Genomic DNA, 239,506 nt, shown 5'->3' with positions numbered 1-239,506 from the left:
TTATTATTCCCTCTGTAAGATCAGCTGTGGAAGTTAATTTCTATTGCCTTAACTTGAGAAGTTTATTGTATCGCGTGTAAGTGGGACTGTTAACTGTCACTACTTGAAAGGCCTTTCTATCATAAGAATGTCCATTGAATGCAATTTCAATGATAGTTCAGTCATTTGTTTCGTGTCTATCAGAACTTCCAGGTAGGACTAGGACTTGCATGAATTTTATTCATAGAATAGCGTATGTTTGAAGGCAGATGATAAAGAAGGCGGTGAATGCCAAGGAAGACGATGTTGTAATCTTCACGGGTAGCGGAACGACGGGGGCCATACACAAACTGATCGGGGTGCTAGAATTGCAGCGGCACGCAAAAGATATGGTTGGTTTGTCTTTTATTCATCCGGTGTTGCGCTCCACCCACTTCTGTCTCACAAACTGCTAGTGAATGCAATGCTTGTATCACGCAGGGGTGACATTAGCTGTCATTCTCTGAAAGAGTGGTCAATTGCCCTGAGCAGCAGTGATGCAACTTTTTTTGCAGCTTTTTGCAATTGTCGGACATCTACTTGCTAACCTTGTCTTACTAGACAGTTGAACAGAAAGGTTGTGGAAAGACTTTACATACAGATTGCAATACGAGCCGATGTTGAAATAAGCACGCGGGATGTCGACTTCATTACTACTAACAGCATATTGCCCTTTCTGTGCCTTGACAGTATGTGTACAGTGGCTGGCATGGTAAGGCTGTGTAGTTAGGTATTAGGGATTGTGTGCCAGTGTTCATAAACAGGGTCTCTTCTTGCTACTGTTCAGGTAGCCAGGATTATTGTCAAGTCTGACTACAGCTAAGATAGCCAGGGTTAAAGCCTGCTAAGGTCAATTAGTGGTTATAATAGTCGATAATATAGTGATTCTATTTTCTGTCACAAAATTTAACCAAAACAAAATTTAGACAAAGAGAAAATGAACAATTTAATATTGTTATTAAATTCGTAACTCTTGTGCACTGCTACTTCAGGTGGTGTTTGTCAGCCCGTTTGAGCACCACTCGAATCTGCTGCCATGGAAGGAATGTGGAGCTACAGTCGTGAGGATTGATGAGAGTTCACGTGGAGTTCTTGATGAGGCCTGCTTAGAGAAGAACCTTAAGGTTGAGTAATACATAACTATTGTTTGTTGATAAATCAAGCGATATTGTAGTTCTAATTTTCAAAGCTTCAGTTTACTTATTGTAATATCTGATTCACTGTTAGTATTTTTTTGTTTTCACCAACTTATAAAAATCTTCAGAAAGTGGTCTTTTGAGAAACTGCAGTCAAATGTAATGACATAGCGATTCATATAGAGCGAAGAGATATTAGCTACAAGAGATCAATTTTATTCTGATTATGTAAACCAACAGATCTCAAGTCAATGCCACACAGGCCTCAGTTTCTTATTATAAATATTTACCTTTACACCAAGAATCCCTAAAAGCCTCATCACATGCTCCCTTATGTTTGTAGGAATATGGAGGGAAGGGTTACCGAATGATAGCTTCATTCAGCGCTGCCAGCAACATAACCGGTATAATGTTAGACACTGTGGCTCTGTCCGAGCTCTGCCATAAATATGGAGCTCGTTCCTTTTGGGATTATGCTACAGCTGCGCCGTATCTCAAGATTGACATGAATGCAACAGACATGGGGTAATAACTCCAATGTAGTCGAAGCTATCGGTCATCAAGTTTTCACAAAAAGATAGCAAAGACTAGTTTTTTGAAGTAATTAATGTAACTTTCTGAGACTTGAAAGTCCATTTTATTAGTATTGGCTGCACTTAAACTAGGTCAAGGTTGTTTCTAGACGAGTCTGCTAATCAGGCCAACAAAGATGCAGTTGTCATCTGAAAAGACCTTTATCGGAGAAACGGGAGTATAATGCTAACCAATATAAACACTTCATAAAATTGTCTCACAAAACCTAGGAAGCAAGTCTATTTATAAAATATAATTAAGGTTGGAACTATGTTAGCGGTCACTCTGCAAAGTGATTATTATCCAAGTTCTGTTGTCACAACACTTGCTTTCTATCTCACGCGGAAAACAAATTTGTCTTCAAGAAGTGCCGTATCACACCAACCTGTTCTATAGCCCCACCTTTTTGTGTTTAAATTGGAAATTGTTTTTTTTTGATGTGCTCAACTAACTTACTTTGCTAACAAGGTGACTTACCTCCCTAACAAGGAGACTTACCTTTTTTCTAGATATAAGGATGCAATTTTTGTCTCGCCTCATAAGTTCGTAGGAGGCCCAGGATCACCAGGAATCTTAATTGCGAAGAAGGCCCTTTTCACCAACGCAGTTCCACATCAGGCTGGAGGAGGAACAGTATTATATGTAAGCAAGTAATCTCGGTGTTCATAAAAAAGTTGAACTGTATATGAGATCACTTAAATGAATGCATTTTTATCTTGAACGTTTTGTGAGATCATTATGTGGTAAGAACCAAATGTTTGTGCGAGCAGACAACTCTTGTTCATTGATTAAATTTTGATGCCCTTTAAAAAACGCAAGTTACCGGTATGTGAATATTGATCTCAATTTGCAGGTGACAAAAGGCCAGCACATGTATGTAGAAGACATTGAAAGTCGTGAAGAAGGAGGAACCCCTGCCATTATTGAGTCGATCCGTGCTGGTCTCTGTTTCAGACTTAAACAGGTATGACTGGTTAAATAGCCAAAAGAGTAGTTTACCTCATTTGCATTCATTTGTGATGTAGCTAGTAGTTGCAACAGCTATTCTTAACAGAAGATAGTAAAGTTGGCTTAAGATAGCATGTCTCGTATTTTTCTGTATTTTAGGATATTGGTCCTGAAGCTATTGAAAGAAGAGAAAAGTTTCTTTATGAAGAAGCACGGAAAAATTGGAGTCACATCGCAGAGATGATAATACTAGGGGCCAGTTCAAGCAGGCTGCCGATATTTTCCTTTATCATTAAGTAAGTAGACGGCATTTCAGCTATGAACAGAGAGTGCAACTCCTACTCTGTCATGTCAGCTATGAACAGAGAGTGCAACTCCTATGTCATGTCAGCTATGAACAGAGAGTGCAACTCCTACTCTGTCATGTCAGCTATGAACAGAGAGTGCAACTTCTACTCTGTCATGTCAGCTATAAACAGAGAGTGCAACTCCTACTCTGTCATGTCAGCTATGAACAGAGAGTGCAACTCCTACTCTGTCATGTCAGCTATGAACAGAGAGTGCAACTCCTAATCTGTCATGTCAGCTATGAACAGAGAGTGCAACTCCTACTCTGTCATGTCAGCTATGAACAGAGAGTGCAACTCCTAATCTGTCATGTCAGCTATGAACAGAGAGTGCAACTCCTACTCTGATATGATGCTATTTATTGCGAAGATTTATGGCTAAACCAATTTTGTCATTAATATCATATTTTTGTATGATTTGAGATATAGTAGAAATAAGTGCGTTGTCCTGTGTAGAATTAAATACAGGCACTGTATGTTGACAGATATGACGATCAGGATAACTCCCGATACCTTCATCACAACTTTGTTGCGATTCTCCTCAATGACCTCTTCGGTATTCAGGCTAGAGGAGGCTGTGCATGTGCTGGTCCGTATGCTGAGGTAAGGCTCTACCCTTGCAAAAAACAAATATCAATTTAAACACGCTCGTGTCTTAAAGATTGAGTAAGCAATTTGGACCAGCAGCAACTTGAGTTTGAAATTACAAAATCAAACTGAGGTATGTAATCAAAGATGAGTTTTGACTCTTTAGTTTTTGCTACCACCAGATTTTACACCAATTAGGAAAGTAATATATATCCTTGCAAACAATAACTACTATTAGTCATCTACATCATGGCTCCTAGACAGCTCATGGATGTCTTTATTCTCTGGTGTAGTATCAGTGCGTACAGCGTTTTCAGCAAATCAGTTGAAGCTTTCAAGCTAGCATAAAATTTTCATGCGTCATGCAAGTGTTTTGTCTTTTAACAATATTCACATTTTAGCTAACAGTGTTTCGTGAACTGGGCTTCTACAGGACAAAATACATGTAGCATCTTATGTAGGAAGTTGAAATTACTAACATATTGTAGAAAACTACGCGGTTAAAAAAGCTAACCTTCTACATGGGATCATACCTACCGGTAATAGTTGCATCAGAAACCAGTCATCTTACTGCTAGCCTTTCGCTGTTGCGAATAACAAAACTCTTTTTTCAAACACTAAAAGAAAGTTTCTTGGTAAATTTTAATGGTAGTTTGTTGAGCTGTTGGCAAGTATCTCGGAAGTAATCGGCTAAAATTACAAAATAGAGTTGTTTTACTGCAACTTTAAAAGAGTAGGCAAATCCTTTTGTAACTCAAACATTTACTGAATAATCATAAATAACTCCAACACTTCATGTAATATGAATGAACAATATATTGTCTCTCATTACTATTTGCTGTTGAAAGAAGTTATTATGAAAAATGACAACATTCACACAATTCCTTACTTAAATGTTACAAAAGTAAAACCTGTTTACTGAAAAACAAGATAATTTCATTTGTTGCAGATAAGGCTAGGCCCTTCCTAGTTGAATATGTTTACGTGGTTTAATCTTGTCATTAGAAATCTTGTGAACTTCCTGGCTGTACAATCAGACCTATTCCAATGACGGCTGTGATATTACTATTGTTGAATTTTCTTGCTTCAGGGCTTACTTGGTATACAGGGAGCAGATTTTACAGTCTTTCTTCAAGGAGATGAGGCGAGCACTAATGGAAGCACAGGCGGAAAATTGTAAGAATTTTTTTATGTAATGCGATATATGCATCAACCTTTGAAGCAATCTCATGCATGCCGGCAACAGCCAACTTCAACAAACTGCCATAATTTAGTACTTCTCAGGAAATACTTGATGCTTTCTTCAGATCTAACAAAGATTTCACATTCTCACTACATACAAAAAACGTGTGCAAACTTGTGGCTGTTTGTTGTATGGTAATGATACATATATTGACAGCAAAGACAGCGAACAGGTTAAGACTCTCGTAGAGAGATTCAGTCGTGTAAGCAGACGACTAAAGAAAGGGTACGGTGGTGTCGGTTTGCTTTTCCCCTGATTGGCTCACGTTTACTAGCAGCTTATTAACTGCTTTACTGTTCTGCACACAGTTATGAGTTGCCCCCTCTCTGTTGCTTTACTAATAGCTAGTCAGAGCTGTGTTAGTTCTGAGTGGTTTAGAGTTTAATTCAAAAGCAATATGAATAATAATATGTTGACTGGTTAGCAGGCTGGTAATATCGGGCTCTAATGTTTAAATGAAGTCTGACATGATAACACAAGATAATAAACTACATATACTATATGTAAATATATTTATATATGCTGATAGAGTAAATTATAATAATTTATTATATTTGGTAGGTAATTAAAGATATAAAATTGTTGAAACATTTTTAATTTCCAACAAAAGATTCCTCTAAGATTATGTCAATACACTTCAACGGATTATTTTAATGCACATTGGAAACGGCTTTTCGGAAACCAAAGTGATTGATCAAAGTTCCAGAAGCAGCCTCACACATTATGTATTTTCAGATTTTGTACCGACGATGAGGATGATAACAGTAATGATAGTGGCAATGATGACAACTGTGGTGACAGCTTTTGTGAGAACCAGCAAGGAAAAGCATCAGGAAAAAACCTTGGCCACCTTGAGATAATGAAGTAAGCATCTCAACATCTGAAAGTTAAAACCTAAATATTTGTGGAATTGAGAAATGAGATCCTATCCTTGTTCTTTAGGCCAGGATTTGTGCGACTGAACCTTCCATATTTCATGAATGCCAAGGAGTTCAATTATGTGATACAAGCAATTCGGCTGCTGGCAAAAAATGCCAGGAAACTCCTTCCTCTTGTAAGTACTGTAAATGAATTTATGGAATATCATGTCATAATATCTCACGTTATTATGTGTGGAATCTTAGGTAAAAGATGGTTTGAGACGGATCTTAAGTCAGTCATTCATTCATTAACATGGTAATACCAGTCACATAACTAAATACCCCTGTTGACTTGTCCGTGATGATCAACAAAGCGATAAGTGACACTGATTTTAGAGCATAGAGGATTTGCTAGAGAGTGCTAGTCATAGACTCCTTAAAGAAGTCTTCTTTAAGGAGTCTATGGTGCTAGTACAATATGAAGCACGGATATTTATTCTATTGATAACAAGATTTTTAATCAATGAAATAGTTTGTAAATGTGGACTGAAGTTCCTAATTTATAGCCATGATTGTAACTATAGCTATGTAGCCTATAGCTATGTAGCCATGCGTATGTGAAATCTGCTACAATGAAAGCTCATTAATGAATTTCAAGTTGAATTAGCTCGTTTTGAGTTGGCCTTGTAGTAAATCAATTTGAATTGACCTTTAATTGAATTTAAGTTATTTTGATCTTGTGGCGGTTTTATTTGGAAATTCTGTTAAATTTACTACAAATTTTTGTTGAATTGAGTTTTTGTCAAAATGAATTTTTGTTGAACTGGCTGTATTGAAATTAGATGATAGGTCGTACTCATACGGTGTAATTTCTTTGTCTTTTTATGCTTTACATCGACTCAAAAAGTTGCAACACTTGTAGCCTGTATATAGCAAGTGGAAGTAGTTTGAACAGTCAGGTTAAACAAAGGCTAACTAAGCATTCATCAAAACATTGCACCAAGAATACATCTAATCAACTAGCCTCGCCGGTTAACTGAGGAAATCAATCAACAAAAGGGTAATAGTTTAACGTTTTAGCACGCCACATAGCAAACTAATAGGTTTGCTAGAAGAACCTGCTAGAATCAAGGCATAAATACTGTTGTTACATGTAACCCAATGTACTTCTTTCAGTGTGGTGTAATAATCTCGAGGTTTTCAAAAATACTGTTTAGTTTCATTTAATGAAGTATCTGGTGCTGGGATCAACTATAAATAATACAGAATTTAAAATTTTATATTATGAAAATTTGAAGTCTGTTTATGCGCTTCTAAACCGATTTTAAGAGTATTTTTACTGAAAAATAACATGTGTACTAAACAAGACACTGTCAGCTCTTTTAAATTTAAGGTGAATAGAGACAGTCTACATTCTATAAATAATTTGGAAATCTAATGAGAAAATAAATCTGTTATTAAATCTATTGATAAATTTATTGATAAATGAGTGGTTATGACAGTTAAGTAAGAGAGATTGGTATGACTGTAACTATGTATCTAGAGTCGTCTTTTAGTACCAGTTCAATCCCAAAACTGGAGAATGGAAGCATCGAGACCATCTCAACTCCATTTTGAATCTCAAGGATGTAACATTTACAGAGAAAATTGAAGCCGGTAACCACCCAAAGGCACCCCGTGTAAGGCGTCTAACTGACAAGTACTTCCAAGTAAGTACAACCTATAAATGCTCTCTGCATGGTCTGTCTTACAAATACTATGTATTGTTAGTATGAAGTTCTGGCCACAAGACAACTGAGCAAAACTTTGTCTATTATGTATAGATTAGCTGTGCTAATCGGCGTTGCCTGGTTATTAAAAAAGCATTTGGTCAGAAAGTTGATTTGTATTCAACATATAACAACATTTGCCATTCTAACTTTCAAACTACATATCATGAGAAAAGTGTTTTGTGTAGTTGAAATAAATTAAGAGAGAAAATAAAACAACTGAAGGTTATCAAACTTTGTCAAACAACTTTTAAACTTCATATCATTGGAAAAATGTTTCGTGCAGGTCAAATAAAATTTTAAAAATAAAACCACTATGAGAAGGTTTAGATGTAAATGTGAAATAATTAGCAAGTAATAGCTAAATTAAGTCGGTTTTGCTACAATTGCAATAAAAATGATTCGGTAATGATACAATTAATACTGAGAACCACATAAAAATACTAAATATGTAGAATTATTAATAACAATTCTTGTATAGAAGTGTGTGTATAAAAAAGGTTCGTATTCCACCAAAAGCTATTCATCAAAACTTGGAATACAACGATACTGGTACCCCTCAATACTGGTACCTCTCGATACTGGTACCTCTCAATACTGGTACCTCTCGATACGGGTACCTCTCGATATGGGTACCTCTCGATACTGGCACAAATGTAAAAATGAGATATCGTCTTGTCTTTATTTAACCGAATTCAGAGATAATGTCGAAGCCCTTTCCACGGAGACGATATAATTGCCTGCGAGAGAATTGGCCTTGACTCCAGATATAGTAATTGAATCACACAAATTATTTCTTAACAGGGGTATCGTTATATTTTTATAACAGGGTAAAATAATCAGCGTGCACTATAGCTATAGCCGGAATAACAGACAGATCCACACACATACTTAGAGAAATATATAGATTAGCTAACTACCTGCATTAATTTCTTTTCAAATGACCAATTTGATTGTGATTCAAAAATCAAATAATAGAATCACATAACTACAAGACAAAAGAAAACTGTAACGATTAAAATTGTTAGCTCCTCTGATATGCCTCCTGTTCTTAACAACTTTGGTTACTTTGGCCAAGCTGTGCACTCGACAGGCTCCGATTCAGCTGCCAGGTGGCCAGCCCTGTTCTTTAGAAAATTCCATGTCCACTCACAAAGTTTGCATAGCTTTACACAACCTATATTTACACTTGAACTTTCCATAGTCAAACTATTCTGACACTACATGTAGGTGTAGTGTCACTTGTAGAGGTGTCGAGTACATGGAGGTGTAGTGTCACTTGTCAAGGTGTCTAGTACATGTAGGTCTAGTGCCACTTGTCAAGGTGCCTAGTACATGTAGGTGTAGTGTCACTTGTAGAGGTGTCGAGTACATGGAGGTGTAGTGTCACTTGTCAAGGTGTCTAGTACATGTAGGTGTAGTGTCACTTGTAGAGGTGTCGAGTACATGGAGGTGTAGTGTCACTTGTAAAGGTGTCTAGTACATGTAGGTCTAGTGTCACTTGTAAAGGTGTGTAGTACATGTAGGTCTAGTGTCACTTGTAAAGGTGTGTAGTACATGTAGGTCTAGTGTCACTTGTAAAGGTGTGTAGTACATGTAGGTCTAGTGCCACTTGTATAGGTGTCTAGTACATGTAGGTGTAGTGTCACTTGTAGAGGTGTCTAGTACATGAGGTGTAGTGTCACTTGTCAAGGTGTCTAGTACATGAGGTCTAGTGTCACTTGTAGAGGTGTTTAGTACATGAGGTGTAGTGTCACTTGTAAAGGTGTGTAGTACATGAGGTCTAGTCTCACTTGTGCCATCTAATAAAGGTATCATGCATACATTTTTCATCGCTCATCATTGATATCTTGTAGCACTACACGTTTACTTTTTTAGGGTTGTCTGGACTTTGCTCGAGATGTGTTCAAAAACGCAAGTGCCTGGTGTGCGGTAAGGCTAGTACTGCAGTCTTCTTGGTTGCTAGTTTTATACGGTTCAAAGAGCAACTATTGGCTAAGGAGTTAGTCGATGGCAAATTACTGTAGCTGCTAGCTGTGAAAAAGCTTTTAAAGTTGAAAAACGAAATGTACAATTGAAGAACTAAGTTTGCTGGATGAAATGCTTTTTTCATGTGCCACCACTAATGTCAGACTTTTTACAAATGTTGTAAAATGTCTGACAGTCTAAACTTTTTAGAAATTTTTTTCGTGGTTGGAGGTGAAATTTTTAGTTGCTTATTCCATGAACATAATAATGAGTAACAAATTATTTTATAAATCTAGCACTTGTAGTCACTTGTTATTGGGTAGGATGGTGCAACTTCAAAGTTACCAAAAGCTGGATTTGAAGGCTTCATTGTATACTAAAAGTAAATTATTACATTTTTTCTGAACTTTGCACTGTTGTGAAATGGTGAAGTTGTAAATAGGATTTTCATATTGCAAGTAGTGGTGGCACAACGCAATTAGTTATGATGGCACTCGTCTTTGCTCACGTTTGGAGTAGCATGAAACAAAACCTATGAGCAAAACCTTGTTAAACAAAAAGCAAAGCATAAATTTACTGCAGCAAATAACATGTTGCTGGATTGTTATGCGATGGCATATTAGTTTCTGTATTATATACCAGGGTGTCAACACATCAACAGACGTGAAACTGAAAAATATCATCCCAGAAAATAAGCATGACTTTATTTGGTTTGTGGAGCCCTGGGAGGCAGCCGAAGATCCAAGGGCGGCTAACAGTGATCCAAGTAAGTGTTCGTCGATATTATTGGTTAAAATCAATGATTATCAGTTGGTTGACTCTTTGATCTAAATGTGCAAACACTGCCAAACAGCTTTGCATGTTCCTTGTGAAAGCGAAAGGATTACTCACTTTCCACAGGCCCCAGTTGTTAGCACAAATGACTAGCACTAAGTGGTGCACATGAAATATTTAGTCAGCAGCAGTTCGCTGCAGTAAATTTCTTCTGACCAAAGTTGCTCTTGATATTACCAAACTTTTTAACAAGAATATCACGAGCACTAAACTCCTACTGTTGGTGTCATAAGAAGTTATTCGTTGATAAAATGTAACAATTTTTTGCCAATTACTTTACTTAATAAAAAGTTATTATTAGCCGAAAATGTCCTTAAATTTTGAAACTAGATTATTTATTTATAGAATTTTCTTCACTCTGTAGGATTGTTACACCTGCTCGGCTCATTTAAAGGTTGACTTGCAACAAAATTCACATTACAGTTATTTGGTATCAAAAGATTCACCATGTCTTACTCTGTTGTGTTGTAAGTGCCAAATATGTGAAAATGTGATTACAAGCTCTTAAAAGCTCAAAAATGAAAAGCGGCCGTAGATTAGAATCTCTTTATTTCGATGACGTAGTCATTACATTTGGTTATTGTCTTGTCACGTGATGTTCTCACGTGAATTGAAAGGCCAATAAAAAGCTCAATAGAAGACCTATCGTAGTACTAGTTAATGACAAACACATCGAGTTTTACCGAAGACCCCGTATCAAATATAGATGCTCGCTACTTTACAGTTTTATTTCGGCATTATTCAATCGTCAAGTTGTTCTCTGATCATGTGACCCAATACTTCGCAAATAATTTCTGCAGCACTTTTTCGATTATCACTATCACAGGTGACCAACAGGCTCGTCATGATTATCAGACAATGATATGTACTCTTTCGAGCTAAGGTTAAAAACTTTAACGATTTTTTATGGTAAGTTATAAGTTATCAGTGCTAAAAGTGACAGCATTACAATGACGATAAAACAGACGCGTAAGAACAATAGACATGGTTTTATTGAATGCGTGAAGTATATTTGTGAAAATATTTCGACGAATAAGGTTGCAAGAAAGTGTAAACAGAAACCATCTCTCACAACTACATCACATTTGAGCCGTTTTGGAAAGGGAATTCAAACTACGGCTGTCTCGTGTGGCTGCGATTTTCTGTTCGTTTTTGAGCTTTTAAGAGCTTGTAATCACCTTTCCACATATTTTGCATCTACAAAACAGCGGAGTAAGACATGGTGAATCTTTTGATACCAAATAACTGTAATGTGAATTTTGTTGCAAGTCAAACTTTAAACGAAGTTGTAAGGTCAACGTGACCTGTTTTATTACTGACACAAATACAGCAGAGGACTTGAGCATTATTAGAGATAACAATAGCACCTGTTTACCATGAAAATATGTTTTCTATCTCCAACTATGACCTATGAGCAATATATCGCAAGTGGAATACAGCTATTTTGGTTTACTATGCTGCAACCAGATGTAGGTAAATATCGTAAGAAATATAAGCAAGCGTTAGCGGGCCTGTAGGTCTTCAATTTACTAAGTAAAGCAGTAGGTGACCTAAAGAGCTGTTGTCTTGCAGAGACGGCAACAATGGTAACAAGCAGAAGAATATTCAACCCACGACAAATGAGCATACTCAGCAATAAGTCATCCCGTAGCAGCCTCAGTTCAACCGGACCATCTAGCAAAACAAAACTCAAATCTAACAAGAAAAAGGATGGTAGAAACCGCAAGCCTATCACGGTAAAAGATAGTAGAAACCCAAAGTCTATCGTGGAAGAAGGTAATAGAAACCCCAAGCCTAACGTGGAAGAAGATAATAGAAACCTCGAATCTATCGAGGAGGAAGGCAATCTCGACTGATACCACCAGAAGTATTTATAGTATATGCTCAAATTATTTCAGTGAATCTCTCTGTGTTGAAGACTTGTATGATATATTTCTGTAAATGATATATTATGAGAGTGTGTTAAACATACACACTTGGTAAGTATCTGTTTGTTTTAGTATTTATTGCTGTCAGCACAATCTCCTTCACATATATATACCGGTATATTATTTGTTTATTAGTTCATCAGGATTACGTATATATTTTGGTTTGTTAGATTAATTCTGATAGTTTATTTATGGTTTAAATTTATGCCATCTCGTTTAACAATAAAGATGAAAACATGACACAATTATATGCATAATACAAAAAGCTGTATTAGGTGGGACATCTATCAATGTTGTCACACCGTGTTGGCTTATATTGATAATCTCATCGGAGGTTGAGGTAATAAGAATTAATGAAGTGATTGTCAAAAATTTCTGTCAATAGCAAAGAAAGCTGCTAGTCACAGAAAATGTGTACAGTCATGTATTTGTATAGTCAATGTAGAAGGCAAGTTGCTCATCATACGAAAGGACTTGTCGAGTTTGTATCATAGCTGAAACTCTGGAAATCAAATACAATAGGTAGCCATGCCATTCCCGCTATAAGGACAACCAAGATAGCTACAATGTTGAGGAGTACCCCTGCCTTTACCTACAAATAGCAAGCACTTCCATTAGGTCTTGTTCACTCATGTCCAGGTGAAATGTTAATCGGAGCTTTTACCGCTATCAAAGTTAAGTCGACTTAAATCTTGAAACATCCTGGCAGTCAAATCACCTCAAACGTCAAAAAGAATTACGAATGATAGAAAAATACTGACAGATTGTAATAAAATCAACTATAATTGTGAAAGTTTTTTGTGATACCACATTGTTAAGGTAACTCCAGATCTTTTGGAGTTGTCTAAAATGTGCGAGTACATTTGGCCATGACTCGGATTGGTTGCGGTCGCTACCAATTATGGACGATACATATAGATGATATTTGCATCAGCTTCCTTAAATGTTAACCAGAGTTGCTAAATGCTTCAATCAAAGGTCTAATTTAAGTGTATCATTGCTCACTGGCAGCACAGAACATTTCAGTCGTACATCTGTGTAGGCAGCAGCAGGTTCAAGTGGAACCAAAAATATATTTAGCCTTAAAGGACAATAAACTTCACCCGCGCATCCCTAGCATAATTCACTTGATGGAAATTTGCAAATTCTTCGCAAAAGAGACATTTTTAAAACTGATCAAAGTTAGTCATTTGCAGTCATTCAGCTGAATTTGTCAGTTTTCTTAAGGAATAGGACTATCAGCTTTTGCACTATCAATCTAGTTGCATCAAGTATGGCATTGATTCATTGATCGGTAGAGACCGTAGCTGTTTTTGGAATCATGGCCAAATGTGCATCTTCATTTTAATTAATTACAAAAAACCTTATATTCTACATAACAGACTCTTCCTAACAGAATTATGTGAACATATTGTTATATCAGAATGATGTTAACATGTTGTTATATCAGAATGATATTAACATATTGTTATATCAGAATGATGTTAACATATTGTTATATCAGAATGATGTTAACATATTGTTATATCAGAATGATGTTAACATATTGTTATATCAGATTGATGTTAACATATTGTTATATCAGATTGATGTTAACATATTGTTATATCAGAATGATGTTAACATATTGTTATATCAGAATGATGTTAACATATTGTTATATCAGATTGATGTTAACATATTGTTATATCAAAATATTCCCTAATAGAACCAAAGAACAAAAAGTATAAAAGTGTAAATATTCCGCCATAATGGTAGAAGTATCACATGCAAACTACTACAATGAAAATCAAAAACTTAACAAATGAATGAAATGTAATTTGTACAATTCCTCATCAATTAGGGAAACAAGTCAGACAAGGCAAAGCTCATAAAATATTTTGCCACCGGGTGTTTCACAAACAGGACAAGCCTTTGGCAACTATTTTGCATGTTCTTACATTAGACTGCTGCTGCTCACAGACACAGCAAATACATGTCTTAATGATATAATACTTGGTTAATAACTTACCATATCCCAAATCCTGAGTACACCTGCCGAGTATACAATAGCGTTGGGAGGGGTGGCAACCGGTAAGGCAAAAGCGAAGCTAGAGGCGATGCAGCTGGGAGCCATCAGCAAAACAGGATTTATCTTTCCTTGAACGGCCTGCAAAATGGAGGAGAGTAAAAATCTTAAGACATCAATGAAAAAACCGAGTAAAAACAATATGGCTGATGACAAGCACTTGTTTCAAAGTGTCAACAAGAAAAGTATAATACGACTTTCTGAACAAAAGTTATTTGAATAATACTTCAAACAGAATGCTTAAATGTATATATTCCTTTGAAGCCATCCTTTCTAGTGTTGAATGTATTTTTAATAGGTAAAATAGGAAATCAGCTATTAAAAGGCAGGAATGTAACAGCAAATCTCGGAGTATCTAGTAAGACAAAGTTTACCATGACTGCCAGCTATGATTTCAGCTGCTAGCAGTTAACCATGAATGGTGTGAAGATAAAACCGTGATTTAGCGATGTTCCTAAAACCAACTCTTGACGTATATAAATGAGGATACTAGAATCTACCCTGTACAGGTTGTTACCCTAGTGGCTGTATAGGTAAAATGGTTTACATTTTATTTTGCTAAGAGAATAGTGACTACATACAACAAATATTTCCACTCATACTTACACATACAGTCATGTTCATAAATATTAACACCCCTGGAATTACGAGTAGTTTTAAATGAGAGGATTATAATTAAGCCTGAGTAAGTCTAATAATTATGGTGTATTCAACAATTTATAGTATATATCAAAGTGAAGCTGAGACTCCATTCTTTCCAATGAGACTAATTTCATACACACTGAAAGAACTCTCATTCTCAAGACTGAATTAATTATGGACAATAAACAACACTATTTTACCTCTGATATTTTATTCACAATTCCATATAAAAACCAAACCCAACGGTCTTTTTCAGGGCCACCAACTCGTATCAAAGAGTTTGTTCACTTTTCAGAGCTGTTTGTATGCCCGCAACAATATGGAATCCAAAATTTTAATTTTTGAAAGTATCATGACTTAGCCATTCCTGCCTTTAAACTTTCAAAATCAAGGTCAACCTGTATTGGGAAATTTAATTTTGGGTTTATCAGATAAAGAGCACTTCAAGCTTTAATTTGATATGAGGTTTGTATATTGTCATCAATAATATCCAGAATTTTAGTCTAAAGTTAGCAAACACTCTAAAATGACAGGGGTGTTAATATTTATGAACATGACTGTAGCTCAAATTGGAGATTCCGTTCGTTGTAATGAGGTAACTCCTGACTTGTTCACCGATTGTTATTATTATTATTGTTATAGTGTTTTTCTTCACAGCCGTGTGGTGGTAGGTAGTAGCAGGTGGTAGGTGACTGGTTTTAGTCCATGTTAAGTAAGGATCCAACATCTTCCTCAATTCCACTAAGAGAGGACCTTCCTCAATATGTGAGCTGTTCCTAAGATGGCTGTCTTCTGTAAGGTCTCAAAAGATATGTTTACTCTTACCTCGGCCAGGTATGCTATATACCTCATTGATATTGTTCTGAGTGTACCAAGTACTATTGGTATCACTTCTGTCTTCACCTTTCACAGTCTGTTTATCTCGAACCCAAGCTCTTTGTATTTACCAATCTTCTCATCTTCCTTCTGTACTACCCTTGTGTCTCCAGCTATTGCTATGTCTATGACCAGACATTCTTTGGTTTATTTGTTTATTATATTTCTGTTTATTCTGTTTCTAACATTTATTGTATCAGGTCTGCTCTTCTAGCTTCAATAACCTTGTCTGTCTGCACATTGAAGTCCCATAGCAGCTTTACTTTCTCATTTTCCAATACAGCTTCTGCACGGCGGTCGTACCTTTTTTCTGTGAGGGGCAACTTATGTTTCTTGCATATGCTCCAGTGCACTGCACTTGCCACTTTGTCATGCCGCCCTTTATATTCTGTCTGTGCGGTCTTACTGCATTCGCTGACTATGTGGGACACTGATTCATCTTTCTGCTTACACAATCTGCATTTTGGATCATTTGTTTACTTTTCTGTCTTGGCCTTCCTATAGTTGGTTCTTAATGCTTGATCCTGGTCACAATGATCAGGCTTTCAGTCTCTTGTTTGAGACATCCCCTCTTCACCCATTGCCATGTCTCCTTTGCTGCTTGATTCTCTGTCTTAGATGTTGTTCATTCATTGGCTTATCATGCCAGTTATGCTTTCATTCAGTTTTCTGATGGTTTCTATACTCTTGTCTTCTATCTTCACTGTTGGTATTTATGGTCTTACTCGCTGTTCTTATAAAATCGACTGGGCTGCCTTCTGTGTACTTTTTCAGGCTGTGGCTTTCGTATTTCACAGTTTCCTCTACACTCATTAATCCTCTTCCTCCTTGGTCCTTTTCAACATACACTCTATCTACATCAGATCTTGGATGAAGACCTTTATGCATTGTCATCAGTTTCCGCGTCTTTCTGTCCAGTTGCTATAACTATGCCTTCGTCTACTGAATAATCTCCGCTCCGCATCTGTACAAGAATACAGCCCTTGTATTGATAGTGGTAATGAGATTTCCAGCAGTCAGCTTTGATTTCAGCACTTTCGTGAGCCTGTGAATATATTCTTTCTTGATCTTAGCTTTCATTTCAGATTGTTTTATGTCGTCTGTCTCCATAACTCCTAAATATTTGTAGCTTTCATTATCTTCAAGTTCATGGATTTCAGTTTCATTTGGTAGCATAATACTTCCTCTGTCAGTTAGTTTCCCTCTTATCATGGTGATGGTAGCGCACTTATCTAATCTAAACTCCATACCGAAGTCATCGCTGAAGATTCTCATTGTGTGTATCAGTGTCTCAATCTCGTTCTTGTTCTTCCCATACAGTTTCAGGTCGTCCATATACAGTAGATGGTTAACATTTGTTTTTGAGATGGTACGCTGGTTTAACTTTGCGCAGTACAGTTGTGAGGGGTATCATTGACATCACAATGTCTTCTTTGAAGATACGTTGGCTGATCGATACTTGTCCTAGTTCTTTCCCTCCACTTTCTAGCTGTTTTCCATTGTTTCATACCTGCTGTCATGAACCTTTTGATGTTTTCTGAGATCCCTAACATATCCATTACATTCATTATCCATGAGTGGGAAACCCTATCATACGCTTTTCTGTAGTCAATCCATCCCATCACCAGGTTGGTTTTTCTTGCCTTACTATCTTTCATAACACACTTGTCTATTATCAAATGATCTTCAGTTCCTCGACTTTTCTTTTCACAGCCCTTCTGTTCTGATGGTAGGAGTTCATTTCTATCCAGGTGTTCGTAAATGCTGTCCAGGATCATTGCAGTCAGTACTTTGTACAATATTGGCAGGCAGGTAATCGGTCTATAGTTTGATGATATGTTGCCTTTGCTTGCATCCTTAAGAATTAGCACCGTTCTTCCTGTTGTCATCCATGATGTCGGGTTGCCTCTCTTAATAATCTCATTTATCTGATTCACAATTCTTGTGTGAAGAGCTGTGAAGTTCTTGACCCAGTAGCCCTGTACTCCATCCGGTCCAGCGGCTTTCCATGGTGATAATCTCCCAAGGATTCTTTTTAATCCCACTATATTGATCTCCATATCAGTTTGTTTTTCTAAATCTTTGTAGTTGTTTATAGTTTTGTAAATTATTACTATTATTATTATCATTATTGGCGATTGTTTTTAGTAAACTAAGGTACTTGTTTAAAGAACAAGTCAAGAATAAATCACAAACCATTGTCTGTTACCATCTAAAAGGTTATAACTCACACTAATCTCAGCCAATACCAGAAATAGAAAAGAAAACTCTCTGTATTAATCTCATTTTGTAATAATTACATTTTACCTTTAGTTGTTCTCTTAACTTACATGTAAGTGAATGCTTGTTTGGCCACATCCACAGTCCACAAATTTTCATACCATTTCAAGTATCATTTCTCTCATCAACTGAATCAAAATTTAACAAACTCATTTTAAATTTTACAAGTGTAGAGAGTTGGTATTTTCTTGGTCAAATTGGTCTCCTACATGTTTTGCTTGTTTATTAAAGTTTTCAGAACAAAATACATGATTTTAGCTGAGACTTCTTAGACAGAATATTACTATCAGCCTGGTGAACTTACAATATCAGCTAGAATAGGCTGTATGAGGGAGCTGATGACAACGTTACTTGTGAACTCTGTGATGAGAGCTGTTAAGCAGCAAATGGTCAGTATCATAGCCCAGACAGGGAAGTTGGACACAAACTGCAAGCTGCTTCCAATAGCGGCTGACAAGCCAGATTTCTGCAAGGAACAATTAGAGTTAGTCAAGGTCAAGGTCTCTCATTCATGTATCAGCATCAAGTTCAAACAATAGTACATAGTAACATATCAACAAACAGTATACAATTTTGTATTAGATTTTTTATTGAGGTTTTTCATTCAAGTGTATAAAAACAGAATTAATGCATTGTCATACTTACCAGAAGGTATTTAAAAAGTATATTTAAGTATATTTATATATAAAAAGGTATTTAAGGTCATTTAAAAATAATGACTAGAAAATTGAAAGAACTGCAAAAAAGCAAGTGACGCCCATTCTTGGTTGAGCCTCCAAAATGAATTTTAGTACTAATGCAACGAGTGTGTCAAAACATCTACTATATTGGTTAGCTTAAAAGCGCTAATTAAACAAATAGCCAAAACAACTCTCTGTTTGAAAGAAGTTTTAAAATACATGAGATAATATTTTCCAAAAGTGTAAAAAAAATGTAAATAAATCAATACTAAACTAATAAAATAATATGCAGTTACATTAGTTCAAAAAGAGGGAAACCAGATAAAACTCACGTACATTTACACAGTCAGCAAGAGCAAATCCTCCTGCTACAAGAAAGATGACACCCCAATTTACTTTAAGGGTCATATGCTGCCAAGATAGTAGAGACTCGAATGGGCGACTTGACTTCATCCTCAAGAACAATGGAGGGTACTTTGGCATGAATAGCACAGAAATTGCGACCAACATGGCTGCTGTGGCATCAGTAACATACCTGCAGAATGACAGTAAGTCTTTAACCCTAAAATATTCATTCATTTAACAAACTGTTTGCAACATCAGTACCAGAAGTACGCATTTTTTTTGTTTCAGAACCACTTGACATACTGATGGCACCTTTGTATAAATACACACAAATAGGCTGTATATATGTATACACATATGTATATAAACACATGTATATATACATATTATATATCTATATATATATTTCTCAAAGGATGTCCGTGTGTCGTATGTCTGTCTGCATTCCAGCTATAGCTATTATTAGAATAGCCTAGCTGGGCAACAATGCTGACGCAGCGTCATTGCCTACCGGCATTTGAAGCCTAACAGCTTACTGCAATTTTTCATTGGCACTGTGCCAGGATAATAGCTTGAAAGTTAGTTGTTTGATAAAGTTTTAAAACCTTTACAGTTGTTTTCATAATTCTCTTAATTTATTTCAACTACACAAAACGCTTCTCTCGTGATATGTAGTTTGAAAGTTAGAATGGTAAATGTTGCAATATGTTAAATACAATTTAACAATTTTTTTCAATTTTCTGCCCAGACTTTCTTATTACCCTGACAACGCCGGGTAGCACAACTAGTATATATATAAATCTCAATGTTTGTCCATCTGTACATCCATCTGTCAGTCTATAGCGATAAAGAACGATAAATCTGCTGAGAACTGGATTTGAACTTACAACCTCTAGTTCTGCAGACATCCATTTATCCAATACACTACACTGTCCAACTAGCTATACCATGAAATAAATTGAGAACATACTTGGAACGCATGCCAATCTTTCATGGCTTCACATTAAACACTGCAGCTAGCTTTAAACCTAATGCCATACTAGACGAAAAATGCTTAACCTCATATAGCCAACAAGACTAGTGCAATCAGTATAGATCTGTAGTAGGTACTGCAGCTGGTACCGTATGAAGTACACAGATATAAACACAGTAAACAGAAATATGAACATCTTCACTTAAAAGTTAGAATGGTAAAGGTTGCAGATGTTGATTAAAAGTCAATTTTCTGTACAAAACTCTTTTATTACCAGCACAACGCCAAGCATTCAACTAGTATATATATATCTATATATATATATATATATATATATATATATATATATATATATATATATATATATATATATATATATATATATACCTATATATGTAATTACAACTAGGGTTCTACTATATTATAAATTAATACAGTAAAATAATACTAAAATAAAAGAGCTCGACAAGAAATTGAAGCAAATAGTACTAGTTATTGACAATATATATATTATATATATACATTTGTATGTATATATATACGGTATATACATACAACCATATATATATATATCTGTGTCTGGGGCACTGGGCGCCATAACACCGGCGCATAAAATGTGGCTTGCCCAAATACCAACAACAATCAACTCAGGTGAGTTGCAGAAAAGTGCACTATTGGGAACAGCTAAGATCTTGAGGCGAGTGCTCAAACTCCCAGGTCTCTGGTAGGAGACCCGAGTTAGAGCAGAATTTACCACCCATACGGGGTATCCGGGGTGAAGAAAAAATTTTATATATATATATAAAATTGCTTTATATTAATATTTTATATATATATATATTTTATATATATATATAAAATTGTTTCCTCACCCCGGATACCCCGTATGGGTGGTAAATTCTGCTCTAACTCGGGTCTCCTACCAGAGACCTGGGAGTTTGAGCACTCGCCTCAAGATCTTAGCTGTTCCCAATAGCGCACTTTTCTGCAACTCACCTGAGTTGATTGTTGTTGGTATTTGGGCAAGCCACATTTTATGCGCCGGTGTTATGGCGCCCAGTGCCCCAGACACAGATATATATATATAAAAGGTTGTATGTATATACCGTATATATATACATACAAATGTATATATATAATATATATATTGTCAATAACTAGTACTATTTGCTTCAATTTCTTGTAGAGCTCTTTTATTTTAGTATTATTTTACTGTATTAATTTATAATATAGTAGAACCCTAGTTGTAATTACATATATAGGTATATATATATATATATATATATATATATATATATATATATATATATATATATATACAAAATATATATACAAAGGCTATATGTATATATATATAAAATATATATACAAAGGCTATATGTATATATATACAAAATATATATACAAAGGCTATATGTATATATATACAAAATATATATACAAAGGCTATATGTATACATATACAAAATATATATACAAAGGCTATATGTATATATATACAACATATATATTGCTCATGTACTGTATACATACTGTATATATACTGTACATATATACTGCATATATAAACTGTATATATGCTGCATAATGTATATACTGTACATATATACTGCATATACATGTATACTGTATATATACTGTATATTCAAGCCCGTATTCCCTGGAGCGGCTGGACGGCTGAGCCGCCACAACTTTTTAGTAATTTTTAACGGCTAAGTTCTAAGAATTGCAGTCTAAGCTCATTCACTTGGAATTTCCAACTACATGTACTAATTACGAGCGAGCGTTAGTTGCACTCTAGTGCGACTAGCGATGAGGCTCACTAATCTAGTACGCTTGTATTGGTTTTGCCTGCCACTAATGCAGGGAGTGAGAGATCCTTTTCTGCATTAAAGCAAATCAAAACAGCAATGAGGAGCACTATCAGGCAGGCTAAATAATCTTTTAATATTACATATATATAAAGATTTTGAAATACATGTAGATACAGAATCAGTTGTGAAAGATTTCTGCCATGGACACATTGACAGAACAAAAGCTATTGCAATAAAGAAGTAATAGCTCTTGTTCTTTCAATGTTTTTTACAGAAATCTGTATTGTCATGAGCTTTATATCGTTCGTTGAATAAAGAAAAAGTTTTTTGCCTACCATGAACCATAAGCAATATATTTATGGAGATTTCGATGCTTACAATTGATTGCATTTATGCATACTTTGAAGGTTGTTGATGCCTAAAAGGTCCAGAGCTTCGGGGCGCTGCCCCATATCCCGTTGAAGAGGGGGGCTAACACCGCCCCCTAAACCCCCAAGTGTTCATAACTAGTCACCTAATATTTGCAGCCCTAACTTGCAACCAGGGAATACAAGCCTGTGTATATTGTATATCTGATACAATCGCAACACACTGATAGCGAGGATAATAATCTGGAAGCTAAACGAAATTGTTTACCCTTCAGGGAACAAAAGGCCCCATCCACCAGCCTTCGCGGGATAGCGTCCTAACCACAGTACAATAAGCAGTATAAAATGAGCAAGAGTTACCCCCTCTTGCCAGTTTACTCTGCCAAGAGAAGAATACTCTTTATTTATTACATCTGCGATGCGTTTCTTATCCTCCTTGGTTTGAAGAAAAGATGTTCTGCAAACAAGAAAATTGTATCATTGTGATTAATTTTGCATCAACAAAATATTTTATACTATGAATGCTATAATCAAAGTATACAGGACAAGAATTTATACAACCATTATTGTCCCCTTCTAAATCATATTTTTATTTCATATCGCAATGCAATTCTAAATTTTATAACTACTGTGTTTGATACTAGAGTTTCTTGAATATTTAAGATGTAGCAACTTGCGATATAATTTCAATAATTTGAGCTGTAATTTTAAACAGCCCTAAACTGTTACAACTTTTGGCTTGATAAAGTCCAAAGAAAAAATACCTACTTACCTGCATCCAATGAAAAGGACTTGCAACCAGACCCAACAAATCACAAACAACAGGATTGAGATGGGCATAGCAAAGCCAATCCAACGTGGGAGAGTTAGTTTAAAATCGTATTCCAGCCTGTTGCCAACCCTGCAGCAGACACGGAGCCGTAGCAAACAGGTTGTTCCAAAAAGGATGTATTATTGATAAGATTTTAATCTGTAATGGATATGTATGCTTGTAAAATATGAAAATGTAGTTATGCAACCTAAACAATTTTTGTAAGTTTACACAGTTAAAAAAACAGTGAATCAAATGAACATGTGTAACTTACTCAAAGATGTTATCATAAAAGACAAGGTTTGTGCCAGAGCCGGTAAGAGTGGCCACGCCTCCACAAGTGGCTGAGTAGCACACAGCCAGACAAAGACACTTTGCTGTCATCTCAAATCTGGCGGTAGCGGTTGATTTGTCAGTGGAATCAAGCGATGTTGTATCCTGATTATTACAGTTCACACCCTCTTCGATAGTAGCTAGGTTCACACCCTCTTCGATAGTAGCTATGATAAAGTATTCAGAGGTGTACTTTACATTAACAAGTGCATGTTTAACTAAATAGAAAAAACTAACCAATCTCATCCTAAAAAATCGTTAAAAAGCATCAAGTTTGACATATTGTCTGTCCTAACCCAATCCGCTAAAGTATGAACTAGGCACAAGAGTATGAACTCTCTAACGCCTCACTTGAGTATAATGACTTGAGACATTGTCATGGGTTCAACAACCTGTGTCTACGAATAATTCATTGAATTGTAAACAAAGTACTGCCAGAAAAATATCCATTTTGCAAATAGCGTGCTTTGTTATGCGATAATGAGGAAATAGCAATTTCTATTTTTAAGCATTAGCCAGCTGGTTGAGAAAGCAATGCTCTCAAAAAACTTATTAGTGCTCTATGAGAAGAAAACTCTACAGATATGACACGTATTTGAATAATCGAAGAATTTTAAACTTTGTTTTCTCTAACAGGAAATATTTTTTATCAAATTTTGTCATACGAGAATACATGACTATTTTCAACAGATGTTGTACCTGCTTTACCTCATCCATGTTGTACCTGCCTTACCTCATCCATATTGTACCTGCCTTGCCTCATCCATGTTGTACCTGCCTTACCTCATCTATGTTGTACCTGCCTTACTTTGGCCATGTTGTACCTGCCTTATCTCATCCATGTTGTACCTGCCTTACCTTGTCCATGTTGTACCTGCCTTATCTCATCCATGTTGTACCTGCCTTACCTTGTCCATGTTGTACCTGCCTTACCTCATCCATGTTGTACCTGCCTTACCTTGTCCACGTTGTATCTGCCTTACCTTCTCCATTTTTTAATTGCAGCTCTACATCTTCTGATGGTTGTGCCACATGGAATGATTCGGGGCTTGTATTAGATTTCATGTCAGCCAAGCGCTGACATTCTGTTGAATCAAGCTGCTTGTGTTCAACTCTGAGTTGTTCAATGACACAGTTGAGAATGGAGACCATCATGACAGCTGTTGCAGAGTTGCTTACCCACATCGAGAGAAACCAGGTTGGTAGCATGAAACCTGAAAACAAGATATGAGGTTATAGAAAACAAAGTATATACCATATGTCATGGTGTATAAATGAGTATGCTGTTTTACTGTCTTTTACACAAAAATTATGTCATTTTTTGGATGTAATAAATAACTACTCTCATAGGAAAATTAATGAATTGCTCACAAAAAATTTGAGCTAAGCAACTTGCTAAGTATTGGTTCGAACAAGCATTCGCGTAAATTCAGCAAGCATTAGTAAATTGCAGCTTTGTGATACAAAGAGTTGTCTCCTCTTTGATTGATGCTGACCAAGGTAAAAAAATACAACTTTCATATTTTTGTTTCGTATATGGGTAAACTAATTTGGATGTATTCTTAATTCATTCAACAAAATAATGTAAAACTTTCAGTGAACAAGTTTTAAATTCTCTAATAAAGTTTGGAAGTTTCTGTAATCTAAATACAATTTTCATTACGTCAGCAATTAGAAAAGCCAAAAATCAAAGGCTGATTTTAAACGCTCCAAAATATTATTACATTAAAGTGTCAAAACTCATAAGCTTGAATTGGCTATCAGGAGTACTGTAGGTTGTGTCATTTCTAAATATATTGAAACATGCATGTACACAAGCGGTCTCAGTAAATTCTAGATGTTATCTTTTCAGACAAAACCAAACTAGAGTTTATGTTTTTACACACTGGCTGTAGATCTGAAAGAGACAGTGAAAACTCAAAGAAATAGCATAAGAGAAAAAAATGATGATAATATAAATGAGCAACAACCTGTAAGAGTAAAACATGACACACTTCACTGAGATCCTGCCAAAAGTCATATTTAACGGCAGAGTTCTTAAAGTTCACCTACCATAATAACATTAAGATATTTATTATGTTTAAAATTAACTATAATCCTCCCTGATTTTGTAAAAAATATTACCTGCCCTAAAAAACAACAAAGAAGGTTTTTAGTAACCAGTAAAAGTGTGTCGAGTTTAAGGTTGTGCTCTAAAATGAGTTCGACTGGCCTCGTTCTCTAGTGATTCTCAGTCAACAATAAGGTAATACATGAGAATTCGCAGTAGTATTAAGAATATGGAACTTTAACTCTCTATATCTTTAAAAAACAAATTGATAGAACTTCCCAGAGCTCCACTAGTGAAAATCCATCTGCAAAGCATAGCCTATGCATAAATAAAAAACCTATTAGCTAGAAGCCGGTAAAAGGTGCTATAGTTTGGATGCGATTAACAACCTATAACACGCCATCAGATAAAACAAAATCATTTCTAAGAGACAATGTTCTTTTATATACTAAAATCACGATATGGATATGATGTATATATATTACTGTTAGATTTGACAGAATGACACTAGCAAACAGGAAACCACAACAAAATATTTGTGTGACCACACAGATGTCTCATATGCAAGTTACAAGTAGTATTACAGGTTTTTGTAGGTATCTATAGGTTTTTATTGGCATTAGTGATCATCAACAAGACAATGCTTTTCGCTACAGGCAAAAACACAAATGAGATCTTAAATCTTAATACTGTACATGAAATGTTGTTAAGAGACAATGGACGGGGTCAATGTATGCATATTAAATACTGTTGCATGATTTGTTGAAAAGTATAAGAAATTGAATTCATTTTTATTGGACATGTTTTCAGTGCCAGCATGTCATATTTTGGCAGATCTTTTACCAAATTTTCAACAAATCAGTAACTATCGTGTAGTTTTAGCTAAACTGAAATATAAGTCCAGTTTATTTTAGTGTTATCGTTATGATAATGGCAGCACAAAAAACAAAATTACAAATTTAATGGTTTGCCAAATAATAAAACGCATAATATACCTACTGAGGTATCATAGCAAATTTTTTATATATGTACGTATTTGCAACCAAAAATTTTGAATTGAAATTGTCTTCTCTTAAAAAGGGAGTTTAACTGTGATAATTCAGATGGACAAGTTGTTGAGGACTTTGGAGCCATAACAAGTACAATTAGCTTTTACTGATAATATTTTTATATGCTAATACAGCAGACCAATAAACAACCCAAGCAGATCACAGGGTTACTATTAAATAAGTCAGGGATTTGCCACTTTGTACATGAATTATGAATAGACCAGCTGAATGCCCAGTGTTGCCCGAGTAATAAAAAAGCTTTTGCATAAAAAATTTATTTTTAATCAACATATACAACATTTACCATTCTAATATTTAAATGAAGATATTAATTTATTTCTCTATGTACTATAAGTTTAATTAAGTTTATGATATATATATACAGTATAATGTACACATATTTATAGCATTTTTGGAAGTCTAGGCACACATTTTTCTTCTAGTACACTGGCGATCCCGTGATCGTCAGTGTACTAGAAGAAAAATGCGTGCCTAGACTTACACCTGCCATTAAAGGTTGGCAGGTGTAATAAGTATGTCCATAATTATTCCATAATATGGCAAATTGATGGGGTGGCATATAGAGAGCCTGTCTGAAGAATGGTGTTTCCGAGTTCAAATTCTAGTGCAAAATGGTTTCTGATTGCTAACGCTAGCAAGTGCTGCAAGCGTGCTTATGTTATCGCTATAACTGGGCATGCGACAGACCAACAAACCAACATACACTTTAATTTATATACATGTATATAGATGTATCAACGTAGACTAAATCTGTTTTTGAATTTGATTTTTATGCAAAAGACAACTCTGTTTCATCAATTATTTGTAAATACAGATTATTTAAGGGATGGCTATTCAGTAGGGTAGTACTGCAATGTAATCATAAACAGTGTTCAGGATTGTTTTAAATGAGATACACTCATGAAAAATGTATGAATTGCATTTGCCACAATATCCTATACACTCACTATACATGTTCCTATACACACCAATAACTTCATAGCAGCATAGCAGCATTCCAGAACCTTCATGTGAATTATATTTCTGACCAAAGTTAAACCTGAGATGTGATAACTAAGATAGGTTATATAGATACATTATGTAGATACGTTATTTAGATGTGTCATGTAGATATGTTATGTAGATACATTATGTAGATACATTATGTAGATATGTTATGAAGATATGTTATGTAGATATGTTATGTAGATACATTATGTAGATATGTTATGTAGATACGGTATGTTATGTGTAGATATAGAGGCTGATGATTTAGGGCACACATGCTGAAGAAGTGTGTCAACGTATTCTTCATGCTGCTTTATATGAATTTACTGTCTATCTAATGGTATCCTGACTAGCTGTATTCAGGAAAGTCAATTATTTAAGACTATTTACTGTCTATCTAATGGTATCCTGACTAGCTGTATTCAGGATAGTCAACTATTTAAAACTATTTACTGTCTATCTAATAGTATCCTGACTAGCTGTATTCAGGAAAGTCAACTATTTAAGACTATTTACTGTCTATCTAATGGTATCCTGACTAGCTGTATTCAGGAAAGTCAACTATTTAAGACTATTTACTGTCTATCTAATGGTATCCTGACTAGCTGTATTCAGGATAGTCAACTATTTAAGACTATTTACTGTCCCTCTAATGGTATCCTGACTAGCTGCATTCAGGAAAGTCAACTATTTAAGACTATTTACTGTCTATCTAATGGTATCCTGACTAGCTGCATTCAGGAAAGTCAACTATTTAAGACTATTTACTGTCTCTCTAATAGTATCCTGACTAGCTGTATTCAGGAAAGTCAACTATTTAAGACTATTTACTGTCTATCTAATGGTATCCTGACTAGCTGTATTCAGGAAAGTCAACTATTTAAGACTATTTACTGTCTATCTAATGGTATCCTGACTAGCTGTATTCAGGATAGTCAACTATTTAAGACTATTTACTGTCCCTCTAATGGTACCCTGACTAGCTGCATTCAGGAAAGTCAACTATTTAAGACTATTTACTGTCTCTCTAATAGTATCCTGACTAGCTGTATTCAGGAAAGTCAACTATTTAAGACTATTTACTGTCTATCTAATGGTATCCTGACTAGCTGTATTCAGAAAAGTCAACTATTTAAGACTATTTACTGTCTATCTAATGGTATCCTGACTAGCTGTATTCAGGAAAGTCAACTATTTAAGACTATTTACTGTCTATCTAATGGTATATTGACTAGCTGTATTCAGGATAGTCAACTATTTAAGATTATTTACTGTCCCTCTAATGGTATCCTGACTAGCTGTATTCAGGAAAGTCAACTATTTAAGACTATTTACTGTCTATCTAATGGTATCCTGACTAGCAGTATTCAGGATAGTCAACTATTTAAGACTATTTACTGTCTATCTAATGGTATCCTGACTAGCTGTATTCAGGAAAGTCAACTATTTAAGACTATTTACTGTCCCTCTAATGGTATCCTGACTAGCTGTATTCAGGAAAGTCAACTATTTAAGGCTATGTTCAACAATCCCTTTCCACTCTCACTACTCTCAAAAAATTATCTGTTGGTCTTATGATTTCCAAAAAGTTTTCAAATTGAAAAAAGAGCAGTCGACATCAATGTAATTAGCCAATGAGACGCAACTGATGCAAAAGCACTGTAAGTAAAGACATAGGTAGCCTGTGTACCAATGGTTTTAAGCTATTTGTTAGAAAAAAGTAACGAGGCTCACCTAGCATCAGGAACCGGGGATTAGTACCAAATAGTTTAATGAAGGTAAGAGCGATCCTCCTGTGGAGCCCGGAGTGCTGTATGCTTGTCGCTATCACCATTGTGCCAAAAAACAAGGCTATTTTATCCTGTTGAAACAATCATAGAACTCGTTGAACGAAACATTGAGAACAAAACATATTACACTTTTTGTGATAACATTTCTAGTTTTGACTTTGATAACATGCAAAACGTTTTGGTGAGTGGTCATAAATGGCCAAACAAAACGCTTCAGAGAGCAAATTATTGGTGACATATGAAATGCTTAAAATGCCTCATATAGAATGTGAGGCATTGGCCTCGACAATTGCTAGTTGATTATGTCCAGCCAAAGATAGATAATGTTTATAATCTACTCCAAAGGAGTAGACATGGACAATCTGACTCAATGATCAGCATGTACTACAATTACAGCAGAAACAATATGAATTCGAACATTTACATTTGTACCCCAGTTGCACATCCCCTATGCATAGGGAATGCAAAAGCACCCTTAGTTTTCCCACTTTAAAATATTCTTAAAACAAACAAAGCAGGCAAATGGATGATGTTAAACGATTTATGTTTGTTAACATTCAGACTGACAAATAAAATAATAGTTTACTACATAAAACTTATAGATATATTTATATAATACCAGACATCTGCCAGCAGTGATGTAGTGCAAACCTTTTTTTAATCATAATTGTAAAGTTGAGATAAGTGGATGTAGGCGATCAAGAGGCGCAACGCGACTCCCCAGGCCCTCTAGCCGGTTGGAACAGTTGGAACGGGGCCTGGGGCGCTGTAAGCCCGCCAGTGGGGTCCAAGACAAAGCTCCGGCCGCCAAAGCATTTGGCCCCAGGCCCCCAGGCCCTCCAGTCGGTTGGAACAGTTGGAACGGGGCCTGGGGGCGCTGTAAGCCTGCCAGTGGAGTCCAAGGCAAAGCCCCGGCCGCCAAAGCCTACAGGGCTTTAAAATCATGTATATGATATTAGAAATGAGCACATCTGTAGTAATAAATAAGTTGAGAAAATAATAATAAAAATTGGGAAGATAGTGTTGGCAAGAGCCATGAGAAAGACAAACAACTATGGTGACATTACCGACTATAATGACATTAGTGTACTTGAATCAATGCACTGATGATGCTATGATATCCCTTGAGACTTGGCAAAGTCTAAAATCTTTTAACCCTAACTATAGTCATAATTAAAAAAAAACACAAAAATTGTCTAACCATAACTTAGTTAGGGAGAGTTAGGGTAGCACTACATCACTGTCTGCTAGTAACATAAACTGTAACAGCCCTGGAGAGCGACTCTATGAATAAAATGTTTTATGCCTTAAGACATACTATAATTGGAACAATAACCTTATCTCATAAGTTAGCCTGTGATTATTAACAATAGACATATCAATTCTATCTATCACTGCCTTTAAAACTATGAAATATTCAAAGCTTGAAAGAGATTATCTGACCTGTATTGATCTCAGGCAGTTTCTCCAAAAACTACATATTACTCTTTTCAACATCTATCATTCTCTTAAATATTGATGATACTGTGATGTCATGTTGAATGGCGATGACCTTGAAAAGTTAGCGCTACCAGTTTAGAGATTTATGGCTGACAGCAAAGTATTACAGTTGGGAGGAGAATATTGTGACATTCATCACTGGCTGCTGCATCAAAGCAGCTTTTATTCACCAACAGCTGCCTGATTGTCCAAGCTACTAGCAGATAGTTTTACTGCTGAGAATCTTTGAGGTAGACACTGCCTGCCTCGATAGATTCAGTTTTTCTTAGTTTAGGAATGTCTAAAAACATGGAGGGGAGCCTTTGATCATTGCTGCTGTTGACCTGCACTAATTTTACCTGGTTTACACCAGCTTTACCTGGTCAACAGTAGCTGTACCTGATCTACACTAACTGTACCTGATCTACACTAACTGTACCTGATCTATACTAGCTGTACATGTTCTCCACTAACTGTACTTGATCTACACTAACTGTACCTGATCTATACTAACTGTACCTGATCTATACTAACTGTATCTGGTCTCCATCTGGTCTTCACTAGCTGTACATGTTCTCCACTAACTGTACCTGACCTAAACTAACTGTACCTGACCTAAACTAACTGTACCTGATCTACACTAACTGTACCTGATCTACATTAGCTGTACATGTTCTCCACTAACTGTACCTGATCTACACTAACTGTACTTGATCTATACTAACTGTACCTGATCTATACTAACTGTATCTGGTCTCCATCTGGTCTCCACTAGCTGTACATGTTCTCCACTAACTGTACCTGACCTAAACTAACTGTACCTGACCTAAACTAACTGTACCTGATCTATACTAACTGTACCTGGTTTCCACTAACAGTACCTGATCTATAATAGCTGCACCTTGCCTTGTTCAGCTTAGATCGGTCATGCACTAGCTCAATAACCTGAGGGAGAATGCTTCTAGAGAGAACAGGGCTTAGCCATCCAGGGTAAAAGAAATACATTTAGGAACATTATAGACTATCAGGTAAAAGCGCTAAATCTAACCAGTGAACTTGCCAGCCACTACTATTTATTTATTATACCATATATAATATATTATTGACTCCAACTAACCTTGAAGTAGTTTTTGCAGACGACATCCGCTTCAAGTATACCCATGAGGGGGGCGAGCATTAGGGGTAGAAGGGCTGTGATAGCTAAGTGGATGACTTCAGTGCACCAGTAGACAGCCATTATGAGCAGCATGTAGAGACAGTTGCATGCCTAAATAAGAAGGTTTGCACTTATTACTTGCCCAAAGCTAGGCCAGCATAGTTTTAAATTCATTGTGGAAGATCAAACCTGTTCGCTGATTGTTAGAATATTGTGGGTTCTGAGAAGGGTTTGCTCAAGATCAGCAAACAGAAACCGTGATACCAAGAGTCGTCTGCTCTTTTCTTAATGTTAGAAGTGAAAAACTTGATTTTCCAATTCGTAGGTGACAGGGCTATTGTGCATACATCGCTCGTCAATCTCGGAAGAGCTCCTCTTGCTAAAAGCCTGCTCACTGAGCATTTTATAAAAAGCTATAAACATCTCTAATGGTTTGTCTAGAACATCCATAACTGGGCTGTCAGAAACCAAACACAATCAAGTGTATGATTAACCCAGGGATCAACACCTGGTTCCTCTGTGTAAGGCTGAGCAAATTACAATAAAGTTAATGTGTTAGATATCGCAGTACGGAATACGTTTGGTTAGGACTTGACTATACTTTACAAAGACATTCTAAAGAGTTACAAAACCTCAGCTCTATTCAACTAAACACAAATCAACTGAAAACTTGGAATGAAAACTGGTTTGAGAGTGCCATTGAGGAACTCATCTTTTAATCTAAATTATGTTTTAGCAATTTACTTGCAATAGAAAGGTTTTTTAACACTCTCGAAGTGTTATCCTCTACGTGTCATTTTTGTTAAGACTGCTGCTTACGACTTCACTGCCGTTTGATTATAGATTCACAGAACCGCTGCTATATTGCTTCTTACATGCCATACACATGCCTCCTACACGCCATATACATGCCTTCTACACGCCATATACATGCCTCCTATATGCCATATACATGCCTCCGACACACCATATGCATGCCTTCGACACGCCATATACATGCCTCCTACATGCCATATACATGCCTCCGACACACCATATGCATGCCTTCGACACGCCATATACATGTAAAACTGTTATCTAATAGCCTAATTTACTTATGCAACGTTTCGCCTCTTCACCTACCCTTGGCGTCAAGCCCATCTGTTCATGCAGAGGTACAATTGGAGAGAGGAGAACTGGGGTGAGTAGGATAACCAGGGATCTCCTGTGATTCTTGATGAACTCCATGCTTGTAACTTGTGTGTTAAGAAACGGACACAAATGACCACAAAATGTGAGTGAGGTGACACCAAGTTTATAAGGGTCAAAAGGTCAAAGTTTGAATGCGGTTTGAGTGTGGGAAATGGCGTATTTAGAGAAATAAATGTGATCAAAAGGCTTGCTTACTTGCCAAGGTTTAGTGCACATCCTTCCAGGGGTTCAATTCTGATGAATAATGCCAGGGATTTCCTTAAAATAACAGACAGCATTTACAGTTTGTATCACCTCGTCCATTATTGCTCTCCACCGATAGTGTTTACAGTGACTAAATATTCATCATTCGGCAGTCTCATAACATGATCATTTCATTCATACGCCCATGTCAATAAAAAGTAGTCCGTTATATCTAGTCTAGTAGCACTGTATTGATCATTAATTATACATGTAAAAGCAGCATTTACGATAAGATATTTTGGGTACTTGCTTTATGGATGCTTACAAGACAAATTTGGGTTGAAAAAAATGATAGTTAGCTTTTAGTGAGAAGCGAGTATGTTTATGAAGTCGCAAAAGCATACTATATTTAGCACATCGGTTGTTCTACCATTGATTCTATTGGCCCATCGGTTGTTCTACCATTGATTCTATTGGCCAGCACAAAAGTAAACAAATTGCTAACATAAATATGTATTGCAAGCCAACATGCGCTGAGATGCTTCAGGATTTCCTCAATTACTTGATTTGACAAAAAAATTTTAATCGATAAATCACTGTGTGTAAAAAACACCTTTAGCATTTTATAATAAACATCAGTGGCCGCTGCCTATATAAGGCCAGTATTTGTATGACTGGTTTATAGAATAGAAGGGAAACAAACAAAATTATCCTATCGGTGGGAAAATCATGACATAGAGCTCGATGGCCAACTAAACCACAATCTGAAAAACAAGCCTACTCACCTCTACTGGAAGTACAAGCCTACTCACCTCTACTGGAAGTACAGCCTACTCACCTCTACTGGAAGTACAGCCTTTGGAAAGTCTTTTTCTCCTAGAATACTTGTTATGTGGATATTAGCCAGTGTAGCAGGACACATAAAGTCTGCTATACAGATTATGATAGTGGCATTAAGACCGATTAAGACCCAGCAGGAATGCTTGCAAGATTGTAATGACAATACAAGCTCTCCACATGTTGCAATTTGTTTTTCTAAACCATCTTAGAACAGTTGATCAGGTGGCACTTCTAGTGAGACCACATAAGATCTTTTTGATGTGACACTAGGCTATTAGACACCTTTGAAGTGACACTATGCTATTAGACACATTTGATGTGACACTATGCTATTAGACACCTTTGATGTGACACTATTCTATTAGACACCTTTGATGTGACACTATGCTATTAGACACCTTTGATGTGACACTATGCTACTAGACACCTTTGATGTGACACTATGCTATTAGACACCTTTGATGTGACACTATGCTATTAGACACCTTTGATGTGACACTATTCTATTAGACACCTTTGATGTGACACTATTCTATTAGACACCTTTGATGTGACACTATGCTATTAGACACCTTTGATGTGACACTATGCTATTAGGTGCACTGTATATGATTTTGCCACTTCTGGATGATGCACTACTATAGGATGAGCCAGCAATTTATCATGTCTATTTATACAAATGAATCATGTATTTCTATAGAGTAATAAATAAGCTGTAAATAGTAACAAAAGTTAAGCTCTTCGCAGAGCACAAGTTGCGAGTGTCATTCCTTAAATATGCTGCCGGTTACCTAACCAACAAAATGTATCAATAAAACTGTGACAAATGCAGTAGATAGAAAACCTCTACAAAGCAGAGATAGCTGGGAAAGACAACTGATCGCGAATGATTGCATACAACCAACTGTTCTAGTGTGACAGTCTGATAATGCGACAGTCTGATAGCGTGACAGTCTGATAATGCAACAGTTGGATAGCGAGACGGTCAGATAGCGTGACAGTTGAATAGTGTGACGGTAGAATAGTGTGACAGTCAGATAGTGTGACAGTTAAACACCAGAATCAGCTAATAACAAGTCATTTGGCAAACGTTGAATTGAAGCTGTGGCAGAACTTATCTTTGAGTTTCTTCTGGTCGAGATGGTTCATGGCACTTGCCACCCTCTTCATAGCTCTCCTGAACAAGATCAGAATGTCAATAGATAAAGCAATGGTAGCAACATGGTTTGTCAACAGACCAAAGATACTGATGTATCAATTCAAGCTATACTTGTGTGACTTTGCAGATGATGGAAAGAAACCTACCTGCTCAGGACCTTAGATTCCAATCTTGACCGGGTCGTATTCTTCATCTTCTCTATGTTGGTTAGCTTGGAGTTACGACTCTTCGACTTCCTGCACTTCTCTTTGACTTTAAGGTCAACTCCCGTCTCCGCTTGAATGTCCCTCAGTAAAGATGGATCCTGCCAGTCAGGATTCTCTGCAAGTAATGATGGTCAAGAACTGTTTGATATGCAGGCCAGTCATTGTTTTACGACGGGCTGATAGAAGTGCTGAGTTGAACAGTAAGAACTGGTTTACCATAGTCATTATGACTCTAACTCACCCTACTTACACCTACTTACAGTATATCTCTTTCATAATTATGACTCACTATAATTTTGATGCAATTATAGCCCTACTGTTCTCTAGCTTCATCTCTGTATTTCAACCTGTTCTTAGTAAATCTCCACTATGAATTATACCTCTAGATTCAGTCTTCAACAACAACAACATACAAAACTCTTCATCTCCGTATTATTGGCTATACTCCTTACTAAATCTTCAGCCCCAGATTGGAGCACACAGTGAGTTGAACTGTAACTACCAGCAATAGTGAGTTGAACTGTAACTACCAGCAATAGTGAGTTGAACTGTAACTACCAGCAATAGTGAGTGGAACTGTAACTAACAGCAATAGTGAGTTGAACTGTAACTACCAGCAATAGTGAGTTGAACTGTAACTACCAGCAATAGTGAGTTGAACTGTAACTACCAGCAATAGTGAGTTGAACTGTAACTACCAGCAATAGTGAGTGGAACTGTAACTATCAGCAATAGTGAGTTGAACTGTAACTACCAGCAATAGTGAGTTGAACTGTAACTACCAGCAATAGTGAGTTGAACTGTAACTACCAGCAATAGTGAGTTGAACTGTAACTACCAGCAATAGTGAGTTGAACTGTAACTACTAGCAATAGTGAGTGGAACTGTAACTACCAGTAATAGTGAGTTGAGCTGTAACTACCAGCAATAGTGAGTTGAACTGTAACTATCAGCAATAGTGAGTTGAATTGTAACTACCAGCAATAGTGAGTTGAACTGTAACTACCAGCAATAGTGAGTTGAACTGTAACTACCAGCAATAGTGAGTTGAACTGTAACTACCAGTAATAGTGAGTTGAGCTGTAACTACCAGCAATAGTGAGTTGAACTGTAACTACCAGCAATAGTGAGTTGAACTGTAACTACCAGCAATAGTGAGTTGAACTGTAACTACCAGCAATAGTGAGTTGAACTGTAACTACCAGTAATAGTGAGTTGAGCTGTAACTACCAGCAATAGTGAGTTGAACTGTAACTACCAGCAATAGTGAGTTGAACTGTAACTACCAGCAATAGTGAGTTGAACTGTAACTACTAGCAATAGTGCGTTGAACTGTAATTACCAGTAATAGTGAGTTGAGCTGTAACTACCAGCAATAGTGAGTTGAATTGTAACTACTAGCAATAGTGAGTGGAACTGTAACTACCAGTAATAGTGAGTTGAGCTGTAACTACCAGCAATAGTGAGTTGAACTGTAACTACCAGCAATAGTGAGTGGAACTGTAACTATCAGCAATAGTGAGTTGAACTGTAACTACCAGCAATAGTGAGTTGAACTGTAACTACCAGCAATAGTGAGTTGAACTGTAACTACCAGCAATAGTGAGTTGAACTGTAATTACCAGCAATAGTGAGTTGAGCTGTAACTACCAGCAATAGTGAGTTGAACTGTAACTACCAGCAATAGTGAGTTGAACTGTAACTACCAGCAATAGTGAGTTGAACTGTAACTACCAGCAATAGTGAGTTGAACTGTAACTACCAGCAATAGTGAGTTGAGCTGTAACTACCAGCAATAGTGAGTTGAATTGTAACTACTAGCAATAGTGAGTGGAACTGTAACTACCAGTAATAGTGAGTTGAGCTGTAACTACCAGCAATAGTGAGTTGAACTGTAACTACCAGCAATAGTGAGTTGAACTGTAACTACCAGCAATAGTGAGTTGAACTGTAACTACCAGCAATAGTGAGTTGAACTGTAACTACCAGCAATAGTGAGTTGAACTGTAACTACCAGTAATAGCGAGTTGAGCTGTAACTACCAGCAATAGTGAGTTGAATTGTAACTACTAGCATTAGTGAGTTGAACTGTAACTACCAGCAATAGTGAGTTGAACTGTAACTACCAGCAATAGTGAGTGGAACTGTAACTATCAGCAATAGTGAGTTGAATTGTAACTACCAGCAATAGTGAGTTGAACTGTAACTACCAGCAATAGTGAGTTGAACTGTAACTACCAGCAATAGTGAGTTGAACTGTAACTACCAGTAATAGTGAGTTGAGCTGTAACTACCAGCAATAGTGAGTTGAATTGTAACTACTAGCATTAGTGAGTTGAACTGTAACTACCAGCAATAGTGAGTTGAACTGTAACTACCAGTAATAGTGAGTTGAGCTGTAACTACCAGCAATAGTGAGTTGAATTGTAACTACTAGCATTAGTGAGTTGAACTGTAACTACCAACAATAGTGAGTTGAGCTGTAACTACCAGCAATAGTGAGTTGAACTGTAACTACCAGAATTGCTGCAATTCGTCTCGCCCATACTGCCGAGACATCGACTCATTTCAAACATACTGCCGAGAAATCGACTCATTTCAAACACACTATATAGAAAACTCACCTTCTCTTTGTTTGTTTTTGATCTGAGCAAACTTAGTGACATCTGCACCATTAGCAGGAGATCCATCACCATTGCGGGCTATAATAGGGCCGTGCATGGGACACTTCAACCTGTCCATGCGGGGACACAGTCTTCCAGATGGTAATGGAGCACGACAGGTCCATTTGACTGGCACAAACTTTCCTGAGAATTCTATTTTTCTTGAACTGTAGAGCTCTTGCAGACTCTGTAACAACCAAATGACTGTTGACAACATCGTGAGTTGCAGACACCCACAAGTACATACTTACACAATTACTTTCCTCATCAAGTAAAAGTAACTCCTGTTTAGCCTTTAACACAAGAATGCTACAAATCCCAGGCTTTTATGTAAGCAATTAAAACTGACAACAAAGATGCACTTTTCAAAATTTACACACTCAGACATACAATATGTCAAAGTTGGAAACTCATATTACAATTACATCACATTACAATTCATATTTAAAATACTTTCACACACTTAGACACGCAATACCTTCACACACTCAAGACACGCAATACCTTCACACACTCAGACAAACAATACCTTCACACACTCAGACATACAATACCTTCACATACTCAGACACACAATACCTTCACACACTCAGACACACAATACCTTCACATACTCAGACACACAATACCTTCACACACTCAAGACACGCAATACCTTCACACACTCAGACATACAATACCTTCACATACTCAGACATACAATACCTTCACATACTCAGACACACAATACCTTCACATACTCAGACACGCAATACCTTCACATACTCAGACACACAATACCTTCACATACTCAGACACACATTACCTTTACACACTCAGACATACAATACCTTCTCATACTCAGACATACAATACCTTCACATACTCAGACACACAATACCTTCACATACTCAGACACACATTACCTTCACACACTCAGACATACAATACCTTCTCATACTCAGACATACAATACCTTCACATACTCAGACACACAATACCTTCACATACTCAGACACACATTACCTTCACACACTCAGACATACAATACCTTCTCATACTCAGACATACAATACCTTCACATACTCAGACACACAATACCTTCACATACTCAAGACACACAATACCTTCACATACTCAGACATACAATACCTTCACATACTCAGACATACAATACCTTCTCATACTCAGACATACAATACCTTCACATACTCAGACACACAATACCTTCACATACTCAGACACACAATACCTTCACATACTCAGACACACATTACCTTCACACACTCAGACATACAATACTTTCACACACTCAGACATACAATACCTTCACATACTCAGACACGCAATACCTTCACATACTCAGACATACAATACCTTCTCATACTCAGACATACAATACCTTCACATACTCAGACACACAATACCTTCACATACTCAGACACACAATACCTTCACATACTCAGACACACATTACCTTCACACACTCAGACACACATTACCTTCACACACTCAGACATACAATACTTTCACACACTCAGACATACAATACCTTCACATACTCAGACACACAATACCTTCACATACTCAGACACGCAATACCTTCACATACTCAGACACACATTACCTTCACACACTCAGACATACAATACCTTCACACACTTAGACATACAATACTTTCACATACTCAGACATACAATACTTTCACATACTCAGACATACAATACCTTCACATACTCAGACATACAATACCTTCTCATACTCAGACATACAATACCTTCACATACTCAGACACACAATACCTTCACATACTCAGACATACAATACCTTCACATACTCAGACACACATTACCTTCACACACTCAGACATACAATACTTTCACACACTCAGACATACAATACCTTCACATACTCAGACACACAATACCTTCACATACTCAGACACGCAATACCTTCACATACTCAGACACACATTACCTTCACACACTCAGACATACAATACCTTCACACACTTAGACATACAATACTTTCACATACTCAGACATACAATACTTTCACATACTCAGACATACAATACCTTCACATACTCAGACTCGCAATGCAGGTTTCTTACACTGTGAAAGCTCTGAGTAGAATCAGATTTTGGCACCCAGCCTCGAGAGGCATCATTGGGCAGCACTTCAGGAATTGTAAGTTCACCAGGACTCTCCCAGTACTCTAGGTCAAGGTCATACGCAACAACTGGTGCCTTCCGCTTGGCCTTTGATGTAGACGGCTCATCACTCGTAGTTTTCCCAGTCATCCCCAGACGAGACTTGAAAAAAGAGACCTCATCGATCTCTTCAGGTATTTCAATCAAATCATCGTCTTCATCGTCATCTGCAGAGGTTTAAAAAAATTATAAATTTACTTGTCTTGAAGAATGTTAATGACAGCAAAGTTGATGAATTTTGCTAAAATGATCACAGAGCAGATCACTTTAATAAAAAGAGTAATTGTTTTACACATGGAGCTTTGCAGGTCACTGAAAACTATTAATTATTGTTATTATAGCTGCAACTAACTAGATGTATATTTACTTGCCAGCGTATTTTTACCACATCGTTTTCAGTTGTCCGTGAGTTTTCAAAAACTAGTTTTATGTTAGGCAAGTTTAATATTCATCAGCAGTACAAAATCTCATGGTTAATACAACTAAGGGTGAATTATCATTTCACTTAATTCTCAGGATACGCATGGTTAAAACATTTACGTTTCTTGCGTGCCGCTTTCTACCAATCATGAGCAATATTACATCGTATGCGCAATAGTTTAAAAGTCAGAAAAGTTTAATATGAATTAAATCATTGGTGTATTCCATTAGACTTATTTAAATATTACAAAGGCAGCAGATGGAACATCTCCCAGTTTTAGCGGTATTAAATAAATGTGCAAATACAGCCCAATTGTTTCACTTTTCTCTATCAATGTGCATATCACGTATTGGGCAGTAAGAGACAAAATGAGCAGCAGTCACATTTCAACAGCCGAGCTGTCAATGAGCAGACGATGACAGGCAAAATGTATTATTAGATTTGGCATAAATCCAAACATGAAGAAGTTATTTATGTACCAAGTTGTTAAATCCTTTTGTCAGACTATCTTTTGGAGACGTGACAGGCGTGACAGGCGAATCAATTGTCAAGGCTGATCAGACATTCAACTTGCACCAAGTGGTGAAAACGTAAAGATTTGGGTCAGCAGCCTATACCTCGACAGGTCTTGCTGCATTGGTCAGTAGACTGGGGTTCACACATTAGCGCACATGCTTCATGGCTTAGTAGACTGGGGTTCACACAATAGTAGCACATGCTTCATAGCTTAGTAGACTGGCGTTCACACATTAGTAGCACATGCTTCATAGCTTAGTAGACTGGGGTTCACACATTAGTAACACATGCTTCATAGCTTAGTAGACTGGGGTTCACACATTAGTAGCACATGCTTCATAGCTTAGTAGACTGTGGTTCACACATTAGTAGCACATGCTTCATAGCTTAGTAGACTGGCGTTCACACATTAGTAGCACATGCTTCATAGCTTAGTAGACTAGGGTTCACACATTAGTAGCACATGCTTCATAGCTTAGTAGACTGGCGTTCACACATTAGTAGCACATGCTTCATAGCTTAGTAGACTGGCGTTCACACATTAGTAGCACATGCTTCATAGCTTAGTAGACTGGAGTTCACACATTAGTAGCACATGCTTCATAGCTTAGTAGACTGGGATTCACACATTAGTAGCACATGCTTCATAGCTTAGTAGACTGGCGTTCACACATTAGTAGCACATGCTTCATAGCTTAGTAGACTGGGGTTCACACATTAGTAGCACATGCTTCATAGCTTAGTAGACTGGGGTTCACACATTAATAGCACATGCTTCATAGCTTAGTAGACTGGCGTTCACACATTAGTAGCACATGCTTCATAACTTAGTAGACTGGAGTTCACACATTAGTAGCACATGCTTCATAGCTTAGTAGACTGGGGTTCGCACATTATTAGCACATGCTTCATAGCTTAGTAGACTGGGGTTCACACATTAGTAGCATGCTTCATTGGTTAGTAGTTGATGCTGAAATGGTTAATCCATGATGCTATAATGTAAGAGCCTAGATGCGCTTGTAGACTGTGTTCTATATGATTGTTAGTTCAGTGAGACAGAAGAGAAAGTGGACAGTAAATGGATGACAAGATCACCAGAGACGTAGTCAATAAGGTACTCCGACAATTAAAAAGCCACAATGAAACTGGTACAGGCAAGGCTACAGCTGCTCAAAGTAAACAACATTGTTTGGTTAGAACGAAGGAGGGTGCAAATCTTAAATGGCAGCTTTCTATTGTATATCTCACCCGAATCTTTCAATCGCTGAATGTTGAGAAGGTCAAGGTCTTTGACAGCCCCCTGCATCATCCCCTTGAGATCTAATAGTTTAGCGAGTGTTTCCTGTTCGAGTGCATACTTTTGCATTATTGCCATAGATTTGACAACCATAGGTATGTACTTGATAGTGAGCAGCACCTTCAGTTCATCTGCAGTAACACGCATCTATTAAACTCTAAGTGATAACAGCATCCGTTTAAAAGACTTACAACGACTGGTTACTTCGTTTAAGCTTGCTTTATTTTACCATTATCAATAAAAAAACCTATTTTATTGAAGTATAGACTCAAGAGAAGGCAATGTTTTCATGGTCCTACGCAATGATTTCCTTTTCTAGAATGTTCCAGTATACTTGCAGCTAAACTCTTCATCTATTATCCCTTCTTTGGTTGCAAGTTGCTATATAATTTTCTCTAGTCTTAATCGGGCGCATGTTTCATAACGAGTTTATGAAAGTCATAGACATAACAATGGAGTTTGGGTTATTACAGCCAAGCAGGGGAGTACGGTGAGTTACAAATGCTATAAATTGATGTTATATGTTGTGTGTATGTTAGAGGTAGTAATACAAATCTCAAGCCTCAATAGCAATGTCACACTTCATATGTAGTCGACATGAGAAATGACTCACCAAGGTTAGCGATGATGTCAGTATTTTCTGCACTTTCTCTAACAGTGCTATGGCTAGCAATGCTCACTTGTATGTTAGACTTTCTGTTGAGTAACCCGTGCTGTTTCATGACCTGCTGACTCGTGTCAGCAACTAATCCACTGTTACTCTCTTTAGAAGGAGCCTCTGCGTAAGTACAAATGAGTCAACCATGATGTGAAAAATAAAAACATGTTTTGTATGTCTCGTTTCAGTTCTGAGTCACCAAACTAACACACTACTGCGAGTTGAGTGCAATTCCTGTTTGAGCAGCAAATATTATTTCTAAGCAAGCCTCACTTTTTTTTCACTCATCTATCTATCATAAATGTCAGCGTTCATCGTCGTTCACCTGTCCAGCTATAGCCATTGAAATCTAGGGATGAATAATGCGCATTGCACAGGATTGGAACTCCTCAAGACTGCAACTGTAAGTTTGTATACATGCGCACGTAACCACAAGCTAAACTGTTCTTACCATTCCCATCGCTCTTACCATATATGTACTGTACACTTTTCGTGATTGCACACGCTAAATTTTTAATTTATACAGTGTGCCTTCCGGTCACGATGCCCCTTTTATAAGTGTGCCTTCCGGTCACGATGCCCCTGTTATAAGTGTGCCTTCCGGTCACGATGCCCCTGTTATAAGTGTGCCTTCCGGTCACGATGCCCCTGTTATAAGTGTGCCTTCCGGTCACGATGCCCCTGTTATAAGAGTGCCTTCCGGTCACGATGCCCCTGTTATAAGAGTGCCTTCCGGTCAAGATGCCCCTGTTATAAGAGTGCCTTCCGGTCACGATGCCCCTGTTATAAGAGTGCCTTCCGGTCACGATGCCCCTGTTATAAGAGTGCCTTCTGGTCACGATGCCCCTGTTATAAGAGTGCCTTCCGGTCACGATGCCCTGTTATAAGAGTGTCTTCCGGTCACGATGCCCCTGTTATAAGAGTGCCTTCCGGTCACGATGCCCCTGTTATAAGAGTGCCTTCCGGTCAAGATGCCCCTGTTATAAGAGTGCCTTCCGGTCACGATGCCCCTGTTATAAGAGTGCCTTCCGGTCACGATGCCCCTGTTATAAGAGTGCCTTCTGGTCACGATGCCCCTGTTATAAGAGTGCCTTCCGGTCACGATGCCCTGTTATAAGAGTGTCTTCCGGTCACGATGCCCCTGTTATAAGAGTGCCTTCCGGTCACGATGCCCCTGTTATAAGAGTGCCTTTCGGTCACGATGCCCCTGTTATAAGAGTGCCTTCCGGTCACGATGCCCCTGTTATAAGAGTGCCTTCCGGTCACGATGCCCCTGTTATAAGAGTGCCTTCCGGTCACGATGCCCCTGTTATAAGTGTGCCTTCCGGTCACAATGCCCCTGTTATAAGATGTTTTCGCCTTACTATATGGAACCCAATGTTTATGCTACCCTCCCCAAATGCGGATGAAATTTTTTCCGACTTTTTTTGCCACAGGATATCAACAACCAACTATGAAGTAACTAAAATTTGGCAGTCGGTGTACTGATTACAACTAAATAAAAAATTGCCGATATGCTATTCGCCGAAATACCTCCCACAGTGCCTGAATAAAATACGGATGCTCGCTATCTCACTTCAGCGTTATTCCTTTTAAGTTATAGTAAAAACAAATTCGAGAACAGATAATAGATAAAATTTTAGCCTATGACAAAGTTAAAGTTTAGTAAAATACATACTAAAACTTAGCTTCAAGTGTGTGTTTAGTAATCTACATTCATTTAAGTTAAATTCAGAGTTTATGTTATACGTCTGCCTCGAAGGTAAGTACTCCCCACGGTACGTACTGCACATAGCACATTGTAATGTTACATTTTCTTGCAAATCATAACCATTAAATACACTACAGTTACTGTAGGCAACCATAGTTACTAAGGTTAATATATTGTACTGTTACTAATTTTTAATATGTACAGTATATAAAATTTTGATGATTTTTACCAGTTAGTGTTTGCATTAGATAATTACTAAGGGTTTCTATATCACTCTATACAATACTTTCACTGAAACACTGAAATGAATTAAAATCATATAATTGTATACCAAATAATTGTTTGTTGTAATCGTGGCAATCCAGAATTATTTAGCCATTACTTGCTAATGATTTCACATTTACATTACAAACACCTTTGCAATTGTTTCATTTTTTCTCTTAATTTATTTCAACAAAACACTTTTTTTCAGATATGAAATTTAAAAGTTACAATTGTTTGAAAAAGTTTGAAAACCTTTTTTGCTTAATTTATTTGAACTGCACCAAATGCTCTTCTCAGGATAGGAAGTTTGAAAGTTAGAATGGTAACTGTTGTTCTATGTGAAATAAAAAACAAATTTTCTGTGCAAAGACCTTTTTATTACCTGGGCAACGCCTGGAATTCATCTAGTATGACATTATAGGTAGTTAAGACAGTGTAAGTGTTAAAGCAATAGCACACTATAGCTAAGTGAGCACAACTCCTACTAAAACAGCAGAATATTACAAGTGGAGCAAAATTCTACAAAAGGAAATGGGTTGATGGCCCATAATTAATGCCCCTACATGACTAAGACCTAAGGCTATGCAATAATTTAGAGAGAGGCTATCTTGAAAAAAGGCAGAATGCAAACACAAACCAGAGTCTGCTGTCTTCTGAGAAAATATCTGACTATCAAAAACATCAAATGATGTCTGTGAGGGAAGAAGCAGCTTAAAGCAAGTAGTTAGCTGAGATGTCAGGCTCCTCATGTCTTCCTCATTCTCTACAAGTCAACATAAATCACATGGAACACAGGCTTCCTCTAACATGCATTTTTTATCAGCCCGTTCAACTCACAAAAACTGCAGTATAACTACCCATGTCTGTGCAAGCTAATACCTGCCATTCAGCACAAATATCCATATCTATGAACGATTATGGCTAGTCATTTAGTACAACTACCTATGAACGATTATGGCTAGCCATTTAGTACAACTACCTATGACTATGCAAATTTAAGCTGAAAAGAATATTAGACTGTGTTCAGGTATGTAGGTAACTGCATTTCATGATCATATTTGATCTGTCAGTTCCGATGTTTTAATACAGTTTCTAAAACCTGTAAGCAGGTACCTTGAGGCAATTACATTAAAACAGTTAACTTCTAACAATAACAAGAATAATAGGATACACACATATATAACTAACAAGTTAGCAAGATACAATAAAATCAATGGCCAGCTAAAAACATCACCCTTAAGCAATTTTATTCTGCCAATAAAAATATATCACAACCAAATGTAACAATTTAGGTTTTAACTATTCTTGAAGTGTTAGATATTATTTCCAATTTGTTCAAAAGCTCATAGAATATCCACTCAGAATACAAAACAAGGAACACCGTGTATCATGCATTTTGTGAAAATTTTCACTACACCTTGCAAATAATGTACATGGTACATCTATGATGAGTGTAGAATAGAGGGTGACTTTATATAAAATCACCATGTCCATGGTGCACCTATGATGAGTGTAGAATAGAGGGTGATTCAATTTAGATGCAAGACAGGCTGTTGTAAAAAGCCACTTGTGCTAATGCATAAAAAATGTAATGCATTTAACATTATGTATTACAATTTCTAGATATACACTGGGTGTTTGCTGATACCACTGTACATATGCAGACAAAGATGGCATATCAATCTCATGAGTAAAACTCTCACCCTCGATTTCAGCAAGAACTCTGTCCACAACTTTCTTACTCTGAGCTTCCGCTTTCTGTTTCGCTTCTTCTTCCCGCTGCCGCTGCACAGCACTCATGTGATCTGCCCGGTCAAAGTCGACCTGGTGGCAGCTACGAAGATAATTGAATGCCAACTCCAGTTTCCTATAACCAGATGAGTATGCACCATGCCAGCTTCGAAGCGCCTGATATGCAAGGTTTTTTAGCTCTTCGGCAGCTTTTCTTGGAGGAGGTAGTGGAGAGTTTGAGTCAATCTCTATAAAAAATTGGCATGTACATACTTTTTGATGAAATAATTGGAGCTAACGATTCAGTTGTCAACCACCAGAAAAATTCCTTCATTTAAGTTAAGTTTTGTTTAAACAAAAGACAGACATAACATGTATAAAACTATAGCAATCAACTAGCAGTACTTACCCAAAGTTAGCTCGAGATACGCCTGGAAGTTCTCCAACAGAAGCTCCCTGAACCTATGAGAGCGCCTGAAAAGCTCATCGATAATTTGAAAAGTTGAGAGCCGAATTTCAGCATGATTGCGTCTTAGTTGAGACCAGAGAAGCTCAAAGCACTGTACCACATATTCCTCAGATAGTCTGTGGACCAGAGTATATAGGTTATTATTACTCAAGATAAGCTAAGGACTCAGAGAAGTCAGCTTTCGCAATTTCACACTTTGAATAACTTGACAGACCCAGTCTTCATCTTATGCTTGTTAATTATAGGATATATAATCAATTATTATTAATTATAATAATTAAAAATTGCATCTTTACCTTTTCTCCTAAAAACTTATACCTAAAAATCCTTCGTCTTCTTAATCAGTGCCAATATATTAAGGTTATTAACATCCATGCATACAAGCTCTATAAATGTAACAAGGTAGAAGAACCTTTTTGCTAACTTAATCTATTCCCAGTGATATTGTTTGATAGAAATACAATTTCATAGCCACACCTGCAAATCTTTTTCAGCTCTTTCAACTTTCTTTCATCTAGTTTACTCTCTCCCGAAGTTGTGAGACTGTCACAAAGATCCGTCAAAACCTTACACTTTGACGCATCCATGTCTGTATACATAAAAACAGCAAGTTTGTTAGTTTAAGCAAATTGGTAACCTCTTATAGTTTTAGTATGACTACATATTTGGACTTGAAAATTTAAGTAAGTATTGAAGGTCTCAGCCAAATTGGATTCCCAACAATGTGCAACAAAATACAAAGTTACCAAGTTGTTGGTAAAAGTGTAGATGTTATGAAGTAATGGGATAATATTAATCTGTGTAAGAATTAAGCTTATTCTTTGAAAAAAATATTTATATTTGAACAGATTTATTAAACTTATTTGACTAATTAAATTTGCAAATACACACAAAATGTTTAGTTAAGAAAAATCAGAACTGATCGGGGCATTGGGGCATAACAGAGAGTCGATACTTTACACCAATTATAGTGTAAATTATGATGAACTCACAACAATGTTTTTGAGTGAATAAATTGTCTGATGATATAGAGGTGTTTTGTAATTTCAGGCTTTGTAGCGCAAGTAATAGCAAAGTCTACGGGTTTAGTAAAACGCGTGATGCGTGAAGAATTGCGTGATGCTGCGTGACGGCTAAAATCATGCCAGATCGTCATAAAATTGCTCCTAATGGCTTACCAGATGCATTTCAAGTAATATCTCAGCAACCCAGAGATTTTCTTTCCAAGTTTAAATTATTTTCAAGCTAATACAGGTCGAAATTCTTTTCAAGCATGTGTGAATATGACTCCTGACAACTTTAGCCAGTTTTAATACATTTTGGACCAATTTTGACCTTCAAGCATTTTCCTAGTTTGAGAAAAATTTCAACAAACTAGAAAAATGCATGAGGGTCAAAATTAATCCAAAATGTATTAAAACTAGCTAAAACACTTTAAAATCTATTAGAATCGTCAGGAGTCATATTCACACATGCTTGAAAAAAACTTCGACCTGAATTAGCTTAACAATAATTTAAACTTGGAAAGAAAATTACTGGTTTGTTGAGATACTACTTAAATGCATCTGGTAAGCCATTGGGAGCAATTTTATGACGATCTGGCATGATTCTAGCCGTCACGCAGCGTCACACAATTCTTCACGCATCACGCTTTTTACTAGACCCGCAAAGTCTAACTATACAAGGTACTTAAGATAGTCAATGTATGATTACTGATTTGTTTACTAATTATAGTCCTAACCTTTAACTATAATATTACTGTAATACAGAACTAACTTTAACAAAATAAGAATTTCAAATACTGCCTTAACCCTTTCACTCGTGATCCCAACTATTTCGGGAGAAGTTGTGTTCACTTGGGCCTAAGCCCAACTATTTAGGGACACATGCTGAGTAACTTTATTAATACTCCTTTTATGTATATCGCTTTTTTAATACTTCATTTCAAAAGATAACAGTCCGATGTTAATTTTGATACCAAAAATGTGGTTGGATAAAAACATTTTACCAGGCAAATCACATAATAAATTTCAACTTCTTCAACTCTGGAGGTTGCCATTTTGAATACGCTCACCGAAAGCCGATCTAGATTTCTAAGTCAATCCAACGTGGTTATAAGTTCAGGTAAAGAATTCAGCTGTGAAAACGATTCACAACAACAGAATAATATTGTATTAGCAGCACAAGGTAAGTTTTACATGTACTGCAACAGAATTACTGAATTATTGTTTTTTATTTCCAAAAAAAATTTAGCCGGTAAATCTTCACAATTTTAGTAGATGCAAATGGCAATGTAAGTGCATTTATTTCTAGATATTGTTGTGCAAGTTTGCAACAAGCAATTATATTGTTTTTATATAACAATTTTTATTATCATTATGCTACCACTTGTAGGTGAGGGTGGAAATGTAAGTGATGATTCTTTTACTAGTAGCAATTATGATATGCCCAGAGCGTCCACACCTGTCATTGATTACCAACAACAGATAGTTTATGAACATTTATTCTATACTACTTTGGATAAACATCTTTATACTTCTTTTGACACACATTCTTTTTACTCATTTTCAAGCATTTCTAGATATCAGTTTTGTACTCAAGTTGTTTGCATCTTGTGTGTCTTATTATCATAATTGCAATAATGGTTGTTTGCAGTCATTAGAATGTGAATGCTGTCTATATAGAATGTAATTCTGATATACGTATAGACATAATAAACCAATCGATTGAACGATGGATCAGAAGCTTTATTATGCCATGATATTGCATATAGGCTGATAACTTCAGTTCTAGTAATTAGAACTCCAAGATTTATTTTGCAACTTGCTCCTAATACATTTTCCTGTCATTCTAATATGTTATTGAAATCTTATCAACCAAAACAAAAAGTTGACTGGTAGTAGCAATTAAGCATAGACTTAGATTTCCAAAAAGTATATCGATTTGAATCTCATCAATAACATCTCATATAAGTTAACATGATGTGCATATATTATTATCAAATTGCAGTTTAGAATGTTCCCAACAAGTTGAAAAAAAAACATTTTAAATTATCTTGAACGCAACATTATTTATGTCCAATCTAATCCAACTCACTTTTTTGAATAACAAATGTAAAAAATTAATTAGGCCTGGCAGGCGGTCAACTGGAAAATAATTAGGACTAAAAGGGTTAAAGATGTGGTTGCGTCAAAAAATTCGATTTAATGAAATTAAGACCCATAAAAGGCTAAAACATCAGCTACAATTTGATGCCATTTTTGTCTTTGTAGGCCAACCCTGTCCAGAGATATATGCGTTTGAATGAAGCCCTCTTAAAAAGCTCACGTTCCAGCGGGTGCTTCTTTTGTGACGTCAAAAGCAATATATCTTAAAAGAAACCACGAGCGATAAATATGAAGCCGCTTCCTTAGTCAATCATCAGCCCGAAATTTTTATATAGGCCGTAATAAATGTTATCACTCGTAAAATGCGTTGTCTGTGATCTCAAATTTAGGGATTTTACTATATTATTAAATCGCATGGACATCGATATTTACTAAATTAATTAACATCATTACTTTAATGAATTGCTCGATCGACATGTTTTATTGGCGAACAACATAATTGTAAAAATTGCTGTAAAGTTACTGCGAAGGTGACTCGGAGTTTTCTTGGCATCAGGTAGTTAAAGTTCTACGGAGGAAGATCGGAGAATGGAGGTAAATTTATCTTTTACTTTGAGTCTCCTATAGAGTTTCCTGTTGAGTTTACATTCAGATTATATTTCCCTGTTTGAGGCTAAAATGTAATTTCCTGCGCGTGCGAGATACGTATGTACAGTGAGTTCTTGACGGCTTCTTTTTAATCTTTAACATCTAGCAATACAATGGCTTAGATTGATGAATATACTAAAGGTAACATTTTAGTACTCATTAATACATGTACTAATTAATAAAATTATAACTTTTTGCTATCACTAATCATTGTTTTATGTTTTTTTATCGGTTCACCTAGCTATATTTGCTTCAAATTTTCTGTGGCAGTTTTATCTAGTAAATTAGATTTATGATTTGGCTTTAGATGTTCACTTTTTACTTGTAGAAAGTGAAGAAAATCGATTGATCACTGCAAATCTTCAACTTCCAGAACCAAAGCTTCGAATCATTGGCTTGGCGTACTTGTGCCTTTGTTAAAAATTTATTCGTTTTTAAAATTACACTCGCGATCTATCAAACTCCCAATTTGAAAGCGTTCAGTAGATGCTTTAGAATGACATATCTATGAATGACATATATTTATTGCATTTGTTTTACTGATTACAGGATGTTTATGTCGTCCCACCAGCCGAAGCAGCTTTGTCGGCGTGGAAACTGCAATAAAGGGGAAAGAGAGACTTGAATGTGTGCTGCATAAACCATGTTTTGTTTGAGTTTGTTGCAGTAGATGAATTTGTCTTATTGTATCAGCTAAAACTATGTGAGTGGCCACGACTTGATGAATATTTTTAATAAAAGCTTTATGCCGAGAGGACAATCTTTTTCCTTGTAAAAATTATATAATAAAATTATATTGTTGAAGATAATGCAAAACATGATTTGTAGAATATTGTAGTGAGTTGGATACGGTATATGGATGTCCGCAGAACTGGAGAATGTGAGTTCAAATCCAGTTTGCAGCAGACTTCTCATCCTTAAAACTCTATCCCTATGTATATTCTTTTCAAAGACGCAGCTTGCTTATTTTACTTATGGTAGTAAGAAACTAGTTTTCAGTGTGGGCAATGATATACAGCCTCGCCCCAAGGATAGGCGACGGACATAATGTGGGCGAGGCTTTTGGGAGGCTGTATATCGTTAGTGTGGGTAGCGGCGGAACTGTGCTGATACAAAGACCTTATTCTACATAGTTTGCTTGACAGAATTACCGTAGACCGGTAGAATTGGTAGTCGGTACTCAAATGTTTGCACAGCATTTGGAGAAAGTGAGTAAGACAAATTTTCAATTTTCGTTATTTGAGGCCTTTGAAACATTCATAATAATGTATCTGTAGCGGGGTTTAAAATTTTATTCTAACCAACATGAGCAAATACAAAATAAAATATATGCCAATAGAGCCGCGTAGGACTAGACTTTTATCGCAAATAGCCGATGTGAATACGAGATATATTGACAGATAAATCACGCGTGACATCATTTTGGTCACGTCTGGACATGCTTTTTTGGCATGAGCGTTTTTACCGCGACCAGATTTTTTCGATTTTAATCTTCAATTATCTTGGCAATGAGATCGCCTAACACAACAAACAACATATCAACTGATAGAGAAAAAAAATGTTTTCTCTTAAGATCAACTCAAATTTGACGCAACCACATCTTTAAAAAACAATATAATTTTCAAAGCGTACCACGATACTATGACGCCTTACAGTGCCTCGCGTTGCGTGTTCACAACTCGAGCTGTACAACTCGAGTTGCTGTTTAAAGAACTCAGCTTGGGCTTTTGATAAACTCGAGTTGTGTTACGCAAAACTAACACGGGTTTGTAAAAAAAGCAAAGTGAGTAATAGGGGTGTCTCATTTACAGAACATTTACAGAAATTTAATTATAATAATTTAAATATATATACATATTTAAATTATATATATTGGCGGTATTTGCGCATATTTATTTCTATAAATATAAAGAGAGAAAAACAATGGTAGAATGTAAAAAGCAAACTAAAAAAAACAATCTATGTGGGGACCGAGCCACTTCTTTTTCGAATGATAAAAAGAGTTATCTCTCTAGAACCTGACAAGAAACTGAATGAACACCGAAATTGAACAAAAATAGAAATTATTTCAATGGCGTTTAATGATGCACAAAAAAATTCCATATAGAAAATATAGCTAGAGAAAATGAAATGATGAGTTGTTTAGTACAATGCCTCCACAGTGCTTCGCGTTCCATGTTTTCAAGCCGAGTTGTTGAACTCGAGTTGCTGTTTAAAGAACTAGGACTGATTTTTTGATGAACTCGAGTTGTGTAACTCGAGTTGTACAACTCTAGTTATATTTACAAACTCGAGTTTGTAAATATAACTCGAGTTGTACAACTCGAGTTGCAAACTCGGGACACTATAATTTGCCATTAGCTCTAGTTTTACAGTACATACACACATAGTTTAATTTCTATTAGCTAACGGGTGCCTATTGATGTACCATTGTTAATATAACCAGATCTACGGTTATGCTACCTTAATACTAATATATTGCACCTTACTTTTACAAACTCGCGTTCCGTGTTCACAACTCGAGTAGTGAACACGGAACGCGGGGCACTGTAAGGCGCCATACAATACACTGTATTATCGAGTAACAAAGCAGTGCGTGCAAACAGCCGTACTGAACGAATCATCTTTGAAACAAATATCACTAAATGACTAAACAAAAAAACATAACGACAGCTTTGTTAACCAGTTGAGTGATAAACTGTTTTGCTGTGTTGAGGCTGGGTTCACCTGTAGCGAATATTGATTATATTCGCTGTTGGAAGTGCGCAGTAAATATGTTATTGGTGACATGACATAAAAAATAAAGGTAAATCCTAATTCTATGTGTAAATTTTTAAACGAAAACATTTCAAGACTATGTCAGGTTTTGCAATATGTAAACTTTCAGTTCCTTATGCCACACACATGAGACAAAACAAGATGCAGCAGGCCTATACCTTTTGGAAAATCTTACAACATTCCGTTTATGCAATGATTTCAAAATCATAATTCGCCACCCATTTCTAGTGGTAAAATTATCCAGTTGTGTATTTTATAGATTTGTATTTTATCCCAGGCATCATCATAAATCAAAATTTGTCGCAGCAAACGCAACTGAATTAAAAACTAGCACTTTAAGCCACAAAGCATTGTTTTACACTAGCACATGTGTTTACTTTTTTATTACAATGTAGCTTATCTATTACTTTTTCCTAATCTCATAAAATGAACATAAATTCATAATTCAACCTTGCCGTCCAAAAAAAATGCGCTGACTAAGCAATCTTCCATGAAAATAAAACTCACGGACAAGTATAAACTGGACTCGCTTTGGACGCTAAAGAATGTAGAGACAACTCACAACCTAAATTTATTACTATGATTTCGCAGCATCAATACTTGTAGTTAAGTTGTGCTAACAAAGAAGAGAGAGATTTTGGAGGGATATCTTCATAAAATCTTAATCAGCAACCCCAAATTAAACTGGAATACTAGTGTGATAGTTCCACATAACTGTCATACTGCATAACTGTCCCACATAACTGTCATACTGCACAACTGTCCCAAATAACTGTCATACTGCATGCAAATGACAAGTAGTGTTGCTCATTGCATGTTTGTATCTCCTATAGCTTATTCAATATCACACGCCAACATATCATCATGATTTGCCATAAACATGTTTTTGTGAAGCTAGTTTTGTTTTATGTCAGTCAATAAAGCCAAGTGCGTACAATGCTACCCAAACAATTAAAGCGAATCTTTCTATGCCATCAATTTGTTCAAGACATATTTTCTAGTTTTAATGCGAGTGAATGTCGAGGTGTCAGTTATTTGAGTTTTATTGTTATACTTCATGAAGTCATTTGCAACTTGGAAAAATTTGAGGTTCATCACCAAACATTCAAAGCAAATAATTTCTAAAATCATGGTGTCTATTCAGTTAAGTTCAGCTGCTTTCCTTCTAATGTTGAATAATATGAAAAAATCACTACTCCTTGTGTATATTATCAACATTTATATATAATCATAACAAATTATATATTCAAATTCTTTTATCAAATAGCTACACAAATATACTAAAACGCTTTCAACAAGCATTTGCCAAACTCTGTTTATTAAACCATCAAAACCGCAAAACAAAACATCTTTATCTGACCACTATAATTCATCGTTTAAATTCATTAAATAGCAGTGTCTTCCCATTGTGCTCGTAAAAGAGGTACATCTGAGGTAAAACAGATGAAATAATGTGTAAGAAGCATTCTTGCACTCAGTGATGGTCAGTTATTTATGTTCTCTAATATATCTTATACCCCAATGTTGATTGGCTCTTGAAGGTTTGAACAAGTTGCAACTCCGTAAAACTCGGTGAGACTACTAACCTGTGTCGCATCAGATTGTTTTGTGTAACTTTCTCTTGACAATTAGCTCAAAAATTTCTCAAGCACTTTCTGTCAGATGACTTTATAAAAATTTAATTTGTCAACTTTAAGAAGCCATTGTAAAGATACATATATGAATAATTACATCCTGCAGCCGTTTTCAGACTCCAAACTTTCTAGCAAGCCCAATCACATCATGGTTGATGTTTTTCTGTTGTAGTAAAAGGAGTTCAAGATAGAATTAGAAACTTTTTACTTGAAAAGGCAAATATTTATGCAGTCAGAACCAAAGTGTTGGGATTAGCAAGTCTAACATATATCAACCTGTTGTCTAGTCTAATGTACTTACAGTATGTATGTACAAACTGTATGTACATACTGTACAGTATGTACATACAGTATATACGTACAGTATATACGTACAGACTGTATGTACATACTGAATGTACAGTATGTACATACAGTATATACGTACAGAATGTACGTACAGTATATACATACAGTATGTACATACAGTATATACATACAGTATGTACGTACAGTATATACGTACATACTGTATGTATATACTGAATGTACAGTATGTACGTACAGTATATACGTACAGTATGTACGTATATACCGAATGTACAGTATTTATGTACAGTATATACATACAGTATGTACGTACAGTATATACATGCAGTATGTACATACAGTATATACATACAGTATGTAGGTACAGTATATACATACAAAATGTACGTACTATGCTTGTTCCAGCATACATACGTGCATTAAAGTTACTTACATGCATTAAAGTTATATTGTAAAAGCTGTGAAAATCATATGATTATAAAAATATGTAGGTATGTTTATAACAGAGTTATTAAATAAATTATACTTCGCATGAGGTTATTTGCACCTCAACTAAACCTTTATGTCAAGTTTGCAGAGTAGAGTGCACAAAGATCAAATTCACCAAATGGATGCAAGTGGAGAGCTCGCAGTGGATCAACCACTGCTAGAAGCATGGTGAACCTATCAGTCTTACAGCTAATTGAAATTGATTATTTCTAGAACATTCTCAAGCGGAGGTGTATAATGAACGGTAATTTGTTAATGAGAAGTGTACAATGATGGGAGTCGCACCGGTTATTATGTTACAACACAAAGTTTGCTCTGTCACGTGTAACGAAACATTAATTAACCCGCTACCATGGCAACCCATACGTATCCTTAGTATATCGAACTGTTTGAAGATTAGTTGCACGTATTTCCTGATGGTATACACTGAACTCTAACAATGGCTTTTCTTTCTTGTTTCGCTTTGTTAACTGTATCGCTGGCAGCGCTGAGCAACTGTCAGATGATGCATTCCGTGGACAGAATGATGGAGGCAGTAGCAAAGCAAGAGATTTTAGCCGACCAACTGGAGGAATACTTACTGGAGGAAGAAAAGAGGTTAAAAGCAATTTCATTGTAAGTTCGATTAGCAATCCTATTTCCTAGCCTCTGCTTTGGCAGCTATGGAGTAAGTTTTGTTATAGTCATAAGTCACCTGACCAACATGGTGGACCCCAAGCTAGTCTTGCTGCGTCAGCACCTTCTATATATCTCTCAGCCATCAGATTCTACTCAAAACTGTTTAGAAGTGATTGTGCATTGTTCATATTTATTACCTCTAAAAAGCACCTTCAAATATTATTTTTAAGTTCTAGGATATTTGGCAAGTTCTCAAGAATTAGCTTTCTCGTTTTAAAAGATCTGAAAATTCCTATAGGTGTTCATGATTCAAGTGTTTTTGTTGAATGTTCTAACCTAGAGGCCTAGAGGTATCCTTATGCAGTAGAGAGTTGTACCTGTTCACAGACTCACGAAACTATCTCATTGTCATAGCAAAACACGAAAATGGTAGTACATGTAGTAGGCTACTAATCTGACAATAGACTCACAACTAGCTCTACTATTGGGTAATTACCTGGCTAGTTCCTTCATTGGGTAGCCACTCGACTAGGTCTGCTAGCTCTGCTATTAGGTAGCCTCACAACTAAGTCTGCTAGCTCTGCTGTTAGGTAGCCACACAACTAAGTCTGCTAGCTCTGATATTGTGTAGCTGCTTGACTAGCTCTGTTATTGCGAAACCACATGGCTAACTCTGTTATTGTGTAGCTACACGACTAGCTCTGCTATTGTGTAGTCACACACTAGCTCTGCTATTGTGTAGCAACTTCACCAGCTCTACTGTCAGTTAGCTGCATTAGTGGCTTTGCTATTGGGTAGCCACATGGCAACCTTAGCTATAGGTCACAAGCTCTATCATTGCTGAGCCACCTGACTAGCTTTGCTATTGCCTAGGCACACAATTAGCTCAGCTGCTAGTTACACAGCAGATAGAGCTGTTATAAGCCCCATATAATATCAACATATCATTGTTAATAGGCCAGATACTCCAATCTGTGAAATTGGCAATGAATTATTGTCATGTTTTAGACAGTTAGATTTTCTTGCAGGTGTTCAATCACATCTCTTTCAGGAACTTGTCAATGGAACACTCTTGGTTTACTCAATAATTGACTTAAAATTTTCACCAAACAAATAGGAAACCAGGAATTGATTGCATTTTGCTAATTACAGTTATTTTGTATATGCAATCGCAGTAGATAAGTTGAGTACCAATTCTATATGAGTATTTAGGGGAGAGGGATGTGTCTGACCTTTCCATAGATATGAAGGCAGCATTGACAGGTGTATCTGTTGCGAAACATTATGGAGACAAGAAGTACCGGAAGAGATTAAATTTTTATTAATTTGGATTAAGTAGTCGAAACTTGTGACTACTTGGCACTGAATGCTATACAATGCTGGGAAATTGTAAGACTGGAAAAGCTGTAAATGAATGAATTTGTGGCACGTCGCTTAGTCCAGAAATTGGTTCAAATATAAGACCTCCAAGATACTCATTATGGTTTATCTAATTAAAAATGGACAAAAGTATATGTGAGAGATTAGTGGAAGAGTGGAAGAATTTAAATCATTTCTGAGCACTGCATCATATTCAAGTTTGTTACAGGCCCTGAGCTTGGTCTGATGGGTTCCTGATTGAAATTGGTTGAGTAATGGTCATCAAAAATTAAAACAACATCTGCTCTGGTTTTGTGATCAATAAATAAGACCGCGAGAGAAAAGCAAGATTTTATACAGACAGTCGACTGCACTTAAGAAATTGGATCGATGAAAACAAGGAAAGATAAATCTGTATTTTTTACTAGTTGACAGTTATATATTATAATATCAGTTATATAACAAAAGAGTCATAGAGTAGTAGAGCATTGACAGCTATTTTCATTCACATTATTTAGATCCTTTGATAATAGACAGTAATACAACTATTTATTTATTCACTCTATCGCTGGACAATATAGCACACTCATAGACATCTACACGTAGGTTCTTTTTATGTCTATTGCTGAACAATATAACACATTTATAGACATATACAGGTAGGTTCTTTTTATGTCTATTGCTGAACAATATAGCACAATCATAGACATCTACACGTAGGTTCTTTTTATGTCTATTGCTGAAAAATGTACTACACTCCTAAACATCTGAGTTCTCTTTATAACTATTGCAGGACAATTTACCATGCCCGTTGACATCTGGGTTTGCTTTATACCCTAATATAACAGTTCGTAGAGCTATTACCACATATTTGCAATATCCTAACTTCTATATTAGACTAGCTCAACAGGAAACACATAAATATCTGAGATCATACGCAGTGAGTGTAGCGAACATCAACAAAACTAATGGCTTCCACTAGCTGTGATTATGGACTTAGAGTACTTGATGGGCTTGATTATGGAATTTGAGTAGGTCATGAGGTTTTTTGTTCTAAAGCTCATTAAAACATTAATTTAATGCCTAATTTAACAAGTTAAGGCACATTTTCAAATGTTTTTTTTTAAATGTAGAGAATAGTTATTCTGTTTTAAAAACTAAGAACTTCCTATTTACAATCAAGCTTTTCAGAAAATCATAACTTAGCAGCTGGTGGCAGCCGTAACCTGGAACCCCTAAGCAAAATTATCATGGCTGGGATGCTGGACTAAATTGGATGCAGATGCAGTAGTAAAAAGTGTTAGCAAGCAATATTTCTTAGAGTGAATATAGGCCTACTATTCAATGATTTTTATAAAGTTACCTTACTCTTTTGTAAACTAAATCACTTTACTTATAGCAAAGTTAAATTTGAACTTTCAACAACAAACCAAGTTAAGCACTCCTGTGACCAAATATTATTTGACTATGAAGAGTGCCTGCATGCTTTCTTTGTGATATTAAGATTACTGTGGAAATAGACGTGCTATTTGCATGAATACTTCCAAACTAAAATCTGTCTTCAGTAATAACTGCAGTATTCGTTAAGCATCTAAACATACAAAATGAGATTTCAAACCGAATGTGCTGATTAGCCAAACAGGTTTTAAAACTATATCTACTGACATGCGGACAGTAATGTAGAAGCTAACATGTAGACAGTAGTGTAGAAGCTAACATATAGACAGTAGTGTAGAAGCTGATATGTAGACAGTAGTGTAGAAACTGACATGCAGACAGTAGTGTAGAAGCTAACATGCAGACAGTAGTGTAGAAGCTGACATATAGACAGTAGTTTAGAAGCTAACATGTAGACAGTAGTGTAGAAGCTGACATGTAGACAGTAGTGTAAAAGCTAACATATAGACAGTAGTGTAGAAGCTGATATGTAGACAGTAGTGTAGAAGCTGACATGTAGACAGTAGTGTAGAAGCTGATATGCAGACAGTAGTGTAGAAGCTGACATATAGACAGTAGTTTAGAAGCTAACATGTAGACAGTAGTGTAGAAGCTGACATATAGACAGTAGTGTAGAAGCTAACATGTAGACAGTAGTGTAGAAGCTAACATATAGACAGTAGTGTAGAAGCTGACATGTAGACAGTAGTGTAGAAGCTGACATGTAGACAGTAGTGTAGAAGCTGACATGCAGACAGTAGTGTAGAAGCTGACATATAGACAGTAGTTTAGAAGCTAACATGTAGACAGTAGTGTAGAAGCTGACATGTAGACAGTAGTGTAGAAGCTGACATGCAGACAGTAGTGTAGAAGCTGACATATAGACAGTAGTTTAGAAGCTAACATGTAGACAGTAGTGTAGAAGCTGACATGTAGACAGTAGTGTAAAAGCTAACATATAGACAGTAGTGTAGAAGCTGATATGTAGACAGTAGTGTAGAAGCTGACATGTAGACAGTAGTGTAGAAGCTGACATGCAGACAGTAGTGTAGAAGCTGACATATAGACAGTAGTTTAGAAGCTAACATGTAGACAGTAGTGTAGAAGCTGACATATAGACAGTAGTGTAGAAGCTAACATGTAGACAGTAGTGTAGAAGCTAACATATAGACAGTAGTGTAGAAGCTGACATGTAGACAGTAGTGTAGAAGCTGACATGTAGACAGTAGTGTAGAAGCTGACATGCAGACAGTAGTGTAGAAGCTAACATATAGACAGTAGTGTAGAAGCTAACATGTAGACAGTAGTGTAGAAGCTAACATATAGACAGTAATGTAGAAGCTGACATGTAGACAGTAATGTAGAAGCTGACATATAGACAATAGTGTAGAAGCTAACATATAGACAGTAGTGTAGAAGCTAACATATAGACAGTAGTGTAGAAGCTAGCATAAAATCATTATTGATGAATATCATGACTCTAATGTGGTTTTGAATATAACAATTAGGGAGTATTTATGGCTGGGTCATGCCGCCTTCAGACTCTCAGACAGCGAGTAACATGTCACATTGCCTGTTGATAATTGCTGCTCTATTTTATGACCTTGTTACATGAGAAGAATTTGTCTTACTAATTGGTGCGTTTGATTGTAATTATGATCATTACTATAGTTTGATATGCATGAGAGCAAGATTCTGTCAAACTCTGACAGCAGAAAAGGTCAAGTGTTATGTGTCGGTCATTTGATGACTCTTGCTAGACTTTTCGAAATTGATACTGACCTTCGACATTCTCACTGATTGTAATTGTTGATCTGTGAGAAATAGAATTTTTTTCCTTTCAAATGATTGATATTAGTGAGATCTTTCAAGTTATAAATGAACTTTTCATTTGATTAGTGCATTTATTGATGACAGTTGAACAAGTTGATGATAGTCTGCAGACATTTTATCATTTTGTCCGGCTGACTTAACAGTTTTTGTGAAGGTTTAATAAGGTCTAACTATGGTCTGTTCAGTATTCGTTGTTTGTGCCAATGACTATCAATGAATATCGATGACTATCGAGGACTATCGATGACTATCGATGACTATCGATGACTATCGATGACTAATCAATATCTCAGAACAAACTTTGTGATACCAACAAATTCCTTGTAATGCTTTAAAATAGAATGTGTAACTTTTCTGCCCAAACAATTTATTTAGCCACTTTTCTATGATTTTCTCTGGAAGGTTTTATTTGCAAAAAGTGTAATAATATATATTGAAAAAATAGTAAATCTGAAACAAACGGCATCCGTAATCACATTCCTTAGCAATACCAAAAATGACATTAACTCAAAGCAACGGCATTTCTGTTTACTTTTTTTATCATTTTATAAAGTGTAGAACTCTTAGTTCCTCTGAATGACCAGTTTGAAAGAGTTACTAAACAGCTTTCGATCAGCCACTGTTTACTAGTCTAAGGAAGGCTGTTTCTATGGTTATACTATCTGGTAGCTTATTTAAATCAAATAATCTCATTATTATTCTTATACATATACATATACATACAAAACCTCTGCAGTTTATAAACACCGAGCATTAAAGTATTATCAATATATTATGCTAAAGGAGACAACTTTCAAAGTTGTTACAAACCTACCAACTGTGATTGGTGGGTCTCATAGATGACATGCAAACAAATCAACTTAGTTTTTGATCAACTTTGAGATTGTCTAATTTTTCATATTGTTCTTATGGTCAGTATATATCCACATAAATTTAGTTATTATATTTGCTAATGCCTAAAGAGTTTATTGGATCTAGCTAGTCTAAATGCCACCAAACTATTGCTCACTTGTATATGACAACTTGTCACTCATAGAATAGGTAACTATAGATAGCGGTTAAGCAGGTGGGTCATGAATATATCAAAAACAATATTTCATTCCTAATAATAATTTCTAGTTTCCATTTTTTAATTTTTTCTCACATGTAAGGAAAAGCATCATTTTGTCGATGGTTCCTAATGGCAATGAAAAGTTATGCATACATGCGCTTAAAAACATCAAGTTAAGAATTGTTTTTTCTTTCATTCAACTGCCGTATTATTAATAGTAAAGTAGACAACTCTTTGTATTACACATTAATACTTGTTTATCAACTTATTACTTCACCACATTTTAAAGATCTATTACAAGACTAAGGGCTGCAGGCCATTCTAAACCGACGACAACAACAGAGCTAGAGAAAGAAATGTCACATCCTGTCAGGGTTCTAAGAATTCTTACTGGCATCTACATAGAAGTAGAGACTGTTAAAGATTTGCTTGAATCAACCCACATTTCAGCAGGTAAACTGTAGAACTTTTGCTAAAATCTTAGATAAAAGCTGTTTGTTTCACTTTACACTCGCAATAGAGAAAGACAGTCAGCTCCTTAGTTTTCAGGGTTGTGAGGATTTCAAACAGGAGCAACTATGTAAAAAGATTTGACTGCTAAATAACTTAAAAATGGGTATTAAAAGATAATTTTATGCTATAGAGCTACTCGGACTATAGAGCTACTCAGGCTGAATGATTAATCTTGCTTAATCTAAGTTTTAATTTATTCTAATTTAGCGTAAATGTGGTTCTTGTGATTTATTTGTAAAATTTCTTTAGCTGTTTTACTTTTTTTCTCTTTAACTTCCTTGTTGTTTGATGTCTAGTGAGATCATTATAAGATCATGTTAACGCATAGGCTACCTCTAGTTCAGATAGTAGACTCAATAATGTGAAAAGGTGTTTAGATGGTTAAGTTTTGTAGGACACTTCTCTGAGTTTGGCAGTTGGTGTAATTGTAATTCTCCACAAATACTTCCTTTGCCATATTTGTAATGGTCTTTATTGTAAGCACTGTTTTTCCTTGTGGGCTCTGGCCTGTCACTCTTAAATTTCTCTCATTTATGTTTATGTTTTACTTATTGTCATGCACAACTATAATAGAAATAATTGTCATAAACTCATGATTTTTAAATTTATAAATAAATGACTCATTTATAAATTTATAAATGACTCATAAATCATGATTAGAGGTCTAGTTGATTAAATGGTACCTTAGCCTGTGAGCATACACTTGTTAGTAGTGTAGGCTAGGAAGGCTATAAATTATGTGAACTATCTGAAGACTTGTGAGCTTATCTCAAATAGTTCGAATGTAACATTGCACAAAATCGTAATAAATATTCAGCATACTGCACACAAAACAACGTATAGTACACAGCATGGGATATACAGCGTATGGTATACAGCATATAATATAGCACATATAGCACATATAGCATAGATTATATAGTATAATACATACAGTATACAAACTATCCAACTAACAAGACAGCAGACGAACTCACTGAAACACTTTCATAATGCTGGGCTCTGATAGCAATAAATTAGATCATCATACCTACATATTATATAAGTTCTTATTATCTATTTTTCTTGTTTAGATATGAATGAAACCTTTGACTTTCTACCGACTCACAAGGACTACATAGATGTAGTGCAAGCAGTGGTTAGACTACAAGAGGTATACAGCGATAAAGCTGACTTTACTAAAGCACAAGGAGACAACTCCAAAGATGTATTGACTGGTACGTGGTAAGGAAACACTAGGATATGCACCAATTGAAATCTAAGGACTTTATAGATATAATATGAAGATGAGAGTTAATTCCCAAACCTCTCAGAGACATATATGTGTGTATACAAGTAAGTGTGTATATTGCAGTGTATATGTATGTATGTGGGTGTGTATATGTGTGTGTATATATGTGTGTATATATGTAAATGTGTGTATTTCAGTGTATATGTGTGTGTATATATGTGTATACATATTCAAGTGTGTATATTTCAGTGTACATGTGTGTATATATATGTATACATATTCAAGTGCGTGTATTTCAGTGTATATGTGTGTATATCTATGTATACATATGTGTAAGTGTGTATATATGTGTGTATATACATGTTATATATATATATACATGTATATATATATATATATATATATATATATATATATATAAGTGTGTGTTTAGGAAAATGGAAAAAGCATTCTAAAAAAGTAAGGCTGAGAAGAAACCGTTGCTATAACATAAGCTATGATAACATGATATGCAAACCCGCAGTGTTGTTTGCCATTTCGTATATCGCCTGTACATTTCGTATATCGTCTGTACATTTTGTATATCGTCTGCACATTTCATATATTGTCTGTACATTTTGTATATCGTCTGTACTACTAAACCTGAAACAGTTTGCTATGCTAAAGTATCTTTATGAAAACTGTTCTTGTTTCTTTAAGCAAAATAAATACAGAAGACAAATAAAAGCTTTGCATCAACTACCAGTAACTGTTTTATGACATCCAAAAGTTCTGTTTATTTTCAGTGATATGCCTTTGTATTGGATTAAGAGCCCTTTTGTGAATATTATTTAGTTTCAGATTGATATGAACAGAGAGAACATGAGACTTTCTCTTTAAAGTACTTTTTATTTTTTTATACAAAAGTCTGTGCAGCGTTACATTGACATTCTGGCATGACTACTACAAGTTGACCAAGTAAATGATGAAGGGTAAAACTCTATTTGACAGTTACACAGTTACACTTACAGCTACAGTTCAAAGCTTTCGTTCAGTGTTAAACCGCTAGTGTCAATCGTTGAGTTGATAAATAATTGAACTTTTGTGTAACTCAGTGTTAATTTTCAGCGCATGAAGTGTTTGAGATTGGAAGGCTGTGTGTAGATGAAAAGAACCTCTATAGCGCTCTCACAAACTTTCAAAGGGCCAAAAAGATGTTTGAGGAGATGAATAACACAGAAAAGGCCATGGAGAGTTTAGACTTTCTGGCCTACCTTATGCATGAGGTAAGCGCATGTGTACTGTTTAAGTTAAGTATCTTGTATGAACAGACATGGTAATTTTTCTATTCAACAATATTACAGCTGTGACCTAGTGGTCTAAAACTCTGACCTGCAAACAACAGGTTGGGGTTGACTTCTCAAAAAAGGTCACTTGTGGTGACAAAAATTACATTCAACCTTAAATTGCTGTCTGCATCTAGACATGTCTCAAGTCATCAATGTTGCCTTGCCACTAGACTCGGCCAACTCAAGTCAAGCTCACAGAGACACTGCTCGTGCAACAATGCTCTTAAAAATCATGTACAGCCTCTGTTTGCAATAAGCTAAGCAGATGCACTCAATCTTCGAGAATTACTCACACTTATCTTTGATAACTGTTAACAGTCTTAAGACTGTTAACAGTTATCGAACAAGTTATGTGTGATCGAACATTTATCAACTCAACGATCTTAAGACTGTTAATAACAAGCTACATTGTTGTTAGCACTGTTAAGACTGTTAACAACAATGTAGCATTGCTACAAAAGATACCTGCAAAAATAAATTGCTTATTTTATCAGTTTCGTTAATTGATATCCAGTCAACATATACTTGAAACTAGTAAAAACTTGTTTAACTATGGTTAATTTATAAAAATAAACAAAGTTCGATACTGTGATCACATAACTGAAGGCAATGGCATCAATTATGTGATGATGTAACAGGTTATGTAGAGCTGTACATAGGTAGTAAGTAAACTATGACTACAAACAGAACCACTTGTAGATACTTTCCTAACATTAGACACTTTCTGACACTTCTGTTTAAGTCTCAACTACCTGCCAACAGTGAAGTTTTATTCAGTATTACCTTCTCATATTGCCTGCGACTTTGTGTTATACAGCAAGGTAACTCAGACTATGCCCTCAACTATACATACAGCCTTTTGGAATACTATAAGGATAAAGATGAGTCAACGATTAATAGACTTCAAGAGAATGTTGCAATTTACATTGATTCTCTCGGTGGAGAATCTGAAGCCGCTGCCCGTGTGATACTGAAAAACCCTTACCAAAACTTTCCGGAAGCGTTATATACCAATTACAAAGAACTGTGTAGAGGAGAGCATGTTCAAGTAAGCATGACACCCAAGTACATTTATACATATATGTAATCGTAACTTAATTATTTACACAACTCAATTACAATGCAGTAGGAGTTGCGCACTCTGTTGAGTAGATAACTCTAAACATTAAGCTTGAATTACATTTACCTAAATATTAAACTAATATTGAATGCTTAACATATACCCGTGTAAAATAAATTTGTTTTTTATTTTTATATTATGTTTTACTTAGCATCATATTGAAAATTTTAGAACTTCTTGTTATGAAAGTCACAATTAGAATAAACAATAATAATAGCAATACAATTTGTGTTTGAAATTGCTCTATAGTGTGACAATAGTTTGTATATTTTTGTCTACTTACTGTGTTTAAAGGCGCTTGATGAAGATGTTCAGCCTCTCCAATGTCATTTGCATACAAACAACAATCATCCACTCCTTGTGCTTTCTCCTGCCAAGAGAGAAGACTTGAATCTTAAAACAGGCCTTTCATTTTTTCATGGAGTGTTGACAGACAAGGAAATCAGCTTGCTTCAAAAAATGGCTATTGAGCATGTAAGTGAAGTTTTCTGTTTTCTTATTCACCTTTTATAACTTTCTTCAAATCAAAATCTGTGCTGTTTCTAAAACTGTTAACTATTGTAGTTCCAAATATACAAGAGCTCGTATGACAATGTGTACCACTATTGGTCAGCCATCCTACAACCATTGGTTCAACCCCCAGTTCTCTGTACTCGTTCATATTTTTTCTTCTTCATTATTCCTCTTCTGCCTTTTTCTAATTTTACTTACTCATTTTATTTGTTTTATTTATCATTTCGTATATGACACCCGTTCTTCTCCCTATTAGCTAAAACCTCTCAACCATTCTATCTGATTAGATTTTCAAGTTCAGCAGTTCAAACTAATTTTCATTTAATCGCTGCCTCAGCTTAAGATAATACCACTTCTTTAATCGCTGCCTCTTAATAATACCACTTGTTTAGATTGTGTCACTTTAGCCATGTTTTTAGCAAACCCTCTACTACGCTATTGCTGCAACCTTATCATGTCTCCTGTTGTATCTAAACCGAGCCAGTTCCTAACCAGTACTGATGAACTGGCCTACTGTCTTATCTCTCTCTCTTTACATTGTCTCAATTTGGGATCATACTCAGTATTTTTAGACTTCTGTGTAGCGATTGATTTTGGGCTGAGACTATCAAACTATTATTATCTCTTATGAATATATATTCAAACACTCTAGAATGGTGCAAGACAAATGCTCTTAGAGCCATGCTGTAGGTTACCTGAGCCTATGACTAGGGTTCATCCTTCATGCACGCAGTTGGAACTTAAAAAGGATATAACAGTTGGCTGTCTATAGACTGAGTAGACATATACATCTATATACATGAATCTCAAACTTTGCCTCTATGTGTGTAGTTCGGTATGTCCATCTATACCTATTAAAATCTCTCATTCTCCTGGATTTGAACCCCTGACGATTGTAACCGCAGGTTTGTAATCCAGTTGTCTAACAACGAGTCCACGAAGGCTCTCACAGTTCATAGCTCTTACTACCGGATATACTGTATAGACCCTTTGCTTGATTTCACATGCTAAATGACGTATTAATTGAAACTCTATGAACTCTATTAGCTCTATGAATCACGATGCTTTTTCGTCCTCGTCGTACTAGGACTAATTCGTTTTTCACTAAACCATATCAACAAGCGTTTCTCTTGAAATTAAAATTTGGCAATTTTATCTCAGTTCAGCATCATCCGTTGTGGTAAAAACGGGTTCGCAAACAGATAAGTGATAAAAATTTTGTTAAAAATTTACTAAAATGCATAATAAAACTTCCTTCAAGAATGTTTTCAGTAAGCTGAAGTCATGTAAAGTTAGATTCAGCGTTTATGTTATACATCTGCTTGAAGGTAAGAACTCTGCACCGTGGTACATTGTAATGTTAAATTTTCTTGCAGATCATAACCGCAAGATTTACTAAAGTTATTGTAGGTAACTACAGTTACTAAGGTTAACATATTGTTGAGTTACTATTTTTAATTTTTATAAATATTTTATATTTTTTTGATTTTGATGATATTTATCAGGCAGTTATTGCATTAGATAATTATTATGGGTTTCTATACCACTCTATACGTCGATATGATATTTTCGCCTTATGATGCCAACAATTAAACGAACTAAAATGATATAATCGTATACCAAATAATTTTTCATCGTAATCGTAACATAACGAACTATATTTAGCCATTACTTGCTAACGATTTCACAATTACATTTAAACACCGCTACAGTTCTATTTTTCTTCCTAATATGTTTCAACAAAACAATTATTTCATGATATGAAATTTAAAAGTTACAGTTGTTTGAAAAAGTTTAAAAACCATTGTTTTCTTTGAAACAGTTGTTTTCTTTCTTCTCTTAATTCATTTGAACTGCACGAAAAGACTACTTTTCCTATGATATGAAGTTTAAAGGTTAGAATGGTAAATGTTGTAAATTCTAAACAGAAATAAATCTTTTGTCCAAAGAGTTTTATTACCCGGCAATGCCAAGCATTCAACTAGTATGCATATATATGTACATATACATATGCAAGTGTATGTATATGTACATATACATACACTTGTACATATGCATCTACAAATAGACATACATATACCTATTATTACATAGGTATATATATACACATGTACATATACAGGTATTTGCGTATACAAATACATACACATATATATATATGTACATGTACGTATACATATACAACCGCTTATACGTATATATGTAGTTAGGTCAGATTGGATTTAAACATAATGAAATGTGACAATATCTGTATATCTTAGACATCGATAAACCTGATAGTAAATATTATCTTATACAGTTTGAAGATTCCCAGCTAGTGCCAGATGATGACATAAAGAATGATCCTGATATAGAGCTTATTGATGAACTATCTTATGCTGATAACAGAATCAGGTCAAGTAACACGTAAGTATTCAGCTCGATCATTAAACGCTTCATAAGCTGGATTACCAACACTTGTTTATATGTAGATTATAAACTCTCTTCAGTTAATCCAGTAAATCCTAACGCTAATGATTGACGTGTGTAAAAATCTTTTTATCCTCTCCTACATTACAGTAAAACAAATTAATTTTAATACACTTAGTATGATGATTAACTAGTAATCAGATGATAAATTTTGTTTCTCGTCTGTCAATAGACTTAAATTATTTTGACTTTTTCATTCAATCTATTGGCATGCTAGTAGATTGGCATGCTAGTAGATTGGCATGCTAGTAGATTGGCATGCTAGTAGATTGGCATGCTAGTAGATTGGCATGCTAGTAGATTGGCATGCTAGTAGATTGGCATGCTAGTAGATTGGCATGCTAGTAGATTGGCATGCTAGTAGATTGGCATGCTAGTAGATTGGCATGCTAGTAGATTGGCATGCTAGTAGATTGGCATGCTAGTAGATTGGCATGCTAGTAGATTGGCATGCTAGTAGATTGGCATGCTAGTAGATTGGCATGCTAGTAGATTGGCATGCTAGTAGATTGGCATGCTAGTAGATTGGCATGCTAGTAGATTGGCATGCTAGTAGATTGGCATGCTAGTAGATTGGCATGCTAGTAGATTGGCATGCTAGTAAATTGGCATGCTAGTAGATTGGCATGCTAGTAGATTGGCATGCTAGTAGATTGGCATGCTAGTAAATTGGCATGCTAGTAGATTGGCATGCTAGTAGATTGGCATGCTAGTAGATTGGCATGCTAGTAGATTGGCATGCTAGTAAATTGGCATGCTAGTAGATTGGCATGCTAGTAGATTGGCATGCTAGTAGATTGGCATGCTAGTAGATTGGCATGCTAGTAGATTGGCATGCTAGTAGATTGGCATGCTAGTAAATTGGCATGCTAGTAGATTGGCATGCTAGTAGATTGGCATGCTAGTAGATTGGCATGCTAGTAGATTGGCATGCTAGTAGATTGGCATGCTAGTAGATTGGCATGCTAGTAGATTGGCATGCTAGTAGAGTTGTTGAGGTAGAAGTGATTGCCTCAGCACTTATCATGAGTTATCATAAGTTATGAATCATAACTTTGCGTATATGTATCACTAATTAAAAAGTAGTTAACATTAGCTAAATATTCACATACCTGACACTATTAGACACCTGTTGACACCTGTTGACACATGTTGACTATCCGACAAGCATAATTGATTAGTACAAATTTCTGGTTATCAAAACTAGCAGCAGAGACCTTGCATAAGTTGATAGTGCATAAACTATTATCCCAGACTGTACCAATGTGGTTTCGATTACCTAGATAACAAAGTTGTTTCTGTGATATGATTCTGTTGAGTGTATAGGTGAGCGTCAGATGCGCCATAATACTTTGAATATTTACGGTGTAATGTGATTGAGCAGTGGTTGGGTGGATGACGAAGAGGATAGTATGGTTCTGGCAATCTCAAGGCGCATATCAGCTATACTCAGTTTAACTCTTGACTCGGCAGAATCTTTCCAGGTAGGTGACAGCTTTCAAACCACTTGTCATCAGATTTCTTTTTTTTTAATATCACATATTAAAAATATTTTTAAGCATTTGTACAGTGTTGCAATACTCCAAAAGACTGTGCCATAGCTTTCATATCTCATCTGTTGTGTCAAGCAGACTCATTTTGCCATTTAATAGACAAAAACTCGAAACCTCAGCTTGTACTATGCCTTATGATGTCAACATTTCTTCTATACTGCACATAAAAAGTGCTTATATTTGATGGCAGGTGCTTAGCTATGGAATTGGTGGATTCTATCTCCCTCATTTTGACTGGGGATATGTAAGTATACAAGTAGCCTTAGACATGAAGTATGTATGAAGAGTTATGCTTTTTACTGATGGTATTTAGGATTGTCTTTAACAAGAGACTACTAGCTCTCACACATAGCTACAGTCTACAAGCTTTAGATTAAAACAAAAATATATGTCTTTCCTTGGCTGCCAACATACAGTTTAGGTAGTTGTATCATTTGAACATAGTTAATTGAATTTTAATTGTTCATTAATTATTTGTTTGTCAATCTATTAGTTCATGAATTAATTTATTAGTTCATTCATTTTTTCATTCATGCATTTCGTCATTCATCTAATAATTCAATCATTTTTCTATTTATTTCTTGTTTAATTCCTTCTTTCATTCATTTGTTTATCTATTCATTAATTCAGTCATTTGTTTATCTATTCATTCAATCAGTAATTCAGTCATTTGTTTGCTTGTTTGTTCTTTTTTATCCTTTATTCATGGTTTCATTTGTTGTCATCTACTCATGTGTACATCTATTGTCATCTACTCATGTGTACATCTATTGTCATCTACTCATGTGTACATCTATTGTCATCTACTCATGTGTACATCTATTGTCATCTACTCATGTGTACATCTATTGTCATCTACTCATGTGTACATCTATTGTCATCTACTCATGTTTATATCTGTTGTCATCATTGTATCTACTCAGACTTACCAATGCTGACTATTGGCCTTTACAAATTTAATAAATGAAAGTGTTATTTAGGGTGACCATCCCTTTGAAGGATTTGCAGGAAACAGAATTGCTACTTGGATATTCTATGTAAGTAGAGTTACGCTCTCCATGAAAATTAACTATTAAATAGATGCACCATTCATAGAGTAATCGAAATTTCACAGTTGTCCTGCAGAGAAACTCATATTCTTAGCTAGCGTAATTTTCTGTATTTTCATCGGTGCTGCAGCTGAACGACATAAAGAAAGGCGGAGCAACAGTATTCCCCGACATCGGTGCTACAGTTTGGCCAGAAAAGGTGAGACTTAAGTTCATCTCACTACCTTATGAATATTATCAGCAACAACTGCTGAGAGCAACGGTGACCTGGTAGTCTAGCCGCCCGACCTTCAAACAATGCTTATCTGGATACCGATTCAATGGTTTCATAATAACATATTATAGATATCTGGATATTTATAACATGATGGAAAGTGGTTTATTATTTATATTCTGCAGGGAGGAGCTGCCTTTTGGAGAAATCTTCATAAAAATGGTACAGGTGACGTTTCTACATTACACGCCGCATGTCCTGTCTTGGAAGGCTATAAATGGGGTGAGTAGAATATAGGTCCGGTTACAGCTGGTATTTACTCTTAGCAGATGACGAGCCAGCGTAAGTTCTTTTATTCTAGTACCAATTCTTGAGTACCTTATTGATCTTACCTTGACTTGATGAACTTCGTATTATAAGTTCTCTAATTAAATGTTGTCTTCATTGCCAAAATATGTCGACTTCTGTGGGCCCAGCCCCTCGACTATCTGCAATGCCACTGCGCATGTAGGTCTCATCATACCTTAATATGTAGGATTTGGGCCTTCATTTATTATTCCTGTAATCAATATTGTAATTATTTTTCGTTTAATATGATATTTTTACTAATTAATGAAATAACACTCACGCACAAATTATCTAACATACAAAATTTTTAACGCGTCACGTAAAACCCCAACAAATACTTAACATCTAAAGTGATTTCATATGTTTAACACTCGAAGTCTCTTACAGCCATTTTGTAGGTAAAAATAAAGAGATTGATAACAACTAAAAAATCAGACCAAAACTATTAAACAAAAAGAACAAATAGGAGTAATGGCAGCGGAATGGCAGCGGAATCAGTTACACAACAAAGATTGGACTGGCATGCAAATATAAGGTTGCTTATAACTTAAAACACTTCCAGTACTCTACAGATTTTCTCTACCAAACATTGATACAAGATAGATATTAGTTTTATTTACACCTGTCAATGCCATTTAGCGCAAATTAGACTGAGAGAAAAAAAAAATAGTAAAGTAAATTATGTTTAATGAAAGAAAAGGCTCGTTTTTCATAACATTGTTCTATAATGTAAATTGGTGCAGTGTTGGTGTCTGGTCTAAGGTGTAATGGTTTTTTGAGAAGTAGGAATGTAATGGATGGTCAATGGCTGGTTGAAGATATGATTCGAGTATTTTAAACAGCAAGTATATAAAGACACGTTTAGCTCCTCAGAGTTAAGGGCATTTAGTTGCTGGTCACAACTGTCCATATCAGGTAGCATAACCCTAAAGCTTAATTCGTGAAAGCCCTTCCAATTGATACTACTAGATGACATAGGATTTCAAATGCTAAAACTCTAAATCAATCATTGACTCACCATGTTGTTTATCCTGCAGTTAGCAACAAGTGGTTTCACACAGTTGGCAATGAACTATCTTGGCCCTGCGATACTAACCCTGATCAATGATGTGACCTTGTCAGGCGCACGTCTCCTCCCAGCATTCCCGTCATTCGTAATATATACAGTTGTTTATTCTTTTCTATGAATTATTTTACTCTTTCCCGTATACCTGTTGTTTCTCGTGTCTGATACTTGTGTTCAGTAATTTTTTGAGTTTTTTTAATTAAAACATTCAACTGGGAATGTTGTCTACTATATAATTTACTGCAACAAAGATAAGTTATTACTAATAAAATAATATATGTATTTTGTTGAGAAGCAAAGTCTTCTGTGATAAACCGTCACCTTTTGTTTTGGACTAAAACGAAATGTTGTTTATTGCCTCTCACCATAATTACCTGTTGACAGTATCTCATCTTGCCTTGATTTGTCATCATTAAAGCCAGTTCCTGCTATGCTGACGAGATATTTGAATCACACAGTATGTAGAATTTTGTGTTAAAATAAAACAAACACTTAGGTAAACTCTACTCTATTTCTTAAATCAGCTGAATTAATATACAAATAGTTCTTAACTTTGTAGATATGAATCAAGGATGCTCACTATATAGCCAATATATCCACTCACTGAGTATATCACTCCACTCACAATACTCATACCTACTCACTGAGCTACTACTCATATCCTCTCACTGAGCTACTACTGATCATACCTACTCACTGAGCTACTACTCATACCCACTCACTGAACTACTACTCATACCTACTCACTGAGCTACTACTCATACCAACTTACTGAGCTACTTCTCATATCCACTCACTGAGCTACTACTCATACTCGCTCACCGAGCTAGTACTCATACCCGCTCACTGAGCTACTACTCATACCAACTCACTGAGCTACTACTCATACCAACTAACTGAGCTACTTCTCATATCCACTCACTGAGCTACTACTCATACTCGCTCACCGAGCTAGTACTCATACCCACTCACTGAGCTACTACTCATACCCGCTCACTAAGCTACTACTCATACCCGCTCACTGAGCTAATTCTCGTACCTACTCACTGAGCTGCTACTCATATCCACTCACTGAGCTACTTCTCATATCCACTCACTGAGGTACTACTCATACCCGCTCACTAGGCTACTACTCATACCAACTCACTGAGCTACTTCTCATACCCACTCACTGAGCTACTACTCATACCAACTCACTGAGGTACTACTCATACCTACTCACTGAACTACTACTCATACCCGCTCACTGAGCTACTACTCATATCCACTCACTGAGCTACTACTCATACCCACTGACTGAGTTACTACTCATACCCACTCACTGAGCTACTACTCATACCCACTCACTGAGCTACTTCTCATATCTACTCACTGAGCTACTACTCATACCCACTCACTGAGCTACTACTCATACCCACTCACTGAGCTACTACTCACACCGACTCACTGAGCTACTACTCATATCCACTCACTGAGCTACTACTCATACCCACTCACTGAGCTACTACTCACACCCACTCACTGAGTTACTACTCATACCCACTCACTGAGCTACTACTCATACCCACTCACTGAGCTACTTCTCATATCTACTCACTGAGCTACTACTCATACCCGCTCACTGAGCTACTACTCACACCCACTCACTGAGCTACTACTCATACCCACTCACTGAGCTACTTCTCATATCCACTCACTGAGCTACTACTCATACCCACTCACTGAGCTACTACTCACACCCACTCACTGAGCTACTACTCATACCCACTCACTGAGCTACTACTCATACTTACTCACTGAGCTACTACTCATACCCACTCACTGAGCTACTACTCATATCATAAATTACAAATTACATCATACTCATCATAAATTAAAACCAAGCAAATGAAGCAAACATGAAAAGCTTTCACATATAACGCAATCCAAAGTAAGATTTATCTTATGCTAGAATACAAAATCAACACATAACAAGTTCAGCATTACGTTCAGAACATATTACATTCGCTACATATTACATTCAGTACATATTACATTCAGTAAATATTACATTCAGTACATATTACATTCAGTACATATTACATTCAGTACATATTACATTCGCTACATATTACATTCAGTACATATTACATTCAGTAATATTACATTCAGTAAATATTACATTCAGTACATATTACATTCAGTACATATTACATTCAGTACATATTACATTCAGTACATATTACATTCAGTACATATTACATTCAGTACATATTACATTCAGTACATATTACATTCAGTACATATTACATTCAGTAAATATTACATTCAGTACATATTACATTCAGTACATATTACATTTAGAACAAATTATATTCAGCAGATGTAAATTCAAACTCAAGAAAAGTAATTTTCATTTGCAAAAATTGGAAAACTAAAAATTTCTCAAAACCCATAAGTAAATCGAGGTGAATATATTAAATAGAAGCATTTCAATACCACCAATGTTGTAGCCAATTGCTGAGCTGTTGAAAGTTGAAGCATAACTGTTTACACCTAAATGTATGTATATAACATGCAGATGTCTTACAACCTGAGCTTACTAATAATATACAACTGCCTAATCTGATGTTATAGTGCATAAAGGGATATACATAATTCACTAACGTTAGCCTAATTTTGTGCCTAGGCATCTCATATATATGTAGGGGAGCTAGTAACCAGTTCATCAAATGCTCAGAAAATGTACATTCAAATAATTTGGTGAATAGGTTGGGTTTCCTTCTCCTACGAGTCTTGGAGAGCTATTATTGCTAGCTAATAACTACAAAGTGTTGAGTAGTCTCTTTCTTTCTAGTCTACTATAGAAAGAGCAGACAATTCTTCATATTTGTCATATTTTATTGTTGTACATACATATCTTATTGACTGAACATACGTTAACGCTTCTCTGAGTTGATATTGTAGAAATTACAATGATAAAAAATTTGGTGAACAGACCGCGAACTTTGCTCTTGGCTGTCACTAGTGCACCCAATAAAATGGAACAATGGTGAATGCCAAAAACTTAGGTGCAAAAAAGGAAGTTGATTGATACTGGATTGCCTTTTGATCTTATTAAGGATATGATAGCTTAGAAACTCTGATAAGAATGGCATAAGTATAGATAGTGGCAACTTTCCTTGATAATTTCATTGGATAATTTCCTGGTACAAGTTCACAATACTTTCGTGTAGGATAGCAGTTGTTAGATATGTCTTAAAACAGTGTTAACAATGCTCTAACAATTAATAGTTGTTACCAATACTTGCGCACAGCCAATAGATGTTACCAATACTTGCACACAGCCAATCGCAGTTAAAAAAACTGATACACAGTCAATAGCAGTTAACAATGTTTTGACATTGTAAATTAACAACTAACTTCTCTCGGCCCTCCAACATCAATATTCTCGTACAAATATGGTTGGGGCAAATAATAGCTGAATAAATGTTCATACAAGATATATTTTGATAGTTGGGTTTCCTTCTCTCTATTACCCACATTTTGTTACTCATTCTCCCCACTCTCTATTACCTTCTCTCCCCCTGGCCATATATTCTTTCCCCAGTGGCAATACCAAAGAGATTAATACTAGATACTCTAGCTGTTTGTCAAACAGCCTCTGATGCAACGGCCACATCAATCATTCACACGCTTATTATCTTCTAGCCATCCATGTTTCGCCACACACACATACATATTGCATCTCTGTTTGATAATGATGTGGCCATGCATTGCCATGCATTGCCATGTAACAATCTCACACGTCGAACAGTTTTATTCAGTAGTGTATGCTGATGCGCTACTCCTATCACTCTGTGTTAGCATTTGGGTAACTCTATGGGCTTTCATGGTTTCAATATTCATATGTTATGCGTATCGCTATTTATAGAGTTGACGTTCGTAAGCGAACAATAAACAAAGATTACCATGACAACTTGACATTGCAAAATTTGTTGATTCACGGCTTTTTCCGTGTTACAGTGTAGAGCCTTTTAGAAAGCTTGTAGAGAATTAAACTCAAGCTATAATAATAATGCCAGATATTTTCAACCTCCTGGTTAGACAATTCTGGCATAAAGTCTCATTGTTGCAGACACATCATGTTTTATTAGTAATATTTTCAACAATTTTCAATTCTGAATTTTGACTGCCAGCACTAATACAAAAACAATTACTTCATCTCTGTGGGGGAGGTGGGATGCAGATAGTGGCAAGTTTATTTATATCGCATAGGTTTAGCATAGATACACAGCCTAGCCTGGGAACATCCCCTAAATTTGGCCAAGGTACAAGGCCTAAACCTAGCCTTGGCACACAGCCTAAACCTAGCCTTGGTACACTGCATAGTCTAAGGTTAGCCTTCACACCGGTCCTTGAAGAATCATGTAAATGCATGCAATCTGGAAGAATAATTTTTAATGTGAAGAAGGTTTGTATTTGTTTAAATGAGACCAGATGTATGAAGCAGTTGGCATGCTGCTGCAGCGTGACAGCAGCTGTAGGCACGGATTGGTATTCTCAGCGATGAGCCTGTGCAAGGCAAAAGTGTTTACGCTATGCAGTTGCGCCAGCAACTTTTGCCATTCAACTTATTGAGAAAATCGGCATGGCAGCTGGTGTGCAGCTCCTATTTCATACTAAATGATTGTGATGGACGGTTTGTTTACTTTTCTTTGATCAATAGACTTAAGTGTAGAACAAGTCAAAGCTTGGCGTTTTCTTTCCTTTTAAAAATAAACTATCGGTCAGCCAAGATACTGGATATCTATGTACATGTGTATACTAGATACATATGCGCATAAACAGCATGCTTATGTACATACATAAACATGCCATGTTTATGTATGTATATATGTATGTACATATGTGTCTACGTACATACTTGCACATATATGTATGAATGTATATATGTCTGTATGTATGAATGCACACTTGTATGTACGTATGTATCTATGTTTACTTTGCAGCCTTCTCTATATTTAGTTGAACACATCAATTTTTTTGTTCCCTCTCAGAAGCAGTATATTGTACTGCAATATGTTACAGTATATGTTACTACGTTGTGTTGCTTTATTAAAAAATAGTGTGACAAAAATAGTGCAGCATTTGTGATAAATTAAAATATGTGATGATTGAAAAGTTATCCCTATCAGCTATAGGACTGTATGCTCAGATGAAGCACTTTAACACAGCACTTTAACACAATATTTATGATAGACAATTTCAAACAGCCATCTCGCTCTCCAAATTGGCAAGTGCCTCATCTTCAGTCCCCACTATTTGACGTAACTGCTGCATTTGACTGCTTAAAATGTGTTTAGCTTAGGTTCTGACAGATGGTTTGTGGAGTGCCGGAAGATTCACTTAATCGTTAAACTACATGATGAAAACAACAGCCAATAGATTTTAATTCAGTTCAACCACCCATTTATTATTTACAATTTATAACAGAGGCACCCACCAACTTATAACACACGTAGAGGGTTTATCCATTTAATGTATCGCGTACCGCTATTATTCCACTGTTATTCAACCATATACAACAATCATTCAGGATATGCATGAGTCCAATTTCTATAGCTCAAACGCACCAGCGCTGTAATCGTATTACACACACAATATAATGTTATACTAACATGAAATTCCATTGAATAAAGATTCTAAAGAACGAGTGCTTTGACCCTTTCCGGAATATTCTGGGTGAGTAGTGCTGATCAGCAGCTGCTGCAGTTAACTGGTCAAACTTCTGAATAGACATGTTAGCTCAGACGCCTAGTTACAGAGGCAGTTTTTAGGACAAAGCTCCGGAGAATCCGATTGAAACCTTGACGGTATTTCACTGTCACTTGATAGCCACAGACTTCCTTATTGGCACGTCACCGTTGTCATATAGGTGAAAAGTTCTCTGCAAGCATTTCACATAAAACCACAAGAAATAATTTCGTCATCTCAGCTCCTCCGTATATAGCACAGGTCTCTCACGCAGGAAGTGTCAGCCCACTCCATACGTTTGTTCGGGCAAATGGGTGAAACAGTAAATATATCAGGCAACACGCTATTTATCTTGTAACCTACACAGTCCAATGTACACGAAGAGTTACGCTTAAAGATATACACACACTATCCACCGGTCTTTGATAAGCTTCAGTCAGGCAGTCTCAGTGTGCTGCTTGCTGCAATAAAGGCAGGTCGTAGGTTGTATAATTGTCCTATATTTGAGACTAGAAAAATGTGTTTACAATCTTCAGCTTACAACAGCTGATAAAACAAAATAATTTCAATAGTGGACTATTTAAACATTTACAGTGATATACAGGGGTGATATAAGCCTACTGGCCTCGAAAAGCACAATGATCGAGTAAGTTACTGAAAATAGAACAATTGCCAGACAGTCAAAGCAGCGCAAGCTAAAACTCTTGCAAATTTTAGGTAATAAATCACTAGCTAATTACCAAATAATTACCATAAGCAGTACATTGACATCCAGCTACCACATGAGAATACAGGCTTCATCTTAATCATATAAGTTTCCATGAAAACTCGGTGTAATGCCATATCTAGAACATAGTAAATGTGTGGGAACACAAATTCACAAGTTTTGATATCAAACGCTTTAAATACTCACAGGGAAAAAATTGATGGTTTTGCTCAAAGTTAATCTCAGAAAATAACAGGATTCAATTTAATGAAACTAAACTAAAAACAATAGCTGTATAGATTAAACCTCTTGACAACGACTAAAACCTAGCATGAAGACTCCACCTAGCTTGGCCCAAATATACGGGAGGTACATACGGAGCCTCCGCCCAAACGTTGAAAGGAACTGCTCTGGTCTAGAGCCGTGGTTAGCAAGAGGTGAACAGGTAAAAGACTAATGGGATAGCTGCGAGCGCTAGCTAGCTAACAATGTGCTGGAACGTTCTCGCCTTGTATCCTCCTCATCTAACTCATTTCCCGCCCCAACAATAGTCTGTATCGCCATTTGTGTTTCTATTATGGAATTTTCCGTGCATGAGGTATCCGTTGCATCCGCCTCATCGTCACTTTGGCTACCTTCTAAACTCAACTGTTCCAATGCCAGCTGCTCATATTCACGGTCTAATGTCAAGGACTTTGGAGAACAAATAGCCGAATCATAGTCTGATGAGCTGATAGAGAGCAAGTCCTGATGAGATGGGTACATAGATCCGCTGTCATAGCTGCACAGTGACTCGGCATCCGTACTAAACCCTTCATCTGAACCAGCAACATCAAAGTTCAAATGCTTTTCTACAAAGAAAGATAAATCACGAATTCATAATGGAGAATAACAAATGATCATGACTGTATTCAAACAGCTGGCAATCATCCACTCATGAATTAAGATGAATTAGAAAAAGCCATCATGCATAATAAACAGCCTGTTTTGAAACAGCCAGGACACACTCTACATCGCTATTACACGTTCTGCAATAGTGATAATATATTCTACCTAGTCATTGTGACCCGTAAGATGCGCCATCTCATCTAGAGGCTTGTCGTTAGGCTAAGAGGGATTAAGCTAATCGGACAGAAATGGAAGGAAATGCAACATATCATTCCTTAATCCGCTAGTACAAAGGCCTGGTTATTTACACCTTTATTCAAACTCCTTGAGCAGTTCATGGGAAGTCTAGCAGGCTGAATGATAAACTTTGACCTCTGATACTTGATGCATAGTGAAACCTAGGCAGCTGCTTTAGGCTAGCCTTGCATAGTTAAGCTCTAGTAACCCAGGCTACATTGGAAAACCTTATAGAAATGTTTCTTTAGAAGTAGTTGACTAAATCTCAATTAGAAACCGTGCTGTTAGCATTCATCTTGCATTCAACCGAGGAAAATAAAAAACTATTGTTTCCAGCTTTTAGCAGAAGGGGATGACTCTAAGAGAAGAGTTAACATTTCCATTTGTTAAGTGTGAAAGGAAAATTTCATGTACTTACTACAGAAATAAGTTTTTCAGGTCAAAACGAATGATAGACTTGTCTAACTTGGTGCAATAAAAAGTTTAAATGTTGCCGATTTTGCAATACATCATATACATAATACTTCATATTTGCAATACATATATGCAATATTTCATATACGCAATACTTCATATATGCAATACTTTATACACGCAATACTTCATATACACAATACTTCATATTTGCAATACATATATGCAATATTTCATATACGCAATACTTCATATATGCAATACTTTATACACGCAATACTTCATATACACAATACTTCATATTTGCAATACATATATGCAATATTTCATATACGCAATACTTCATATATGCGATTCTCCGTATACATGTATGCAGATTTAACAAAAAATTCAATATTAGGTTTTTTTAAATATGAAAGAAAACTGTTTATATATTTTTAGTGCCGCTAGAAATAAAATATTTTGCATGTTTTTGTAATGTTTAAATAAGTATGATAAAAACAATATAAAAAATTCAGCTAATATTACACTTTGTTGACTATTAAGCTATTGCAATTTACTATTACTCGTATTGACAGATAACAACATACGAAAGACTTTAGCACCCTTAGCAATACGCATACAAAGAATAACGACATACGATAGACTTTAGCACCCTTAGCAATACGCAACCAAAGAATTAGATATGATTTCCATATATCACCAGTAATTCCAATAATTACATTTGCCAATGTAACAGATGTTGCTAAAACAAAATTATGAGTTATTTTGCTAATTGTTTGTTTTCGTGTGAATTTCTGCACAAGTTACTAAGGCTAAATTACCATCAGACACACCAGGACACAAGTTGCTAAGGCTAAATTACCATCAGACACTCCAGGACACAACTTGCTAAGGCTAAACTATCATCGGACCAGCCATGTCAAAAAGGGGAAACAGAAGAGATTACCAATATTGGTTAGATAGTATTCAATCGATATTCTAATCAATTCGCTGCTTTTTGTGATATTGCAGAGATAAGATATAGATAAGGTTTGTTCCATTACCCTTTGCTCTGTCAATTAATGCATGGACTCCCTACACATATGAGAGTTAGTTCACATGTACAGCTACACACATGAGAGTTAGTTCACATGTACAGCTACATACATGAAAGTTAGTTCACATGTACAGCTACACATATGAGAGAATGTTCACATGTACAGCTACATACATGAGAATTAGTTCACATGTACAGCTACACATATGAGAGAATGTTCACATGTACAGCTACATACATGAGAATTAGTTCACATGTACAGCTACATACATGAAAGTTAGTTCACGTGTACAGCTACAGACATGAGAGTTAGTTCACATGTACAGCTACACACATGAGAGTTAGTTCACATGTACAGCTACATACATGAGAGTTAGTTCACATGTACAGCTACATACATGAGAGTTAGTTCACATGTACAGCTACATACATGAAAGTTAGTTCACATGTACAGCTACACATATGAGAGAATGTTCACATATACAGCTACATACATGAGAATTAGTTCACATGTACAGCTACACATATGAGAGAATGTTCACATGTACAGCTACATAAATGAGAATTAGTTCACATGTACAGCTACATACATGAAAGTTAGTTCACGTGTACAGCTACAGACATGAGAGTTAGTTCACAAGTACAGCTACACACATGAGAGTTAGTTCACATGTACAGCTACATACATGAGAGTTAGTTCACATGTACAGCTACATACATGAGAGTTAGTTCACATGTACAGCTACATACATGAGAGTTAGTTCACATGTACAGCTACATACATGAGAGTTAGTTCACATGTGCAGCTACACACATGAGAGTTAGTTCACATGTACAGCTACACATATGAGAGTTAGTTCACATGTACAGCTACACATATGAGAGATAGTTCACATGTACAGCTACATACATGAGAGTTAGTTCACATGTACAGCTACATACATGAGAGTTAGTTCACATGTACAGCTACATACATGAGAGTTAGTTCACATGTACAGCTACATACATGAAAGTTAGTTCACATGTACAGCTACATACATGAAAGTTAGTTCACATGTACAGCTACACATATGAGAGAATGTTCACATGTACAGCTACATACATGAGAATTAGTTCACATGTACAGATACATACATGAAAGTTAGTTTACGTGTACAGCTACAGACATGAGAGTTAGTTCACATGTACAGCTACACACATGAGAGTTAGTTCACATGTACAGCTACATACATGAAAGTTAGTTCACGTGTACAGCTACATACATGATAGTTAGTTCATATGTATAGTTACACACATGAGAGTTAGTTCACATGTACAGCTACATACATGAGAGTTAGTTCACATGTACAGCTACATACATGAGAGTTAGTTCACATGTACAGCTACATACATGAAAGTTAGTTCACATGTACAGCTACATACATGAAAGTTAGTTCACATGTACAGCTACACATATGAGAGAATGTTCACATGTACAGCTACATACATGAGAATTAGTTCACATGTACAGCTACATACATGAAAGTTAGTTTACGTGTACAGCTACAGACATGAGAGTTAGTTCACATGTACAGCTACACACATGAGAGTTAGTTCACATGTACAGCTACATACATGAAAGTTAGTTCACGTGTACAGCTACATACATGATAGTTAGTTCATATGTATAGTTACACACATGAGAGTTAGTTCACATGTACAGCTACATACATGAGAGTTAGTTCACATGTACAGCTACATACATGAAAGTTAGTTCACATGTACAGCTACATACACGAAAGTTAGTTCACATGTACAGCTACATACATGAGAGTTAGTTCACATGTACAGCTACACATATGAGAATTAATTCAGCTACATACATGAGGAAGAAAGCTGTTTAAAATTGTTTCCATACCACTCTGACTGTTTGTAATTTTCAAAGCAACTATGCTATGTGAGAAACACTGGACAGCTGCGCTGGGTGCACAGCTGTGATATTGTCAGCCTCAACAACTACCTAATATGATTATAATCTGCAGGACACAGCTTGTTCACCAAAGCAGAATTTATACCAGAATTAACAAGTATGATGATTGAAGTAATTAGCTAATGGCTTTCTGCTGCTAATCGCGAGTGAGAGATGAGAAAAGATGAATCTAGCAGAACAGGATGCTATACTTGGAGCTCTTATGACTGATACTAAATTCTCACCAACTTTGACAACTCGTAGTAACTCAAAACATTCCATACATTCTACGAATCTATTCATCTGCAAAGCTAATCAATCACACAACCCTTTAGATAATACTATGGCCAAAACTAACAAAACTTGACATTATAGTAACGGCCCACAGTATGGGAGAAATGTTACAGTATTGTAAGCTATGTATAGTATGAGCTACAAACTACAGTATAAGCTACAAGCTACAGTATGAGCTACAAGCTATAGTATGAGCTACAAGCTATAGTATGAGCTACATATTATAGTACGAGCTACAAGCTATAGTATGAGCTACAAGCAATAGTTAGAGCTGAAAAATATCGTACAACGGATTCTCTCACCTAAATTTATCTCAGATGGAAACTCGTCATCACTCTCGCACCCAACGCCAGGCTCTCTCGGTGGAAGACAAATGCTACGTTGCTCATGTATCTCTTCTGAGATCCGTTCTAAATTATGCATAGCTGATTTATAGTTGACCTTTGCTTGAGTCACAGCCTTTTGAAGGTCGTCCACGTTCTGCTTTTGTTGCTGAAAACCGACGATGAGAGATTAACAGCAGGCCAACATTAGTTGAAGACTAGCAACACAGAAACCACCTGGTATTTTATGTTTAGCCGGTGAGGGAGACAAAATGATGCATCGTAATTGTAACAACCTTTAATCCAGGGTAAATCCAGGTAAATCCAGGGGAATATAACCCTTGCATCTACTTCAATAACAAATGAGCTAGTTTTTAGATTTAGCAAATGATGTGCTCAATTTAGAGGACATTATGCTTACTTTGAGGACAGATGAAACTACATATGCTATTTCAAAACTCGCTAAAATGAAATCATTGGGATAGATCATCGTGTATCACTGACAACAAATAATTGTTAGCTATTAGAGACTAGCATTCCCCAAACAACAAGTCATGAGATATTTTTAGCTTAAGAAATGCAACCATGCAGTCAGTTCAGAGAAGAAACAGACAAACTTGTGCCATACAAACCACATTTATGGAAAGGAAAACGGCTGTAAACCAGCATGCTAAGAGAAGAAACTACCCATGGAGGGAGAGAGAATCAACGGGGCAAACTGACACATAACTAGTCACATACATGTAAATAGCGAGAGACTCATACTAGCTAGTACAGTAAAGCCAAGTTGCGACTGTACACCATAGGAAGATATGTAATATAAAGCCTTGCTGTAGTATGCCCTTACGATGAACTTTAACCTGATAAACACTGGACACTATGACAGGACAGTGCAAGGCAGCGCTCTAACCTATCACCTCTGACGAAAATGCGATAAGGCAGGCGTACAGTGGCCCGACTTGCACGCAAGAACCTCGTACTAGTCTTTGCATAGACAAACAATCTGCAGAGAGGGAGAGAGAGAGATAACAGACAAGAGACTGTACTAGCCAGTGTCAGGATAGCCTATCCCGCTTATGACCACTCAATCACTTTAACAGATACGGATGTGATGCTCAATCAAACCAGCCTTATCAATGAATCCTTCCATCCGTACACAAAACTATTGCCAAATATTTCCAATGCCATATGAGCAGAGTGACTCGCAGTTAAACTTGTTGACATCAATGTATAGATACTTGGCTATGTAGGACAAATAACAACAACAGGAGATCCAATTGAAAACATTTCAAAACATTGTAAATAAGAGGAAGGACTGGTGTCTCAGCATGTGTACCAGAGACAACAGTGATTCCCTCAAGCATTCATACCTGCAACTGTAACTCCAGATTGGCCTTGAGCTCATAGTAGGGCTTAGCTGCCACAATGCTACGCTTGTTTGACTTGCCTAGCCTGTGTACCCTATACTCGAGCTCTTGATAAGCCTGTGACTTTCTGTGATGTTCGAGTTCACTACGCATTTTTTCTTTCTCAGCCTCCATCATCTGCAAGATAGTATTACCTCTACTGATAACTCCTTTATATGCCATCGAATAACTCCATTGTGTGCCAGCAAATAACTCCTTTGTGTGGCAATGAATAACTATCCTACCCTAGGGCACTTATGTATTCGCGGCATCTAACTTTCGCGTTTTCGTGGTGTCATCCTCTCGCGAAAGTTTCATGTGCGAAACTAAACTATCATAACAAACGAGCGAAAAAGCGAAACTAAATAGCTTTGTTCATTGATACTGTAGAATGGAATTTTATAACAACATTTATTTTAACGTTTTTAACGACCACTATAGCATCGTTAAAACATAAACCAACAAAATAATTTGACTGTCAAAATTTATTACGTTATTATTTTGCAATTAATTATGATTAATTTCCCATTAAGAATGATTTATAATGATAGGAATTTGATGTCAATGCACACGAATTAGTAGATTATCGTGTGCTGGGGACATCAATGCAGTGAGCACCGTGTGTTGAAAGAAAATAAGACACATGCACTGACACTCGCAGTACTACACAAGCAGCATGGCTCTGGAAAGGTTTGGATTCACCACTGACACTTCAATAACTTGTAATTTTTTGAGATTTGTTTTGTTTTAAGTGATGTGACTGACGAGACGTTTTAAAATTAAAATAGGCAAAACATGACCGCAGTTAAAACGCTCAGAAAAAGACATATTTTTCTTTTGAGCGTTTTAACAAAGATCAATTTTGCGGATTTTATTTTAAGTTCATTCGGAGGCTTTTACGTTTTCGATGGGACATGGCCAAGCGGGTGTTTGATAAAACTTAATCTTCTGCAAACCTTTATAAAAGTCGTTAACAAAAATATTTTGCCTCTGATGATGATAATAATAATGATGCCTAAGAACTACTAGAAGTTGATGTTTGTCTCTATGGCTTGGAATGAAGTGAAATTCCACAGCGATAAAAACCGCGTCCATGGCCGATGGGCAAATAACTTTTCGAATAAATGATGTTGAGGTCGAGTTATTTGAAGGAATTTATCATTGCGTTGAAACTGACCAAACAAATCCGTTTGAGTTGACCTTGTGTTTGAGATGAAATGTTACATTTTATCTGAGGGCGAGTTATCCGAGTTGGACTGCACTTACCGTAAAAAATTCCCAAAAAGTTGGGGCGGCTCAGCCGGCCAGCTAGCTGCCCCAGTGAAAACGGGCCTGTTGATAGTCCAAGAAACAAATGGCAGCAAGCGATCAAACTGAATTATAGACCTTGCCCACACCATTCTACCTGCGGTTCACAATTACAAACTAGTCGCAAATTGAAATTTTTTTTATCGGTGAACTGAACCTGAGGAATCTAATTATGTTTGTTCCACTGAATTTATTTTCACATCACTATATTTTCGCACTCATCAGAGCTGCGAAATTAAGTTGCTCCGAAATTTTAATCTGCGAGCTACTCACGAAACTAAATACTAGCGAAATATAAGTGTCCTAGGGTAACTTTATCAGGCAGCAATAGGTAACTCTATCAGGCAGCAATGGATAACTTTATTAGGCAGTAATGGAAAATTCTATGAGACAGCATAGTGATTATTCTTGAGAGTAAGGAAATAGTAATGATCAGATTTACTAGCATTAGCAATTACCAACAAGTCTATTATCAATAACTCTTTGTAGAACAATAGCAGGAGTTTGCTGTTTTACAGTGTATGTTATAACTTGATTTAAGGGTTGATTATACTGCAGCTTAGCGATAAGGTGCATCCCAGCAATTAGCTATATTTGGATGAGCGGCGAGTGACATCTTCTATTCCTAATCTATTATGTATTTATTCATAGCTCATTTCCAATCCGGACAAAAGGACAAAATCTTCTTACATTAAATGTGCATCTTTGTATAAAACTTTTAGCGGCTCCCTTTCCTCTCCTTTGTGTTGACAATTAGGTACTAGTTAACTTAAATAAACAGAAACTAACTGATAAAGAGAGGGAACATAGCAAATGGGGGACATAGCAAATGGGGATGATGTAGCACATAGGGAGGATGTAGCAAATAAGGAGGACATAGCAAATAGGGAGGACATAGCAAATGGGGAGAACATAGGTAATAGGGAGAACATAGCTAATGAGAAGGAGCACATAGAAAGAAGAGGAACACGGCAAACGCAAGCATTGTAACTGGCAAATGAGAGAGAGGAATATAACTGGCAAATGAGAGGAATATAACTGGCAAATGAAAGGAATATAACTGGCAAATGAAAGGAATATAACTGGCAAATGAAAGGAATATAACTGGCAAATGAAAGGAATATAACTGGCAAATGAAAGGAATATAACTGGCAAATGAAAGGAACATAACTGGAAAATGAAAGGAATATAACTGGCAAATGAAAGGAATATAACTGGCAAATGAAAGGAATATAACTGGGAAATGAAAGGAATATAACTGGCAAATGGAAGGAATATAACTGGCAAATGGAAGGAATATAACTGGCAAATGAAAGGAATATAACTGGCAAATGAAAGGAATATAACTGGCAAATGAAAGGAATATAACTGGCAAATGAAAGGAATATAACTGGCAAATGAGAGAGAACATAGCAAACTGTACCTTTATGGTTGAATGATTGAGCATCTCCTGCCATGCCTCATCAAACTGCACTCCCTGCTCCGTCAGCCGTTCCTCAGCAAGAGTTATTGTCTCTTTTGCTGCCTTATAAAAACTGCTGGCACGACGGAACTGGACAGCTGCTTTCTGTGTCTGTGCATGAGTCTAGCAAAAGAGATACGAGTAAGTGTCAAATCACTATTTTATTTCTTCAAAAGTAAAAACAACCGGATAGCTCTCAATTCATTACTGACAAGTTAAATCCTTATTTACATGTAGGTACATCACCACTAGCAACCACTAGTAACCCAAAATGTTTGCTTCACCACAGTGCAATGCGTACACCTCATGAAATCTTCAGCTAGCGCAACAAACAGATCTATCTTGTTTCTAAAGCCAAGCGATCGTCATTAGGAGGCGACAGCGCAACAGAAAATGAAAAATGACCAAATTTCTCAGGTCGCGGTAATAAGATGAGAAACAATTTTCTCAATTTCAACAGTGACATTTATATAAAAATGGTTCATTTTGATATAGCTGCTATACGCTACTCCTCCAACTTGTGCAGTCATTTTACCATGGCTCCAAATGACAACGATCTGACCAAATTCTCTTATTATTATGTATTAAAACAGGTTACTGTAAGATAAAAACTTAACCACTTATACAAATAGCCAAATATTGCAAAAAACAAATGGCCTGTTTCTCCCGAAAAACATGACCCGAATTTCGCCAGACACCCTTCACCTTGTCCTATTATAGACAAGCCTGTAAGGATGGGGAACTATAAGCGATCCACCACCAGCCTTCAAGGTAAAGGTGACCATAGAACAAAAACCATTTGAAGTCGTAGATAGGTCACATTATAGACATCAAACTGCACAGCAAAAATATTCATAAAACAAAGACGCTTCATTTTTTAAAGTTGAAACATTAAAAAATGGCTTCAAAGAGAAATGGCAATGATTGCTGCTAATCCCACCTGCTTGGCAGCCTCGACCTGTTGATAATAGGCCCTTGACTTTTCTATGCTTTTCTTATGTTTCTTCAGCAAGACATTGAGTCGTGCAGATGAATCGGAGAGAGTCTGCCTGAACCGAGCCCTTGCCTCCTACCAATGCAAAGTCGTCATACATATATACTTAACAACAAAACAGCTTGGATAGAAATCAACATTTTTTTGAAAAACTGTGTTGTAAAAAGCATACAACTTGTGTGATTGACAAAGTTATAAGATTTGACGAGATTATAAGGTTTCAATGATGATAAACAGCGAAAATATTTTTGTATTTAGCCGTGATAGACGATGTCGGATAATTATTTTTGCACAAAATGAAGCCAAAGCTTGATGTGAAATGGGATGGAGAGTTTGGCAGTGAATGAGCTTGACCATTAGGTTTGGTTTTGGCGAGTGTGACTATGGGCGAGTTTGACAGTGGGTGAGTGTGACTGTGACTATGGGCGAGTTTGACAGTGCGCGAGTTTGACTAGGCGCAGAGGCAGCTGAAAAAATCAGTTTTGATAGTTGAACTAAAATTCATATTTGTAACGTACTCAGACAAATATCTTCAGCAATAAGGACAAGACATTCCCATCATATCAAAAAGTTTGGATACACTAGTTAATTGCAGTTAGTGTAGCGAATAATTACCTCATTAGCAAGAGAGCCCACAAACCTAATGAGAAATATCAAGTTACCAGAGTTGGATTACTACAGTAGTACTATAATGGTCAGCTATCCCAACAAGAGAAAATGGAGTGTAAATAAATAGAGGTGTGTCATTCTGACGATAGAACACCTACATCAAGTTCTTTCTCCAGTGTGTTTATTTCGTTAGTGGCGCCGTTCATCTTCTCCAATTCCCCCTGAAAGATAATATGATTAATGAATAAGCTTCAATTGACCGTTACTGTGGCTTATTCTGGCGTAGCAAATGTGTTCCGTTAGTTCGTCACAAATATTGGCCGAAAAGACTTTAGCCGACATGAGAAACAAATTTGCCTTTATTTTAACATCAAAACAGATGTGAGCAAATTTATTGCAGAGAGGCGATGAATGTGTGCAGCAGCTGAGACTATTGTAGTGCACAGACATCATATGCACCGACACACAGACATCATAGCAACTGAGTGTATTTCCCTGAACACGCGATGCAACGTGATATCAGGCATGACATCCCCTTGCCAACACAAGAGCCTTTCATCAGTCAAGGCTCCAATATGTTCATCTCACATAATTGCTAATGAGGCAAGAACAAAAACTACATATATAGACCAAACTTTTTCTGTATTGCGCGAAATATTAAATACCATACGCTTGGTACTGCTTTGATTACATTTTTGTAAAAGGAGTAGTTATATTTCATGACTTGCGTCCTTCAGCTCTGGAACAAAGCGCTTTTCTGTGACCTCTATGTAAAACTTGGCCAATGTAACGGGGCAATTACAAAAATGTGAGAATATGAAAACATTCAACAAAAATAAATGAGAAATGCTTTCATCTCCAAAGTGATCAGCGCCATTCTTTGTGCATTTGAAAAGACAGTTATTGCAGAGCTTGCCAATGTAACTCATAAGATACATTGAACAGACAGACAACAAGAAAATTGTATCCAAACCAGCTAGATAGTCAGAATGGTGTAACAATGAAAATAAGCATCGAGCACAGACAATAAGACAGCACCTGTATGCGAGGGTCTAGCTGCTGTTTGGACTCTTCCTCATTGTCTGCATTACTGAATGAGACTGGGGCAGTGGTGGAAGACATGGTCTCAACTGAAATAGAGTAATAACAGCGAGTTAACCAGCTCCTACAAAAACTGAGAGACTACATTATTTGGGTGTTAAAAATTCACCTCAACAACTTCATCTATGAAATATTTAGCGTAGTATGATTATGGTTTCTGATGCAAGCGTGGGTTTATCACGCATTAACAAACTATACAGTTACCATAACATTACCTGCTGCTGGCAAATCCTATGTATATATCACTATATATTATATAGTGATGCATCACTATATATTATATAGTGATGCATATCAATATCACTATATATTATATAGTGATGCATATCAATATCACTATATATTATATAGTGATGCATATCAATATCACTATATATTATATAGTGATGCATATCAATATCACTATATATTGTTCTTGTAGGAGTAGCTTGTTAATGCATTATCAATATTTATGTTATATTAAAAGTCAAACATTCGCTGAGCTGTGTAATGGTATAGAGATTCTTTGGTAACAATGCTAGAGCAGCACTTCCTAGTGACCATGCATTGGTTACATCTGGCTATACCTAATTACAGAGCAAGAAACCCACCTAAGTTAGTCTAAAGTATTAATCAAACCCTAACAGTAAAATTAGGGCCTGCAAACACCTCGAGTGAACAGTTTTTAGCTACACTCCAAATATGCAAGAAACTACGATGGTATTTTAAGAAAATGAATGTAGTGTCACTTACAATCTGGCAAACTCCAGAAGACTATATTTTGACAAATTTTTATTTTTCGCTCGAAGCTTTTGAACACCAATAACTGACAAAGTTAATATTTGGCTTTATTTCTAATAAAAACAAATTAATTCACTCTAAATATGCTTACACACGATGACATGCACTACCCTAACAATTTGCTTAGATGCAAAGTGGTGACAGGGAAACCTACTACCACCCCTTGAGCATAGCGCCATCCAATTGCTCCTCTACACTCAAAGCTGGCACACTGTTTTGATGTATTACAGAAAATGTAACTTTGGAATGTACTTAGTGTAGGACATTCGCGCCCTCGAGTGTTATGATAATAACTTAGTGACAACGTATGGCTAGTATGAAATAATAAGAAAGGCCAGAAGTTGAGCTATGCATATAATAAACTAAGTCTTAGGCCAACATAAGTAAGTAGCTTAGAGCCTTCCATCACCGGGTTTAGTAAATTAGAGACGATGAATAAGCAAATATCAGGACAGTTCTAATTAATAGACGGCTACTTATCCAAGGGAAAAGTAAAGTGACAAAAAATGCAATTTGTCAATGAGCATTCATATTATTAAAATATTGAAACTAAATTCGGAATAAATAGAGCTGTTAGTGTATGAGTAAACATTAGCTCAAATCGCAAAAACAAGACCTTAAAAGCCAAAAATATAGTCTAAATGTCGACTTCTCAATACTCTTCCCTTTAGTTAAATGCACCGCATAAATTGTTTGCTAATAGCTGAGAGGAGCTGAAAAGTTTCATCACTTGTGGTAATGTAAGTACACCGGATGAAATGCATACCAAGTCAATTTTGTAGGCTTTTTAAGAGGTTTGCAGCATGTTCATACGTAATGCAATGACTGGGTCTTCTTTTACAACTTTGGTTACAATGCATCTTGGCTGACTAATAAGCTCACTCATATAACTACAGGTGTAATATTTTACTTTACTTCAACACACCTTAAATTAATTATTTGAGTAATATTCAAAAACTGCCATTAGAATGTAAAAAGAAGCTTTAGCAATCTGTTTTGATGCAACAAATCTTACAGCCCTCACTTATGAGAGAAAGCAGCAAAACCTAGTAGCCTAGGAACTATGAAATATCATACTATTAAATGTTTCACATATACATCAACTATTAATGGCCATTAATATTATTGTATTACTAAAATGGTAGCTAAAAATCCTCAACACTAAAACAGAAGGTAGGCCTAAGCAGCACAAAACAAAGAAGAATTATGCAAAAAGAAAGCTTCGCCTCGGTCCACTAGACATCTGACATATATTTTATTATACAAAAAATCTAAAACATGCTGTCAAAAATGTATTGCTGTATGTGAGCTTGTGACAAACCAGCAAATGTAGGTTTATATCAACAAGAAACTGTGTTACAAATCAACACAATAACATAAAAGCAATCTGGAGAAACAAACTATATGATTTGGGCAAAATCGCAGCACAATTATTTCCGTAAAAATTTAAATGCTGGTAAGCCATCAAACGTTTAGTGGTTTTACAATAGCACAAAGTATTGGAAACCGTGCCCCACCCTACTTAGATTACAGCGCTCTTATACTGTCATAAAATGATATTAATCTAATGATAAAATATTCTAACATATTTAAAGCCTAATACCATTTCACTTATACTAAAGCACAATATTTGCGCTCAGGATTGTGAACATTTTAAAGTATAATTTATATACAACTTACTGCTAGAAAAGCCCCGCTAGAACTAACGATTTGGATGGAAACGGGATCAATATGCTAGCTTACTTTTATTGGCTCGCTCCAGATCATAGACCTAGAGGTTTTGAGTATTTTTTATGGGCGCGCATCCGTTTACGAACGTGTATCTTTGATTGGTTTGCATGAAGTTTAGAACTATAGAAAACGCTAAATACGTCATGAAAGTCCTTCCCGTTGTGATGCGCAGTTGAGATATTAACCAATGAAATACATGTTGTACACAATTGTTGTTACATCACCACGACGGACACACGTGGGAAGCCACGTCTCTTTCGTTTTTCGTTTCACGAAGCCTGATGTCACAAATTGTGAATAAGAGTGCTTAATAAAATTTTGCATTCACAATGAATGCGTTTAGATTGGTCGGCGATCTTTTTCACTTGATTGCATTGGTTTTGCTACTTCTCAAAATATGGGTCTCCAAATCCGTTACAGGTGAGCAAATTGACATCTGCCTAGTGAAAAAAGTCTACTATATTGACTCAAACTGCTTGTCTCTAGTTATTGTTAGTTATATAATATCTTATTTTTTCACAATTTGGACCGGACTGTGAATAATGCAAGTGTTTTATGTATATCGTTAAAATGGCTCGCTAGGTTTTTGCTTGCTTTTGTCAGACGCCTTAGTAGATTATTAATGAATGTTCTCGTTTATTGTTGTGATAATGTTGTCATGGAGGATTTTGTTTGTTGTGGCATGGTGTTTAGTTAAGGATATTTGTGTTTTGGTGGATTATTTCATTAGGGTAGTACCTAGTAACTTTCTGTAATTGAGATAGCGCTCCATTTCCTTTACAGCTGATCGTGTGTAGAAGCCTTTGCTATGTAGAGATCTGATATGATCTGAGAGATAGTTCAATTTAATTTTGTCAATAGTTTATGTATCGATAGCTGCGATTCTTAGCTCCTACCAAAAGGGCTGAAATTTTCATAGTTACTCAATATGTTACAATTGCCTAGGTTACAACAGAAAGAAGTGACTGCATGACAACATGTTTAGTTGCGCTTAGTCATGTGATCTAATTTGCCGCTTGCAATATTTGAGCTACAAATAAAGTTTAAAATAAGACTAGAAATAGTGTTGCCATCAAACAGTCCAAATACAGTCATACCTCGACATACGAGCTTAATGCGTTCCGAGACTGAGCTCGTATGTCAATTTACTCGCATCTCAAGGCACTATTTCCTATATAAAATGAATATTCATTAATTCGTAATATAAGATTCCTTACCATATTATGAAACAACCAACCAGAGAGGATATTACGATGAAAAAGTGTTTTTAATTGTTATAATCCAGTACCTACACTAACAAAGGAACAAATACCGATTTAGTTGTTATGATCTGCAATAAAATGTAACATCACTATGTACACTATTGAATGAAATTTTTACCTCCGAGACAAACGTTGTTGATAACGGCGGTCTGAGTGTGACACGCATTCGGCACACTAAACTTTTGTGCTCTTGCATAATAGAAAGTTTAAATTCAATGAATTTAGCTGAAATTCATTGAATTTGAAACTAAATTATAATCTTTTACTAAACTTACTAAAATTTTGTCATCATACGCTTTTAGTATCGGCCAGTTATGCGCTTTTAGTATCGGCCAGTTATGCGCTTTTAGTATCGGCCAGTTATGCGCTTTTAGTATCGGCCAGTTATGCGCTTTTAGTATCGGCCAGTTATGCGCTTTTAGTATCGGCCAGTTATGCGCTTTTAGTATCGGCCAGTTATGCGCTTTTAGTATCGGCCAGTTATGCGCTTTTAGTATCGGCCAGTTATGCGCTTTTAGTATCGGCCAGTTATGCGCTTTTAGTATCGGCCAGTTATGCGCTTTTAGTATCGGCCAGTTATGCGCTTTTAGTATCGGCCAGTTATGCGCTTTTAGTATCGGCCAGTTATGCGCTTTTGCCTCGCATTCTCTATAACTTTTAGCCAACCTGCGAGAAACTTTTTCAAACTGATTCGAGGAGAAATACCGAGCGATCTGTTCTCAAAAGCAGCCTCTCGCACACTTGGCCATGTAGTGTAATGGCTATCGAGAACCTGCAGGTACGCTTGTATCTCAAATATTACCTGTATCTCGAGGAAGAAACTTGATTGAAAGTCAGCTCGTATTTCGAGTTTCTCGTATGTTGGGGAATCGTATGTAGAGGTATGACTGTAAATAACTAATGATTCGAAGATAAATTTTGAAATTATCTTATCTTGCCATGATGAGCCTTTCTGTGCAAATTTTTATGTATTGTAGTTTGTCTGATTATAATTTAAGATTAATGTCAGGAGTGCTCTATCAATAATTTATTAAGTCAATTGAAAGTAAAACATAACAAATCTGCTACAAGATTTTACATGTCACTTTTTACATGTAAATTTTTGTAGTTTTTAGAGGTCAGTTGTTTGAGGAGAATGTAGGTCATCAGCCTTTTCGCACTTACATTACCTGTAATGTAATTTCATTAAAATGTTTGATAGCCATGTTTGCATTGTATTTTATGTTAACTCTACCATTATTCAGCTAATTTGAATTTTTTCTGATCATCGATTTGAGTGAATATGGGACCAGGTATGTGAAAGATGTTTACTTGCAAAAAGCGTACAACTTCTAAACATAATACCTCTTTTGGATTGGAATAGCTTGCAATTTTCATAAGAAGGCAACTCCAAAAAATATTTTCTCAATCTATTTAAGCTAAAATATTTTATTTTAGAATCGTCTTCTCATGAACCTGATAGATGGTGCCCCCAGTCCTACTCTAGCTTTAAACAATAAGTTAGAAAGTTATACTGTATGTAATAGCAAATCGATAGACTCATTATTGATTAACGACTTTATATTTACAGGGCTGTCTGGAAAGTCACAGCTCCTTCTGGCGCTCGTGTTTGTCACACGCTATATTGATCTCTTCACGCATTTTGTCTCACCGTACAACACATTGATGAAGATCTTCTTCCTTTCCTTGTCTTTTGCCACTGTACATCTCATCTATGGGAAATTCAAGGCAACCTATCTGGTCATCAGTGACACATTTAGGATAGAGTTCCTCATCGTACCATGCGCGGGTCTGGCCTGCCTTGTCAACCATGATTACAGTCCAGTTGAGGTGATGTTATGTGATTTTAGCATGATTTGTCTTCTGATTTGCTGCGCTTCCTTTGGCAAATTCCTACTAGGAATTTGCCAAAGGAAGCGCTGTGAATGTAACTAAGATTGTAATAAACTCAAGCATTGGAAAATTGGTGAAAAGATCCACCAGACACTGTAGAAAATCAAACACCAGGCATTTTCAGGGGCATCTTTTTTATACACTTGAACTATATTTTGCTTTGGTTTAACCCTCTTCTTTCATTGGCTAAACAAAGAAGACAACTCAGTCATTCCCATATCTCCTATTTTATTTCTAAGTCTTAAAATTATATGCTTTTATTATATTATTCATCAGATGAACTTTAGCATATCATATATATATATATCATATCATTGTGTTGCAATTATCATTGCATTGGAGCTCAGCATTATGCTACAGACACAGAAATAGAAATATTTGCTTTGGCTAAATTTTCGTTCAAAAATGCTTGTTTACATTAGTAGTCTGATAAGTTAGAATGGAGATATTATGCTAGTTAATCTGCGAAATTTGTGTAAGGATTCGTTTACCCGCTGTTTCTTATTGTTTATGATCCGAGTTGCACTGGAAACTGTGACTCGCTAAGCCTGTGTGTAGTAGATTTAACGCTGACTATGGGGTGCTCGACTTATGACGTTGATGGGTTCTTGAGACGCGGTGTAACTGAATTTCAGTGCAAGTTGGAAAAGCTTGAATAAATTACTCTATACTTTTATTAATATCTAGTTTTATCTTTCTATAATTTGATTAACATTGGAAGATCGGCCCTGCCCTTTGGAGCAATAATTAAGGTCATACAGATGACAGAGAGAGAACTGGCGAGCACAACCAACATGGTGTTTCACTGAAACTAAGTAACACCCTGATGCTGTCTTTCTCACCACAAGAACAACAAACCATATTCATCCCCTGCATGCTGGATACTAGTTTCATCCTACTAGTTTCTAAGATGTTAATATTGTTTGCGTTGCCTATCTCTTAAGCAACACTAAAACTCGACTACATCAAATATTATTTTAAATATTTTCATGAGGTGCATTCGCAACCTTGAAACGGTGATTCGAGTCAAGGTTGTTGTCACCCAAAGACTCCCTGTATTGGGCCTAACCATAAAATGAAAACCAATGCAAACAGACTTATATGGCAACGCATTAGAGATATGTGTAGGATTGTAATATTATTTTGGAAAACTGTACACAGTTGTGATTATACAAAGCGAATAATTTATCAGATGTTTTTCTTGTTATACAGGTCCTGTGGACATTTTCCATATATTTGGAGGCTGTAGCTATACTCCCTCAGTTGTTCATGATCAGCAAGACTGGAGAGGCCGAGGTTGTCACCACCCACTATCTATTCTGTCTTGCGTTTTATCGTGCCCTCTACATCCTCAACTGGATTTACCGGTTTTACACGGAACACTATTTTGACCTCATTGCCGTTGTGGCCGGCAGTGTCCAGACCGTTCTCTACGCTGACTTTGTCTACCTTTATATTACGAAGGGTTGGTTCCTAAAACTCAATGTTTATTATAGAATTATTAGAAAGGTTGACTCCTGGCTTTTTGTTGTGGTGGCATCATAACCATTTGCAAATTCATAAATGTAGTTGAGCCAATTACACAGTTGAACCTAGCTTTCCAACGGCACTACCTTGCTGTGCTAGCAGGCGCTGCCTCCAGGATTTCAATGCTTCATCTGTTGAGGTACATCAATGTTGGCTATTGAAAAACTAGTGCATGTAGATTGTAATACATACCCTGTTGTTTCCTGTCTAAAGGTTAGATAATAAGTTTTCACGTTTTTCACTAATCGATGTATTCTAAAATTCAAATATTTTCTACTTCATTCCGAGGCATGTTAAATGTAAACAGTTCAGTATCTTAAGGCAAACCTACTCTAGTCACCACCATTCGCTAGCTACCAAATGCTAACTTGTACCACATGTAATGTAGGTTTAACTGCAGGTTTGCTCTACTTTTCCAGTCCGCTTTGCTAGTCTTTTCCGACTACTAACCTGAACTGTTCTATTATCACAGCTAACAATAGCACAACATGGCTGACCCTCCTTCTTATAAGGTAGCGTCATGTGTATACAGCCTGGCCTCTCCTCGTTTTCATTCCCCCTTTCTATTCCACATCCCTTTTTCCTTACACCCCTATTCCTTTCAACCCCTTTTTCCTTTCCGCCTTCCTTCTCCCTCTTCTCTTTCACCTAACTCCTCCCTTCGACCCCCTTTTCCTTCCACTCCCCTTTTCCATTCCTTTTTTTCACTCCATTTCTCCCTTCTACTCGCCTCCTCCTTTTCATCCCTTCGCTCCTCCATCCCCAATTTTTCTTGGACCACCTTTTTCCTTCCGCCCACTTATTCCTTCCACCTCCCTTCTCCCTTTCCTCTTCTAACCCCCTTTCACTTCCCTTTTCCCTTTCATCTCTCTTCTTGTTAACCCTCTCCCTTCCACATCCTTTCTCCTTCCAATTTCCTTTTCCCTTCTCCCTTTCACATCCCTTGTACTCTCCCCTTTTCACACCCTGTCTCCTTTCCACTCTTACCTGCACCAGTTCATGCTTAACAAATAGCTACACACCCCTTACTGCTTGTACAGAGGACTTACTATTGGGAGAAGACGACCCCATCCCGGCTGATCCTCTCGCTGCTGCCGGCTCATCAGGCAACTCTGATGAAGATGACAAATCTGAATAATTGTTTTACCTCAATCTTTCTGGTAACAATTTTTCAGTCTATCTCCTAGGTGGCTCCTCATTCTCTTTCACCATGCTTTGCTAACAGCCTTTAATTAACCTGCGTATACCTAGTTGATCTAGAATTATTTATGATTGCGCCATAGATATAGTAAACCCTATATCTATGGTTTACTATATCTATGGATTGCGCTGCAAAGGCATGTGGCCTTGCACATTTGAATGCAACTATGAAGTTGAATTTTTCTTGTTGCTCAAAATCTTTTGTATTATGTGGCTTTACTTGTTTTCAAAATGGTTAGCTGTAGGTTGTTTTTTAAAGCGTGATACAATGCATTTAACAAACTAAAAACAGAACTATTTTTGAGGGTCTTTCAGTAAAACGCTACACATCAAACAGTTAAGGCGTAGTTTTAGCTAGAGGGAATACTGCATAAATACATTGCAATGCAAACGTTGATATCATATGAGGAACTAAGACATATGACGGAGTTTGCTAACAATCCTGTCTCATTATTTTGCTTTTGATTATCTTATCATGTCCCTTATATATGTTGTAGTCTGGATTCATGTTATCCTGTCCCTTATATATGTTGTAGTCTGGATTCACGGAAAGAAATTACTGCAGCCTGCTGAGGAAGAAATTGTCTAAAACGTAAATTTATGGACACATTGCCTTTATTATATTGATCAGATTTTTAAAGCAAGTGGAAAATTGACTGCCTTACTACTAGATATACCCAAGCAAATACTCGTCATGTGGCTGATCTATTCGATTATGCCTATGTATGTTTTACATCAATGGTGCTGCTGTTGAAACCGTTCTCTATTTTAATCCTTTTGTCCGCAATTTCTAAAGTCCATTTTCTGTTAAAAACTCATTTTATGAATTTTTAATCATGGTGCTGTCTACATTTAAATGTGAAACTGTGCTGACAATCTTAATACAATCATTTGAAAGCTCAAATAAGAGAATTTGCCACCTGAAGATGAAAGCTAGTAAATGTATGAAGTACAAAGTCATGTCAAGAAAAGCTAATGTTAACACCCATGAGTATGTAAGCCAGCTTCAGACAGCAACTGGAGGTTGGGCTGAGCTTGACTGTTCAGTTGGTGGCTTTTCTATGCTTTCTGCTTTGAGCCTCACTGCGTATGCCCTCTGCTCATCTTCTATGAGTGAGCAAAGCTTTTCCTTGTCAAGTTCATTAATAAGGCCATACTTTATGAGCTCTTCTATCATGGTAAGAGGCACGTCATCTTCGAGCAGTTCTGTCGTCAGCTGTCGGTTACTTTTGTCTTCTAACTTCAACATTAGAGTCATATTTATTATTCCCTCGCCATTCTTCTCTATCTGGCATTCCATGCTAGTGATTGTGCGCCGCTCAATGTCATTTGGCTCAGGTAACTCACATTTTTCTAATTTGTCACTCTGGTCAGGTGACACTGCCCGTGGCCTTGTAGGCTCTCTGTTCGTTTTTGACCGACTTTCTCCTCTAGAGAGGATTGGATACACGCCATTTTTAACATCTTCAACAAATTTCTCTAACTCTAATGCTGCAGGAACTTGTGAAAACAACCACGTTGTTGATTCACGTCCATCTACAAGCATCAAATGAAAGTAAGCGACAATAATTAATGACACCGTTAAATTTATCAATAAAAGACAACTCCCAAATAAATCTTAATGAACATGTAGGAACTGCTTTCTATGTAGCCTATATAATGAACTGTACATTTTTGTTGCGACTAATGTATATCAGCTTTTAGCCTTACCGGAGTGGTTTATCTGAGCAACAACTGCACTAGGAACGACCCTCATTGACTGCTGAAGTTCTTCACGGATGTTTTCATTTGGTATTTTACTGAGATACTGCACAAAGCTGTGGGCAGCAACTAGTTTCAAAGCATGAATTTCAAACAAAGCAGGATGAAAAAGAAGTTCCCGGGCCGTAGGTCGTGACTTTGGATCCTTATTCAAACAGACTGTTACAAACTGTTTTAAGGACGGATCCTCAATGCTGTCTACTGCCTTCTGAATGATATCTCCCAAGATCGGGGCTTCTTTTGCATCTCCTGATAATGGAAGTGCTTTAGTTATCATGCCTAAAGCGCATATACCAAAAGAATATATGTCAACAGCTGCACCAACTTGACTAGGGGTTTCATATTCAGGAGCAATGTAGTGCATGTTTTTTAACTGTGTCGTGCACGTACGAACGTGGTTGTGAATAGCATCTGGAGCTACCGAACTGATTTTAATAAGCCCATTATGCTGAAGAAAGATCATATCTAAAGTCAAGTTGCCATGGATAATCGGTGGCTCACATCCATGTAAGTAGCTAAGAGCAGAAAGTATTTGGGTTGTCCAGCGTTTCCAGGTCTTTATTGAGCGTTTTGGAGCCTTGATGAGAAAATTTTTCAAAGAGCCTGAAGACATGTACTCTGTGATAAAAATGATTCTGGGATTTGGAGCTTTGTTGTCAAACCAATACTTGTGTAACTTAGCTATGTTTGCATGCTCCAAATTGATCAAATTATCAAAAACCTGTTTTATTTCTTCTTGCTTAGCATTAAGCTTTTTCTTTTCAGAAAATTGAACTTCATTCCATACCACTTCTACGCCTTCTTCAGTATCCATGGCTAGAAAGGCTTGGTCGATACCAGGTACCTCCTGTTGCTGTACCTCCTCTTTCCTTTTTTGCCATCTACCGCATGGGGATTCTTCCAAAATCATTTCCTCGTCACTTTCACTGTCATGATCGTTCTCATCGTGAGTTTCTTTTCCAGCCTGCTGTTCAATTTCAGTGGTAGACTCCTTTTCCTCGGACATGCTTACATTGGTGATGTACAAAAACAACTACATTAATAAGACCTAGCCTACGACATCACGAGCGATAGATCGGAACATTAGCGCGGGATTCATGATACTGGCAAATAAAAAACGATAATCGTATCCGAACAGATTGTGGTAAAGTAGAGTACACAACGAGTACATTTCGCTCCACAGTTGTCCAGTAAATCAAATATCGCCGACCAGTGAAATACTTCTGTACAAAATGAGTAAAATACTATATAATGATCCAATATTGTGCACGGTGTCAACCATGGCGGCACTGACTATTACCGGGCCAATGCGACAGTATTTTTTGCTATATTTACATAACGCAATTTACATTACTCAACTGTTTGTCAAACGCCAGTCCATATTAGAATCATAAATCGGTAGTTCGTGTTTATTAAACTCTTTGCATTACTTAGGTTAAAGTTATGGCTACGAAGAATGAAAATTATCAGCAATATGTATTTTGACAGAGAATCAAATTTAAAAAAGTTTCGTTGCTCCAGTAGAGTTGAAGCAGAATTAACTGGTAGGCCTACTTGTAAATTGGACGCTATTTTCATGAGAGTTGTGATACATTTTTAAGCAGATAGTATTTTTTGTATGAATTTTTTTTACATTATGTCTGCTTAAACATTATTTATAATGATGTGTCTGTAATAGTAATTCATCCTAAGCTTTGTTTTATAGATCGTGTAATAATTTGTGAAATAGTATTTTTATGGTGTATGTAGTGTACTGTGTACATGCAAACTGCATTAAAGTGTTAAGAACAGTTAAGTCATTAAAGTTATTTTGCTTTAAAATGCGTGGCAAATTCCAGGAGTAACCAAATTGCTACTCCCGGAATATTCTTAAAGATTCTCGTCATCTACATTAGTCTCTCCTTGAACAGTTTCAATGCAACCAATGATATACAGCCCCCCCATGTTCTTGTGGGGGCTGTATATCATTGATGCAACTCACAATGATTGTTTAGCCTGGTGTTAGTGCTGTCGATAAACACTTAAACTGAACGATATTCCCTTTCACTAACATGCATTTTATGTCCTGTTTCAAGACTATGTTAAACACAAGTATTGTTTTAAACCAATGCTACTAAATTTCTGTTTTTATGTTTTATATTTGTCCCAGTTCTACTATATTTATAGCTAAGATGCAAAAATTTTACATTGACTGCTCTTCTTCCAGATAATCCAAAATAAATATCTGAAATTTCTTTACCTCATAAGATCACTAGTATGCTTTTTACAATTAAGGGAAAGCACTAACGTAAAATCGTTACAAGAACATAGAAAAGATGCACAAATAAAACTATATTGCAAAGTGTTGAGTTCTGGTGTTATTCAAAACACTTTTACTCTTTCCAATAACCCGCATGATACAAGACAAAATAGGGAATTGTACATACCATTTATATAATCAGGGCAATATTTTCACTCCTTTTTGCCGAAAACAATGAGGGATCTTTGACGTCGAGTGTGCAGATGTTTAGTTTCTTTTATTTAACCGGAGAGATGTGTACAGATGTATATGTAAATAAATAAATATACAGAAAAAAAGGTTCTTGAAACTGAGTTCTCACGCCTTTTTGCTTTTAGAAGCTCTCAGTGAGAACAATATGATCTGACTCTTTCATTCATTTTATAAGCTGATTTCCTGCTTATGCGTGAACTCTAATTTGTTAAGCTAAAAAACTGCTAGAATTATTTTGCCTTGTTAGCATGAAGACCAATTTTCACCAAAAGACAAAAGCAGTTAGATTTTGCATTTACTTCTACCTAAACAGGCTTGATGTGTTAATTTCATCAACTCTCATTATTGCGGTTTTTATTACAAAGTTCGTAAAGAGCGTAATACGTGAGTAACTCAACTACTATGCAATTTACCTAACACCTTTTATTATACAAAACAAAGTACCATAAATCTCTAATTGAGCGCCATGGCGCTAACTTTTTTGACCCTTCTTCTGTAGTGGCGGTCAATTGGAGGCGGCGTTCAAATAGAGGCTGGAGGTGTATTTTTCAAATGGCTCGTCAGAATTTTGGGAAGATAAATTGAGCCCTTTTCGGGCGACGCGAATGTAGCCCATGTTTCGTCCTCTTTTTGGGGTGGAGCGATATTAAACCTTTAAAATGCAATAAATCTGCTAACTTACTTCCAACTTGTCAAAGAATTTTTAATAAATATGCATCAATAAACTGAGAAATATCTCTACCAGCTGATATCTATTGCTTGCAATTAATTAACCTACGATAATATTATAGCCTGTGTTCTGCTTTGCAATTTGTTAGAGCTTTCAGTTTTTTTTTCATTTTAAATTTGAAGGCATATTTTTATTTTATATTTAACAATTTTGCATAAAAGCTCATTGCACGCAATGATATGTTTGCTACAATTTCCAGCCAAAACTGGCTTTTTATGCGCAATATAAGAAGAGTTACAAGCGTTGAACAATTGTAAAATCAGATTACCGTAATGATGCTATGAAATAATATGTTATAAATTTGCAAATTTATATGTTATATAATGATAATCCATCAAATGCTAAAAGTGTTCATGAACAAGGGACATAACAAAGCTTATATTTAAACATAAACATGGCATAAGTGACACAAGCATACTTATATTACATGCAGGAACAAAGATTAACGCTTTTAAAACAAAAGTATTTGCATCGTTTGCTAAGATAGCTGCATTCTAATTGTTGCTTTTGATGGAGGGAACATCTTCTTGTCCAATATCTTCTACAATGCCATCTGACCTCAACTCTTCTTCTGCATTGCTGAACTAGTCGATATTAGCGTTCAAATAATTTTTGGCAGAGTATAATTTTTATGCGTGCATTTACCACAATTGCAATGCTTAAAAGTTTTGCTCTCTAGATGTAACCTTTGGCCCAAAACTTGCAAACCAATTTATATACACTGTACTTCGAAGTATCAAGACCGCATTAAACAAGGAGCTACTATTAGCCTGAGACAGTTATTAATTATTTCTATGACATTGCTTTCAAAGTTTTAATGGAAAAAAATTGATTGTTATTAATGTAAACGATTCATTACTAATACGATTTTGTGGACACTTTTCTACTGATCACCTGATATTAAGGGTTCATGAAGATCAAAGATAGAGTGGCGGTCAAATGGAGGTGGTGTTCAAATAGAGGGTGGCATTCAATTAGAGGTTTTACGGTACTTTAAAAGCTGTTTTATATACCTCTCATTGCATATTTGGTTAAGCAACAACAACAACCATTGTTATACTACTGAGCATTTTGTTACAACATTTCAATGTTCAAGTTAATTAGAATGTGAATATTTTAGTACTCGCTTGTTGTAATATAAACAAGAAAATTGTACCCTCAAGAATGTTATAAATTGCCTGTAAGTTTCCTGGTTTGAACCATAGTGAACAAAAATTTAAAAGCATATGTATGGCTATTATATCAGCTCTCAGTTTCCTGCAATTGTATGGCTTATCCGTGCATTAGCATATGCAGTGCTCATCATTAGCTCTAAGAAATTGGGTCCCAAGTCTTTAGGTGTTTCCAGCCCCTGTGTGGTAAAACATTCTTTTGTAGCCAGCACAAAGTTTATTATTGGCTTGTTGTAAGAGCCAATAATAAACATACATACTGTAAACCTGTTTACATATTTTTGTATCTACATGATGAATAGTATTTAGTTTGTTAAAATTGAGGACTGTTTATTAAGTCACCTGATCAATCTCAAAACTCAGGGTTTTAAGGAACCTTTATCCTCTGATGTTTATGAGATCTCAAGGCGTGCTCTGTTTGCCACATGATTTTCATTAGTTTTTATTATTATAATTACCGTCATGCAATGCGGTAGCAGCTCTGCTTATTTTAATAGTATTTTTACTATGGCCGCAGGTAGGTGATAAAGATGAACATTGCTGATTGGGACTGGACGGGGCATGTCTCGGAAGAGGATGATCAAAACGATGATGGCAATAAGCCTTTTGTAAGACAATATTTCTCTGTTGATTTTTGCTGACAATTTATATAAATATTCTCGATTAGCCTACTTACACTTCAATGAACTTAACAAACTGGCTTATTGCCAGTTTTTCTATCATCACTACTAGAAATATAACTAACAAGAGGATTAGCCACATTTAGGTATTGATTGAGGTCACTCACAAACCATACAAGAGTGTCAAAAGTATGCACAGATATTCTGGATTACAATGATAATAAACTTTGTAGTGTTTGCCTTTTGCAGTGCAAAGCTTGAGTCTATAAAAAATAACATGGCTGTCCCATACTTTTGCTTGTGACTGTACATTTTAGTAAGTGCCTACTATTTCCAGTAAGTGCCTACTATTGCCAGTAAGTGCCTACTATTGCCAGTAAGTGCCTACTATTGCCAGTAAGTGCCTACTATTGCCAGTAAGGTCTCCCCTGTTACTCCTTATTCATTGATACTTTATTGACTTAGTGGTGGCAATTTATGGTTTATCTTTGTTTAAAAATGACACGTTATGTCATTAATTGAAACTGCAAATGTGTCAAACTGATTGATAGTAATCTGGATTAATAATGATCTTTCATCATTGACAAGAATTATTGGTAAGAGTTGATGCTGTGGTGAAAGGATTTGAAACAAAAGTTGATTGCTTCACAGCAAGCATCGTCTGGAGGAACATAGACTAATGCTCATACTAATGGAGCATTGTCTGAAATTTGCAATCTGTTATCTAAGGAGTTTTAGAAATTTGATTTAAACATGCACTCACGAAAACGTGGCAAACAGTAATATAACTATACAACGCAAGGAGTTGTCTACACTTTTTCAATGTTAGTCATGATAAAAAACAAACAATTCTTATTTTTGTATCGTTCACCTAGCAATAGACTAATGTTTGTAGTATATTTGTGACTCATTCACTCAACATAAATTTGTTAAAGTATTTAGGGTACAGACCACAAATTACTCTATTGACTTTTTATAACACACCATTTGCAGCTTTGTGTTGTATGATATATATTGCTCTCATGAACGTACTGCTGTAAAAACATTGTTTGTGAAACTTGTAGTACAATCAGTAAAGACAAAGAAACCACCAATTAGATTACTGTTAGTCGCTATTAATTTGAAAAAGTTTGGTCCTGTCAGGATGCTATATTTTATGACTTGCTATGCTCGATGTAATGATATAATATTACCTGACTGCGATGATGGTATGTCTACTTTGCAGGCCAGCCAGCAGTCCGGAATCGTGTTTGTAATTGACTGCAGTCCATCCATGTTTGTCAAGTCTGAAGATGATGAAGAAAACCACTTCACTAAATGTGTCAGATGCATTCAGCAAGTCTGTCAGAAGAAAGTACTAAGCAATGACAAGGACCTGCAGGCTGTTGTCATGTTTGGAGTGGTAGGCTTTTCAGTTTTTATACTTTTAGAAAGATGCAACACGTATTTTGCTTTCATGTAATCCGATAGTCATTTTCTTTGTAATTATATTTTTAACTCACTACACTATGTATTTCCATCTAGAGATGGCTCAGAAATAATGTGAAATACTACTGCCGTTATTTCAAACCAAATCTCTATATATAAGAGAGTTGTGGCATGACACCTATTGTTTATAATCATATAATTCATTGTCTGCTCATGTGAAAGCTGAAAAAACACTCTGGTTTCTTATTCACTTTGTAGCCAGACTGTATGCTATTCTGTTCATACGGTATATGCTGTGCTGTACTGTTTATACGGTATATTCTATGCTATACTGTTTATGCTATTATATATTCACGGAGTAAAACAAGTTTCATTTTTCAGCTTTTATATAAATATGTTTGTAGTTGGTCTAAACTTCTGATTAGTAACAATATTAGACGGTAGACTGGAAATGTCTGCATTAATATAACTCCAGATGGAGTTTTCAGATTCAGTATTAGACTTGTGAACTTTGAAAAAGCTATCAGATAAGACAGAGTGCAGGCAGTTCAGCCATTATTCACTACTAGATGAATGCTCAGTGTTGCACGGATAATAAAAAAGTTTTTGCATAGAAAAGTTATTTTTGATTGGCCAAGTTTCTTTACCCAAAAAATTTTAGTAACTTAAGCTAGTTAATTTTATTATAACTTAAGCCAGAGTAGGAAAAAAGATTGCGTCATATTGTTTAAGTGTGCTGAAGTGTATTTGAACCAATTGGTATTGAAGATTGGCAGGGGCAATAAGTATGATGTGCGCTATTATTCATTACTGTGGCCAGTTGGACACGTAATCGAGTGGTTTAGTACGCTTGTCTGCAGACCTAGAGGTTCTGAGTTCAAATCCTGTGCAAAACGAATTTTTCGTTTCCGAGACTTTATTGCTATAGCTGGACTAACAACAAACTATCCCCAGATAAACAACGAACACTGAAATTTATATGTACATGTGTATAGATTTGTTTATACAACTTGGAGTTGTTCTTCCGAAAAGGAAACAACTCTGATGTGTGTTATTGTCATTTTTATGCTTACTATTTCCATTCATCTTTTGCATCTGATGGAGTCCGTTTTCATTCAACTTGGATTACAGTCTGCATTAATACCTTCAGTTTAGTCTGCGTAACTGATTGTTTGAATAGAGATTTTAAAAGCGATTCTTTTCAAACAGAAAGTATGTAATGCATTTGCTATATATTGTAGGGCCAGATGAGCTCTGGAGATAATAAAGCAATACACATTTACCAGGTGAGTCCGATTGTCATCTTACTTTACCATCCATAATGGGTTTCGATAGCCTGTTTAAAGATGTGATTAAATTTTTGTGTTAATAGGCTAAGGGCAATGAACAATTGCTTTATAACAACAAAATTTTGTGTCCTGAGTATGCTACATTTTTTAAGTTTAGTGAATTTGCTATAATGAGTTTTATGGTGATTTTAAAATCATAAATCGATTAACAATTATTTTTGGTTTTTGCCTGTTTGGTGAAGCCTCTATCTTTTGATAATGATTTCGCGCTCAAAGTTTGCTATTTACAATATTTATAAAAGCAGTTATTAACGGATTCACTTTAAACCTGCTGTACAAAATACTTCTCTCTGATGGCTCCTCATTTGAACTACAGTAGTTTATTGCTCATTTATAATTAGTAATTAATAAACACAGAATATCAATGGAAAGACAACTCATACTTTTAAGTTGGTAGCCTTCACAATTGTTGTGGATTCATCTACACACATTTTAGGCTGATTTTAAATTGAAATAATACGTCATTCTACAATGCTTATTTTAGTAATTATGTTTCTGCTGTAATGTGGGCCTTCTAGTTAGTATGCAATTTTTATTTATGTAACTTTATAACTTGCATTGTGCCCTCCAAAACTGAATAGACACGCATGCAGTCTTCAATACAGTTCTGTCAGCTGTCAACACGCCAACTTTTCTCCCACATTTCTTATTGTAGACGTTGGGTCAGTTGAACATTCAGAGAATAACTGACCTGGAGAGTGTCAAGGAAGGTAGGCTATTCTATTTATGTTCATCATACAAGGAAGGTAGGCTATTCTATTTATGTTCATCATACAAGGAAGGTAGGCTATTCTATTTATGTTCATCATACAAGGAAGGTAGGCTATTATACTTATGTTCATCATACAAGGAAGGTAGGCTATTCTATTTATGTTCATCATACAAGGAAGGTAGGCTATTCTATTTATGTTCATCCTACAAGGAAGGTGGGCTATTCTATTTATGTTCATCATGCAAGGAAGGTGGGCTATTCTATTTATGTTCATCATACAAGGTAGGTAGGCTATTCTATGTACCGTATGTTCATCCTACAAGGAAGGTAGGCTATTCTATTTATGTTCATCCTACAAGGTAGGTAGGCTATTCTATGTACCGTATGTTCATCCTACAAGGAAGGTAGGCTATTCTATTTATGTTCACCATACAAGGAAGGTAGGCTATTCTATTTATGTTCACCATACAAGGAAGGTAGGCTATTCTATTTATGTTCATCATACAAGGAAGGTAGGCTATTCCATTTATGTTCACCATACAAGGAAGGTAGGCTATTCTATTTATGTTCATCCTACAAGGAAGGTAGGCTATTCTATTTATGTTCATCATACAAGGAAGGTAGGCTATTCTATTTATGTTCATCCTACAAGGAAGGTAGGCTATTCTATTTATGTTCATCCTGCAAGGAAGGTAGGCTATTCTATTTATGTTCATCATACAAGGAAGGTAGGCTATTCTATTTATGTTCACCATACAAGGAAGGTAGGCTATTCTATTTATGTTCATCATACAAGGAAGGTAGGCTATTCTATTTATGTTCATCCTACAAGGTAGGTAGGCTATTCTATGTACCGTATGTTCATCCTACAAGGAAGGTAGGCTATTCTATTTATGTTCACCATACAAGGAAGGTAGGCTATTCTATTTATGTTCATCATACAAGGAAGGTAGGCTATTCTATTTATGTTCATCATACAAGGAAGGTAGGCTATTCTATTTATGTTCATCATACAAGGAAGGTGGGCTATTCTATTTATGTTCATCATACAAGGAAGGTAGGCTATTCTATTTATGTTCACCATACAAGGAAGGTAGGCTATTCTATTTATGTTCATCATACAAGGAAGGTAGGCTATTCTATTTATGTTCACCATACAAGGAAGGTAGGCTATTCTATTTATGTTCATCATACAAGGAAGGTAGGCTATTCTATTTATGTTCATCCTACAAGGTAGTTAGGCTATTCTATGTACCGTATGTTCATCCTACAAGGAAGGTAGGCTATTCTATTTATGTTCACCATACAAGGAAGGTAGGCTATTCTATTTATGTTCATCATACAAGGAAGGTAGGCTATTCTATTTATGTTCATCATACAAGGAAGGTAGGCTATTCTATTTATGTTCATCATACAAGGAAGGTGGGCTATTCTATTTATGTTCATCATACAAGGAAGGTAGGCTATTCTATTTATGTTCACCATACAAGGAAGGTAGGCTATTCTATTTATGTTCATCATACAAGGAAGGTAGGCTATTCTATTTATGTTCATCCTACAAGGAAGGTAGGCTATTCTATTTATGTTCATCATACAAGGAAGGTAGGCTATTCTATTTATGTTCATCATACAAGGAAGGTAGGCTATTCTATTTATGTTCACCATACAAGGAAGGTAGGCTATTCTATTTATGTTCATCATACAAGGAAGGTAGGCTATTCTATGTACCGTATGATCATCATACAAATACCTGTCTCTTACCAATACCTCTCCTAGTTATTTATTATACAGTAGTGTGTGAAATAAACTGGATGACTCTGTTGAAAAACTAAAATTCTCATCTACAACATTGTTATTACTTGTGAATTTAGTCAATAGCCATAAATTATATATTAAATTAATCCTTACTTTGTCCCGATTTCAAATATGTAAACTGAACAAGCTGCAAGTTTATGTTTTGGAATGATTATATAGGCTAAATTCTGGACCTTTCATTTGGTACTGGTACATCTTTATTTGTTACTGGTACATCTTTATTTGTTACTGGTACATCTATATTTGTTACTGGTACATCTATATTTGTTACTGGTACATCTTTATTTGTTACTGGTACATCTTTATTTGTTACTGGTACATCTATATTTGTTACTGGTACGTCATTATTTGTTACTGGTACATCTTTATTTGTTACTGGTACGTCTTTATTTAGTACTGGTACGTCTTTATTTGTTACTGGTACGTCATTATTTGTTACTGGTACATCTTTATTTGTTACTGGTACATCTATATTTGTTACTGGTACATCTATATTTGTTACTGGTACGTCTTTATTTAGTACTGGTACGTCTTTATTTGTTACTGGTACATCTTTATTTGTTACTGGTACATCTATATTTGTTACTGGTACATCTTTATTTGTTACTGGTACATCTTTATTTGTTACTGGTACGTCTTTATTTGTTACTGGTACATCTTTATTTGTTACTGGTACGTCTTTATTTGGTACTGGTACATCTTTATTTGTTACTGGTACATCTTTATTTGTTACTGGTACATCTTTATTTGTTACTGGTACATCTTTATTTGTTACTGGTACGTCTTTATTTGGTACTGGTACATCTTTATTTGTTACTGGTACATCTTTATTTGTTACTGGTACGTCTTTATTTGTTACTGGTACATCTTTATTTGTTACTGGTACATCTTTATTTGTTACTGGTACGTCTTTATTTAGTACTGGTACGTCTTTATTTGTTACTGGTACGTCATTATTTGTTACTGGTACATCTTTATTTGTTACTGGTACATCTATATTTGTTACTGGTACGTCTTTATTTAGTACTGGTACATCTTTATTTGTTACTGGTACGTCTTTATTTGTTACTGGTACATCTTTATTTGTTACTGGTACATCTATATTTGTTACTGGTACATCTTTATTTGTTACTGGTACATCTTTATTTGTTACTGGTACGTCTTTATTTGTTACTGGTACATCTTTATTTGTTACTGGTACATCTATATTTGTTACTGGTACATCTATATTTGTTACTGGTACGTCTTTATTTAGTACTGGTACGTCTTTATTTGTTACTGGTACGTCATTATTTGTTACTGGTACATCTTTATTTGTTACTGGTACATCTATATTTGTTACTGGTACATCTATATTTGTTACTGGTACGTCTTTATTTAGTACTGGTACGTCTTTATTTGTTACTGGTACGTCATTATTTGTTACTGGTACATCTTTATTTGTTACTGGTACATCTTTATTTGTTACTGGTACATCTATATTTGTTACTGGTACGTCTTTATTTGTTACTGGTACGTCTTTATTTGTTACTGGTACATCTTTATTTGTTACTGGTACATCTTTATTTGTTACTGGTACATCTTTATTTGTTACTGGTACATCTATATTTGTTACTGGTACGTCTTTATTTAGTACTGGTACGTCTTTATTTGTTACTGGTACATCTTTATTTGTTACTGGTACATCTATATTTGTTACTGGTACATCTTTATTTGTTACTGGTACATCTTTATTTGTTACTGGTACATCTTTATTTGTTACTGGTACGTCTTTATTTGTTACTGGTACATCTTTATTTGTTACTGGTACGTCTATATTTGTTACTGGTACATCTATATTTGTTACTGGTACATCTTTATTTGGTACTGGTACGTCTTTATTTGTTACTGGTACATCTTTCTTTGTTACTGGTACGTCTTTATTTGTTACTGGTACATCTATATTTGTTACTGGTACATCTTTATTTGTTACTGGTACGTCTTTATTTGTTACTGGTACATCTTTCTTTGTTACTGGTACGTCTTTATTTGTTACTGGTACATCTATATTTGTTACTGGTACGTCTTTATTTAGTACTGGTACGTCTTTATTTGTTACTGGTACGTCATTATTTGTTACTGGTACATCTTTATTTGTTACTGGTACATCTTTATTTGTTACTGGTACATCTATATTTGTTACTGGTACATCTTTATTTGTTACTGGTACATCTTTATTTGTTACTGGTACATCTTTATTTGTTACTGGTACGTCTTTATTTGTTACTGGTACATCTTTATTTGTTACTGGTACGTCTATATTTGTTACTGGTACATCTATATTTGTTACTGGTACATCTATATTTGTTACTGGTACGTCTTTATTTGTTACTGGTACATCTTTATTTAGTACTGGTACGTCTTTATTTGTTACTGGTACGTCATTATTTGTTACTGGTACATCTTTATTTGTTACTGGTACATCTTTATTTGTTACTGGTACATCTATATTTGTTACTGGTACGTCTTTATTTGTTACTGGTACATCTATATTTGTTACTGGTACGTCTTTATTTGTTACTGGTACATCTTTCTTTGTTACTGGTACATCTTTATTTGTTACTGGTACGTCTATATTTGTTACTGGTACATCTTTATTTGTTACTGGTACATCTTTATTTGTTACTGGTACATCTATATTTGTTACTGGTACGTCTTTATTTGTTACTGGTACATCTTTATTTGTTACTGGTACATCTTTATTTGTTACTGGTACATCTTTATTTGTTACTGGTACGTCTTTATTTGTTACTGGTACATCTTTCTTTGTTACTGGTACATCTTTATTTGTTACTGGTACGTCTATATTTGTTACTGGTACATCTTTATTTGTTACTGGTACATCTTTATTTGTTACTGGTACGTCTTTATTTGTTACTGGTACGTCTTTATTTGTTACTGGTACATCTTTATTTGTTACTGGTACGTCTTTATTTGTTACTGGTACATCTTTCTTTGTTACTGGTACGTCTTTATTTGTTACTGGTACATCTTTATTTGTTACTGGTACATCTTTATTTGGTACTGGTACATCTTTATTTGTTACTGGTACGTCTTTATTTGTTACTGGTACATCTTTATTTGTTACTGGTACGTCTTTATTTGTTACTGGTACATCTTTCTTTGTTACTGGTACATCTTTATTTGTTACTGGTACGTCTTTATTTGTTACTGGTACATCTTTATTTGTTACTGGTACATCTTTATTTGTTACTGGTACGTCTTTATTTGTTACTGGTACATCTTTATTTGTTACTGGTACATCTTTATTTGTTACTGGTACGTCTTTATTTGTTACTGGTACATCTTTATTTGTTACTGGTACATCTTTATTTGTTACTGGTACATCTTTATTTGGTACTGGTACATCTTTATTTGTTACTGGTACATCTTTATTTGTTACTGGTACGTCTATATTTGTTACTGGTACATCTTTATTTGTTACTGGTACATCTTTATTTGTTACTGGTACATCTTTATTTGGTACTGGTACATCTTTATTTGTTACTGGTACGTCTTTATTTGTTACTGGTACATCTTTATTTGTTACTGGTACGTCTTTATTTGTTACTGGTACATCTTTCTTTGTTACTGGTACATCTTTATTTGTTACTGGTACGTCTTTATTTGTTACTGGTACATCTTTATTTGTTACTGGTACATCTTTATTTGTTACTGGTACGTCTTTATTTGTTACTGGTACATCTTTATTTGTTACTGGTACATCTTTATTTGTTACTGGTACGTCTTTATTTGTTACTGGTACGTCTTTATTTGGTACTGGTACATCTTTATTTGTTACTGGTACATCTTTATTTGTTACTGGTACGTCTTTATTTGTTACTGGTACGTCTTTATTTGTTACTGGTACATCTTTATTTGTTACTGGTACGTCTTTATTTGTTACTGGTACATCTTTATTTGTTACTGGTACGTCTTTATTTGGTACTGGTACGTCTTTATTTGTTACTGGTACATCTTTATTTGTTACTGGTACATCTTTATTTGTTACTGGTACATCTTTATTTGTTACTGGTACGTCTTTATTTGTTACTGGTACATCTTTATTTGTTACTGGTACATCTTTATTTGTTACTGGTACGTCTTTATTTGTTACTGGTACGTCTTTATTTGGTACTGGTACGTCTTTATTTGTTACTGGTACATCTTTATTTGTTACTGGTACGTCTTTATTTGTTACTGGTACATCTTTATTTGTTACTGGTACGTCTTTATTTGTTACTGGTACATCTTTATTTGTTACTGGTACATCTATATTTGTTACTGGTACATCTTTATTTGTTACTGGTACATCTTTATTTGTTACTGGTACGTCTTTATTTGTTACTGGTACGTCTTTATTTGTTACTGGTACATCTTTATTTGTTACTGGTACGTCTTTATTTGTTACTGGTACATCTTTATTTGTTACTGGTACATCTTTATTTGTTACTGGTACATCTTTATTTGTTACTGGTACGTCTTTATTTGGTACTGGTACGTCTTTATTTGTTACTGGTACGTCTTTATTTGTTACTGGTACATCTTTATTTGTTACTGGTACGTCTTTATTTGTTACTGGTACATCTTTATTTGTTACTGGTACGTCTTTATTTGTTACTGGTACGTCATTATTTGTTACTGGTACATCTTTATTTGTTACTGGTACATCTATATTTGTTACTGGTACGTCTTTATTTAGTACTGGTACGTCTTTATTTGTTACTGGTACATCTTTATTTGTTACTGGTACATCTATATTTGTTACTGGTACATCTTTATTTGTTACTGGTACGTCTTTATTTGGTACTGGTACGTCTTTATTTGTTACTGGTACATCTATATTTGTTACTGGTACATCTATATTTGTTACTGGTACGTCTTTATTTGTTACTGGTACATCTTTATTTGTTACTGGTACATCTTTATTTGTTACTGGTACATCTATATTTGTTACTGGTACATCTTTATTTGTTACTGGTACATCTTTATTTGTTACTGGTACGTCTTTATTTGTTACTGGTACATCTTTATTTGTTACTGGTACATCTATATTTGTTACTGGTACATCTTTATTTGTTACTGGTACGTCTTTATTTGGTACTGGTACGTCTTTATTTGTTACTGGTACATCTATATTTGTTACTGGTACATCTATATTTGTTACTGGTACGTCTTTATTTGTTACTGGTACATCTTTATTTGTTACTGGTACATCTTTATTTGTTACTGGTACATCTATATTTGTTACTGGTACATCTTTATTTGTTACTGGTACATCTTTATTTGTTACTGGTACGTCTTTATTTGTTACTGGTACGTCTTTATTTGGTACTGGTACGTCTTTATTTGTTACTGGTACGTCTTTATTTGTTACTGGTACGTCTTTATTTGTTACTGGTACGTCTTTATTTGTTACTGGTACATCTTTATTTGTTACTGGTACGTCTTTATTTGTTACTGGTACGTCTTTATTTGTTACTGGTACGTCTATATTTGTTACTGGTACGTCTTTATTTGTTACTGGTACATCTTTATTTGTTACTGGTACATCTTTATTTGTTACTGGTACGTCTTTATTTGGTACTGGTACGTCTTTATTTGGTACTGGTACGTCTTTATTTGTTACTGGTACATCTTTATTTGTTACTGGTACGTCTTTATTTGTTACTGGTACATCTTTATTTGTTACTGGTACATCTTTATTTGTTACTGGTACATCTTTATTTGTTACTGGTACATCTTTATTTGTTACTGGTACGTCTTTATTTGGTACTGGTACGTCTTTATTTGTTACTGGTACATCTTTATTTGTTACTGGTACATCTTTATTTGTTACTGGTACATCTTTATTTGTTACTGGTACATCTTTATTTGTTACTGGTACGTCTTTATTTGGTACTGGTACGTCTTTATTTGTTACTGGTACATCTTTATTTGTTACTGGTACATCTTTATTTGTTACTGGTACGTCTTTATTTGGTACTGGTACGTCTTTATTTGTTACTGGTACGTCTTTATTTGTTACTGGTACGTCTTTATTTGTTACTGGTACATCTTTATTTGTTACTGGTACGTCTTTATTTGTTACTGGTACATCTTTATTTGTTACTGGTACATCTTTATTTGTTACTGGTACGTCTTTATTTGTTACTGGTACATCTTTATTTGTTACTGGTACGTCTTTATTTGGTACTGGTACGTCTTTATTTGTTACTGGTACGTCTTTATTTGTTACTGGTACATCTTTATTTGTTACTGGTACATCTTTATTTGTTACTGGTACATCTTTATTTGTTACTGGTACATCTTTATTTGTTACTGGTACGTCTTTATTTGGTACTGGTACATCTTTATTTGTTACTGGTACGTCTTTATTTGTTACTGGTACATCTTTATTTGTTACTGGTACGTCTTTATTTGTTACTGGTACATCTTTATTTGTTACTGGTACATCTTTATTTGTTACTGGTACATCTTTATTTGTTACTGGTACATCTTTATTTGTTACTGGTACATCTTTTTTTGTTACTGGTACATCTTTATTTGTTACTGGTACGTCTTTATTTGTTACTGGTACATCTTTATTTGTTACTGGTACATCTTTATTTGTTACTGGTAAGTCTTTATTTGCTTATTTCATGTCTTATACAAGCATATGACTTCAAATAAACAAAAAGCCAAACGACGTTGTTGTTTAGGTTGAATGTGCAGTCGTCTCGCTGTGATAAGTGCTGACAGAGTACTGAGAGGTTTCATTTGTTGGTGACTTACCTCTGATATATTGAACTGAGTCAGTCGCTCCTTTTGTAGATACAGTCAAATTTGAGTCGGATTATGGACACTCGGACAACTTTGATATGAGCGATGTGCTCTGGACTTGTTCTAATGTTTTTGCCAACTGGTAAGAGAATGAATTAATTATTCATATGTATTTACTATATTTATGAATGAAACATCTCACCTCTTTTGTGTCTGATGTAGAGATGGCGTATAGGCCTTTTTGTAGAGATGGTATATCGGCTAACAACTTTTAGCGGCTAATATCTTTAATTATACAAACTAAAAATTCCTCTGTCATACAGCCCATGACTAAAGTGATATTGGAAAAAAGAAAGGGTACTACTGGTTGAGAAATGCAATATTAGCAGTCAAATGTCACCACAGTGCAATAGGAGAACTGCAATGGTAGCTGCAATGGTAGCTGTAATGTACTGGGTGTTATTATGTACAACAAACATAAATAATGAAAGGAAAATATTATATGTTTATATCTCTCCCCTGCAATAGGAGAAATGCAATATTAGAAGTAAAATGACAAGCTGCTGTGTAATATACAGTTTGAAAGTTGGTTGTGTTGAATGTATAATGGTTTTGACAGCGATCCGTAACCAAAGTGAAGAAATGGGCCAAGATCACAGAAACAGATTAAGTTGGGTTTGTGAGATTTAGAGTTATCTACACTAGCAGAAGGAGAAAATTCTCAGTTATTTTGCAAAAAAATTTGATTACAGCAGATTTTATGGTCAATAAACTGAATGCATGTTTACCATTAGTGCAAAAATATAGTTCTGAGAAAACTGGTGTTAAAGTTTGAGAAATGAAAACCAATGCACAATTTTGTTTACATGTCAAAATTTCATAGCAACCAATGTCAAGAAGTTGTGATATTTATTTAGATTTTTGTATTTATTTGCAAAAAATTATGCTGATTTTAAAAATCTAAACAGATTTTAGTGGGTTGTCATAGAAATAGCTGTATATCTATAAGAAAATGTAGGCCTTTTACTTAATTTTGCAGATGTTAAAAATGGCTTGGCAGTACCGCGATATTGGGCACAGCCGTAGTATCATCAACAAAATCTTTAGAAAAATAATAACACTAACATATTGCACACCATCGGTCACTATATACTTCGATCTTATAAATTTGAATGATTATTTTTATAATTAAATCTTATAATAATCTTATTAAATCGAATAATTATTCTTATAATTAAATATTGTAATAATCTTATAAGGATCGTTAGAAAAATATCATTGTCATTTACTTTCACTGTTTTGGACATCAGTTGGAATACCAAAGTACTCATTATAAGTGTCCAAAATTTCAGAGTTAACTTGAAAATCGGCAAAGATGAAACGATTACTTTCCAGTACTTCTCTATAATTACAGAAACCTTCGGCAATTGGACAATGCCATAGACTGGTGAAACGGGCACGTTTTTCTCATGAAATGCGCACGGCTTCATGGTTTTACTATCTGTAGCACAGCTTTATGGGCGTTTCGTTGGCCGGTCTTAATTTTGATTAAAAAAGGCTTGTCAGGTTTTAATGGCGATTTTAGGCCAAATTAATTTGTCTAGTTATGTATTATCCGATCAGATGGGTAAGTTTTAGGATATTGTCTCAACTTTTCAAAGACTTGGTAACATATTTAAATAGATTTATATGTGTTTTGTATCGCTATTATACTTAAACGACTCCACACAAAAATGGTTAAATTTTTTTGATGAGATTTCGGTACAAGGGTTTGGGTACAGCGTTGATGAATAATTTTCGGGAGTTGTGTCCGCATATGCATTTATCATAAAGCTGCCAAACACTCGCTTCGCTCGTGTTTGGTCATTGGAATAGGCTTTCTATGCGGTTGTGACAGATTTTGTAGACAAGGTGTAATTATGTAGGCAGCGACCAAAGACCAGTATCACCGTGATGCCATTCTGTAATTGATGCTTGAGGTCAGGTCTTATCACTGACTCGCTGATTCAAAGTTGGAGATGGCTTTTTGATGTTGTCTTTTTTTCTTAGAGTCGAGTATTGCAGCTGGTGTTCTACTATATTTGTTGCAGTTCAATTTCGTAAGATAGTTTATAAATGTATAATTAGATTTACTGTATAATGGTGCTGTGAGGCAAGGATGAAGGTCGTATGTAGGTCGTCATAGGTTGGAGGCTCTCTACCTAGAAGTGTTGATGATATGTTACTCGCAATTAGTCTAACCAAATAGTTCCAATTCTTTTTAATTTGAATAATTGTTGTTTGCTGAGAAACAGTAAGTGTACAAGCCTCCTATCTTATAGTATCGTTACATACATGTATGCTAAACTGATGAGTACATTATGACCTGTGTTAGTATCTTCCTTAACACCATTTGCTTGATTTCATCTTACACGGTTTTTCCTACTTGAAGTAGCTGGCATTTCACATGATTGTTCATGTTAAGTTGTTAATTATGTTTACCGTTTGGCGCTATGATGCGTTTGTTTTGATTGTTCTTTATAGACTTTGAGAGAGATTGTAACTCGTAACTTCCCTTTTAAATCTATCTAGAAGTAAATAATAATATATATTATATAATATATATAATTACAAAAGCTGTCAGACGCTTGCGGCTAGTTACTGAAAAGGGAACATGCTGACTGTCACTAGCTCAAACAGCTGATTCCATCTTATTTCTAACTAGTTCTTTGTCCATTTCAACCTTATGGTTAGGCCATTACTTGAACCGTATCTAACAAAATAAGAAAGTTATAGTGATGTCTCAATTTTAGCAATAAGACCCTGGGAGAGAAGAAGGTTCTCTTGTTCACTAACAATGATGACCCACATAAGGGAAATGCGAGTTTACAGGTAACACATTCAAACTATATAATTATGGAGCAGCATGCAGATGGTGTCGAATGAGGCCACCCTATCAGGGCTCTAAACGAGCAAACAGATATTACCATTGGTTAAACTCACAAAGTAGAGAAGCTTTCCAGTTATGAGTATTAAATACCTTAAGTATAAAATCTGTTTCAGCGGTTAAAATGTCCAGTGTAATTAAATGTGTGTGAGTAATTAAATGTGTGTGAAATCCAACTAACGTGATTATACTCTGATCTCCTGTGTAGTTCATTCCTAACTACTAACTGTTTATGAATGCAATAAGATGATGATATGGTCAGGTCAGGCTATATAAACCTGCTGCCAGTAATACACGTAATCCAGTACCACCTGATCACGGATCAGGCCGATGAAGACTAAACCGTCAAGCCCCATACAAATGAGGAGGGTGAACTGAACACTCTTACAGAACCATAAACATCATCTGTAAGAGCACTGCTCAGTTCCGGTGATGCACCAGGCAGCATCTAGTGGCTGAGGATAAACAAACCTATCTATTGGTCATGCATTGCAACAGCATAGAAACACTAGCATGTCTCGACCTGTTCTTGTCCCTGTCTACCCTTCCTATTGAGAGAGTGAATTAGGTTTGGTCAAAGCCAGAAATTGTTTTAATAATCGCACACAGCTCTATGGAACACAGCTCTATGGAACACAGCTCTATGGAACACAGCTCTATGGAACACAGCTCTATGGAACACAAGCATAGACAGTCTTAGTGGCATCAACTGACTGCGAGAGAGGGAGAGAAGATGATAGCGAATGGGGTGGCAGAATGCTAATAGATGTATTTGCACCAGTCGATGCATTTATTGCAAATGTCATTGATATATACCATGACGGATTCGAGTGATGTACTGTAGACATTTTAACATTTCCAATACATTTGTTTTGTGGTACTTGATAGGTCATTAGTAATAAGTGATAACCTTTAACTATCAAGAAAATGATATTTACTGAAGGAACCCAAAAAGGAATGCAACCCATCCAATCAGAAAACACTTTAGCTATTTCATGCAGTTCTTGCTTGTCATTGTTCAACCCGGTTGGTGTGAAATTCCATCCTATAACCCATAGATATAGTAAACCCTATATCTACCATCCTATAACCCATAGATATAGTAAACCCTATATCTACCATCCTATAACCCATAGATATAGTAAACCCTATATCTACATGTGTACTATATCTATATTCTGACCTCGCACACCTGGAAATCTTTTTTTTTGAATGACATTTTACCTGCGGTGTGCATTAACTCTATTATAGAAGTTTGTTGTTTCTGTTAAAGCGAAAGGCCATAGCCAAAGCTACAGACCTAAAGGCTATGGGTATTGAATTGGAGTTGCTTGCTCTGCGCAGTAAAAGTGAAGGAAAAATCTTCAATATGGAGTCCTTTTACAAAGATGTATTGAGTGTCAGTGGGCAATATGATGCTCGGAGCTACGCTGAACCAAGTGATAAATTTGAAGCATTGCTAATAAGGTCAGGAGTCCATTCTTCTGTGATCTATATTTGCTCAACCTAGTTCCCGCATGAATAACTCCCACATGAATCTTCGTGGAATTTTTAGTTTTGCAGTTAATAGTTTTGGTAGTAATTAATGGTTTTGGTAGTTAATAGCAGTTTTTACTGTCATCAAGCCATGAAGTTTTTTTTCATGGTATTGAAGGTCCTTCATGTAATTCCTGAAGCGAGCCAGATACATACATGTAAGTCCAGTTGCAACTTCATAGTAGTTCAACTTTTCGAGACGCACCATTTGACAAGTTTTTTTTAGTCTTTTGCATGAGAGGATAACTTTTTAGTTTGACAGATTGCTGGAGCTCTAGATGTTGCATAGTACCGCATGCTTAAACACCCTTGAATATGGCTGCCGCCATTGTTGTACTGTACTGCCACCGGCCGGTTTTGAATTTACCAAGTACAATACTTCAAGAAAATGTTACGTGAAATTTTATAACTGTAAATTTCAAATAAAGTCTAATGCTCGTACAATTAAATAGACTTTATCATAACTTTACTTGTCACGCACCTGATTGTTTTTTGTTTGTTTACCAGCCACGGAGTAGCTAACAGGTGATTGAGAAAAGGCAATGCTTAACTCGCATTGGAGTGTGCAGTGATTACACGAATAGTACTGGTGTCTCTCAGACCTCATTTAAGACATGGCGAAAACCTATTTCTTGTATTGAGTCAAGAACTTTCAATTTGGAAAGTTATGTTTTTATTCTGGAATAGCAAAGACTGATTCTGATTTGACATAATTGTTCCAGAATATTCTGGAATACCGGAGACGACTTATACATGAGTAATATCCATAGTAATGCAATTTTTTGTTTAAAATACCTAACAACTTGTATTTCAGATTGACCTGTGCATAAGTATATATGGTAATGTTTTTGTTCGTAAATAATTACTTATTGCGCTCATTAAAGGTCAGATGACTGTTTGATAAAGTTACATGTACAATCTTTCGCTTAAATGCTTATATCATTTTATTTATTGGTTTCCCAATTGGGAATGACTTTTCTTTTCATAAGTCAAGTTTAATAGCTGGGATTAAAGTGGATATTTATTGCCATTTACACAGAGTTCATAAGAAGGAGCACAAGAGACGAGCTCTTGGCCGGATCCCATTCAAGCTGAACAACTCCATCGAGATGTCTGTTGGAATGTAAGTTAAAATTGTTACAGAGAGAATGGCCAATGACTTTTGATTCAGATTGCCAGTAGTCACACTGGAGTGATTTGCCTTAGGAAAGACAACAACAATTGAATTGCTTAATGTGAAAGGACTTCATGCAGTTATATCTTAAATTAGGGATTTTTTGTCCTGAAATATTTCCAATGGTTTTCCAGATTTTTTGATTAGCCACTGGTTCTGGGCAACAGTCATTGGTAGTTCAAAGTTAATTTGCTGCAATTTACTAAATGCAAGCATTACAGTGAATACTTATACATGTACTATGTCAGCTTATACTATGTTGGCTTATACTATGTTAGTTTATACTATGTTAGCTTATACTATGTCAGCTTATACTATGTTAGCTTATACTATGTTAGCTTATACTATGTTAGCTTATACTATGTTAGCTTATACTATGTTAACTTATACTATGTTAGCTTATACTATGTTAGCTTATACTATGTTAGCTTATACTATGTTAGCTTATACTATGTTAGCTTATACTATGTTAACTTATACTATGTTAGCTTATACTATGTTAGCTTATACTATGTTAACTTATACTATGTTAGCTTATACTATGTTAGCTTATACTATGTTAGCTTATACTATGTTAGCTTATACTATGTTAGTTTATACTATGTTAGTTTATACTATGTTAGTTTATACTATGTCAGCTTATACTATGTTAGCTTATACTATGTTAGCTTATACTATGTTAGTTTATACTATGTCAGCTTATACTATGTTAGCTTATACTATGTTAGCTTATACTATGTTAGCTTATACTATGTTAGCTTATACTATGTTAACTTATACTATGTTAGCTTATACTATGTTAGCTTATACTATGTTAGCTTATACTATGTTAGCTTATACTATGTTAGCTTATACTATGTTAACTTATACTATGTTAGCTTATACTATGTTAGCTTATACTATGTTAACTTATACTATGTTAGCTTATACTATGTTAGCTTATACTATGTTAGCTTATACTATGTTAGCTTATACTATGTTAGCTTATACTATGTTAGCTTATACTATGTCAGCTTATACTATGTCAGCTTATACTATGTCAGCTTATACTATGTCAGCTTATACTATGTTAGCTTATACTATGTTAGCTTATACTATGTTAACTTATACTATGTTAGCTTATACTATGTTAGCTTATACTATGTTAACTTATACTATGTTAGTTTATACTATGTTAGCTTATACTATGTTAGCTTATACTATGTTAGCTTATACTATGTTAGTTTATACTATGTTAGTTTATACTATGTTAGTTTATACTATGTCAGCTTATACTATGTTAGCTTATACTATGTTAGCTTATACTATGTTAGTTTATACTATGTTAGTTTATACTATGTCAGCTTATACTATGTTAGCTTATACTATGTTAGTTTATACTATGTCAGCTTATACTATGTCAGCTTATACTATGTTAGCTTATACTATGTTAGCTTATACTATGTTAACTTATACTATGTTAGCTTATACTATGTTAGCTTATACTATGTTAACTTATACTATGTTAGCTTATACTATGTTAGCTTATACTATGTTAGCTTATACTATGTTAGCTTATACTATGTTAGTTTATACTATGTTAGCTTATACTATGTTAACTTATACTATGTTAGCTTATACTATGTTAGCTTATACTATGTTAGTTTATACTATGTTAGTTTATACTATGTCAGCTTATACTATGTTAGCTTATACTATGTTAGTTTATACTATGTCAGCTTATACTATGTTAGTTTATACTATGTTAGTTTATACTATGTTAGTTTATACTATGTCAGCTTATACTATGTTAGTTTATACTATATTAGTTAATACTATGTTAGCTTATACTATGTTAGCTTATACTATGTTAGCTTATACTATGTTAGTTTATACTATGTTAACTTATACTATGTTAGCTTATACTATGTTAGCTTATACTATGTTAGCTTATACTATGTTAGCTTATCCTATGTTAGCTTATACTATGTTAGCTTATACTATGTTAACTTATACTATGTTAGCTTATACTATGTTAGCTTATACTATGTTAGCTTATACTATGTTAGCTTATCCTATGTTAGCTTATACTATGTTAGCTTATACTATGTTAACTTATACTATGTTAGCTTATACTATGTTAGCTTATACTATGTTAGCTTATACTATGTTAGCTTATACTATGTTAGCTTATCCTATGTTAGCTTATACTATGTTAGCTTATACTATGTTAGCTTATACTATGTTAGCTTATACTATGTTAGCTTATACTATGTTAGCTTATACTATGTTAGCTTATACTATGTTAGCTTTAACCAAATGATATTTAACACTCTTGAAGCTCGGGCTGAGATAACTTGAGAATTGTTTTCCCACCTGATTCTAAGCTTGAATAAACTCGGCAGCATAGTTTCGCTTTGTTTCACCTCTGGTTTACGTGAGATTACACAATTTTAGTCTCTTTGTAAGTAATTCTTTTAGCCTAATTTCGAAGGTTCAAGTCGATTGGTGTATTGGTAGTTCTTGAGATATCACCAAAGTACCGTGAGCACTTCCTCCTGACTGAGAAATGAAAAATGCTGATAACAGAGCATTAATTGCTAAAAACACACTGGATGAAATCATTTGATAATGAAGGGTGCAAATTAAACAAAGCTAGAAAGCCTCTTTTTTCAGCAACCGGAGTTTTACACTAAAACAATTTGTTTTTCTATTCATAACAAATATACTCTATCAGACTCAGCATACTGTAATTATTATTCCTCTTCAGTTATCTCTAAAACATCGCTTGTTTGAAAAAGTGTAAAAAACTACTAGCTTTATTTGATTTCTGTTTTTTCATTGAGTTCTATAAGCTTGGAGCTTCACAATAATATTTAGTTCATAGAGATTAGTGCTATCCTAAGTATTTTCACAGTCGATGGAAAACTGTTATTACCGTCTAGGGTGAGGGGACCTGCTTGTATATATAAGATCAGGCTTGAGAGTGTTAAATAGAGTGGTTAACACTGAGTGTATATTTCATAGTCAATTGTATTCAACTAGAGATGATGCTGTTAGCTCTATAATAACAGCCACTAGTCCTATCTTGTCAGTAATTATTTGGCTCTAATTTGGTTACTCTTTCTTGCAAATTTTCATTCTTAGAATTCAAAGGAGTTTTTAAGATATAATAGAAGTGTTAGGATTGCTGTTTGAGTAACAATTCAAGGATTGCATGGATAAAAATTTACAGTGTTGGAGAAATGCGAACCAAATTTATATCAAGGTCTGAAATTATTTATTTTGACAATTTGTTAGATGGTTGTGATGTACTTCAAGATAATTCGTCAATGGTCACAGCGGGAGACATGAGTCACAGCTGGTGTCATGGGTCACAGCTTGTGTCATGGGTCACAGCTGGTGTCATGGGTCACAGCTGGTGTCATGAGTCACAACTGGTGTCATGAGTCACAGCTGGTGTCATGAGTCACAGCTGGTGTCATGAGCCACAGCTGGTGTCAGGAGTCACAACAGGTGTCATGGATCATAGCTGGTGCCATGAGTCACAGCTGGTGTAATGAGTCACAGCTGGTGTCATGGGTCACAGCTGTTGTCATGAGTCGCAGCTGGTGTCATGTATCACTGATAATTGCACAGGTGAACCTGAATATTTAACCTTTTTTGAAAAAGTCAGTGGCATTCTAGTATTGAATTTTGATTGTTTGCCCTGACTCGTGTTGGTCTGCTTAGTTGATCTATTTTATGGTGATTTTTATTGTGTGTGGCAAATAATTTATACACAGTCAAACATTAACCAACACCTTTACAAAAAGTATGACCAAACATCTTTGCATAAATACTTTAAATAGAAAATATATGAATCTGTCTGGTTGTTATCATAGGGAGAAGAAAGTGATACAAAGGAGATAAGTCTGCAACAAGAGTAAAAGTGAGGAAACTGGTCGCGATAATTAAAGCTGAAGTGAAAAAAGTGACAAATATAAAAACAAAAGTAATTATAAACAAGTTATGTTAATTTAGGGTTCGCAAAGTTTAAACTCCTTATCTTTATCACTACCTTTACCTATGCACCGTTCGTCTCCTTTAATGCCAAGATTACACGTTAACTTGAAGGCAAAATAACAGTACAAGTCTATCTTTACGAGTTCGAATCCTGTACGATGTGATCATTTTACCCAACATCCATCCATGGCTTCAACTTCAAGGTTTGGCTGTACAGTAATTTCTCCCGATATGCTTTTTAGATACAGTTTGTGTCGACGTACTGCCCTGCCTCCCTCTGTCAAGATCCACTCAGCTACTAACTCTGAGGTTCGGACACAGACTCGTGTTTTCAACGCAACCTCAGGGGAAGATGTTATGCCACAGGATATCCTTTCCTACCAAGAATATGCTGGCAAACGCATTTGTCTTGAGCCCCATGAAGTTACGACCCTCAAAAGTTTTGACATGCAAGGTAAATTATTTAAAAATGCGAACATCAAAATGTTGGACTCCACAGAGTAGTATGAAATTTGTGTCAAGAAATAAATGAAAATTAAGATCTCTTTAACGTAGAGCTGCTATATTTACGTGTTTAGCTGTGTCATCAACCTGTGTGGTGGTTTATGTGCTCAATCCTCAATCTGGGTGTTGGTAGGAATTTCACCAGCGTTCTGTGGGAAGTCTTTGCCTAAAATATGACTTTGCAATTCTAGAATGAGAGTCAGTATCATCTGCACCGTATGTCTTGAGATTTCGTGCTAACAAGGTGGTGTGTGAACCAGATTATACTGTATTTTATCACTCACCATCTCTCCCTTGTTGATGTAGTGAATCATAACCTGTCTGTGCCTGTCGAGATCACACAGTGCACCCACAGGATACAAAAAATTTGATCTGTTCCAGGGTTGGCATCGTATGGCGAAAAAAATTGTATGTAGGGGTATAGAAACCATATTAATGATATAATGCAAACATCCCCTGATAAAAATCATCTAAATTTTATATAAGTGCTGTATATACTAAAGATTAGTAACAAAATAACATGTTAAAGGTTGGCTTGCAACAAAATTCACATTACAGTTATTTGATACCAAAAGATTCACCATGTCTTACTCTGTTGTGTAGTAGGTGCAAAATATGTGGAAAGGTGATTACAAGCTCTGAAAAGCTCAAAAACAAACAGTTAATCGCATCCAGCACGAAAACGTCGTGGTTTGGAATCTCTTTATTTTGATGACGTTCTCAAACGTGGTTATTGTTTTGACACGCGATGTTCTCACTTGAATTGAAAGGCCAAATAAAAGGCTCAATACAAAACGTCTCGTAGCACTAGTTTATGACAAAAATTTAATCAAACATTCGTATCAAATATAGATGCTCGCTACTTTACAGTTTTGTTTAGGCTTGGTCTAATCATCTAGTCGTAATCTGATCATGTGACCAATACTTTCTGTCAAACAGCGCGAACAACTTTTGCAGCATTTTTTGACTATCACAGGTGACTGACAGGCTGGTCATGTTCATCAGAGGATGATATGCACTCCTTCGAGCTAAAATTAAAAAATTAAACGAATTTTTACGATAGGTTTTGAGATATCAGAGCTCTAAGTGACAGCATTACAATGATGAAATAGACCCGTAATGACAATAGACATGGTTTTATTGAATGCGTGAAGTATAATTGTGAAAATATTTCGACGAATGAGGTTGCATGAAAGGTGTAAACAGAAGCCATCGTGTTCATCTATGACCCATTTGAGCCATTTTGGAAAGGGATTCCAATCTACGGCGTTTTTGTGATGGCTGCGATTAGCTGTTCGTTTTTGAGCTTTCAAGAGCTTGTGATCACGTTTCCACATGTTTTGTACCTACAACACAGCAGAGTAAGACATGGTGAATCTTTTGATACCAAATAACTTGTAATGGGAATTTTGTTGCAAGTCAATCTTCAACCTTAGTAACTATGGTTACCTACAATAACTTTAATGTATTTAGTGAGTATGATCTGCAATAAAATGTAACATTACAATGTGCAACGTGTATGTGCATATGTGCAGTAGAAGCAGTACATACCGTAAAGACTTCTTACCTTCAAGACATATGTACATATAATATAAACTTTGAATTCACCTCAAATAAGTTTGGCTTACTAAACACGCACGCACACAAACACACTTAAAGTTGAGTTTTAGTATGTATTTTAAACTGTTTTACTGAATTTCAACTTTTAATCACTAAAATTTTATCACTTATCAGTTTTTTTCTTTGCTTTCGTTGTAACTTTTACCGAACCCGGTTAAAAAGTTTTCCAACCTAATTCGGCCATAAAGCCCAAACGATGCTGTTTTCATAATAAAGTGGGTTTTTGTTAGCAGGCTAAGAGAAGTTGTCTAACAACTGACCTGTTTAAAGGGATCGCAACTCCAATGTTGCTACTAGTTTTTAAAAGAAAATATTACTGTTTTGCACCCAAAAATTGTGGAATTGAAAAAAATTGGTGCTTTTGGCAAACAGCATTTCGCGGTGTTTTTGTTATTTTGACATACATAATAATCCCACCGACTGCATAATTTCAACTCGGGTGAAAATTTTCTTGAATTTGTATGGTGAAATAACATTCGTATGGTGAGATGAAAAGGTCATGTAAGGTGAAAAAATCGTATATCAGGGTAATCACATCTTGAGGGTGCACCGTATCTGCAAATACCTAGGACAAGTTTTTAAAAACACATTGTAGCTTCTGGTGGTTGTTGATGTAAAAGGTTTAGAGTTATTCTTGGGAAGGAACACAGCTAAGGGTAGGCTGGGATCTTAATTACTGTCTAATAATTTCTGAAGATATGAATCCATTTTGAAGATTTGCAAAGATGCAATTTGCATTTATCTTTACCACCAGAATGTCCTTATTTTGTACTATTATATCTGTGCATATATTCTTGTCACGTACTACTACATCAGTACATACACTGTATATTCTTGTTTTGTACTACTACATCAGTACATATATTCTTGTCTCGTACTACTACATCAGTACATATATCTTTGTCTTGTACTACTACATCAGTACATATATTCTTGTCTAGTACTACTACATCAGTACATATATTCTTGTTTTGTACTACTACATCAGTACATATATCTTTGTCTTGTACTACTACATCAGTACATATATTCTTGTCTCGTACTACTACATCAGTACATATATTCTTGTCTCGTACTACTACATCAGTACATATATTCTTGTCTCGTACTACTACATCAGTACATATATTCTTGTCTCGTACTACTACATCAGTACATATATTCTTGTCTCGTACTACCAAACTTGTACATATACTTTCATGTCGTTGTAGGATTAAAGCTGATTGGCTTTAAAAACCGTAGCGATGCCAAGTTATATCAGCATGTCAAACCATCCCACTTTTTGTATCCTGATGAAACGGTAAGTCTCACCTAGTGTTGTAATTGAGAATGTTGCAACTGCACAAGCCCTTCAAGGGGGTCACATTTTTCCCCAAGTGCATATGCACTGGCTACGAATGCTGCTATCATTATTTCAGTCAGTGAAAGGCAGCACAGGATTGTTTACAGCCATGCTGTCACGCTGCGCCGCTAGAGACATGGTCGCCGTCTGTTGGTATGTTCCTCGTAGTAATAGCACTATAGAGCTTGTTCATCTTCTTCCACAATTGGAGGAGAGGGATTCCCAAAATGTACAGATAACTCCTCCCGGTTTCCATGTCATCTTCTGTCCTTTCAAAGAGGATGTTAGAGAAATAAGCACAGGGGATGATATGCCATCAGGTATTGAAAGCTAATAATCATTGAATAAAAATTTATTTCTTTGTGTGTCCTAGTTGTTTTATAAAGCATATTTTGGAAGCTGGTATGGAATGCTTATCAACGCCCCTTCATCATTATTTATGTTTTAATGGCCAAGTTTTTATTGATGCTAAGCTGCCATAATATTCAGTAGCATTACCAAAAATGATTTTCTACCTAATCCTTGCTGATCTAGTTCAGTGATGCTTAACCTTGTTAGACCTTCCAAATCCCACCAGTTTCATAAGCCTTTTCATTGCAGACTACGATATGATTTTTGGCCATTTTTCACATTCAAGACATAGGTGTACAAAATGAACTGTGCATTCACATCATTGGGTTCAAAGAACAAGAATCAATGCAATTTGCAAACTCACAACAAATTACATATCTTTTCATAAAGACATGACCTTGAAAATCAGTGTGACTTATGCTGTTGCTTTTGAGAGACCCTCACTGAACCCCTGAGACTGATTCACCAAACCCCTACAGTTTAATCGGGCCTATGTTAAGAACCACTGGTCTAATTGAACGGTAAATAACTTGTTAATTGTTACTAGAGTTTGCAGTGAACGTTTGGTTTTGTAATGCCACTTTTTTCATCATATTTTCAGTTCATAGCTAACGCTAGTAGGCAGATAACTTTACCATGTCACTGCACCTTTGGTGCAAGGAAAATCAGTGACAATGTCTCTGGTCTTTAGGGAACTTCATGACTCGTTCACCCAACTTTTGAGCTGAACATTTTTTACGTTGAAAAAGCCTCTCGTCATTATTCTAATTGTTTGGCCATATCTAAAAATTACTTTAGAAATTGCATGAAAAAAGGCTTTTTAGTAACTTTATGTTATCTCATCTACCTCCATCTTTATCCTCTCTGATGGCCAGGCAGATATCTTTCATTACGGAGCCACTCCTCAAAAATTCTGAAAAGTTTCATACAATTGTGAGTATTTACAACAAAATCTATGACTATTTGAGAGCTGATGATCACTTTGCTTTAAAAATTGGGAATTTTACAAACTGTTCCTTGTTTATTTGTTAGTGTAGGTTCTGTAACAGCAACAGACATAGAACTATTCACTCTAATCTTATTGTAGGTTGATGTAAAGTAAATAGATCATATTTTTGTATTTTGCAATGAAAAATTGTTTGCATCCCATTTATCTAATGGTTTCCTAACATTGCAAAAAGAGTCTTTGACAAGCAATCGGTGAACAGGTCACAAATTGTCTATTGTTTTTGCACCTAGTTAAAAGTAGATGAAAACAATATTTTTGCTCCTAGTAATTGGCAGCCTTACATAGTTGAAGCTGGTGTTTGTGCCTCCTAGTAATTGGCAGCCTTACATAGTTGAAGCTTGTGTTTGTACCTCCTAGTAATTGGCAGCCTTACATAGTTGAAGCTTGTGTTTGTGCCTCCTAGTAATTAGCAGCCTTACATAATTGAAGCTTGTGTTTGTACAAGCTCAAACTACGTAAGGTTGTTGAGTATAAACCTAGTGATATCTTGTCAGGCTAAATTATTGCGTTTGCCTTAAAGGCAGCCACATCTCCAAATGCTTACTATTATCATTTGTTGGTTAACAAGTTGTTAGTTTTGTAATGAAGTATCTAGTATGGCACTCAAGATCACTCTGCAAACGAGAATAATTAAGATATTATAGCCCTAATTTGATTACCAATCTTTGATGACTTCAGCTACTCCGGATCAGGTTGAGAAATGTGCTGCTGTCATAAAGAAGTTATCATTCCCTTACAATCCTTCCATGTTTGATAATCCTGCCCTCCAGAAGTTCTACTCCAATCTAGAAGCCATGGCTCTGAGCAAGGATGAACCTGATGACATCACCGACTACTCAAGTAGGTTTTCTCTCAACCTCTGACTAGGAGAGTAAGTCTACAAGCAGCCTGTATTTGAAAGATTAAATAATTTAAACTTATTTAATTAGGATTGAAAAATCTAAAAGCAAATCATCTGGAGAATTAGGGGACGGAAAATAAATTGAGCAAAATAGCCTTTGCTATAGAGCTCTCTCATTTTTTGGCTGATTGTATGCAACAGAGCTCATGTTTAGCTAGGTATTTAGCTAGATATTTAGAGAGCCATTATGTCTGGTGCTATTAAACTTTGTAAGCATGATTCTATCACGATTTTATCTATTACGATTAAGTAAAATAGGTAGTCTTACCATTCCTTTTAATGACCAGAACCTATATGGTTTTTCTTCGCCACATTTGTTAGGCCACTCTCGATTTATGTATGAAAAGCAAACAAACAAAAAACATTGTTTTGTGATACAAGCCAAGCTGAGGCACATTTTAGCTTTTATGCAACAAGAATTAGCAGACTGTTATTTTATTGGCATTGCATTTTTTCACCAACTGTTTTTTAACATACAGCACCAGTTGTGAAAAAGATGGAAAAGAAAGCTAGTGCAGAGATGGAGGATTTCATGTCAAGCATATTCCCTGATGGTGTGGCTTCTACCACTGCTCCCAAACGATCTGCAGGCGGCAGTGCTGGTGCCTCTAAACGGCCAAAAGTTGAAGCAGCTGATCACGATGTGAAATCGCTAGCCACTTCCGGCGAGGTATGACCCTTCATTCTATTTAGAAGATGTTACTTAGTCTCAGTTTAACCTCTTTACACATATTTGGATCCTATGTATGCCTGAGGCAATGTGTCTGTTCATATCTAGCCTCTTTTGATATGTTCGCAAAGATTTTGGTCATCCATAGGCCTGCAGGTTTTTCTTCAGGATTTCCCTGCATTTAAGGGTCATAGATGAATCCACAAATAGCCCAAATACTTATTGTTATTGCTGTTATCATCACCATTAACACACTTGTCATTATTAGGGATGGAGATTAGTACTATTTTTGTTACATAGATTGCTTAATAGCTCCAGCTAGCGAGTTCTGCCTAAACCCCTACTTAATAACATCAGTGTTAGTTAATAACAACGTTAGTGGCATGAGCCACTCTTAAATTTCTGGCAAGCTATGCAAATGACAGAGTAGCCCTTACCATAAACATTTGTCATTGCTAATCAAGACGTCTCGACTTGTTTTCTGTCGCAATTAAGTAACATAGGTTCTCTTACCATTCCTTTCAATGACCTGAACCTATGCCACAATTTTTTTCTACATTTGGTGGAAAAACATTTTCCACATTTCCACTCCTGATTTGCATATAACAAGTGAGCAAACTAGAATTTTTGCATTGTTCAGTGATACATGCTGAACACGCCTTGTCTTTCATGTAACAATTAGTAGTAAATTATTTTATTCGCATTTTGTCAAAAGACTGTCTGGTCAGTGGTTTTTACCGAGGGCTTATCATTTTTAAGTTAACAAATACAAGGAACACCACCACCACTCTGTCAACTCATGTTGTTTAACCATTGCTAAGAGTCAACCAAGCCAATTACTAAGCAGTAAGCAAGTAATGCGGACCTTGAATCAAAACTGGTTATGCTTTTGTTTTTGCGCTTGGCCAACAATTGTCATGGACACCAAAGGTATATTATTTGTTTATGCCAAGATGTGCAGTACTACCCCCTAAAAATAGATAATAATTAAATGCTATATCGCTCCTTTAAGTGATAATAATTTACACATTGGAACATATCAGCAGTGACCTCATGATATCAATCGCAACATGCCAACCCAGTGATTAGGAAATTTTGTTACGCTTTCTTGATATGATTAGCTAGGAATGGATGATGAACTATAAACTGTCTCAAACCCTTATTCTACTAGTGTTGTCTTCCTGCAGAGGTGAACTGGCCTGTATACAGTCAAAGCAAAAATACTCTAAATTCTGCTAGATTTACAGATTAACTTTAGCGGGAGTTAACAAAGTTTCTGCTAAAAAAGGCTTAGCAAATGTTAATTAGCTCAGTTACTTCTGCTAACTTAGCAAAAAGTTACCGACTATCAGAGTAACAGTTATTCTGCTAGTTAAAGTGCTAGCAGAGTAACTAGCTATAAACTCCACTGTAGCTGACTTCGCTGAATCGTGTTTAGTTCAGTATTGCTTCATGCTCAAAGCTCATTTGAATTGTATCTAAATAAACTCTTAGCGAAGTCAGAAGTGTGTTCCACCTACAATTTCAAGTTTTTATAGAGAAATGAGCTCTAGGAATGGCTGAGAATATTCTCAGGTATTGTGCTATTTTTAGTTAAAGAGACTGACTGTGGCTGACCTCAAAAATATCCTTAAAAAAGAGAGGATTCGTACAAGTGCGACTAAGAAACAAGACCTTATTGCTGCCATCTCAAGCCATTTCGGTGTATGATTGCTGCATATGCCTTCAGCTTGATAATCAAAATCTCTTTTCTACTTTAGAATTTACAATTTGTGTTATTTTTAATAAAATTTCTTTAGGAAACATCAGTTCATAAACAAATGTTTGTTCTTGTTGCTATTTATTGATAGTTGGATGATCTGTCTGCCGGTTGAGATATGTTGGGTTCAACAAGCTCATGCCCATTGATCTACTGTTACACAAAATATATTCTATCTCTGACTGGGCTAGTTTCTTCTCATGACCGGTTTGTAGGGCTACACTTTGTATGAGCACACGAATAAAATTAGTGACATTTTTTACTGGTTGCTGAGACCCTGAATTGATATTAGAAGGCTAAGGTATAGATTAGATTATTGGTTCAGTATTTAATGGCCAAAATCTCTGGTGATTCTGAATCATAGACTTTTTGTCTGTTCTACTCGATGAGTGGTAAGGAATCCAACCGCTCATTATTGTCAAAATCACCGCTTAACTCTGGTGAGAGAATTAAATCTGCCACATGAGGGTCCCAGTCAGAGTTGATCAGAGACCTAGGTGATGGGTGAGCGGTTGGTGGGATACCTTCCATCTTATACACACTACTCCTATTAACTAGCGGTTTAAAAGCTGCCGCAGATTTAGGTCGTCTGTCAGAGGTTTGAGGCTGTACAGTTCTTCTAAGAACTTGTGATGCGGAGTGAGGCCTGCTGGGAAGTAGAATTGAAGTAGTAGAAGCCAGCCTCAGGTGCTTGTTATTGCCCAGTGATTCTTTGCTTGAAATATTATTTATATCTACTGTCGACTCCCTGACATTCATAAGCTGAGGAAGTTTATTTACTACTCCCTGATTCATAGATTGGCTTGCTGCCAAAACATTACTGGCGGCAGAGTTGTTAAAGTTGTCCAGCCTTGTCAATTCTGATTTTGTAGGAATAAGCGCAGGGCCATTGTTGTGAAGAACAAATTGGTTTGATGCTGGTTCTAACAATTGTTTTTTGATAGATGATACAGGTAACATTCTGCCAGATGTTGGTGAGTTCAAAATCTGGCGTGGATCTATGGTGGTAGAAGACTTGTCGTCATTCTTAGAATTTGCTGATTCATCAATAGGTGCCAAACCAGAACTTGGTCTCTTCGGTCCAATATGTACCTTAATCAGACTTGGGCCAGGAAGACGATTCAAAGCAGGCCATTTGGATTTTTTTTTCTCTGCGCTTCCATCATGCTTTTCTTCTCCAGTTTCAACGTTTACATGTGCATCAGCATGTTTAGCAACAATTCCATGATGGTCCTTCAAAGTATCTCCATCATTCTCGGTTGGTTTGGCTCTAAAACATTTTAAAGCGTGGTTTGATTTAACAACACTTTCCTGAGAGAATAATAGTCTATTCATTTTTAAAAAATAAGGTATCGTTGGAACATAACTTGACGTCAGATAGAAAAAATCTGCCATCCAGATATTAAAAGATTTTGGTAGTTTCATTGATTTAAAAAAATCTGTTGCTATAATTAATACATTGAAAATATTAAAATTTTTAAGACCTTTTGACGATGCAGAAAGCTAAAACTCCTTAAAGCTTGATCTAAACCTCTCAGCTGACATAGCGAGCTACCCACTTAGCTGTTTAAACATTAACACAAATTCCTAACATGATAGTGGATTCTAAATCATACACATAGCCACTAGTTTACCAAATAGATATTTGGAGATGCATAAGTTCTGCTCAGATATATTGATGGCGATAGTCTATTTGAGAGCTTTCATAATACGGTAAGTGCAATGACATTTTATTATTGCTGGTTGAACCGAGTGTAAACACTCCAACGCAGTGCGCAAAAGATTTTAATCCCTCCAAATCTGGTGAGGATACCCGTAGATATACTCCCTGTTAGTGCCATGTCCCGTGAAGACGTGTGCGGTCATGGTTCTCCACCACGTTTATCCCTAGTTCTTGTCAACAATGCTTGTTTTGATACCTCGGCTCTCTCTTTTTCTGGTAGTTGCGCCCCCATCCATTCGCTTAAGCTTCCCAAGTAGGTCAGCTGCTGTCTGCCCTTGCTCTGTTTTCCTTCAATTTTTCTTGTTACCATTAAGTTCTCTAGTCTCCTCTCGCATTGTGTGACCAACAAACTACCGCTTTCCTTTTCTGATCATTTTTATGAAGCTCCTTTCTCTCCATGTTCTTCTTAATACAATACTCACTGCCATATGTAAGGACTAACTGTGCTACCCGGCGTTGACCGGGTATTAAAAATTAGCTTATAAACAATGAGAAGTAATGAGAGTTGCCTGCAACTTGCTATTAAGCCTGGCAGATTGCCAATGGAAAATTTTAGTGAGCTAACTAATGGCAATCACTTACACAATCACTCAGCATGGTATGCAAAGTCGTTGGGTATGTGCTACAATATTGTAATGGACTGTAGGTGTGAGCCGAACCCAGCCGAGCCCAGTCCAATCGAGTGGAACAAGAGGGGGGGGGGGTGCTTTAGTCATAAGTGCTTTACACTTATGATTAAAGCCGAACACATGTATATGCTCTTTACACTGAGTCTTATGTTGGTGGAGTAGTAAAGGGCAGTGCACAAAACCTTTACAACGTAGTGACTTATATCGGCAAGCAAACAACTCAATCTCTGTGGCCTATTGGGTAAAGCGTCAAACTGGTGAACAGTCGGGTCTGAGATCAAATCTTCTTCGGTACGGTTTCTTTAGTCCAATATTTTAATAGCTATGGCTGGAATGCAGACAGACATACTTTGAGAAATATAAGATAAGATATAGATGGAATATACATACCAATCCAGCGCTCTTAGCTTGGTGTCTGTAGACATCTTCCTGTCTTTCCCGATTGGCTTTTCCAATTTCTGAAAGACATATTTTACCATTCCTATTCTTTTAATTTCCAAGTCACAGTTTCCATCATCTGTTATGATACATCCTAGTAGTTGAACTTATTATTCTGTTGGGACTGGTCTTCTCTTAAATATAATGTAAAATTCGGATTTGGTGCCCTTTTGCTTGCAACCATGCATTCTGCTTTTTAGCAGTTTATCGTCACACCTTTGTTTTCGCTCTCTTCAACTCCTTTGTGAAGTGTTTCTGGTAATTTCTCGACTGACTCCGAAATAAGCACTGTGTCATCCGTATAATGCAAGTTTTTTATGTCATGACCGCAAATGACAAACCCTTAAATACATTCTAGTTCTTTCAGAATTAGTTCGCTGTACAGGTTGAACAAATCTGGCAAAAAAACTAATCCCTGTCTTACTCCTCTTTAATCACACTCTTCTCTTATAATGTAAACTCACTTATTTTGTTATCAACTCTCATTCATGCCATTTGTTGCCAATACAAGTTTTTGATTAGCCAGATATCCTTTCCATCTACATGTAAGTCTAGACTTTGCAGTGCCTTTAACAATTCTTCATGCTGAACCTTATCAAATGCTTTTGTATGATAAATGAAGCACAAGTATAAATCCTTTTGCATTTCAATAGCTCTCTCTCTCTTTCTGATAATATTCTCACGATCCAAATAGTATTTCTCACTTCGGCATCCTCCATGAAACCGTGTTGCTTCTTTCTGATGTCTGGTTTTGTCCTGCTTCGCGATCATACCATATTACCCCTCAGCATAATTTTAACAATATGGCTCATCAAGCTAATAGTTCTATGCAATTCACACTCTTTGGCACTTGGTTTCTTGGGTAGGGCAATAAGGATTGACTCACTCAACTCCTGGGGTATTTCAGCAGTCACAAATTTCAATAATGACTTCTATAAGCTTCTCAATTCCAAACTCCTCTATTGCTGTGATCATTTCAGTCACTATCTTGTCTGGTCCTGCTGCTTTGTTTTTTTTTCATCCTGCTCAACGCTGCTTGCACTCCAAATTTTAGTATCCGTGGCTCTTCCATGTTTTTCTCAATTGAAGGTTTTTCTCCTTTCTTACAACTCTTGCAAGTATTTTGACCATCTTTTCAATATCTTATTTTCCTTTAGAATGGCAATCATATCTATTGCTTGCAAGAATCATATCTATTGCTTGCAAGAATCATATCTATTGCTTGCAAGAATCATATCTATTGCTTGCAAGAATCATATCTATTGCTTGCAAGAATCATATTTATTGCTTGCAAGAATCATATCTATTGCTTGCAAGAATCATATCTATTGCTTGCCAGAATCATATCTATTGCTTGCAAGAATCATATCTATTGCTTGCAAGAATCATATCTATTGCTTGCAAGAATCATATCTATTGCTTGCAAGAATCATATCTATTGCTTGCAAGAATCATATCTATTGCTTGCAAGAATCATATCTATTGCTTGCAAAAATCTAGATGAACACAATTTCTTCTTTGTGGGTTCTTTAATTGGTTTGTACATGGAAAAAGGTCTGTTCTTGCGCCTTTTAATTTCTGCACACTCTGCATTAACCCATGCTTCTTTGGTTTCTCGACATTAGATCTCGATCTGTTTGTCCATCTGCTTGTATTTCTCACTGTTACTCATACAAGTCGCCTGTCTCATCTTCGTCATTTCAATAATCTCATCTGTCATCCATTTGCTTCTGCTTATCTTTAGGCTTTTAGCACCAGAGCATTATTTAGTGACTCCTATTTAGTTTCTCTCTCGTGTAACAAAGCATCGAAATGGTTCTTCATAGCTACCGCATATTTTCTTTTAGGGTAGGATCACTTTGGAGTGCTCCATAATGTAGCTTCTGCCTAATCTTCACTCGCTTTAAATTCTTTAGCTTCACCATTCATTTACAGATGACTGGAATATAGTCGCTCTCACAATCTGTTCCTGAATATGCTTTTGATGTAATTTATTTGATTCTTCACATCACTGTATGGACTTCTCCAAGTCCATAATCGTTTTGGGTGTTCTTTGAAACATGTTTTGGTAATGCTCAGTTGTGTGCTGAACACCATTGTACCCATCTATCACATTCTTTATTTCTGGTTGCAAGTCCATGTTTTCCAACCATTCCAATACCTCCTTCTCGGTCTTTTCCTACCTATGCATTCAGATCTCTCATCACTATTATAAGATCTTGGGACTTGCTAGCTCTCTTGCTTTCTCTAGAGTGTCTTAAAATTTGTCAATTTCAACTTTGCTGCTCTCTGATGTTGGTGCGTATACCATTATCATGAGAATGTTAAAAAGGATTTCCTTCGAGTTTCACCAGTATTACTGTCTGACAGCTTCCAGTGTTGGTTTGTTTTGTTTATATTAAATCATAACATAACAGGATGATAAAAAAGTAAAGTGCAATGAGGAGTAGCTAGGCTATTCAAGAATTTTGTTTAAGTAGCTCATTGGAGCATTTGCCCATAATTCCAAACAATAAACTACTTTTTTGTTAAAGTATAAAAATATAAAAGCAAAAGAGGCTCATGGTAAGATCGATGAGGCCTGGTAAATGAGTAACAAGCTTTTTCACAGTTGTTTTCCCAATAGTTCTGTGTCTTTACCAGTTTAGTGTACTATCTATTGTAACGCCTAAAAATCTTATACTATCTGTCATTTGTATATTTTGTCCAGTCATGGAAATGTTCTTTGTTAATCGAAATTCATTTTGTGGATTTTGAATAACTATGAAATTTGTCTTGCCAACATTCAATGTTAGTTTGTTTTGATTACACTAATTAGCTATCGCGTCTAATTCTCTGTTTATTATAGCTATACAGTATCTTTATTCAAGTTTTTAGCGGTACGTATAAAATAAATTAGTATCATCAGCAAACAAAATAGTTTTAAATTTATCAGTACTCTTTACAAGATGAATTATATGTAATAAAAATAGTGTTGGTCCAAGGATGGATTCTTGTGGTACTCCACATTTAATTACTAGAAGTTGGAATTTTGTGTGTGTTATCATAACACTTCTAAGACGATTTAATAGATAATTTTGAGTTAATTCTAAACTCGAATGAGAAAAACTTTTTGCTTAAGCTTAGTAATCAAAATAGAGTGATCTATTGTATCAAAAGCCTTTGAGAAGTCAATGAATTTACCTAAAACAGAGACTATTGTTTAAAGCTGCAAGTGTATTGTTTGTAAATTCTATCAATGCTTCACGAGTTCCTTTTACTTTTTGACATCCAAATTTAGGTTCTGCAATAATGTTTTCTTTAAGAGTGTAGTTATGGATTTGTTAGTTGATGAAATGCTCAGCTTTTTGAAAAACCGGCAGAATAGAAATAGGTCTATAGTTATTAGGTAACAGCTTGTTGCCTTAGTTTTTAAATACAGTCAAACATGGATAACTCGAACTTCAAGGGACCGAGCAAAAGTGTTCGAATTATCAGAGCATTCAAGTTATCAGAGCACTGTCACAAGTCCATATATTTACTTATTTATTAGTAGATACATGTACATATACAAACTATAATATAAATCAAAAGCACAAATGGCTTGTTTCAAATTAAATGCTTCTAATGTAAAGTTTAAAACGTTTTCATGAAAAAGTATAGAGATTTTTCTATCACTTGAGATTGGTTTGTCGTTTGAGGTGATGTTATTGCCAGGACGTTTTTCAGATTGACATTGGCAAAACTTGATCGTTGTTGAAATGCTCAAAAGAAAAGACATTTTTTTCTTTTGGGGTTTTACCCACGATCAATTTTGCCGTTTTTTCTTGAAGTTTATGCAGATTACCTTACTTTACCTGGGATTCGTTAAGAGCAACACTCCGAGGCAGTTCAATTAGAAGTTTTACGGTACATTCTATATCACTCACGCTTTTTAATAGATACTTATTGAATGTACACACGTATTCTGTGTTTAGGTCAAACGATGAATAGTTTTTTGTAGCTCAGACAACGTATACGTTTAATTACAACATTTTTTAAGACGTTTTAAACATTCAACATTCCGACGTTGATTTAACACGGAATCAACGTCGGAAAACTATTCATCACGGGCTAGCCGAGTCACGCACTCAAGGATTTTCGCCACGCACATACAAAACAACATGCGATTTTTGTTTTGTATGTGCGTGGCAAAAATTCTTGCGCGCGTGACCCGGCTAGCCCGTGCTATTCATCGTATCGCAGTATAAATCAAATTTCAAACTTTTAGAAAAGTCGTTGACAAAAATATTTTGCCGATGGTGGTAATAACGACGCTTATGAATTACGAAAAGATGAAGTTTACCTCTATGGCTTTGAATAAAGTGATTTTCTAAAGCGAAAACAACCGTTTCGGTAGCTGTTGGGCAAAAAAACAGTTCGAATTAACAGTGTTGAGTTCGAGTTATCTATAGCAATTTATCATTACGTGGGAACGGACCAAAGGAAATGTTCGAATTAACCATGTGTTCGAGCTATCCGTGGACGAGTTATCCATGTTTGACTGTATGTGTAAAACTTGAGCACATTTCATATTTTATAGGAAAACACTGTTTTTTGCTCATGTTAAAGATAATGGTTAAAGGTTTTGACAACTCAAGTGAACTTGCTTTCACTAAAATTCCATCTATGCCTTCTGCTTTGTGTCCATTTAGATTTGCAATTACTTTCTGAGCAGTACACTCATGAAATTCTACAAAATGAAAATCTGCCAATGTATTCATTCCTGAAGCTTCATGCTTTATATCTGTGAAATGAGTGTTAAATTCTGTAGCTATTTGTTTGTCATCAATTAAGTCCATAGAGTCTAAAAGCTTAGTAATTTGTTGAGCTTTACGTTGGTTTCATTCACAAGCATTATTTATTAAATTCCAAAGCTTTCTCGGGTCATCAATTTTTAATATTTCATTACAATAATAATCAGCTTTTGCTTTTTTGATAACGATGAAACTTTATTTGTAGCTTTTATGTAGCCCTTTTTTAACTTAAGCCTCAAGGGGTAAGCTCTGTATTTGCCAAATAATCTGTCTTTCTTGCGTATCTCCGAAAGAAGTTTTTTTGTCATCCAAAAGTTTTGAAAGCTTTTAAACTTACAACAAGTTGTTTCCTTTGTAGAAGCAATTTGGTCAAAAATTTCTTTAGTTGTGTCCCATCATGCATTTCTCTCTCTTTCCATCTAATATGTTCCCTACACCATGCTCATGCTTCTCGCCTTCGAAATATACGATCCTGTAGACTACAATTTGAAAATCCCATGTGTGTTTCCATCTGATGTCGCAGACTTCGAATATGTTAATCTTTAATCTCACCATCTTTTGACTAACATTCTCCAGCTCTCCATTTTGAAACATTGCTCGCATGCTCCATGTTTTGCTTCTGATGATTTCCTTGGTGAGCACATACTTTTGACTCTCATGCTCTAGCATTGTTCATGGACTTGGCTCCCTTCACGCCGTTAGCGTTTTCTTGTAAGTTGTGTATAACCATGATTTTCTTAACATGTTCAACAGCGGTTTGCCATTGCCTTTTGCTAGGTTTTTAAACACCATCTCTAGCTCGCTAGCCGAGGGCTTGCTGAGGACCTCCTCTGCCTTTTGTCAGATTTTGTTTTGAGTCTTGAAGGGTTACTAGCAACCCTCCTCATCCATGCTGGAGCGCATGTGTGGGCAGGTTTAGCCGCCGACAGCCCGATCAAGTAAAAGGTTGTACAAGATTCCCTTGTAACTAAGACTATAGTAACTACTACAGCCATTCAAAGATCATATCTTCTTTCTTGTAACTAAGACTATAGTAACTACAGCAGCCATTTAAAGACCATATCTTCTCCCTTGTAAGTTAGACTATAGTAACTACTACAGCCATTTAAAGATCATATCTTCTCCCTTGTATGTTAGACTATAGTAACTACTACAGCCATTTATAGACCATATCTTCTCTTTTGTAACTAAGACTATAGTAACTACTACAGCCATTCAAGGACCATATCTTCTCCCTTGTAACTTAGACTATAGTAATTACTACAGCCATTTATAGACCATATTTTCTCTTTTGTAACTAAGACTATAGTAACTACTAAAATTTTGTTTTTTGAATTTGGGAATTACATTGACACCCTGAAAAATCATAATACCACAAATATAATTGGCCAGACACTAATAAAAATCTTATAACAACCAATTTCCTCATGATGGTGTAGGGATACTCACATTTGTGGTATATGACTTGCAAACCTGTTCAATTGGCTTCTGATGTTTGCTACCACTGGCATACTATAAAGAGAAAAAAAAACCAATGATACTAATCCATGTTCTAAAATTATGAAATAAACTTCTGCAGAACATCATCTATATATATAAATCTCAAAGTTTGTCGTCGCCTGTCATCTTCTTTTTGAATATCTGCCTGTCCAGTTATAGCTTTAAAATTTTGGAATAAAAAGCTCATGGCGCGCCTGACTCTAACTCACGGAGATCGCAACCACAAATTGCAAACCACGCATTTAACCACTGAGCTATACAATCCTTAGCATTCAAACACCTTTATCATATACCACATACCGTATACACATAATTAACTAACACAGTACACGCTCCTATAACGTAAATCTCCTATAACGTAAATTTCAAATGACATAAAAAACTTGTGAAGTTTTTGCTTTCTGCTATCTAAAAAGTCCATATAACATAAAGTGTCAGGCGAGTTTTCACTTTAAATTCACAATTCAATTTGAATGTTAGTTTATCTCGCCGCACTTGTGGAAGAAAAAACTTTGTGCATATAATGTTATATATAACTTATATATAACTTTCGCGACATTCTAGTTTGTCGTAATAGATCATTAAATGCGTCGACAAAAACGAAAACAGGATAGCTGCGCAACTGTTCGTAAATACAAAGGTGATTGATTGGTTGATTGATTGAGTGGTTTTATTTTGTTTCTTAATTTATTTGATCTGCACAAAATATTTTCCTGATGATATGAAGTTTGAAAGTTACAGTTGTTTGACAAAGTTTGAAAGCCTTTACAGTTGTTTTACTTTTTCTCTTAATTTATTGAAACTGCACAAAACACTTTTCTCATGATATGAAACTTGATAGTTAGAATGGTAACTGTTGTTTTATAAAAATTAATTCTCTGTACAAAGACTATTATTAAAAGTGCAACGCCAAGCATTCATCTAGTTGAACCATAATTGTAAGACAGAATAGTATGAATAACTTCATCTTTATTTTTAGCTCATCAACTAATCCTAAACAACAAATTGTTCTAAGTTTTAATCTACTGTATTTCCCTATATTATCCTCTAAGATAACTAACTAGCTATCACTATAATATCCTCTAAGATAACTAACTAGCTATCACTATAATATCCTCTAAGATAACTAACTAGCTATCACTATAATATCCTCTACGATAACTAACTAGCTATCACTATATTATCCTCTAAGATAACTAACTAGCTATCACTATAATATCCACTAAGATAACTAACTAGCTATCACTATTATATCCTCTAAGATAACTAACTAGCTATCACTATATTATCCTCTAAGATAACTAACTAGCTATCACTATAATATCCTCTAAGATAACTAACTAGCTATCACTATAATATCCACTAAGATAACTAACTAGCTATCACTATATTATCCTCTAAGATAACTAACTAGCTATCACTATAATATCCTCTACGATAACTAACTAGCTATCACTATAATATCCTCTAAGATAACTAACTAGCTATCACTATAATATCCTCTACGATAACTAACTAGCTATCACTATATTATCCTCTAAGATAACTAACTAGCTATCACTATAATATCCACTAAGATAACTAACTAGCTATCACTATTATATCCTCTAAGATAACTAACTAGCTATCACTATAATATCCTTTACGATAACTAACTAGCTATCACTATAATATCCACTAAGATAACTAACTAGCTATCACTATTATATCCTCTAAGATAACTAACTAGCTATCACTATATTATCCTCTAAGATAACTAACTAGCTATCACTATATTATCCTCTAAGATAACTAACTAGCTATCACTATAATATCCTCTAAGATAACTAACTAGCTATCACTATAATATCCTCTACGATAACTAACTAGCTATCACTATATTATCCTCTAAGATAACTAACTAGCTATCACTATAATATCCACTAAGATAACTAACTAGCTATCACTATTATATCCTCTAAGATAACTAACTAGCTATCACTATATTATCCTCTAAGATAACTAACTAGCTATCACTATAATATCCTCTAAGATAACTAACTAGCTATCACTATAATATCCACTAAGATAACTAACTAGCTATCACTATATTATCCTCTAAGATAACTAACTAGCTATCACTATAATATCCTCTACGATAACTAACTAGCTATCACTATAATATCCTCTAAGATAACTAACTAGCTATCACTATAATATCCTCTACGATAACTAACTAGCTATCACTATATTATCCTCTAAGATAACTAACTAGCTATCACTATAATATCCACTAAGATAACTAACTAGCTATCACTATTATATCCTCTAAGATAACTAACTAGCTATCACTATAATATCCTTTACGATAACTAACTAGCTATCACTATAATATCCACTAAGATAACTAACTAGCTATCACTATTATATCCTCTAAGATAACTAACTAGCTATCACTATATTATCCTCTAAGATAACTAACTAGCTATCACTATATTATCCTCTAAGATAACTAACTAGCTATCACTATAATATCCACTAAGATAACTAACTAGCTATCACTATTATATCCTCTAAGATAACTAACTAGCTATCACTATAATATCCTCTACGATAACTAACTAGCTATCACTATATTATCCTCTAAGATAACTAACTAGCTATCACTATAATATCCACTAAGATAACTAACTAGCTATCACTATTATATCCTCTAAGATAACTAACTAGCTATCACTATATTATCCTCTAAGATAACTAACTAGCTATCACTATTATATCCTCTAAGATAACTAACTAGCTATCACTATAATATCCTCTATGATAACTAACTAGCTATCACTATATTATCCTCTAAGATAACTAACTAGCTATCACTATATTATCCTCTAAGATAACTAACTAGCTATCACTATTATATCCTCTAAGATAACTAACTAGCTATCACTATAATATACTCTAAGATAACTAACTAGCTATCACTATAATATCCTCTACGATAACTAACTAGCTATCACTATAATATCCACTAAGATAACTAAATAGCTATCACTATAATATCCACTAAGATAACTAACTAGCTATCACTATAATATCCACTAAGATAACTAACTAGCTATCACTATTATATCCTCTAAGATAACTAACTAGCTAGCACTATAATATCCTCTAAGATAACTAACTAGCTATCACTATAATATCCACTAAGATAACTAAATAGCTATCACTATAATATCCACTAAGATAACTGCCAATATACTATTTTCTCAGCTAACTATATACAAGTATATCCCAGCTACTACTAGCTATACCTGCAACTTAATATACAGTACACACACATATACCATATAGCCATATAAATAATGTTACCTGCTAACTCTGCGAGGAGCTGCTTCTGACGAAAAAGGATTTTGAGAGCTAACTGCTGGCAGACCCTTCTTCCAGAGTGATTTGATAGTGGCCTTAGTAGCGGGCTGGACAGTGCTGGATTTGTTGACGCTTTCAGATATGGCTTTCATCACTGGTGTTGGTTTATGATCAGGCGTTAAGGTCGCTGTTGTTTTCCTGTTCAACAATTTTTTAATTCTGATCATGTTGATTATGTCATAAAATGTCGCACGCTTCTTGTGGGGCAGTTTCTTTGTCGTTTCTTTCTGAAAATAAAGATGTAGTATTCCTAATAAAAATGTTTGAAAATATTCTTAACAATTTGAAGTAACTTGTCACACACGTGATCAGTTGTAGTAATACATATTAGTACTGCATATATTAGATATTACTACATGTATTAGTTATTACTAGCTGTATTAGTTATTACTACATGTATTAGATATTACTACATGTATTAGATATTACTACATGTATTAGATATTACTACATGTATTAGATATTACTACATGTATTAGATATTACTACATGTATTAGTTATTACTAGCTGTATTAGTTATTACGACATGTATTAGATATTACTACACTTATTAGTTGTTACTACATGTATTAGATATTGCTACCTGTATTAGATATTACTACATGTATTAGATATTACTACACTTATTAGTTATTACTACATGTATTAGATATTACTACATGTATTAGATATTACTACATGTACTACCGTATATCCCCGCATATAAGCTTATCTCGCATATAAGTCGACCCTATAAATTGTAACACACAGCACATACCTATCAATACAAAAAGTAGCGGATATCGAGTGAGTTTGCTAGGCTTAGTACAAAAGGCTTCTGATTGGTTAATAGTTGTAATCAGACTTAGTTGTAATCAGACTTCGCGATAATCAGACTTAGTACAGCTACATAGGTCTCACAAATTGTAGATCACCAAATTTCTGATGAATAACTATTGGGCAATAGCAGTAGTGACAGTGAGTATTTATTTTTAACAGTAATAATAATGCCACTGGAAACTCCCCTGTCATACAGCCCACAACCAAAGTGATAATGGAAAAAGAAAAGGTACAGCTGGTTGAAAAATGCAATGTTAGCAGTCAAATGGCACTGCAGTGCAATAGGAGAACTGCAATGGTAGCTGCTATGTACTGGGCGTTATTATGTACAACAAACAGCAATAATGAAAGGAAAAGATTATACATGTATGTTTATATTTCTCCATGCAACAGGAGAAATGCAACATTAGAAGTAAAATGGCAAGCTGCTGTGTATTATATATACATATATATAAAAAAAAATTGTTTCCTCACCCCGGATACCCCGTATGGGTGGTAAATTCTGCTCTAACTCGGGTCTCCTACCAGAGACCTGGGAGTTTGAGCACTCGCCTCAAGATCTTAGCTGTTCCCAATAGCGCACTTTTCTGCAACTCACCTGAGTTGATTGTTGTTGGTATTTGGGCAAGCCACATTTTATGCGCTGGTGTTATTGCCCCCAGTGCCCCAATGACTACTGGGATTACAGTTGTTCTTACATTCCAGCATTTTTCAATCTCTTCTCCAAGAGGGAGATATTTCTCTACCGTTTCTTTTTCTTTGCTGGCTATATTGTAGTCATTGGGTACTGCTATATCTATTATAGTAGCCCTCTTGTTTTCCTTGTCTACCACCACTATATCTGGTTGGTTTGCTAGGACATGCTTGTCAGTTCGGATGTAAAAGTCCCAGAGGATCTTAGCGCGGCCATTTTTATTGACCTTACCAGGAGCTTCCCACCAGTGTTGTGGTTTATTAAGGCCATACTCATCACATAGACTTCTATACACAACACCTGCGACATGATTATGCCGCTCAGTGTATGCGTTTCCTGCTAGCTGCTTGCATCCACTGATGATGTGTTGGATGGTCTCAGGTGCATCTTTGCACAGTCTGCATCTAGGATCGTCTCTAGTGTGATAGATTTTCGTTTGGAGTTGCCTTGTTGGGAGCACTTTCTCCTGGGCTGCCATGATTAGCGACTCTGTATTGGCCGTTAGGTTTCCTTTGTTCAGCCACATATATGTCTGGTGAAGATCGCCAACCTTAGATATTTGTTGGTGGTAAGCACCATGAAGAGGTTTCGTGTGCCAGTCAATTTCCTCATCATCAGGGCGTAGGTCCGTTGTAAGAGCAGCCGATTGAAATTCAGCTAGCAACTTATCTGAAATGGCCATGGAGGCTGCATATGCTTTGATGCTTTGCTCCTCTTCTTTCACTGTCTGCTGTACACTTTTGAGTCCCCTACCGCCATCTTTCCTATCAAGATACAATCTAGTAGTATCAGATTTTGGGTGGAGTGCTCCATGCGTGGTCAGCAGTTTACGAGTTGCTAAATCTGTTTCTTTGATGGCTTCCTCAGTCCACTTTATTATGCCTGCTGGATATCTTATTACTGGCAGTGCGTAGGTATTTATTGCCATGACTTGGTTCTTGGCATTGAGCTGGCTCCATAAGACCTGCCGAAGGCGTTTCTTGTATTCGGTAATGGCTTTGTGACGTACCTCGGCTTCGTGGTTGATGTTGCTTTGCATAATCCCCAAGTACTTGTACCCTTCTTCTATATCTTTGATGGTACAATCTGGCATTCTTAGGCCATCTGTGAGCATAGAATGGCCTTTCTTAAGAATTAGCCTTCCACATTTCTCAATACCGAAAGTCATTCCGATGTCCTTGCTGTATACCTGAGTGAGGTGTATTAGCGAATCAATGTCCCTTTCTTTGTTAGCGTACAGCTTGATGTCATCCATGTAGAAGAGGTGGTTTATCTTGGTGCCACTCTTAAACTGGTACCCATATTGAGTCTCTTCCAGCATATTGCTTAGAGGGTTTAGGCATATGCAGAAGCGCAGCGGTGATAAGGAGTCACCTTGATAGATGCCTCGCTTAATTTTGACACTCGCCAGCTTTTTGCCATTAGCCTCCAGTTCCGTCTTCCATTTGGTCATTGACATCTTGATGAATGCCACAAGAGCAGGGTGAACATTGTACATACTGAGACACATGAGTATCCAACTATGGGGAATTGAGTCATAGGCCCTTTTGTAGTCGATCCAAGCCATGGCAAGATTGGTATGCTTTCTCCTGCTGTCTTGACAGACCGTCCGATCCACCAGTAACTGATGTTTGGCTCCTCGGGTGTTGCGCCCAATTCCTTTCTGAGCACTGGTCATGTAGTGACTCATGTGTTCTTCCAGTTTGTCTGCAACTATTCCTGAGAGCAGTTTCCAAGTGGTGGGCAAGCATGTTATTGGTCGATAGTTTTTGGGAATTGGCCTCTGGATCTTTTATCAGAAGTACAGTTCATCCTTTGGTCAGCCATTCTGGATGATCACCTTGTTCTATTAGGCATTCCATCTGCTTAGCCATTCTAGTGTGAAGTGATGTCAATTTCTTCAACCAGAAGGCTTGAATAATGTCATGGCCAGGTGCTGCCCAGTTCTTCATACGCTGCACTCTGCACTTGATGTCCTCTTTGCTGATGGTGAGTCCTTGCTGAGCCACAGTGTGTTGATGGCTCTCTTTAAGCCTCTTCCGCCAATTTGCAGTGGTGTTATGAGTAGTCTCTTTCTCCCAGATGTCCTTCCAGAACTTTGAAGTGCTAGATTGGGGAGGCTCAGACATTGGCCTCTGCAGTTCACCTTTGAACTGGGAATACACTCTAGATGGATTATTGATGAACAGTTTGTTCATTCTCTTGTTATCCCGCTCTTTGGTGTACCGCTTCAGTCGTGCTGAGAGTGCTACTAGCTGCTGTTTGGCAGATTCTAGAGCTTCTATTGTGGCTTCCCTTTTTGGACGCTCCAAATTGTGGTTAGATATCTCACTGAGCCTACTAACTTTCTTGCGCAAGTCCTTGATCTTATTTTGTAGCCTCAGCTGCCAGGATGGAATGGCTTGAAGCCTTGTTGGCAGTGGCTTAATATCCATCTCCTCCAAGATGATGGTTGCTGTACTGTAGATTAAGGCATTAGTCTCACTGATTGATTCAGTTGAGATCGACTCCAGTGCCAAGTTAATGTCTTCTAACAGCTTCTTAGGTATGGCCTTGCTAACTCTTCGTAGTGGTACCCTGCTTCCATAATCATTAGCAGCTGACATCTTGTTGATGATATTTTCCGCAAGCTCTCTCACCCTTGGGTCAAGGTCCAGTGCAGTGTTGACATGCACTCCTTGTTGGTTGAGGTTACTTGGGTGACCTGTTCCCTAATTTCATATACCTCAAGTTCCGATATGAGGTGCCGCTTGATTATGTTACTACTCTGAGCTACAAGTTGCTTAGTGGTTAGTGTTTATCCACAGTTGGCGCATCCTCCCCATGTAGCCCCACCTTTGAGGTTCACTCATAAAGTAGCACTGCATAAGGTCCGTGTTATCAGTCCGAGTCCATTTCATCCGTTTTGAACCAGTAGCCCATTTTTCACTGCCTTGTTCTGGTTCAGCTACAGGCAGCGCGGACCTTGTTTGACCGGGCGACGTCCGAGCCGGCATGGCTTTGGTTATTGCACTCATCATAGAGGTTGTAGACATTATACAAGCAAGGGTCTTGTCTAAGGACCACCAGAAAAGTGCAGTTGTTGGGGTTTGAACCGAGGACCTAATGATCACGGTCCCGATACCTTACCAACTGCACTATCTGTCCTGTATATATATATATATATATATACAGGACAGATAGTGCAGTTGGTAAGGTACGATATATATATATTGTATATATATATATATACATATATATATACATATATATATATACACGTATATATATATATATATAGCTGAGGGGCTGTATATCATTGATCACAGCAACCAATATCAAGAAGTGATATTTATCTAGATTTCTGTATTTATATCTAAAGAATTATGCTGAATTTAAAAATCTAAACAGATTTTAGCTGGTTGTCATAGAAATAGATGTATATCTATAAGAAAATGTAGGCCTATAACTTAATTTTGCAGATATTAAAAATGGCTTGGCAGTACCGCAATATTGAGCACAGCCGTAGTACCATCAACAAAATCTTTAGAAAAATAATAACAGTAACATATTGCACACCATCGGTCACTATATACTTCGATCTTGTAAATTCTAATAATTCTTTTTATAACTAAATTTTATGAAATCGAATAATTATTATTACAATTAAATATTGTAATAATCTTATAGGTAATATTGTAAGAATCGTTAGAAAAATATCATCATAATTTCCTTTACTTTCACTGCTTAGGACATCACTTGGAATACCAAAATACTCGTTATAAGTGTCCAAAATGTCAGAATCCCGTAGAATCGGCAAAAAGAAACGATTAATTTTCTGTACTTTTACGTTAATTACAGAAACTTCCGGCAATTAGACACTGCCATAGACTGAAAATGGTGAAATGTGCACGTTTTTCTCTTGAAATGCGCACGACTTAATAGTTCTACTATTTGTCGCACGGCCTTATTGGCGTTTCGTTGGCCTATCTTTATTTTGATTAGAGAAAGATTATCAAGTTTTATCACGATTGTTGGTCAAATTAATCTGTCTATTGATGTATAATCCGATCAGATGGGTTAGTTCTAAGATATTGCGGTAACCTTTCAAAGACTTGGTAACATATATAAATAGTTTTATATGTGTTTTGTATCATTATTATACTTAAACAACTCTACACAAAAATGGTTAACTTTGTTGAAGAGATTTTGGTACAAGGGTTTGGTCACGGCCGTTAACGAATATTTTTTCGGGAGTTGTGTGCGCATATGCATTTATCATAAATCTCCCAAACAATCGCTTTGCTCGTGTTTGGTCGTGGGATAAGCTATAATAATAGTGGTGACTCGGAGCATGCTCAACTTTTCAACCATGGTAGTGTGAATAAAACAAAACAGTGTTTGAACTCATTCCCCGACACATCTGTAGCCTCTTTATGGCATCAAATAATGTAAAATTTCCTTTTAACAAATTTAGTTAAATGCTATGACAGTATATGCTTCAATGTTAAATACTTGGTTTACCCGAATATTTAATTGTTTTCATAAAAAATATATTTAATATTTTATTAATGGTAAGAACTGTTTTAATCCTTAAAATTTGAAGCCCCAAAGAGATCTTTCCAGTCATTTAATGTATACGTGACATTATCATCATCCCATGTTTCTTCATCTTGTTCTTCAATTTCTGTTGCTGCATCACTATCTTCAGTTTCAATTCCATTATATTCCCGTACCGTTTTTTCTAGTTACCGTATATCCCTGCATATAAGCCGATTCTGGGACCAAATTTTTTGTCCAATTTATGGGGTTCGGCTTATCCGCCTTTTTGAATGCAAACCAAAGGGCATTATGCTAACTTAATTTGAACAACTACAACTCGGACCATGCGGCTAGTAGCCTTACAGTTCGTTTTATACAATAATGATGGCCTGCACTTGAAGAAAGGCTGCATGCAAAGTTTCATTGACAATCAAATGCAACAGAATCGATAAACTTACATGTAGCATATTTTTGTCCAGCTTTTGTTCTCATGGTAAGAACATGCAGATCTACGCGAAGCAGATATTATTTGATAACGGTACGCTATGACAGTCAGTGGTTGGACATACACATGATCGCTTGCACTTCACTCACGCCACATGCATTAGCATTACTAGTACATGTATATCGCTAGGCAGATTAAAAAGATTTTACCACAGAACTGTCTGATTTTACCCATAAAGGAAAATAAATGTCTTACACTACTTTTGTAAAACTAAAAGCAGTAGTGGCTGCAAATAAAACAAGTAGTGTTGAAGCAGCAAACAAATTAGAAGCGGATGAGAGCAGTATTAGAATATGGGAAAATAATAATTCACTGGGTTCTATCTTCAATTCAAAGCGTGCAAAAGAGGGCCAAAAACTAAACGATTTCCTGAAATAGAAAAGGCCATTGTTGTGTTGAATGATTTGAAGTTCAAAGGCAGAATGACTATTGTGTGACCAGGTTGGCTGTGCAATTGCAAGCATTGCAGATGGCCAAATCTGGAAAATACCAAGGCATCTCAACGTTTACTGCTTCTAAGATTTGGTGTACAAGGTTTTTGATGAGAAATTAGATATCACTAAAAGTAAGAGCAAATATAGCCCTGAAGCTATCTGAATATAAGGAAAAGGGGATGAACTTTCAATGTTATGTTATCAATAAACAAAAAACTTATGATTTCTTTCTCAATGGAATAGGCAATATGGATGAAAGCCCAATGTATTTTGACATGCCAAGCAACAGAAAATTACACCAAAAGAGTGAAAAAACCAGTCCTTATCAAGACAAGAAGGCATGAAAAGACCCATTTTACTGCAGTAGCTTAGTTGCACGGCGGATGGAGTAAATTTGTCCCTAGTGGTAATCTTCAAATGAATAACGCCCTAAAGGATAAATTTCCCACTGGTGTGGTCATCCATCAGCACCCGAAAGGATGGATAGACAAAGAATGTCTAATGAAATGAATAAATAAAGTGTGGGTGTGCAAAAATGGAGTTCTTAAAAACGCTTCATGTTAGCCTGGGAACAATTCAGAGCTCACCTAACTGAAAAGATGCAGATGTCTCTAAATGAGTCAAACACTGTCTGCGCAGTCATACCAGGAGGATTAACTGGCATACTACAACCCTTAGATGGCAGCCTGAACAAACTCTTTAAGGCATGCATGTAAAACCAGTGTACATAAACCTTTGTACAGAGTTTTGTACTAAGCCTACAAAACTCACTCCATTTCCGCTACTTTTTCCTTTGATAGGTACGTACAGCGTGTTACGATTTATAAGATCGGCTTATATGCGAATTCTTATAAATTCCCTGATTTCAGGGCTTATATGCAAGATAGACTTGTATGCGGGAATATATGGTAAAAGGCTAGCACAAACAGAATCAAAATGAAACTTGTGCTAAAATTTTGAAAGAAAAAGTTGTAGTATACTTTGAGGAGTTCTCTTTCCATCGCACTTGCATATGCCTTCAACTTGATCTTGATTCCCTCGTGAAAACTGTCTACAGCCAGCAGCGGGTGCTCCTCACCTGGCACCAGATAGAGTATTGTCTCATTTGGGACCTGAAGAATGTAAATAACTGTCATCTTGTTAAGCATCAACTGTCATTGATGCTGTTGGAAAAGCTATAAACTTTTATGAAGTCTGCAGCCTGCGACGCCTCTATCGTCTATTTGGTGTTTTGAGTGCTTACATCTTCTATCTCACAGTAGAATATAGTGAGCGGACAAACCACTGCATGTAGTTTGATTGAGATTCTAAGATTTGAATTAAATCCAATGCCATTTGATTTTTTTCAACCCTATGACTAGCTAGTATATTATTCATGAACTTCTCAGAAGATTGTAAAATTCTTGAAATATGGAAGTCATGATTATAGATAACAATGCCTTAAATATCCCTCTATATAAAAAACTAACTAATAACATAGCAATAGTGGAGAAACAGAAACACTAACATAAAATATTTTTTGAAATACAAGTAATTAAACATCCATGCCACATTCACTTACTAACTAAAGAATTTTTACATCAATTTTAATATTTCTAATATTTGCACTGGAATATTTAATTTAGAATTTGTTAAATTACAACACTTTACCTCTAAACTTTTTTATGTCTTTTCAAGTTTTTCTAGTTATTTAGTTTATCTATCAACAGATACCCGCATAACTAGTTGAATGGTAAATTATTAAAATTCAGTTTTCCCAGCATGTATTGTCAAGTATCAGCCAAACGTGATTAAAAAATAGAAAATAGTTTGTATAGCTCAAAAAAATTAAACTTATTCGAACAGTTATTGGGTGAGTGTATACAGTTTGTGCACAACAGAAATAATCTACCCTTATGCCATAACAAGGCAACAAGAAGTCTTACATTGAACTGTAGGATTCTAATAGTGGTGGGGATGAATGTAGGGCCAACCAGCTCCAGGTCAGGTCTGTCAAAGACCTTCACCCGACCATGCACAAGAAAAGCGTAGATGATGTTATCATCGAGGTTGAATACGGTCTGGTCAGTGATATGTGGAATATACCCTTTGTCTAGGAAGGAAAGTGCGGCCTCTGTCGGGGTTTTCTTTAAAAAGAGAAATACACTGAACTAAAGGTATTTAACATAACTGCCAGACAGCATCATAGTTGACGAATACCTCCAAAATTATCATTCGCTAAGTTTCAATGAGGAGATGCTATGTTGAAGATTCAAATAATCGAAGAATGGAAATGAGTCATTGCATCAAATGGTCACACAAAGTACTATACTAAAAAATGTTTAACTACGGTGGTTGATTTATGCAAATCATCGCTGCACACAGTGTTTAAAATCAAGTCACTTTGGTTGCTCAGCAAACTCTTAGAGATTAGAGGCAAAGCAATGAGATCACGTGAAAAACAATTTAAGCCATTAATGTACGTTTTTTCCTGCGTAATTAACGGAGATCTACAACAAGTCCTTGATACTAAATCCTGATGCCATTGATTGTTGGTTATACTTGAAATCGTATGCTGAGAACTCATTGCGCTATTAGCCACACCATCACATGACCATGACTTCAATGAGCCATTACCTCGTGAACACCCAGTGATTTATTATATATAGCATACGGTATATGCAATAAACATGGACGTAGCAAATGTGTAGGCAATTGGAGACGAGATGCTGTGCTCACAGACTTACCTCAAACTCGTTGTGCTCTGCAAGAAGGTTGGATATAATCTTGATAGCACAGTTTTTCCACAATTTAAGCTTGACTTCAGGATAAACATCAAAGGCCATTTCAAGGTCAGTAATATTTAGAAAGTATAACTGTACAGCTGTTTCAGCAGTGACAGTTGCAGTGACGTGTCGATCCATTAGAGGGCCCATCTCTCCAAGCACCGCACCCGCCCCCAGATAGTCTATATACCTGTAAAACCCCATGCTATGTATACAACTGCTTGTTCAACTATATTTAATTTGTTTCACTAGATTTTAAATTAAATCTTCAGCCAACAAACCTGTTTTGTTTGTATTTAGTATAGATTCTTATTAGAGACGCCCGATTTAGAATACACTAGCCGATCCAGGTACCAATCGACCCTACTAATACTTAGTAAAAACTTGCCGCATCCAGATAACCTAGATCTTTTATGTTACAAGCTGAATTTTTCTTTTATTACAAAAAAAATATCTGAATTTAATTAATCTCATGATGCTTGTAAATAGAAGTATTGCACTGAATTCCTAGCTTGTGATTGGTTGTAATAATTCTTATCGCTATAAATGGGAAATATGACATGATATTCACATCTTGACTATAATAAGAAATTGTTCACTAAAACTATTGGCCATGATGCTCTGGTAGAGATAAAAGTAATTTGTCGAGACAAGTAGGCAGCAAAAAAAGCATTGCGTATTACACAATGCAGTTTCAGCACTAAACTTAACACATTTTTCCTTCTTACATTGACCACTGCACATGTACATCAAACAATCAACTATATTTCTTGAAATAAATCTAGAACATTTAATTAGATGTCTTAGGTTCTGGCACATGATAATGACATTTGGGCCACAATTTTCGCTACATGTTTTGCACGCTATTAAGCAAAGATGTTGTTTACCTTAAACAGTAGTATATTGGAGGGATAGAAAAGCTCACTCCAATGTACAGTTTACAAAATGTTGTTTATCTATTACCTTGGTGCAAAGGATGCTGCGTGAAATCATAGATTGGTGAAGACCATGAATTGCAAAAAATTAGTTTAGTAGTACTTAGTGGTAAACAAAACAGACTGATATTTTGGCTTAACCATTAACTAGAGATATGCTGAGAAGACTAATAAGCTATAAGAGATAGATAGTCATATCTGATATATGGTTAACGTAAACGTGTACAGCCATGAGTCACAACATTGTGAGGCTGCCTAACATAAATCATTACAACATAAGTCTAAAAAAAATGATAAATGACTTGTTAAATATAAAAAAGGTTCTGCCAGTTACTAGTGAGACCCGACTAGACTGACTGACCTATCCTCATTAGCATCATTCTGGGTAACAGCACCTCCGTCGGAAGGATAGTGAGAGCGCAGATTTTCTTTTCCAAATATCTGTAACCATGTCCAGAATAAACATGTGCATTTCCGTGCTTGGAGATACCAATGAAAGCTACCTAACTATACTTCAAATTTTATGAACATGAGGAAATTGCAGGAAAATAAGAAAGGTCAGCCAAAAGCCCTCAACATCAAGAGGGAAATTTGAAGTATGCTGCAAGGTAAATGTGAATGAACTGTCACATACAGTGCAATAATTATTGTCAGTGCTGCCCCATAACAAAGCCATATTGTTATTTATACCACAAATCGGTGAAATGAGGCGAGCTTGATGCTCACCTATACTAAAAGTTAAATGACAATCACCTTGACCAAGCCAGAGACTATGATGTATATTCCTTTAGGAGCATCTCCTGAGTGTAAGATCTCATCGTTGTGATCAAAGTTTATCAGTTGTGCTCTTTGCTGGAACAAGGGATAATAAAAGATGGTAGAGCTAAGAATATGTTTACTGTATATGCATGTGCCATCACACATTAAAGGTTGACTTGCAACAAAATTCACATCACAGTTATTTGGTATCAAAAGATTCACCATGTCTTACTCTGCTGTGTTGTAGGTGCAAAATGTGTGGAAATGTGATTACAAACTCTTGAAAGCTCAAAAACGAACAGCTAATCGCCGCCATCACAACAACGCCGTAGATTAGAATCTTTTTCCAAAACGGCTCAACTGGGACGTACTTGAACAAGATGGCTTCTGTTTACACTTTCATGCAACCTCATTCGTCGAAATATTTTCACAAATATACTTCCCACATTCAATAAAACCATGTCTATTGTTTTTCATCATCATTGTATCATCACCATTATATCATCATCTATTTCATTATCATTATAATGCTGTCACCTTGAGCACTAATATCTCAAAACCTACCGTGAAAATTCTTTTTTTTTTTACCTTAGTTTTAGTCTTAACCTAAATTTTTTAACCTTAGTTCGAAAAAGTGCATATCATCCTCTGATAAAAAATACGAGCCCGTTGGTCACCTGTGATAGTTGAAAAATGTTGCAGAAATTATTCGCACTGTTTGGCAGGAAGTATGGGTCCCATGATCAAATTACGACTAGACGATTATACCAAGCCGAAACAAAACTGTATAAAGTAGCGAGTGTCTATATTTGGTAAGGACTCTTCGACAAAACCCGAAGTGTTTGTCATAAACTAGTGCTACGAGATGTTTTATATTGAGCCTTTTATTGGCCTTTCAATTCACGTGAGAACATCACGTGTCAAAACAATATTAAATGGATTGACTACGTCAGAGAAATAAACTGATTCCGACCTATGGCGGTTTTGTGATGGCGGCGATTAACTGTTTGTTTTTGAGCTTTTAGGAGCTTGTAATCACATTTCCACATATTTTGCACCTACAACACAGCAGAGTAAGACATCTGTGAATCTTTTGATACCAAATAACTGTAATGTGAATTTTGTTGCAAGTCAACCTTTAAAGATATAGACCAAACAGGACTTTACTCATAAAAAATTGATGTCTGAATTTAGCGTAATGACTTGTTCACCAAGTGTACAAAGGAAATTATTTTTAGAATTCTGATGTGAACGTAAGCTTTCGTAAGTTTGGCAAACAGTGATAAAATTAAGAGACGTTTGGTCTGTATCAAACGCCAATTGAAATTGAAATAAAAAATAATGCAATTTCTAATTGCTACATTTTTATTGGTCTATAATAAGTTCACAGAGCGGTTTCTTGAATTTGCTAAAAAGATTTGATTGACTATGTTTTGAATTTCCTTAGTGCAAATGACAAGTGAGGAGTATTGTGATGCAGTAGAGGGAGTAGTGTGATGCAGTAGAGGGAGTAGTGTGATGCAGTAGAGGGAGAGTAGTGTGATGCAGTAGGAGTAGTGTGATGCAGTAGAGAGAGAGTAGTGTGATGCAGTAGGAGTAGTGTGATGCAGTAGAAGGAGTAGTGTGATGCAATAGTGGGAGTATTGTGATGCAGTAGAGGGAGTAGTGTGATGCAGTAGAAGGAGTACTGTGATGCAGTAGAGAATTTAGTGTGATGCAGTAGAGAATTTAGTGAGATGCCTGCAAGTTATGAACTGTGAGTATTAGACACATCAGTGAAATACATTTTTGTAAAATGCGTAGACTTTGTCTCAGTCACACCGGTAATTGTAGGCATCTAGTCTCATAGACCCTAGAAAAATTCGTGACATCTTCACTTAATAGACTTTTAAATTATGGGTATTTTGGTTCAGTAAAATACTGTGTCTTTGTTTTTAAACGTGTATTAAAAGAGGGAATAATTCTTAACTTTATAATGGACAAATATTCAAGATACGTATTCAACACCCATATACATAATTTCTGTTCAAATTTTTAATCAAGTGTTCAGTGAACCAATAAAAAATTTTTAATACCACATATATTATAAAGTACCAAGCATCCATTATACATTTTCTAACCTTCATAAACTTTGCAATGGAGTTGTCACTCCCTTGTAACCAAGGCACAAAGGATAGCATGTGCTCAGCAGGCATTGGTGGGACACTGGGTGGAGCAGATACGAGGAGCTTGATAAGCTTGTCTGTGTCCTGTCGACAACATGCTTAGACATATTGAACATGAAAACCTTTCTAGGTTGTATGCATGTGGACGTTACTTCTTGTGGTACTATTTTCGACTTAAATGTCAACAAGCTTCCTTACTCGCACGTATTCACTCTAGCCATATCATGACATTTTATAAAAGTGCATATAACTGCAACATTAACTAATAGCATGTGTGGAAAAAAAAAACCTGTATCAATTTCATAACTTCTAACAAGTTGATGTGGAAAATACGAAAAAACTTTTTTTAAATTACCAATCAAACAGCTCAGTCACAATCGCCTAGAGATTTTTCATCAATATCTACACTGCTGCACATTTAACATCAACTATTCCTATTGATTACTCAACATTTTATAATTAACAAGAGCAGTGCAAGCATCTCTTATTATGTGCTAATTCTATAGATAACAGGTAAACTAACGGATAATTCTATAATAAGTACGTATACCAAGAGATAATTCTATAGTTAGCAGGTGCACTAAGGAATAATTCTCTCTTTTTCTCACTCTTGCAGTCAGTCCAGGTGACTAAAACTGTTTATGGTTGTGGCTTACGTATGATGGCAGATCTCCAATCAGCTCGATTACATGCAGTGTCTACCACGAGTTTGTGTTTATTTGCCTCCATTTTAAATTCTTCTTAGCTACATTTTTAAAACAGTCTAGGCCTTCCTTGATTTCGCCTACCATTACTTAGTTGTGAGTATAATAATTGACATGGAAGCCGATCTTGTTCCAATTTTGTACATGGTCCGACCATCTCAGAGCACTTTCAATAAGGATGTCAGCCATTGATGATAAGCCTACCCGTTTAAAGATTGCTATGTTTGTGAACTTATCCTGCCACTTGATGTTCATGATGTCCCTTAAGTGTCTCATCATCCCAGCATATAGTTTTTTGAGCTTAATAAATTGTTCAGGTCTCTCCGCCATATAAGAGAGTTGACAAAACCACTGTGCGATTCACTTTACATTTCCCCTTGACCGAGACATGCTTGTTCTTCCAGAGTCTCCGCTGAAGTTTCCCAAAGGCTGCATAGGCTTTCCCGAACCTTGCTTAGAACTCCTTTGCGATCCCAGACACGTTAGATATGGTGCCTTCATGATAGGTGAAGTGTGCGGCTTTAACCAGAGGTTTTTGGCAGATGAACTAAGAACCATTGGTTCTTGATGATCAGCCGCTGGAATCATCCTGAAGCTAAACATAAATGCCTTTGGCTTCTGGAGGGCAAAGAAGGAGTTTGATTGGTTAATACATTCTGTCTTTAAAATATTAGTTTTCGAACTAAACAGAGACGCAGCCCTAGAGATGTTGTGGAGGAGTAGCTGCATGTCAGAGGCATAATGAGCAGCCAATGTACTATCATCGGCAAATAGCATCTATCAAACTATGAGTTTGGTGGTATGGGAGATGGCTTGAAATAGCAGACTTTAAAAAGGTCTGCACTGTCTCATCTGTACGTACATCCCTTGATGTACATCCTTGAAGGCTACATGAACCATAGCAGCCAGGTAGATGAAAAACAAAACAGGGAGCTAGGATGCAGCCCTGGATTGACTTTATTTGTTACAGTAAACTCATTTGATGAGTCTTTAACTTGAACCACTCGTGCCTGCATCCCATTGTATAATGCTTTGATTAGGTTCCTTACTTTACTATGCATCCTGACTTTCATAGCACACTCTAGAGCCTATCTCCTGAAACAGTATCAAAAGCTTTTGTAAAAACTATAAAAACTGTGTAGACTTCCAAATTTTGTTTGGTATTTTCCTCTCGGACCTGACGGAGACTGAAGACCACATCTACGGTGCATCGGTTTCTTCCAATCCACTTTGAGTCTCTCGTAGGACCTGACGACATAAACTTATCTAGTCAGTTGAGGATGATACGGGCTTACATTTTCCCCGAAATTGACAGAAGGGAGATAGGTATCTCTGTAATTGCCACATTCCTTCCTGCTCCCTTTTTTTAACATGGGTGCTGTTATTAGTTTAGGTTTTAATGTGTGATCAGTTTGAATGGCGGAATATCAACTAATTCAATTTCATCAGAGAAATAGTGAATCGAAAAACTGTCAGAAAAGCCAATGGTTTAGCAAAAGCACAACGAAAAGCGAACAAGCAATCACCGAGCTTTTGCTAACATTTTCAACCAGATACATGTATAATAAAAACTAGAACAGGGACAATGATTGCATCTGAGCAAGTTCTCGGGTACTATCTCAGATTTACAAATATGTGCAATCACATCGTGGAACATTTCTTGCAGTCGCAGTCCAGCATGTTTCTAAACTTTTGCAGGAATGCCACAGATACCAAGAGCTTTGTCTTTCATGGACTGCACCGCCATTTGGAGTTTCTCTAAACTTGTAATATTGTCCAGCTCTTAGTCTGCAGTGGTCACTGAGAGTTGTTCAAGTACATCTTTATCTACAGTTTCAAGCACATTTAACAGTTGATCAAAGTGTTGGGTAAAGCATGCCAATGTCTCCTTATTGGTTTTCAACATCGTAGTCCCATCCTGGGCAAGAAGTTGAGCTGTTCCTTCTCTCTGGGATCCATGAACCTCTCTTAGTCTATTGTGAAAAGCCTTCATGTCATTTGTATCCACGCCTGTTGGAGTGGATACAAATTCCAGACCTGATTCACTCTCTCAATGGGAAGGATAAACAGGGATAAGAACAGGTAGAGACACGCTAGCATTTCTATGCTATTGCAGTGGCTGGTAAGTGGATAGTGTTTGTGTATTCTCACCCACTTGATGCTGCCACAGCGCATCGCTGGAATTGTGCAGTACTTTTACATATGTTGCTTTTGGTTCCGTAAGAGTGTCCAGTTCATTCTCCCCATTTTTATGGGGGTTGACAGTTTAGTCTTCATCGGCCTGATCCATGTACAGGTGGTACCATGGTAAGATAATCTTATAGTAAGCAGGTATATTAAGGAATTATTCTACAGCAAGCAACTAAATTAATGAATAATTTTATAATCAGCAGGTATACTAAGGAATGATGCATCCTCATGTTGTATACTGAGGGAGCTTTATTGCACTTAAACGTGTAAAACTTTGTGACTATATATTATCAAGAATCACGCAATGACCTAAACAAGGCTTCTGAAGTGCATATATCTTAACTGAGCAGCCCAAGTTTGTAAAAAACAGCAATAAACTCTGAAAACTACGTCACAACAGCTACCTTCATTTCCTGTAGTAGGATTGAGTGGTTTTATTTGCTTTTTTCTGAATCACATTTGAATTGACTTTTCTAACAAAATTGAGCAATTGCTGCATTTTGCAACGATAGTTGTGTAATTAAAGACGAGATCTTGTTGCAGCTAGCTCAACTAAATTGGGCCTCACTGAAGTCATTCGGTTACAAGCTTTTAAGCTATCGTTACTACTCCCAATTGAAGCTTTGAATGTCGAAAACTTTAGCTCGTTCAAATTGTGGCCTCCTTTTACAGTATTAGCACTAGAACTTCCACCGTTATACAGCCCACGACCAAAGTGATATTGGAAAAAAGAAAGGGTACTGATGGTTGAGAAATGCAATATTAGCAGTCAAATGGCACTGCAGTGCAATAGGATAACTGCAATGGTATCTGTAATGTACTGGGTGTGGGTATTATTATATACAACAAACAGCAATAATGAAAGGAAAATATTATATGTTTATATCTCTCCCCCTGCAATAGGAGAAATGCAATATTGGCCAATATTAGAAGTAAAATGCACTGATATTATTAGAATAACCAATATTATTAATATAGTAATAATATAAAACCAATGCACAATTTTGTTTACATTTCAAAATGTCATAGCTAACAATATCAAGAAGTTGTGACATTTATATAGATTTTTAGAAAATCTATTTAAAAAAGTGTTTGGTCATGACACACAGCAATAATGAAAGGAAAAGATTATATGTTTATATCTCTCCCGCTGCAATAGGAGAAATGCAATATTAGAAATAAAATGCACTGATATTATTAGAATAACCAATATTATTAATATAGTAATACAGTAACAATAGAAAACCAATGAACAATTTTGTTTACATTTAAAAACGTCATAGCTAACAATATCAAGAAGTATCAAAAAGAATATCCAAACTTAGTAATACAGTAATAATAGAAAACCAATGCACAATTTTGCAGCGATCTTTAACAGAAAGCAAGTATGAGCGTTCACGCGTCTGAAAGTTTTCTGCAAACTGGAGCAAAATAAAAAAAGGTTCTCGTCATAAAGGGGCGTTGTAGTTCAGCCTTAGCTTGTACATAAGTTGTAAAGAATTTTGGCTAACGTTTTAAATAATGAAGCCTTCGGTGATTAGACAAAAAACATAAGCTGATAAACTGTGTACCACAATTTTGTACCTATAAATCGGTCAACGCCTCAAACGGTCTACGTTTATTACAGAAACCTTCGAATAAATTCGATTACAAGTAAACAATGCCATAGACTGGTGAAATGTGCACGTTATTTTTTTGCAAAATGCGCATGACTTGATCGTTCTATTCTCTGTCGACCGCCATTTCAATTTCTGGTCTTAACTTTTATTAAACTAAGCTTTTCAAGCGTTTTGTGACGATTTTCGTCCTAATAAATCTGTCTATTTGTGTATAATCCGATCAGATGGGTAAGTTTTTAGAGAATTTAGATAATTTACAAAGACTTGGTAACATATTTAAATAGGCCTATTTGTGTTTTGCATCATTATTATACTTTAGCTAAACTACAAAACGATGGTTAAATTTGTTGATGAAATTTTCAAACAAGGGTCATTGTCATTCGTCTCATTGTTGATGAATAATTTTCGTAAGTTGTGTGCACATGCATTTATCATAAAAACTCCCTAACTTCGCATCCGCTCGTTTGGTCGTGGGATTAAATGTTCATTTTTAGGAGAAAATCTGATGAATCACAACATCCTTTATCAATAAAATGTTAGATTACAAGGACTTGCATACCCTGTGAAGCCTCTCCGCTTCCTGCTCATCCAATAAGCCATCTTCTTTGAGTTTGGTCAGTGTCTCTATAATCTTATTTAGAACAGTGCGAGTGGCCTGCCTAGTTTTTACCGCCACTGCAACTCCTGGGTTATTTCTTTGGAGTAGAGCTGCCAATTACAGTATGTATAATAAGTTAGAGCAGAGGAATCCAAAGAAGCATACAGATGTTGTTGATTTCATCGTGCATTACTATCACCAAGAATGTACCTCTTTACAATATCTCATACATGGCAACAGTCTTTACTCGCTTCTTTCGTTCACTGTTAGACTCTATGTATGATTTTTCATCACCAGTCCATTAATAGTATTTATAGTACACCAACCAATCACTAGTATTTATAGTACAATGGTTAATCACTGGTATTTATAGTACACCAGCCAATCACTAGTATTTATAGTAAACCAGCCAATCACTAGTATTTATAGTACACCAGCCAATCACTAGTATTTATAGTACACCAACCAATCACTAGTATTTATAGTACACCAGCCAATCACTGGTATTTATAGTACACCAACCAATCACTAGTATTTATAGTACACCAGCCAATCACTGGTATTTATAGTACACCAGCCAATCACTAGTATTTATAGTACACCAACCAATCACTAGTATTTATAGTACACCAGCCAATCACTAGTATTTATAGTACACCAACCAATCACTAGTATTTATAGTACAATGGTTAATCACTCATTCCCAGCACTTTGAATATATAAACTAAACCTTCATTGGAATACATTAACGCTGTTATCTGTTTCATCGAACTCACTAGTGTGATTTATATTTACCGAGTTCTTTAATTACAGCAAGCCGTTTTTTATCACACTTGTTCTTAAAATCTTCCCTCATGCCTGGATGTTCAACAATATGATCTAGGAGCTGTCTGCACTCTTCTTCACCAACTACAAAGCCTCTTCCCACATCATAGCCAAAGTTTATCTGACTCTCAATTCTTCTCTCAATAGCCTTTAGTATACCTGGCAGACACATTTCCTGTGTGGCAAAAGAAAAATTTATATCAACAAGTAGTAATATATTGAAGAGATACTTTTTGCTGAAGCTTGTACACAGTTGACAAAGTTCAACTGCTTTCCCTTACCGTAGATTAAAACCAAATTAAACATGAAAATATAAAGATATTCCTAAGTGAATCACTCATACATTAAATCACCGTATGAGCATAATGTATTTATAATTGCAATGACTTGAATTGGCTAAACTTTGTTCAATTGTGAGACAAAAGTTTAGCCTCAGTTTTACAATGTCTATGATTTCAAATAATTCTGAGTTCGAACACAAATTATTAGATTTGTGAGCATTGGATGCCAAACTTCAAAGCTTGTACACTCCCAGAATAGGTAATGATAAGTCGATAAACCCGGCAACATTACTCGGTTGCCAACCAACAGTCTCTCTAATTATATTTACTATTCAATCATTGCGCAAATGTGGTATTACTTTATACTTGCAATTAAATAAAACTCACAAGTAACTTCTTAACACTTATTTTACAAACAAAATTGAAGGCAACAAGGCTGAGGTACAAGCTGCTAGGGATACTACGATATATTCGTAGTTTGACGATACGAAAAATATTTTTTAACAGGGGCATCGTAACGCGTGGCTGCATCAGTAAAATAATCAGCGTGCGCTATAGCTATATCTATAGTCGGAATGCGGACAGACATACGACATACTTTGAGAAATATATATACCGTAAAACCTCTAATTGAACGCCACTTCTATTCGAATGCCACCTCCAATTGACCGCCACCCTGAGAGAAGGGTTGAAAAATATACCGCCACTCTCCAATTGAACGTCACTTTCATTTGACCGCCACGTTGACATTATTTGATCTTGCCGAGCCCATAATATCAACTGATCAGTAGAAAAGCGTACACAAAATCGTATTAATAATGAATCGTTCATATCAATAACAGTTAATTCTCTCGTCAAATTCCAAAGCTTTTCATTTTTTTCGTTAAAACTTTGAAAGAAACATCATAGCAATAATCAATAACGGTCTCAGGCTAGTGGTAGCACTCTGTCTAAAGCAGTCTTTCTACTTCGAAGTAGCCTACATATATAAAAAAATGGCTTAAATATACGATGGTAGATGGAAATTGGAAAGCAACGCCATAGAAATAACTACTAACTATCTCAGGCTAATAGTAGTTACTTGTTTAACGCGGTCCTAATACTTCGAAGGACATGCATATAAAAACTGGTTCGCAAGTTTTGGACCAAAGGTTATACGTTTAGCGAGCAAACTTTTGGCACTGCACCAATGCTAAATGCAGCACATGAAAGTTTTGCTCTGCCAAAAAATTGTTTGGATGCTAATATTGACTAGTTCAGTAGGGTAAAAAAAGAATTGAAGCCAGAAAATATTGTGGAAGGTATTGGACAACTAGAAGATGTTCGTTCTATCGAAAGCAACAATCAGAACGTAGCTATCCGAGCAAACGACGAAAATATTTTTTGTTTTAAAAACGTAAATTTTTGTTTCTGCATGTAATATAAGTGTGGTTCGTTTATGTCACTTGTTCATGAATATATATTTGTATCATTCGATAGATTATTGTTGTATAACTTATAAATATACAGATGTATAGCGTATTATTTAATAGCATTCTTGCGGCTATCTTTACACGGCTTACAATGGATCGATGCTCATAACTCAACTTCTACTGCTCATAAAAGGCTAGTTAGTTTTGGCTGCAAACTGTAGCAAACATATCAGTGAGTGCAATGAGCTTTTATGCAAGAATGCTAAATATAGATATCAAATAAAAATATGTCTTCAACTTTTGGACGAAATAAAAATTAAAAATGCCAACAAATTGTAAAGAAGGACACAGGATATAACATCGTCGCAGGTCAACTGCAAGCAACATATATTAACTGGTAAAGATACTTCTCGGTTTCTTGATGCATATTTATTAAGAGATCTTTGACAGGTTAGAGGTAAGATACCATATTTATTGCATTCAAAATGTTTAATAATCGGTCCACCGACACCAATATATATGAGTACATATAATTGGCATACGAGTTATTATACAATGTATATGAGTACATTTTATTTATTGAACAGCGTATACGAGTACATGTAGGTTACGGGTTATAGTATGCTGTACAAACATACATGTATTTCGTTGTTAAATTATTACATATCATTTATATGACAGTCTTCATTTGCCATTTGCAAAATTTTTCAAAGGACTTTTTGCTTCACGAATGCTTAGATACCAGGATCTGCTTACATTCTTAAAAACAGCGTAGATTGCACGATCTTGATGAGTTACTTAGTTTTTCATTTTTTGCCTGTTCATAATAATGATTCATCTCAATGCATATATATATATATATATGGATATATATATATATATGGATATATATATATGGATATATATATATCCATATATATATATATCCATATACATGTATATATATAAAATTATATATATATCCATATATATATACATATATGCATACATATATATATATATCCATTTGGAGGAATACCTTCCTGATAAGAATGTAAATATGGTTAGATGTCCCTATAGTACTCTCACAATCCCTGTCCACGAAAAACTAGGTGTACTGTATTAATAACAAAGAACTACGGTAGGCAGAAACAAAACTCACAAGGAGTGTCTCAAGCAGCCTGATGCCACGAGATATCCGAATCGATGAAGACATCAGATGATACTCCTTAGCTTTTTCAATCATGTCGAGCTCGGTAAGTCGCTCTGCTTCATAGCCAGCGTAGAGCTCAGTGAACCCAGCAATGAGGGCGAGTATAGCAACGCCACTCCAGACCCTCATTACGTATGTCTTAAGACCATAGCCTATCACCTGTATCATTAAGAAGTGTGCTAAATTTCATGCTACAATCTATTATATATGCAAGAAATGCCATCTTTCCATTTCAGCCTAGTTTCTTATTTGTGATAGCTAAGGTCGGGCGCATAGATAGTGTAAAAAATACACACAGAACAAGAAAAAAGGCCAAAATGGAGCCTAATGCTACATCCACACAAGATGTTAGATGAATAAAGGATATATAGCATAAATACAAGAATATACATTGGACAGAAAGCCTGGAGATCCAGGTAGGGTATAGTTCAAGGAAAACTATCAGTATAAACAAGAGGAAGAAAAGAAAGGAGAGTCTTCTACAAAATAATAACAACATTACATACTCCGCACACTATCTAACAAACAACATTACATACTTCGCACACTATCTAACAAACAACATTACATACTTCGCACACTATCTAACAAACAACATTACATACTCCGCACACTATCTAACAAACAACATTACATACTTCGCACACTATCTAACAAACAACATTACATACTCCGCACACTATCTAACAAACAACATTACATACTTCGCACACTATCTAACAAACAACATTACATACTCCGCACACTATCTAACAAACAACATTACATACTTCGCACACTATCTAACAAACAACATTACATACTCCGCACACTATCTAACAAACAACATTACATACTCCGCACACTATCTAACAAACAACATTACGTACTTCGCACACTATCTAACAAACAACATTACATACTTCGCACACTATCTAACAAACAACATTACGTACTTCGCACACTATCTAACAAACAACATTACATACTCCGCACACTATCTAACAAACAACATTACATACTTTGCACACTATCTAACAAACAACATTACATACTTCACACACTATCTAACAAACAACATTACATACTCCGCACACTATCTAACAAACAACATTACGTACTTCACACACTATCTAACAAACAACATTACATACTTTGCACACTATCTAACAAACAACTTTACATACTTCACACAATATCTAACAAACAACATTACATACTTTGCACACTATTTAACAAACAACATTACATACTTCATACACTATCTAACAAACAGCATTACATACTCCGCACACTATCTAACAAACAACATTACATACTTTGTACACTATCTAACAAACAACATTACATACTTTGCACACTATCTAACAAACAACATTACATACTTTGCACACTATCTAACAAACAACTTTACATACTTCGCACACTATCTAACAAACAACATTACATACTTCATACACTATCTAACAAACAACATTACATACTCCGCACACTATCTAACAAACAGCATTACATACTCCGCACACTATCTAACAAACAACATTAGATACTTTGCACACTATCTAACAAACAATATTACATACTTTGCACACTATCTAACAAACAACATTACATACTTTGCACACTATCTAACAAACAACATTACATACTTCACACACTATCTAACAAAACAACATTACATACTTCGCACATTATCTAACAAAGACTGACCAATAGCAGATCCGACTGAAAGACCTCTGTGGCTCCAAGAATTTAATAATACCAGTAAGATTTGTATGCAAGATGGCCGAGAACTTATAACGATATGTTGATACTTTAATGAACAAATGGAAAAAGCATTCATTATCACTAACCTTGACAACAAACTCTCCAACAAAGAAGATGGTGGTGTTTATAGAAATTATGAAGAAGATAATATGGTAGTTCATGTTGTCAAGAAGCATATAAAGATCAACTACTCCAGCTATCGTCTGCAGCAATAAGATGGTAACCACAATCCACTGCAAAGGTTTACCACTGGCAAGTTTGTACATGTTCATATATTTAGGAACAGCAGATATTGGTGCTGCGATGAGCATGTCACAGAGATTCCGCAGAAGTCTGCTCTAAAACCGTGAGACAAACATCTAGTTTTCTACACCTTCCACATAGAAACCTGTGCTATAATAAAAATCCGTCTTTGTGGCAGTTTCTATTAACGTATTAGTGGCATGTATTGAAATGTTCTCAAAATCAAACAAATATTATGACAATGCTAAAAGTTATAAATCTAGAAATACAAGCGCTAGCTAGATATTAGTCTAGCGTGTTTGTGATCTACTGCCATCTATCTTCAATACTGGTCAAGATTTTCTTTTTTATTAGTTATTGTCGGTATAAATAATAATTATTGGATAAATGAGGTGATTTTCATGAGGCTATTATCAACGTACAAAGATTTTTTCACAAACAAATGGAGACATTCGTTAGATTATTGCAGCAAAGAAATACGTTATAAACGCATGATAAAAAAATAATGTGCAATATAAATATTACTGCTAATAAAAGGCTATCTATAAAGGCTCCTGAATGCGATGCACTTGATGGGTCTATTGTGATACATCACACAAAATGCTTTAAATTCTATTACCAGTGCTATGATATGAATTACGGTAACTCGTGGAAGCAACTATCTAATAATATGTGAAAAGATGAAGCAAAATTCTATAGAGTACTTCTCTTATATTTTTATAAATTGGTATTAAAACATTCGGGTATTCCATACTTTGAGTGAGGCAAGCAGAAACTTGTACACAATTGTGTTGCCTTCATGCAGGTAGTTTGTTGGCAAGTGTGCCAGCAAATCTGATAAAGGTGTGTAGCAAAATATTCATTCTGGCTGAGATGTACCTTCCATAAGAGTAAATGTACAGTAGCAAAACGAATACCATAAATGTTGTTTAAATTCATCATTTTACCTTGTAGTGCTCCAAAAGGCTGATCTCTCATGATCATTTTGCTTTTCTTTTTACTTAAACACTCAATTGTGTCAAAGGTTGTTCTAATTGTGTCAAAGGTTGTTCTAATTGTGTCAAAGGTTGTTCTAATTGTGTCAAAGGTTGTTCTAATTGTGTCAAAGGTTGTTCTAATTGTGTCAAAGGTTGTTCTAATTGTGTCAAAGGTTGTTCTAATTGTGTCAAAGGTTGTTCTAATTGTGTCAAAGGTTGTTCTAATTGTGTCAAAGGTTGTTCTAATTGTGTCAAAGGTTGTTCTAATTGTGTCAAAGGTTGTTCTAATTGTGTCAAAGGTTGTTCTAATTGTGTCAAAGGTTGTTCTAATTGTGTCAAAGGTTGTTCTAATTGTGTCAAATGTTGTTCTAATTGTGTCAAAGGTTGTTTTAATTGTGTCAAAGGTTGTTATAATTACCGACAACACTTTGGCTGATGGAATTTTGAGAAAACGCAACTGAAGTCAGCATTTAAAAAATTGTTGTAATTATTAGTTTACATCTACATTTTCCATAATTACACCTATGCTGCTATACACCTTATTGTGAAAACCTTGGTGATAATGCGATCAGCAAAAATTGAACTTTTTCCCTACATAAAAATTTATTGTGTTGAACCATCATTAATGCGAATACTACTGTCTACTACAAGCTAGTAAATATCCGAATCTTACAAAAGAGCAATATCACGGTTAATAAAAATGCAGCTTTTATTAATGTATAAATAGAGCCTACACAGCCGGCTACTAGCCTAATAAGGTCGACAATCATTAAAAAATAAATACATTTTATGACACACATTTTAAAATGTAAAGAAAATCCACAACATTTTTTGTTAGACTAAATCAAAATCACAAAGGAAAATCTTTATGAGCCGCCATCTTGAATTTTTACAAACCGCTTAGTAATGCATTCAAACTACGAATGTCGCTATTTAAAGCGATCTAGTCAATTTCAAAATATTCCCAATCAATTCTCAAAGATCGATAATTTTTAAATCAAGTGTTTTCAGAAATCTGTTTAATAAAAATGCAATGTTTTCTTTATATGTAGAAGGCTACGATGACTCAAAACTTGTAATATATTTTGGGTTTTGTTGTGACAAATCTCAAATAGCCATGCAAGGCTAAAGTAATATCAAGTAGACTGTTACTCGAAATCCAGCAAGGGAAGCTACCTAGCAGGTGAGGCTATTACAGCAACGACAATCTAGGATGTAGAAATATAAAGTTTGTGAAAAGTTCAATTAAAATCAACTTCTAGTAGAGCAATGTAACTTTTAGTTGTGAGCAAAGAGATGAAACGACTTACTAATCTCGGGAAAAGCCGATAGATCCCTTTCATCTTCCATGATGCTCTAATGTCTTTGACAGACACAAAAGAACCAGCATTATCAGCCGTTCCTTCAGTAAGTTCAAGAAGCTTTCGAACGGCTGATCTGCCCAGAAGTCCATGCTCAAACTGTCTCCAATAGGAAACCTTAGTTATGAACAAATATATTACGCAAGGTAAGAAGGAAAACGATTATAGCAGCCCAAGAGGGCATATAGAAGGGTAAAATGATGTGAAGTAATTGCAACCTTACAATAGCACCTGAGCCTCCTATCAACCTTCAACCAAAGTTAAAATTAGCTATCTCGCGAGCGCAACATGGTTTTAAATTGCTTCCAAAATGCTGTCGCTGGCATTCCTAATATCGATAGTTAAAGCACCTTCTGAGCTTTGAGGTAGCGAATCCGAGCTTCCTCTTCATACTCCTTGTACTGGGTGGGTGTGAGATCAGCCTTAATAAGGCTGCTGCAGTCTGGACACACCACCTGGTTAACCGCTGGACTCGTCGACTCTTTGTGTACATGCGCTTTAGAATTATGTCCAGACTCCTTCAATAGAAGCAGTCTGTGTTGCTATTGCTTTCTGGCATTGCACGGAACAATAGGCATCTTAATGTGTACATATGTGTACATAGGATTAGTCAACCGCATAGACGCGTGTAATCAACTACATGATTATTTTCATGGGCTGCCATATGAATATTTATGGTATATGTGTAAGAATATAGTCAATGATATATAAACATAGGTGTGATGCTTGGCCCATAGGCATACCTCAATCATTCTATCAGCGTATGGGTTCTTTATTTCACTCATGAGCATGACAACATCCCAGTGGGCGTCAGCAAGAAACCGGTCAGCCTTCAGCTCTTCAACTTTGGCTTTCTGGGTCTCTTCAAGAGCTTTTACCGCAGCAGTCATGGCCATCTTCTTGGCTATGGATATCTTGGTTAGTCCTGTCAGACAATATTATACACCATGTGAAGTCACATCAGAACTTCCGCTAGTTTTGCAAGATACAATTTTTATACCCTGTGCAGTGACATCAGGAATCTAGGTCAGCCTTGTGAGATACGATGTTATATACCCAACACGGTGGGATCAGTAATTTTAACAAACCCGTCAAAGCGATCGAGTATAAATATTTTGGTACAAAGCTCTACTGTTTACTCGTATAAGTTTAATCTGCATATTACGAATCGGTTGCCTTGTCGCTTTCTATCACAAAAACCATTATGTTCCACCAATAAAATCATGGTTTTAGGAAAATGAAACATTCAATTCCATTATATATTTTATTAAAAATTACAACGAATGGGCAAAATGAGCAACATACTATTCTTGTATACTTCCATACTTATATTATAAAAACTTCATTAGGGACTATTAACAAACTCTGAAGAGAAGGAAGAGGGCTTCAAAAGTGCCAATGAACCACATATATGACTCGCAAAATTCTTACAATTCTACTGCAAAACAGTCTATCAAAGATTAGTATATTTTATACCATAGACAATCTTATTATCACAAATTAGGTATCATACAAATTATCTAAATAGTACTACATGTACTAGATGATAGGTATTACTACGCTAATGAGGTACATATTTTGAATTGCAAAGTGAAGTGAGAGAGACTAGTTGAAATGACAATTCACTTCAAAATCAAATGACATGATATGCTATATATGTTACTCTCACAGCTGGTTTCTCTTGAGCGCAATATTCATAGATTACATAGAATGATGCGTGCATATGGCATATTATCTTGTTCAAAAATCGCTGCGGTTTTGGTTAGGCAGGATTTAATATAATGGGTGGAACTGAAAGGCAGTGAATCTGGTAAATAGTCTGCAACTAAATAGATGGTATTTAACTTGGTGATACTTGTCCTATCTACTATATAAACGGCAATCTTTGTGTGTGTGCGTGCGCGAGCGTGTATTTGTCAAACTTATAGAGCAGTCTTTCTTTTTTCCTATTCGGTCGAATGAAACCAACTGAATTAATATGAGTAGTAAATACCATACTTTCGGACTATTAGCCGCTACTTTTTTTGATGATTTGAGCCATGCGGTTTATATAAGGGTGCGATTCATGGCGAGTGCGAGGCGATTGATTGCGAGGCAAGTGCGAGGCAATTGAATGCGAGGCGATTGATTGCAAGGCAAGTGTGAGGCGATTGATTGCAAGGCGATTGATGGCGAGAAGATTGATTGCGAGGCGGGTGCAAGGCGATTGATTGCGAGGCGAGGTGATTGCAAGGTGAGTGAGAGGCGATTAATTGCGAGGTGATTAATTGCAAAGCGATTGATAGCGAGGCTATTGATTATGAGGCGAGTGCAAGGCGATTGATTGCGGGGCGAGTGCAAGACAAGTGTGAGACGATTGATTGCAAGGCGATTGATTACAAGGCGATTGATTGCAAGACGATTGATTGCGAATACGAGGCGATTGATTGCGAGGCAAGTGCAAGAGCGCGATTGTCAACTGCTGGCGGGAAAAAACTGGTCGGCTGAGTCGGGGACTCGGCGGAAAAAGAGCGCAATCGCCAACTACAAATATAGACGGGTATGAACGGATGCATGGATTTAGATGCATGAATCTAGAATATTTACTAGATTTTACACGCATCTAGCTGTAAAACACATTGCAGATTTCCATTGTTCTCCACAACATTATTGACATGTATGACTGCATATTTGTATACATACTCTGATCAGGGCAATAATTTCAGTAGACTGCATATTTGGAGTTGTTTTACAGTATGAAAGACAACTTTCAATAAACCTCTTGCTGTACGTGAATCTGTTCCCGTAGGCGGGTTATGCAGCTAGTCAAGGTATAAGTAACTTGGTGAATAGAATTTAACTTAGTCTTTTCAACAGCTAACAGTAATGAAACTTAGTAATGAAAATGACATCATAACTGTTTTGCCTGTAACAGTTATTCTGGTTGACCATATTGATCTAATACCAAATTGTGTGTTTAAGCATAGAGCCTCTCTACTCTGCTTGTAATTAACATTCTAGTAAAAATGATTGTAGATTAGAATACCATTCATTCCATGTTCAACTCATCCATATTCTATCTTCAACCTACTCATGCAGGGCTTGAACGTTATTTCTTGATTACACACCAACACTTGTAAATATTTTGATTTTTATATTATTCAAAAATTATAAATATTTGTTACATCAGACACCCGCTTGATTCATACAAAGAAAGATTTACCAAGAACTTGTAGGAGTAATCGCATTGTGCAGCCATTGAGCACCAAGGTCAGTACAACTATCCCGGCAGCATGCATTAGAAACTACAATAGGATGTTGCGGTGTTTAGAGTTAGCTAGCTGATAAGTTAGAATTAGGTCAAAGCACTAAACTTCAAGTTTTGTGTTGTTCTAGTCCCAATAGCTTTACAATGAAAAGAAATAGCAACTATAAAGATGTTAACGTCTCATTTACATTATGGCATTTCTGGATTAGTTTTCTTATGTGTCTCAGAATGACTTCACAATATACATGTATATATATATAATATATACATAATATATATTATGTATATACTATATATTTATTGAAATTTATCATACCTAAAACTAAAATCAGAGTTCTCAACATAGAATGGAGCAGTATAAATTAGTAAAAAATTAGATAGTGTATTTGTCTTTTGTCAGCTACTGGCAGTTTCTTGCTCACGCAATCATCAGGTTACAGATCTCATATAATATATATATATATTATATGTATATATATATTATATACATTATATATACACCACTTTTGATAGTGATAATATTTTAATAAGTGAATTGGGTGGTATACTCTAGTAAAACAAGTAAATTGCATGCTTGTTTATGATAGCAACAGTAATTTTAAAACATGCAATATTTATCATAAATTTATTTTATTGCTTATGCTAACATTGCATTTTTTTAAACATAAGGGTTAGTAAAAAAATGGAAAATGTGATGGAGTGCCACAAAAACTAACATGCTTGAACATCTTAATACAGCTTGAAAGCTTAATCATTTCTAGTATGCTAAATCTAAGATAAAATTTCTAGTTTGTTGAAACGTTTGCCATTATCTAATGCCAAACAACTGTAACGTGAATTTTGTTGCAAGTAAACCTTTAAGGTCACACCGTGTAGACAGTACTGCACATACCTTGTTACCTATCACATGTGGGTCTAAGTAGTCATCCTCTGCGACTAAGAGAGCGAGAGCCAATGAAACAGCTCCGCGTAAGGCTCCCCACCACATAACAATGCCTTTTGACCAATCAAAGCCATAACCAAGCATCTTGAGAAGGGGTGAAAGAATCAGCAAACTAACTGCCCTGCATAACGATAGGATAGCAACAGGTGAAGCTGAATGAAGTGTTGAAATAGCAACAGAGTAAAGAACTTAGTGATAGAGGCTTTAATTGGCAGCGATGCTTATAATACATTTAGCATATTGGTTAAAAGCAAAAAAGTTCAACAAACTATCATAAAAAAAATTGCAAGCCATAAAAAGTTGTCTTCTCTTTGCATAAGGAAATAATGAAAGTGATGACAAGCCTTAACTTCTCATCTTACTCCTTATGAAAAATTGTTATTGATACTTGAGAACTTCTTAGACTCAAAATGGATTGTCAACTCATTTCAAAATAGCATATACTGAATAATCTTGCACGACATAGCAAAAAGCCAAACTTTTGACGAATTCGGGCTATATAAATGAAGCTTAGTGCTGTAAAAAAAATTTCAAGCCATGTCAAAGGGCATGTGTGAGGGCAAATGTGTCAGTAAAGAGGATTTTACGGCGTCTGACGCAATACTGAATGAGATGAAAGAGATGGCAACTACTAATGACGATTCTAGAGACTATAAATTGACAAGGATGCAACGTATGTAGCATACATATAACATAATAAATGTATGATGCTCTGATAAGATTAGATCAGATTTTAGACAGGGCTGCAGCAAGCGACTAGGATATTTCAAATGTACATTTCAATTGACTAAAATCGATTAAAAGATAATGCAGAAAAGGATTCTATTACTTACTAGTGACTCGCCGGCGGCGTACAACACTGCTTAGTGGACCGGAAAGTGAAAACTAAAAATTACACGATGTTTGTAAAGGCTTCAGAATGTTAGACGCTGATGTGTCTGCTGATAGAGCAGCAAGAAAGAGGTTTGTAGGTGTTAGTGATTGTAGCCAATCTATTACATTACCGCAGGACTAAAAGCATGTACATGCATATATGCCCTGCTTTTAAAATATTATAGCAATGAATGTCTCCAATCTACGGTATCTTTTAGATTTTTTAAATTGTTAAAAAATTTCCCTTTGAATGTTATGGTTTGTAAAAATAAAAGATCAGTATTTTCTGTCTAAATTATTTGTTTCTGAATTTTGTCACTTCTAGTAATTTATAGCCATGTTCATGTCTTAAAATTAACAATTTAATATTTTATAACAATAAAAATATGTCGGAATGTTGGTTAAGCATTCTGAAAATAAAATCTTGAACTTATCATCAGATGAGTCCAGCATCCAGTGAGAAATTTAATTTGTATTGAAACACTGCAACATTATTAGAATGGAATTAAAATTTGAATGCTCATGTTGTGAAAACACATAATTAGAGCTGTATTTTACTTAACTTATCAGAAAAAGATTCCCAGCTGTACATCAATAGCAGCCATGTGGCTCTAAGATTTAATTTTCTTTACTAGGAGATACTAAAAAGTATTTCCTAAAGGTATTTCCTAAAAGCATTTCCTAAAAGTATTTCCTAATAACATTTCCTAAAAGCATTTCCTAAATGCTTTTAGGAAATGCTTTTAGGAAATGCTTTTAGGAAATGCTTTTAGGAAATGCTATTAGGAAATACTTTTAGGAAATGCTTTTAGGAAATACTTTTAGGAAATACTTTTAGGAAATACTTTTAGGAAATGCTTTTAGGAAATACTTTTAGGAAATACTTTTTAGTATCAAAGAAAATTAAATCTTAGAGCCACATGGCTGCTATTGATGTACAGCTGGGAATCTTTTTCTGATAAGTTAAGTAAAATACATCTCTAATTACTTGTTGTTTATATTTGTATTTTCTAGAGTTGGCGCCTATACGTTTTTACTTTACTGTGAATAGGTTGTAGACCCACCTTATGAATGTTATCCCAATATAGAGAACAAAAATGAAGAACCAGTCCAGCTTGCTATCAGATGTGCCACTGAATTCACGGATAGCCTGCTCAGAGATGACCATCCCGACAAGAATGAAAATCAGTGTGTTGCTCGCAAAAGCTAGGAGACTCCACTGGCTTCAATACATAACCAAAGAGATGTGAACAGGAAGCGCGAAAGTGCATATATTTTGTTGATGGATTTGTTTGGCATAGGTAAATAGACAAGGTAGCCTTTGTTTGGCATAGGTAAATAGACAAAGTAGCCTTAAACGATATTTTCTTAAAAATCAACCTACCAAAAATTGAATGCATGCTAATGAACTTAATTTAATATCTACAATAACATTCACTTTTCATATTAGAATCTCTACAAGTTTTTTCTCTACCTCTAGTAATAGGTTACTAAATAGGGATTTTGGTTTAACTCAAAAAGATTTGCATTATTTGTATTATTTTTAATAAAATCTGTTTCCATAATTAGTTGTGCATAAAGAACATTGTTTAGAGCTTGAATTTTATACAATGGAAAAAAAACATGCCAAGCAGATTATATTAGTGGTTTTTATCAATTTGTCAAAATACATCAATCTAACACTAGGGCAAGCTCTATACATCAACATGGCTTCAGCTATTTTGCAGTGCTAATCTGACATACACTAAGCTGCCTATGTTTGATAAAAAGACTTAATTTCAATACCACGTATATTGCTGCACCAGCATTTAAAAAATTGTTCTAATACCATTTATATAGAGATGAAAAACCCAAAGAGCTGACACAAATTTTTTATATTCCAACTCCTACACAATAAAATTAAAGGTAAGCCTAGATTGCCCTATATAACAACATGTTATCAACATAATTATGTGTTAAAGCTAAACTCTACATAACTGTCAATTACTCTCTTTACTTTAAAAAATCTATTTTATTTTATTGAACTGAACCTGTGGAGAAACTTTTCGACTTCAGGACTGACGCTTGTTTTTTCGCTACTTAGCACTGCCCCAAGGAGCACGACTGAAAGTACTCCAGACACTCCAAAGATTGCCTCAGCTACAATAAATAACTCATTTTGAGTTTATATAAATAAAAAAATAAGTATAGCTTATAAGAAACTTTGTCTTCAAAGTGTATATTGTTAAAGCCATAAACAAGCACTTTCTATAAAAAAAATATTATCTCTTTTACATTCTAAATTACTGGCAACCTGTATTTTCCTATTCTCAAATTGCCATTTTATTCTTGATCATTTATCTGTGATAAAAACTGATACAAAAACATTATCAATATAAAACGTATACATCAGCTACATGTATATAATCGCTACGATGATGTGTTAATCATTTTACTAAATCTATGTTTCGACGAATAGCACAAGATAAATGATTAATCATCAATGGAGTTTAATTTGTATTGGCCGTAAACAGAACTCGAATTCTTACAATGCACACAGTTTCCCCCCTAAAAAAACAATACAAGCTGTTATCAACAAGCTGTTATCAACATAGCTGTTATCAACATAGCTGTTATTAACAAGCTGTTATCAACAAGCTGTTATCAACAAGCTTTTATCAACATAGCTGTTATCAACATAGCTGTTATCAACATAGCTGTTATCAACATAGCTGTTATATATATATATATATATATATATATCTATATCTATATATATATATATATACATATATATATATATATATACAGTGAAACTCGGATAACTCAAACTTCAAGGGACCGAGCAAAAGTGTTCGAATTATCAGAGCGTTCAAGTTATCAGAGCACTGTCACAAGTCCATGTATTTACTTATTTATTAGTAGATACATGTACATATACAAACTATAATATAAATCAAAAGCACAAATGGCTTGTTTCAAATTAAATTCTTCTAATGTAAAGTTTAAAACGTTTTTTATCAAAAAGTATAAAGATTTTTCTATCACTTGAGATTGGTTCGTTGTTTGAGGCGATGTTATTGCCAGGACGTTTTTTAGATTGACATTGGCAAAGCTTGATCGTTGTTGAAATGCTCAAAAGAAAAGACATCTTTTTCTTTTGAGCGTTTTACCCACGATCAATTGTGCCGATTTCTCTTGAAGTTTATGCAAAGATTACCTCACTTTACCTCGCTTCCGAAGGGCGATCACTACGTGGATGTTTGGTATAAATCAAATTTCACCAAACCTTTAAAAAAGTCGTTGACAAAAATATTTTGCCGATGGTGGTAATAACGACGCTTATGAATTACGAAAAGTTGAGGTTTACCTCTATGGCTCGGAATAAAGTGATTTTCTAAAGCGATAGCAACCGTTTCGGTAGCCGTTGGGCAAAAAACAGTTCAAATTAACAGTGTTGAGTTCGAGTTATATAGAGCCATTTATCATTGCGTGGGAACGGACCAAGCAAATCCATTCGAGTTAACCATGTGTTCGCTATATCCGAGGGCGAGTTATCCATGTTTCACTGTATATATATATATATCCAAAGCAGGGGCCGATTCCCAAGAACTATCGACCAATAACGTGCTTGCCCACCACCTGAAAACTGCTCTCAGGAATAGTTGCAGACAAACTGGAAGAGCACATGAGTCACTATATGACCAGTGCTCAGAAAGGAATTGGACGCAACACCCGAGGAGCCAAACATCAGTTACTGGTGGATCGGACGGTCTGTCAAAACAGCAGGAGAAAGCATACCAATCTTGCCATGGCTTGGATCGACTACAAAAGGGCCTATGACTCAATTCCCCATAATTGGATACTCAAGTGTCTCAGTATGTACAATGTTCACCCTGCTCTTGTGGCATTCATCAAGATGTCAATGACCGAATGGAAGACGGAACTGGAGGCTAATGGCAAAAAGCTGGCGAGTGTAAAAATTAAGCGAGGCATCTATCAAGGTGACTCCTTATCATCACTGCTCTTCTGCATATGCCTAAAACCTCTAAGCAATATGCTGGAGAAGACTCACTATGGGTACCAGTTTAAGAGTGGCACCAAAATAAACCACCTCTTCTACATGGATGACATCAAGCTGTACGCTAACAAAGAAAGGGACATTGATTCGCTAATACACCTCACACAGGTATACAGCAAGGACATCGGGATGACCTTCGGTATTGAGAAATGTGGAAGGCTAACTCTTAAGAAAAACCATTCTATGCTCACAGATGGCCTAAGAATGCCAAATGGTACCATCAGAGATATAGAAGAAGGGTACAAGTATTTGGAGATTATGCAAAGCAACATCAACCACGAGGCCGAGGTACGTCACAAAGCTATTACTAAATACAAGCAACGCCTTCGGCATGTCCTACAGAGCCAGCTCAATGCCAAGAACCAAGTCATGGCAATAAATACCTACGCACTGCCAGTAATAGGATATCCAGCAGGCATAATAAAGTGGATTGAGGAAGCCATCAAAGAAACAGATATAGCAACTCGTAAACTGCTGACCACGCATGGAGCACTCCACCCAAAATCTGATACTACTAGATTGTATCTCGATAGGAAAGATGGCGGTAGGGGACTCAAAAGTGTACAGCAGACAGTGAAGGAGGAAGAGCAAAGCATCAAAGCCTATGTAGCCTCTATGGCCACTTCAGATAAGTCGCTAGCTGAATTTCAATGGGCTGCTCTTACAATGGACCTTCGCCCTGATGATGAGGAAATTGACTGGCACACGAAACCTCTTCATAGTGCTTACCACCCACAAATATCTAAGGTTGGCGATCTTCACCAGACATATATGTGGCTGAACAAAGAAAACCTAACGGCCAATACAGAGTCGCTAATCATGGCAGCCCAGGAGCAAGTGCTGCCAACAAGGCAACTCCAAACAAAAATCTGTCACACTAGAGACGATCCTAGATGCAGATTGTGCAAAGATGCACCTGAGACCATCCAACACATCATCAGTGGATGCAAGCAGCTAGCAAGAAATGCATACACTGAGCGGTATAATCATGTCGCAGGTGTTGTGTATAGAAGTCTATGTGATGAGTATGGCCTTAATAAACCACAACACTGGTGGAAAACCCCTGGTAAGGTCAATGAAAATTATCGCGCTAAAATCCTCTGGGACTTCTACATCCGGACTGACAAGCATGTCCTAGCAAACCAACAAGATATAGTGGTGGTGGACAAGGAGAACAAGAGAGCTACTATAATAGATATAGCAGTACCCAATGACTACAATATAGACAGCAAAGAAAAAGAAAAGGTAGAGAAATATCTCCCTCTTGGAGAAGAGATTGAAAAATGCTGGGATGTAAGAACAACTGTAATCCCAGTAGCCATTGGGGCACTGGGCGCAATAACACCGGCGCATAAAATGTGGCTTGCCCAAATACCAACAGCAATCAACTCAGGTAAGTTGCAGAAAAGTGCGCTACTGGGAACAGCTAAGATCTTGAGGCGAGTGCTCAAACTCCCAGGTCTCTGGTAGGAGAGTAGAGCAGAAACTACCACCCATACGGGTTAACCGGGGTGAGGAAACAATTTTTATATATATATATAGTAAAATCAAGTGATAAAAATCCAAAATGAGTAAAAAACTCCTCTATGCTATAAATTAAGCATGACAGACAAATGAATGAGCAGACAACTCACTGATACAGTATGTTACTGTAAAACCTCTATCTTAATGCCACCTTTATTTGACTGCGCTATAGGAGGATTGAAAAAAGCGTCGATGGATCGACACTCATAACTTCTCTTCTATTGCACATCAATCAGTATCAATAAAAGCTAGTTTTGGTTGTAAACTGTAAGACACATATCAATGACCCCAATGAGCATTAATACAACATTGTTGAAAATAGTTGTAAAATAAAAAATGTCTTCAAATTTAGAATAAAATAAAAAATTGAAAGCTCCAACAAATTGCAACACAGACTATATGATAATCCAACATTAATAGCAGGCAATAGATATTAACTGGTAAAAATATTCTTCAGCTTCCCAATGCATATTTATTTAGAGATCTACAAGTTGGAAGTGAGTTATAGCAAATTTCTTAGACCAAAGAAGATTAATGTCGCTCCACCCGTAGGAGAGTGCCAAATATTAGTGGAGTTTGCTTCGCTCATAAAAAGGTTAAATTTACTTTCCCAGAACTCTGATGAGCTAATCGAAAAATGAAATGCCATCCTTTATTTGAACATCACCTCTAATTAAGCGTCACTATAATAGGGGAAATATAAGTGTAACTATAGGGGAAGGGTTAAAAAATAGAGCGTCAAGACATTCAAATAGAGGTGTCGTGGTATGTACAAAAATACGATGGAGACAAACAAATGAAAAGAGCATACAACTCGCCAATGTAGTATATTTAGAGCAGAAAAGCAATAGTGAGCAGAAAACTACACGAGCAGACAACTCACCAATATAGTATGTTATGTATGGGAACGCAATGGTGATTATGGTTTCAGCCACGGCATCATTGAAAATTTTTGCCAGCCAGGCGGAGCATATCTTTCCCATAGCTAAGCCAAGAAACATTCCACCTAGTATGACTCTTATGAAGAAGAGTGCTATGAGACCAGCTGCATCTAGATTGAATATAAATATAGCACATGTTTAGGTTAAAGAGGGTTTGGGATGTGCTTATGTCACGATTAAACTGTTTTACACACTTCTATATCTATATGTAAATATATACATCTGCTTACAGCATATGATTGCATTTAAAAATAAAAGTAACATTATGGTTGTAGGTGCACTGACTGCAATAACGCAAATGTATCGAATGTTGCTTGCGCAAACTAACTAATAATCAGTATCAATCAATACTCAAAGTTATCACAGATGCAGGATGGAGTTGAATTCTGACACCAATCTTGGGTGAACTCACAATCAATATAAATCTTCTAATTATAATTAGTGGAATCAGCAGAATACCTCCACAATGTCGAGTAATCGAGAATGACAAACCTTTAGCCATAGCATTACAAAGCTCAGCATTTGGCAAGCGTATGAACGCAGCCTTACGTATAAATTAACACATGGTCACCTATACAAACCCATGTGTGTATACACAATCATACAGCTGGATTTGTCATATGTAGATGTCAATATAGATCACAGATGCGATTTGAAATAATAAAACAAAACAAGCAGACACGAATTTACCAGTAAATTCTAGTCTTCGTAACCTTACCGTCAGAGTCAGAATATTCTCCACGGGCCATTTGCAGGAAAACTGTAAAGAATACTAGAGCAGCTCCATCATTCAGAAGGGATTCTCCTTCCAGAAGTATGGCAAGCTTCGGATCAGTGCCTTATGAGACAACAGCAGTGACATAACGTTAGTACTAATATTAGGAATAAGCGGAGAGGTGTTCTTTTCATGCACAGGTTGTTTACTAGTTTATATACTAACCTACTATAGAAATATAGGAATAATTAAACTAAGGGAAATGGAGGAGTTGTTATTTGTAACAAATATTTATTTACTCAAACTCATATGTAGTACATTCTTTATTTTGCAACATGGTTTATTCCTTGAGAGCTCTGAACAGTTGCTTTGCCATTATCTTAGGCTTTGGTGCATCAGAGATTTAGAAGTGACGGTAAGAGGTAAAGGTGATGACCTACATTAAGGTTCTGACATGCAAAGGTTGTTTTGTAGAGTACAACCAGTATCTTCAAGTACATGTATATACTAACAGTTAATTTTTGACTCACTAAATAGTTTAGTTAAACTAGACTGGTAAAGAGTTCTACAAAAGTCTTATGTTTAGAGACTAATTTTAAAAGCCATAAATTATTCCAAGTATGATTAGAATATAGTAAAGTAGACAACACACTCACCCAGCTCTTTCAGTGTGGCCACAACTGCTACAGGGTCAGTTGCACTCACGATGGTACCAAATGTGAGGGCTACAGACCATGACCATTTATAAGGAAATACATACTTGACTAGAACTCCACTGAGAAAAGCATTGATCACTGCAAAGCAAAGACTTTGCAGTAACAATATAATGATTGTAGTTAGAATGGTTTATTGTGCTAATAAATTTGAAATACATCAAACAGCGAGACATGTACGCAGTATGCAGACAAAATAATAAAAATGCAGTACGTGCCTAGTGAGCAGTGCCCTGATTGGCTATATCTACAGCATGTGGATAGTACACAGAGCTAATTGGCTAAACCTACAGCAAGTGGCTAGTAACCAGTGGTGATTGGCTAGATCTACAGCGTGTAGATAGTAAGCAGGGCTGATTGGCTATACCTAGGGAATGTGAATAGTAAGCAGTGCTGATTGGCTAGATCTACAGCATGTGGATAGTAAGCAGGTCTGATTCGCTAGATCTACGGCGAGTGGCTAGTAAGCAGCAGTGATTGGCTAGATCTATGGCAAGTAGCTAGTAAGCAGTAGTGATTGGCTAGATCTACGGCAAGTGGCTAGTAACCAGTGCTGATTGGCTAAACCTACAGCACGTGGCTAGTAACCATTGGTGATTCGCTAGATCTACGGCAAGTAAGCAGTGGATATTGGCTAGATCTACGACAAGTGGCTAGTAACCAGTGCTGATTGGCTAAACCTACGGCACGTGGCTAGTAAGCAGTAGCCTTTCGCTAGATCTACGGCAAGTAAGCAGTGGATATTGGCTAGATCTCTGACAAGTGGCTAGTAACCAGTGCAGATTGACTAGATCTGGCTAGATAGCATGTGGCTAGAGAACAGTGAAGATTGGCTAAAACTACAGCATGCAAATACTAAGCGGTGGTAATTTGCTAAACATAATGCAAGGTCAACAAACGGTGGTGATAGGCAAGACATAGGTAGTACATAACTAATAAACAGCATTGACTGTTGAGCTAACGAGTAGTTGTCTGTTGGGTTTAATGGTAACAAGAACGTTGTAGATCATATCAGGCGTAAGCGTATTTTAAATATTATATTGTATATAGCCCCTTCAACTAAAGTCAAACAGCTATGTTCAGATATCTGACCAGCTTACACAACCGACAGTAGTGGACTATGCATGAAATTTGTAGTCTCAGCAATATTCAACACATTTGTACACTTTTGCGCGTGTCAGTTTGCATTGATTGCTTGATTGTTTGCCACAGGGTGTCATAAGTTCTCAGGTCTTAGTTCTTAGATCTATCACATTCTCAATTTTGAGGATGGGCAACTGAAAGAGGCGAGGTAACTCTTGAGACAACAGTCTGAGGACCACTTACTGAAGCCTGGCACCGAAAGGATGACAACTTGAGCAAAGGATTTGACAAGTGTGTGTGGTTGGAGGGCATATGCTGACTCAAATACAAGCACCGGAAGAAAGATGTGAAGCATAAGGTGAGGATCAATTAATGATATCTGTGTGTATAAGCTGACTTCTTCTACGAGCACCGAAAGAATGCCAAGAGCTCCGCCCAGCATGAATACAAACACAGTAAATGGAAAATTTGTTTCCTTCACTAAACTTCTCGTCAGAGCTAAAAATTAAAATGCAGATATTTATCTAGAGGAGTTACTTTTAGACAGGCTCACTATGAAGTTTGATATCTGTTACACCGCATTAGGAATAATAAGTACATTCTACTTCCTATCTACAGTTTTAGCAGCTACTAAAACACTTGTAAAATAAAGTCTACCCTAGGACACTTATGTATTCGCCTCATCTAACTTTCGCGTTTTCGCGGAGTCATACTCTCGCAAAAATTTCATATGCGAAACTAAACTATCATAACGAACGAGCGAAAACGCGAAATTAAATAGCTTTGTTCATCAATAGTCCAAGAAACAAATGGCAGCAAGCGATCAAATTGCATTATCGACCTCGCCCACACCATTCTACTTGCGGTTTACAATTACAAACTAGTCCCAAGATGAAATTTTTTTCTTATCGGTAAACCAGGCCCGTATTCCCTGGGGCAGCTGGCCGGCTGAGCGTTCCAACTTTTTAGGAACTTTCCGCGGCTAAGTATAGTCAAACTAGGATAACTCGCCCTCGAATAAAATGTAACATTTCATCTCAAACACAACGTTAACTCGAACGGATTTGTTTGGTCCGTTCCCACGCAATGATAAATTGCTTCAGATAACTCGACCTTAACATAATTTATTCGAAAAGTTATTTGCCCAACGGTTATGGAGACGGTTTGGATCGCTGCAGAATATCACTTTATTCGAAGCCATAAAGACTAAGATCAACTTTTAGTAGTTCTTAGGTGTCATTATTATCATCATCAGTGGCAAAATATTCTTGTTAATGACCTTTATAAAGGTTTGCAAAACATCAAGTTTTACCAAACATCCGCTTGGCCATGTTCCATCGAAAGCGTGGACACTTCCGTATGAACTTAAAGTATAATCGGCAAAAATGATCTTTGTTAAAATGCTCAAAAGAAAAAGATGTGTTTATTTCTGAACGTTTTAACTGCAGTCAAGTTTTGTCTATTTTAAATTTAAAACGTCTCGTCACCTAAAACAAAACAAATCTCAAAAGATAGAAAAATGTTGATACTTTCCGATAAAATTTTTTAAAACTTCACGCGAGAGGCCCGGCTGAGGTCCTACATGAGAAAAACCTGTTGGGGGCTTACATCACCCCTTCAACACCCCCAGGTGTTCATAACTAGTCGCCTAACATTAGCCACCCCAACTTGCGACCAGTGAATACAGGCCTGCGGTGAACTGAACCTGAGGAATCTAATTATGTTTGTTCCACTGCATTTGATTTCATTCACACCACTATATTTTCGCACTCACCAGAGCCACGAAATTAAGTTGCAGTGAAATTTTACTCTGAGTGCTACTCACGAAACTGAATACTAGCGAAATATAAGTGTCCTAGGGTAGGTTGAGTTTGTAGATGATGAAAAATTCATTTTAGAAGTTTATCATCAAACTGCACAAATCTTTATATGTCTGTATATAGCATGTCTAAACTACAGCAGTCAGTTAGAGTAGTCAATTATCACATGTCTGTAAGTAGCATGTCTACACTACAGCAGTCAGTTAGAGTAGTCAATTATCATATGTCTGTAAGTAGCATGTCTACACTACAGCAGTCAGTTAGAGTACTCAATTATCATATGTCTGTAAGTAGCATGTCTATATTACAGTAATTAGAATAGTAAATTATCCCATATCTGTATGTAGCATGTCTATATTACAGTAATTAGAATAGCAAATTATCACATATCTGTATGTAGCATGTCTATATTACAGTAATTAGAATAGTAAATTATCACATATCTGTAGGTAGCATGTCTATATAACAGTAATTAGAATAGTAAATTATCACATATCTGTATATAGCATGTCTATATTACAGTAATTAGAATAGTAAATTATCACATATCTGTATGTAGTATGTCTATATTACAGTAATTAGAATAGTAAATTATCACATATCTGTAAGTAGTATGTCTATATTACAGTAATTAGAATAGCAAATTATCACATATCTGTATATAGCATATCTATATTACAGTAATTAGAATAGCAAATTATCACATATCTGTATGTAGCATGTCTATATTACAGTAATTAGAATAGTAAATTATCTCATATCTGTATGTAGCATGTCTATATTACAGTAATTAGAATAGTAAATTATCACATATCTGTATATACCATGTCTATATTACAGTAATTAGAATAGCAAATTATCACAGATCTGTATGTAGCATGTCTATATTACAGTAATTAGAATAGTAAATTATCCCATATCTGTATGTAGCATGTCTATATTACAGTAATTAGAATAGCAAATTATCACATATCTGTATGTAGCATGTCTATATTACAGTAATTAGAATAGTAAATTATCACATATCTGTATGTAGCATGTCTATATTACAGTAATTAGAATAGTAAATTATCACATATCTGTATGTAGCATGTCTATATTACAGTAATTAGAATAGTAAATTATCACATATCTGTATGTAGCATGTCTATATTACAGTAATTAGAATAGTAAATTATCACATATCTGTATGTAGCATGTCTATATTACAGTAATTAGAATAGCAAATTATCACATAGCTGTATGTAGTATGTCTATAATACAGTAATCAGAATAGTAAATTATCACATATCCGTATGTAGCACGTCTACACTAAAGTAATCAGAATGCCATTCAAATCAGATTTAGAACTCGTACCGACTTGATGCTTTACATTATACAGTAATACTTCAACTTACGAGTGCTCCAACGTACGAGAAACTTGAGATACGAGCCAGCTTTTAAGCAAGTTTTAGCACTAACATACGAGCCATATTTGAGATACGAGCACGTGAGTCAGTTGCCAAGTATGCCAGGTTATACTTTTGTACCTTGTTTTGTGCACGTTTTCAGTGCAGAATTATGTGAATTAAAAATACTGTGCGTAGACCGAAAGTTTGCCAGTAAAATGAAAAATAATGCAAAGAAAAAGCAAATGATAGCAATTGATATTAAACGGAAAATTATTGAAAAATATGCGAAATGTGTATGCATGATTGAGCTAGCTCAGCAATATGACAAAGATACATCCACAATTATCAAACAGAAGGATTATATTCAGGGCATTTAGCTCGCAAAAGTACTAACCGTAGTTTCTAAACGGCGCGGCGATCTTCACCACCGCTGATGGAGAGATCGCTCAGGCATTGGATATAAGATAAACAATTGGCCGGTGACAGCGTAACTGAAACTACGCTATTTGAAAAGGCCGTTGCTATCTATCAAAACTATAAAAATAGACATTCAGACAAGTTGGCTAGTGGTCGTGCATTAAACCTTTGTGACGACACCTGTGTTCGTCCTAATCGCGACATGTTAAAAGGGCGACAAAGGCAAACCTCCTTAGATAGGTTCATCTTAAAATGGCCGGCTAGTCGTGAAAACGAAACAAAGGAAAAATTAGCTAACTAGCGAGAAACTTCAAACTATGAACGCCGAAGAAATTTTAATTACGTTAAGTTAAAAATGAAAGTTTGCTTTTAGATTTGCTTCTAAGTTTGTTTTTTAAGACTTTAATAAAATCCTAATTTATCAAAGTCAACTGTTGTAGTAATGAAGGATAACTTATATATCTCTCTCTCTGGCAAATGCTAGCGTTAGCTGCTATTGTATGTATTTAATTTTACATTTTAATTTAACACATTTCCTTGCATTATTTTCTATTTGTTGCTTTTTGAAAGCAAGTGGTAAGTTAGGACAATAACCAACATGTTCTTTCTGTTACAATATCTTGTTTTGAGTGTTTTATTTGCATTTTACAGAGTAAGGAAACCAATAAATATATATTTAATTGTTCTACATATAAATAAATTGCACCAACATGCGAGTAAATCGACATACGAGCTCAGTCTGGGAATGCATTAAGCTTGTAAGTTGAAGTATGACTGTATAGATTTTTTTAAGGAATGTATATATATAAGTTGAACATTTCAAAAATATTGTTGTCAGCTATTGTTGTCATTGATATGAATACCACTTTTGACTCAATAATATTTTAATATTTCATTGCAAAAACTTGACATAAATATTTTACGTTTCATGGAATTTACATAAAAAGAAGGTGTACGTTATAGGAGTGTATACTGTACTGTATATCTATCTATATGTCAAAGGTCTCTAGGACAGTAATTACTCGCAATAGCAATATTTACCTTAATTGATTTGCAGCATCAACAACAGTTACACTGCTCAAATCAGATTAGGTTTAGAGTTATGTATTTGTTAAAGTTAAATGCAAAATGTGAAAGCTAAAGGTGCTCTTAATAAAACAGTATGAGAGAAAAGACAACTTTTACAGGAGCAAGTGAAAACCAATGAAAAAAGGTAGCACCTTTCATGCTTTCATCAGTTGTTGACCTCAGGCTGAACATGTAATTACACTTATTACACTTGTTACTATTAAACTGCTCCAGTTATACACCTATTATTGTTTGATTATAAGATTCGACATAAGGGTATCGTTTGTGTTATATTTAAAGTTGAAAATTTACTCGTACTGAGAAATATAATACAGTACAGAGCCCGACTGGCAGCATCACCATCTGCGTGTAACAGTCAAATATTATACCAATAATGAATAATTAGCAACTGTTGGTGAACTAGTTTAGGAGTTGCTGAATGCAGTAAAAGTTGAAAAATATGCTATTATAGTTTTGGGACCTAGCAAATCAAACAGTTTGACCAGAATAATGTTTATCAGGTGGCTATTCAAATTACACATTACAATTACACACACATCCCGTTCATCTGGAGTCCTAAAACGTTTCAATAACATAAATGAACCGCAGACATTTTAGCACATACATGCTAAACAACGAATATCAACAGTACCATTGAAATTGATTACTACAATGTAAGGCTGTAAGCCCAATTGATAGTTTCAAAGTTATAACTAGAGAAAACGCTTAAACTGTGGACACAAAACAATGATATAATACAATAAACACGTGTTTACCTCCATACAAACAAGAAACGAATATAAAGAGAATAGTAGAGCCCGAATGTCCTACGCCATGATGAACGTCGTTGTGAGAATAGTTTGCGAGAGTTGCAATGTCATAGGTGATTAGTTCATCTGTATTCTCAAAAACATCCATCGCAATCCTTACAACCGTGCGATAAATAGCTTACGAATATACAAATGATGCAAATAATTCTAAGACAGAAATACGTGATGTTACATATTGTTGTAATGACGCTATGCAGTCCACGTCTTCTAGTCAGCTAAGGTGACTGGCGTTATGACTAGCTCGTGTAAGAGAATGCGACTCGTCTGCTCACGCGGTAGTGCTAGCAAATTGTGCGCACTTTAAATGTAAGCGCTACCAATATACATTGTAGCGAGTCGACTTAACTTTATATCGTCTGGTTCATAAAGGTCGTTTTTTCTTAATTAGTCTTTTTAGCAGGCGACGTGTCAGGTGCGAAATTCAGTAATCTCCCGCCTGATGACGATTAATTTCCCCGCCACGATCACTTCCTTTTAGTACCCGTCGTCAGTGTCGTATAGTTTCACATAGTTTCGTATAGTTTGTGAAACTATACGGATCTGATCCACTCAGCCTCCTAATACTACCTCCATAGATATAGTAAACCCATAGTATAGTAAACCAGAGATGTAGTAGGGTTTACTATATCTATGACTACCTCTATGGCTAGGTGGGTGGCAATTTGGCAAAGATTGCCCACTTCTGCAACCCAAAATTTCTTATTGGGACGATGTGAGCTTGCCGCCAATATTTTAACAATCTGTAAAAACAGCCTCAGAATCTTGGTTATACTAACGACTGTTGAAAAACCTTTTACGGCAACGTGTCTTTTGCGGCGCTTCGTTTATCATTTCACAAGTTTTATACTGACTTTAATTGTACTCTTGATCAAAATGGTGATAATCTCGGATGCAAATAGAGTGATGTTTTGGGGTAAGAATATTCAAATACCAATTTTCTTTGTGTATACTCTGTTTTGTATACTAGAAATTCCACTGTCATACAGCCCACGACCAAAGTGATATTGGAGAAAAGAAAGGGTACTGATGGTTGAGAAATGCAATATTAGCAGTCAAATGGCACTGCAGTGCAATAGGATAACTGCAATGGTAGCTGTAATGCACTGGGTGCGGGTGTTATTATATACAACAAACAGCAATAATGAAAGAAAAGATTATATGTTTATATCTCTCCCCCTGCAATAGGAGAAATGCAATATTGGCCAATATTAGAAGTAAAATGCACTGATATTATTAGAATAACCAATATTATTAATATAGTAATAATATAAAACCAATGCACAATTTTGTTTACATTCCAAAACGTCATAGCTAACAATATCAAGAAGTGATATTTGTATAGATTTTTAGAAAATCTATTTTAAAAAGTGTCTGGTCATGACAAACAGCAATAATGAAAGGAAAAGATTATATGTTTATATCTCTCTCCTGCAATAGGAGAAATGCAATATTAGAAGTAAAATGCAGTGATATTATTAGAGTAACCAATATTATTAATATAGTAATACAGTAATAATAGAAAACCAATGAACAATTTTGTTTACATTTAAAAACGTCATAGCTAACAATATCAAGAAGTATCAAAAAGAATATCTAAACTTAGTAACAGTAATAATAGAAAACCAATGCACAATTTTGTTTACATTTCAAAACGTCATAGCTAACAATATCAAGAAGTATCAAGAAGAATATCCAAACTTATAATTAAATATCGTAATCTCATTAAAATTGTTAGAAAAAAATATCATCATCATTTCCTTTACTTACACTGCGTTGGACATCAGTTAGTATACCAAAGTACTCAAATGTGTCTGAAATGTCAGTTAATTTGAAATCAGCAAAAATGAACCGATTTCAGTACTCCTACGTTAATTACCGAAACCTTCGGCAATTTGACAATGCTATAGACTGGTGAAAAGTGCACGTTATCTTTTCGTGAAATGCGCACGACTTAATCGTTCTATTCTTTGTCGCTCGGCGTTTCAATTTCCGGTCTTAGCTTTTATAAAAGTGAGGCTTAGCAAGTTTTAATAACGATTTTCGTACAAATAAATCTGTCTATTTGTGTATAATCCGATCAGATGGGTAAGTTTTTAGAGAATTTAGATAATTTACAAAGACTTGGTAACATATTTAAATAGGCCTATATGTGTTTTGCATCGTTATTATACTTTAGCTAAACTACAAAACGATGGTTAAATTTGTTGATGAAATTTTGATACAAGGGTTCGTCTCATTGTTGATGAATAATTTTCGGGAGTTGTGTGCACATGTGCATTTATCATAAATCTCCCAACCAATCGCTTCGCTCTGTTTGGTCGTGGGATAAACATGATTGTTATTGTTGTACATGGTCAGTTATTAAGTATGCCACTTGTTTTTTCATCATCGATACCTTGAACAAAATATCACCAAAATACAACAAAAACGAAAAGCAAGCGCTATTTAAAGTCAAATCAATTAATCACATTCGCCCCATAATGGGGCATTAGAGCGACATCTTAATTAGGTAACATGAGTAGATTACTCTTAGTTTGGGTTTTTTCCTTCCAATCTTTTTTTCTCCTTTTTTTTAAATTTTTATTTTATTGTGATTTTCAAGTTTGGTTGGGGCAATGTTGTTATTAAAGTGGAGGGTGGGGATTAGGCGGGGTCAAGAACTTTTAAACCATAACTGTCACAAACAACTTTTATAGATGTTGCTAGGTAAATCAGACACGCTGATTCCGATTTTGTACTCAAAATAAAGATTAGTCCACTAACCTTCAAAGTCATTTAGGCTTTTTTAAAGCGTTTCAACATCCGTTTCGAAAAACACATAATCGGCATTACAAGCTCCGCATATAAATATGTGACAAAACCTAACTTTTTCAAGAACGTAAGTTAAGAATGTTTAGTCCGATTTAGAATAATAGATATGGATGTCTTAAAACCCATTATTATCTAAATCCAGCCTATAAAATAATTTCAGTTTTTTATCAAAGGTATATAAACTATTTAAAATTGCTCGTAGCTTGTTACATGACGTTTAAATCGGCTGAACACCGAGAAAAATGAGCTCAAAAAGCGCGGTTTTATCACAAGCTAGCGTTGTTATCGCGCTTTTTAAATATGCAATGCTAAATAGCTTATCTACCGTTCAGAAAAGACTGATATTATTTTTAAGGCTGAATTTAGATATTAATGGATTTTAAAACACCCATCTCTATTATTCTAAATCGGTCTAAACATCCCTACGTAACTTCTTTTCCTAAAAAGCTAGGTTACGTCACGTATTTATGGGCGGAGCTTGTTATGCCGATCGTGTTGTTTTCGAGACCGATTTTAAAATGCTATAAAAAATCCTTCATTACTCTTAAAGTTAGTGGCCTAATCTTTATTTTGATTACAAAATCGGAATCAGCGTGTCTGATTTACCTAGTAAATACGATAAAAGTTGTTCGTGGCAGTTATGGTGTAATAAATATTGAAGGTTCTTAGTAGGGTTGCGCAAAAAAAAGATAAAGAGAAAATGGGGCTAGCTGTTAAGGGTTCGCACAAAACAGATTTAAAGATTGCAATGCAATGTTTTTTTTATTAAGTAACTGTAAAATAACTCATTCGTTGCTCTAACCCAGTCTAAATACATGCGAGGCTTTTGGAAGCTTATTCCGAATTATCCTCTTTGAGAATGAGAAAAATGTCTACGATGCTGAACTTTGCACAGATTGGGTGCTGGACGAATTGTTCAGATCAGTACATAGTTAACCTTTTGTGTTAAAAGAAAATTTTACATGCTTACGAGAGGAGACAGGTTGGTAAGGAGCAAACTTGTGCTTTAGTAAAACTTGTTTCAATAATGATTGAAAGAACATTTAAATGTCAAATAACGCTGTCAGCGTGGTAATACAAATTCTGAGCCGATTCTGATGACGATGAGCATGCTGGATAAAATTCTTGAAGTTAAAAGCTCTGATTATAGCATAGGCATACCTATAGACTAGATAAAGGTTTATGTACCGCAGCATTTGTAATATATTATTTTTATTTCAGGACTTACTTTGGATGCTGGCAAGAAATATACACAGACTGTGGAAAGGTCCTTTCATGTTTCTATGGCTGCATTAGAGCCCAAGCGTAAGTATTTTAAGAGGGATTCTATATTAGCCATGTTAGCAGTAGTTGCGAGCAAATTGGGCTGTCTGACCTAATTATCACTGATAAATTCTCACACGATTTCTGACCACTAGCTTTGCGCAAATACTTTCATCGTTGCAAAAATGTATTGGTGACTCACACAAGATTATATGTCTTTCTATGTAAAATTTGAGTAAATACAAAGTTACCGTATTTCGATGGTGTAAAGATGTGGCTATAGAGCGCTGGTGGTTTACATAAATGATACAATAGATAAAAGTAGATATTCAAACTAGCATGTTATTGTTGGTTCAAAATCTTTTTTACTTTGTTTATGTTTCAGTGCTAACATCGTAGTGTCGCGAATTTACCATGAATTCCAATAAGGAAATTCTGATTTATCCCAGTAAAGTTTACCACCTCAAATCATGGCTATAAAGAGTTTGTTAAGAAGTATCGTAATAGGAGAGTTTTTAATTTGTTTTTATTAGCGTTCTGAAATGGCCACTCATTGATGTATGGCACTCTGTAATTCTCAGCATCTATACAAACATGATTACTAAAGGTGTAACAACAGAAGTTTGTGTTACTCAACTTCGCTAGGGTTAAACTAATCAAAAGAGTTCCAAGTTAAAACAGGAAATTTTGTGAGATAGCTTCCTATTACACTCCAAATCATTCAATCTATTATCCTAGTAGCGAGTAAGGGAAACCATGACTATTATGGCAGCTTCATGTATATTTTCTGTAAATGTAAAGAGTGCATTTTAGATAGCGTGTCAATTATATGCGGTTGCCAGGCAACTCACCCACTTGTTGTCGAGGTTCATACCATTTTTGTATTAATCTGCTTATTTTAAGTCATTCAATGCATAGGCTGATGAAAATATACGTTGTGATATTCTTGTTTTCTTTTTAAAGGAGTGATTGTGAAGTACAGATATTGTGTAAAAATAGTTTAAAACAAAGTAATTTTGATTCACATTAATTTTGATTCAAATTATTTACAGTCATTTTATAGGTCTTCGCACTCATAATGATGCAAGTCGATGACAAACGCATATTATGATTAGTCAGCTATGTTGAGCTGACTAACAGGTGAAAACTAGTAAGCTGGGCAATACATTATTTTATTTTAGAATATTCATGATGAAAACTTATCTTACCAATACATTTATAGTTGTCATTAAACATAATTCTCTCAGGTAAATACAGCTAAAGAATTCAAGTATGCCATTACAACCGATAGTCTATTGTTAAGGTGTAAACACACTAAGCGATTTTATCGCGAGCGTCATGAGGAGGGCGGAGATATCGCTAGCGTGTGCATAAACACACTTGAGCGATTCACTAGCAAGCGATATAATGGGCACGCCCACAAACTGCCAATCAAATTCCGTACCATTAGTTTCTTCGGAGTTGTTAATAAATTTAGGTCAGTCAATATGGCGCCGTCTAGGCGACAACGTAAACAACTTACGCATTTGTTATTAAACCTATCTCACTTTCACGGATTGTACACTGCCTACACTACAAGGAGACCTAAGAAAAACGATTATTGCATTTTTAACTGTAATATTTTTCACTATTTTTATACGTATTTTATTTTGTAGTGGTTTTTTATATTCAGGCCTAATGTATTAAATATTTACCGTTCTCAAGATGGTCAACCTGTGCAACGATTGATTCCAAATGTTGGTTTTCAACTTGGATTTTTTTGTAATTTTTGTTTGTTATGATGCACATGACTGGGCGTGCTATTATTAAATTTAAGAACAATTCAGTGCTCGTTCTGAAGATGTTTCAATATTAACAAAATAGCAAATTGTCGCTGATGTACGCTGGTGAACATCGATAAGAAATAATTACCCGCTATAAAATTGCATTCTGGTAAAATCCAACCAATCGAAACGCATCTCGCTAGCGATAAAGTTGTGCAGAGAAAGTCTAGCGTTATCGCTTTGGATGAGCACGCTGGGTGAATTCTAGCGCAGATTAGCGCCACGCAGCGCGATATCGCTCTAAATATCGCCTAGTGTGTTTATACCTTTACAAGCAATAGTCTTAACGGTTTTGCACTATTTTAAAGGTCAACATGGTTTATTAATACATGATTTTTAGTTTTTTCATCTAACTTTTTTAAACCATGTAATACCATTGTAATACCACCATGTGCAGAATCTCTTGTTTTAGTTGCATTAGAAATATGAAACTAGTCCAAAATTTTCAATAATTTCGCTATATACCATAACACCTCTAATTGACCGCCTCCTCCAATTGACTGTCACCCTGAGAGAAGAGTTAAAAAATAGACCGCCACTCTCCAATTGAACGCCATCTCCATTTGACCGCCATCTCCATTTGACCGCCACTTTGACATTATTAGATTTTTACGAGTCCATAATATCAACTGATCAGTAGAAAAATGTCCACAAAATCGTATTAATAATAAATTGTATATATCAATAACAATTAATTCTCTCGTTGTCCAATTCCGAAGCTTTTCATTAAAACTTTGAAAGCAACACCATAGAGATAATCGATAACGGTCTCAGGCTAGTGGTAGCTCTCTGTTTAACGCGGTTTTTCTACTTCGAAGTAGCCTACATATATCAAAACGGCTTAAATTTACGATAGTAGATGGAACTTTGAAAGCAACGCCATAGAAATAACTACTGACTGTCTCAGGCTAATAGTAGTTTTTTATCGCGGTCCTAATGCTTCGAAGGACATGCATATAAAAACCGGTTCGCAAGTTTTGGACCAAAAACCTTTGGTCCAAAACTTGCGAACCGGTTTAATTTTATTGTGAGCAAAACTTTTACGTGTTGCGTTAGTGATAAATGCAGCGCGTGAGTTTTGCTTTGCCAAAAATTGTTCGGACGCTAATATCGATTCGTTCAGCAGTGCAGAAGAAAAGTCAAAGCCAGAAGATATTGTGGAAGGTATTGGACAACTAGAAGATGTTTGTTCCATCGAAAGCAACAATCAGAACGCAGCTGTCCGAGCAAACGATGGAAGTACTTTTGTTTTAAAAATGTTAATTTGTTGTTTCTGCATGTAATATAAGTGTGGTTCGTTTATTTCACTTGTTCATGAATATATATTTGTATCATTTAGTAGATTATTGTTGTATACCTTATAAATATGCATATTTATTTATATGTTATTTAATAGCATCATTGCGGCTATTTTAACACGGCTTACAATGGATCGATGCTCATAACTCCACTTCTATTGCACATACAAAGCTAGTTTTGGCTGCAAACTGTAGCAAGCATATCAGTGAGTGCAATGAGCTTTCATTCAAAATGTTAAATATAGGTATAAAATAAAAATATGTTTTCAAATTTAGAATGAAATACAAATGGAAAACGCCAACAAATTGCAAAGAAGGACACAGTCTATAATATCATCACAGGTCAATTGCAAGCAATTGATAAACTGATTGGTATCAATTGATAAAGATATTTCTCGGTTTCTTGATGTAGTTTATTAAGAAATGTTTGACAAGTTAGAGGTAAGTTAGCAGATTTATTGCATTCAAAATGTTTAATATCGGCCCACCGGAAAAAGAGGGCAGAATACAGGCGACATTCGCTTCGCCCGTAATAGGGCTAAAATTATCTTTCAAATATTCTGACGAGCCATTTGAAAAATAAACCGCCAAGCCTCTATTTGAACGTCGCCTTCAATTGACCGTCACTATAGAGGAAAGTTTGAAAAATAGAGCGCCATGGCGTTCAATTAGAGGTTTTACAGTATCTTTATATGAAGTACTGTTCTGACAGCAGTAGAAATGTTTCGACAGCAGCATGTTCTTACACTGTTATATAAAGGACTAGCTGCATTACCCGCCTACAGTAACAGATTCACGGGCAGCATAAGGTTTATTGAGAGTTGGCTTTCATACTGTATAACAACTCCAAATATGCAGTTACATCTGCCTCTCTCCGTCTCTCCCCTCTCTCCCTCCCTCTTCCCCCTCTCTCTCTCACCCTCTCTCTCCCTCTTTCTCTCCCTCTCTCCTCCTCGCTCTCCCTCTCTCTCCCCTTCTCTCCCTCTCTTTCTCCCTCTCTCCCCCCTTTCTCTCTCCCTCTCTCTTCCTCTCTCTCTCTCCCCCTCGTTCTCTCCCCCCTCTCCCTTTCTCCCCCCTCCTCTCTCTCCCTCTCTCCCCCTCTCTCCCCCTCTCTCTCCCTTAGTTCAACGCAACACTTGCGGATAGACAACATTTTTGGTTTTTCTGTCGGGCGTATGAAGAAACAGTTTTCGGCGTGTGCCTACTTTTGAGCAGGCGACGTATAGCTGGTCATGGCTGATGCAGGGTGACAGTAAGTCGATAGCAGCTGCTCTCTTTCTTTTCACAATAGCGTATCGCAACCCTCGGAGTACTCGTGAAAGTTCTGTAATAGTAAGTTACAGTAGGCCTACTCGTAGCTGGAAAAAAATTAGTAACTCGGCTGCTGAAGGAAATGAACATGACCCACTATCATGAACAGCGGCAAATCCAACGTTATTAAGTAGTGGAGATGTGGCAATTCATATACAATACAACATCGTATAAGAAACACTTACCTTTTTGATGTGGAAATTTAGTAGGTGAGAAATGCGTTGTTCCAGTGGCTCCAAGAAAAAAACGTTTACGTGACCTTCTCGGTACACGTTGGCAGTAAATATTAATTGCATGTAAATAACTACTCGTTAATTTATTTTATTTAATAAATAGTACATTTGTATAGCTGTATAGACACCTTTGTATAGGCCGCAGAACTCAGGAAGGCGCTTTTTAACACGGCAGAAAATTTGCTGTTTAAAAAGCGTGCTAACCGGGGATTTCGGTTAATGCGCCCGAGCGGTGAAAGAAAAACAACAGAATCGCCACACCTTTATATAAGCCGCTTAGCTCAAATCGTCAGAGAAAAGTAGCGGCTAATAGTCCATATTACGAAGTTACGATATTTAGTATTCATATTAGTTCGGTTGGCTTCGTTCGACCGAATGAAAAAAGAAAGACCGCTCTATAATTTATTTACTGTTACTACACATATTAATTCAGTTCGCTTCGTACGACCGAAATTCGTACGACGATAAAAGGAAAGACCGCTCTATAAGGCGGACACTCAATCAAACAGACAGACGATTGCCGTTTATATAGTAGATAGAGAACAGCGTTTTTCTAGTGGTTGCAAGAAACAAATGTTCACATGACCTTCCCGGTACACGTTGGCAGTAAATATTAATTAGATGTAATTTACTACTCATTAATTTATTTAAAGAGTAGTAAATTTTATTTAATTCAATACTAATATTTACTACTAATTTAATTTTACTACTTACTCATATTAATTAAGTTTGCTTCGTACGATCGAATCTGTTACAATCTTGCCACAATCAATACTCATAGAGGATCTATTTTTCAGCCTTGAACCCTTGTATATAGTACATATCAATCAATTTATCTTTGTATAAGCTATCCTGCATTACTTATTTGAAGTCATCCTCTCATGTAAATTTTCTTTTAACTTTTACACAAATAATCTCAAACTAAATATGAATTGTTCACTACTATCTTGCATTCAGGATTCTTCTACAGTTTCCGTTTTATTGGATAATATGCCTGCAAATAGAGGCTTTTTGTTATTTTGTTATCAGCAAAATAAAAGATTACTAACTAACGATCGAATCGAAAAAAAAGACCGCCATATTTATTTATACTGCTCATATTTGGGAGTTATCGGTGACTCAATATATCGAGAAGACAACTCATACTATTAGCATATCAGTATTTATCGTCCATCCCTACGATGAATAGCAGGTAACGTATTATAATAGAGGCGTGTACTAACCGGAGATTCCCGTTAATGCGCCCTAGCGGTGAAAAAAAACCACAGAATAGACACGCCCTTATATAAAAGCAGCGGCTAATAGTCGGAAAAGTACGGTACTCTATAAAGCGGACAGACAGATACACAACGATTGCCGTTTATATAGTAGATGTATCGAAGGATGCTCGGCTAAATTTAGTTTTGATATGTAAAGAAAGGTACAGCTAAGTTATTCTTGTATAAGCTCTAACATTGTTGTATGGCGCAACTTGTTTCACTGCAGCCTATCAACACAGTTTTGGTATGTCTGAATTGAGAATTTAAAAATTATACGAATTGGAACAATTTAGTGCATTAACCTTTGTTACTTAATTTATCTTTCAGTGATGATTTAGTTACACGTAGTTGATTCTTTAATTTTGTTTAATGCATTTGCTTTTATCTTGTAATTATTTGACATAATATTTAAACAAAAGTCCATGCGTTAAAGAAATATTTGCTGCAACGAGCAGCTATTTTAAGACAAACAAAAATTGAAACATAAACTTTTTATGTCTAGGTTTAAATGTACACCAAAAAATTGAATTGCTAATGTTTGAATAAAACAAACACAAACTCGGTTTACATTATACTCTGCTGTCTTTCAAGCTACTGCAGTGGTGATATAAAATTGCCCTTTTACATTGTTTGTCCTTATTGACAAACAGTAATAGCAAGCATATCGGAAAGTTGAAATGACAATGCACTCATAATTATATTAGCAACAAGATTTGTTTTCATGCCAAATATTTCTCTTATGAAAACTGAGGCTTTCGAAGATTATAAATTCGTCGAAAGCCTCCGTTAGTAGAAGGTGGTTTTATTGTAATGCCTTGCACAAACTATTCATCCTTTTCAGCAGATTGAGTAGATAGTTCTCTACAGAAATAATAGTAATTAGAATAGTATAATATTATGTGTTTAGCTTGTCTATATCGCAGTTATTAAAAGGCGTTAATAAGCATAAAGCTCGGAACGATATCTTTTCTATGAAAGTTCTACTATTATGAGCTTTTCCAAGTTGCTTAAACTTGCAATAGCAATAATATTTATTTCTATAAATATTCAGAGCAGTCATGTTCTGCAGTTCCATTCTTATGTTTATTTACCATCATTGCTATGTTTATTAGCCGGATCTAAGGAAATTACATCGGTCTACATCAGGCACCATGACCAAGAATATCTTCTATGCTCCTTACAACAAGGTTCTCTTTTACAACAGACTCTAGATTTAGGCTTTATAACTGGAGAAACGTTGACACTCTTCACCTCAGGAAATGGTAAGTGGTTAGTAGCCTGGACGCAAATGTTTTAATAGAGGAAAAGGTTGATAATGATGTTCATATGTGGAGATGGCTAGATTGTGTGATAATAATGATATGTAGGTGCCTTGAGGTTAAGGAAGACATTGTCTTACGCAGCTAAGGTGCTTTAGTGTCCAGCTTTGCTCTGCAGGTATCTTTCTCAAATTTGGAGTAAAAAATAGATTAACCTGTTTCTTAAATTGCTTGATTACTCGTCTTTATTTTAGCTTGTCAGATCTTCGACGATATACTCTTTATAACGTTTCCTCTAGCCATTGTTCATCTTATTAACTTTATAGACAAGTATTGTTTTTAATAATACATGTCCTATGCAACATTTTATTCTTAATTAATAGTCTAGCTTTGTCTTCATTAAGTTCCTGTTGAGGTAGAAAAACTACATCAGCCAACTAAACTCCAAACAAACCCCCTGTTGTTTCTTTGTTTTAACTTTTTTCTCCACGTCTCATAATTCTGAATTTCTATTTTCTCAACTCAGAAATGTCATCATTTGGTTTATGAGGAAATCCGGCATTGAACTGGTTAATAAATAATACTTATTATTTATTAACTGTTATCTTTTTATTACTTTTTATTTATTGCTGTTCAACAAGAGCAGCATTTTTATTGATTAAATTCATGTCTGTTTTATTCTACTAATAGGCTACTTGTTGTTATTTATGGATAATTCCAACTAGAGCTAGAAAGAATTGTTTGTGTAGGTGTGAAACACGCACAAGTTGCATGTTTTTTCTCGTTGTATCAGTCACTTAATTTCTTGGCTCTCTGGTGGTTTTAGGTAAGAATAGCAGTGTATTTTGTAAGTGGAGGTTTGGTGTTCATTTTGTGTATATTTGTGTTGTAAAAGGACACGCATGAAGCCGTCGGTTCTAAATAAGTTTCATGACGTGTTACTGTCTATATGATACACTGTTTGCTAGGGGTTGTGCATATGACTGGCTATATTGTCTTTGAGGACGAGGATCTTATGGATGAGGATAGCGATGATGAGAGCTCCCTAGAGTTAGGAGAAGTTGGTAAGCTAAGAACCCCTCGCGTGTATCATGGTCTGTATTTTCACACATGACATTATTGTGTGTTATTGTTAGTTACCTGTAATATATGGTCTGTATTTTCACACATGACGGTATTTTGTGGTATTGTTAGTTACCTGTAATATAAGCCCACAGCTAAGAAACTTAATCAATTCCGCGAGGGTTTAATTAATTATTTGGATTCTCAATTGTCTATTTGTCGCAAATAAGTTTAAAGCTACTAATTTCACAATAAGGTACACAATCTAGCAATTGTAATATGATAACAGATTGTTGTGAAACCTTGTAAAAATTTACTTTTTTTCATCATCCCATTTGCAAACTTCCTTTTCTACAGATTCACAGACAGAAAAAGTTAAAGGAGGCGCTATCAAGGCAAGCAGCAAGGCTAGCAATAATGGTATAGATAGGAAGGCTAAAGGTGATGGTCTCGATGTCAGCGACGACGAATTGTATGACGAGTCTGATGATGAAGACTATGATGCGCCATTATTCTCTGGCTCAGACGACTCTTTAGGTAGTGATGAAAGCATGGTGAGTATTAGTGGTACAGTACAGTCAAATCTTGACTCGATCACTTTAGCGTATGTACATTACGGCATTCGATGTAGAATGGAGTTAATATGAAGCTACTGTATTTCGAACTTACAACGGTTTGAAGCCTCTCGAAATATTGTAAATCAGCATTTCTGTACTTGATCAGTATCCACATGCAGAGCCAGTAATTTCCCACTTGCATAACCTAGGCAGTTGATGCAGCAAATTACTAATGACTGGCCTTGGCAGTCAGATATGTTCGACAAACAAACATTTGTTATCAATAATTCAACAAGCAATTTATTGACTGCCATTTTGAGATTTTATTATTCATTTTGACTCCAATCTTTATTTTTGGAACTAAGCATAAAGTTGAACGGTTCCCAGTTTGCTACTGGTCATACTGTGTTCTGTTTGTCTCTGGATATCCCTCAAGTGAAAAGGGTAATCATTTGCGGTCAGCTTTTCCATAGATGTATTTTTACATCACTAGTTTTATTATATTAGGAGTCGTCTGGTGATGAGTTGAGCTCTGATGAGGAAGGTGACTCCGAGGAAGAATATTCGGAGGAAGATGTCAAAAAAGGTTAATTATACTTGAAATTATTTGCAAACGGTTATTCATGTCTGTGCAATACTTGCTGTCTATGCACTGCTTGCAGGTAATAAATAATTGACCCATTATTATTGTTCCTATCATTATTATTGATTAGACGGTGACACTAAAAAGTGTAAGTGCGCCAAAAAACCTTCACTAACATTGTATTGTGGGATATCTATAATAGAGCTATAATTGTGGCGTGAGAAGTGATATGTCAAGAGGTTTTCAATTCAGTGGCATGCACCATTCACTGCCTGTTCTCTTGAAGCAAGTTAAGTTAGTCCTGTCATACTATAAAAAATTAATCTTACTCATCTGGCCCACATCCATCTACATACCAGAATTGAACTCAAAGATCGAGATATCAGTATAGAACTTTGCTGTGACCACCCTAACATATTACTGTTGCAGATACATTGTTGTGTGTGGAACACTATCTAAACTATAAACTTATCAACTAGTACAGTGAAACATGGATAACTCGCCCTCGGATATAGCGAACACATGGTTAACTCGAATGAATTTGCTTGGTCCGTTCCCACGCAATGATAAATGGCTTTATATAACTCGAACTCGACACCGTTAACTCAAACAGTTTTTGGCCAAATTCACAAACGGTTTCCGTTCAATTTATTTCGAAAGAGTTTCCACTAGTCGCGGAGCTGAGACTACTCTGCTTTCTTAACGAAAGCGCTTTAAAGTACCCGTATAGTGTACGTATAATTTCCCCCGCTTCGTATAATGGAACCGAAAAAGAAATCGTATAAAAATGATTAATAGGGTCGCTAAGACGTTCGCTTAGATACGGCCAAGCTATAAACGTTGGAAGGTATTAGCGATAAACATTTAATAAAGATACAGCATGCAAAAAACATATTGTAACAGTGATTATATGCGGATACATAAAGATAAAATGCCACAAATAGGCTCGCGGCTTGACATTCGCTACAACAGACATCCGCTTTACGATGGCATCACGCAAGCAAAGAAAAGCGTAGAAACCTTCTGACAAACTTAAAGTACTCGAGGAAATCGAAGCAGGACAAAAGCTATCAGCATTATCAAAAAGAGAAAATCTTCCAAAAAGTACAGTGTCAACATGGATTAAACAAAAAGAAAGAATAAGATCGTTATGTGACCAAAATTCATCAAGGCTAAGAGATCGTTCAACGTCGCACGATGATTTGGATGGTGTATTATTGACTTGGTTTAGACAAGTGCGTAGTGAAGGCGTACCTATCGATAGGCCAATTATGTTAGAAAGGGCTAACAAGTTTTTAAGGACTATAATAACTGTTTAAAATCTATTTCTACAATAAGTCACACTGTTGATCTTTGTCAAAAAAATACCTTGTCACAGACTACACTCGATAAGTTTTTTAAATGAAACAACTGATCAGATGTACAGCATGCTTTTTTGCATTGGTCATAAATGTTTACTTATGTCCAGTTTTAAAAATTATCAGAAAGAATAGATATTTTTCTATTGGGCTGAGATTTGTTTGCAGTTTTAGGTGATGTGACTGACAAGACGTTTTAAGATTAAAATTGGCAAAATTGATCTCGAGTAAAACACTCAGAAGAAAAAATGTCTTCTGAGCGTTTTAACCGCGATTAGGTTTTGCCAATTTTAATCTGAAAAAGTTCTGGCAGTCACATCACCTAAAACAACACACAAATCTCAAGTGTATAAAAATATCTATACTTTCTGATAAATACTTTAAAACTCTACATCAGATGCCCTTTAACTTACAACAAACAACCTATACTTTAGTTTTATATATACATGTAGTTTGTATATGTATCTACTGATAAATACATTCACTTGTGACTGTGCTCTGATAACTTGAACGCTCTGATAACTCAAACACTTTCGCTCGGTCCCGTGAAGTTTGAGTTATCCATGTTTCACTGTATATATTATAAGTTATCAACTAATATATACTATAAGTTATGAATTAGTATATACTATAAGTTATCAACTGGTATAGACTATAAGTTATCAACTAGTATAGACTATAAGTTATTAACTAGTATATACTATAAGTTATCAACTAGTATATACTATAAGTTATCAACTAGTATAGACTATAAGTTATCAACTAGTATATACTATAAGTTATCAACTAGTATAGACTATAAGTTATCAACTAGTATATACTATAAGTTATCAACTAGTATATACTATAAGTTATCAACTAGTATATACTATAAGTTATCAACTAGTATATACTATAAGTTATCAACTAATATATACTATAAGTTATCAACTAGTATATACTATAAGTTATCAACTAGTATATACTATAAGTTATCAACTAATATATACTATAAGTTATCAACTAGTATAGACTATAAGTTATCAACTAGTATATACTATAAGTTATCAACTAGTATATACTATAAGTTATCAACTAGTATATACTATAAGTTATCAACTAGTATATACTATAAGTTATCAACTAATATATACTATAAGTTATCAACTAGTATATACTATAAGTTAGCAACTAGTACCCTACAGGATGAAAATATTCGATGGTTATAAAAATTCGCAATTTCGCGAACAGTCAATTCCGCGAGTTATTAAATTCCACGAATAATTAGTTGTATTTTTAATCACAATGGAGAATAACTACTGCCTCAAATTAAAAACTAGCCGCTAGGCATAAATACTAAACGTAGTTGAGTTCCAAAACCTTTTTAAAATCATTGCTATATCTATTGCTCTAAAATCATTGCCAATGCATTACATTTCTTTACAAAATTATTCAAGGTTGTCACAAGATACGCAGAATGGCGTCATCGCAAAAATAGCCACAAGGCAGAAGTACTAAACGTAGCCGAGTTCCACAACTTCTTTAAAATCATCGCCGGGGCTTGGAGTTTTATTGCCATTGCATCAAACTTCTTTACAAAATTATTCAAGGTTTTCACAAGGTATTCGGCATGGCTTCGTCATCACAAAAATCTCTCCTACAGTCTTTTGACATTGAAATCAACTCCATCAATCTCTAATACCGTAGTTGAGGACGATAATGATTCTGATCTGGACCTTATGGTATGTATTTGATTTGCAGTGCAAATACGTTTTTCCATAATTAACTGCATTAGTTAATTCTTTTGTTTAAAAACTGATCACGTTCATTAAATACTTCAGCTATTGTTTTTGTACTTCCTTAACACTTATAAATATTTTTTTTTTTTGTGTTTACTGCAGATTGAGAATAAAATATAACCTATTCCGATTACGAAAACTAGAGACAAATAGTAATATTCATCAAGGCAGGAATATTGGCAGAGAAGCAACCAGTCAGCCTACTCCTTCATCAACAACAACTCCTTGATATTGCTGCAGCAAACATGATTATGTTATATATTTCATGTATAGATATATTATAATTTATTACAAACTTGAGTGTACAAATAAAATATTTTAAATACAAATAATATTTTACAAATAATAAATGGAGTAAATATAAACAGCTTAGTCCATATGGCGGTTGTCTAGCAATAAAATTTAAACTGGTACTCATGATAAGTGAATACTAGCATATAATGGTGCTCTCTGACTAGTTATTTTGGTAATAGCAGCTCTATATCGCTGTCACTGTCTTGGGTAGTTGTTAAAGGCGATTCTCTCGCTACTACATGGCTGGTAAGGAAGTTATCATCAGAACTCTCCTCGTGGCTTACTATTGCAAAGTTCTGCCGATTGGCCAAAACTTTGTGCTCGTAAAGGTGTTTTTGTTTGTTTTTATGCAACAATACTCCTTTCTACACACTAGGAAATACCAGTAGTCGTACGACATGTATGCTGTTTGAAACAGATATATTCTTCTCGTTAACAGCTGCTAACAAGAAGAATATATCTGTTTGAAAAACAGATATATTCTTCTGAGTTAACCCTAACATATCTGTTAACCCTAACAGATATGTTAGGGTTAACTCTATTGCTATCCGCAATAGAGTTAACTTTTCATAGAGAGTGACAGTGTTCAGCCGCGAATAAATTAATTCGCGAATATGCATGAAATGGCAAGTTTCGCGAAATTTAACTCCGCGAATAGATTCATCATGTAGGGTATAGACTATAAGCTATCAACTAGTATATACTATAAGTTATCAACTAGTATAGACTATAAGTTATCAACTAGTATAGACTATAAGTTATCGACTAGTATAGACACTTTCGCTTTCTTCCATGTTAATCCGATAACAATATATTATTTGTCATCTTTAGTCGCAGAAGATATCAGGAAAAGGCTCATGAAAGAAGAATCTCAGAAAAAGGTTAGTTGTACAAAGTCTGGTAATTTAACGCTGTGTATAATATTTTCTATATCATGTTGTACCTAAAATAAAAACTAGCTTAAAGGTTGACTTGCTACACACTTCACAACAGTTATTTGGTATCAAAAGATTCACCATGTCTTACTCTGCCGTGTTGTAGGTGCAAGATATGTGGAAATGTGATTACAAGCTCTTAAAAGCTCAAAAACGAACAGTTGATCGCAGCCATCACGAAACAGTCATAGATCGGAATCAGTTTGTTTCTCTGACGTAGTCATTATATTCGGTTATTGTTTTGTCACGTATTGTTCTCACATAAATTGAAAGGCCAATAAAAGGCTCAATATAAAACTTCTCGTAGCACTAGTTTATGACTAACACTTTGGGTTTTACCGAAGCCCCCGTATCAAATATAGATGCTCGCTACTTCAGTTTTGTTTTGGCTTGGTCTAATCGTCTAGTCGTAATCTCATCATGTGACCCCATACTTCGCGAACAATTTCTGCAGCATTTTTCGATTATCACAGGTGACCAACAGGCTCGTCATGATTATCAGACGATGATATGTGCTCCTTCGAGCTAAGGTTAAAAAATTAGATTAGGTTATAAGATATCAGTGCTAAATGTGACAGCATTTCAATGACGATAAAATAGACGTGTAAGAACAATAGACATGGTTTTATTGAACGCGTGAAGTATATTTGTGAAAATATTTCGACGAATGAGGTTACATGAAGGTGTAAACAGAAGCCATCTTGTACAACTACATCCCATTTGAGCCGTTTTGGAAAGATATTCTAATCTACGGCCGTTTTGTGATGGCGACGATTAACTGTTCGTCTTTGAGCTTTTAAGAGCTTGTAATCACATTTCCACATATTTGGCACCTACAAGACAGCAGAGTAAGACATGGTGAATCTTTTGATATCAAATAATTGTAATGTGAATTTTGTTGCAGGTCAACTTAACTTTAAAATAGCCCTAGATTCCTCTGAACTTCAAAAACCATTGCTTTTACCCTACAATGGAAACTTACTCCCATCATTTTCTGAAATCTGAAAATCATTTTTACTAGACATCACAATAGTTCCACCTGTTATCATTTACAAAGATACATACATTGAGTAGATTTATGATGTGCACAACTTGTTTTGTATGATGTTCTAATCGATTGATTTGGTATTCGCAAAATGTGGCATTAGCTCTACATATTTGTGATGAATATATGGTGTCATTATTTGCAGACCAGTACATGTTAGGCATCTTTGTCAAAATCATATTAATTGCAATCATTGTTCAAATGGACAAAATAGATTGTTACAAAAATTTCACCTAAAACTCCATAAACTAAACTAAGCAGAAGCTTGGGATTGCAGTTGCAAGTTATTCCAGAAGAATGTGATGCGGTCATTTTTTAATAATGCCTAGTTGTTTCTACATATAATGACGTATTATGCGTAGTTGTTTCTACATATGACGTATTATGCAAAGGTAAATGCAGATTAGCAGAGATGCTATATCTCTGCTCATTCGCAATATTATCATTTATATTATGTATTTAAGACTTCTCAGTTCTCTATATTTAATGCATTTGATAGATGAACAGAATTGACATTATCCAAAAGCATGCCCTAATGTTACATTTTGAAGTGAACATTAATGTATCTGGTCTTATTTTTTAGTATACACAGCTTTTAGTCTTTGAAGTTTCGCGTAAGAGATAAAGGTTAAAATGCAAGTGTCACCGTAATTGCTTTTGTTTTGCTGTTTTATTATTATAAGATCGTGTTTTATACCTTCGTATAGAAGAGTAAAGAAGTAATGAATGGTAAGACACCAGAAAGCAAAAAAGAGAAAATGAAAGAAAACACTCCCCAGAAGCAAATGAAAACTCCAAAGCAGAAACAGGGAATAACTCCACAGCAAAAGCAAAAAAAGACTCCGCAGCAGGGAAAAGAGGCAGTTGACTCGCAGCAAAAAGAAAAGACACCACAAAAGCAAGTTAAGTCTCCTCATCCGCAAGCAAAGACCCCACAACAAGCCAAAACTCCGCAACAAGTAAAGACCCCCCAACAACAAAAGAGTAAAACACCTCAACAAACCAAGGAACCAGTAAAGACACCAACGCAAAGCCAGACCACTAAGACCCCACAGAAAAGAAAACTGCCTAGTGGAGTAACATTAGAAGACCTAAAGGAAGGTCATGGTCCCGAGGCTAAGAGCAGTAAAATGGTAAGATATTGATAATCGACTAGTGGTTCTGAGTTAACCTAACCCAAGTAAATATGTGATATTCCTCTTTTGTAAATAGTTGTAAATATTCGGCTGCTATCTGGCTCGGCTAGATGTTTTCAAGGCATGCTTGTGTTTTACGTAGCATTTTTGAGTAACTGGGAAACATTTATACTTTGTTACTTATTACTCAGCTCAAATATGAAATTATTCTCATATTGAAGAAATCGCATAAAAATCTCTAGTTTCTAGCTAGGTTGCCAAACGTAAAAAACAATTCAAGATTTTAGGCAATTTTTTGTATGGAAGGCATGCTTGTAATTAAGGTCCTTTTGTTTGCATCCGACTATCAAATAACAAAATCAATACATGCCGGAACAAGCAAAAGGCACCTAAGGAGGTTTTATCAGCACGAGAGCAGTTTTACCTCAACCATTCTTCATCAGTTCACTTTGTCCAGAACAAGTAACCTTCTGATATTTGAAGAAGGAAGATCAAAATGTTTCCGTCTAAAGTCCTAGGCCATAGTAAATGAATAGGCTTAATGCAAACTACGCTAATATTGGATTCGTAAAGTCCAGCAGTTTCATAAAAACATGCTGACATGCAGTTTAACTCTTACGTACATGTTTAATTGGTTATTGGGCATGTTTTGTAAGTTGAACCAAGAATTTCCATAGGAATATATTCAATTCATTTCATGGCCTAATAACACAGCAATTCTTTATTAAATGCGGCAATGTTCACACATGGCATTAAAACAGGCACGCTATAGAGATATGTGAAAAGAACGGAAAAAACATGTATTCATAAAAAATAATTAAGTATAAAGAGTATATAAGTTGTTTATATATAAGTACTGTTGTTTATAAAGATGTTGTACTGTTGTTTGTTGCCTCTGAGACACATGACCGGTAGTCGAGGTTCAGCGAGGGTGCAGAGGTAGTGGCGATAGAGATACAATGTGTAACTTTCTCTTCCTTAGACTAGCCCATGTTTAAACTAAATTTTTAATGCTATTAGCTGAATGATAGCTACTGTTCTCTTTGTTCATAATCCTTCGTCATAACCTATAAAAGATCATTTGTGTATACGTATATTTGTTTTGTTGAAATAAGTAGCCCTCATTGGACAGGTTACAATTTCCAATGTAATTCCTTGTATCTGAAACCTGCTTCATTTAAGATTGGTTTAAGAGGATACAAGTTTGTTGTTAATAAAGGTAATAAAATGCAGTAATGAAGTCAAAAGCTTTGTGCTTTTTGTCACAATAACAGCTGTTTTACATGTGCCGACTTGCAGGCAAATAGAAAATTCTGTAAATGCAATTCACAACCCCACTAAAATGTCGAATAATATTGGGCTCAAACCCATGACATTCCACTTTCAGACTGGCTATCTAACCAACCGCACTAATCAGCCACTTTCCAAATACTTGGAATAATTGACCAATCAGAGAATAAAGATGGCTTTGTGACAAAAAGATTTATATTTTTTGGCAAACTTTTTAATTTTACCTATAGTTTATTCCCTTTCTTCTCTGAACATTTGTTGGAAATTGTGGTATAGAATGAAATATTTTTACAATTCTGTCAAGCAGAGGTTTTACTGTATTAGAATTTATTACTCTGTCAACTGCCATTTTGGGAATCGGTCTCACTTGGTGCAACCTTCTTCAGAAGCGTACTTTTCGTTGAGTCAACTTTGTTTTGCCCACTGTACTGTTGTTCTTGTCTGGCGCATAATCTTGCAAAGTTTGCGTTGTTTTGATACGAATTACAATGTTTATTCTCCTTAAAAATGGAGTCCCGATAAAGATTTGTAAACAAAATTCATCTCCTTAAACGTTGACTTGCAGCAAAATTCACATTATAGCTATTTGGTATCAAGCGGTTCACCATGTCTCACTCTGCTGTGTTGTAGATGTAAATTATGTGGAAGTGTGATTACAAGCTCTTAAGAGCTCAAAGACGAACAGTTAAAAAACCGGCCATAAGTTGAAATCCATTTATTTTGATGACATACTCAACTCGACGTGGTTATTGTTTTGACACGTGATGTTATCACATTAAATAAAAGGCGCAATATGTAAAACGTTCCGCAGCACTAGTTTATGACAAACACTTCAGGTTCTACCAAAAAGCCTTTATCAAATATAGATGCTCGCTACTTTACAGTTTCGTTTCAGCTTCATCTAATCATCTAGTCGTAATCTGATCATGTGACCCATACTTCCTGCCAAAGGGTGCGAACAATTTCTGCAGCATTTTTCGCGTATCACAGGTGTTCAACAGGCTCCTCATGTTTATTAGAGGATGATACGCACTCCTTCGAGTTAAGGCTAACAATTTAAACTAATTATTAGGCTAGGTTTTGAATTATCAGTGCTCAAAGTGACAGCATCACAATGATGATGAAATAGACGCGTAGGGATAATAGACATGGTTTTATTGAATGCGTGAAGTATAGTTGTGAAAATATTTGTACGAATGAGGTTGCATGAAAGTGTAAACAGAAGCACGTGTTCAACTATGTCCCATTTAAGCCGTTTTGGAGAAGGATTTTAACCTCCAGCGTTTTCGTGAGGGCTGCGATTAACTGTTCGTTTTTGAGCTTTTAAGAGTTTGTAATCACATATCCACATATTTTGCACCTACAACACAGCAGAGTAAGAGATGGTGAACCTTTTGATACCAAGTAACTGTAATGTGAATTTTGTTGCAAGTCAACATTTAACGGTATGTTGTTTCTCTCCTTAGGTGCATGTGTACTACACCGGCAAGTTAACTAGTGGTAAGGTCTTTGACTCGGCAACTAGTGGAAAGCCGTTCAAGTTTAGACTCGGAAAGAATGAGGTGATCAAAGGCTGGGAATTGGGAATTCAGGGTAGGTGGAATTGTCTCAACTTGACAACATTTGTTGGACCACAACCACCATATAAGACAGTGTCCCATATGGTTGTTTGAAACTTTTTTCCTTAATTCCCTTTGTGTATTTGTCTTTGATTAGCACTGTAAGTCGCTGTATGAACAATCAGCGACATTCTTCATCATGTTAAGTAACAGCTTTTTTAACCCTTTCCGTAGCGAAACCGGCTATCGTAATAATAGACTTGTCCCAGCGTATCCAACCCGTCTGTACTCAGTTTTTGTATCCTACCTATGATTTTGTAGTAAATTTGGGGTAATGCTATCGGTACCAAATAGTAGTACAACTTCTGAAAATTGTAAGAAACAATATAATTACTCGCTATAAATAACAAATAATTTTCCGTTTGAGTATTTGCGACAGAACTTGTACTACTATTTAGAAGCTAAAATTTGTGCTTTGTACACATGGGCAAGCTAGGCACGTGGTAACAAGTTTTAAATTATTTACAAGAAACTTGGTATTGTAAATGATCTGTATGTAAAATTTTTTCTCTGCTAAAAATTGTAAGACATTGGAAGGTATTGTGAACAGCCAAAAGATAATGAAATGAGTCCAAACGAAAGCAACAATCAGAACAGGATGGGCCTAGCAAAGACTTGTTTAAAGTGTTTGTTTATAACGTTTATAAGTGCATGTATTATAAATATTGCTTGTTTATGTCACTTGCTTTTAAATATAAAATTGTAGCATTTCATAGATTATTATCGTGAAACTTATTAATCTGCTGATTTATAGCGTATTTTATAATTATTTTTGAAAGCATCATTGCTGTTATCCGAACTTGGCTTGTGGTGTATCAATGCTAATAACTAATCTTTTACTGCATAATAAGCCAGTCTCTGCTTCAAACTGTAGCAAACATATAATTGAGTGCAATGAGTTCTACAAAATTGTTACATACCATTTTAAACTAAAAAAATATGCCTTCAAATTTAGGATGAAATAATAAATCGAAAGCTCAAACCGTTTTCAGTGCAGTCCATGAGATCTTCATGGGTTAATTGCTGGCAGTAAATGTCAACTTGTAGATATATTTCTTAGCTTTCTAATGCATATTTATTTAGAGATCAACAACCGGTTGGAGGTCAGTTAAGGGCAGCCTTCTCGTAACCATGTCAAACGATAAAATAGCTAACTTGCAGGTCCGGGATGCTGGACAATTCTCAGCCGTATGCACTCGGTTGCAAAAGGGTTAAAAAGTAAAATTCACTTTTGTGACATATAACTGCTAATTTATTTGTATGGAATTAGACAACGGACAAACAACATTTTGTCCCATTTCACTGCCACATCAATTTTGGTATCAGACGCGTCTCCAAGCTCTATGCAAGGATAACTGCCAGTTAGCAACGTGTTTGACTAATATAAATTTTATTTATTATGCCACACACACACAACTGCGTTTGATATTAATTATATAGGTTAAAGATTCCTTGAAGATGCTGTAGCCTTGAATAAGCTGGTGTTTCTATTGCTTTTATTAGGACATCTGAAAATATATCCTGTAACTTTATAATCTAGGATCTGTGAATTCGTGTTGTTAATGTTGTAGGTATGAAGGTGGGAGGAAAGAGAAGGCTAACAATTCCACCAAATCTAGCGTAAGTTTAATGCAAGCTAATCATTTGATGCAATTGGTGCGATCTCGCTCACTGATTCTTTTGGCTGTTATTAGTAAATCCATTATGTCTCTATTTTAGATATGGCAATGACAAGTCAAGTGGACTTCCTCCCAACAGCACTTTGCTATTCGATGTGGAACTAAAAGCTATTAGTTGAAGAGTCAGAGCCGGTGTTTAGTTTTTAAATTTTATTCACTATCACACAAAACATGTCATTACTATTTTTTATGTTATAATTTCAAAACAGTGCTCCAAAGCTAATCCGATTGAGTTGCTATTCTGGGCCTCCTCTCTACAAAATATATTGTAACATAAATTGTCTCACGTTTGTGTTGGTCACGATATAGGTAGTTATACCTGGTTGGTAAATAAATTTTGTAACCTGTGAATTGGCATCACTAACCTGTATGTATTCCATCTCATCAATTTCCATCAGTTTTCGTCTGAACTTGGGAGAGGGTAAACTGATAGGTAATGAATGCTGAATTGGAGTTGGTAGACCAAGTTTTGCATTGTCTATATTGGATTGAGATGCTTGGCTTGCTGTAGCTAACCAAAACAAATTGTCATTTATAATCCACTACTCCACAGCCTGAATAGAAATATACGTACGAATGCTACTTCGGAATCGTACAAACATACCTTTAATGTATCTAAATGCGATCATTGGAGTCCGGCCACGTAGTACCTACAACATGAACCTATGCGTGGAATATGGTCATATAAGATCACTGCAACAGCAAAACTATTAGTGCCTATATAATCTACTGAGAATATTTTGTTTCGATAGTTGCTTTTGAAATTGGAACTATATAGAATATCGGCCAATCAATATATTAAAGTTCTGCCACTAAGCACGTGTTAGTAAGTTATTCTTGATGTGAAACACCGGTAACAAGTAATTGCACTGCGTGAGCTTACGTTTATTGTATTTGCAGTACTCATTTTGCCGATACAAAATCTGTAGTGACAAATAATTTCAGAGTATTCTTGTTTTCGCTTTTAACACGCCCAAGCTTGCATTTCACAGATGTCGTTGCAACTGCTACAAATTTGGTCAACTTTGGAAGCTTTACCATCTCCCATGGGCCTTGACACAAGTGTGAGGTAAAAAGTAGCCCAGTAGCGCAATTCCTTTAGACTAACGGTATTTCGTGGGCTAATAGACGATAACTACCATACACCGGCATACTGGATAAGTCTATTTAACCGAGTTTCTATATACAGTATATGCTTTACGGTGCCTCCTAAAATTTTTCCAAAGTTTGGTCTACTAATAGTCCTCTCCAGAGCCGTATAGTTTCACATGTGAAACTATGCGGCTCTGGTCCTCTCCAGTCTGAGATCTCGAGAGCGTGCTAAGTGAAAGGAGAATGTAAAAAGAAAACAACGCTACTCCTATTCCTTTAGTCATGCTGCGAGCTAGACAAGGTTGTTAGCGGGCTTATTTCAGTATTTTTTCACGCTGCAGTATCATATTATTGCTTTTAAAACTCATTTTATCACTGAAGTGCTACTATCGCTAATTAAGCTACTACGTATTTGTTGAGCTACTCGAAAGCAAAGAAATCCATTATTCTATTATTGAAAAGCTGAAAGCTATATTTTTATTATTTATTAAAGCTTGTTGAAACTTATGCTTGTTTGTAGCTGTAAATCTAACAAATTGTTATATAAATGAAATCATATTCTGTACTCATCAGTCTAACCTCAAGTTACGAATAAACCACTACTGTTATTTAAACACTGGAAGGACTCAGTATTTCAAACCTTTGAAATAACCACATTATAAACTTCAAGTTATTGAGAAACATAACAGTATTATAAAAATTATCCTATCGAAGTAGAAGGCAAGCAAATGAAAATCTTACGTGTTTGTGATTTAGGGTTTTAATTTGGATGAAGATTAGATTGTTAGTAGTTTAGTAGCTGGTAGCATTTTATTGTTATATTTTATCAAAGGTCTACTCACAGGGAACTACAACAATGGCAAAAAGGAAGTATCATAAACGCAAAGTATACGACAGTGTTGACTAACAAATGAGACTTAAGATGAACTAACATACATCTTATCAACGTAACATTTGTTGTCTCTTACGGCAGTTACCTGATACCCATTAGACTAGGTGGGTAGCAACGTGAAAGTCAGTCCAAGCAATGACTCCATCTTTTGGAGCATATTGCCAGATATAAGTTCTGGAAGAAAACGCGAAAACCTACTTTGTCAAGGAAACCAGTAACTACTTGTTTGTTAGTTTGTTCATTTTCATCTATAATATAACTACAAAAAATAATATGAAGAGTGTTTCTTACAGTATACCACAAGAAAAAAAGAAAAAAAACATGTCACGCCAGGGAAGATGATGATGAAGTCCCTGTGCGCAATAGCAAAGCTAATCAAGGCGCGGAACCTGAAAGTAGAGTCGGCAGAAATCTGTCTAGTTAGTTTAGTCTAGTCTGGTTGTCTGAGGTGGCGCTTCAGTACATTTTTGAAAGAATTAGCATTTACAATTTTACGCAGTGTAACCGGTAATAGATCCCAATGACTCCTGATAATCCAAACAACATTTGACCAGCTTTTGATTTAAACAATGGTATTTTTAGGTTTATGTGTGTTTGACGAGTAGCTAGATGTGTTATTGTCCTGTTTTGGTTTGTTTCATAAAATGAGTTGTGTGCTTTTATCAGTACTTTGTATTTGTATAACTTTTTAATAGTTAAAATTCTATTTAGGTTGAATAGCGGATTAGCAGAAAACTCATAAGCTTTCTTGTTAACTATTCTGAGTAAACGGTTTTGAAAAAGTTTTTATTTTGTTTAAGTAGCAGTCTGGAGCATTCCCCCATGCCTCAACACAATACGAGAGTTTGGAATTGATGAAGGAATTGTACAGAATTAGCAAAACATCCTTAAAGAGGTACTGAGACAATCGAAAAAATAACCCAGCATAAGGTCTAAAGTCTTTTAACAGTTTGGATATATGTTTGCTCCAATTCAGTTGAGGGTCAATAAGTACTCCTAAAAATTTTATATTGGTAGATTTATTTAATGGATGACCATAATTAGTAGTGATTGTTCATTAAAGTGGTACGAGTTCTGTGGGTTCTTTAATAAAATGTAGCAAGTTTTGTTGAAATTAATTGTTAGTTTATTTTGATTGCACCAACTCTGAAAGATCTTTAGGTCTTTATTTATCAAATGTATTTGCCTGTGAAGGTCTTTAGATTAAAAAAAAAAGATTAGTATCGTCTGCATATAATATTGGTGAAAGTACTTCTAATTGACATGCTAAGTCATTAATATATATTAAAAACAAAGTTGAACCCAATACAGATCCTTGAGGAACACCACATTTTATAGTTTGTGGTGCTGACAGGGTAGTATTTACTTTTGTTCTTTGACTTCGATCTTTTAAATAGTTTTCTATCCATTTAATAGCTATTAATTTGAAACTATGTAATAGACTTTAATTTTAATAACAATATATCATGATCAATGGTATCAAATGCTTTGCTGAAGTTTATAAATATACCAAGAACACAATTTCCCTTGTTAAAAGCTCGGAATGTTTTGTTTGTAAAGAAAATAATTGCATCTCTTGTTCCAATACCTTTTCTAAAACCAAATTGATTAGAGTCTAAAATGTTATTGCGTTCAAGATAGTCCATGATTTGGAAATTTATAAGTTTTTCTGTAATTTTGCTAAATATCGGAAGAATTGAAATAGGCCTATAATTTTCACATTTATTGATGTTTCTTTTTTTATACATAGGGTTAATTCTTGCAATTTTCATACCGTCTGGAATAATTTGTGTAGTTATGCTTTTGTTTATGATGCTGGAGAGTATACAGCTTAAAGAAGTAGCATTGCGTTTAATAATTTTGCTTGTAATACCATCTAAGTCAGCAGAGCTTGCTTTTCGCTTAAAGAATTTATTGTGTCTATAATCTCTTGGCTGGTAGCTGGATGTAATTTAAAGCTTCAATTGTAATCGGATAGTCTGTAGCTCAAAATTTCAGTTGGAAGCTTTTTTGCTAGCGAGGGTCCAGCGTCATTAAAATATGTATTTAATTCATTAGCTATTTCCATATCTGAACATATTAAATTGGAAGTGTTGGAAATAGCTTCAAGTTGGGTTGGCACTCTGCAAATTTTTGTTGTTGATGTGTTCAATATTTTTGTGTTAATTACTTTCCACGTTTCTGAAGCATCGGAGCAATTGTTAAAACTGTCCTTGAAATAAGAAAATTTTGCATTCTTCAATTCAGTTGACAATTGTTCTTGAATTTGTTGTATTTAAGTTTTAATTTTGTATTAAGAGGAGATTTAGATAACTGGCGGTAAATATTGTATTTCTTTTAATTTTATGCAGCAAAGCATTGGTCAGTCAAGGTTTGGTATATTTGAATCTCTTGTTTCCGAAGGACCCAGACCTTTCAAGAGTGCATTTTGTTATCAGATTTTGAAGTGTTTTAATAAAAAGAGCGTAATTTGTGTTGAGACATTCAGGAATGAAGGTATTATCCCAATTTGTATTTGTTATATTTTATGCTAATCTATCGTAATGAATATATTGTTTATTTGTGGTTGAAAAGTTACTGATTTGATCGTTAAAATTAGAGATTTTTGTACTTATGTAAAAAAGTAGGTAGATGATCACTTAGATTACATTTAATAGTTCTTGAAAATATGCTGTTGTTTTCCATTGTGTTTGTTAAAATATGATCTAAACAGGAATGCTTTTGTTTTGATAGTCTCGTTGGAATTGTAGCAGTGTTTTCAAAATTATATAAGGAAATTATGTTTTTACAGTTTTCACTTGCTTTGCTATCTAGATAATCAGTATTGATATCACCTAAAATGAGATACTTAGAATCTGAGGTAGTTGCAAGAAACTGGTCAATGTCATTTAGAAATAAATCAAGGTCGGAACTAGGCCTACGATAAATTATAATAACCGTAAGGGAATGAACTGAAGCGCTACCAACTAGTCTGAAAGCGTGTACGTCTTCCCCTCTCACCATGATATCCACCGCCTCAACAGCCACACCGCGCATAAGCCTCAGCACCACCGCCCCTAGAGTGTCGCTGTGTACCTGAGAAAAAGTAATTCTGCAATGTAAAATTTGAAGCTTCATTTTCGTCGAACCAAGTTTCACTTATCACGTATCACAATTAACACATATCACATCTAAACTAGTTTAATTGTTGAAAGAAAATACTCAAAATCCGTAAATTTATTCCTTAAACTCTGGCAATTAAGGTTCAAGACATGAAAACTATTAGTGGGTAACCGAAGCTGGTTGAAAGAAAATACAGATTGTGGTACACAGTCTACACAAAACTCTACCATAAATACATATAAGCACCGGTAAGCAAAACAAATCATAATTACTGAAGCTTCCAAATCACCCAAGTTACTTTGGGTTCTTATCTGAACAGCATCTGATTCAGGAGTTTTACGTAGGTAAATTCTTTGATTGAAAGTCCAAATAAAGCGGATGTTTCTGTCTGTTTTTAATTTTCGAGCTTTCGAGAATAGTTTGTTTTGTTGTCTACTTAAAACTTCATTGATGTAGATTCTGTTTTTCTCTTGAAATCCTAAGAGTGAATTATCAACAATATTTTTCTGTACAATTGAAAAAAATTGTCTCGTTTAGTTTTCTGGATAAATTTAACAAGAATTCTGGGAGTCTGTCTAATCCTATAAACGTTGTCAATATCTCGAGTAGGGTTGATGTCACCAAGTTTTGCTACCTTCAAAAGTTTTGACCAACCTTCCATTAATTTCTCGCCACTTTTAAATGGAATTCCGTTCAGCTCTATGGCTTTAGCTCTGTTGAGATGTTCCATTAGCTTCAACACGCATTAGCAAATTATTATGTGTAGTTGATTGTTGCGTTACTGTTTTAGCTGATTCGAGTTTACTAACTTTAGATTTGACATCGTTGATCTCTTATCGAAAATGTTCCAGTGACAATTCATAATCAGCTTGCTTGTACTCAATCAAGTCTAAACGTCTGTTTATTTTGGCGACATCAAATATCAGCTAAGTTAGTTTTAGATCAATGGAAGCAAGAGTAATATGGTCTCCAGAATCTGAAGCAAATTCTCTACGTTTTGGTCCCATATTGATCAGAAATGTAATAGAAGATTTACCAATTTCAGAGGGGTTCTGTGCTGGAATTCTTTCTTTTGTGTTCTGTAGTTGGTAAATATTGTACTCTATACTTGCCTTGGTAGGGTATATATCAGCAGTCGAGTATGTGTATTATGTGTTGCGTATATAAAAATATAAGCTCTTTGCTGGCAAATGCTTAATTCCCAGGTGCTTACAAAAACACTTGTACACAGCTCAACTGCTAACTGCTAACTACTATGCCATATGATAACAAAAATATCTACAAAACATTTTTTAGGCTAATTACTTATTCATCTTCCACACAACACAGACCAACCAGAGGATGTCAGATGTCAACTGGACAGAAAAACTATAAACCACTGTATCTCACCATATTATATACAATTATTTATATACTTATTCAGATTCAACATTAACACATCAAGATATCGCATATAAAATGGAAGGAGAGATGTGAAAAGGAAAAAGCCACCGAATGCAGTGAAGAGCCTATACAGGGTAGAAGGGAGCTTCCATACATGCATCTATAAGCTACAATGCAGTGAAGAGCCTATACAGGGTAGAAGGGAGCTTCCATACATGCATCTATAAGCTACAATGCAGTGAAGAGCCTATACAGGGTAGAAGGGAGCTTCCATACATGCATCTATAAGCTACAATGCAGTGAAGAGTCTATACAGGGTAGAAGGGAGCTTCCATACACGCATCTATAAGCTACAATGCAGTGAAGAGTCTATACAGGGTAGAAGGGAGCTTCCATACACGCATCTATAAGCTACAATGCAGTGAAGAGTCTATACAGGGTAGAAGGGAGCTTCCATACATGCATCTATAAGCTACAATGCAGTGAAGAGTCTATACAGGGTAGAAGGGAGCTTCCATACACGCATCTATAAGCTACAATGCAGTGAAGAGTCTATACAGGGTAGAAGGGAGTTTCCATACACGCATCTATAAGCTACAATGCAGTGAAGAGCTTATACAGGGTAGAAGGGAGCTTCCATACATGCATCTATAAGCTACAATGCAGTGAAGAGCCTATACAGGGTAGAAGGGAGCTTCCATACATGCATCTATAAGCTACAATGCAGTGAAGAGCCTATACAGGGTAGAAGGGAGCTTCCATACATGCATCTATAAGCTACAATGCAGTGAAGAGTCTATACAGGGTAGAAGGGAGCTTCCATACACGCATCTATAAGCTACAATGCAGTGAAGAGTCTATACAGGGTAGAAGGGAGCTTCCATACACGCATCTATAAGCTACAATGCAGTGAAGAGTCTATACAGGGTAGAAGGGAGCTTCCATACATGCATCTATAAGCTACAATGCAGTGAAGAGTCTATACAGGGTAGAAGGGAGCTTCCATACACGCATCTATAAGCTACAATGCAGTGAAGAGTCTATACAGGGTAGAAGGGAGTTTCCATACACGCATCTATAAGCTACAATGCAGTGAAGAGCTTATACAGGGTAGAAGGGAGCTTCCATACACGCATCTATAAGCTACAATGCAGTGAAGAGTCTATACAGGGTAGAAGGGAGTTTCCATACACGCATCTATAAGCTACAATGCAGTGAAGAGCTTATACAGGGTAGAAGGGAGCTTCCATACACGCATCTATAAGCTACAATGCAGTGAAGAGCTTATACAGGGTTGAAGGGAGCTTCCATACATGCATCTATAAGCTACAATGCAGTGAAGAGTCTATACAGGGTAGAAGGGAGCTTCCATACATGCATCTATAAGCTACAATGCAGTGAAGAGTCTATACAGGGTAGAAGGGAGCTTCCATACACGCATCTATAAGCTACAATGCAGTGAAGAGTCTATACAGGGTAGAAGGGAGCTTCCATACATGCATCTATAAGCTACAATGCAGTGAAGAGTCTATACAGGGTAGAAGGGAGCTTCCATACATGCATCTATAAGCTACAATGCAGTGAAGAGCCTATACAGGGTAGAAGGGAGCTTCCATACACGCATCTATAAGCTACAATGCAGTGAAGAGCCTATACAGGGTAGAAGGGAGCTTCCATACATGCATCCATAAGCTACAACAAAAGATTGAGTCATGTAAACAAGAGTTCCATTGTTTGAGCTCAAATTTTAATCTTGGTATTTTTTGTTAATTTTTGATTTTTATTCAAGTGTAATTTTTGGTGTTTTATGCTAAGTTTATTTTTATTGTACACTAGCAGCATCCAGGCAATCCTCAGAAGCTATCAAACTCATGCAAAACAGTTCTTTTAACTAATTTTTTATGGGATCCCATTTAATCATTGAACTTTTCAAGGAGCTGGCTTCTAGCAGTCAGCAACGCCTCTGGAAAATAAGCTTTAATGATTTTTTATAGCTAAAATAAATTTTCTAAAAATATGACATTTGAAAAAACAGAAAAATAGAAGCCAAAATATACTCCAGAATCTTTATAAATCTTAAAAGCTCATAATAAAAGAGATAGAGACACTTAGAAATTCAACATTTTGTATAATGACTCAAGTTTTTCAGACATCGTGGATTTTCCAAAAAGTAAGGTAATGCGCTCAATCACAGTAGATGTGGTGTGCTATGCCTAGTCAGCATTTACAAATACATGTAGCTATAAATTTAAATCAACTATTTCCAAATGGCTTGTATAAAATCAGCCTCTGAATTGATTAACATAGGTGTGTGAGGAAGCAAGAACAGGCGGGCTGGCCATACTGATACCACACCAGTTTTAATACATTTTTAAAGGATAATTTTGATCGCTATCATTTTACGAGACATTATATACATTACTAGCTGCATTACCCGCCTACAGGAACAGATTCACGTGCAGCATAAGGTTTATTGAGAGTTGTCTTTCATACAGTAAAACAACTCTAATTATGCAGTCTACTGAAATTGTTGTCCTGATCAGAGTATGCATGCACATATACATGTCAATGTTGGGGAGAACATTGGAAATCTGCAATGTGTTTTACAGCTAGATGCGTGTAAAATCTAGTAAATATTCTAGATTCATGTGTCTAGATTCATGCATCCATTCATACCCGTCTATATTTGCAGTTGACGATCGCGCACTTCTGCCGCTGAACCCTCGGCTGACCAGTCTGTACCCGCTGAGCAGTTTACAATCGCATTCTTGCACTCGTCTCGCAATCAATCGCTTCGCACTTGCAATCAATCGCCTCGCAATCGCCTCGCAATCAATCACCTCGCCCTCGCAACCAATCGTCTCGCAACCAATCGCCTCGCAATCAATCGCCTAGCACTCGATCACTTTGCAATCAATCGCCTCGCACTCGCAATCAATCGCCTCGCACTCAATCGCCTTGCAATCGCCTCGCAATCAATCGCCTCGCCCTCGCAACCAATCGCCTCGCAATCAATCACCTCGCAATCAATTGCCTAGCACTCGATCACTTTGCAATCAATCGCCTCGCACTCGCCAACTCATTCATTCAGAAAGTCGCACCTAGAGACTCTTGCTGTACTCGGGGCGAAAAAGGTCTCCCGCGCATCCTCGAGTGACGCCATGGCCCCAAGCCTAGCTGTGCTACCCGGTGTTGCCCGGGTAGTAAAAAAAGTCTTTGCACAGAAAATTGATTTGTATTCAACATATACCAACATTTGCCATTCTAACTTTCAAACTACATATCATGAAAGCAGTGTTTTGTGTAGTTGAAATAAATTAAGAGAGAAAATAAAACAACTGTAAAGATTTTCAAACTTTTTTAAACAACTACAACTTTCAAACTTCATATCATGAGAAAAAGGTTTTCTGCCAGTCTAATAAATTAAAAAAATAAAACAAAATTGTAAAAAGGATAAGATGTAAATTTTCAAATAATTAGCAAGTAATAGCTAAATTAAGTCGGTTTTGCAACAATTACAATTAAAGATGATATGGTAATGATACAATTAATACGAACTGAGAAAACAAAATAAAATTTGTGAATATGTTGAATTAATAATAGCAATTCTTGCATAAAAGTGTGTGTATAAAAAAGTTACTGTTCCACCAACAGCTATCCATCAAAACTCTGAATACGACAATACTGGTACGACGATATTTTATGTAAAAATAAAATATTGTAGTGTCTTTGTCTGATCGAAGGTGAGAGAATCTAGATGCTATTCCTACTCGGGATAATACAATTGTCCTCGTGAAAAGTAGTGACCTTAACAGCGATTTAGCAATTGAACCTTAAGAAAAGCCAGAAATAGAGGTTCACAAAAACGGCATCGTATTTCATAGAGTTAATGAAATTTAATCGCCAAATTCTAATATCGAGAGAGTCTATTGTCGATATCGTTTTGCCGAAAACAAATTAGCCCTAATACATCGAGGACAAAAAAGCATTGCGTGTCATGAAGCTAAAAGTAAGCCATAGAGTTGTGATTATTACGTCATTTTGGTGCGAAACAGCAAACGATGAATAGGTTATGTATAGAGGCGCACTAATCGGAGATTCTCGTTAATGCGCCCTAGATACCCAGTAGCGGCTAATAATCCAAAAAGTACGGTACTCTATAAAGCGGATAGACAGATAGACAGACAACGATTGCCATTTATATAGTAGATTATAAATGACGAATTATTTGAACATTTTTTCTTTATTTATTTTATGGCCTAGTAAGGCTTATTACACTACATGTATTGCTAAATATACATGTACATATCATCAAAACCTGAGATAGGTCAATCTATTGTTGATACAACTGCATTTGAGATTACATACAAACATCGTAGCGGTAATTGACGCCCAAGGTAGGCTATACGCTAGTAATAGAAAAGAGGCTAGCATTCATTCTGCTAAGGAGCAAACATCGGTGCCCGAGTGAAGCAAGACAACTACCAAACTGAGAGTACGGTATACATATATTCAGGAGAAGACAACTAGTGTCAGAATTACAGATATCTAACAGATCATATACAAATTCGCTAGATTTGTGTGTGATCTGTTAGAAATTAACATTTGGTGACCTTAGAGAACATTGTCTTTGCCTGACAGAGAGAGCCACTTTGCCAGTTCGAAATTTTTGTTACGTCATAAAACTCGGTCAAAATTGGTACCTAACACAGGGAGAAAAACATGATTGTTATTTGATTTAGCCAGGCTTAAGATTTAATAATATGTTGATAATGATCTAAAAATCACTGTTACCCATAAAACATATCCATACTAATTGAAGAATGATATGATAATTAATGGAAAATTAATCAAGAACTGGACTAAATAGTGAGTCTATCCCACATTCAGATGACGACTCAAACTTCAATCACAACTGATCACTCTTAAATCAGTGAAGCAAAATGAAAAATCAATCATATGACACTGAAGATTGATTTGATAATGATCAATAATTAATGGTTGACAGCCGGAACTATCAAAATTCAATCACATATTTCCTCATGAATCTGTTTTAAATCATTGTTGAAATAAATCAAATTTGAGATAGTTGCCATTTAATATTCCCCAATCTACAGCAGTTTAGACCAAGAGCTGTTCCCACCTACATCTAGTTACACACATCCCTACCACTACTTCTATTACTACTACTACTACTGCTGCTACTACTACTACCAAATGAAATTTTATCTCTCAATAATAAATGAATCAACCATTCCCTGGTCCACCTTTTGTAGGTACTCATTTTGTTATGTGTCAGAGTTAGCCAGGGTCTTTGGGTGGGTGAGCCAGACCCTGGCTATGTCACAGAGATCCTCCACCACAGCTATACTTCTGAATCTTCTGATTTGAATGCCAAATAGTCTCATAGTCAAGTCCTAGCGAAGTTACAGTTAGGGTGAACAGACGCACAAAACATTCGGTCAATGTCCGGCAACGAGCGCGTCGGAAAACCTGCAGTAAGTAAGGGTGTTCTGGCTCTGGGCTGCATCTTCCTGTTAGCAAATGGAAATGTTGGGATTGAATAGTCCAAAAAAGGCGCATAACGGCCTTTGAGTAGAGGTGCTTGAATTTTTAACCTAAATAACCCTCCACTCTCCGCCTAGATTTGGTCAAGGCAATATTTTTGCGTTTTGAATTTCATATTCCTGGAGATTCATCTTCATAGTAAATAATTCTGAGTCAGCATCCGGTGCGAATCATTCTAACTTACCTTGTCTCAAACTACCCCTCTTTCGACCCGCTGCCCCTCCAACACCTAGTTTTACTCAACCCAAAAATGCTCATTTCTGTGATTGTTGATGGAATGACCTGTTTCATCAATATCTCAGTATAAGCTTTAGTCTCTTGGTCTATCATTAAGATACGAGTACAACACAAATAACAAAGGTGACTCCTAATGAAACAGGAAACCGATACAAACAGGTCTTCAAACACCCTTCCATCACCAATGTGCAAATGCATTATTGAGTGTCCAGGTCTTTGCTTACAACTCAATAATCAATAGCTATAAAACCCAGACAAGGTTGATGAAACCTGCACCATTCATGCAATGGTTGATATCTTGTTTATATTGGGCTTATTTATGTTGAAGTCATACACAATTCAAAGTAGGAGTTGTGCTGCTTTAGTAAAAAATAATCAGTGAGCAGATAAATCCTAATGTCACCTATGATCAGACTGAACATTGCATACCAGGTATGCTGAGCAGTAGTTGCTATTGTGTTACGAACTGATATCACAGTGCTTCATTCTCCACTCACTCAAGCACAACTCCACTTCACATCTGATTAACAGGTATTTTATTGTGAGGACAACTTATCTTGGCCTATCTAATAGTATGGTGAAAAACAAGAATGGCAATGATTCTGCTTGGAAACCTGGAGCATTGCTAAGTACCCAAATTTAGCACTTCACTTGCAACAATGATTCAAGTTGATGTAGAGGGACAAGTCATAAAGCCTTTTTAAGTGCCACTGGACTGAATTCCCTTGTGAGCAAATGAAAATGAGAAAATTTGTTGAACACAATGAGACTGGAATCTTATAATAGGTTTTGTTGTTGCAGGCATTCTATGAAACAAAATATCATGTCCACAAAATTAAATGTTTATAGCAGGGCTGTAGGCATGGTACCCGCTGTTGGTGGGGTCAGGCCAATTTTTGGTAAGGCCAAACATTGAGAAACATATAAGAAGTCATAACCGACGCGATAAACTGGGTCGGGCCAGGCAACTTTAGTATTAATGATGCCTACGGCCTTGGGTTATAGCATGATTGCTCAAAAGGCTTGTGGCTGGTGATGACAATCGACACAATAGCTGCTGTTTATCATCACAAAGCTGTGTTAAAAAAGAAAATTTCAACAACAGTGGACTATCAATAAATTTGCCATTGTTTCAACAATATTTGCTTCATTTTTAGTCTTAAAAAACCGGCAATGCCTTGCTCAGGGTTGTGTTCTCTTAGCAAAATAATGACAATGAGCTGATAAAATCTGGTGTTTTGCATAAGTTGTTAACTTACATAATTTATACTTGTAGTACCAGGTATATACATTATCGACTATGACATATTTTACAATAGCATTGCTACAACCAGTTCAGCAGTGATAACCAGTGACTGTTCTATCACTGAATTTGTTCATTGGTTCTACCGACTAATCTTTATAATAACCATTTGATTGGCAAACATATTATTATTGGATTATGGCCTGCATAGATAGCATATTCATGTTATCAATAAATGTTTCATCCCTGCAAGTTTATCAGGCTTTATTTGTTATATATCATAGATGTGACCATAAATATACTATATATTATATCTATGGATGAGACAAGCTTTTAGGTCTCCAAGTATAGAAACTATACCCTCCCCTATCTCTTGTGAGGTGGTTAAATTGATATGTGGGTTTGCTTGTATTCGAAGAATAAACCTATGGAAATAAAAACGTATAAATTAAGCAAGAAAAACAGCACACAACACATACTATATATCATATATATCAATATCAAAGTATCATTTGGATCAATAGTAAAGGATTGATATGAAGTAGTGCATAGCAAAAAGGTTAGGCAAGGTCATGAAATCAGGTTATGACTTGTTTTTGTAAAAACTGTAGCGGATAATGTATATTTAGAATAAGTGTTAGTTTGTGGTATCTGACAAGGCAGCAATAGTATGACAAATTGAAAATAACACTTCAATATCCGCATTGCTTTTGGTTATTGAAAGAAGATGTTGTGTATAACACTAACACAGAAAAAAGTACCTCCATGTACCAATGCATACACAATCACAGACCAATTCGCTAGATTTGTGTGTGATCTGTTAGAAATTAACATTTGGTTATTCTAGAAGACATTGTCTTTGCCTGATAGAAGGAGTCACTTTGCCAATTTGAAATATTTATTTGTTACGTCATAAAACTCGGTCAAAATTGGTACTTTATACACAAAAATGTATAAAACCACAATTTTTTTCATAAGTTTCACTTTATTAAATTCTAAATAGTTCTTTTATATAACTATATTTTATTTAGCTTTAGTTAATTTTCTCATGTAGTAAAGCTATTTGTCACAATAGTACCAAGGAATTATATTTTCACAGTTAATTCAATACGCAACAATAAAAATTATTATTGTTATAAAAATCATTTTTGGATTTATTAACATTTTATAATATTATATATAGGTTTAGTTTATGTATTCGTTTTTTTCTCATATGGCAATATCCATGAGTAATTTGATGTTACTCCTGGATTGTCAGTTCAAGGTAGGGTGTGTGTTGGATTGAACGCAGGCCTGTATTCCCTAGTTGCAAGTTGGGGCGGCAAATGTTAGTCGACTAGTCATGAATACCTAGGGGTTTAGGGAACGGTGTAAGCCTCCTAACGAGGTTGAGGGTAGCGCCCCATAGCTCTGGACCTTTTAAGCATCAACAACCCTCAAAGTATGCATAAATGCAATCAATTTTAAGCATCAAAATCTACATAAATATATTTTTTATGGTAGGAAAAATTTTTCTTTATTCAACGAACAATATAAAACATATGACAGTGCAGATTTCTGTAAAGGACGTTGACAGAAGAGCTATTACTTTTTTAATGCAATAGCTCTTGTTCTGTCAATGTGTCCATGGCAGAAATCTTTCACAACTGATTCTGTATCTACATGTATTTCAACATCTTTATATATGTGTAATATTAGAAGATTATTTAGACGAGCCCCATAGTGGTCCTCCTCAATGTCTTGATTTTATGTTGATTAAGTTTTATATGATAAGGAAAATGCAGGTTAGGGGGTCTTCTTTACACCCCGCTATAAACAATAAAGTTCAGTTTCCAAGTCAACAAATTCTCACAAGATCACTCATTTGGCGAGATCACTACGGAGACAATATAGAACAGATCGCTAGTTGCTAGTAAATTAGTTGTTAGAAATTCTAAGTGAATAAGCTTAGACTGCAATTCTTACTACTTTGTTGCCAAAAACCACTAAAATGTTGGAGCGGCTCAGTCGCCGCAGGGAATACGGGCCTGATTGAACACATTAAAACATACTGTAAAAATAACTAAGCTGATGTGAAAATGATAGAGATGTCTAAAGGAGATCTAAAAGATTTGATAACCAATCATCTTAAATACTTCACTGATGACCTGCAAACCTGAACAAAGTCAAACGGTTCGGAGCACAGTATTGAGGTAAAAATGAACTCGGACTCATTTAGGCATTTATTAACTAATTCTTCAGCTGTGTCTGTATAAATTAGTTCAACAACATAATTATGGTTAGTCTAGCTTTGGTAGATCTTGTACTATTTAGCAGTTCTGCTGATCACAGGAAACTGCTGGTATGCGATTGAATATAAGCTTTCTAGCCTCTAGGCTCCTTAGTTTAACTTGCTTGTCTGTAAATATTTTCAAACACGCAAGTTGAATTTCTTGTGAGTATCTGTAAAACAATCAACTTGGCTCATTTTCTATTCTGTTTATTACAAACTGAAAACCATACTTTGACCAAAATTAGAGTAGAATCATTGCTAGGTAAAGTTGTCGCCCATTAACTAAATTTCCATTGAATTATTCATCGAATTGTAGGTTCAGGCAAGCCTTCATGTAAATTTCATCATGATAAGTAAGAAGTTGTCTGCTCTGTTGATTACACGGAATGAAATAAAAATACAACTCTTAATTGCTTAGATAGATAGTAGTAAATAACAAGCTATATTGAGATTCACATAGTCTTCCAATCAAAGCATTATTTTTCTGACCAGACAGCCTTGAAAACCGTAGACTGGCTACTAGCCACTGATCTTCTTTCCCAGCGATTTGAATTATAATTACAATGGAGTTCTTCATTCATTTGTCTTTGCTGCGATCTTTGGGCAGTGCTTTCTTGGTGGTTCTGCCACACTCCACCCTACTCGCTGTTGGGATCATTGCTAGACCGTTTTAGTACATTTTCTTCAGCGTCAGGTTTTGATCATCTGACCTTTTTCTGTTCTCTTTCCTCATCAAACATGCATGATATTCTAAGTCTTGTTTGCATTGCTGTATTCAAAACTTATGCTGGATTGTCAAAGTTGTTCTTTCAATAAAATCTGGGCACATGCTAAGACATAGCAAATGCTTTTTGCTATGTTTTTAGTTGGTCCTCTCGTGTTAAATTACACGGAACACAAAATATGTATGGTCGCTGTTGGGTGGAGAGCTTTGGACGATAATGCTTTAGGCAAAGTTGTGTGGATGGAAACATTCATTACTTTGACGCTGATGTCAAGTGAAGAGGATAGGTTACGACTTATAATCATATATAAAGCATAGTCATTTTGATGCTCAATATCTAAACTCATGATTTGATTAAAATTTGACCCAATTTTTTGTAAATAAAAGAAAAAAATGATCAAGACAGGGATCATACAATGGTTTGAGTGCCTAAAATCCCCAGCTCAACTATGACAGTATCGAGTGTTTTTTGCTATGAGTGTAACCAAAGGTAAACAGATGGACAGATCATCGATGGCAAATAGCAATAATAAATCATTAAGAATATGTGCATGGCCCAATCTCTGCATGGCTCCGCAGAGGCCTCAAAGGCCCTGTTTGAGCAGATTTGTCAGGAATTAGCAGCGCTTTAAACCGAGAAGGGATCAAAGTAGATATTCTCATGTATTTCTTGCTGACTACAAAAACAGTCGAGAGTATCCTTGAATAGGCGATTTATACATAAGACATCACGATGTGCATTTTAGTTTCGAGTCTCAATACCTGCTCGGAAAGCTACTTTGAGAGTGGGGGTCAGTAAAATTGAATATTTTTATTTAAGTAATCAGACATATATAGTATCAGTCTAGGCTCACAAGCAGAGAGTAGAAATATGAAATTAGACTCATTTTGTTATGCAGACATCCTTACAAAATGTAATTTTTTATTCCGTATAAAATTTATCCTGTTTGCATGTTAAAACATGCGCATCAAACACAGCAGTTTTCTAATAGTGTAGTAGTTTTGAGTGGGTCTATTTAATGTTACAACTCCATTCTCTGAGATTTAGTAATTCAAGAGCTAATGAAATCCTCATTCAACTTTCAGTTAACAATTTATTAATTATGGGGAATAAACTGATATTTCAGTAGGACATGGTAGTACCTCAACATTGTGTTTCAGTATTTCAGTATGACAAGGTGATGCCTCAACATTGTGTTTCAGTATTTTAGTATGGCTTGGTGGTGCCTCAACATTGTGTTTCAGTACTTCAGTATGACATGGTGGTGCCTCAACATTGTGTTTCAGTATTTCAGTATGACATGGTGGTGCCTCAACATTGTGTTTCAGTATTTCAATATAACATGGTGGTGCCTCAACATTGTGTTTCAGTATTTCGATATGACATGGTGGTGCCTCAACATTGTGTTTCAGTATTTCAGTATGACATGGTGGTGCCTCAACATTGTGTTTCAGTATTTTAGTATGACATGGTGGTGCCTCAACATTGTGTTTCAGTATTTCAGTATGACATGGTGGTGCCTCAACATTGTGTTTCAGTATTTCAGTATGACATGGTGGTGCCTCAACAATCTGTTTCAGTACTTCAGTATGACAAGGTGGTGCCTCAACATTGTGTTTCAGTATTTCGATATGACATGGTGGTGCCTCAACATTGTATTTCAGTATTTCAGTATGACATGGTGGTGCCTCAACATTGTGTTTCAGTATTTCAGTATGACATGGTGGTGCCTCAACAATCTGTTTCAGTACTTCAGTATGACATGGTGGTGCCTCAACATTGTGTTTCAGTATTTCAATATGACATGGTGGTGCCTCAACATTGTGTTTCAGTATTTCAGTATGACATGGTGGTGCCTCAACATTGTGTTTCAGTATTTCAGTATGACATGGTGGTGCCTCAACAATCTGTTTCAGTATTTCAATATGACATGGTGGTGCCTCA

At 35.7% G+C, this 239,506-nt stretch overlaps 10 protein-coding genes across 11 annotated transcripts in view; 5 read left to right on the top strand and 5 right to left on the bottom strand.

Annotated features, from left to right (window-relative positions):
• The window catches only part of LOC137402379 (probable cysteine desulfurase), a 16,889-nt gene extending 4,738 nt beyond the window's left edge, over positions 1-12,151 (top strand). The window contains exons 5-19 of the mRNA XM_068088882.1: positions 245-371; positions 1,011-1,142; positions 1,498-1,679; positions 2,237-2,369; positions 2,581-2,691; positions 2,835-2,971; positions 3,508-3,625; positions 4,701-4,786; positions 5,010-5,078; positions 5,589-5,717; positions 5,796-5,907; positions 7,270-7,422; positions 9,361-9,414; positions 10,093-10,216; positions 11,857-12,151. Of these exons, the coding sequence (XP_067944983.1) occupies positions 245-371; positions 1,011-1,142; positions 1,498-1,679; positions 2,237-2,369; positions 2,581-2,691; positions 2,835-2,971; positions 3,508-3,625; positions 4,701-4,786; positions 5,010-5,078; positions 5,589-5,717; positions 5,796-5,907; positions 7,270-7,422; positions 9,361-9,414; positions 10,093-10,216; positions 11,857-12,140 (1,951 nt within the window). The 3' untranslated portion in view covers positions 12,141-12,151. The remainder of the gene's footprint in view (positions 1-244; positions 372-1,010; positions 1,143-1,497; positions 1,680-2,236; positions 2,370-2,580; positions 2,692-2,834; positions 2,972-3,507; positions 3,626-4,700; positions 4,787-5,009; positions 5,079-5,588; positions 5,718-5,795; positions 5,908-7,269; positions 7,423-9,360; positions 9,415-10,092; positions 10,217-11,856) is intronic.
• A 513-nt stretch (positions 12,152-12,664) lies between these two features.
• LOC137402388 (solute carrier family 13 member 2-like) lies at positions 12,665-34,273 on the bottom strand. The gene is made up of 12 exons (XM_068088892.1): positions 34,147-34,273; positions 33,057-33,169; positions 31,896-32,045; positions 29,244-29,370; positions 24,386-24,616; positions 23,344-23,569; positions 23,031-23,159; positions 22,527-22,715; positions 19,095-19,293; positions 18,383-18,544; positions 14,224-14,361; positions 12,665-12,804 (listed from the first exon to the last, which is right to left on the bottom strand). The coding sequence occupies exons 2-12, from the start codon at positions 33,159-33,161 to the stop codon at positions 12,673-12,675; spliced, it is 1,788 nt and encodes a 595-aa protein (XP_067944993.1). The 5' UTR covers positions 33,162-33,169; positions 34,147-34,273; the 3' UTR covers positions 12,665-12,672.
• A 552-nt stretch (positions 34,274-34,825) lies between these two features.
• On the bottom strand, positions 34,826-54,446 carry LOC137405886 (UV-stimulated scaffold protein A-like). Its single transcript, XM_068092333.1, has 11 exons — positions 54,418-54,446; positions 47,912-48,023; positions 47,375-47,550; positions 46,938-47,213; positions 45,872-45,997; positions 43,215-43,379; positions 42,553-42,732; positions 40,269-40,534; positions 38,138-38,363; positions 35,454-35,628; positions 34,826-35,325 (listed from the first exon to the last, which is right to left on the bottom strand). The coding sequence occupies exons 2-11, from the start codon at positions 48,019-48,021 to the stop codon at positions 35,226-35,228; spliced, it is 1,800 nt and encodes a 599-aa protein (XP_067948434.1). The 5' UTR covers positions 48,022-48,023; positions 54,418-54,446; the 3' UTR covers positions 34,826-35,225.
• Positions 54,447-56,813: 2,367 nt separating this feature from the next.
• Positions 56,814-74,383, top strand: LOC137401432 (prolyl 4-hydroxylase subunit alpha-1-like). The gene is made up of 13 exons (XM_068087773.1): positions 56,814-57,014; positions 62,987-63,150; positions 64,284-64,427; positions 65,549-65,706; positions 66,587-66,817; positions 67,184-67,363; positions 69,702-69,808; positions 71,256-71,355; positions 71,615-71,668; positions 72,405-72,461; positions 72,604-72,672; positions 72,873-72,969; positions 74,073-74,383. Exons 1-13 carry the CDS (start codon positions 56,839-56,841, stop codon positions 74,141-74,143), a joined length of 1,608 nt encoding a protein of 535 aa, XP_067943874.1. The 5' UTR covers positions 56,814-56,838; the 3' UTR covers positions 74,144-74,383.
• Positions 74,384-80,318: 5,935 nt separating this feature from the next.
• Positions 80,319-92,589, bottom strand: LOC137402274 (SH3 domain-binding protein 5-like). Its single transcript, XM_068088769.1, has 7 exons — positions 92,504-92,589; positions 91,624-91,686; positions 90,803-90,931; positions 89,824-89,985; positions 87,057-87,230; positions 85,666-85,855; positions 80,319-81,394 (listed from the first exon to the last, which is right to left on the bottom strand). The coding sequence occupies exons 1-7, from the start codon at positions 92,585-92,587 to the stop codon at positions 81,018-81,020; spliced, it is 1,179 nt and encodes a 392-aa protein (XP_067944870.1). The 5' UTR covers positions 92,588-92,589; the 3' UTR covers positions 80,319-81,017.
• Positions 92,590-95,328: 2,739 nt separating this feature from the next.
• Positions 95,329-101,623, top strand: LOC137394231 (ER lumen protein-retaining receptor 2-like). 2 transcript variants are annotated; one of them, XM_068080960.1, is made up of 5 exons: positions 95,329-95,497; positions 97,910-98,169; positions 99,445-99,697; positions 100,800-100,919; positions 101,496-101,620. In XM_068080960.1, the coding sequence occupies exons 1-4, from the start codon at positions 95,407-95,409 to the stop codon at positions 100,895-100,897; spliced, it is 702 nt and encodes a 233-aa protein (XP_067937061.1). In that variant the 5' UTR covers positions 95,329-95,406; the 3' UTR covers positions 100,898-100,919; positions 101,496-101,620. The 2 variants fall into 2 exon arrangements, with proteins under 2 accessions (XP_067937061.1, XP_067937057.1); XM_068080956.1 differs by lacking the exon at positions 100,800-100,919 and having other exon boundaries at positions 101,496-101,623.
• On the bottom strand, positions 101,569-103,773 carry LOC137385375 (nuclear receptor-binding protein-like). The gene is made up of 2 exons (XM_068071827.1): positions 102,670-103,773; positions 101,569-102,495 (listed from the first exon to the last, which is right to left on the bottom strand). The coding sequence occupies exons 1-2, from the start codon at positions 103,724-103,726 to the stop codon at positions 101,966-101,968; spliced, it is 1,587 nt and encodes a 528-aa protein (XP_067927928.1). The 5' UTR covers positions 103,727-103,773; the 3' UTR covers positions 101,569-101,965.
• Positions 103,774-107,634: 3,861 nt separating this feature from the next.
• LOC137401385 (X-ray repair cross-complementing protein 5-like) lies at positions 107,635-137,663 on the top strand. The gene is made up of 14 exons (XM_068087706.1): positions 107,635-107,721; positions 108,959-109,135; positions 110,403-110,447; positions 111,166-111,220; positions 119,890-119,980; positions 122,631-122,709; positions 124,038-124,231; positions 125,340-125,423; positions 129,701-129,912; positions 132,794-132,882; positions 133,001-133,244; positions 134,963-135,124; positions 135,665-135,855; positions 137,449-137,663. The coding sequence occupies exons 1-14, from the start codon at positions 107,644-107,646 to the stop codon at positions 137,563-137,565; spliced, it is 1,818 nt and encodes a 605-aa protein (XP_067943807.1). The 5' UTR covers positions 107,635-107,643; the 3' UTR covers positions 137,566-137,663.
• Positions 137,664-150,023: 12,360 nt separating this feature from the next.
• On the bottom strand, positions 150,024-196,657 carry LOC137387530 (sperm-specific sodium:proton exchanger-like). The gene is made up of 23 exons (XM_068073984.1): positions 196,402-196,657; positions 191,173-191,427; positions 189,790-189,927; positions 189,137-189,256; positions 188,361-188,528; positions 183,924-184,032; positions 182,958-183,116; positions 180,970-181,141; positions 180,033-180,114; positions 177,574-177,755; positions 177,181-177,348; positions 176,780-176,947; positions 174,336-174,587; positions 172,453-172,662; positions 169,589-169,793; positions 168,755-168,903; positions 163,638-163,766; positions 161,512-161,610; positions 161,120-161,199; positions 159,785-160,013; positions 158,984-159,184; positions 158,039-158,170; positions 150,024-150,311 (listed from the first exon to the last, which is right to left on the bottom strand). Exons 1-23 carry the CDS (start codon positions 196,541-196,543, stop codon positions 150,024-150,026), a joined length of 3,837 nt encoding a protein of 1,278 aa, XP_067930085.1. The 5' UTR covers positions 196,544-196,657.
• A 590-nt stretch (positions 196,658-197,247) lies between these two features.
• LOC137399754 (uncharacterized) lies at positions 197,248-221,399 on the top strand. Its single transcript, XM_068085973.1, has 11 exons — positions 197,248-197,368; positions 200,488-200,571; positions 207,566-207,715; positions 208,681-208,776; positions 209,132-209,328; positions 209,839-209,917; positions 214,176-214,225; positions 216,032-216,457; positions 219,217-219,343; positions 220,941-220,989; positions 221,089-221,399. The coding sequence occupies exons 1-11, from the start codon at positions 197,329-197,331 to the stop codon at positions 221,165-221,167; spliced, it is 1,377 nt and encodes a 458-aa protein (XP_067942074.1). The 5' UTR covers positions 197,248-197,328; the 3' UTR covers positions 221,168-221,399.
• Positions 221,400-239,506: the final 18,107 nt, after the last annotated feature.

Source organism: Watersipora subatra, chromosome 1 (genome assembly GCF_963576615.1).
Source record: "Watersipora subatra chromosome 1, tzWatSuba1.1, whole genome shotgun sequence".
In the NCBI taxonomy this organism is placed as follows: domain Eukaryota; kingdom Metazoa; phylum Bryozoa; class Gymnolaemata; order Cheilostomatida; family Watersiporidae; genus Watersipora; species Watersipora subatra.
This window is presented reverse-complemented; position numbering and strand designations above follow the sequence as displayed.

Bases quoted from the DNA above. Each gene is read 5' to 3' on its own strand.
- LOC137402388 (XM_068088892.1), bottom strand. From the start codon at position 33,161: ATGGAGTTCATCAAGAATCACAGGAGATCCCTGGTTATCCTACTCACC. The intron at 32,046-33,056 runs GTAGGTGAAGAG...CTTCTTATTTAG, and splicing joins AGATGGGCTTGACGCCAAGG to GCATGCAACTGTCTCTACAT. The intron at 29,371-31,895 runs GTTAGTTGGAGT...TTGTTTCAACAG, and splicing joins TCTGCAAAAACTACTTCAAG to GATAAAATAGCCTTGTTTTT.
- LOC137405886 (XM_068092333.1), bottom strand. From the start codon at position 48,021: ATGGATGCGTCAAAGTGTAAGGTTTTGACGGATCTTTGTGACAGTCTC. The intron at 42,733-43,214 runs GTGAGTCATTTC...GTGTTACTGCAG, and splicing joins TGACATCATCGCTAACCTTG to ATGAACTGAAGGTGCTGCTC. The intron at 38,364-40,268 runs GTAAGAAACCTG...TGGTTGTTACAG, and splicing joins CTACTCAGAGCTTTCACAGT to AGTCTGCAAGAGCTCTACAG.
- LOC137401432 (XM_068087773.1), top strand. From the start codon at position 56,839: ATGGCTTTTCTTTCTTGTTTCGCTTTGTTAACTGTATCGCTGGCAGCG. The intron at 67,364-69,701 runs GTAAGTGAAGTT...TATCTTATACAG, and splicing joins AAAAAATGGCTATTGAGCAT to TTTGAAGATTCCCAGCTAGT. The intron at 69,809-71,255 runs GTAAGTATTCAG...GTGATTGAGCAG, and splicing joins AGAATCAGGTCAAGTAACAC to TGGTTGGGTGGATGACGAAG.
- LOC137402274 (XM_068088769.1), bottom strand. From the start codon at position 92,587: ATGTCTTCCACCACTGCCCCAGTCTCATTCAGTAATGCAGACAATGAG. The intron at 90,932-91,623 runs GTAGGTGTTCTA...TTGCATTGGTAG, and splicing joins CACTGGAGAAAGAACTTGAT to GAGGCAAGGGCTCGGTTCAG. The intron at 85,856-87,056 runs GTATGAATGCTT...GTCGGTTTTCAG, and splicing joins ATCTGGAGTTACAGTTGCAG to CAACAAAAGCAGAACGTGGA.
- LOC137394231 (XM_068080960.1), top strand. From the start codon at position 95,407: ATGAATGCGTTTAGATTGGTCGGCGATCTTTTTCACTTGATTGCATTG. The intron at 95,498-97,909 runs GTGAGCAAATTG...TTATATTTACAG, and splicing joins GGTCTCCAAATCCGTTACAG to GGCTGTCTGGAAAGTCACAG. The intron at 99,698-100,799 runs GTTGGTTCCTAA...CTGCTTGTACAG, and splicing joins CTACCTTTATATTACGAAGG to AGGACTTACTATTGGGAGAA.
- LOC137385375 (XM_068071827.1), bottom strand. From the start codon at position 103,726: ATGTCCGAGGAAAAGGAGTCTACCACTGAAATTGAACAGCAGGCTGGA. The intron at 102,496-102,669 runs GTAAGGCTAAAA...TGATGCTTGTAG, and splicing joins TGCTCAGATAAACCACTCCG to ATGGACGTGAATCAACAACG.
- LOC137401385 (XM_068087706.1), top strand. From the start codon at position 107,644: ATGAACATTGCTGATTGGGACTGGACGGGGCATGTCTCGGAAGAGGAT. The intron at 110,448-111,165 runs GTGAGTCCGATT...TTCTTATTGTAG, and splicing joins AAGCAATACACATTTACCAG to ACGTTGGGTCAGTTGAACAT. The intron at 111,221-119,889 runs GTAGGCTATTCT...CTCCTTTTGTAG, and splicing joins CCTGGAGAGTGTCAAGGAAG to ATACAGTCAAATTTGAGTCG.
- LOC137387530 (XM_068073984.1), bottom strand. From the start codon at position 196,543: ATGGATGTTTTTGAGAATACAGATGAACTAATCACCTATGACATTGCA. The intron at 163,767-168,754 runs GTATGCAAGTCC...TGTTGTCGACAG, and splicing joins AAGCGGAGAGGCTTCACAGG to GACACAGACAAGCTTATCAA. The intron at 160,014-161,119 runs GTCAGTCAGTCT...GGGGTTTTACAG, and splicing joins AATGATGCTAATGAGGATAG to GTATATAGACTATCTGGGGG.
- LOC137399754 (XM_068085973.1), top strand. From the start codon at position 197,329: ATGGTGATAATCTCGGATGCAAATAGAGTGATGTTTTGGG. The intron at 197,369-200,487 runs GTAAGAATATTC...TTTTTATTTCAG, and splicing joins AAATAGAGTGATGTTTTGGG to GACTTACTTTGGATGCTGGC. The intron at 207,716-208,680 runs GTAAGTGGTTAG...ACTGTTTGCTAG, and splicing joins ACTCTTCACCTCAGGAAATG to GGGTTGTGCATATGACTGGC.